This window comes from Dromaius novaehollandiae, chromosome 10 (genome assembly GCF_036370855.1).
Source record: "Dromaius novaehollandiae isolate bDroNov1 chromosome 10, bDroNov1.hap1, whole genome shotgun sequence".
Taxonomy (NCBI): domain Eukaryota; kingdom Metazoa; phylum Chordata; class Aves; order Casuariiformes; family Dromaiidae; genus Dromaius; species Dromaius novaehollandiae.
In genome coordinates this window covers 14,982,086-15,241,880 of record NC_088107.1, presented here as the reverse complement: position 1 = coordinate 15,241,880, position 259,795 = coordinate 14,982,086, and the positions used below count along the sequence as shown (strand labels likewise).

Here is a 259,795-nt window from a genome sequence, read left to right as displayed (position 1 = left end):
ACTCTGAAGACAGCACTATATATGCAGCAGCTTTCCCCTGACTGTGCCTTTTAAAATGCAGGAGCTGATCTGGATAGGTTCCTTCAGTCAACCTAAATGAGTTTCTCTTAAAAACAGGTGATTTTTTTCATCCTTCTGGAAGGAACTGCAGTGAATATCTAAATAAGAACCTAACACTTTGGGATGCAAAGAAATATCTACTACAAATAGACAAAGATGACTGAACCTCCTCCTAAGAAGTGATTCCCAAAGCTTCTGCACATATATTAAATGTCAGCCATCAAAGTAAAGAGTATCATTAGGTCCTCAAAGAATAGCAACCACCAACCAACTTGATAGAGAAATACTGGGCCATACAAGACTCCTTAACTGCCTCACTTTAGTGAGGCCTCGCTAAAAAACAAAAAAAGAAAAAAAAATGCTGTGAATCCTTCTGTCTCCTGCCAAAAAAATTTCAGAGGTATACTAAAGAAAAAATCATCTCAATTTGCTATAAGAAGGTATTTGGAAGGTATTCTTTGCCTAAATTCAAACTTTAAGACCCAGTGAAGGGGTAAGCCTCTCTGCAGCAACTTGCCGTCATGAGTCTGTGGTGGCTGTGAGCTTAAGAAATGAATGACATTTTCATTTTACATTTCATTTCTCACATTCCTGTTTCATACAGCACATTACAGTACTCTTTCTGCTCTACCAAATCTATCAAGCTTAGTAGGAAAAACAAAAGAGGGAAAGATACTGTATTTTTTTTTTTATGATAAACTGCAAGTCAATAACAAATGGTCAAATCACGCATTTTGCTTTGTGTAAGATCACTTAAGGTGTGCATAGGCCCAGGGAAATACTAAAACTTAGCTGAATAAAATGTTTCGCATTATATACACCTTTTCCCTGGAAAGGCCAGTTTACTAAAAGTCAGGTCCTTCAACAACAGGGACATACTTGGTGCAGGCATCATGACAAGAATACAAGTTACCCAGTTCAGAATACAAAATGTGTCCATTTTCCCTTATTGCTATTATGCAAAAAAATTGTAATATAATGTTCAGGTATATAGCATTATAATGACTTAAATATTTTAACATTAAGTTTGATTCCCTTTGATATCTAAATCACTTTCTCCAAGACAACCCAGCCCTTCTAAAGCTATGTTTACAGAGTCCCAAATGTCTCAGATTTCTACTAAAAAGTATAATTAGAAGCACATGAAGACTGAAGTTTAACACAGTTTTCAACAAAAGAGTAACACAAGATTTAAAATACCCTAAGTACTACTACAGATCTTTCACTTCTTTTCAAAAAGACTTCCCCATAAGGTATTTGCTCACAAAATCTCCCATCCACCCAACATGCAAATTTTTCAGATTTTCACCAATTTTGTCACCAATCTCTTAGCCCTCCCCCCTAATCCTAGATTAGCTGCTGAGCAATCTCTCCCGATTTCTGTGTGGTGAGACATCTTGACTACTTTGCTACAAACAACAATTCAACTGCATAGTGACAACCCCAGATTCCAGCCCATTCATATTAACTTGTTATTCATCTCCTAACCTTAGAGCTCAAAATTATTTGGAAGAATGGCAGAGGGAAGCAGAGTAATATTTACATTTATACAAAGGCTTCCTTTGCCACCTAAAAGGCATGAAGCTGATTCATCAAATCATTATGGAAGTTACTGGAAGTTACATTATGGAAGAAAATATTAACTATTTGGTTTCAAACATGAGAATAAACTTGTCCCACTGAATAAACAATTAGACAAGCACTGAAAGGTGACTGTTCACAAAAGAAATTTTGAAAAAGCACCTTAAGATTACTGTAGTCTCTGTCTACAGGACAAAACTGGATCCTTTGGCACATCCAAGAGTTTTGTGTTTGATGTCAAGTTAGACCAGGATTTCCTTCTCTGCTGAACTAACATTGTTCGGCATAAAAAAAATGATCAAACCAGTGACAGACTAAGAGGTAGATGCTGAGATCTTCCAGTCAGAGAAGCTCTCTTCCCAGAAGACCCCAGTATAAACACATATTTTCTTCGCTATGTTCACACATCCCTACTCTACAAAGAACATAAGAAGAAAAAAAGATCATCAAAAACAACAGAATCAGTAAACAAGAAATAGGAACCAGGCCCTCAACAGAGCAGGAAAGAAATCGCTCAGAAGAAACTGATCGTGATGGCTTCATGGATGGGGTTGGACAAGTATTTCCTGTGAAACAGGTTTAACTTTGCCATAAAAGCATAGAAGTGGCACTGTGCAACAAACTGTCCATGAAAAAATTTCATGTGCAGTACCTGCATGAGTTCTCCCTACACGTATAACATGAACAGTATTTCCAAAAGTGCTACACTCTTACCTCTTGTGTAGTACTCTCTTATTATCTCTTGTGTAATACTCACTGTGTCAGTACTGAACAGTAGTAGTTTTTATGGCACAAAATATTTATTAGACCTTGGGGGAATCAAGATCTTGAGTTTCACACAATAGTTACCTTAAGCTTCTTTCAAAATACTGACCTAAAAGAACTGTGTAAAAAAAATTCCACTCAAACACTGCGCAGTTAAGACAGCTGTTTCATGAGCATCTCTTCCAAGGAGCTGATTGGCTTAAGAGAAATGAAGAAATTAAAAGAAACTTCTAAAACAGAACAAACCCAAAGACTAACTAACTTCTTATTCCAGCTGTTCATTTTTAAATACAGATGTATTCTCATGAAGAGCTCTGGGGCTGCTCCTCTGTTCTGCTCGACTGCTGGTTACCTGAGCTTCTGCATAAGCCTTCTTCCTCCCCTGACCGTACATTCACCAGTCCCATTTCCTTTTCATTGGAGTGGGAAAAAATGTTTAGTTAAGGCTCTGGTGTCAGACAAAGCAACTGGGTTCAATTACTACTAGAAGTACAAAGTACAGTCTTCCTGGCACACACAGCCGTGTCAGTGAGATTAAGGAAACTAGCTGAGGCTGAGGCAGTGGAGGGGAATGAGACTGTGTTCAACAGACAGTTATACCTGCACTGCAAAAGGAGCTGTGCAGGAGAACTGCAGAAGTAACACTGAAAAATTCACTTTTCATGCAACATTTATCTCCTCTAACCCCACGCTTCTCTCATTGCTGCCTGTTTCCTTGCAGACACTTCATTAAAGACCTTGCCTTTGAGACCGTTGCTCCATTCAGGAGTGAAGAAAAGGAAAAAGTAATTTCCTAGCAGAGACTTCTGTGATGCCCTAATTCTGCATGAGGCAGGACCTACAAATTATAAAACTAGGTAGCAGAAGAAAGTCTCAGTTTTAGTTTAATACTAAGTAGTCTTTTATCTGTTCTTCCCAAAAACCTTGCACAAACTGTTCTTCAGATCAGAAGGTACAAATAGGTAGACACAAAAATTTACAGATCAGAAATGAAGGGATGCATGCTTGAAGAGTCACCTGTTATCAAATCAGAACCAGACACTGAAGGCTATTATCTCTGCAAAACTGGCCTTTTTTGTGTCTTTTTACCAGACTTACAAGGAAGTCTTGCCATAGAACTAAAAGTTTGAAAGCTAGAAAATTAAGATTCCTGTTGAACTACCTGACTTCTTTAGATAGCAAAACTAGAATCTTTCCTCTCATACTTTCCAAATCCTTAAAAAAAAAAAAAAAAAAGACTTCATTTAGACAAGCAAATCAGACATCTCAACAGTCCTTTTAAAACATAATGCAACTGAAATTGATGGAATTTTAAAATACCCATCATCCAATTTTATCTCATTAAGACTACAGTGTTTTGTATAAATCTGTTTAATGTAATATACGTGGCAAAGCAGTCAGTTTTCTGTAAGTGCTAAAAGAATCTGGAAAGAATTCAATTAAGGAAATAAAGAGATTATACACTGTTAAGATAAATAGGTTGTAAGTGACCACTACCAAACGTGAGATGGATGAAATCTCAAGAAAGTATAATACATTTATGAAGTATAATACATTTATGAAAAGCTGACAAACTGTGGTAACTTTCCCCTCCTTCTGAAAAACAAATCAGCTTCCTCAAAGAAGCAACCTAGGCCCTTCTTAAAATTACTGTACCCATTTAGCAACAGCTGGTAACAATGATCTCATAACTATTTCACTGAAATTTGGAACTCAGAAGTGTATCATTCCATAACTCCTGTTCAGCTCAGCATGCCAGAAGCAATTCTCTGGCAGCTGTCTTGACAGCCCAATCTCTTCTCTCTTCAACAGTCCAGTAAATGGATCAGCATAGGGCAAAAGGCTTGACAGAATGGGAAGTAGTTATTTCATTTTTTGAAAATTGGAGTCCTTTAATTTTTCATTCTGAATCACATGTGATTTATATATTTTCATAACTACATAATTGTTCTATAGGGCACTGTATTGGAATTCACACAATTTAAATACATTCCTATTTAACGCTCTGAGAAACACTGGAAAAACAATAAAGCCTGAACAGCTCTAAAAAAGCTATCTCATTCTAATCATTTGAAAAATGTGCAAGCAGACTTCAGGTCTGGAACATAGATATCAAATACTTAAAGGCATAAATAATTGCTTCCCGTGTTCCTATCTTGTACAACCAACTTGGTTTAATACATGAGACAATATTGTTTAATTGAAGGAGCAGTCCACACTTAAGTTATGAAATAAGTATAGGAACATATGATGCTGAGATTCAGTTTACCGTAACTGCAGCCATTCCTTAAAGCCAGATGAGTACTTGATTTTCAAAGTGGATGCATTAGTGTTAATTTAAAAGAAAGGCTTGCCTACATTGAAAACTATTCATCTCTCCAGGTAGCAGAACAACAATAGTCAAACCTTCCCTGAAACTCTGGCACCAAAACAGTTCAGTGTTATCCCAGTGAAGCTATTTGCACAGAGAACTAGGTAGCTTACCTTCCAAAACCCTTTACCTGCTATACATATCTGGTAAACAGCTCAAATGAGCACACCAAGTGTACTAGCAAAAGTTGAATAATTTAATGCAAACAATTTTAAAAGCTGGTTTATTTTTCCCTTTCCTTTATCCAAAAGTGACACACAACTGACACGACTAATAGTACTACTGAGCAATGCAGGGAAAACTGATGACCTCTAAATTCCCAACCAGTCATATGAGGCAGCAGTTCATACAGTTTAGCAGTAGTAAGCAAGAAAATACTTGGTTCCATTATTGACCACATAATCAGAACAAATGATCATAATAAATTCCCTTAATTATCATATCTAGCAGAAGGAGGGAAAAGAAAAAAAAAAAAAAGGCTGTTCAGGCAATGGTAGCATCATTATAACTTGAGATTTTTCTAGGAGAGAATATTAAAAAAATGTTTCTTGAAACCATTTGCTTTAAATAATATTGAAATTAAGTACCTAACTTTCTTAATTAGTATTTTATTCAGAAAAAGGTGCCTAAATTATGCTTTTTAGATTAATATGCAATGCAGATGAAAAATGATTGTAGTCAGGCCATCTTGTGAGTCTAAAAGAAAGCTTCAGAATCACCTCCTCTTTCTGTTTGAGTAGTTACCAGACTCCTGAGAGAAGGGAACCACACTGATTTTTAAGAACCAACAGAAGAAACTGTCCCTTCCATCAGAAGCTCAGCAGTCATTTCCTCAGAGCCTGCTGTAAATGAACAATTATTTACATGAACTACAAATCTTCTACTGAATTCTCCCTCCATCTGAGAAAATTAAGTTTCAGTAACACAAATAGTAATAATAAAAGCTCTTACCTTCTGAATAGCCCTGGCCCATCTTGCTTTTGCAAAATTACTTCTGTCAGCTTGATCTTTACTTCTACTGGAGAAAAAAAGAAGAAAAAAAAAAAGCACTCAGAGCAGCCAAGTATGAGCAAAAAATAATTTAAAACAGGTCTGATAAATCTATGCATAGACTGATCAAAGTTCACAAGAACCATAATCCATTTCTGTGTGTTCGGTCTTTACATACAGTACTGTACCCGCAACTTTCACAATATTCCACAAAATATTAGCTCTATATAAATTATTAATATGCAAATTTATCCTTGTAATTAGGGTAACTTTACACTTAGCAGGAAAAGAGGTGATCTGCAGTCACACAGCATCATTCTCCTACTCAATAATATGATAAGCTGTTCAACAAGTACTGTTTCAGGGAGTGGATTCACAACTGGCTTCACTTTACAAATATTAAATCCAAACAAATTACAAAAAAAAAAACTGGAGAGAACACTTGATTATGACCTACTTAGCCCTCAATAAGGAAGATTTATTTTATTCATATCTGCTAAAGCGACAAGATATCATGAGCTAGATCAATATTTGTTACAGTGGACAACCAGGTTAAAAGACAATTTTGTAATTACGTTTTCCCATTATCTACATCTAAAACACTATGTGCAATTCTAGCCCACTTCTTTCCAAAAGGCAAATAAAATTAATAAATAACCTTCTAAGAAAACCTAACACTCCTATTCTGAACAACTTTTTGCAGTAGCATTTTATAGTTAAGACAGAATAACAAGTCAAAAATCTTTATTCAATTTTTTGATAATATAATTTTCAAGACTCTTTTCTCTACAATTTAAGAATGGAGTAGAGAAACAGGTTCTTCTCGCACCATCTCCACCTTTATTTCCAATTACCCTGTCACTCTCTACTTGAGTAGTGAGATGACGAAATAGAACATAGAACGATTACAGTGAAGAGTCCCCAGATCTGCTGGTGATTTGATGTGAAGTCAGAGCACAGCATACAGATAATTGATTCAGCACAGAGGGAAAAATAAGCAGAACTTAGACACAAAACAGCAAAACTGTATATCTAACTGTATATCTCTATATCTGATATCTCTATCTGTTGATTTTCTCTGTCGTAGCAAAGTATCAAACTGCAGTCCTGAAACAATTCTGATATATCCAGCCTTTCTGAAGCAATTCCAATATCCAGGTAGACTGGGTCACAGTATCCCCTTTGGATTACAGGGTGTTTCATTAATTCTATGAGTGTATTACCTCGCAAAGACATGATCCCTGCCCTTATTTTACTGATAAGGTATAAAGGAGTATTGGTAAAGGAATGTATTTCTTGATTCTAGTGGTTCATAAATCAGCGTTACAGGTTTTTGACATCAGGGTTGCAGGTTTTTGACATCAGGGTTGCAGGTTTTTGACATGGCAGGAAAACAAAAGGAGGGCCTTGAATTGCCTTAGTGAAGGCAAACTGTTGCGAGACACTGGGCTAGCACTGTGACTCACTCAAACTGAACTAAAAGAGTTACTGAGAGAATATCCTTGAGGTGAAAGACATGGCACAGGATATATTGTACTACCCTCTGCCGGATCCTCAGTAATTGGTTGACTGTTGTACCCTATACAGAATGATCAATTTTGCTTACAGGGAGCACAGAGCTAAAGGAACATATTTAGAGCAGTGTATCATTCCACGTTCTGATGTGCTGGAGCATAAACTTAGAATTCAAAATGACCTTGACAGATTAGAGACACAATATGCCGGGGGCAGGTGGGGGGGGGGGGGAGGAACGGGACGGGATGACCACAAACCCAAGATGAAATTCAACAAACAAACGTGCAAGGTTCTATATTTAGGCAGGAATAATCAAATGCTTAAATATGTATCAAGGAGAAAAATGTGCTGGTAGCCATTTTTCAAAAACATTCTCAAGAATATAGCAGTTCTCAAGTTGAATAAAAATTCAACGGTGTCCCACTACGTGAAAATAGCAAACACAGGGAAATACAGAGACAAATATTGTTTGAGATATGAAGAAATGCTTCCTCTGGTTCTGTCAAGGAATGGAATGCTTTACCTAGTTTTGTATGCCACACTCCAAGAAGACATAGACTAGGGAGCCAGAGGAAAGCATTAAGAATAAGAGAGATCTGGAAAACCTGTTCTGTAAAAGCTTAAGGAGCAAGGGTTGGTTAGTCTAGAGAAGAAAATAAATGAGAGGAGGCATTATGACAGCATTTGGATATGAAACAGGCAGCTGTATCAAGAAACTATTCTCTAGGTCTTGGATTGCATCAAGAGAGATAGGAAGTACATTTTAGCAAACATGCTGTGCTGATAAGGATAGCTAAGTGCTGAACGGGATGGCATAAAGAAGTTGTGGAATCTCTGTCAGGTAAGACCAGACAAACAAGTATCAGGAACGGTGCCACTGAGTCCACCAGGGGCTGGAGACAGACCAGATGACCTCCACAGGTACTGCCCAGCCTTGAATCTATGAGAAGTTTGTGAAGGGAAGCTGGATTCATATCAAATATCTAATGTCACAAACTATTATATACCCCTGAAATCTTAATTTCATCTGAACTCAGTAACTGAATGAGAGAAAGCCACTATCACTTAGTTCATTTGAACTTTCAGGTTCAAAGTTTAAAAAGTCCCACTGAATATATTAATGATGTATACCCAGACAGTCTTTAAGACTGCACAGACTCAATTTCCATACATTGGCATTATGATGAAGCCTGTTTACAAATGTCAGCATTTTCCTCTCAATGAAGCCTGTTTACAAATGTCAGCATTTTCCTCTCAAGGTGATAAACACTCCAAAGCCCTCAACTAAAACGAAAAACCTCCCCCCCCCCCCCAAAAAAAAAGTCTTATATTTACTCAGCTGCAGCACCATTAACAGAATAGAACACTAACAAATCTTTAAAGATTTTTATCTGTACTATGCAACCGGTTGCCTGTACATACAGAAATAGTATAATTACACTGGCCAACTATAATGAAATCTCATTATTCATCTGTTTTGCCACACCTGTGAAGAATACACTAGTGTGAGTTGTAAAATGCAAATTCAGTTCACAGCTGTTATGCACAGGTTGAAAGTATAGTATAGACTCTACCAGTCTTACAAGAATCTCTAAGTAAATACTGCCTTGTACAATAATAGGAAGTAGCAAAATAAAAGTATACAGTAAAATTCTATAGGCTCAAATTCTACTATCCTCCATAGATTGAACTTATCTACTAAGTAAAGTTATTTATATTACACTTTAGTGCTATCCCTAGGCCCACACATTCCTACTTAATCTTAGACTTTTAGAATAATGCTCTTTTATTTGAAGAGAAAAATGCTCTCTCCAATATGCATGGGTGACCGAACATGATGCAAATGAAATATGAAGAGTCTTGTCTTCCCCTGCCCCCATCTTTGTGACTGCATGTTTGCAGCTTCAGCCTTTTTCCTATTCACATCTACTTTCTTTTACATAAACATAATATATATAAACACACACACACAGAGTAAATCAGCTAAGTGCTTAGTGTTCCCCACCTAGTCCATCCCATTCAGTTGCTGTTAATTACACTGGAGTTATTAGTTAATAATTAACTTCAAGAATTGTTAGGGTAATTAACCCCAAGGTCAGATAGAGTTAGATGTCAACAATGATTCAGAAGGAACAAATAAAGACAGCTTTCTCCACCTTAAGTGAAAGTAAGTAGATTCACAAGTGTATCTAAGTTTTCAGGGATAACACAGATAGGCAAAATAGGCAGACAAGAATTTTAACTGGCTTCAATTACTTTTAGAAAGTGATTGTTCTGTGATCCTTTCCTATCTGTGAAAGTAAGTTTAAGTAGGTTTGTGTACTGCTCAAGTAAGCTGTACTACTGAGTAGTGCAGGAGTAAGGATTCTCCTTAAGCTTGTGGGCAGTGCAATAAATTCCTCATTATCTCAGTGCAGGAATGCGATCTATATATATCCATATGAAAACTCAGCATAGATAGAGAGAGTAGGAGCAGCCTTTTACCTGTGCGCATCATGCTCACATAGCGATCAGTTCAGACAACAAATGATTGTTAAATTTCTATCCAGATCTATTAAAACCAATTGGTTACCTGGGAGAAGACAGCAACTCATCACCGAATAAAGCTTCTAGACAATAGACAAGTTACAGGAATTCTGAGTTACAAAAACCACCAGATACAGCTGTAAAGTGATCTGTACTGCTAACTGAATCAGGTGCAAAGAATATGTTTTGTTCTAGGCAAGTATATTGCCATAATTTTTGGAATAGAAAAAACAATGTCAGATCAGGAGAATTTAACATAAGCATTACATCTGAAAATAACTGAGAGTCACAGTTCATAGCTAAAAGAACACAAGTTCCTAATGGCAGACTAACCAAAAAACTGGGCACAAACAGGATGAATGCCAGTAAGAGTGCCTGAAATTCATACCAATTCACCTGCTTCTACAAGATACTGCCCCATCATAGTCTCTGAAAGTTATTGGGCAGCCTGCTGCAGTTCACAGAACTGAGAAGGAAGAACTTGTAAAGAAGCCATGTAGTGAGAAGTGCAGCAATATGCAGATACAGTGACTGGAGCTAGTACCCTGGGTCAAATATTTGATGCACTGTGCAAACTTAATGGGACTGTAAGTCTCTTTGCCCTAAGGACTGAAATAGGTAGTCTCCTTGCAGTCCATTTAACAACAGAAGACATATTCGTGCTTGGGAGTGTTCAGGCTAGATAAACATGAGGGCTGTTCACAATCATGTTTATCAAAAGCAAAAGATTTCTATACAACAACAAGCGCAGAAGTGACACTGAGGTTTCTATCTAAAAGATGTTTTCCTTTGCAGTTGTGTTGCCCAAACATTAAAATTTGCATTTTTATGGCACTTCTTGTAAAATTAAATGTCACTACAGACTGTTGTAAAGCAGTTAATTATATAGCAGTTGCAGTGCGGTCACATATAGACAATGACATCCTCTGAATGCGTATTTGTTTTCAATAGGCAGTCCTGAACATTCACATTGATTTCTAGCTATTAATCATTACTGCTGATTTCATTCAGCTTTAAATGTAACTGGAAATACACCACGCAAGAACAATTGAAATAATTATACTGTTTTTTCCCCTTCAAAAGAAAAATGCCTATTATGACATGTTTTCATCATTAATTTCCACTTTCCACAGCCACGCTAACATTTTGTGCTTAAGTCAATCTCTAGCGGACTGATCAAGCAGAGTTCTACATGAGTATGCTACCCCAAAACTGTGGTTTTTTGGTTTGTTTTCTTTAAATAGCTTTCTGAAAAGCATCTGATATCAGTCATTCCTTTTAAGGACATGGGATAAGCAGCAACGCTTATGATGATTTCTCAATTTTATTCCCCACTCTTTTATAGTTTAAATGAAGGAGAGTGGGAAAGAATACATAAAGATAAAAAACAGCTTCTTTGTTCTTTGGAATACCAAAAAGAATACTTTCAAGTACTAGTAAGTGTGGCTTCTGAAGCATGCAAATTTTAATGCACATTAGAAGTATATGAATTGACTTGAAACTTTTCGGGGGGGGGGGGACTTGCACACCATGTTACTCATTTAGACTGCATCAACAAGTTCTTTGTCATTATCTCAAAGTGCTGGTGAAAGGAAGCATATCAGTAGGACTAGCTGCTGAAGGTAACTACCATTGTCCTTACAGGACAATGTGGAATTGGAATCCCAGCTTAAGAACTATTGTGATATAGAGATATAATTTAATCTTAACTCAATTTGTATGCCTCAGAATTATATTGTGTAGATGTAAAAACAAACAAGCAAACAAAAACAGTATAAGATAACATTAAAAAACTGTAATAAATAACAGCTTAGTAAAACATTAGTAAGAACAATAGGCAGTGTATGTCCAGCTTAGCTTTAATCATGTTAACTAGAAGTGAATGACTAGAAAAAGTTAGGAGAATTAAGAAATGAGCTAGGCTTTTCACAGTCAACTTGATCACATTAAGAGGTTTTTTTTAAAACCTTATATAGATTCATATAATTTAGCTTTATCTGACTACCTCAAAGATTTGTTTTTGTGTCAGCGACAACAGAAGGGTTGCTCTAAAATGGTTTTCCTGCAGCATTCAGCCTCTGTTCCTGCAGGAGTTCCCATTTGTAGATGCCCAAGTAGCACTTCATAAAACTTAGTTTCTGAATATTAGAGCAGAGGACAAAACTTGCTTATGGGTCAGTGACCTGTTAATTCATCTTTGAAGTAAAACTTTAGCTTTAAACTTTACTATATTTTTTCTTTTGCATGTGTTTTCTTATTGCCTACACTCAGAAGTTTCAGAAGTTATATTATCATCTTATATGACCTGTCCACATCATAGCTATATTACTACTGTTTTTTACTTAGGATAGTTTACATTTAAAGTTCTGAGTTGTTTTTTTATCTACTATTGCAAGAGCTTAGTTTCTTTGGGACAAGATGCTAGCCTTATTTTATCAGCTCATAATTGGTGAGCACTATTGTATATAGGAATTAAATAGTTTAGTGTTTTCTGATTTTCTTGAAGTCCCCTTGAGTACAAGCCTAAGTTAAAATACATAGTGCAGCACTATCATCCAGCTACTAACCATACTCATCCAAAAGTTTTGTAACAAATCAATAGACACAAAAATATGCTTACATATAAACTTTAGGTAAATTCTTGATATTTTCCCCCATCCTCTTTTTTCAAGTTGGTGTGATACTTATCTAATCATTAAGAAACTATTTTATACAAGGCCTACATTTTTAGATTCACCTTTACAGAAAATGACTGAATTTTCTACATATATATTCTAGATTTCTACATATATATTTACCCCCCCACAGTGAAACTCACTATTTTTTCCAAGTTCAAATGTGTCCTCCACTTCTTCTTAAGATTTTCATGGGCATAATTCATATGGATTGTTGATCACATTTTCCTATAGGAATATCCTTAAGCCTGCTTGTGTTTTAGAAATACCTCTAAGGCATAGCTACCAAATCCATTATCTGCACAGCTGCTAAAGATACCCTGTCAATAACTGTAACCTCATTACCCCTCCTCTTCCTGGTTATAATTAACTATTTGTTGCAAGGGAAGTACTTTCTTCTCCCTAGTGTGGTTGCACCTTTCAGGCTGTATGTTTATGGGTTGTTGGCATCTCTAGTAAAGCTGATTTAGGAAGTCATAGCTTACTTTCTTAAGAATTATTTTCCAACTAGGTTAGTTCAGTGTTCTCGCTTACAATGTGGTCCAGTAAACATTTGTATCATCAGAGATGAAGAGATGGCAATCAGTTCTACGTAGATGAGAATAGGTACTTGGAGAGAGGGAGATAACTTCTCAAGCTGGCTTTATTGACAAAGATAGCAATTTGGAAACTATAAATTTAGTGTATAAATTACATTTGCAATGGATTTTACACTTACTTTACATAATTACAGTGCATATGACTTACTGCTTTCTTTTGAGTGAGACCAGTCACGGTAGTATTCAAACCCCTCGTACAGGTTTTTGAGGCATCTTGTGACATACCCACAGACACTAGAGCATTTCAGAGGACAGACTGATCTCATTGACAAAAATGGAGGAAAAATCTCACTCCATTGTAATTTTAATTATGAGCAAATCACATGAGCTCAAGAGAATTAGATCAAAGTTAGTTTCTGTATGTGAACTGGACAGCAGCCAAGTAAAGGTTCAAACTGAAACCAGATCAATTCTATGATCGTAATCTGTCTGAAAAATTAACTGCACTGATGGAAGAAACGGAGAGGTGAAACCTCACCTCTTCCTTATTGGGGAATGGCCATTCTGAAGGACTAAACTGCAACTCAGAGGAATAGGGAATAAAAAAATTAGAACGTTCTAGAACTGAGGGATTACTAATAAAGCCTGATTCCTGAAGTTTGTTTTGTCATATTTGGGTAAGCTTTTTTGCTAATGCAAAAATAAGCATAGAGGCATAATGCAAGTTGTCATTCAAGACTTCTTGTTAGATCTGCTGTGAAATAGCTGCATTTATATTACCATTTATATGCTGTGACAAACTAAACCATCTCCAGGGCACAACTCTGCAGTATGACAGAGCTACTCTATTCCACTCCCAAAGTGCTGAAAGATTTTGTTTTTTGTGAAACTTCAATAGTTAGAATCTTACCAGGAAGGAAACTAATACAAACAAAAAAAACCCCAACATTTTTTATATACAGGCTTGAGGCTAGCGCTGAAATTGAGACTAAAATTCATACTGAGAACACCTGAACAAGGTTTACGGTGACAGCCAAACATATGCAGTATTTATTATACTTCCGAGTCAATGACAAAATTCGTTAAGAATACACCTATCAAATATAGATTCCTACTTCTTTCATGTCACTTCAAGTGTTTGTACTTCAAAAGATCTGAATGCATTTTGGATTGAACATTGTGGGGTTATGCTGGGGAGAGGTATGTGGGGTAACTTGTTTGTTATTTGATGAACCACTTTTCTCAAACATTGATGAACACCTTTCGCTTAAAGTGCCTGTTTGGTCTGCATGACTGTTTTGATTATGCTGCAAGACCTGGTGCTTAAGTGTATGAAAATACAGACATAAAGCTACAGCTATTGTAAGCCATATCTGAAACAGTTAAACTCCAGTTCTTAGCACTCAAAGTTGTGAACTGGACTGGAAGCTGTCATTCAGGTAGTTCAGAAATTATTGCTCACTATTTTAATCTTAGTACACTTAGTACAGTGCCATTAAGTCATAGCTTGTATTTTTCTCTATATTGCTATAGAACAGTAGTCTTGAAGACAGATTCCTACTTTCCAAAGTGTGTCACAGACGGTAAATCAAGATATTACAAAGTAACCTCCAAGCTTTTCTGATGGACGCAAAGGTACAAGAAATCAGTCTTGTTACCTGAGCAATCCTCTCAAGATACACTATCTCTTCAGTGCTGCAGTAGTTACATTCATTGTCTCCCAAGTGCAAGATACAGAACAAAAGGACATGTAATTAGGGCAGAAACTGACTGACAAAATCAAAGGCTATCAGATGAGACAAAGAAACAGAAGTTGGTGTGAATAAGACACTAGAAAGACACTGTTTCGCTGTCCAGTAAAGTGCCAGCTTGTAATCAATCTTGAATTTGTCAGAAAGCGTCATCCTGGAGTGTTCACAGTAAGAAAACAATGTCAAACTGACACTTAGAAAAATTTCATGATTTGCTCTAGATTTTGCCTGGGTTTGCCACTATGCAACTATTTGTTATCCTTCTGCTTTTCAGACATTTAGAAATCTTCTGGCCATTTCTTTGTTAAAACTATTGTTTTCTTCTAATGCCTCCATCTTTAAATAATAATATGGAGGGTAATTTTCCACGATTATACTGGAAAGACTTTTTTTTGTATTCAGTTGAACTGTCAAACTTTCTTTTATATTATCATGTCTCTGCAGTCATAACTGATGTCCAATCTTTTTGAAAAATGCAAACGTAGTACTGTCAAAGTCTTTGACTGTATAAGCAATAATTGAAAGACGATATGAAATAAAGATTTTTATTATTGTTTCATTTTATATCACTTCAAACTATGTAATCCTATCTATAATCTATTTTAGCTGCTCAGATTCTGATTCCTCCATGCAACTCAGCTGCACTTCTAAATATGTAAATTAAGGATGTTAGTTTATATGTGTTTCAGCATAAAATCTGCACCTACTAAGACGACCAGAAAAACTTTCTTTTTTTTCCATGCAGTATATATACAGTCTTGAACAATGTAAATTGTTCAGTGCAATGAGCTGCTGTAAGAACAGGCCTTTGCTGTCTAGATCAAAATAATTCATGTTAATGGTACCAAGTTGCAGGATACTGCTTGATTAATACACATTATTTCTTCAATTAAACAGCTTTCCTTTAACATTTTTTCAGTCAACACAGAGGAACGATGTTAAGAAGGAATTCTTCAGCAGTTTGCTTATTTTGTGCTGATTCTTATTTTGAATATTATATATCTAAAATTTTCAATTTTATGTATATATACAAAACAAGTAACAGAAACTAGGTCTCATTTCTAAAAATGGGCTGGAATATGCATATCTAGTCTCTTACCATAACTCTTACCTGCTGTGGCAAAAAACAAAACAAGGTTTGCTTTAGGATCATCATGCTATTCCTCTCTTCTCCTTCCCTCCTATTTGTTTTGAAGTAAGGAACAGGAATGACAGAGGAGACTCTAGTACTATACACAGATTAAAGCACTGGCAAGATGTTATGAATGCATTCATATTTATTTATGTTGTAAGGTAGTCCCAAACTGCTCATATGTAATAATATTTGAATGGGCTCTCACACATTAGAATATGGCTGGGTTTTAGTCCAAACTTCATCACACACTTGTTTTTGTACCTGTATTGCCTGCCCAAGTTATGACAGGATCAGAGTTTTCCCTGCTCTTCAGCATCTGCTGTCGCATGAAGCAAAAGAGTAGCCACCTCTCCACATCACAAGTTTATATAGCTTGAACCTTGATATTCAAGGATAGAAAGGAATGAGTCTCCAAGGGAGATGATTTTGCTGTTTGGACTACGTTTGAATCTATTGCTTTGATATGCGTACAAGTTCAGGAGGACAATTTGTTTGATCAGTTTGTTCAGTCACATACCAATGAATGCTAGTTGATGGACAATACGCTAGAAAAACGTGCTCTGATAATCCATGTCAGTACTAGAAATTCTGATTGAGAAATGCATACTAATACATAATCATTTAATCAGAGGATGAAGGAAACAACAGTAATTGAATTTATAGATGAACTAGTGTACTGCTCTGATTGTAAACCAGTCAAAATTCAAGCTATGAGTTTGTAACCAAACAATCACTATGCAAATGTGGTAAATTATTTCAAGTGATGTCTACCCTGCATGTGAATGTTCTGGTGTCTTTCAAGAAAGCAGCTGAAAGTTGAGAATGTGGCATAGCACTGAAAGTCTAATTAAACTTTTCATAAAGATTTCCTCCGCCTCCCACCGAAGCTCTCTATTCTCCTCTGTTTGTAGCTCTCTAACTGTAGAATTCTCACTCTGCTCTGCCTGAAATGGCTGAATGGTGGGAGGGGGTTTGAGATCAAGTAATACAGACAAGGGGAATTTGCCTAAACAAGAACTGATACCTACTTTTGCCTTTCTAGAAATGTACAGCTTTTCTACTTGTTTCATGAGAATACTTACACAAAAACTGAATGTACATCTTTTATAAAAAGCTGTCAGCATCAATTAGATAAGCTAGTTCCCAGAAGTTGACAGAGCTATCTACTTAAATTATGTATATTATTATTATCTACTTAAATTATTATAAATAAATTATATATTATGTAAGTAAGGCCTAAATAAAGTACTCTAACCTTTATAGCATGTAAACATTTTGGGAATGAAAGATGACATATAAATAAATAATAGTAAAGCATTAATAAAGTTACATGAGAAGAGAAACACATAATAAGGCATAGACTATAATTAATCTTAGTCCAAAATTAAGCTCCTAATGATTTTTGTATTCCATTCACATTAACACTTAAAGAATACATCATGAAAAATGTTATTATACTGAATCACAGGGGAAGTCAGAATGATTTATCTTTTATTAAGAAAAGGTGTCACCATAAACACAATATTACCATGAATATTAATAATGAAGTCAATTAAAACTCAGGCCATAATAGCACTGAAAAGCAATATCAGAATGCTTCCAATAACCACAGGCAAAGCAGACACTTGTGAAAGAATTAAGAAAAGAAAGTTATACAATCTGATTAGTAGAAGGAGCAAAACAATATGGACGGACAGGGACAGATTTTCGAAGAAGTTAATAGTAACTTCTGTCATGTGACAAAGACATTTTATAATTACACAACCTACTGTATAATTAAGTTTTGTGAGTTATTTTATGAATACCTCAAAGTGTCTAATTTAGATGCATCTTTTGTGTAAGATGTAGACATCGTATCCTCTCTCCTGTTGGGAGCCTCTTCATGATTATCTCATTCCTAGATTGGAGTATAAAGTCATGCTCAAAAACAAGAAATGATCTGAGAAATCTATGTTTTTAAAACCTGTGCTGCATTAAACCAATTATCCAAAAAACCCACCTCATCTCTACAGAGTTCTTCAGATTACTCCAAGCAGAGCTGCTGAATAACTTGTCACCTTAATTTTCAACTCTGCAACAGAATGTCAGTCCTTAGGGAGACATAACACAGATAAATAAAGCTTTACTATTCTTTTGTGAGAAATAGTTTGCACAAGAATATTAACAAAATACCTACTTCATTTATCATCAATAATTGCTTAATTTAAAAAATCTGCAGCAGTACTCCTCTATTCTATTTGATGTCTCTGTCTGTCAGGACTTTGAGTGCACCAACAGGCTGTATTAGATCAGCCTTACCTGTAGTTTTCACCTACACCCCTGCCACAGGCCCAGGAGCCCCATTTCCACTCAGCCCAGGGCAGGAGTGCCTGCTGGAGCTGTGCTGTAAGAGTGCTGGTCTTGAGCCCTGCCACAGTCATGCCTGTGCCTGGCCGTGGGCCCTGCTGACCTGGACTGCTGCCTAAAACAGATCTCAGAGATTGGCTTCTTACAAACAGGTTTGTAACTACCAAAAAATTTTACTTGTAATAATCTCTGCTGAAGTTCAGGACCATATTGCTCTGGTTCCTCTTCAATTACCTAAGTCTTACTTCTATATTCTGTATTTGTGAAAATTTAGTTGAGGATAATGAAGAGTTTTTCTTTAAAAAGTACTATAAAAATGAAATTTGTAGCTGTGCACTATAAATTTTATAACAAACCTCCAAAAACATCCTACTGAGAATTTCATGGTGTGGAATTAAATCACGTACCTTTCAAAAATAAAAGCCAAAGTACCAAAATCTATTTGGGAGAACTCTAGGAAGGAAAAAATGTAAAGGAACATGTCCTCTTGCATCACCATCATTTGTTCTAAACTGCAATTTGCCTTGCCAAAGGAAATTTTTGTTCTCTACTACTACTCTTAGCAGTTCTATACATACTTGGTTGTTCTGACAGAATTATTATCTACTCCCTCAATGTCCTATTTCTCAGTTTCTGCTGAGTACAATGTTTTCTCTTCATACTGCTGTTGCTAATTTATCTCATTCTCCATATTAGTTTTTCCACCCAAATCTTTTAAGACATTCAGTTGTTACCAAATTTATTCTTAAGATTACGTATTTGCTTATCTAAAATAGAGGCAAATTATGACCCTTAAAAAACCTTAGATTTCAAATGCACCATCTTTATCTCACTTAGTATTCTCCAACTCTAATCCTTTACCATCTTCTTCCTGCTATGCAGAGCTACTACAACAGTCCTTAAACTTCTTTAAAAGGATTTCTTTTTTTAAAGTAGAGTTTGAAAAACTACTTTTATTTCAGCCAAGTGTAATAAGTCTAAGCAAGAGAAGGTCTGAAAGAAAAAACACAGTTGAGAAGAGCAACAGGGTGGAACTGAACTCAGAAAGAGCAGCAGAGCAAAAAAGACCATGAATGAGCAGTGTTAGCTTAAGTGACATACAAAAATTAAGCATGCAGAACAATGGAATGAACTCTTAGCACTACAATGCTATTCAAAAGGGCTTTATTTTATATGAAAACTGTAAGCCATTATTACTACAGTTCTCTCGTATTGTAAAGATCTGTCCTGCTGTAATATAATAAATGAATAATGTCATTTATTTGCAGTTTTAAATGACTGCTATATATAAAATTAAGTCAAATATCACTTAAAGCAGAATACTTTCCTCCACACACTGCTTTACAGAGCTCAGGCAGAAAATACAGCTGCCCAAGCAGCCAAGCTGCTCAAAGGAATGATCCTTAGTATCTGAAAGTAGTTAGCATTACAGAGGAAGTCACTCATTTGGTAGGTGTTTGATGTAAACAGCCATTTTACCTTGCCTTTGCAACACAGAAGTGTTACATGATGCAGATTGTAATCCAGAGGAAAAAATAAACAAACTCCAGTAGAACAGCAAATCAAAGAACAAATAGCTGCAGCAGCCACTTATCAACATATACATTTTCTTCTTTTGAACTGTTCTGCACACAATATGTTCCTTCTTGTTTTTCTGCTCACAGGGTACTTCCATATAGCTGCTGCTTGCAGAAAATGCACCAGTGACTGTTTAATACTACAATACTGGCTTAGAGCAAGCATTCAAGTTTATAGCAGAGGAGGTTCAACTCGGATACACAACTGCTACTGCTATTATTAAGGGTCTTAACAGGGCCATTTAGTTAAAGATTTCTGCTAACTTTCCTTTGCATATCTTTTTCTACAGTTAAGGAAAAGTCAAGTTATCTTACTTCTCTTGCTACTAAAAAAATATAAAATTCATGCTTGCTCAGTTTTGTTTTTTTTTTTTTTTTTGTATTTAGCATGGAACTGCATTGTATACAATTTATAATCCTGTGCTATTATTATACAAGCATTATTCATATTCAAGCAGCACAGAGAACCCAGACAGGGATTCTATCATGCTAGATACTATAAAAATTAGAAAGTAATATTAGTTTCCTTCTCAAAGACTTTTGATATTTGATATTTATATTAAGCTGTTTGTACAAACTAGAAGAGATTAGCAACTTATAATGACAAACCCATTTTCTCCTTCTATGTACTGTGAAAAAGAACAATAGTCACATATGCCAGCTACAATTTATGCATCCGTGCTCAGTTATTACCTTGAAAATAAGACTTACTATAGCTCAATTAATTATAATTGTTCAATCCAGATATTATATAAATATCTAGATTATTTTTATTTTATTATATAATATTCATATTGTATAAATATAAAATATATAAATATTTTCCTCACCAGTTGTGGGTATGAGGTAAGGAAAATTAGAATAGGCAATGGGCAACTGAGTATTGAATATTTTTTTTTAATCTGGTAGTTTTGTCCTAAAGGATGTAACTTGACAAAATCAATAATTTAATAACCTCCTGATAAACAATGCAATTTAATTTCAATGCTTACTGGATTGCTCAAAGATATTGGTAATACACAGAATGCCTTTGAGTGATATTTCTCAGTGGCTAAAAACAGATATGTTAAACAAGTGCTCTTAAAAAGAAGATTGGCATTTTTAATCCAGTATTTAACTTTCCTACTTTTCTCTGGATGCCTTCTAGTTTAACTTTAAAGATCAGCAGTGTGTTTGGGCCCTTCAAGGTCTGCCAAGACCATACTAAACATTCTGAAGTGGGAGCAGGCCTTAAAACAGCTTCCTAGTGCTAGATACATAAAGTCCCCTCCAACCTGTTCCTTATTTTCCTCAACTATCACGGGCAGCTTGGAAGAGCAATCTACTTTTCTACTAAGAAGTTCTGAAAGAACTGGTAGTCAGGAAGAATTAGTAAATGCAAAAACACTGATTACAATGCCACATTTTTTTTTATATATTTTAAAAGTAATGTACAGGTTCTGAAAGGCTGGGAACTAGTGAAAAGGCATGTGTGACCTACATTTTTGTTACCATGCCTTCCCATTTTCTTTCTTTTGGACCTTACTTCTTGTTGGCAGTACGTAGTAACGAGTACATGATACATAGAGTATACCATAATGCATCATGGTAGATAGGTGATGCTTAACTATTTTATACTATAACTTTGTAGTATAATTTTGAGGAACATTCTGTCTAAGGAACAATTTGAATGATCACAACAGAAAACAAACTGATATGGACCAACAGTATCTGCTTAAACAGCTACGACTACCTATGGCAAGTATGGTTTTAGACGTTTCTGATCTGTAGCTATACCAAGATGTAAAATGGAGGTGGAAATGTTCATGTTTTATAAACAATTTTCTGCCTGCTTATCAATTATTCTGTTATCCAGGCATGAATGATTAAACAAATTACTGGATAAATGGCTGTAAAGTGATTACTGCAAATGAATTTAGACTTCAACAAATGTATGCTCTCTGTATCTCAAAACAGGTAGATTAATTACATTTTTAAGAAGCCATTTATCTCTCAGGATATTGCAAGCATTAAGAAACTTCTAAGGCTCAACTTATGATGTTTAAGCTTTCTTTTCAATTTTCAGTAGTTTGAAAAAAAATCTGCATGTTGCTGTCATATCACACTATTTTACTTTAATGAATAACAGTTTAATGACAACAATTACATTAAAATCAGCATTGCCAGTGACTGGAGGTAGTGAAGTCCCGTTCTAGTAATATATCTCCTTTTAACACTCAGCAATCACCATCACACAAACATTAGATTGGAGGAAACACCATCATAAAGCCAAATGTGGCAGAACCAAATAGGCAAAACCAGCTTTGTCCATAAAATCTATCTAGGGCTATCATGCTTTGTAGGCAACCTGTCTCTCCTTCATTTCCACTGTGAATACAGGATGTATGATGACATCTACTCATATGCCTACACAGGTGGAAATAAATAACATGATGAACTGAGATTTTTATACCTAAGCAAGTCTTTTTTTTGTCTCATGATTGATTTATACAACTACAGAGAAGATAAGTATCACAGAACATACTAATGTTCTTTATAAAAAGAAAGATCCTTACCCGTGTTGTTGTCATTCATTAGATTAAAAACAAACAAACAAAAAACCAGCACTGTTTAATTTTGCTTGGTTTGGAACTCCACTAATCAATCTGATGCCACTCATTTTAGTTTCTGGTTGGCAGGCACTAATATAATACTTTTTAGGTGATTTAATTGTGGACTGCAGCATTAATATTGCCTGACATGTATTTGATTGCTATTTTTAAAGTATAGCAAACATTTTTTAACATAATAACTTGAGGGTATCATTTTCAAGAGCTGAGTGACTAAGTACCTTTGAAAAGGTAAAAACTATTAAAAAAACCTTTTTTGAGAGTGACTGAGTAAAGGAACTGGTTGCCCAGAGAGGTTGCAGAGTCTCCATCCCTGTAGACAGTCAAAAGACGTTTGGACATGGTTGTGGGCAACCTGCACTAGGTGACCCTGCTTGAACGGGGACTAAATGATCTCTATAGGTCCCCTCCAACCTCAATCATTCTGTGATTCTGTGAAAATGGGACATAAGAGCTTACCTTTCTCATGTTTTATTTTTTTCTTTAAGGTTTACATCACCCTTTCAGCATAATCCTTCTTTTGCTTAAATGAAGCTGATGGTGATGATGCAAACAGTAGTTATTCACATTTTAACAAAACAGACTCTTTTTTTTATTCTAGGTATTCCACGTCTAGATTGGATGGACTGATTTCAATCATGAAACATGTTTTTCCATGTTAACATGCAAGTTAAGTAAAATGTCTCCTGAAGAAACACTATAAACCTACAGAGAATTGATTGCACTCTATATTTAGTATTCATGTGTTTCAAATTGCAGGTATATGATCCTGAATAGAATAATTCAGTTTTATTCTAATGTACCTTGACTGCCAATGGAGCATATAGTTTTCATTTCAAGCTTTTATCAGCTTTAATGTTTCATGTAATAGTGTTTCTGCTTCATTCACTCATCTGCAGTACTAATTCAAATTATTGTAGCTTAAGGCAATTATGTCATACTATACTGCTAATATCACAGGTGTGTATGTTACTTCCCAAGTATGATGGCACACAAACTAAGCATATGAAAGGTATTTTTTTTTTTTACTGAAGAATATGACTCAAGCACTTATATGCATATTTTTCCTGAACACGCATCCATCATTCTCCATCATTCATATATTTAAAACTATAAGCCACTTTGTTCTCAGTCATTCTGGTATAAAATCTATGCAAATCCCTGGCTATTCTGGATATACAGCAATATATTTGTATCTGAATGGCACTAAAGAGACTAATCATCAAATCTTTACTCTTGCTTGTAGTAGCATTCAGCACTGGGCAATAATAAGGCATACAGAATGCACCAACTGTTTTATCACATGGTTACTATACACAGTTGAAATGAAGCATATACTACATAACCATTGATTTAAAAAAATTATAGTCATTCATTCATTAGACTCATTGAAGCAACATTCACAGAGAATTTTTTTTAAATGCTATTTTCCCCTTCTTCATTCTTTTCCTTTTAAGAATCTGGGAGAAAATAAATTGGTCTAATAAGCAGTCACTTGATCATTTACCACATCTCCCAAATTCTTTCTTCTGTATGTTAGTTATTTTATGATTCATAGCAAAAGTTAATCAGTTACACTTAATTAACTATCAGTCTACATCTTGAGTAGTCTACCATAAATATCACACGCCATAGAAATGTAAATATTTGACCAATAAATTGACAAACATATACCAATGTAAAGAAAAGATTAATCAAGAAATGAGCTTGATACACACTAATACTTAAATATTTATAAGATACTTGAATACAATCATTCACAACAAATGGTTTAATTTAATACCCTATCTTCTCAGATTTTTCTTTATTTGTGTATTTTCAGTACAAATGCAGTTATTTTGAATAAATACTCATCTCGATCTTAAATTAAGCTTTAAAATCATTAGACTCTTTCTGCTTGCAATCTTTGAAAATATCTATTATTAGATGAAAAAAATCTTTCAATTTGAAAACATTGTCCTGTAATTTAGTGGTGGCATTGTGTTAGCTAATTTAGATGGTCATCTTCAGTTACTAATCCAAAAGTTCATTTAGATTCAAGAAAATTATCTCGGACAAAGAGGCAAAGGAAAGAACTCCATAATCAGGACAGATAGCTAAATTCTTTTGGTTTAGATAATCTGTTCAGAGGCTCAGATCTCTGCTGGAAAAGAGGTGTCAGCCCAGATGGCTTGCTAATGACCAGACGTGCTTAGAAAAATAGAGGGAGACAACAATGGTCCCGTTACTGACAGCTCTCACCCTAAGGAAGCACTTGTACTTGTCTGTAAATATACTGCATGAACATGCTAATAAATGTGAAAAGGCCAAAAATCACCATAGCCAGAAAGATGCTGTAGCATCTTGTACATACATATTGCCTGACTGCATCTATGAACTCGATCTTTCTGCAGACTCATTTCCTAGTAATTTTTTGAAGAAACTACATGCACTATGACTCTGATTTTTAACTGTACTTGAAAATGTCATGTAAGTGCTTATGCAACAGGTTATCTTCTCAAATACATAACTAAATAATATGAAAGCACTCATCACCTTTTCTCTTGTGTTTGAGCTATTTTTCTGATACCACTGCTGTCAGACACTTGGCTTAAACATGAGCCAAGTACCTGACACTCCATATATTCTTGCTGCATTTCCCAAGAGTGTACTCTATCCTGCTTGAGGACGATGCATCTTTCTGAGTGTCCACTGCCCACAGACTGTCTTTCATGTGTTAATACAGACCGAGGGCACTATGAAAAGTAATATAGTCTGCAACAGCTGGCATGGTAGCCAAAGTTAACAGTAAAGAGAGTGACTTTTCTTTCTAGTTTGCCTTTGCAAGTAGAGAGGAAGAGAAGTGACATAGAGAGTACACCAACATAGAGAAAGCTCTTTTTCTCTGCTCAGAAACTACTGCTGAGTATACTCCTACAGGCCAATAGGCCAACTGGACCCCCTCCACAGTATTCAATTCCACTCTGCAGAAGGTGATGGTAGTAAAGTAATAAGATTGCTGCCACTCCATTCCTTCCCTCTCGCATCCATTATACAGCATCATCTCCCACACCCAGGGAAGCAAGGAGACAGTAATTATCTTTATCTTTTTTCCCACCACATTGTTGCTTGTTCAAAGCTAATAGATAAAAATTAATTCCGGTCTGGAAAACTTCCAGAAAATTTGGTAACCTGCCTAGGTAAATACATTAGCTCCAGAAATTGAGCTTAAATGCCTTTCCTGGCTTTTCAGATACAATAGATTAGTTTTAACAGTCAGGTCACCTCCAGACTTGCATCCCTTCCTTTCTTAAGCATTGAACAATTCACTATCCAACAGCTGACTCCTACATACAAGTATTGCTTATAGCTGAGAACGTAAGCAGGACAGGCACTCAAAGCCTAATGGATCAACACTGCCAATAGCTCCAATTTAGTTTAAATGAAGACTCATTCATTCATATGTAAAATCCCACTAACCATTTATTGTTAGATTTGGTCACAGAACCTGTGATATGTCACATAAACCTGCTGGATAGGAGCATAGATCTTTCCTTAACAGGAAACATTTATTTCATAATATCTTACCTTATTGGTTCAGATGTTCTTTTGATCATTTTCCCCTTACCAAGAGTTGATTCTTCCCCAGTCCAGCTGTGATTAAATATCCCTCTGACTTTCCTCTCATCTTTTAACCCTTTGTGTTCCTTTATAGCTATCACTCACCCGCATAGTCATCATCTGGTTTATACAAATCAATTCGATACATACTTTAATAGCCTCATTCATTAGATCACCGGCTATCTAATCCATTATTTCCATAGCAGGACACACAGGACTCCATGCTTGGAATTATACTTTAGATATGTGTAGTATGGCTCACTAATAGCTACCAAATACACACCTACTATGTAGACAGAAACTCAGACCATCATAAGGAAATGGTTCGAAAAAGCTGCTGAGTTGTATGTGCTTTGCAAAGTTATTTGAGTTGTATGCATATATTTAAGAACATTTGGCTCTAGATATGTCAACTGATCAATTATAAAAAGTCATTCTGAAAGGCAATTTGTTGTGCATACTTTTTCAAAGTCAAATGCTCTCTGCTGTTTAATTATAAACATAAGCAAAGGCACCAAGCTATGCTTAGAATAAAGTATCTACATAATCTCAAGAAAGTTTTGTCATACTTTGGTGAAATCAATCACTGCCAATGTGCTAACTTTGAAAGATGAATAATAAACACTACTTCCCAGGTATTTTGATGTTAAAAGGTGATGTTTTAAAAATCAGGCATTTTATTTTAATGAAATTTAAGAACTGTAATAAATGGTTTAGGAAATACAGGCAATCTGGCTCTGCTAGCAGGTGTCAGGGTGCAATTGGTGCATTTTAAATACTCAACAAGCTATCACAGCCCAAAACCCAGAAAAACTGTAAATGTTGACTTGTGTTGCTTTATGAGGGGTAACAGCCTTATAAAGCTAGAAGGAGGCATTAATAAAGGATAATTTTAATCTAGCAAAACTAAGCTCCATAGATTCTCATTGCAGTCGACAGAAAAAAAAGTGGGAGAGAAAAGGATTTTTTGTCAGCTTTAGTCCATCATGCTGCTATTTTGCTAATGCAAAGGATGGTCCCACTTTTCCCTCCACAATAATTTCAACCGTTTTAAAAGCAAGATGCAGAGAGACTATTAGCCAGCTGACCTGTCAAGCTTAAATTTTCAAATCACCATACTGCTGCATGATTGTTAGTGACTGCACAAGGCAGCTGGCTGTTATAGGTTACTGGAGGTTGGGAAGATCCCACTTTCTGGTGGCAGCACAAACTTGAATCAGCTTAAGCTAATCATTTAACCAAAGGCCTAGATTTGTCTATTAAAATTGGTAATTAAGAGCAGCAGATACGCTGGAGTCTCTCTCAGTCTCTCCTCCCATTCAGAGGAAGCAAAGCTAAGTATAACCTCACTAGGCCAAAAGTGTGTCTCTGTGTATATGTATGAATCGCTCCTCCTTCATGGCAGGCTATCAGAGAAGAGGAATGGTGAATGATCACAGAGTGCTCCAACAACAAGTGATGGTCTGCTGACTGTTATCTTTCACTGACCAGTATCACTAGTTCCACAGTGTTTACTCTTTAACTCAAAAATGTACCATCAGCTTTGCTTTTTTCAAATTCTGTGGCTCTACTATTTCAGCCATTATCAAAGAAAAATGTCCCCATTCTTATCAGGAAATTTATCTGCCAAACTTAAGCATAACACCTCAGCAAACAGCAAAACTATTACTGAAATCCCAGACACATGAAGTCTGGAACCTAATGTACATGCAGCAGCTCAATGTCTCATTGCTTCAGTATTTTAGAAGAACAACAAATTTAAATCACATAGCTAGCTTCTAAAGCTGGATGATAGCCATGTTATTCCAGTTAGATGGGAGGCGAGTGCTCACCTTAAGAGTACTCTCCGGCCTCCTCTAAATCTGCAATTTTATGGTACAAAACTGTCAGCAACAATTCTAACCTTTTCTTCCCACCCTCTATGCCGTGTATCTGTTCGTATTCAATGACATTTTCAAACGACTATTTGTAGGGCACTAGCTACTGCCAAATCTGTAAACTGGATCAGGTGAAAGATCTCCCTTTAAAACAACCAATCACCCCAACACATTTTTTCTTTTTTTATAAACAGGATCGGTGCAAAGATTAGTACCACGATACCCAAGCGGGCAGCATGCTGAGATCAGAGTCAAGATACAGAAATTAAGCCAGTATCGCTCCTGAACACTTTGTACTGTGAAATCATTGCCTAAGAATATACAGGGAAAAGAGAGGATCCGGTGAAACCACAGACAAAACTATGCACTGGTGTATTAAGAAACCAAAACCAATTATGGAAATTGCAACATACCAAGGAGTCCTGAGATTTAAGGAACTGAATGTAACAATTAAATGCCATGGTCCCATCTCTTCCTTCCTCATACACACATTCATATATCTGACACAGGCAGAAAAAGATAGTGTCTCTTAATAGGAACAAGGCACACAGAAAATCTCTGTGATATATGAACTGCAACAGAGACTGCGAAGATCTAGGAAGAATTTTGGGTTTGTAAAAAGGAGCTGAAAAATCATAGATATTATCTAAATAATAATATACAAGTCTGTGAGCATCAAGCATAATTTCATTACACAAATCCTCAGGATCATCCGTAGTTCCAAAAAAACAAGTTAGAACAAGTTTGTGTGCTTCTGCTGCTTTTCCTACATTTAAGTCGAACAGGATTTTTAATAGCTGAAAAACATGTAGCAATAAAAATCCATCACTATTCCACTACTGCTTTTCAATTTTATGCTGCTCTAGGCATTGTAATTTAGTGTCATTAGTACTCCTAATGTAAACTGCTGTCACACACAGTACAGTGTTTACAGATCATATACTATACAAGAAACATTTTCATACCTCTCTGCTCCTATTAAGCATATTCCTTTGATGAGATGGCATATAGTTTGCAGTTTGTGACAGAGTCCTTCATTTTTTTTTAGCTTATTTTGGTTGTAAGCAGTTCTGCTTCACATTTTGTAAAGCCTTTTTTGTTACTAGGTACGAACTGTTTTATTGTTTACATGGCAGAGAGTCTTCCTGCTTCACCTATTGTGACCAGGTTGAAGGCTAACAATTAGGGAAAAGCAGGGCTCCCAATGAGCTGTTGCTCTTATTTTCACCGAGGTGACTTTCTCTTTTATATGTCACAGCTCTGTAGTTTCTGCAGAGGTGATTATTTAAAAAGTAAAACAATCTAGATTCCCACAGCCACCCTCACAGCTGCAGACAGTAAAGAATTGTCTGCATTTATAACGACCACTGGAGTATCCTCAATGCTTCGCCACATAGAAATCAATGTATTTTGAGAAAGACCAGTAATGAGGAATCTTACAGACCACTGGCCCATCAGCTTTGTTGTCCCAATGCGTGCTCTTAGAAATGGTATTTGTTCCTCCTATTGGTCTCAGATTTAATTTCTTTAATGTCTTGTGGACATCAAATTTAATTATCATGCAGGCAGCACACTGCTTGTGAACTATAACCTGAAAAGCCATTGTTAAAGATGATGCAAGCAGCAGTACCACCAGAGTATTTAATGCTTCATGTTGCAAGGTGGAGTTCAGTTGTTTGGAGCTCTGTCAAAAAACTTTACCTGTTCCATGCTTCAGTATGCATATTTTATTATTTAGACTGTTGATCCACTGACACTTTGAACTGGCATAAGCTAGGACTGCCCCTGCTCGTTTCTGTTCTTCTTCTGTGCTGACACGAAGTATTTAAGCATTAGCCAAGTTGAATGGATCATAAAACTGATCTGAATAGAAGCTAACATGCAAAATAGTTAATATACAAATTATAAACAGATATGTTTAATTCTAATCCAGATCAATTCCCCAGTCTGGTTTATTGAATGGCCATAGAAACTCTTATGCTGACCCACGAAGGAGGACAACACAAGGTTAGCAGTGATCAGCTGAAGGCGGGAGGAGGATGAGATTGCTCCTTCCAGTTTTCTTCGTTCATCCTTGAGCCTATTTGATTTACTGAACAGGCAGAAAATAAATCAACCAAAAAAGTGAACACTTCCTATTTCCCAGTTCAGCACGGGGTTCAACAGAGCCTGTTTCAACAGAGTTCCTGTTCCAGCAGAGCTGGAAAACTGGCGATGAGAGCATACAGGTATGACAGAGGCTTGGAGATGAAGGAATAGGAACACGGAAGGGTTAGAGACAAGGATGGAGGGAAAGAGTGGCTTCCAGTTCTGTGAGCCATTTCATTATGTGAGAGAAAGTTACCGTACCACGTCTCTGCCATTAAAGGAAATAGAAAAGCTAATAAATAGCTGTACTGTCTTTAAAATAATGTCCTTTCCAAATGTCACCTTAAACGAGGACCAACTGCACATCATCTTTGACCAATGTATCAACACAGGTTTGTACTTCTGAAGCCACTGGTATGTAAACAATCTGCTACAAAAGATTCTAGAATATTTTACTTATCCCTTTTTTATCATTAATGGATTATACTTCTGTTTTGTAGGAATTTGCCAAAAAAAACATTTCTGGTTTACCTCTGTCTATGTTTTTGTAGACTTAAATCCCCTTTTCTGACAACCAATCATCTCTCTCAGAAGGCACGCATATTTGCTAATTGGTTTGGCAGGACACAATATTCTTTAGATTTTTTTCTTTCAACAATATACAGAGATTTATTATTCTCTATGCCATAATAATAATGGAAACATGTTTCATGTCTCTATAGGTCTATGAAATTTCTAGACACATTCTTGCTTAACATATTTGTATATGTATCACTGAACATCATTCAAGAATAAAAAATCAGTAAGTGTTACAATATATGTCTGATATGACAAATTAAAATACCTCAGTTTGTTTTCTTTCATGTTGAGACCACTGTCCATGGATGACAGGTTACCATGTGTATCTTGATGTGAATGAGTTGTGTCTTGGAGGGGAGCCTTTCTTTGATTGCCTCTACAATCGAAATCTTCGTGGATATCTATGGAGAAAGGAAAAACTGTTAGAAATCTCTCAGGCTGTTTTACAGGAGGAACTTCTAAAAGAGGAAGTAAACATTAAATTCATGAGTAATTGTATTAATCATAGGGAGTTAATTCAGTTGATTCCAAAATATTTTTATAACTAAATCACATCCTATAAGAACATCAGGAACGGAGTTCCAAGATCATCTTCGGATTTTTGTTCTGAAAATTTCTAAAGCCCTAGGCCACTTCCTTTTTCTCGCACAAACTTGGGAACAATTCATTTCACTATTGAAAAATAGACTACTATTGGATTGGGAAGAAACCAGATCTCTTGATTTTCCAGTCATATTACAGTTCTTAACTAACGATATATTTCTTCTGTGTCTGTGCACAGCATTCCAAAAAAAATTTTTTTTCAGTAAAGAATCAGGTTTATTACTTTAACTTCACTTGCTATCAGCCTAGAGCTGACCTTATTTCAAGTTCTTATCTCTTTGGAGGAAGCTGAAATGTCTCATTTGCAGTCAGAGCTACAAATTAATTTACCGAGGAACATTTTACTCCATAAATTGACCTACTACATTTAGTGAGAGGAAAGGATTCGTAATCTGGCCCTGATCCTGAGAAAGTATTCTTCCATGATGATTTGAAGAATTCAGATGCCAATCTCTTTTCTTCCCATGTCTGATGTTTTGGTCACATATTAAGAGGTACGTTTTGATGTATTTTCTCTCACACTGTTTACCTAGGCAAACAGCCAGATTGGTTAGCTGTCAAAAAAGTAAAATTTATGTCTTATCTTTTGCTTAGAGTAAAAGCAACACTGTTGTGAAACAAAGATAAGATGAAGGTAACATTTTGGAACAAACAGGATCCTGTGCTTAAGTTAAGCTCAATTCATATATTTATATATAAAGTTAATACTCTACTGAATAAGTTAATGCTAACTTTTGAGCTGTTCAGCTATATGTGTATTATAGCACAAACTAAGTTGCTTTGTGGTTAGAATTTTATAGCTTGATGCATGAGCTTTCCTAATCACTCTGCTATGATTTTTCAGGCCCTTATTTTATGCTGATCAAAATTCTATGGCAAGTTGTTTTCTTCCTAATCTGCTGTTTCTTATGTGTATCCGTGGATTAGTACAGTGTCTGGTACAGAAACAAGAATTAGTCTTGTTGTTACTTCCTTTTTATGTTACCTCATACCACTCTTTGCTGATTAATGTATATGGCAAAATGATAATGAGTCAAACTTCAAGCATGCCTAAGAGGTGAATACCTGAATGGTATTTTCTAAAATGACTTATGAGATTAAAGTCCTGTAGCCAGTAAGCTACTTTGCAAAATAAAATCTTAATTCCCAAGTCACAGAAGTGACTTTGAAAATAATAGTTATTATCAAATACATTCCACTTAAACTAGAGGAGGTGAATATAATTCTAATTATGTTCACTATATAAGGTACAAGTAAAAGGCAAATACCTTTTACAAGGCTTATGCTTTTGACTGAAGCACAAAGTCCTATTGACTGAAAAGTCCTATGCAATCTCAAAGAAAATGAATTTTTTCCCCAGAAGCCTTTTTCACTTATCTTTTCTACAGATGATAAAACAGCAATCTGCTTGTCTTTGCATAACACTAGAACAGAAACACTTGGTACACTGTAGGTACTTAACATTTTATCTCTTTACCATGGAGTTAATTGGACTATCTATTCTTAAATTGTCATTTTCTATTTTAGTTGGTCTTTCTTGTGTCAAAAATACAACAAAATGCTTTGCAAGCCAAAGGTTATTTCTATTCTACAACTATAAATCTTAAAACTGTATTTATGCACATTATGGGAAACTACAGTCTTATGTGTAAGTTACTGCTTCATATTGGGGCGAGATCTGGGCATGTATGATCCCACCTTCAACAGAAAAAGTGCTGTGACAAAGGGAGCTCCAGTATATTTTTGCCAGATCCACAACTTGAATAACTGAGGTATCAAAGTCCAAGGGCATACCAAGGTACACATCTACTGATCTAAAAGTAATCCAGAAGAAGCGTATGATATATATCACTCAACCCTGTGCAACTGCCAAAAGCAGAATCATCGACCTCCTGTTGATAGAAATAGCAATTTGTCCACAGGTAAGCTTTATGTTTGTAAACATAATGTTGACTGCTTCAGAGACTGAACTCCTGAGAACTCCAGGTTTTACTGACCTTGGTGGGTCCTTGCTCATGTTTATATTTCTACTCATAGGACAAACAAAATGTTACTTAAATGCCAGCTTCTCAATATTACTGTGCTAGTTACTAGGAAAAAAAGCTTGAATGGACAATCTATAATAGTAAGACAGTATTTAATTTTCTGTCATTATTTAGTCCATTACTCTTTTATCTAACTATGCTGAGATGGCGGCATGGATACTGGAATAAGATTTACTGTAATTCAGATATATTTTTACCAGAAAATGGAACAAAAGCGCTGGATATTTCCTCATAAACCCCAGCTATTAGTTGGTGTGGCAGACTGGAAAATATACCTATAAAGAATTATTTGATTTTGTTTGTTATCAAAAGTTATTTATGACTGACTATGTTACAATGCATGTTCCATTTCACGTATGAGGTCTGCTGGCTTTCTCTATTGGATGCCTGTGCTGTCCAGAAGCCTTGAGGCTAAATGCAAAGTGTTAATGAGTTCTTAACTCATTCTGTCTTATTTCAAGATTTGCTGTCTTGAACAGGGGTATTTTCTTCAAATGTGTCTCCAAAAGACAGCTAAGTACTTGAGAAATAACAAAAACTTCAAAAAGCAGCACATGGTAGCCTTAGAGAACAAACTACCTCCTATCTCAGAAAGTCAAAGACTATCTGGCAAATAAATTAGCCGTTGGGGATCAAATATAGAGCCTAAATATCTTAGGCTAGGTCTCCCTGAACCCTGAATGGTTACTAGCCACTACTCTTACCCGAGTGAGCTCTTCATATATTGCTCCAAAACAAATAAAACTCAAAAATAAAGGCTGGAAATAAATCCCCAAATAGAAATTTTAGTTCAAAGATCTGATGAAAAGTTTGGCATCTTTCCTCAGAAACACTGTGCAGTAAGAATTCTGGCTTAACTGTTTCCTGCTGTAAACAAAATTAGAAGAAACGTTAAGGCAGGGCACATTTCTGTTCCCTTGCAGCACGAAGACTTGACAGACAATTTAACTGGGCTGGGTACCTTTGTGTGAAGAACAAGAGTTCCATAACTAGGTAAAACACATTGATAAGGAGGAAAGGCAAATTTTAGAAAAATATAAATATTTAGAAAAGATTTTACTGTAAAAACATTGTAATACACTTTTCTTTCATCTTTCTTCTAGTGCTATTTCCTTTCTTTACCATCTTCCCTCAATGATCTATTTGGTCTTTTTTTCTTTCCTTTCTTCTGCTCTCCTAACTTTCTGTCCAGCTCTGTCTCTTGATTATACTTAATTTCTCTTCTGCTATACCCATTCCTCTGCATTTGCTTGAATCCTCACCCCCAACTCTTTCATATTCCCTCTTATGTAATTCTCCTTATGACTGAAAACAAACGTCTGTTCCCGCACCACACGGATCAGCTTTTTACTTCGCAGCCTGCTTGTGGTATGAGATGAGATCGAAGATCAGACTTTGGCAATTGCATGGACAAATCTGATGGTAAAATAATAGCATGAACAGAACCTTTACCTTGTAGGAAACGTACAGACAAGATGTTAGGAAAATAGCCACATTCTCTTCTGCTGCATCTCAGACAGAAGACAAGTATTGATTGTTTCAGCAATTAAAGAACTTTTTAAAGGAGCTGGAAGAATTTCCCTCATTTTTGCTCTAGAAAGCTTCACTGCACTTGAATGATTAACAGCATTAGACTGAACCTCTCAAAGAAAGTAAGAAATGAACAGAATGAAATTTAAGAGATTTTACAGCCACATAAAAGTACCAGCAGAACAAAACTCACCCCAAAGGCAGTTCTGCACCAGATTCTTACAAATGAAATTTCTCTTACAAAACTCTGGAAGTGTAAAGAGATCTTTGATGGAATGCACTTTAGACCCATTTGAAAGTTCCTTTATAGGCCAGAGTGGTAAAAGTGATGTTTATACACATGTGGAATCAGGCCTTCTGCATTTAATCATCTTAATTAGACGCAAGAGTCACCAAGACATGAAGATGATTTGTTCTATTTAGGCAATAAGTTCATGAGAGATATTTTCACTATTACCTCTGATGTTCACTGTATCCTTTTGATGTTAGTCAATCAATTTTATTACCAGCATAATAAAATCCAGACACCAGTAAAAGATATTTATCTTCTGTGCTTCAATACAAGAACCTATCTAAAGCCCTTCATAACATCATCATTTCAAAAACTCATAATAAACCTGTAAAACAAATTTAAAGTAGTATAAATAACAATGACTAAATTTTAAACTTCATGCTTCCATGATCTGGTCAGGCAGTCCAATTGCTCCATGTAATTGACAGCATCATTGTATTTTCAGCTATACACAGCTCCATGCTGTTTTATGAGGTGAATATTATGCTAACAGCGTATGTCCTACTATTCAGTGAATGCATTTTATGTAATGTATATAACTTTATTATTTGATGAATGTTAAAGAGCAAGAGGTAGGCCTCTATCGCTGGCTTTAATAAAAATATAAGGAACGTCATTCAAATTTTGTCGTCTTCTCTTACTACAAGAATGACCTAATATATCTGAAACAAAATTATTATATTTAATCATGAAATCTCATTATCCTTTAAAAAACTGACTTTTAGAAATATTAAGTGTTTGCAAATGAGCTGTAGTATTGCTGTGAATTTGCCTGCAGAACTTTAAATATGAGATCCTTACCTAGCAGCCTTTCAGCAGAGCTCAACCTAAATGCCAACGGTGGAGTGACCACTTTGCAGAAATAATACCACAGCCAGCATTAGCTGATACGTTTAGAAACAACAAGCATCCATGAACAAACTAGTGATGCTGAAACTCTTTTCTGGTAATACATGCAGTGCTTCAAGACCAAATAAAGCCATATTGTTAGAACAACATAGGGGGTTCTCAGATTTTACTGGATGAGCTGTATTTTCCTGAAGATAAAGTCTCTGGCATTATCAAATGGGCACCTTTAATGAAACAGTGAAAAGCAACTGCAGTCTTCTACCTGACTAATGTAAGCTGTCCTAACAAAGAGGTTGTGCTGATTCCAACAGCCAAGGATAGATCCTCAGCTGGTTACAGCTGAACTGAACACTATTCAACAGAATAAGCAATCTCAAACAGACTGCAGCTAGATGGTAAAGATAAATACGTGGCTTTCTCAATACCTGAAACCTAATGCTCCTAACTGTAGTGTAAGAGTGACCTCTACAGGTTTTCCAAAACACTCTAGACAGTTCCAATGACAGTCTTTAAAGACTATTTCCTTCAAACTTCTTTATTAATTTATTTGGAACGAGAGTACAAGCATCAACCTAAAAAAATGACACTCCCTCTGAGTAGCAATCTGAAATCAATAGTACCTCGAATTTACAACTTGTAAACATACAATTAGAGCAAATTTCTTTAACGGACATGTGTCAGGCTTCAATATATAAAAATTATGTAGAGGAGACATTTAAAATATTAAAATATTCTCCTAATTCCAAGGAGATTCCAGCAAGAATTTATGGCTCATAGAATAAATTCCATTGTTTCCTCCTTTTGTAATGAGTATTTTACTGTTATGTACCCCACAAACTTATCTTTTCCTGTTGTGTTCTTTAAAAAACTTTTTTTTTTCCAAGGACTTAATCTATTTGACATATGTGTACTTTCCATCATGCTTAAAGAATCAGAATGATCCAGATGGAGGCATATGTGACTAGCAAGGAAAAAGTTCCTCCATGAAAACACAAATCAGAACGAGAACAGGGCTTAATTTGTCTTTCACCCATGCTGCTTTCTTGGCTACAATTTTATTAGATAAATAAAAATTCTGGTAAAAAAAATGTAGGGGCTGTTGTGACTTACAGGAATCCACAGAAGTCCATAATATCATGCTTTTGTGAAAAGGTATACATCCTATGAGATGCACTGACAGGAGTATAGTCTATAACACTGGAAGTAACTAGGCTGCTCTAATCAGCATTTAGCTGCATTACTGAGTTCAATTTTAGGCACTGCATTTCAAAAATAACATAAAACAGCTGAAGAACATATTACTGATATGAGTTTTCCATCCCTCCCTTTCAAAACATGATTATTTTGTTTTTCTTATTTTTATTGTTATTCTTACATACATCTCAGGATTAGTCTTTTAAGCTGCAGTTCATTAGACTGTTTAAAGAGTAAAAATTAAGTAAATTTATCTTTGCAAACTTATTTAGACCTGTCATATTGTTACAGGTGTACGGATGACCTTGACATTTTAGAGTAAATCAGTTTCTGTGTATGATATCCAGGAATAATATGAAATAATGTATTATTTAAGGTTCGGTTGCCATTTCCACCTTCATATACATTATCTCCATATACATATATCCAGTTTCCACTCTTACACACATTATAAAGGCAGACTGCTGCTGCTAAAAAGAAAAAAAGAAGTCCCAGATTTTTACTAAAACTTACGTTATGGAAATAGCTGGTCAAAGATAATGTGTTACAGAGTCATAAGACACAAAGAAATATCTAACAAAGCCTTACGGAAGTATATTTCTTTCTTTAGCTCTACAATCCACATGTGGATGCACAGTAACTATTGAAATGGTTCATCACTAAAAGTGGCCCTCAGTGGTTCTCTTGTCACTTACCAGTGCCAAGTATACAAATACTCTGATGAGTAAATTCTACAGAAGAATTAACATTTGACACCATATTTCAGGAAGTGGAACAGACTGGTTAGAGAGCTGGAGTTAAAAGAAACCTCTTCATTAATTTCTTGCTTATGATATTTCTGGACCCTTTTTATTCTTTCTCAATCTGTAACTCACCAAATGGTAATGCAAAGTAGACATCCAGTAGGATCTCATGCGAAGTCGGTGTTTTTGTGCCATGGATCTCGTTTCCACTTTTTACGACTTCAGAATGCAATGTCCACCAAGCGCCTGGGCCTTCCTATGAAAAATATTCTGAAAGTTACTTGTGTAGGATTTATAGCACCGCCCACTTCTTTTTCCTGAATCAAGGTTGCCTTAAGTCAATGGGAGTCTCCTTATGACACCGACAGCCTTAGGATCCATTCTCGATTCTTCCAACTTTTATTTAAGTAAGTAGTTGCTAGGACTTCAAGTTCTCACAGATATGGTACTTGAAAAACATTTGCTCTACAAGAAATTCATAAATACAAAAATTCACATTAAGATGATTAAGATGCCAGAAACGTGAATATTGAAAGTTACTCTTTTAATGAACTGAGATCTTTGAGTTCCCCTTTGACTTAATGACAAACAAGCACATTCTAGCAAGGCTGACGTGATCAATGTATGATAACAACCAACCCAAAAAACAGCTTTTAAAGCAACTCAATAACTAGGAAAGTTCCACAGTGGCCTAATTATAAATAAAGGCTCAGAGGCTCTGAAGAAATTAAGAAATAACCCCCTGACTTGCATGTTTTGTTTGTTTAAAGTTCTAGTGTTAACTATTAAGTAACAACCTCAGTGCCAGCAATTGTAACTCAACAGCAGCTAGGGAAGCAGGGCAAATTAACTTGCCTTGGGGCCTGAAATAGCTCTTGGCAGCTGTGGTACAGAGCAACTTCTAATTTAAACAGGAATTACCTTCTTCCCCTGCCTCCATTATCTGAGTAGAATCAATAAAAATGTCAGTTCAATGTATACATGAATAATCATCAGTCCCTGCAAAGAAATGGCTATGGAGACTGATGGGAGATTCTGCAGGAAGAAGGGATTTTTCCTGATTTGCTCTCTTTTACCTCATCAATTATCTTTTTTTTAAAAAAAGGAAATTTAAAGAGGGTAATAGGGATTAGAAGATAAAGTTATTTTTATTTGCAAAAATAGGTGGTGGTGCAGAGTCTCAGGTGCCAGATTAAATCCATCTTCTCCAAATCAGAGTTACTTTTTTAAAAATAGAGCCCATGGACTATGTGGAGTAAAGAAGATTCAAGAATGGGATAACTGTGGACTATTAGAGTAAAGCACTTTCTTACTTTTCCTGAGTTCATACAGTTTCACAGCACTGGCAGGTAGCTTCAGTATTTCCAGCACCCCAAATATGTAACTTTCTTGTGCAAGCAGCCTACTGAAAGCATGCCTGCTCAGTGGAGCATTCTGGTGGCTAACTGTGAATATGTTGGACACAAAGTAGTTCTTGGGATTGACCCATTTTCTCCATGTATCTTCCTCCCTGTGCCTATTTTACTATTAATTTCATTCTTATTATCACGGGACAAATTTCTTTTTTCCTCTTTGAAACAGTGGCAATTCCCGAGTGACAGACCAGTATCACGCCCATTTTACTAAAGATTTACCCAAGGTCACACAACAAAGATACAGGCCAAGAACTTTAATTTGAAGTTCCCTTGCTCTAACCACGTAAAGCAAACTGCCTCTGCCTTTCTAATAATTAGTAAGTGCATGTGAACTTTAACCCACTTACTGAATTGTGTTTGATTCAGTATATGAGCCATTACTCCAGGGTATATGTCTAATGCCTATCAGCTGTCACTTTAAGAGTCACATATGCACTATGCCTTAGTATCACAGCCTGAATAAAGGAAGTGAGATAGAATTTTACATTAATCATGTCATCACAGCAGTTGTAGAGACTAAGAATGAGAAGCTCATTGGATTTCACTCCAAGTCTTTTACATTCTCACAGAAAGTTAACTTACATCTGTTGCATGTTCCACAGTTGCAAGGGGAATCCACAAAACACCTAAAATGCTATCCCAGAGCAAGCCTTTCTTCCACAACTCTATAATGAATCCCTTTTCATCAGCACTGATTTCACTAAAAACAAATATAAAAACAGTCACTGAGATTTGAAACAATAAATACATAAAACATTAAGCTGAAAATACAGTCCCATCTACTCTCTATTCTCTCATAATACCTTGAATTAGTGATTTATAACACAGTACGTTCGTTTTCAGTAAACTCATAAAATGTGAAATAATTGTCATGATACAAACATTAGACTAGATGAGCCAAGTCTCAGGAACCAAATGTTCAGGACGATTCCTACGAACTGATGAGGGCAACAATTTTGCTGGAAATACGTGGCACAGAAGTCTCAATTATCAGTAGCTTTACTTTGCTACAAGACTTGGACCTATTGGATATCATCCAGAAAGACAGGACCAGGAAGTGCATTTGGCTCAGGTTCTGAGCAGCTTCTGCACATGGAGTTTCTGTTGCCTCTATAGGACACCAGGCTCCTCAGGACAGGCCTGAAGTGACCTGCATTCTCAGGTCCCACTGCAGATAACTTATTAGCCACAGGAGTAATATAATACAGCTAGCTTTCCGTCAGGTGATTTCTGTTAGGTGAAACTGGAATCTACAAAACTAGGAACAGCCATTTTGAACATAAAATTCAGAGGAATGTTTTCAACAAAACTAAGGGTTGACAACATGGGCCAAGATGGTACACACTGACGGGCAGCATGGGCCATCAGCTATAGAGGATTTATAATGATACGGGAAAACTTCCATCTTTCCACATAAATATCCAAGAAAAGGAACAAACAGACCAGTTCCTACAGGGAACTGAAGCAGTTCCTAATCTTGTTCTCACTGTAAAGGAGAGAAGGTGCAAAAGATGTTTGGATCTTATTCCCTTCACTAGAAGTGAGAAGCTGCATAATACAAGAAAACTATAACTGTAAAACTGCTTTTAACTTCAAGAGTTGCTTGTGCTGGCCTTATTTTTGTTTCACTTTCGAGATGTACATGTTTTACTAACAGTTGTTTTTTGACCATGACACAAAAAAGATCACATGGCAACCTTATTTTGCAAGAATCTAAAACTCACTTTTGCCAGAACATATGGATCACCAGTGACATGGAACTAAAACTAATAAACAGGGAAGTGCAAGTTATTTCCACACAAAATGTCTGACAATCCTTTACATTTTACTAGAAGTAGTTACAAAACAGTTCTGTAAATACCAGATATACTAAAGTAGGCACTGGTGTCTGTAACTGTGACTCATAATATGTAATCTTCATTTGAGTAAATTTATTTTAAGTATGAAAACTAATCAGTAAGTGTTTTGCATGGTGTACCACAGTGCATTAGTGTATACTCAACTTCAGGGAAAGGAAAATGAAATCTGAGAAGAGCAAAGGGTGCTACCTTTGAGACAGGTACTGAACTTTACCATGTTCCTCACAAAAAGCATTGTGTTGGATGGCTCTGTCTAATTTTATCACACCACTGTACTGGCTACAGTGAACACAAACATTTTTTATTCAACTTCTCCCTTTAAAAATATACAGAAGAAGACACTGAAAATTTCTATCTTCAGATATTGTTGGACTCCATCTTTAATACTGTTGGTAACTGAACAATAAAACTACACTGAAACCTTAAACAATATGTATTTTTGAAAAAGTTGGTATTTGTGTTCAATGGAGCAGTTTTTCTCTCAAAGGAAAAAAGAGGTAGAGAGAGCCCTTAAAAAATGGACTAGAACATGTAAAAATGTATAAATGTATTTGTAAATGCCTACTTCTAATGCCTTCTAAAAAGTCTGCCCTGTTGTATGGTTGAGCAAGCAGTAGATGGAGCCACAGCAAGCCCAAAATATTTCCTCCAACTTTTGACTAAATTTAATTACTTCAGGGCATGCTAGAAAAGCGCTTTAGTATTCTTTGGTAACATTTACATCACAAACTCAGAAAATAATCTTAATAAACTGCTGATTTTCACTGATGTTGTAGAACACTCATTTATGTGCAGTATGATTTAAAGGAAAGCACTTACAGAGCAGAGAAGCAAATCTATTAAATATTTTAATGAAAACCTTAGAGAAACTGATAGGACAGGTTACACACCCATTTTGATATAATTTTTAATTGCCTCCTGCACTAAAGGTAACAGCGCAAATGCTGAAATTTAATTATCTACTGACTAACATACTACTACATTGTCACCCAAAACCCCCCAATGTCTTATGAAACTATTATGTCCAGATCAGTAAAGTGTTAAAAAATTGTCTTACTACATTATTATATAGCAGTGACTCTTCTACACCAAAACATGATAAAATTTTCTACAATTCACAGCCACAGTGGGAGAATGGTATTTATAAAGGCTAGCTATTGATATCGAGGATAACTTTCCTCAGCATTCTCAGAGAGAGACAGGCTCTTCCAGTCTGGCTAGTTCAGGCTGTGGCTCTGAACAGTCTGCTTGAGAAGCACAATGACTGGGGATGGGGAAGAAAGAGCCCATGTTGAGCCCTGGTTGATGTTAGCCTTTTTTGAATACCTCTGATCCTCCTTTACATCCAGCCATAAAATGGAGCATAAAGAAGATAAAAATGTTGAATTAATGTAAATAAGAAACCAGCCCTTCAGTTAAATAGTGTCTTTAGTTAAGCAAGCTAATAGTCTACTGCAGCTCTCTAAGAAACAAGTTGCATGACATTCGAAAAGCTCCTAATTCAATTAGTAACTTTACGGAAAAAATTCTGATGAAATTAAAGACTTAAAGGAAGAATGTAAGCACTGTAAAATAAAACTAATTTACTGAAATATAGCTGTACAGCAGAAGAAAAAAAGAGAGAAAACTTTAGAAATGCAGCCATTAATACAGCAGAGAATTAAATGTGGCAGGTTTATTCAAATCAAAATGTTAGTTTTGGCAAATGTAGAGCCTGTCAAGAGACTTTTTTACAGTTTTTGATGACTAGAAAGTGAGGAAAAATTGATTCAAAGCAAAACTCAATCGTTTGACAAAATACTAAATTTGATTTAAAATAAAAATTAGCAAGCATATTTTTCAAAAGTAAGCACATCCAATTAAGTGTTTAATTCTGCAAAATATTTCAACCAACCCCAGTCCTCAGGAATAAAACCTATGTTTCCACAAAGAAGATATGGTAACAGAGAAAGATTTGTGCAGGAAGAAGGGAGGGTTCAAAAAAGGTGGAGGGAGGGACCAAAAAAAAAAAAAAAGTAGAGATCACTGCCCTATCTTAACATCCAATGGAGTTTAATATTTAATTCTTTTAAATTGCCTTGAAATTGACAGTTGAAAGCAAGACTCCTCAGAATGTCAGTCAGTATGTATATGCTTGCACCTACCTGGCCAATGAGAGGTATATAAGGCTCTCAAGTACAGAAAAAGAACAAAGAATGGATAACAAGATGGACAGATGAGTCAAAAGGACAAAGATCTGCAAGCAGAGATGAGAAACAGTACAGGTCAATAATAAGTAAACTACCTAAATGGATAAATAAATGGACAGATAAAACATGAATCATATATAAAGAAAATCAGATAAAACAAGAATGAAGTTGCAGGAGGATAAATGTGAGTTCTGCTTCTCTCCTCTCATTCCTTTATTCCTAAAAGATAAAATGAAATTAAAGAACTTGGAAACAAAATATTTTCTTTCCCTCCTTGGCTGCTGGCCTTGGTCTGCAATGTGGCTGAATAACCTGCAAAACTGACTTTTGTTTTGGACCTTAGAACTAGCTTGATGACATTTCTGAGCTGTACGCTCTCTCCTTGCCTTTGCAGGCTGTATTTGGTCTCAGGTATTATTAATTTTCTAAACCATTTAAATACAGTGAAGACACAACACAACCGATTGATAAGAATTCCCTGTTACTTACAACAGGAAGTCCTGTTCCCAGCATGGTTGACTTCCTCTTCTGTCTATTGTAGTGCTTTTTAAATTTTGGACTTTTAAAACAACATAGGTGTGGAATGCACCTGAAAAGAAGTAACCATCACATTTAGTTACATTCCTAATTTATTTTATTATTTTTTCTAGAAGCTAGACACATTTAACTCCACAGCAGTAGCGATTTAATTCTAAACCCTATACAACACATTGAGAGGTGCCTCTCAAATCTGTGCATTTGAACAAGGAAATCCTTATTCATTCTAATGGGATTATTACAGAAAAATCCCTGTTTATCACAGGTGGGAGAGAACATAATCCTAAATGTGAGCAAGCATTTTGGGGATCAGCCATGGGATATGGCTTCTCAGATTATTTATCCATCTCCCTTGACAGATACTGCATGAAAACAATACACATTCCATTTCTACAAATTAGGATTTCTTTGGCTTTCAAGCAATACAGCAATATTGGTGACTGGATAATTAGAGCTTATGCCCAATTAAGGAAAAGACAGAGACTGGTAGCAATAAGGCTCTTTCATGTCTTTGTGAGTGAATCTAGTTCTGTTTATAGATGCAGGAACAAACTGGGCTTCAGACGCTGTCCGAAATGAACTCATAGTTTCTGTAAATGCACAGTAAGAATATTTATAAAATCGGACCTAATCAGCATACAAAAATAGAACTGAAGACCTTTGAAAGGTGCTTTAAAATATCCTTGGCTAAGAAAAGAAAGCAAGAACTAAGGGAACACACCACTCTTTAGGGCTCGCATAGGGATCTAAGAAGGCAAAGGGCATATTATATTGTCTTGATGGCTGTGGCCATTCAGAAGAGCTTCTCAGCTTGCATGCATGAAGCACATCCTACATTAGCCTCCAGGATCTTACATTAGGATGAACATTGACATATTTTTAAAGAGAGACCTCTTTTTTAGAATTCTTTACAAACTATACATATGTGATGTGGCCAAGGACACGAGTCATTTTTGAGCTGTCTGTGTCACCCATAGGTCAATCAGCCAGACTGAGTAGGAGGGGAGCTGTTGCTGCCTACAAGGAGCTCTTGAACAGGTTGTATCAAAATACACTGCAGTTAAAAAGCATGAGGGGAAAGAGTTAGCTCTATACATCCTGTATGTAAATTTTCCTGATTATGACTAATGATAATGTTTGACATAAAGACTAAAAATATGTTATGTAATGGGAACTACTTGTTTCAAATTAAAAAAAAAAAAAAGGATCAATGTTATCTATTTATTTTTTATTATTCAGTGTACCAGTCTTTTCAAATATACCTTTGTTCTTACACTGAACAAACTATTGACAAAGTCAATATAGATTTGGAAGTCTGATGACTTATTTGTGATAAATGATGTCAACAATATGTAATTCACATATTATCCCATTGCTCATCCTGTGTAACCAAAGAAAACAAAAAGTGAAGTTTGCAAAATATTTTCTAGTTGCAAAATTCATTTTTGATTTAAGGGCTTGCAACTCACATTTGTTAAATTTCCAAAGAAATCTCCATTAAATCACTTGGCTGAAAACTACCATGTTTAACTCCAGCCATTTTGAGCATCACCATCTATATCAAATTTTCAGTCAAAACCACAACGACCTCTCACAAAATTAAAACTCATCTCCTTTAAATGCAACCATGACTGACAAAATACAGATCAACAAAACAGACTACCACGAAAAATACATATCTGAAAAAAATCTCTATTGCATTCACATTCAACTCTATTTCATTCACATTTGACAATTTCATGCCCTATGTTACAACAATGTATCGCACCAGCACTCAAACCTGATCACCTTCTGTCTTTCTGCAGCTCCTCTTCTAGCATAACTGAGTACATCTAAAGAAATTCCAGCCTGTCTGCATTATCACTGTTTTCTCTTTCCTAGAGCTTTGTCATTTGCCTTTTCAAACTGCTACTTCTCCAGGAGCAACTTGCTTCTTGGCAGCTCTTCTCTGGATCTGGATGTCTCCCTTCACTACTTTACCACTAATTCACCCTCTCCTTCAGATTTCAGGACTTATACCAAGTGAGAAAGTGGACTTAAAAATTCTGTTTTCTAAATAACCCCCTTAAAGAATAACAGTGTCAAGAGTGCATGCTATTCAGCGTACTCTGGCAGTGCAAAGAGGCTGACCCAAGAAAGTAGGGCAAATAAACAGAATGTCATTCAAACTTCATTACCTGTTATTATTGAGATTAACAAGTGCTATACAACATTCAAAGGTCAATTAAAAATGATTTAACTTGTAACAAACAATTCCATTTGATAAGCATCTTTTGTAAATTCTCACCTCTGGAGTACCAACAAAATATAACACTGAATGCTGTGGAATCTCTCTCTGATAGTATTAGGAATTTAATGGAAAAGAGGAGACAGACAGACAGAAAGACGTTCCTTCAATCTATACTTCACAGTCTAACTACCAATGATCATACTTTGCAGAGAATTAGCAGAATCATGTCCCAAGAAAGGAGCTTAACCTGTGTTAGTTCAGGTGACCTCTCTTTAATCCAGGTAACTTTAAACAATTTGCAGGGGTTACTTAAATGTAGTGGCCTGACAACTACTGGCCAATTTTTCTTCACTGATTAGTTGATATATCAGCTTTTCCTAAGAACTAACAATTGCATAGCTCTTGAGGGCTTATCATCTGTCTACGTGTGAGAAATCTCTGGCTAAATAAGGCCTTTCTTCTCCACTCTTTGGCTAAATGTTGGTCCTCAAAGCAGACATACAGAGTCCTGGGCAGTTGATTTCACTGATGTTTGTTGCACAGGGCCTATACCTGATTTATACAGCTGTCAGTCAATTATGTATGGGCTCCCATCTGTATTTCCTCACGGGGAAAACTCAGGCACCATCTTCTCCTCACTGTGGTGATGCTAAATCCTGCATTCTGTTTATAATCGAAATAATTTCTCTCAACTCATGACGTAGTTAGGTCATCAAATCAGGTAAAATTTCCTTTAAATAGCACTAATTTGTGAGACCATAATGATTAGCAACTGAAAATAACATACTGTGTGAATCCACAACCTGGATTTTATCATTAATTTTTTTCTGCAATTTTCTTTCCTCATTTATTTTACACTGAACTCTTGATGAAATGGGTGTTAGTAGTCCTAGGTTTAAATGATTCTTTAATATGATACATACATTCTTTTCCAAGAAAAAGTGTAAAGCAGAAATCAAAAGAGAATTCAGACTTACCAGCTGCTTCATTCAACCTTCCTTTTTTCACTATAGAAAACAAAAGTAATCGATTATATTCCAGCAATACTTTGCTGACTTGCCAATAGATTTTATTTAAAAAAATGAAGGATTTCAGTAGTTTTAAGGATTCATCATTATAAATGAAAATTAGTTCTTTAATCACAATGGTGTTCACATTTTTATTAAGATAATATGATTCCTTAGAAGTCTTCAGGGAAGAGGAAGAACGTGGAGAAGTGTATGCAGCTTACACAAATATCTTTCATAATAATTATACTGATTAATTACAAGGATTAATTTGAATGGCACAGGAAACCATGCTCAAAAACGGCCCCAGCAGTAATTTATACCAGACACTAGCAGCAAATGAAAAGTACTGTTTTATGTGCCATGTTTGGTATTTGTAAATATATGTAATGCATTGAAGTTTTCTCTTATCAACCAGTCAACATAAGAAACAATGATGCCTCAAATTATTAGAACACTTCTGAGGAAGCAGGAGATGTGGGGAAGTGGGAGATGTGCTCCAATATTATTAGAAACATTTGCTACCAAAGTGGTGCAATTGGAGTGCATCTGCAGAGTAAAATAGCAGTGTTGAGAACCCAATATTCATTCCACATACGCTTCAGAGATTTTACTTCAGGCTCTGTCTGCTGTCATCCCATGGACTGCATGCTCAATAATAGCTGGAGTAGATCAGTGTACTCCTAGAGTACACCTTTCTGTTGAGTTTCCTTGCAAAGGAATACAGCTTTTGTCTCTCAGAAACTGCTTTGTAATGCAAACCAAGTACAATTGGAGAAGAGCAGCAGATTAATTTCAAAGCCAAAAATACAATAATAGTATAAAAACATCCTTCGCCAACCTGAAGAAAATAAAAATAAATATATGCATACACATACAACTGTCAGGACCATGTATCCTCCTTCTGGCATGTGGAAGATCCAAATTTAAATATCCTCCAGTAAGTGACTTGAACCATGGACAGTAGATTTGGGGTACTCCTTGCCTAAGGAGGTGGTGGTGCAAGAACTTTACATTAATTCTAGAAGAAACTGAAAACTATTCCGGAGAGAGATACACTGGGGGTTGCTAAATGGAAAAAAAACTTCAGAATCAGAAACCACTCTCAGATGAAAATACGTGGAAGTTATAAGATTACTGTGGGTGGGGGAGTATTACATATGCTTGCCATTTCTTCCTCTACCCTACACATCTGCTAAAGGACACCCAATACGAGCTAGTACAACAGTCCATTTTTCAGCTCTTCCTCCTAAGCAACAATTCTACCTAGCAAGCTATTACACAAAGGGAAGATAACACCTAGCAGACAGAGCTCTTCGGTGTATTTTGACAGAAGACTGCTCAGCGACTGAAATCTGAACAGATTTGGAAATAAAGGGGAAGGGGAGCTGCTCAGGCCCTAAAGAATGCAGCAGCTCTGGGCATGCATTGTAATACTTAGATATACATTTGGAGACCCATGGAGTTCAGATTCTCCTATGCCAAGAGGCAAATACACAGAAGTTTCATTTCAGACACAAAAATCTTCCACTGGATCTGGCCTTCACTGATTATTTTGTAGGCACAAGAAGAAAAGCAGAGAAGGGAACTGAAACCAGTTCCAAAAAAGAAACGAATTTTCCAAATCCAGTCTTGTGCCTAGCCACTTATGTAGAATAACTCATTAAACTGCACAAATGCCACTACTTCCAGCATTATGACCAGATACTATATAGAGATGGCTACCAATCTGAGATCAGATGTCATCAAAACTAAGAAAGCAAAATTTAACACCTTACAAGTGGGAGCACTGCCTGTAAAGAGCATTAATTCCCATTAGTTACATTAGAGATGACTCCCGTTATCAAGAGGGACTGTATAAAAACAGTCATGGTATTTAATTTTCACCTGTTTATAAATGATATCCAGAAAAACGTGCTTGCTCTGTAAGTATAATTACATGTGTGTTCTCTGTCTGCCAGTCCCCCCAGTTCAATAATTCTGTTTATGACTAACAGTATTGTTCTCATTACTGTTGCTAATTCTTTTGCCTTAACAGTAATAATAGTGGCAGAAAGCCATATAATTCTAATAATGTAAGATGAGTATGACAACAAATATATAGGAAATAAAATACCACATTAATATGGTACATGGCTTGAAGCAGTATTCAGAATTCGGTCTCTATGGAGTTTCCCAGGTATCAGTTAATTGTAGTGCTATGATGGTATGCACAAAGATTAAAAAGTAGCACACTCCCTCTTAAGTCAGTGGATCAATATTTACTCATTCTGAGCAGATGAAATAAAAATTAGTATGATCTTGAAATAGAGATAGAAGGCGATGATCCTGAGATGTTTGATTATAAGCTGAAAAGAGATGAATACCATGAAAGCTGAATGCTTCTGTGCAAGCCAGACAAGAAGCCAAAACAAGAGCTATAAAATTTCATTAATATTTAATGTTTCCTATCACCATAGCTGAAAAAGAAGACTACTCAGCAAGGAGCAAATATCTCACTCCTTAAGAGTTCCATTACTAGATCAAACGTAAGTGTGATCACAAGGCTAAAAGTCAAACTGCAAAAAGACAGCGCACATCACTGTCAACATGTTGTGGCTGAAAACCCTATGACTTAGGAGGACACCAGTACTGTCACTCTCAACTTAGCTGTGCTTCGGATTTCAACAGTTGTGCCTTTGACAAAGTATACAGGTATACTTTCCTCTTCATGATGCTGTTTTCCTCCTTTGTATTTCTGTTACTCTCTAGAGCCCAAACAAACAAAGAGGCCATGGCCTCTGATCCTTGTGCAAACCACTCGGTTTTAAAAGTTCAAAAAAGAAAGCAGGACCATCTGAATAACAGCATGGTATGAATATCTCCCTTGTGCTTCATGATGCTTTAGGAAGATTGTTATCTTCCAAAGCACAGATTCACCTAAGGTGGTTCCATGCAAAAGCAAGAGTGATTAGTGTTGATGCAAATTGTTTGAACTTCAGCTGATAAGCAACAGTAATTACCTAACAGTCACAGACCTCACAAAAATAGCTTCCTAAATGTTACAAACCTCAGGGGTGGGGGAATATACACATACATTGAAAGGGATAAATACTCTGTTCAAATCCCTTTAAGTGCCAAGAAAACAAAAACTGTACTGCAGAATCCACTAGCTATATAATTCTGTCATTTTTATATTTTATAAACTGGTTAATATTCAATTTATACTGACATGTCTGTTCTACAGACAATGCAAAAACTTAGTAAGTACAAGTGCACAAAGGGCAAAACGGAGGAACCAGGGAGGAAGATATACTATCCATCAACTCGAAAAGCTAGTTCAAAATTCTTCTCAATAATAGAGTTGCAGAGTGATCACTCAGAAGGCTCACAGACTGCACATAATCTAAAACTGTTTCCATCATATAAAGAATTCTTACATATTTAATGTGCCTGTTAGAAGACATGTTGCAGTAAGCACTTTACCAACTAAAAAGTGCACATTCCAAATTCTGACTTTAACAGATTTTAAGCTCCACTCTGCAGTGTCACTTTCATTGATGAAGAACGCCCCAAAGCAAATAGTATTGTGACTCATACAGTCACAATACTTATCAAAATCTAACCTTGTCACCATTTTGGATCAAGTGTATGACTGAATTTCATGAAATTTAGATTTTTAAAAAAGGTAATCTTTAAATTTTCCTACCCTATCAATGCATGTAAGACAGTTCAGGGTTAAATTGAATGAAACAGCTCTGCCATCCTACAAAAATTAAGCTTGCTCTAAGAATAAGTTTATGCATAGCATATATTTCAGCGTTATACTTAGGACCTAGTAATTGCCAATAAATAAGAAAAAAATAGCAAAATTCTCGGTCTGCAACTTTACCCTGCAGAGGTCCCCAAAGTTTATCATTGCTTTCTGATTCCCTTCCCACTTGCCTAACTTCATCTACCTTGTTTTCCTTATTCTTGCTTTCACCTTTCGCTAAACATTCCGAAGCATTCTATGGAATTTTATCACATTTGCAGGATGTTTATCTAACAACCTGAATGACTCCATCACGTCTCAAGCTCTGAGAAAGCTTTCACTTTCAAGGCAAATGGGGAGAGGCCATTGAACACTCTCACTGAGCCACCAGCAGACTCCAAACATTTAAGCAGTTTAAATACTCTGCAAGTGCGCAGTTTACAGACTGCACTTGCTTGGCTTCCCTTGAAGGAAACACTGAAAGAAATATTCCCATCCATTTTAATTACCAGCCCACATCTGCAGTTTACTAGAGTGCTTTTTATAGCTGCCTACTAAATTTTTGTCACATTTGTGAAGAAGCTTGCTTGGTGAGAAAAACCTACCTTTTATAGAGAGAAGTTCCATTCCAGTAGGAAATTATTTTAAAGAACACAAATTAAAATGATGCTCTTTTTTAGAAATAGAAAAAAAAGGCTTGGTGAAGATTACTCTTTTCCCCCGTTTCCTCACTGAGAGTATGTGTGTGTGTTTCACTCTTCCTGTATGCTCCTCCCATGCTTCACATGGACCAAAGCCAGCCAATTGATAGACCGGTAAAGACCAATGACAAATTCTTCCTCCCTCTATATATATGCTGAGATGGAAGTGGAGAGGAGAAATATTGCAGTTGTTTCCTCACCCTCTATCTGCTGTATGCAGCTGTCTCTAGGCTAAATGCATTTCTGAGTGTCATCTTTGCCAGCAATAACACCCACTGGTACAGACTATTTCATTAAGGCCGTACTCCGTAAGTTCTTAAACTTTGATTTTAAAATCATTCGAAGCATCTAAAGTGGAATATGGAAGGTTTAATTTTATTCACAGGTCCACACATTCAGAACCCTTCTTTTACTACATCAGCTACAGCTAAACGTAAGTAGGGTTAATTTTCTAAAATAAAGCACAAATAAATATTGAACACAAGGAAACACAAGCTGAATTTTAATACGCTTCATGAGTGTCTGCACTTTGTTGCACTTTGTTATTTTTGCAACAACTAAATATTCTCTTGTAATGTCATAAAATTATGATGTAATATTTTACAGCAATACTAGAAGTAGTCTGAAATCATACTGAAAGCTGTGGTGTTTATGACTACTTGTTCAGATTAATGCTGTAGTGTATTTTTTTAATTGAGTTTCTTAGTATATTTTTGTAACATGTAACATTTGGCCTTTCAAGCTTTTCAGTCTGCATTGTATTGTAATTACAGCTTTTGGTCTTGGGTCTTAAAATCCTTAGAGGAGTCTATGTGTGTGCGTGGTGGGGGGGGAGGCAAAGATCTGAATTCAGCATCTAGTGAGTGGCTGCCTGCAGTTCCAGGGAACTGGATCTGATGGCCAATAAGGTCAGAAACCTATGTTCCAACAGGACATTCAACAAAATTCAGCACAAGATTTCATGAAAGTCTACAGTCACATGGCAGAATGTCTATAGTCTTGACTTTTCTGCCACATAAGTGCTTATTGTTTTGGGATGATGACATTATGCAAGAATATAAAGTTGTTAACACACTACTTTCTGGTGTTGTGTTTTAGATTAGTATATTTGCATTTCTCTCCTCTGAATTTTATTTATTCTGAACAAGTTTTCCACAGCTGTCATGTTCTCAGAGCCAGATTTCCACCTTATGCAAATGATGGAGTTCCACTGAGGTTACCAGAGCTAGTCTGATTTATCCTGGCTGAGAATCTGTTCCTGAGCTTGCATTTGGATCAAATAAAAAATGTCTGCTTGAAGAAAACACATTATCATTGCTCACTTAAGGTTCAGTAAATAGTACTTAGAGTCCACACTAAGCCTTGGCATGATTCAGTTACACAGCTGCAGCTTTGACTTCTCAATTTGTGGGAAATTGCCTCCTCTTCTTTCCCTTCCACCCACCTTGTCAAGTACCAGGGCCCTTGATGTGGAATCCTGAGATTCTCCTACTCTCAGATGGGGTCTCTGACTGCAGCACTCTCAAAAACAAACATGTTTATCTAAGGGGTGCCAAGTACTACTGCATCTGGCATCTAAAAGTCACCTATTCTGAAATTACGATTTAAGTAATCACAGAGTTTTCTTCAAACAGGGATAATTCAGTCTTCAAACATGAATAAAGTGACAAAGAAGATATTTACAAAAATAACAAGTTATATTCTATATAAGTATTCATTTCTGAAAGAGTTCCCTTAAAAATCTTACTTATGCACAAAATACATATATCTGTATTTTTTAAAAGCTCAGTCAGGGAAACTGTTTGCCTTTTAAACTTTAGACAATGGCTCCATTTGAGTGAGTAATCACAGAGAAAATACACAAAGAACCATCACCAGCCAGACCACACTTCCAGCTGGGAAGTAAGCTATTAATGGAAATGTATACAATGAAAAATCTCCACTTCCTTAATTAGAGACCCTTGAATCCTCAGGCTCCAACAGCTAGAGCAGTCACTACAGTTCATTTACTTCATTGTGAGGTCACTGTCGAGTGTTTCTCACATATACAACTAGGAACGATGTTATGGCTGTATGGTGGGAAGTACACAGAGAACACCAGAACAGAGGCAGAAGGTCATCCTGTTGATTGAGAACAGGGTATGTGCAAATGCTCCTTCATTTGGAAAAAGTGTTTATGATATTTAACAAAAGACTAATGGAAAGCACTGAGCTGGAACAAGCTGTGTCAAAATGTTTCAGTGAAAGGCATGAGAGCAGAAGCTGCAGGATAGCAAGCGTTTCACAAACTAATAGTTTCAGTACTTTCAAGTAACTACCCTACTGCTTAGTCATGTCTTTCCTAGTGTTTTTCTGTTCTGTTTTTAATCACTTCTTATTTAATGCTGGATACTACATTTAGTCCTATAATTTCACTGGAATTAAAAGATCCCAACATTGCAGATCCAAACGCAGAATCAAGGACTTACAGACATTGAAAAAGGAAACAAAAGGAATCATTTGCCTTGCATTTCTATGTAAACCATAGCAAAACTGTCCATACTTTCAAGGCCACTGTATTTCAATAGAACAGAATGATGAGCAGCAGTGCCGTTATTAAGGATGTGTCAGCTGATACCAGACACATTGCAATGATCTGCTTCCAAAGGATATATGTATTTATTTTTCTGGTCCAAATTCTCAGCTGATGCAAAAAAAAGTGTGATTTTTTTTCATTTCTGTCAAATTACATAAGTTTTTTCTAGTGAGGAGTTGCCTTTTGTATTATTTTTTACTACTTGCCTTTTCTATACTTGAATTCATACGACACATATTAGCAAATTGAAGCCTGCCAGCATCGTTCCATTAATTCATCAAAAGCAAGGAGATCTCAGCCTGATGATTTACATACTTGGCATTAAAACTGCGTATTGTTCTTCTCAGGAAATTCTTTCTCTACAGGATACTTGTAATACAACAAATATGGTCATAAACACATGCATTTTAATATAATATATTGCATACGGAAAACAAGGAAGAGGGCACATTGGAACACCATTGCAAAAACATGTGGAAGACAACCTCTCAATTTTCACAGCAAAATGAGAAGAAGCCCAGTGTGATTCTAAAATTTGTAGAAAAAAATTAAAAAATAAAAAAACTTTGGGGAGGAAAGAATTTTTAATTTAAATTAATATTAGAAGTATACAGTGCAAGAGCAAATTCCTTGCCTGCCCTACATTTCTATCTATGTATATATTTTTAAAGAACTTTTTTCTTTGGAACCCTAACATTTTCTTTCCTCCTTCTAAAATTGCCTCCTTGAAAAGAGTTACTTAGATTTTGCAAATTAATAAAATGTAGTGAGCTAAATTTTCATCTGATCAACATTCATGATTACCTCAAACTCTCACATGAAGCAACATGCCAGCCACCTCAAAAGATAGAGATGAACTGTTTTTGGCCTTCCCCTTGAAGTTAATCATTGCCTTAAAATAGAAGCAAGTTGAGAAAGTCTTTGTTTATTATGGGAAAAATTTTACACAGTTCTCAAATCAAATTCATCAAAGAAACAGCTATATCATCGTTATCGTGATCACGATAAAATAGAAAGCTGAAACCAATTATCAAGTATTCAACTAGGAAAGTCAGGAAAGTCGGTTTTCCCAGCTAGTTCATTTCTACCTTTCAGAGACACAGATTTTGCATCCCCAGATGTATACTATAATTTTCAAGAGACTCCACAAGTGATAAAAGACAGAAATAATGAACTCAGTAACAAAATACACTACCAAGAGATACACTGTCAAAGCAATAGAATACACAGAAAATCAATCAGCTGATTTCTGATCCTGAGAAACTGCAAGTAAAACTAAGGAAAGGAACTACAGCTTGGTCCTTGTCTCCAAAGGATAGGCACAACTATGGCTAGGGACAATAGCGAACATGTTCTGGGTTTCACAAGGATCATCTTGACAAATGGGCTTGATTCGCCCAGCTTACCCTATTTCAACAGGAAACAAACAACCTGTCATTCTTTAACACATTATGTATTATTAACCATCAAGTATAAACATACGAATTTTAATGAAAGATCTATTCTTAAGATTTTGGAGATTGATAACAAAAAACAAGCCACAGGAATAATTAAAAAAAAATAAAGTTTAGCATACAAAGATACAACTAACCTGTCACATATTGATATTCAACCTGTCTTATAGGTTATATTCACTGGAATTAGTAGATTATTAGGCTAACAATAAGCTTATCTGGCAGTTTTTCTCTTCTTATTCTATTACAGGAAAGTGGTATTTCAATTATAAATAAACTATATAAGTGCCACAAATCTTGGAGTTCTGAATAACTCAATACCTACAGTACAACAAAACTCTATCATTTTTAAGTCAGTCTTAAGTTTTGGAGAAATAGATTGTTGAGTCCAGTTAAAAGTGAAAGGTTTTATGTACAAATTTTGTATGTCACTTCACATCTCTCTTCCTTGGTTCCAATTCATAAAAATTGAAGCGTTATCAATTACCTGTCTCATGAAGGTAGTATTGGAATTAATATCCATATGGTGTTCTGGGATCTTCTCATAAAGAACACTACAAATAGAAAGATAAATATTTTTACTACTTTACATAAATAGAAACTGATTATGTACAAACCAGCAGCCACTGCACCCCTATATTTACTGGGCACAGAATGGCACACTTCTCATTATAGCCCTTAAGCTGGGGTACTGTTCTGACCCAAGTATGACCTCTGTTTCCTCAATGATGTAATGATCTGGACCACTGAAGTCACATGCCCTATAAACTCTCTGCAGCTGGGTTCCCTCTGCCATCATTTCTGCCAACATTAAATGATCAATAGGCAGGATAGATCAGAAAAAGCTACCTTAAACAGTGCAAAGAAATATATACCTCTGAAATAAAAATGGACTTGCTTTTGAGAATTTATTTTAAGTTAATCATGATTTTATAAAGTTTTTTTTTCTTGTTACTTGCTCATCTGTATTTGTGTAAAATTGCTTGCTGCCACTCAAAAATTCAACTGTGCTCATTTATAGCTATAATTAAGGAGCAATATGAGGTATTAAGCTCTAATCCCTGTTATATTTGGATAAGATTGTCTGAAAAGGACTAGGAAATTCTCAAAAGAAGCTTAGCTCACTAGAGGCCCAATCAAACATGTATTCAGTCACTGAATGTTAAAAGTGCAGGTCTGTTCCCTGGGAAAGGAAGTCTTCCTGTCTCTTGTACGTGTGTTGCTTACATTCTAACGCGCACAGACTTAGCATTCTTGACTACTTTCATTTTACATCTAGAGACACCTAGTGGCTAGCCTAATTTGCTCTGAAGGACACAAATGACTTTTCCTCCCTGAACAAACTCCAGATATTTTCAGATCTTACTTACTTTTATAAGCCACAGCATAGTATTTGTATTCTACTTTACAAATAAAAATGAATAACAAGAAAGAATGCTATTTCATACTATATGTGAAAAATGTAAGCTGATCCAAAAATATGTCACTTTTTTTTCCGTATGATTTACCTTTTTCTTCAGATGTATATTTAAACATACCTAGTACTTCCTCCCCACCCCTCACCCCCAAATGACCATGGAAATATATTCCTTGCTTATACAAGATTTCTTTCATCTGCATTATAACACATTCCACCTGTCTGTACATCTTTTACCACATATTCAAGAGTAATGTAGATAAAATTATTACATGAATAGAAAACAACAACAAAGGTTACAGAAATTCTATTTCTTTTCCTATGAAATGGCTACATCAAACCAGGAAACATGGGACATTTTTCCTATTTAGCAAAAAGATTTTATAGTTACATTATATACAACTTTAAATATTTTATGTTACTTAATGGAAAAAATCATTCAACTTCTGAGGAAATAAAATACATGCTAACAATTTCCTTTCATGTTCTCCTTCTCCTTGCTAAACACATTAATTTAACTTTCAACAATAAAAATAAGTGAGAATACATTGCTTCTCACATGTTGATAAACTTACAAGAAGCTCACCCATGTGAACCAGGCACATCAAGTCACCCTGAAAAGTCCTCCCAGTCTATTTAACTTCTTAATTTGGACTGAAGTTTTCAAGAGACCAAGTGTACAAGTGACAGCTCAGTACTAGCGCTGCACAGGGGTCTTTTCTGGAATGTGTCTTTTTTAATTATTCCATACCCCAGTACTTGTTTCCTAAGAAACTTCTCATATGGATAAAAACCAATCAGCTGGAGAGCTGCAGAATGTTGGCTCATCTCTGGGGGATATCTGAAATCCTTCTGAACTCCAGTATACCCAAGGCACTAACATTGTATCTGGCATAAAATCAGCACAAAAACAAAGTAAAATTATCCAATATAATGAACTCGCCCACTGTAAATTCACTCTTTTTCTATAGACTTTTCACTTCTCTTTGAAATGATGCAAGAGGTTAGGTATCTTGTGAAATCAGTCTTTTCTTCCAATTAGATATCTTAATAAATCAGATGAAATCTTTGGTGGAAAAAAATTGTTGAAATCTAGATGCTTACTGAAATTTGGCTGTTTCAGACTCACTTCATCTGCACGTTTATTAGATTTGAAGGAAACGTTGCATAAAAATGAGCGAAGTGTTCTATTTGAATAACTGCTACAGCATCTCTCCTCTTCTTTGCTGGCCTTCACTTCTCATTTCAGTTCTCCTCTATTTTCTCTCTCCTGTCTCAGTGTTTGCTTTTGGTTATTGGGGGTTTTTTGGAGGGTGTGTTTGTGTGTGTGGGGGGGTGTTTCTCATTTCAGCAATGAAGTACTCCATTTAAGCAAATACGTTAAGTAGGGAAAGCAGGAGGACTTTGAGAAAAAAGCAGCAAATCTTTAGCAGCTTGCAGTTAGCATACTGTGCATTTCTTCTTGTGGATGGTCATATTTTCTTTCACTAGTTTACACAGGTACTTTTTATTTCATAGATAGTCCTACTAAGGCAAGAGGCTCAATTCAGATTCTTTTCCAGAATATTGTTTTATTCATTTTATGTATCAGGTTTGTTATCTTGGTCTCTGTATCCCCTCCTAAACAATTCGCAAAAGGATAACATTTTCCATTGTTTTGTGTAGATTTATATGCATGCAATCATCCCTCTGAATTTGTGTGTTTGAGTGGAGTGCTTGGGTCTAGCTAGGTTTCTTGGTGTCTGTGGAGCTCCTCTATATGCAAAAAGATGGCAGAATAAAGCCCCTAAGAAGAAAATGAGTAAAGCTCAGTAATTCTTTCATCTCCACTCCTACCTGAGAAGGATGTTTCTAAGCAAACAGGTAAGACTAACCAGTCTGATGTGTGATTTAACAGAGTATTTTCTCACCCAGTCAGCCTTGGTAATCTTAAGAGTCTGCAATTAGTTACATATGCTGCAAATTTCATGTGCCTTCTCTTAATGTTTTAAAATAATCTCCATATTTGGGACATGCAATGGTTGCATTTAATCTGCATGGGCTCTGTGCCTGTCTTTTTTAAAATACAGTCCTCTCTTTAGCTCACTGAAGAGCAGTGGAACCCATAGGAATCAAGAAGTGGGTAACATTTATTTCTAAAAATCTTTATTTAATATACATATGTGAAGTGGTTATATTTTCAATATTCCTTTTAAATGTAGTGTTTCTAAAAATATCTAACAGTTCAGTATTTTCAACCTTTTCTAAAAGTCATTTTATATGCGAAAGCCACATAAAATGCATTTATAACAGAAACCCAAATATTTCCTGTCCTGCTTATGGAGTAAGTAATTTCTTTCTCCTGATACCTCATGTCCCACAAAAGTAAAAAGTTAGTAACTCCTGGAAGTAAATAAAGCTGCCATAACTGTCTAAACTGTATGGATTTACAGGAGCAAGACTGCTGAAAAAGATGTGGTCACAATGCTTACTGCGTGGAACTTTAAGACGGGGAAAAATTGTCAAAAAATTCCCTGATCTTTTACCTTTAAATAAGATAGAAGGGTATTTCTACAAGCCTGAAATGTAGGTAAATTGCAATTCAACAACAATTCCAGTTTCCATATTCCAAACAAAATTAGGAAGTTAATAGGATTGAGGGAAAAAAAAAAAAAAAAAAAAAAAAATCTTTCCTCCATGTTCTCCCGTTGCTCCCCCTGCTGTCTTAGAGGGAGAATTATCTTTTCAAGAATTGCAGTAAATAAACAAAGAGCTATTTAAGTTTTACAATTAATAATATTGTGAAATACCCTATTGTTGGACTTGGAGGCTACATTATTATTATAATTCTTTAAAAAAAAGAAAATAAACTACAGTTTGTAAATTCACTAAGAAAGAGATCAAAAGAGATGGAATTCTGTTTTTGCAAGCACTTCCTTGCTTTAATTCCAGAACGTAACTGTAAGTAGGGACTTTCTTCACCCATACATACTACAGCAATTTGTGAAATTGCATTTATTCTCATAAAAGCAGTGATTTAATCAACATCACCCTTAAGTATCCAGGAGTGAACATACCCATAGTTTATCTTTGCAAAACAATAGCTCCACTGACATGAAATGTGACATTTTTCATCAATATTTCATCACATTATACATAAGATAATACAATAAATTCTCAGTCCTTGACAACTCTACCCTAATGTAATCTAAGCTAATGCTGTTTCATGTTTCAGCATGTGACACCTGTCAACAACGCTGTTAACCACTAATTGCTCTTATTCATCCAAGGACACCCCTTGATTGCTAATTGAGGCCAGATAAATATTTTACTTTATTCAAGTTACTTTGCTGCCTGTTCAGATAGAAGAGAAAGTCCTTAAAGTGAGCTGAGGAGAAGGTGGAAAGTAATTATTTAATTACATAATTATGATAGGAGACTGAAATTATTATATAGTCTGAAAGATTAATAAATTAGTCAATTGAGATTATTTCTCATTAAAACAAAGGAATGTACAGGAACAAAACTCTGGATCATAAAAAACAAGCCCAATTTTTTACATTTGTAAAAGTTCTTTCAAAGTGCTTTTCATTAATAGATCTCAGGGCTTTTCACAGTGGAATTAAATCTCATTTTTATCAAATTATAGATGAAAAGAGTGAGTCACTGACAGGGGAAATCAGCTGCAATGTCTCTGAGTAGACCAGTGCCCAAGTCTGCCATGGAACACAGTAGGGGGAGGGTCTGAGTCCGGCACTCAGATCATTGAGCCAAAATAAATCTTTCTCAACACAAGTATCTCAAAATACGTTAAAAGTCTCATCTACCCTGCCTGTTAAAAATAATATCTAGATAAAATCAGATGAAATGTTTCGTATGCCAGACAAAGGTACAAACAGAACTGGAATTGTAATGCAAGCATGTACTCAATAACAGCATGTGAAAATAATGCCCAAAGAAGGCAACTAGAAGCTGATGACTGTAGCCTTGAGACAGGAAGTTTGCTTTCTGGAGGCAGGCATGGGGTAGGAGGAACAAAATTCAGTTCCTTCAGAAGAGAGCCTTCCCCTGCCTACATCATTCACTGTCTACACTGCTCTCCTTTATGTACTATTGCACCTATGAACTGTCCTTGCCTCCCTCGCATGGGTCCAGCAGTCCAAGGCAGCTGATCTCCTTTTCCCCAGTGGAGAGATGAACCCTATTGAGCTCAAGGGCGTGATCAGTTTTGATTAATGTTCTTTGTGCATGCTCTCCCTTTCTCTACCAGGTGTCAGGTGTGATACTTCCACTTGTGATGCATTTACCCTGGACTATGATTCAGCATGGATTTCTATTCAATAATATTTTGTAAACATCACAAATTATTCATAAACAGTATTTTGAGGCAAGGTGAGTTTTAAAACTTCTTTTCAGATGCAAACCAAGCTGACACCTTGGAAGGTAAGTTGGTAAGTCTTTGTTCTGTTTTTTCATAATGCAGACTGTTGCCAAGAACCAGTGCCACATAATGGAAAAAATATATACACCAGAAAAATATATCCAAATATTAAATCTTTGTAATCTTACCTTCCTGTATTGGTGCTATCTTTGCCCCAACATTTTCAGTTTTGTGTGTGAATATATCTGTACTCATACAAGAAACGTTCTTTTTTTTACATAACACCACTGCACATCATAAGAATATGTAAGCATAAGTAAAGTGTTAGATCTTTGACCTCATCTAATTACTTTTTGTACTACTGCAATGGCCCATAAGGGACTTGATCGCTGCTTAGCAGCAGCATCTGATGATTCTTTTTGCCCAAGAAAAGAGTCAGAGGGCTAAAGCAGAAAGAGTGAGAAAGGGAAACAAAGAAGGGAATATTTCACAGAAAAAAAAAAAGAATAGGAAGACATTTGGTGTACCTGATCATCAGATCAACACGTTGAGAAATATTATGTAAAAATTATTGTAGTAATTCCAAAATTGATTGATTCCCACAGTTAACACAGGTCCAGTATTTTTGGCATTATTCTTAAAATTCTAGATTCTGCTCTTGAAGCATATACCAAAATCTCACCTTCTAATTTCTAAAACAGGTGATTACCCAAGTTTCACAATGTTGAAGATATGATTGAAAACCTGAAATTTAAGCTTGGAAAATGCAGATAGCAAAGAGATCCTAAACCTCAAGATATGTTATCTTAAAAATCTTGTGATATCTTAAAATGAACTGCATGATTTTTATAAAACTATTTTTAGGTCATTATTTTTAAAAGAATAGGTGTTTGTGAATACAATTTTCAGTGAATTCCCTGGAAAGCCTTTTATTGCCTACACTGCAATTTGAAATTTGTCTTGAGCACTTCCAACAGAAGTTACATCAGTCTAGCTTGAGAAAAAATGGTAAAATCAATTTAGCTCTAATGATACACATTTGTATGTGAGCATTTTATGCAAGTATACCCCTGGTTTGTATCAATATGGTACAAGCTAAATTATCATTAATCAGGGTTAAAATGCACATACAAAACTGCCCCAGTTTGGGGAAACTGGTCCAACATCACCCCAGTTAAACTACTGCAGAAGAATGCAGTCTGTGCTAAGCCACTACTATATAAATGCTATTTTAATGAGTTGCCTATTTTAGCTCTGTAGTAGTTCATTTGCTCTCTCCAAAATGAATGGACTAAAAATGAAAACAGAACACAAATGTTATGGTGCACCTGGGAGGTGAGTTTTTTTCAGGTAGGATCAGTACTGTAAAAAAAAAAAAAAACAAACAAACAAAAAAAAACCATTTGTATCATTTGGGATGCTGCCATGTCCACATTATATTAAAACTTCTATCATTTAGAATGACTGAGGAACTATGTAATTTTTAAACACAATGCTTCATATTGTAGAGACTGGGAATGTAACAAACACTTGTTTTTTAAGATAATTTTTAATATTTCGGAACATAAATTATGTATGTGATACATATATGTAGCATAACCAATATTTATTACTGTGTAAACATAAATATATTCAAATTATAGGGTTTTATATATATAAATATAATATATAAATATATATTACATATATAATTATATATATAATAATAAATATAAAATATATATAAAAATATTATATATATAATAATAAATATATATATATAAAAGCTTTCTTTTTCCAAATGATTTATTTTTACCAAGATAAACAATGTGGCATTGAAAAACAAAATAGAAACCACAGTTTCTTGACCCTCTCTGAGGGTAAGATGCAATTAAGTTCTTAGGAGTGACCTTCCCTTCATGTCAAATTGTGCTAAAATGTATGTGACAGTTTTTCTTATGGAAACCTCTACCTATCGATGATTAAGGAGAGGCTGTCAAACTCATTTATTTAGGTTCACAGGCAGAATCCACAGTTCCTAAGAAGAGCCAAAAAGCACAAACAATATCTGGTTTATGCATTAGGTTATTTGGTCTCATACAATTATTTCACTTTCTTGATAAGCATTTTTTGCTTATAAGAACTATAGCTGAGGCTCTGGTGAACACCATCAGCTTCAAAGGGTGAGTGTTTATCTTTCCTGAGAAAAAGAATTTTTTTTTTTAAGTAGACTTGTATCATCTCATTTTGCTTTCAACATGACTACCACCAAAACTTCTAGAAGAACCCCCCCCAAAGGTTCCTCTAAGTTTTCAGCTAAGATACTAATTACAAGGTTCTTCACTTATAGTAAAAGTCTAATCAAATGTTGTTTCCATTACACTTCTGTTCTCAGGATTTATCACTTGCCTACATAACACCATTCATTAACTGACTGAGTATAAGAAGTCTCATCTGAAAAGGTTATTTTATTGCAACTAACAATTTGCTGAAAGCTGAACTACAGAACCAGTAAAACAAAAAGTAGGGAGAAACATAACTCAGAACTCCAGATACCTTATGGTTTTTTTTCATTAGATGGTTTAACTTCAAAAGTGCAGTCTACAGATTCAGAATATAACTACATTAATCAATTTCACAATATTACCTTCTCTTTCAGAGTAGCTTCTTAAAGACTGTATTCTTAGCATAAATGTGAAATAGCTCAATAGTATGAAAATAAAAACACTACATGTTTAAGCCACCATACTAGTTACTGTATCAAAATGGGAGAACTGTGGTCACAAAAGATACACTTACACCCCTTCATGTCTTCTAAACTTCCTTTATCTTTCAATACCTTTAAAAAAAAAATTGGGCATTCAAATTTAGGAAGTTGTGGTTTTAGAGAGAGGAACTTTTTTTACAAAGTTAAGTCTCAAAATTTTGTTAGTAGTTCTATACATGACTCTGATAAAGTACTTCAGCAGTAAAAATGAACTTACATGTATACCGCACAGTTGGTTTAGATCTGCTCCTTGTAAGAGTCTGTTACAGACCCCATCTTCTCAGGGACTGACCTTTGAACAAGGAAGATAAAGAATGGTAAGCAGAGAAAGGTCAAAGATGCTGCTCTTCCCCCCCCCCCCCCATCACTTGCTACAGTTTATCTAAATCCAACTTATGAAAGAAGGCCTACAATTAAGAAACGTACACTCCTGACAATATAAGCCATTCATACTGTGAGATGCCCAGTTTACTGTCCCCAAATACTGACACCTGCAGCTACAGCTGATTCCAAAACTCTTGGGAAAAATAGGCTAACCTAGAGGCACCTGACTGGAGACTCACAGAGGCCAGCACTCAAGCTACCTCACCACAGAGGAGTGAGTCATCTCTTCAAGCCTATGCCCTGCTCCGCCAAGCAGAAATACTCTTAGCGCCGTATTTAAACAAGGGCGGCCCCCTCAACAGGCTCCCTACATCTCACCACAGCTAGCTGAGCCGCTGATGTAAGATGGCGCCGCTACCTGTGAAGGCCGCCCTGGGCGGGGCGCCGCGTGGTGGGGGGCGCGTGCGCGCCATGAGGGGAGGCGAGGCGAGGCGAGGCGAGGGGAGGTGGGGGACGTGGGACGCGGGACGCGCACCCTGCACGGTGCTCGCAGCCTGATGGTGCCCTGCAGCCTTTTCCCCCCGCCCCCTCTTCCCCCCGTTATTTGGCCCCGCGTCGGCGGGCCGGGGAGCTGCTGCGTAACCCCCTTTCCCCCAGCCGTCTGGCCGGCGGGGCGCTGACGGGACGGCGGCTGGCGGCGAGCAGAGCGGGTTCCCGCCGCCCCGCGCCGGCCGCCGCCGGCCGGCAGCCAGGGCGGGCGCAAGGGCGGGCGCGAGGCTGGGCGCAGCCTCTGCGGAGCGGGATAAAACCTGTCCTCGCTCCCGCGCCTCGGTGCTCTCGCTGCCGCCGCTCGCGGTGCCCGGGGAGCCGCTGGAGGTAAGGGGGTTGCTGCCTCCCCTAGAGCCCCGGGGCTCGGTGGGGGCTCCCGGCGCGGCCGAAACGCCGCGGGGTGCGGGCCCGCCTGGCGCGGCGGGGAGGGGAGGGGAGGGGAGGAGGCTCCCGTCTCCGGGGGCGCTTCGAGCGGTGCGGCCGGGCCCGGCGGGGGGCCGCGGCGGCCGCCCCGGGGCCCGCTGCTGCCGGTGTCCGGGAGAAGGGGCCGCGGCCGCTCTCTGCCGCAGGAGCGGTAGCACCGGCAGCTTCTCGCTCGGGAGAAGGCTTCCCCGACTGGTGCGGCGGCCGAGCTGCTTCCTCGGGCCAAATTTCATCCAAGTTTCTGGGAGTTTTTCCGGAGTACCTTTGACTTTAAAACTGATCCTTGTCTCTTGTACGTTTAGGATCAGCTATATAACTTATTTGAACTTGGATACCTGGTATCAGGTGTCTCATTTGAATCTGCTAATTCCGTGCGTTACCTTGGAGTGAGATAGGTACATTCTGTCAGCTGGGGGAAGGTACGTGTAGTCACCGCACCGGGCCTCCTTGAGAACGCAGCTGTGCGAGGACGCCTCAGGGTGGAAAATATTAGCAGATTGAAACAGGATAATGCTTTGGTGCTGTTTTAATGGTGTTGTGTTGAATAGGTGCAAAGTAGGAATAAATCTCTTAAAGCAATTGAATGACTTTTCATTTTTCCCTTTAAAATGGTTCCTGGTTAGGGATTACTGAGACCTGCTCAGTTAGGAAATTAATTGGGAGGAGTCATTTAAAGCCTTAGATGTCACTGGATTCATGTTTTTGTCACAATTACATTTTTAGTCCCTGTTAGGAACACTAGTAATGCTTTCTTAAAACTTTACTTAAATTTAGCATATCACTAATGTTACTGATACAGAACTGTCTTTTGGGAACACTCATTGCAAAAATGGATTTAATGGTGAATTATTTCTGCTCAGAATGCTTGTGTTAGCTGGTAGGATTGTGTTACAGGACAAGAGCAGGCTTTTCCTTTGTGTGTGTGTGTGTTAAAACTAGAAGTTTACAGTAAACAGGACTGTAATCCATGCATTGCAATGCATTGAATCAGTTTTGGACTTTGATTCTGCTTTATAATAAAGTCTTATTGCACTTTAGCAGATTTGACAGTTTGTATGTAATAAATCAGTCAGGATTGTTTACACTAAACAGCTGCATGCCCTATCACAAAGAGTGGTGTATAGGAGTGCATAGGTGACTGAAACTATTCAAAAAACAAAATGGAAAAAATGAGGAATTGTTCAGCTGACAAAATTTGGTAATCTTCATTGTGATGCAGTTGATTACACCAGTAATTAGTGATTATTGCATCACTACCTAAAGGAAAAAGGCTGGCAAAATGTTTTAGTAGTTTTATTCCTAGTATCTGATTCCAATTTTGTTTATTGTTTCAACATTCCTGAGTACAGTGTGGCTAAAGCAAAAACATCATCTCTCTGATCAACAGACTTTTTTTCTTAAATGAGTTCAAGGTCACGTAAGGAAGACGACCTGAGGGACTTAAAGCTTTGATGCATGTCCACTACCTCTCAGTTTGAGACCTTTTTTGGTAGGTTTCTCAGGTTTAATGTGTCAAGACCTATACCAAATATTGTATCTTTTGCTTTGAAGCAGGATAAATGAGAATTTATTGTCAGTTTAATTAGGGCTGATTTATTATAAAATCCCTGATGTTTCATATAAATATATAAATGCTATTGTATATCACATGTAACTTTCGCTTATATCTATGGGAAGTCTTGATGTAGACTTAAACTCTACTACTCTCTACCTTTCTCAATTTATGTAGGGCATAAACCTGGAATTGGGATGGTCCTAGCAGACCTTTTCGTCCATGTGAGAATCTGTTGGGGTTGTTTGACTCTCTAAAGGACATAAAGGTCTCTCTGGGCAAAGCCAGCTAGGGCGCAGTCTCTCTGCTGACACAGCAAAGCAGCACTTTTCCCTGTGGGAAACAGTTAGCTTTCAGTGATGGTATGCATAATGTATATAAAATTAGGTTTAAAACCCGGCTGTGTTTAAATTGGTTAGAGGCCATTTTATAGAAATAAAAGCTTATATTTGATAGAAAGCGATGGCCATCTCTTGTCACGTGCTTTCCTGGAGGAACTGATGAGCAGATTTTGTAAGGCCTAATTAAAGCTCCACTTCAGCAAGGCATCTCACCACACTTGAATGTTTGAGTATCTCCATCAAAGAACACTTAAGTGGTACTATTTGTATGCTTAAGGCTTTGAAAATGTCAAATAAGTCACCTACATGTAAGACTCTGCAGTGCTTAAACAGTGTTTCATTTCCTGTAGGTGTCAACTATTCTTCTGGGTGTTAGAACATTCAAACACTATGTTGCAGACAGTAAGAACAAAATATGTGGTTGATTTAAAAAAAAAAAAACACAAAAAAAACCAAAAACAAAAAAACCCCCATCTTTTTATGGCCCAAAGAACACTTGTGTTATGTATTTTTTTGCAAATAAACTTTGCATGTACACAGAATCCTTGATAAATGTCGCTTACAAATAAGTCTGTTAGCTCATGTGCATTGGTTATTGTCAGCCAAATATTTATACAGATATCTTGATTTTTGTTGTTGAAGCCTTTAATGTAAGTGCAAGAAAATGAAAACTTGTATTTTTGCACACTTTTTGATTTTTCCTCTTAGGAAGATAACATCTCATGACACTTCTAGCAAGCTTAAAATAATTTATTGGGTTACACAGTAACTTCAAGGAGGTGAAGGTTATTCTGTACCTTATGATAGAGTGTAAAGTACAGGTGTTCTGAGTTGCTGATGTTTTTGCTGCCCCATTTTCCAGTTTAGGTGCAACATAAACTATTTTAATTAATATTGTGTCACCAAAAGGTTTTGAAATGGCCAATTGAATTCTGCCAAGATAGACTCTTTTGATGAAAACATATCTTTATTGATTATAGAAGAAGAAAATCATTCTTAAAATGAAATCCAGAGAAAAATCATATCCCTCAGAGAAAATTTCTGAGTGGCAGGCTGAGATTAACATCATAAAATTGAATTTGTGCTGCAAACCTTTGATGTAATCAGCAGCTGGGAGATGGTGTTGCCCTTACTGTGCTCTTTCTGATTGTGGTGAATTATTGCGTGGAATGAAATAAGTGTTTCTTGTGTCACTTGTTCAAGAAATACAAACAAGGTGTTACTAGGTGGCTCTTGCTAGTTAAAATGGGTTGTACTGTTTCCTGGTCCCAGTCTCTTGCTCCCTTGGACTGCAAAAGCAGTACGTTCATCCCCCTGGGGGAGATGTGGGTGTCACTCAACAGTGACTCCTCTGGCCGATTAAGGAGTAGCACTGACAGATCCCAAGGGGAGGTCCCATTAGATTTTAAACTGGAAGTGTAGTGGCAGGCAGGGTCTCTGGTATGAGAAGGAGAGGAGCTGTTGAAGCAAAGAGAGGAAGAGGCAGAATACAGAGAGTTCTGGTAAAATGTATTAACACATGAGGAGGTGAGAAGTAGGGAGGAAATATTGATGACTGGAGTAAGTTACTAGTTGCCTGCCATCTGATTAGAAAAATGAACAAAAATATTTGAAATATAAACATTTCTTGATGTTCCATATCTTAAAGGAGCCAGTTGTTAGTTCTATTGTATGATGTTAGTCTAATTGTTTTTAATAAAACTTTAGAAATCGCTTCATAAATCTTTGTTTTAATTTTTGCTGTTAATGACTTCAAATGCCTTTTCCTCACCTTTGTTGTCTTTTTGCTGTGTCCAGTGTCTGTCATTTCCTTGTGGTAGTCATCCCCTTCTCACTTACCTCACCACGTATGTCGTTTTTCCATTTCCTATATCACGTTCCCTGCCTTCTTCCCTGTAGCATCTGTATCTCCACGCTATTTCCATTTCTCCATTAAGCCTCTTTCTCAGTACTGTATTTCTATTCTCTAATGTATTCCACACCTGCACAAATGCACATGTACCCTGCTGCTTTATAAATTGCAAAATATTGTTGACCTGTATTTTCAGATTCATGGATAAGACAGGCTTCTGAATAGCAACTTATATAAGTAGGAAATCTGTGAGCAGCATCATGAGCATTGATGTAGTATGTTTGCAGGCTTGCAAAGACAGCACTGTGTCCCTTCTGCATCTTTAGAAGGTTTTAGCTATAAATGCAATATATTCTATTATTTATGCTTTTTAGAGGGACTTGTTCTGTTTTATTGTGGATGGAGGATGAATATAATTTCCTAGTTCTGGAAATAATATATCTTTGATTCTGTTGATTACCAGAGATACCATATCATTCTTAAATTAACAGCTATAGCATAAAGTAAATTTTGGGGAAGTTGTGAGAGCAAAGTACATTGGATCGGTAGGCTGCAAGTCAGAACTACTTTTATGGAAAATAATTAGTTTTAGTTTACTAACAGTACAAAAAATATTGGTAGAGCTTTTATTTTCTCACATAAGCAGTAGAAGAGAATGCCAGATAAAACCAAAGAATAGACAGAAATATGAAAATAAGATAGGTTAGGAACGCAGAAATTTTAGGAAATTTTCATGAAAACCTATCTGGCTCTTTCCAAGTTTTACTTCCTAATGCTTTACTCCAATGATGAAGCTAAAGGGGAAGAGAAACCCCTTATGCTATTGTACTTGGCCATCAAACAAATTTACTAGACTGAGAGGCAGAACAGGGGCAAATGGAATTTTGCTAGATTGAGATTACACATGCTTCTCTTATAAAACTATGTGAATAATTGTTTTTAATCAATTTGGCCCATATAATCTCTTTTCCTCAAATATTTGAATTCCTAATCCAATACAAGAAGCTAGGTTTCTCATTTCTTAATACTTTCAGCACTTTTTTGTAGCCACACTGGTTAATGTGGCTTTGACTGGATTTTGAAACAATTCATCTTGTGTTGACAGTAGAGGATTCACAGGAAGCATGAAATATAAATGTAAACCCAGAAAAGATTTTCTGACAGATTGGCTGTTACCTGTAGAGTGATCTCTTCACATACAAGGGATTTTTCCTCTTGCCCCCCACTTTGCCCAAATAAGCTATAAATTTCTATTTAGGAACTTTTGTCATGGGCTGATATGTAGCTATGGGAAAGAGGTTTCTGCCAAAATCAGTGGTGTTTTATTACATGGCTGTTTGAGATTACATTTCTGGGAAGTTCAATTCCTAGTTCTAAGGACCTTGAGGTATGTGAGAACTGGTGAAGTCTGAAGACTGCATCTAAAGATCAAGGTAGATATTTTCTTTATGTAAAAGTATGATTCTTCTAACTTTAGCTCATAGGTTACCATTTTCAGGAGATTTCATACCGGAAGGTTTCCGTTATGCCTTTGAGCATACTGTGTAAGTGTGAAGGCCAATGAGATATGTAAGCTGTAGACTTCAGTGGGGGCAAAACAGAACCCAGATTTTTCACTTAAAATCACTGAACATGCACACATACATACTCCTTAAACCTAAGCTCTAACCTGTTTCCAAACCACCTGCCTTTGGATTATCATTTTAAGAAAATGCAGGACAGATGTGAGAGATGTGTGCCTGTGGTTGAGCAGTAGTTGTGTGGCAGAGACTGGAAGCTGAGATGACCCCTGTAGAGAAGCTAACTGCTTTTTTTAGGTCAGCAGAGGAGGCAAAGCCAAGGTATGTTTACTATATAGGAATTAGGGTTCTGTGGGGAAAGCATATGCTGAGTTTATGGTGGAACTGTTTCTCCATGGTGCAATTCAGCCTTTCCCATGGTACTCAGGTCCCTGAGCAATCCCTGTCAAGAACACCAGGAGTGATGAGGAAGAGTCCTTGCCTAAATGTCTGCTTAGAAATGCAACCAAGATCACAAACCTCCTGGGTTCTGGCCCCTTGAAGCTTTTGACTGGACTTTAACATACCTTGTAGCTTCTGTAGAACAAAAAATGGTGTTTTCAGCTTTTTAGGTGAAAGTTTCAATACTGTACAAGTAATCCAAAGTTGCTAAAATAGTATGGCTGAAGTCCTTCAAAGTGTGGAAATTGCAGTAATTTTCCCAGTGAGCAGAGGTTTGTGCTGTAGTTTGAAAAGTTCATACGACTAGGAACAGGATGGTTGAGGTGTGACAAGTTAGAAGTGGAATGAACTGGTACAGTTTATCTGAGAACAGGGCTTTTTGCACAGCTGTGAGGGAGTAAGTACTTCTTGGGAGTGTGATTGTGAGGGTCCATGGCAGGACAAGGAAAGAAACTGGGTTGTAAGCAGGGAGAAACAGGGAGCAGGACTGAGGAACTTGATTTTAAAGTTGGATTATGGGTTAATACTGTGAATCAGACATGCTTGAGTGGGCAGAGCTGGAGGAGTTTAACATGTGCTGATAAGCTACATGTAGCCCAGATATGCCTTGGGCAATATTTGACTTTGTGGAAACAGATTTTACCTTTTCCAAGGAATAGTCTGATAAATATCTGTTGATAAAATATAAGAAATTTTGCTTTAGGTGCCATCAGCATCACAAAATAGCTTTGATAAAACTAAATACTGTTAGACAAAATGTGAATGTGTGTATGTGTGCACGTGAGTATACAGTATTTCTAGGAAACTTCTTGGAGAAGAATCTTTTACGCAAAGTATCTTGTGCGTCAAAATATCTTGATCCAAAAGAAAAGTTAACTGAGAAGCAATAGGAAAAAGTTATAAAGACTGTGTTAACACCGAAATTCAATACTTTGTTTTCTATTTCTCTCTTACAGTTCAGCCATAGTATAATGGGACAATACAGAATGTTCTTGCAAAATTTCAGTCTAAATGCACTCTCCTGTATAACTAATATCTTTGTAATAGTAGCTGTATACTAATTTGTGACACTCATGGAAATCCAAAACAGAGATATATTTGCAAATAGCAAATTTCAGAGGTTTTCTTGCAGTTCTTAATTTGTTTTGATGTACTTCTGGGTTCTCTATTGTAGTTGTTACTGATCACTTGCTCAGCAGTAGGTCTTCTGCTAAAAGTATTGATCTTGATTCTATATTTCTTTTATAGGAAAATGTAGTTTATGATTTTGTATTGAATGCAGTGCAAACCTCAATTCTGCTGCCTTATGGTATTTTACACTAATAGAGCATTCCTATGACACAAGTGTAAATGACTGTGATATGCAAGAAAACACATTAGAAAGACTTAATGCCTTACATTAAACTAACTTGGCAGCCACCATTCTATCGGGCCTATGAAAATGGCTGGATTTATTTTGCTTTGCTGATACCTAAAAATGTATTTTTAGTTTTGCTAGAACAACTTTCGTCTTAGAGCACTAACTAGAAGGGAAAAGAACTATACTCTTTCCTAGTGGGCATAATACTTCATGTGATGGGAGATAAAAAATAAGTTTTAGAAAAGTCAAATTCTGAAGTTAAAATCCTATGCATGTTCTGGTATATGCTGACAAACAATGAGCTTTAAAATTAATATTATTTAGCCTGGCAAACTTAGTATCATAATCCATTGCTGATCAAGTTTTTCTTCCTCTGCTTTTAACCTTTTGGCTGAGGTTGTGTGCTAAGTCGTCTTACCTTGAAAGATTGCCATACCAGCCTTTTCAGCCCTTTTTCTCAGCAAATGAGCCCTTCATCTCATGTCCTTGTTAGGAAGTAAGACCATCCCTCTAGTTCTGTATCAGTTAAAGCTTTTATTAGCAGTAAGGAAGGTATATCTCTTGTCTGAATCCCTGCTATCTTTTAGCTGCTACTGTGCAGGAGCTAGTACTGGGTTTGTATCCCAGATTAATTAAATGTACAGTGTAAAAAGCTGCTTCTATATACTGTTTCAGCTTTGTGGTCTTAATTATCACAGGAGCTGCTTTTCTTCATGTGACTTTCCAAGGCTCCATCAACTGCTACAGATCATGCCTTGGGTCATTCCTATGTTACTTTCTTTAGCTGGCTGTGAATCTCCAGTGCCATGCGTTTTGTTCTGTTCAGCTGCTGTCTTTTCCTGAGATTTCAGCTTTCAGTCTCTCCCAACTCCACTGTTACAGCACCTGTTACTGGCACCTGTTGCATTTTAAATCTCTAAGTAATTGTTAGGGGCTCTGTTTTCCCCCTTCTCCAGGACAAATAGGAGCCTACCTTATCAGAGGGGTAAATTTTGCCTAGTGGCTGCAAAGTGGCTGCTCTGAAGCCTCTTTCCAATGCTGCTATTGCCCTTTCACTGAAAAATAGGTGGCATACAATATTTTGAAAAGAGCAATTAAGGTGTATTTTTTGTGATTTAAGTGACCCTGGATAATGGTGCATCTAAAGAGATTAAACTGCTTGTTTCTTCTTATTCATCATTAGATCAGAGCACCTACTGTTGCTCAGACATTTTTTTTGTTTGCTTTACTTGAGATGCATATAGACATTTTGACATAACTTTATATTTGAGTCATCTCTCTTACTGACCCCATGCTGGAGCTGGTAGTAGTCAAAATTGCCCTCAGGAAAGCTTAAGACAATTTCAGTTTTCAGAAGAGTCACTTGACAGGCACAAATCAAATTTACCCCCTTACCCCATCCCTGACAACAGTTATGACCAGGCAACAATCTTAGATAGAAATCTGAAAGGGAAGGGAGATAGGAGTGACTTGCAATCTCCCAAAACCTATGTACAGACCTGGAAAAATGAAGGATGGAAGAACCATCATAAGATACAGGTACAAAGAATGCTAGAGGCCGTAGCATATTTGAGGTAAGAATAGTTTGGGAGTTTTGAGCCAGAGCTGACTTATATATGGCAATTGTTTGCATTTGGGCTAAGGTAGACACCAGCAGCTTAGTGCAAGAATCTTGCATGTAAAGACGCTGGTGTTAAAATAAAGATACTAGGTCATTTGTGTTTGTCTTTGGCAATCAGCCATTTCTCCTAAGCTGACCAGGAGGAGGCATAAATGTTGGGTCTATCAGTAGGTCTTCTGAAAAGACTTAACAGCAGATATTTGAAGGGTTTTTTTTTTTTTTTTTAGGACAGTTGAATATTCAAGTACCAAATTATTCAAATGTTCAATTGTTCGAATTGTGTTCAAATAAGATTTTTTTTCATTTTGAAGATGTCAAAGTACTCTAGAACTGCACTAGACACTTCTATGAACATGGGAATTTGAACAGCAGTGTGACAGAAGACTTGGAGGTGATTATGAGATAGCAGTTTTCTCAAAGCATTTGACAGAGGCAAGACAAATAGAATCCAGCTAGCAAGCTGAGGTGGTTTAAAACAAATCAGATTTAAAAACAGAACTGAAATAGAGCTTTTTCCCATGAGGAGAATTTCAGTGTGATTTTTAAGTACTAGTGCTTGCACTGGCACTGTTTGAAATAGTTTCCTGGAAATGCAGTTCATAAGACACTATTGAATTAGTTAATGATCAGTAGTAATTTTGGACAATTCTATTGAATCAGTCTTTCCCAATAGTGATGAAAATATATTATGTGGATAAACCCTTAGAGGAATTCATGAAACTACTGTGAGCAGTAGAACAAGACTGTTCATTATTCCTGTTTTTCAGCTGCAGCTCTGCCCCCTCCTTCCTATGGGATCATATCTCTAGATGTCACTTGGTGGCTGAGGATACAGCACTTTGTCCTGGGCCTTACTGCTCTCCATCTCTTTATCCCCTGACCCCACCACCCGTCTTTGTGTTCCAGCCTGACTGTCTTTCTCTCTTTATCCTCCTAGAAACCACAGTTTGGTTTGGTCTGGGTTGTTATGTGTGGTTTTTTTGTTTTTTACTGACTCCCATCCCCTGTGCTCTAGCAGTTTGCTGCTGAGAATGAGTAGCGCTGCTGGCTGGGAGGAGAAGGGGAAGCATGGTATGCTCCACCACCAACCAAAATAGCAAGAAGCTGGAATGAGATGGGCCCAGCAGAGTTAAGACAAATTATGTTGGACAGGACATAAGGCAGCTATTATGCATATTTCAGTATTGTGATGGTGCTGGTGCCTAGTAATTCTGGTATTGTTTGATAGTGTATAGATTTAATATAGTGGCACTAGGGTAGAATTATAGTGGCCCATCACTGAGTCACTGTAAATTTCAGTTTTGAATGGTAGTATATCTATAAATGTATTAGATACTAGCCTCAACTAGAAAATGTTTCAACACCTGTTCTCAACTTCCCTTTGTGGCAGTATCCTGTCACCACCTTTTCAGATGCCGATTAGATCGTGTCTTTTTATATTTCATGCTACTTAGAATCATCTTGACTTGTTTCTGTTTTCAGGTGTTGACTATGAAGGTATCAATACAGGCTGTGGCAGTGTGGGGGAAAATAGCTCCCTCTCATAGCATCACTGCCATTATGATTACAGATGACCAGCAGACAATTGTTACAGGAAGCCAAGAAGGACAAATATGTCTCTGGGATCTTTCATCAGAATTAAAGGTTTGTGCCTGCTGTATTACAGTCTGCCAAGTAGACAGATTGGAGTTTCATCTTTTATTATTAAGAATGGGATTATCTAGGCTATTGTACTTATATTAAATATTAAAGATAGTGTGGGGGATTTTTGTTACAGGAAACTCATGAAGCAAAATAATAAATGTTAAAATGGTAAGCTTATATAAGCAACTAGTTATTTGCAGATGTCAGAAAATGTTTCATGTATAATCACTGAACTGTGGATTACAGTCTGTGTGTGTTGTGATGGCAGCAAGTACACATGTGCAATTATCATGGTTCCTATCCTGAAAACCCCAGCTTTTTTTTTAAAAAAAAAAAAAAAAAAAAAAGTGTGGCCTGTCATTTCAGAACAAATACCCATTTGGAAAACCAGAGCTCTCTACCGGTTTAACAATGGGAACATTTATAGAAAGCTGGAAAAAGTGAGATGAAATATTGAAAAATAAATTGTTGTTATAGTTAATCTGTGACTTCTTTGGTGTATCATTGGTATTCTTTTGATTCAATTTCATTTTGGTTTTCCTAAAAATGGAACAGAGTCAAAGCAATTTGAACTTTCTATTTTGTGTTCCTAGAGCTTTGGTTCTGTTCTTTGTGGATGTGTCTGTGCCATTTGCATGCCAATATAGCTTGAAACTTTATCTTGCACCTTTATCAGGCTGCTTTTTCCCATAAAGATGCACTGTACATGCAGTGAAGCTCATCAGTCAAAAAAGAATTAAACACACACCACTAAACACATGGTTAAGAGCTTTTCTGTATCAGTTCACTGCTTTTCTGCCACTTTTGTTGCACACAGGTAAACAACAAAGATATTCTGTACATTGTCCATTTTATAACACTTGATGCCCCGTAAATCCTGCAGAAGGAGCAGTGTCAAGACTACGGTGGTTACAAAGACTGCTCTTTTTGCTGCCAATGTGAAGACTGCATAATCCCTGCAGGCACATCTTTGTATGTTCCAGAAACATGGCTGAGGAACATAAGAATATAAAGCAGACTGTCAGTTGCTTATAATCACATCTGCAAGTAGTAGTCTCTAGCTTTTAGATATCAATAATTTATACAGAAAATGCTATTTTTAAGATAAACAATTTTATTATTCTCCTAGATTTCATCTAAAGAAATTCTGTTTGGCCATACTGCTTCTGTAACTTGTTTGGCAAAAGCAAGAGACTTTGAGAAACAGCCATATGTAGTAAGTGCTGCTGAAAATGGGTAGGTAACTGAATATTTGATTATTCATTTCTTGAATCATAAAATATATGGCAGGTTTAGATCAGATTCTACATTTGGTAGTAAGTTTTTAATCCACTTCCTCCATGATGTGAAAAGGATAGCGGTTCCTTAGGATAATGACTATTGCTCATGCACAAGAGGCCAACTGAGAGTTCATCTCTTGGACAGCAGAAGGGTGTGGCAGATTCAGATATGCGTGTGGTCGTCAGGAGAATGAATTGTTCAGAGAGTCAGGCCCTGTTCAAATGGAGGTATATTCAGACAGGTTATAGGAAGGAATTGGCAGATTTAGAAGCATTTTAACATCATGATGCTTTTTTTCCTGTTCCTTCCTGAAGTCAGTTTGGAGAACTGAGTCAGTAAAGGAGGTCAACATATCCAGGTTATGCTTGTTCAGTGATCAGATCCGGAAGCAAACAGGCTCCTCAAATGTGGATGTAAAAATGTTGCCTATCTTTGTTTATATCCAGCTTACCATTTTGGAGTATGTCCTTCTGGGAGCTCCCAATCTTGCAGCCTTTCTCTGATATGTTTGTTGTGACTTGGCCCATCGGTTGAGTCAAACTCATTTTGCAGTCCTGGTAGGCTTGTGCTTAAGAACTTCTCTCTTAATATTTGATAATCCTTTTGGCTGTGATCTGAGACATTGTTCATGATTTCAGCCATTGAAAGCAATTAGGGCTAGCTTCTTAGTTCCTTAGAGCTTTTCCTAAACACCTTTGCTTTGCTTCTGGTATTACCCTCTCACTCATCTTGTGTTCACCTTTTCCACTTAACAGGACAGCTCTGTTAAAGCCTGTTACCATGAAGAGCTCCTGTCCTTTTCCTTTCTTCAGGCTACACCTTCCAGACCCTTAAGGCTTTTACTTTCTCACTGTGAAGCTTGTTTATCCTCCTTTCCAACCAGCCCCAGCTGTTAGGATCTCTGTCTCATTCTCTCACTCCATCATGACTATACAAGGGGAAAACTGAACAAACTGGTTCAGGCTTAATCTTCAAAGGTTAGGCTGCCCCACTGAATAGTTACAGGAGTGGTAGTGGTAAACAATTTTGATTATGTGCAGAAAGGAAGGTGAGAAGCCCATGGAATTAGTTTTTGAATTGACCTCTTAAAATTCCACCCAGGAATCAGAGGCAAAACTGCTTTTTATCTTAATTCTGAAGTTCTGTACTGTTTCCACATCATATGGGGAGAAAAGATACTGTGTTTCCAAAATGCTGAGACAAAAAGCATTAAGAAGGAGTATTTTTGCTGTAGGTATATCATACAGAGATGTTCACATTCTGAAGGTTCTACCACTGAACAAACTGCTAAGTTTGGGATGCGTATGGGTAGGAATGCATAGTCTCCTGGCCCCTTTTAATGTTCACTTTTACCAAATAGCTACTGACTTACCTGTATTAAGGGCAAAGCATCCATCACTGATCTTTGGAAGGTTGCAACATGAAGCTGAGGTAACTACAAATAAGATGCCTCATCTTCAGGAAATGCAGGATTTGTTGAACTGTGTTTTCTGGCCTGTGAATCATTTACTTCTCTGCCATTTTCAAGCTTCCATCATCTTGCACTGAGGGTTGAGGAAATTGTATGGAAGAAGATGCGTTCCCCCATCCTACTTCAGAATCTCTTGAGTCTTTGTATAACTGATTTATCCCAGAAGGATGAGTATTTGACAGTATTTTTGTACTTTTTTATATGGAAATCTTGAAATTGTTTTATAATGATTAAAGAGCTTCCGCTGGTATACCATGTGTGTTTATATAGCATGTGTTGTAGGACAGGTTTATCAACATGTAACTTTCATGTTGTTTCACTTTCTCCTTGTTGGTGCAACCAGAGTGAATACTACAGTTCCAGTACAGCATGCAGAAAGTGTTTATATTGTCTCATCTGTGCATGTTTGCATGTATATCACAGTAATGTAGCTGAAGCAGTAGGGTTGATTGTCATATACTCGGATATAAACAAAGAAATTCAATGCCTTTAAACAAAAAGCACAAAAGTCTACTTCGTAGACTTCTGATCTACAAACGAAACTCTGTATACTATAGATGTATAGATTTGATTGCTTCTGCTCACCTGAAAAATACAAAGTCATCTTTTTAGATTATCATAAAATATAAAAGTAAGTACATAGATTAAAATGTAAATCATTAAATAGCATTTCTGACATATTAAAACATTTTTTCTCCAGTGTGTTTAAGTTCTCTTCCAGAAATACCTTAGAATATAGTATCTGAAAAAATCATGAAATGATCTTTTCAACTGTGAAAACAGTTGCTGTTTAAACTTTGTTTTTAAGATTTTAACATTCAGTGCTGAGCTATGACAACATACCTCATGCAACTCCATTTATGACTGTTAACTTGATTGTGTTTCTACTAAACTCTGCCTGGTATGTTGAATATTCTTTAGATGAGGAAGACTGGCTAATGAGTTTTTTTCTCAAGTATTAACCTTAAAGGCAATAAAGTGCAGCTAAAATGCTGTGTAAACATGCATGTGATATAGACAAGTGGTGTATCGATAACAGACTTCACAAACAGCCTCATGATGGCACTGTTTCTTCTTGACAGAAGGTGATAGTTCATATCAGGAACTATGATGCAGCAGAAGATGCATTATGTCTTTCAAAATGTGTGGTTTAAGTTCAGTGAAATGAATCATTTTCAGGAGGATGTAGTTCCAATAAATGATAGTTATAGTGACACATTGACAAGCCATAATGGCAGTATACCTACAATTTGTTGTAGACCAGAGTTGGCCTTAAAGTCAGGTTTGCTGCAAGGCAACAGGGTGTAATTACCAAAACAAAAAGAAACAGATACTGTATGTCATCCCCTGCTAATGACCACAACATTTTCTTACCCAGTAATCTGTAACAAAAAGCCACATAAACGATCAGACTGCACTTAAGTACAGCACTAAAGAAAAACTTGGTGGCGCAAAATTATTCCAGCCAATTGAGTGGAAATGACAGAGAATAATATGAAGTTATCTTTGGCAGGGAGATGTGTGTTTGGAATGTTGCTAGTGGACAGTCCGTTGAGAACGCAAAGCTTCCTTATAGGCATACAGCAATCTGTGTAAGTATAGCAACTTTTCATGAAATATCTCTGTTCATTGCAAGGACAGTTTTGCTTTATTACCATGATATTTTTCAGAAACATATGGTTTTAAATGTATAGCTCATAACATACTTCATAGGAGAAAAAAACTTGTTGCAATATAAGTAGTTTTATATCTGTTTTTTTTTCCTTTTTCACTTCCTCTTAAGAAACGAACTAGAACTTCTGTATTCGTCTGTACTCTCTAATTGAGTCAAACTAATCCTTTTTAAGCTGCAAATGTCTGGAATGTAATACCACTTCATTTGCATCAGGTAGTAGTAGAAATTGAAACTGTCTTGTAATTTTCACTGTTGTCCTGTGTTAAAATTACATGGAAATTAAGTTTAAAGTTGGCTTTTTAGTGATGTATAGTAGGCATATAAGCCATCCAGACAAATATTTTGTAAGGCAATTTAATAAATATCTTATTTTTAAACATACTTGAAAGATTTTGGTTGCCTAACTGCTAACTTCTAGAAGACTGCTGTCCCCTTTTCAAAAATACATTCATTCATTGCAAAAATCCATGGCAGATCACTTATTTTCAGAGCCTAAATTGCTTTAAATCTTTCTTCAGATACTTTCAAGTGTCTGCTTTGAACTGTATCCAGATACACTCTAAGTAGATTTTAGTGTGAGTGTATGTGTGAAATGTGTGTATATGATTTAGGAGCCCAGCATGTGTGGATCTTATTCAGAGACATGGATTATTTCTGGATATATTTGTAGAAGAACAGCTCTGGGCTCCCAGGTTAATTAAAATGCTGTTTTTCTTGAGAGAGGAAGTCTAGATGAAATTAAGCCTCCAAGCAATGGACATTTGAGACCACTTAGAACTCTCTTGTGACTTTTAAACTGTGGACAAATTCAGAATTCAAATATTTCAAAGCTTCCAGAAGTAATAAGGTTTTTCATGACACTGTTTTAGGTGACATGTTTAATTCAAACATGGTTGTTAATGATAGGTAGAGAGAGAAATTAAGTTACCAAATAAAAATTATAGAGGAATTACTTCTTAACAATCCATGTTAATATACATATATGTTTTAATGTAACAGAGACCCAGTATGAGCTGTTCTATGTATTGCTTAATTAGATTTTTATAGTTAGTTATGAAGAAGTTCTACAGACAAATAGAAACAGATCTGGCCTAGGTGACTGTGTGATAATCTTTGTGCATTTTTGTGGACATCAGAGGTGGAGTCTTAATTCTTTAACTGTTCAAGCAGGAGAAGCAAATACTTCTAGTAAAGGGTGCTAGCCCTCCTTTATTAGGAGTTGAAGGCCAAGTCTAGTTTTGGATAGATAATGGTTCTTGATCTATAACTGTAATGCGATGGTTAAAGGAAAATATGAGCATCGAAAGAGCAAAACTTAAGAAAGCAACAGATGTGCTTAGGACAAGAAACTATTCTTAAAATACAAGCTTCAGACTTTTGTGATAAGGGTCTTCTGGTCAAGCAGGGCATACTGCTTGTGGCAGAATAGTATCTGAGAGTATCATTTTCTACAGAACGTTATTGTTTTGGAGGTTTAGCGCATGTGGATTTTGATAGTATAACCATTTAAAAAATGTTGCTTAATTTCTAATTAACAACTCACAAATCTGGTTTGGTAGGTTCCTTCCATTCAGCATATATGATTCAGCTATAAATGGCAGATGTCAGGCAGTGCAAACTGAATGCTTGCCATTTGAAATGAAGTTTAACCCTAGGATCAAAAGGCCTTTTAATCTTTTGTGGTTTAGCAATTGTGGGATCTCCTCCTCTTAGAGGACTGACTGTCCAAATCTTCTAGTTCAAGTTGAAGATTAACAGTAACTACAAATGGTTCCTGTATCTGATCCTGATCATTCACAGCATTTGTGGGGACACTTACCTTTTTCCAGATCATTCTTATGCATCTTCTCATTTTCAGACTTCAATTACCTAACTGTGGTAGACTGAGAACAATTATCTAACTAAAACTAAAAGTAGAGAGTTTGCAGTAATTGAGAGGCATAATTTTGTAGGGCTATCTGATATTTTCCCTTGACTAAATGATCATTCTCCTAAGGATGCTCTTTATTTATAAATTCTACCTGAAGCAGCTGCTTGCACATTTAAAGTGGTTACTTGTACAATTACAGACAAATATTACCCAAAATCCAAATGTTCCAATTTTTACATGCAAGAACACTTACCAGAAAAAGTGTTAAACCACTCCACACCTAGTAATCATCTCTATTCTTAAGTACTTTGCTATGTGTCTGGGTTTCCTTTCTTTATGTGGTTGTTGAGAAAGAATGAATCTTCTGAATACTAGGACGTTTGGTTTCATACTAAAAACTAGCTCATGAAGTAAAATCCCTCCTGGAAAATTCATAATGAATTACCTTAAGTTCCGTGCGCCGCGCCCCCCCCCCCCCCCCCCATTTACATATCTCTTCGGAACTGTGGTAGTATCAAATGCTTGGAAAGAGAAGAGGTCTTTCAGAGAAACAAGTTCCAGATTGTTTAGTAATTTAAAATGAAAGCTAACCCCTTGATCACTTCCAAAAAGGCTAATAGCTAGCCAGAGCAGATGATGCTCTTAGTATGAAGCAGCTCTAAGCTATATGCCTGTGTTAAATTGTTATAAATGTATGTGGAGCATGTATTATTAGCAAAATTATATACAAGTATTCTCACATATGCAATTTCATATAGGTTTTAGTAATGTTACTAGTGTTAATACCATTCAAAGTGCGATATGCTGCAAGGTGAAAAATAACATGCATGCACATTTTTGTAGTTCTGTATGCTGACTATCTTCTTTCCACTTGTACAGTATTACCATTGCTCATTCCGAATGACAGGTGACGGCTGGCTTCTTTGTTGTGGAGAATATCAAGATGTTCTTATTATTGATGCTAAGACTTTGAGTGTTCTTCACACTTTAACATCTTCTCAGTCTTCTGATTGGATCAGTTGTATGTGTATTGTTCACTCTGCAAGAATTCAAGGTATAAATTGTGCATATATTCATGTAGGCCAATCAGTTAAGACATGTAATAAAATATTTCCTTATAGATAGTGTAGTCCTACTGGACTTAGAAATATTCATGATTTACAGAGTTGTTAAATACCGGATATAAATATTTCCGTGTCAGTGCCTGAGGATGTGTTTATATCTTTAATGTTAGTCAGGTTTCACTTCAATATGTTAAAAGAAAAATACGAGCAGCTCCTACACTGGTTGTAAGCAGTTCAGTGCTTGGATACGAGTACAAAATAATCTTGTTTGTAATGCCAGGGAAATTGTGTGTGAAATCGCTATTTTTTATAGTATTCTAGTCAAATGTAGACAATTAGATGAAATACAGCTACTCAGAATTTGCTGACATATTTTGTATTCCTATATACAAAATCTTCTGCGTAAACTTAATATTTCATCTAAACAGTGCTCTGCAGAATCCATCAATTTTAGTGCCGCACAGAACAGTGTCTATGCGAAGATTGTGTTTTGGCTGTAGGCACAGTGTCTCAGCTTGGTTTCAAATTGACTGTCTCTCTGTTACCTTTTCGCAGAAGACTCATTGGTTGCAGTGTCTATAGCTGGAGAGCTTAAAGTATGGGACCTATCTTCATCATTGGGCAGTATACAGGTAAGTTTGCATGAGGTGTGGAACAGCTGTTAGAACAATAATGTGAAGTATAGGACATGGTGATGTTATCAAGTACACTGGAGCAGAATATGAATGATTGAGAATCTTCTGAATATGTATTACACAGACTTGGTTAATTCTGTGTATGTCCTCGCTGAAGAAGCTAGAGTCCTTGCTAAGCTTCCACAAAACTCTGAAAATGCACCCTGATAGCACCCTACTGAAAATTAATTGGGCCATTGCACAGCTTTTGCCTTGATAACTGCAGTGTCTTTCATCCAAATTTCATACCTCCCATGTTCCATGATGCTGAAGTTAGAATGGTTTCCTATGGCCCTGACCGTGTCACTCATTCTTTGAACCTCTTCAGTTCCTTTCTTTAAACTTAAAGCTCCTTAAAAGTCGACCTTTGTACTCCCTCTTGATCCTTGTTTCTGTCTTCAAAACAGTCTTTTAGACTTTGCCTCCCATTGTCTGCCTTTCACAATGCTATCTTCATTCAGAAAAGCTGCTTGCGCTGTCAAGTATGCTATTTTTCCATCTTCAAGCCCACGTATTCTGTGTAACTTTTCTGTGTTAATATTCTCAGCAGCCATCTGTAGATGTATACGAGTGCTAGAATTGGAATACATTTTGTGCTTGAATTAGACTTTAAGAGCTGGATTCACAAAGGGACTTTGGTATTACAGTTGAGCACTGTGAATTATCATCAGAAATGGCAAAATGTCAGCAATGTTCTTCTCTAGAACATCCATAATACATAACTGCCTTATTAAACAAACTGCGGAGCACATCATAGCAGTATTTGTTAATTGATAGGATCAGGCCCCTCAGGAGGTACTGTCAAGTTTGATGCCTTATGAGTGTTCACATGTATTTTTGGCTGATTTGCCATGTTCTGGGGACTTTTTTTTAGCATTCCTAGGAGGTGAAAAAATAAAAGTACTATTATACTATTGATATTCTGGGAACCGTAGCAACTGATTACAAACAGACATAGCAGAAGCATGTGCTATCCCTTTATTGCTTGGGGTATTCTTTTCTGAGGGGAGGACTGCGCAGTTGGTGATAATCTGATTGCTTCATATGGTTAGGGACCAGTATTTTAATTTTGTATTTAATTGGAATTAATTGAATTTACAAGGTTGGGTGAGAGGATGGCATGGAAATTCTGTTTGCACTTTTAACCTAACAGCCAGGATTCTGTGACCAATGTAGCCATTCTTTGAGATGTTTTGATACTGGAGGTATCTTTCAGAACAGAAAATGTCAGCTTTCAGTGGTGAAGTCAATAATAAAAATAATTCCAATATAATAATTTTGAGCAGGACAGACTTGATATGTCTTTGATATTCACACAAAAAGGGAAAAAATAGATATATATTTAACAATCTGTACATGCAGAAATGAAAGGTTAAGAAAATGGATTTATTTCCCACTACTCTTAGAGATACTATGTTTAGAGCAAGATCATATGAGACAGCATGCGTCTCGGACAGTGTCATGGTTGCTATGAGGACAGAGCGGGAAAGCAGAATGTTCATTAGCCATTTTGAATCTGATACTGGCAGCCTATAGACTGTTGTAGCTCTTTTTGCTTAGACTGAAGAATGTTTAGTGGATGTGCGTAGTAGTAGATGCTATCCATGACCTGCCTCCAGTTGTTCTCCACATTTCGTTATCACTTCAAGTGAGATCAAGAATCAGAGGCATGCTGAATGTCCTCTGTCTATACAGTACTTGCAGATCTGACTGTTTTCCTATCTCACTTTTAATAAAATACATGTTGCTTTGCATTTTGAAAAAAGTATGCTAACCAAATGATTTTCAATGGTGTGTTTCTCTCCTAAAATTAAAAGCTCAGATTTCTAGAATGAATCACATGTTTCTTTTCTCTGTGCTGTAAAGGAGAGACAGAGTGTGTGTGAGAAGGAATCCAAATCTCTGGACTGTATAAACTGCCAAGCAATACGGTTTTGCACTTACACAGAAAGGCTTCTTCTAGTTGTGTCCTCCATGTGCTGGCAGGTATATCACTGAACATTGCACTTGTTTAATTTTGTAAATAATTTGATAACACTTGAAAAAGCTGATGTGATTGATTCTTACATGTAAATACCTGTTTTTCTCCTTAATTTAAAAGAAACAGCACTCAACTAATTATCAGTGATAACTGCTCTGTGTCTTCACTGGTTACCTTAATTGTCTGACTGAGATGAAGTGTTTTGGTTTTTTTTTTTCCCCTCAATGTATTTCTGCTTTAAAAGAATTTGACATGAAGTTGGTTGAAAAGGGAAATATTTTAATTATTACTCAATTTTATAGTACCAAGGGCCTTATAGCCCTCTCTGCATTGCACTGGAAAAGGAAACGAACATGCACAAAAACTGTCCAAGTATGACAAAGGTGATCACCATCTGAGCCCTCTATAATGAGGGGCCTTTGTTCCATCAAGGCCAAAAGCCTGGGTTCTGCTAATAGAAGTCAGCAAAGCCAAAGAGCCTGGATGTTGTCACTTTTTCCTCGTAGCTCTAAGAAAACAAATGCACTGTGTAATTGCTGAAACTGTTTTAAGTTGTTAAGAGGTTTGGGGTTGGGGAATTTGTTTTTAGTTCTTAAGCTGAATGTAGTTGTAACAGTTCTGTATTTCTTTTTCCCAGTGCTCTGCCATTCTACTAAGATAATCTTGAGCTATTAGTGCAACATAGGGACCTGATCCAAAGGCCACTGCTGTTGAATGAAATACTTGCATAGGTCCAAGTCAACTTTGAGTAATGCCTAGTAGGGTATCCTTGACATAGGGTATCCTATTACGCTACTTGAATGCTTCCATACAGATTTTTTATAAACAAAATCCATGTACAGAATGTATATATTTTTCACAGAAAACCTGCGTAACATGTTTTCTATTAACTTCTGTAATATTTTCCTCAAAAGATGCCCATTTTTGTAATGCTCCACTATGCATTTGAGCAGTTATATTTTACTGGTCAAAGTAGTGGCATAGATACATAAATTGCTCTGGATTTTCAATATTTATGTTTTAATGAGTATGCAGAACTGAAGATCATCGTTATCTGTTCTGTTTTTTCTCCTAAATTAGAAGGATATGTGAGATGTACCATGGGGGGAGAGATTTACATGTGTGTTTAGAGTAGATACGTAACCCCCTACTATAATGAAAATATAGAGCAAATTAGTTCTATATTCTGTCTGAAAAATCCATAGGAATTCTTTCTGAAATCTATTTCTTCACACTATTGGAATAGATTATACAATGTGGCTATGAATTCACTCTCTCTCCATGAGGCCACTAGGAATATGGATATGCAGACCATATTCTAGGTTGCTCTAGTCATATATCCCATTTCAGTTTAAAAAGAGGTCCCATGAAACAAAAAATTCCAATGATTTTTTTATAGACCCTAGAAGTGGAAGAGCTAGAAGCATTCTTGCAAGCAAATGGAGTTATGTATTTTTGTTTGCTTTTAATTCATTTAATTTGTGAAGAAGAAAAAGAATCTGTTCCATCCCCCCAAAGACAAAACAGAAGAATCTGCTTTGCCAAGAGATATATGCTGTGATTATGCCAGTAGCTTGTTATCTTTTAAAGAGTACTTAATACGAACAGAATCATTTTAAACTGCTCTCAAGAAGTCTTCAGTGTCACACTTATGCTAAATTTATTGTTGAACTACACGCAAAAAATGAATTTTGTCCAGTAAATGTTAATAATGAATGCAAAGCAAAACAAAGTAAATCCTTTATCTCATTGAAAATCCCCTAATATAGCTACTTATTTTTTTTTATTGGCAGTTTCTTTATCTTAGAAGTATATGGTTTGATTCTGTGTTTATAGTAGTTTGGTGGTACAAGAATATTTTTGACTTTAAAAGAGGTCATCAAACTACCAAGAGTCAAGCTAATGTTCTGTTTATTGATCCTTTGCTGCTAAAACTGTTTGAATTAAAATTAATGTGTCAATACTGTTTTGGATTTTTTCACCATTTCTCTGAGCTTAGGTCTACGATTATTGTGACTTTTCTTTGCTGTGTACTGAGTTCTGCAAAAGTGGTCAGTGCTTTGCTGGTGGTGAAGTACTAGCAGCTTACAGGCTTATCATCTGGACAGAAGATGGTCACAGTTACATCTACCAGCTGCTGAACAGGTGGGCTCAGATGGGAAATTCACATAAAAAGTTCAGGTACAAGATGAACTTTGGGAGGTTTATTATGGAAAATCTCTGCATGTTGCAAATGATCAAAAACCAGAACAAAAACACTTTGGCACTCAAAGATTTACCCTGAGTTTGACAGCTCTCAGTCTTTGTTTGACACAGCGGGGGACACAGGAATAAGATTAGCCATGTAGAACTTGGGCAGCTGGTGCTGTGATTTCAAAAAGAAGTCACTTGTAATTACTTACTCAGTAACTTTTAACTGAACTTGTGAATCTTGGACGTTGCCGTTCTGCTTTTTTAAGAAGATGAATTTCTAAAGCTTTTTTTTATTATGCAGTGGGCTTTCTAAAAGCATATATCCTGCTGATGGAAAAGTGCTGAAAGAAACTGTTTATCCTCATTTACTCTGCTCTACTGGTGTGAAAGAAAATAAGGTAATATCAGAAAAGTTTAAAGTGAGCTTCAAAAGCTACTTCCTGTTTTGTTTGTAATTTACCAGAATGATCCACAGAAAACTGTTTAAAACAGATTTAATCATTAATATGATGAATAAGGCTTATTCTTCTATTTTAAAGTTTTTACTTGGGGATGTTCCTAGTGTATTTTGCCTTAAATTCTGACATTACTTAAATTTTCTGCCAGAAAAGAAGAAACAATATGTTCAGCTGTGGATTGTTGCAGTGATTTTGTTGTTGTTTTTCTAGTCTTGGGGGGAAAAAAAGGCAGAGCTTATTTTAAGTTAAAGGTGGTCTAGAATAGTTTTAAAGCCTTTATTTTCAAATCTGTAAAAAGACAAAATTTATGCAAGTTACTTAATTTTTGTTCTGTTGGAAAATGTATGCCTGTTTCATCAGACCTATGTGAATAGGCTCAGATGCCCATGTGCATTAATGTTTGAACCTGAAAGATCTTTTACTTGTAAAATGCATCCATTCTAACTCTGGATTTTAATCTGTGACACTTTATCCAGAATACTGCTGTTGTGAGCCTTCAGAGGCATACTCACATGCCTAACTTTCTCACGTTGTGAGCAGACTGGCAGTGTTCACAGGGCATAAAAATATCAAAACTATTGCCTGCGCCTTGAAAGAGCTTCTATTTTTAAGAAAAAAAAAAAGGAAGCTGGAAAAGTAGATGGTAAAGTACTTAGTACTTCTGGTTAAGAATTCATGTTTAGGAAGACATGTCACACATTTCAAATTTAGTTACTGACTAGACAAAAAGTGGGTCAAGTAGACTCATCTGTGTTGGAAAGCCTGCATCTGAATGACTTTTTAATCTTGACTAGTGCTTTGTGTGACCACAGAGGTGGATGAGGAAAAACAGCTGATTAAAAATGGATTAAAATTAGAAAGCAGATAATCAACTGTAGCAGGGGGTTCTTACTTTGGTAAAAATCCAACTGCAACAAATTAAGTGCAGCTGAGATTTTATCACTGCGTAGCATCAAAAACTAGAGCCAAGGCTGTGAATCTTATTACTGACACTGTTTTTATGAAATAGCAATTGTTAGAAGACATGGAGTTCAATCCTGCCTGTAACTAAATTAGTTTTTGATGTGTATTACATGAGAACTTAAGTCATTAAGCTGTTTCTGAAGATAAGCAAGAGGGCCATAATTTTGATTGTTTGACCAGAAACGTTATCAAATGTGTAGATGACTTTGAGATTTTTATTGCTTTTTACCTTTTTGTTGGCAAGTATAGGCTTTTATAAAACATTTTTGCTGCATATTCTTCCTAAGCCTGACAGATTTTAATTTTCAGTTGAAGGGCAATAGAGCAAGCCATTCAGTTTTTCCCCCTAAACATGTGCAATCTAAAATCAGATAGGATAACTGCCGAAGGCTGCCAAAAGGTCAGACATGAAGGAAAAGAAATGGCCAAAATGCATGGCCTAACAAATAACTGGGCTACGCTGGTGGTAGGAACCTAGTAGATAATTTTTTCCCAAAAATGTATGCATTTTTTAATGTCTCTGACACTCCTACAATTTACACTTAAATATTTACCTTCCTGCCTGATTCATTTTTTGATAGCAGTTTAGTGTGACACAACAAAACTGCCTGTGTGACAGTATTTTGATTGAAGCCACATTACAGTACAGTTGCTTATTGTGTAATTCACTGACAAATTTCAGTGTTGTAAATGAAATATCCATCAGAGGAATGTTATTAAAATACCTTAAAGGTACAAATAGATTTAAGCCATGTCTACATTATCAAGTAGTAAAGTTGTGTACAGCAGATCAGTTTGTGCTGATGACCTTTCATGCACACTCTCCATGCCAGAGGGTGGTGGGATTTTTGTTTTTTTTCCTTCAGGCTAGTTGTTGTCTGGTCTTTGCCCATTTGTGCCTGGAATGCAGTAGATGTGTTCCTGGAGACATCTTCCAATTTAGTTTCATCCAAAACGATTTGTTCTCTAAGAGAGTTCAACAATGCAAACCAAAGCATTCACTTCCAAAGTACGCTCCTGATTCTGAAGTAAAACATGCTAATGTAGACCTACCCAGATGTTTGTAATTTTCTTGACTTTCAAGAGTGGGTAGTCCTTTAGTTTCGAGCCACTGAAAGTTTCCAGTTAGGCACATTTCATGTTTTCAGCAGTTTGACGTTTGGGAATGAAGCTTACGTAACCACCAAACAATGTTGCTGGCAAGTCATCTGTAGATTATCATACAGAGTTTGGGTGCTACTTGCATGTGATATAGAATTTACCTGTGTTATACCTACAGGCAAAGAAAACTTCCAGATTTCTAGTCCTCATGGGAGGATACAAATGTAGCTTTTTTTTATGTGAGAGAAATACACTGCTATAAGCTTTAGCAGTGAGTGAATGAAACTAGGTAGATGTCAGTAATAAGTCTGTTTATCAATGATACTATACCTCTGCAGTCTCAAACTCTTTGCAGATAAGTGAATGGTGATACTATAGATTACCTATCCATGTAAAAACCTATTCCTTACCTTTTATTAGTTGTAGTAATTTAAACTACCATGAATGAAGCTTTATTGAATTTGTTTTGATGTGAAGGTTATCAAAGCTATATTTCACTGGAATTTTTCACTCTTATTTTGGTGCTCATCCTGCTGTTTTCTGTAAGCTGCTGATACTACTGATAAATTCTCCTTATAGAGACAGTAAACCCCAGGAGCGTGCTCATTCCAGTTTTCTGTTTGGGATGTAGATTGAACCAAGGATACTAGTAAAGCAGAGCTGATCTTTGAGGGATTTGCACCAGCAGAGTAGACCTGGGCTGAGCAGAGCTTAGCCACAGCTGAGGATTCAACTGTTATTTGTCTTGCATTTCTACAGCTTTTGATGTCAAAATCTTCTTCTTGCCATTAAGAATTAAACTATTTTGTCAGGTTTTTTGTATCAAAATACTAATTAACTGTTATTTTTTGGCAGAGTTTCCCATTTGTTATGGGCTTTATGAATGAAAGGAAAGAGCCTTTCTATAAGGTTCTTTTTTCTGGTGAAGCTTCAGGAAGAATCACTCTGTGGCATGTTCCTGATGTCCCTGTTTCAACATTTGATGGTTCACCAAAAGGTTTGGCAATTTTGTACTCTAGTTGCATATTTTTTAATTGTTTGGTAGGTCAGTTTTAATGAAAACTTACTCATGAAAATGTTTTTCACACTAGAAAGGTGCTTATGCATCCATTCAGTATGATGATTACCTGTAGATAGAGCAAGACTGACAAAAATGAGAGAAAAATGGACATTATTTTTTTTCACAGGACTGCATGAATAAATGTTCTTATTTCCTTTCCATTTGCCCACAAACACTTCAACTGAATGTCATGAAAATTTGCTTAGTTGGTCCTGCTTATGGCTGTTCATAGAGAGGTACAAAAGTAGGGATTTTTAGTGAGAAGCCATGTGATCTAATATGGAAATTCAGCAGCTGCTATTCCAACTCTTAGGCTGCAGAAAGGATAAGATAGGGGAAATGGCAAAGAGACAAAAGTGTGTATTTCATTTTGTTTGGGTTTTGGTTCTCTTTTGAGTTAAAACTGATGATATTCTTCACTCTTATTTCCCTTCTAGAGATCCCAATTACAGCAACTTGGACTCTTCAGGATAATTTTGATAAACACCATTCAATGTCAGAGGGCATTATTGATCATCTCTGTGCATCTGAAGATGGGAATGAAAGTGCAGTCATCAGTTCCTCTGTATATATACCCAGTCTCGATAAGCTGGTTTGTGGATGTGAAAATGGGAAAATTTTTGTAACTCTCGCTTTAAAAACTGCAAGAGCAAGACTTTTAGAAAACATATCCTTGTTGAAAGGTAAGTTTTAACACATTTTTGCCTAATTTCATCTGCATCAAGCATAGAAGACTGCATACTTTTGATATCCCTTTGAATCAAAGTAAATTTGAAAAAAATAATAGAATAAAGGTGATGGTCAGGGACTGAATAAGGAAAATGGAAGATTATCTTTTTCTTTGGAGCTGGTTTATCAAATCAGTTTAGTACTACCAAGGCTCTTTGCATAGTTAGGAGTTCTTGCTATAGAATAGCTGCAGGGATACAGTCACCTGAAACTCAGATGTAGGATGTCATGCTATGGGCAGTAGTCTTAGTTATTTTCCCTCTCAAAGATGATTCCACAGAAGAAAAAAATATAAAGATGTGCTTCAGTAGACAAAGCTCAGAACACAGGACTTTGTCCTCTGTTTCTGGAACAAATATATCCCAAATTCTCTGATCTCATGTAAGGTATGTCTTGGCCTAAAACTCTCTGGATGAAAACGTTTAGGTGTATTTCATCTTCTGAATTTCCTAACTTTTAGCAAATGTACTATAAAATCTGAAACCTCTATTTTTAAAGGACAGAACTAATTTATTTAACACCTTGTTGTTTCAGATAATCTACCTTACAAAGTTCTGAATGGTCATAGTAGCAGAGTCACATGTTTACTTTATCCACATGATAAATCGGCAAGGTTTGATCCAAGCTGGTTGTTATCAGGAGGTCAGGATTCTGTTGTGATCTGCTGGGATATATTTACTGGAGAAATTTTACACCAGTTTACTCTGCAATCTGGTCCAGTGACAGAGTTGTTGCGACCTCCGGAAAACTACAGAGTAAGTAAAAGCACAGTAAATGATGTCTAAATACATATGTGTGTGTGTGTGTGTGTGTGTATATATATATATATAAAAAAAAATAGGTACATTTATATACTTATTTACATATATATGTGTGTGTGTATATACATAAAAATTGTCTGTCAGTATTGTTGTTCTGCAGCGCCTTTTCTTTGTTTTCCATTCACTAATCACTTAATTGTGGCTTGTTTGAACGCTACTTATAATTTCGGAGGGTTGATTTCTTGTTAGTTTGCTGTAATTTCAGTGATTCAGAAAAATGATCCTAAAACAGTGCCATATTTAAAGTCCTTAATGACATTAAAATGGTGAATGGAATATTATTATCAAGATATGTTAGTTCTAACTCGCTTCTGAATTTAAAAAGTGTAATCAGTAAAGCTAGGGATTTAAATGTGGTAAGAGAAGACTTGGACCAACAGTATTTATGTAATTCTAAATATTCTTGGTTCTGGTTTCGAACACATTTGTGTGGTCCTTTTGTATATGCTTATGTTTTACATAATATTTGAAGAGCTTTAGAATGTTTCAATTTGTTTTTCTTTAATTGAATTCCGAAGTAAAAATTCAGAGTTCAGTACAGTAAATCTTTCTTCTATGAAAAGTTCCTGGGCAAATTCTGGTGCCATTGCATTCCATGGGCCTGGGTTCTCAGTTGTTTCCTCTTAAAAAGCCTACAAGGACATATTCAATACTTATGGTTGACTTACAGTTCACTTAGGTGGAAATACTAAGTAGTCTAAAGGGTCTTTTGCTGCTTCTCTGCTTTGGCATGATTAACTATTTTGTAGAGGGCCAGCACAAGTTTTAATGCTGGTAAGGCTCTCTTTAGCCCTTTTTCTGTAATCTAAATAGGATTTAATATGTGTTTGGACTGTGTTCCAGTTCTCTTTACAGAGCTGATTTTTTCCATAGGCTGAATTCCTTTGTGTGTCACCAAAAATTACTTGCAGAGAGAGAAGGCTTTGCAGGATCAGATCCATATATTGTGAAATTAAATTGTAACATACCCAATTTTTCACTAGAAATACATTGCCCTTGGCTTTTGTGTCATAAGACCTGATGTACAATTTCATATTGAATAGCATTTTGGTTTAAGGTAACTCTTTACTACTTTCTCTTCTGGGACAAATGTTACTGTATATTTGATTGTATAATTACTGCTTTGATGGGCAATATTTGATTGTGGATGAATATGACTTATTTTTAAAACATTTGAAAAAGCAGAGAAGATTGTATCTTTCCTTGTATGGAGATTGAATTTATAGCTAACCTTTTAAAAACAATTTGGAGATGTAGCCTGAAATACAGCCACATTTTCCAAAATAAGTGTGTTTTGGGAAAGAAACTATCTGGCTACATTTTCCAGGTTCATTACAATGTGGTTGAATGTGGCTGCAGTACAGATACTAAAGCTCTTAATCTGTTTTTGCAGTTAAAAGATCACAGCATTGTGTGTTGCGTGTGCAGGGATCATTCAGTAGCAATTCTACATCTTCAGGAGGGAGTGTGTCTCTTACATGCCAGAAAGCATCTGTTTCCTGTGAATAGGATAAAATTCGACCCTGTTGAGAATCTGCTAATTGTTGGATGTGAAGATGATTCAGTTTATATTTGGGAAATTGAAACAGGTAATACCATGTAGGGGTTTTTGATCACTTTCCTTAAGTCTTGTTTGTTGTGTTGGGTTATATAAATACAATTTACAGAGGGCCAAAGCAGAAATTCTAATGCACTGAATGTATTATAAACTTAATTTTTATGTAAATAAACAAGAAATAAGTTCCATGTAATTCAAGGTATGTCACTAATAAAATCCAGTAGCTTAAGTCAGATCCTGACAAGCAGATGATTAGCTGAGATTGCATTGCAGTGAAATGAGTTGAATATTTCTGGAAGCTATAAATAAAAACATAACTTATGTCCTTTAATTATTAACGAGAGAAATTTACTGTCCTAACAATCTCAAATTATAGCATTAAGTTCTGCCTTCTTCAGCACAATCACAATCTCAGCAACCTTTTGAGTTAATTGATAATCAGTAATAATGGAGCACAATTAATTGCAAAGCTAACAAATGTGTAGTCAGGAAAACTAAAGCAAAGTATTTCAGCTTAAATTGTAGACTCTGAGGTGGTTTGATAGTGTAATGCTGATTCACAAGAATAGTAAATGTAGTTATTTAACTTTGACAGACAGAACTATTAGAAGTTATAATGGTACTAAGATGCTGCAATACAGTGTTTCCCTTCAGTCCAGAGCCATGTGTCTTGGGGAGAAAAAAGTGCATACTGAGCCTAGAACCATTTAAATCTATGAAATATTAATACTGCATGAAAACAATCTTACTAAATGCCCTGTGCAAAACTGAAATTATAGTGCTTTACAAACTCTGCTCAGTCAGTGTCTATGCCGAGTTTGTATTTCAGACAAAGAAGTTCCCTGTTTTGAAGTACAGAATACCAGTATTTAATGAAAGACTTGGCAAAAGGATACTGCATAAATTACAAGCTTCTGGTGTTAGTAAGTTATTTAGTATCACTGAATTACTGGCATCAGAAATGCCAAGGCTTAGGGCACTTCCTTTCCTAATACACTGAATCATGTCTCTAATTTAAGTAAGGTTTAGAATAAAATAAAATTGAATTAACTGTAGTCAGTTAAAAACACTTTTAACTGAGTTTTTCATATGACTACCCAAAAACATTAAGTTTTCATTTTTGTATTGTATTTTGAGTTTTGAAAATTCTTATTTTCAAAAGTGTCAGTAAAAAATTGTTAACAAGATCTGGCCTTAAGAGAAAGTTCATTTGTATATAGTGCTGTACTTATTCTTTGCCGTTTTGCTGTGTGACTGTAAGGCATGAAATTTTTTCTTAAAATTTTAGATTTTATTGCACTGCAGAGAGAAGCAAATACAAGGTCAAACTTAGTTTACAGAATTATTTTAGGATACTCTGAATTTGTTACCCTACCTCTATTGTCTTCTGCATAATTTTAAAACCTGTTTCCTGGTAAATATGTAAGAGTCCTCTTGTGTTGTCCGCTGTGTATGTAGATGCGTGGTAAAGGGCTTCAAATGCTTTTTTTTTTTTTTTTTTCTAGTCAGGCTTACATCCTAGGGCATTGGTTCTGCTCTTCTGCTTGACCCGTCTTCTGGAGGCTTTATGGAACAGTTCTGTCTCAGGATCCTTCTTCCTATCTTGTTATTCCTTTAATCCCTCCTTCATTCTACTAGTCTCTGTCAGCAGATCTACAGTATTGCAAATTGTGTTACTTCCCTCTTTTCTTCTTCCCTGTAAGCAGAATGTTTCCTTAAGAATGTGTTCCTTTCTCCTCTTAAAGATACTACTGGATCTCTTTACCTTCTATAAAGACAGTATGTGTTTTATCTGTGCAAATAGTTTTTCTGTTAACAATAAAAAAAATTGTAAACTACACCTGCCCTATACTTTGGTGTAAAGTAAATAAAATGGCAAAAATGAGAAATCAAGTTGATTTTTCATGTTGACCAATTGCTTGTATTGTAGCTTTGACTAGTAATAAAGTGTTAAAGGTTAAATGGAAGATACCATGCTAGATTCCCGTTATAGCTAGAGGAAAAAAGAGCAGGCATCTAACAGTTTGGTAATCATTAATAAATGCAAGCATTTTCTTGTAGATTATACACTGGAGATGCTTGCTTTCTTGTTCTTTTAAAATTGACACTGAAAATGGTGAGAGGTTTAGAGGGGAAATTTGTAATACGGAATGTTTTGCTTATTTCACAGCTGCAAAGGATGCATCCCAAAAACACGTAACTGTAGGTAGATTGTTTCCTGAGTGTATAGTGATTTGAGACTGACAAATCCTAATAAAGGACATTATACTGAAGTGTTTATTAACATTTCCTGTAGAATCATGTTGTAACCAAAGAATTCTGTGCATTTGAAACTCTGAAACAAAACTGAGAAAATAAATCACAGAATCACAGAATGGCTGAGGTTAGAAAGGACCTTTAGAAATCATCTAGTCCCACCCCACTGCCCAAGCAGGGTCACCTGGAGCAGGCTGCCCAAGATTGTGTCCGGAGGGCTTTTGAACACATTGCCCAGAGAGGTTATGCAGTCTCCATCCTTGGAGATATTCGAGTGCTTTGTCACCCTCACAGCAAAAATATTTTTCCTCATGTTCAGATGGAACTGTCTGTCTTTCAGTTTGTGCCTGTTGCTGGGCACCACTGAAAAGTCTGGTCCCATCCTCTTTACACCCTCCCTTCAGATACTTATCCACATTGGTGAGGTCCCTGTCTCAGTCTTCTCTTCTCCAGGCTGAACAGTCCCAGCTCTTTCAGCCTTTCCTCATATGAAAGATGCTCCATCCCTTAATCATCTTAGTAGCCCTCCACTGGACTTGCTCCAGTAGCTCCGTGTCTCTCTTGTACTGGGGAGCAAAGCACTGGATCCAGCACTCTAGGTGTGGCCTCACTAGGGCTGAGTAGAAGGGGAGGATCACCTCCCTTGATCTGGCAATGCTTTACCTCATGCAGCCCAGGATACCCTTGGCCTTCTTGGCCACAAGGGCACATTGCTGGCTCATGGTCAACTTGTTGTCCACCAGGACCCCCAGGTCCTTTTCCACAGAGCTCCTTTCCAGCTCCTCAGCCCCCAGCCTGTACTGGTGTATGGGGTTATTCCTCCCTAGGTGCAGGACCCTGCACTTGCCTTTGTTGAACTTCACGAGGTTCCCCTCTGCCCATCTCTCCAGCCTGTCGAGGTCCCTCTGAATGGCAGCACAGCCCTCTGGGGTATCGGCCACTCCTCCCAGTTTCATATCATCAGCAAACTTGCTGAGGGTGCACTCTGTCCCTTCATCCAGGTCACTGATGAATATGTTGAGCAATACTGGACCCAGTACTGACCCCTGGGGGACACTGCTAACTACAGGCCTCCAACTAGACTTTGCACCACTGAGCACAAGCCTCTGAGCTCTTTCAGCCAGTTCTCAATCCACCTCAATGTGTCAAAGGACTGCAGAACATACATTTTCTGTGTATTCTCTTCCTGTTCTTATCGTAGCTACCATATTTTTAATGCATGACAACTTTAGGTTTTAAAAATGTAATGGGTGAGACATTAAAGCTCTGAAACACTGATGTTGAGTATGCATTGATTACTCTTTGTATACATTTTCACTATGCATTTGTTATTTCTTGATCCATAATATGCAATCTGTGCTGTGGCTAGTACATTTTTGCAGGATATACTGTAATAGCTCCTCAGGTGCTCCTATGGTGTAGACCATGATTGTGAATTAAGGCTCAAACTCACAAGGTAGCAAAATCTTAATGGGCCTATTGACAAGAAATTGGATTCCAAGGAGGCTCAGACACCATGGCATGTTGATGAAATGCTTAAAGTATTCTTTTTTTTTTTTTAAAAGAAGGAAATTAAGTCAAAACAATTATGTTAAGGATGTGATAGAGTATAATCTATCATAGTACAAAAAGTTGAAAACTTAAGTTGAAGTTATTGACAAAACTTATTTGTACAGGTGTAAAGGGATCTTGCAGAAACAGACACTCATTCGTATGAGGGCCTGTCTTTAGTAGGGCTTGTGTTGTACGCTGAAGCGCCAGCAGGAGTATAGCAGAATGTAGAACAGAGTTGTTCCCATGTGTTCTGTTGTATCATGTGCACTGAGAAGGAGGCTTATGTTTCACAGTTAATTATTTCACGCTGTTCAAATAACCATAGTATTGTTAGTATTTTCTTTCTTTTAGATTCTGTAAGGAAAGTGTATATTTGTAATGATAAATTAAGTCTTCAGAATTTTTGATGTCCTATTTTAAGAAAAAATGGTGCAAGTTAGCTCGCAGAGGCTTTTTAGCCTCTGGTAGTTTTATTATTACTTCATGGAATATCTGCTCTTAAGTAGAAATAGTGTTGACAGATCATAGATATTACAAACTTGTGGGGCAAAGTAATTAAGTACTGAATAATTCACTCTTGTATTTGAGTTGAAACTTTGGGCTGTTGATTTAAAGAACTCCCTCTGTGTGGGCCTGAGTGAAGAGAATGGCAGTCTTGTGTGTGTTGGTAGAGAAGGCCAGCTCTGTGCACTGTTCGAAAGGTATCTTGCAGGATTAAATGCTACTTGCACAGCTTAGGGGCTTTGAAGTCACTCTTGACAGTAGGGATACTTTCACCTTCAGAGTGTGGACCAGGGAGGTGGTTCTTCAGTAAATACCAATCATTTGTATCCTCGGTTCATGGAAAGTAAATACTGTGGAGTGAATCCAACACTGCTGCTGCTGCTTGTGCTTAGCAACAAGGAAAATGATTTAAATGTGACGAGTTCTGTAGAGATGCCTGGCCAAAATGCAGATTGCTGCACTCAGTGATACAAGCTCTAATCCTTTCTGTTGCCATATAATGGCCAAGACAACCCAAAGAAGTTAAGAGGATTGGAAAGGAGACAGAATCACATCTCAGATCAAGCTTTATTCTGGTACAGCTAGATAGCATCATGGTAAAGTATAGTGATTTCTTTGTAAGCCAGGGTGATTGAATAGCATAGGATTGTAATGGTACCACAGAGACAAAAAAAATCAGAGGATACTTTTAGCTGTCTCTTTTTGCCCCCTGACCCCAGCCTATTCCAAGAGGTGGAAGTAAAGTGGATACTACTGCACATGTATATTACAGATTCAAAAATGATGAAAAATATCTTTAACACTTGCTAGTGTCAAGAAGCAGGAATGAGAGCTACAGTCTCTAGCTTTAAAGAGTGGCTGGAACATAAGGGCTGCAGTTACTTGCTGCATTAGTGACTAGCAATTTAGTTTTTTGCCTTGTTCATGTTCTGCATTGGTAATTGAAAGATGCCATGTAGGAGGAATACCTGGGAAATCCTACTGGTTATACTTTAGTTAGTTTGAAGTCAATTACATCTGTACTGTAGCAGAACATGAGAGGTCATGGCATTGATCCTTGAAATTGGCCTGACCTAGATCAAGAGCTATATGGATACTTGAGTGCCAGGCAGACAGAGCAGTGTCCAGGCTCTCTCTCAGATATATGGGAAAGACATATACAGCATCACAGTCTTAAGAGGTCTCTGTAGAAACAAAGGAGTGTTTCGTTGTGATTGAGTGAGCGGAAACTTGCATAGTACCCCTTGCCTACAGTTACCTGCGAGCCTGTTCCCTGGTGGGATAAAGTCCAAGTGATGGGCTTGTGCTTGATTTCCATTATGGCATTATGGTTTTCATTATGGTTTTTATGGTCAAAAATGTGTATTTCTTTGTTTTTCTTCTGGCTGTACAGTTAGTTTCATGACCTCATTACCTCTTTAAGTGAAATTCATTGGAAGACCTGATTTTATGTCATATTCTTATATCACTGTTTGCAGTTTTTAAAAGTCTGAACAGTGTTACTGTACTAGAGTTAACAGATAACTGGGAAAACAGCTAGTCTGTTTATATTTCAGGATGTGGATTAAGGAATTTCTGTAAATATCTCAGTATTTACACTAGTGTAGAGTCAGCAGTAATTCTGTTGAATCTGACAGATGACTTGAAAAAGTTCAGGGGCACCTAGTCCCTATGACTGTCTTTCGGTTGTACCTGTTTAGCTCCCAAACCGTCCTTTCCCCTGGTAATTAAGAGGATGGCCCCTCAAACAAGTGAAAGATTGTTGTGCATAGTAGTTTACCTTCTAGTTTCCTGTGACAGAAGTTGAAGTATTTTTTTCAAAAGGTGTTCTGAAGTTTTTGAAGTATTTAAGATTCCTTTTAGCTAGCTTTCATGGTAGGTTTTTGCATTTGACAGAACAACCGGTTAAAAAAATATAACTGGGATGGAAGAAACACTGTTATACAGATGAAAAATCTAAGTCAGTGTTTCTCCCTGTGCAACACATTGTAGCTTCTCTTCATTAGATTGCCAAAGATGCTTTATCTTACATGGTAAGCAGGAGGTTACCTCCGAGTATGATAGATTGCCTTTCTTCCAAATGATTAGGCATTTTTAATATTGCTATTAGTGTACTTTTTGCTGAAATTTATTAAACACCAAGAATATAGTTGGCTTCAAGTGGAACCTTATCTAAATTAAGACATCTACTCCTGAACCTAGTTATCTGGGCTGTTTTTGTAGTGAACAGAAGGAAGCAGAAATAGGCAGAAGTGCTTATTTTTTCCCTATTGACTACAAGGGAAGTTTTAAGCAATACAGAGACAATTGCCTGCTGCTAGTACAAGTCCAGAATAAGATGAATTGAATCCCATCCTTTTAGTCTTTTGGTTTACAGAACAAAGTAAAGTTATTTTATACAAAGTTAAATGATGCTGTTACATATATGTATGGGTAGTGATACACAAAACAGTATAGAAGCTATGAACTAATATCTGTGTAATTTAATGCATTTTATCTAGATTGTAAGGAGCATGGCTACTTTCCATTACAGCAGAATCTTTCTATGATAATAAATGTAATAACATAATAATACATTTGGAATATTAGCGTAGCATATATACAGGATATGTTCCAAATCTCTGTGCTGGAAGACAAATATGAAAATCAATAACAAATTTTATTCTAATTTAAGTGCAGAATATCTCTTCAAATATTGTCACCACTTAAAATTCGCCTCAATAAAGAAATTAGTTCAGTTATCTATACCGCTTTCATTGTTTCCTGAGTAGTTGGCATCTTTGTTTTTTCTTAAAGAAAAGGTAAATATCAGTATGAGAAGAACTGCAGTAATCAGTGATTTGTTTGTTTTTCTTGGTGTGTACAAAATATAGCAACATGTCTGCAGAGCCATCGTTCTATCTAATACATATTGAGAGTGGGGGAAGAACAGGGGCAGACATTAAAGCAGTGTTCCTTGCTGCCATTTATTAGAGGTAGATAACAAACATAGTTTAATCAAACTTTTTATTCCAGTAGTAATATTAAAAGTTAATTTTACTTTGGCTGTGCTTTTTTTGTTTATCCAGGAAATGTAATTTTGGGGGACTTTGTTCCATGGCAAAACTACTGTTGTTGCTTATGCTATATTGGGATTAATTCAAGTACAGATACAGCTCATTTGTATTCATGATTTCAGTGTAGATAGAACCCAGTGTGATCAGAGAAATCTCTCCAAAATGCAAAACCGCAGCCGCCTTGGACTACTTTCAGAGCTGATTGGTCAGTGTGCTTTCATGTGTTATTGAAACAGTGTCACTGTAATTTTTTTACTACTTAGAAATTGTTTTATACAAGTGGTTTGGTGCTTTGTGATGTCTATAAACTTTGTGTCATTTCATAAGCCTCTAGCCTGATCTTGCTTTTTATGTATGAGACCAGATTTCTTAACCTTGCAAAAGCATTGAATAATCTGAAGGATGATCCAGTCCTTCAGGATCAAGAAACTCAATTTATCTGGTGACTGAAAATATTAAAAGTGTTTTAAAATATACTGTAATTGAATTATTCATCATTTTCAAATTTTAAAAATAACATTTTCTACATTGTACTACTAATCTCTATAGGAGTTGTGGTGATCATAGTTATTTTGGTATATAATCTGTTTCTGTTGATAGCACTGATTTTTACTGTATCTACTTGAAATATGTATTGCTAGCAAATACAGTTCCTGAGATAATATTTAATTATGTTATAATGTGCTTTCTATTAAGTACCCATTTTTGTTTGGTTTTTTTTTTTTTTGAGTGTCCTCACCTCTGAATTGTTTATGGGTCCTTATCTTTTACTTATTGATGTGCAGTACCACTTCATTACATGCAGGGCAATTAAATGAATTAAAATAACATAGGAAATAGCTATAGTTTTCCATATAAAATTGAGTTATAGAAGAAAAAGAGAAATACATAAAGAGATTTTAATAAATTATAGTTATGTGACTACACCTAAGATGAGTTTTTAAAGTGAAGCTTTGAAAAGCTCTGAGATGCTGAAGTTAAGACCACTGGTGCAAATTTAATTCATGCTGCTTCTGCATTTACCTTACGTTTTTCATGCATCTCTACTCTTGTAGGTAATTAGTAAATAAATGTCTATATGGTATTTTGGTTTATCGACACTGTTCCGGTGTGTGCTCCCTTCCCTGTTTGTGCCATGTTATTCAAATCCTGTTCTGAATATAAAACTTAACTTTTTTATGTGTTTTTCCATTTAGATTATCACAGTGTCAGTATTTTTGCAATGACCCTGTCACGTGCATTATGATTGTTTCTGCTTCTAGCTTCTGCATCTAAGCAGGAAGAATCCTACAAGTGACAAATTGTTCTATTATGTGCTCTGGGATCATTCTTAGTGCACTCCAGATGTTATGTACTTTGAAAGCTAAGTTTTTAACATATAATGCACTAGAGACTTGCATAAAACAGTACTAGTTACCTTAATTCACAGATTTTCTGTTTTTTTTCCCTGACTTTGCAACCTTAGCATTATGTTGCTGTATAATTTTCTACATGTGTGTAGTTGGATTTTTTTTTTATAGAGCAAAGTGAAAGAGTATCACTTTTCACAATAATGAGATTGATTCTGTCATCATATAGCCTGGACTCTGTATGCAACTGTGTTGTGTGAGCAAACAGGTGGCACTGCTGGTATATTAGTCCTGCTCTAGTTAAAACTGCTGCTGTGGTGGGAAAGGCATCAGCATTGACAGTGTACTTCATGGAAGTGTTAGGTTCAGTTCTGAGTCCATGCTTCAAGTTATGAAGATTTTATGGATGTTTCATGACTCTTAACATGGTTTGAGCCATTTCTGCTGAAAAATGAAAAAATACAACGTATGCTAGCTGTCAAGTATAGAAAACTTTAGCTCAAATAGTTAAAAACTTTTAAAAAAAATTGTCAGTAAGTTAAAAGAGAGATTTTTTAATTAATTTGGCAGCACTAAAATGTTCAGTGCCTTCCTTTAGTTAAATCCATCTGCATGATCATTTTTCATCACAAAAAATTTATAAAAGAGAAATGACTTGAGAAATACTCTGAATATATTTTCTGCAATGTTAGTGCCACATTCATTAATTCAAACTGTTATATAAAAGCTCTTCTATTTCAGAAGCATCCTTGCTGTGGAGAAAATGAAATTACTCTTACACTTAGTGGTATTATAGATCAAACCTTTGATCACATTGGCAGCCAAACATGCTGGAACATTTTCAAACACTGAGATAATTTTTAGGTGGTTATATATGCACCAATATTTTTATAATTGGTGCCAACAAAAAATGTTTCCTAAGCCTGTGATAAATTCTAAAACAGTGTCAAATGTAGTTGCAGAATTTGTGTGTTTAACTGGGGAGTTTACTCATTTGTCCTAGCATTAAAACATCGAAGTTGAAGCAATAAACTGGTTGAATTTCAGTAAAAAGAAATATATTGTGTGATTGTCTTGCTAGTACGATATGATGATGGTTTGGTGTAATCAGAAATGTAGTCGGTCTTGCACCCCAACTGGAAGAAGGAAAATGTTCTGTATCATCTTAGTGAAATCCATTTTTTTATGGTGCAGGTGATCCAGTGGTAAGGGAAGTCACCAAGAAGTGACTGACCTAGTCTTTATTGGTTAGAGTAAAATGTTACGAACACAGGTCTCAAACTGCAGTCTATTGAAAAACTCTGATATGTCTTGGTTTGTAAGGTTCTTACAGCACTAATTTTGCTTTCTAGTGGCTATCAATATGTGAAGGCGGTACATTCTAGGAAAATGGGAAAGAAATTATTGTCAAGTAATGTTGCAATCACTTCTTTTAATGGTTTTGTAAGACACTTATTTTAAAAAGTGTCATTAACCTTGATATTCTGCAATGTAATAAAAATGATGCAGCATTTTTTTGATACCCTTATTTAGTATGACTGACAGCTTTTCTGGTTTGGAAAGAAATCAATGATTTAACTATTTAGAAAACTAAACTTTAGATCCCATCCAGTGGCTTTGAGGAACTGATTTGTATTTTGCAGCTTTAATAAAACCATCAGAACAGTATCAAAGTAAACTTGGTCATTAACTTAATATACACTTGTGCCTAGGTAATTGTAGAAGCAATCGTAATTGCACCCCTGTGACCCTTTAGTCCTTGAAAAATTTAATGGTTTAGTCTCTTTCAGTGTCTTTCATTTTCCCTTTCTCTCCATCTCTCCATCTTTCTTTTTCTCTCTCTTCAGGTCATCAGTCAGAATTAGATTTGAGTGGGTGAGTATGGCCTAGCTGATAAATCCTGTGGTTGCTTTTTGTATGCTGGAGGCTGTGGTGTAGCTAGGGTCAAGGTCATAGTGATCACTACTGTTTTTTCAAATGCAGTCTGCATAGCCTAAAGATGTGGGCTGGTGCAAAACTCAGTTTTAGATTTCCTGCTATTTCTGTAACTCTTATGAGACATCCTATATAAGTACAGAAAAATATTCTTTTTACAAGTTTGTGAGAAGTCTATTTATTCATTCACTTCTCCCTGGCTAACAAACTTTGCCTCCAGGGTCCCATGCCCCTTATCAGAAATCCACATCATTTCTGTATTTGCAGGAGCAAGATGCAGTAACTGTGAAATGGTTTTGTTAGGAAGGGGGCACCAGGTCGATCTCTATGCTGTTCATGTGAGCAAGGCGATGAACTTCGTCTCTACTGATGATAAACCGTAAATCTTCAAAAGTGCCAAGTGGCCAAATTCCATAATAGATGTTACTTGATAGAAATGCCTATGCAATTGTTTTAGTCAACCCTTGTTAGACTTTTCAATAATAAAATTAAACTTGTGATAAAATTGCTATAATTTATGTTAATGGAAACAGTGAAATGGTAGAAGGCTTTCAGAGAGATGCCAGGTTTTCAGGAAAATATATGACATCACCTGATTAATTTTTGTTTTTATTTCTAAAATGCTCTCAAGTTTGAGTAAAATTTCTGTCCTGTTTCAGTCTAACCCTATGCTTCAGAAAATGTATGCTAACAGTCTTTTCCCCTTCTCCTATCATTCAGTCTTGTACACACACTCACAAAGTCCACACATACATTCACACCCACAGAATATCTTTGCTTCCTTCATTTTAGAATTACACAAAGTAATATTGGTAAGCACTTTTTTTAAGAGATTTGTTGAGTCAGGTACATGTCCATGAATGCACCCAGAATATGGGCTCAAATATATGCTTGCTCATAAAAAACCCCACACTTGTGGTTTATTTCATGCTTTTTCTGATAATAGCCCAAATCTGTCTCATTTGATCTTCCTAACAGTGATCTTTCTAAAACAGTTATGTTGCACATAATTTCATCATCCGTGTGAAACTAAAGAACTGCCCTTACAAAAGTATGGCTTAAATATTAAGTACCCTGTTGCATTACTCCAAGGAGATAATTGAAGACTGTGAAAGGCTTATCTCCCCTGAAGGGAGCTTTTCATATTTGGAAAAAGGCTCTAGTGATTTAGCTGTTTTGTTCTTAGGTCGTGGTCTGACCTTCAGCATTAATAGTCAGGGCAGACACCACGTGGGCTTCGGCCTTCTGGATTTCTCCTCCCCTGCTCTCCCTTTGCATTAAGGTGCCCTTAGAGAAAGGGAGAACTTGCAGGAGTGAGTTAACCCGGCTGTGCACTTTTGAGCTGAGACAACATGTTGAGCCAGGAGTACTGTAGCTCTAGGAAGGAGCAGTGCAATGTTAGACAAGTTTTTTCTGCTTTAGACAGTCTTTCTCTAAGAAAACAGTTCTCTGTGGAAATACAAAGCGTATTAAAGGTAACACAATGCAAGTGATAAGATATGCACGTGATAACATGCGTTGAATGATGTGGTATGATTGAAAGTTGCCATCTTACTGCAGTTTCTCTGAACATCTTATGCTATTGCCTAAATCCATTTCTAAAATAAAAAGGAAACCTATTTCTTGGTTGGCCTATGTTGAAAATGTGAATAATTGAAAATAAGTCATAAATAAGAACATATATATTTTGTTGTAGAAGCTTTTTAATTTGTCAGCATTTTGATTAAGATTTAATTTCTTGCCTTTTACACTTGTAAGCCTCAGGTCAGTCCAGCTTGCACTGACTAATTCATATTGTTTTCTTTCTATGTAAATTTGAGCCATTGTTCAGTAAATACTTAGTGATGTATAATAATAAAAGGTAGAGGAGCTTGGGTGAGTCCTTGAGTCTCAGAAGCAAAAAGCAATGTCACCTTTTTCCAGAACTATGGAAGTTAAGGACATATGTTTTTATGAAGAGAATGGCCTGATATTTTTATGTATACTTGAGTTACTAGATGGAATATAAATGGTATTTAGCTGTATGTGTCCATGCTTAAAAGGATGCATGTCTTAAAGACAGGTGATAGTTGATCTTTATTCTTGCTTTGTTATTAATAATACAAAGTATGATATATGAAAAGAGACAGTGGCATTGAGAACTTACTGAACATGGTATGTGCAGTCAGAAAGAAGATTTTATTGATCTCATGGAGGGATGTCATTCTGGACATTAAGGGTTGTGTCTTCTTCCTTGCTCTGGCTCTCAAATGGTAAGACAAACTGTCCACATCTCTTCCTGAGTTCAGAACTTGCCACTTCCACTCAGCCCAAATGAGCACACTTACTCTATCTCAACAGTTCCTGTTAGAGGATTATTGTCCTTTGTTTAAGACAGCTCAGATGGAGCCAGAGAAAACTGGGGAGCTGTAATGGCCCTTCTCCTCTAGGCCTGCCACAGAAATTGAGCCACGTGCTGGAGAACTGCTCTTTCTACCTACATATCTATAACTGTGTTATATGTGATATTCCAGAAGTTTTCTTTATATTGTTCTTCATCGCTTTAACTAAAGCAGGCAGTAATAAGATATTCTGACAGTAGTTTGCGAACGATATTTTGAGAATATCTTCAGGTGAAGATATCAGTAACGTTTAGTGGCTGGACTCCCTGCAAAAATCTCCAAATGGAAAAATCACTATAGTTTGTCTGCCAAATCTGTTTTGCTAATGGGTTACTACTGTACATGCTTTTGTATATATATGTGTATATAACTCTAGTTACAGTGTGCCTAAATTGTTAATCTGTTGCTATATGTAAAACATCTTGAGGATTTCAGACAGAAGTGGCTTTTTGTAGGCAGGTTTTGGTTGATCCATCCCATCTATATTTGTAGGTTGCATTTAAATTTGTGTCTTGATGTGGATGGAACAGTATATGCTTATTTAATGCAATGTTTGCTCCATCTGGTTTGGGCCATTTGGTGTTAGTGGTAGAACTAGCAGTTAAAATATTTTCAGGCAAAATGCTTGAGCACTGTCTTGAAACCGTAGTGTAGACTTGTAAAATTCTAGTATCTTCTAACAGGGAACGTGAAGTTTCTGTTTGTGTGACTCTACCTGTATAGAAAAGAAGTGGATGAGAGACTCTTTTCAGATGAAACGTAGATATGGAAAGAAAGATCTTGATAGAAAATGAAAGTCCAGGAGATGGCTAATATTAAGGATGAACTTTGGTCTGGAAGATGTTTATTTTGCTTACTAGTAAATTTGAAGAAAAGGATTTGTTTTTAACCAGATGCTCTTTTTAAAGTAAAATTAATTCTGAAACAATTTTTTGTTTGCACAGATCACTCTAACACTATAAGATTCAGCTGAGTTACTAGGTCACAGCAGCTTTGCAGTATTAAGGATGTCTTTTCAATACTTTGCTTTCTGCTTGCTGCAACAGCTACTGGACCCTGGTGATATGACAAGTCATATGATGTAAGTGAATACCTTGTCTTGAGGCATGATAAGATGCATGACCTCCTCTGGTAAAATTGCATCGTTCAGTAAGAACGCAGAGAACTGCATGGACAGCTCTAACACCAAGAGACCCAATTTGTAGTACTTGGTCCAGAAGAGGAATAAGATGTTGTAACAGTCTCTAGCCAGTCACATCTGGTGGTCCAAAGCTGCCCAGAGAGTGAAATACTCCAGTCTTGACTGTTTTTGAGACTTGGTTGCCATGGTCACAGCTTTAGAGAGATAAAGACTTTCTTTTTGTGTATTTTGTATGTGTAGTAGGGGGTCATAGTTGTTGTATTGCTGCTCTGTGGAAAACCAAATCTATTCCCCTTGATCAACTGTTATTTTATGCTCCCCAATCAAAAGCTTTGGGGCTCACTTGCTTTTAAAACACTGCAGGCTGGAGCTGTCTCTTTCTGTCCTCTTTCTTAATCCCATGCACAGTCTGCATCTTTTATAATTCTTTTTATTTTCTCTTAGGAATATGTTGTCTCTCTTAAAAAAGATAAGTGTTTCCGGAACAATAATCACCCCTGCCCCAGTATTCCTTTGATTGTTTGCATTAGAATGTTTTTGTCAAATAAACAGTTCTTTTCACTATATTTTTCTTTTAAAGATGTTCATCCTGCAATGTATTTAGGAGTCAAAATCATGATGTCTTCCTTTACTTTGTATCTGCCACATACTTTGCAATTGAGTTATATACTTTCATTTTGGTCTCCATCTCCTGAAGTACACTGCATAAAATAAATGCCTTGTAATATTTTCTTCAATACCAACCCCCTTCCATCATCACACTCATATCCCTGTGCAATTTGTGCAGTTTTATTGCAACTCCAGATGTATACACAACGCTGCATATACACACATGCAAAAAGCTATGATTAACTAGTGTATGGAAGCAAGCGTATTTTTTAGGGAAGGAACCATCTTCCAGAAAGTGCTACTTATGATCCGAAGGAATTTGAGATAGCTATTATAAATGACACAAATGATTTTAAGAGGGAGCTAAATACATTTTTGAAATTGATTGTGTGATGTCGTCTTTGGTTTGTAAGAATCTGAGTTGGTTGTCCAAGGAATTCTGTTCTATCCAGTGTTTGTCTATAAATATGTTTAAAAAAAGGGGGGGGGGGGACTTGGATTATGACTCCTATATCCGTGAATCCTTGAAAATTCCTTGCCTAGTATGAACCTAGAAGGGTTTGGGGTTGATAAGCAGCTACTGTTTCTAGTTTGGAGAGGAGAAAGTGAAGTGATGTACTTGCTATGGCATCATCCTGCCATTGACAGAAAAGAATTTGGTAAATAACAGAAGTGATCACTAACACCCTTTCATTGGTTTCTCAGTTTGTGTCCGTAAGTCTGTAAGATGTAGAAACACACCTGCCAGTATTTGAAAATTGTCTATACGTATATGTGTACATATTTTTGTATATATGTGTAAAAAGTTGCATTCATCTACATGAAAACAGCCTGTTCATTCCATTCAGGCCATGGTCTCCAATGGTGAATTGCTACTGTCACCGTCTCCAGCAATTGTTACCGTTCCTTCCAGTCTCTGTCTTTTTCCATCAACAAAAAATTAAATTTTCAGGGGAAGGGACTTGATCTTTCCCTCAACCAGGAGTTGAAAACTTTTCCCTGAGCCTGTTGCCAGAGCCCTAATGTATGTAAAATAATGCAAATGTTAAATACATATTTTTACCCCTGTATGTATATATGGGAAGGTAAAAAAAATTGGAGAACTCTGATTACAGTTTTTTTTGGAAATATGGTTTTATCCTGTTCTGCGAGTACAATGGTCTTTAAATGATCATATCCTGTTATTTCCACAAGATTCTTCAACAGGGTGTTCTGCCTCTGGGGATGATTTGGGATTATGTAGTGAAGGAGGCTGTTACCTGCAATCTTGTTCTTATTTGTTGCATAAGACGAAGGGTGAGGAGTGAATGAGTTAGGGAATTTCAGAGAGAATAAGAATATTCTCCGTGATGGTAATGTAGCTGACTTCTGCTTGGGAGCCTAGATTCTATCTCTGCGTTTGCCACACGTGATGTTAGGCAAGTCACTTGTGACCAAATGATGAAGTTTGGTTTTAATTGTTCATTTTTCATTTTTGGAATACCTGATCTGTGACCAGGATATTTGATGGGGAAGTTTTGAATATTTCAAATTCTGTCTAATGTTAAATAGTATGTAAAGTCAGGTCTTTATGATATAATACAGGGTCCCCAAAATTAGTTGATTTATTAAGATTTTATTGCAGTCTTGTGCCTTAGCTCCTTGCCTGTAAAGTAAAGATAACCTGTAATTTCACAGGCTTATTATAACAGCCTTTCTGAGGCACCTGAGTACTCTTGTGATGAATTGCACAGGCAAAAGCAATACAGACAACAATGATGTATACATTCTCTGCATAGTGGACTTGCAGCAATATGTTGTAGAAAAAGTTTAGTTATTCGCACTTCTTCATGACTTTTATTCATCTTGTGTCCTGGATGTTGCAGGAAGACCTGTGGAGGAATAGGATATGTTTATAGTCCTAAAGGGTACACTCCATACATAGTCCAAAATAGTACTGAATGATCAGCTGTGGAATTTCCATACTTAATGGTTAGCTTTGCAACCATCATAATGCTCTTAAGAATGTGCGAACACATTCCATGCATACACCTAGTACAGATTGTATGATTCTTTCCTTGTAGGCTTTCATTAATATAGCAATTTTCATGCTTATGAAATATTTAAATGTTGCAGTGGTGGGAGCTTTGTGGCTAGTTTTATTTGAAGTGCTTATAGGCAGCCTGACTGTAGAGTTGCAGTTCTTGGGCAACTTGCTAGCCTTCCAGTTAATACTGAGTTCTGTAACTATCTGACACTGGCTGCAAATCCTGGATATGGGAGAAGAAAATTATGTCTTAAACATCTGGGCCTGATCCTTACGTTTCAGTGCTATATTATAGCAGTCTATGGCATTCAACTGAGTTGTAGGAGATGAAAAGCATCACTTGGATTGCTTGCTTCTGCTCAGAGTGTGGACTCTTGGCCGTTGAAGTAATGGAGGTAATACTAAAGTGAACACAGGGATGAATTTCAAAGAAAAAACTTCAGATAAAGAGATTTGATACACGCACACACACACGCATGCACACATATATCGTATGAGATCCCTCAATCCCAGTCCAATATTTTTAGCAGTTTGTTACATGCTTTTTTCTGGTAGCAATGAAAGGGAAAATTTGTGTTGGATTACTTGAGGCTACAAAGATTTCAAACTTAAGGGAGAAAACATCACATCATTACATCAGATATTTAATTCTTTCTAAATCCTTTACATGTCCTTTATCTCTGATATTTATTTATTAAAAAAAAAAAAAAGCAATTTCAGCCATGTTTCTTATGAATTAAATTCCTGTAGGAAATGTGTGGTGTATACCAGGAGTTCGTTTAAAATATATTCAAGCTCATTTTAGAGCTCTTTAGTACTTGTAAATAAAGTACTATTATCAAAATAACATAAGCTTCAGGTCATGAACAATCCTTCTAATAAAAAGTTGGTGGTTTTAATTTTTTTCAGTAGAAATAGTTGAATTATATCATGCAGAAAAGCCAAACTCAGAGGTTCATGGTGTCTACCTTATACTGCTTTGTAATTAAAAGATGCAGCAGCTCAGTATATATTGTGGTGCTTAGCTTTATAATGACTGTCAAAAGACTGCTACAATGCAGCAAATGATGAATCTGAATATTTTATGCCAGTAAAGTTGATTGCTTCAGTTTTTCTGAGTTAAATATCCTGCACATTTGAAGTATTTGAGTCCTATTTCCGTTCTCTAAAGTTTTGCCTCTGGAGTGCTATGGAAAAGGTGAGGGGAAAAAATGAAGCTTTGCCAAGTGTAGGAGAAAAAACTTTTCTGGCTCCAGTGAGGTCAATACCCCATAGAAAAAAAAATACAGTGCCTATGTAGAACATATGACGGGAAGGAAAGAAAAATCTGATTGAAGTGTCCCCTCTGAAGGTGAGGGGAGCAGAACAGATCAATAGGTTCTTCTTTCTATCTGACCCATGAACAGCCCAGAGATCCTGGAAAAGAGGAGGTGTCCCACCAAGTCTTCAAATAGGAGCTCCCTCCTTTGGGGCTGTCAAACCGAGGGTCTAGCCCAGCCTCCCACTCCATGAGGCAAGTGGGTGGCATCACATCTACCTTTCTTGACTATTTCTTTATGCTTGGTAGGTGCTGCTTTATGTGTGAAAGAATAAATCCTTTAGTAAGAAGGAGGTGCAAAGAATTAAAGTGGTCATCCATCAGAAATGGATCATTTCTAGGCCCCGCAATTTTTAATTAGGGCTAGCATAGCAAAAGCTGAAGATAAAGAGCAGGCATGAAGCAAATGTGCCACTTCTGCTGATTTTTTTTTTCTCTAGGAGGTAGAAAAGAGGTTACAGTAAAAAATGAAAAGTGAAAGTGGGAAAGAAAATAGAGAAAGGAAAAGCAAAAGGGAGGGAAAACTGTTACTTGGAGTTACTTGGAATAGCACTCCAATCGGTGCATACTCTGGATATAACACTTAAAGGAAGCCATTTTCCTAGAGCCACAGAAGTGGTAAAACAAAGTCCCTTAAACATTGTGTTAATATTCTTGACTATTAACCTATATGTAATATTTTCATGTGTTTAAAAAGTTTCAAAGGTAAAGATGGTTGTTGAGAATGGAAGGAAAACTGTTTCCCTTGCTATTTGTAATCGAGAACACTAGAGGACAGCACTAAAATATTACATAAATGTGTTATTGTTCACAGTATTAATGAGATATATTTATATATAAAAAATGATGTATATGTGTGTTTGAAGGCTTTGAGAAGAAAACAAATGATGCTCTGATGATTTGAAAAGAGGGCAAGTGGTGTTTTCCTTCATTTCTTTTGTTGCACATTTTGAAAATTGCCTCTGAATTCACACATTTCACAAGATATCCTAAGTTTCTTGCAGTCTATCTGATATATTTGCTGCTGTGATTTCTTTAGAAGAAATTAAGCTTTTATTTTTTTAATGTAGTAATGCTGTGGAATAGACCCTTATGTTAAATTACATTTTCAGTGTTTAGAGAGTAAGGAACTGGTTCGTCTGTAAACATAGCATCATGGTTTGTCTGCTCACATGAAATGTATTATTGTACATATATATGTATTGTAATACTGTGATATTTACAGTGAAATAAATGTGAAGTAGTGTAGTTCTGTGAAAAAAATCAGTTTCTGTTATGTTTCTCTAGGTACACTAGAACGGCATGAAACAGGTGAAACAGCAAAAGCAATTCTTACTTCCATTGAAGATTCAGAATATTTAATGGCAGGTGCTCTACTTCCTGTATCTCAAGATTCAAAAAGGCATAAAGATACTGTATACAAACCCTCTAGCTCTTACAAGCATGGCATGGTCTCTTACAATCTTACTCATACAGAGAAAACTTCTGATAAGGTAAGAATGACGAGTAGAGAGTTTAAGAGCAATGGGTTGTGATCCAAATTCTTCACCCTTTCACCTTTATTGATATGTAAACCTGTGTAAAAGGTGGGGAGACTTGATTTTAAATTTGTAAAGCCTTGGTCCTGTTGGCTCAATTTTTATGGCTTCAACTCCATTTCAAAACAAATGAGGAAGATGGGGGAATGCCTTAAGGCTATCACTAGATTATCTTAGAAGACTTTTCTCAAGGACTTGGCACCTGTAGTTAGACCCCACTTCCTTTTGCTGCTGGCCTATGACTGCAGGCCTATGACTGCCATTAGATTCTGCATCTCTCACCCAGCACCTTCAGAAAAATTAAACCCATCAGCTGAGTTGGAAAGGTCTTTAGAAAAGGCACATTACAGCACAAAGCCATTGGCCTTTTCCCTATTGCATTTCTGCAAAAGCGCAGGTTTCTGCTGTAATTCAATGCTAGTTTTTATTGGGTGTTTGTTTTCTCTGGACATCATTGCAGAACAGTGTGCGTGTCTGTCTTCATTTATACTAGTGCAATTACATTTGGCAATTCACTGGTCAAAAGGAGGATGGTGCTGTTTCTTATAAGATACTGTGCCGCAAATAGGTATCACAGTCTTCAGGAGAGCTTTGGAACCAGAGTGCTAGCTTTATCTAAGGTTTTCACAGAGGTAATCAAGGCAAATAATAACTGATGAAGATGATGATTTTGGGGGAGGGAGGGGAAGTTGAAGTAAATTCCGTACTGAAACTAGTATTAATATACTATTAAAGCTGAAAAAACAAGTGCAGAGATACTAGATAATGAGAAGTAGGGTTGAAAATGCAATCGTCATTTTATTTGTTTGTGCCTTAAATATACCTATACATCTGTCAATTATTTGTTGATATATAAAAAGCTGCATTCATTACATGTAAAACCAATTATTAAAACTGTCACAATTTTAATAAAATCTCAAATTCAATAAGGTATGTATTACCTTATTCAGGCTGGAGGATAATGATATATGCCTTTTTCTAACACCTGGTTTGCCCATCAGGAGTGAGTGTATTCATTGAGTTCTTGATATAAAAGTATCTTAAGAATGGGACTTCATTGTTTGTTCATGTTTATCACTTTTTATTGATGAACTTTGGGAATTCTGTTCTTTGCAATAGACCAGCGGAAGTCATATCCATTGATTCTCAACACTGTAGATCATAAATACCTTCTTGCAAGTATGGGATAATAAAAAATGTCTCCTTCAACTCACAAGTGCATGAAAAACAGCCTTCGAATGGTCTCTGGCCTTTTAACTTCTTGGCTTTATTAACTGTAGTGCCTGAAAAACTGTTTTTCCAAAATTTTGTGTGATGCAAAGGACAGCTTAATCCAAGTCCTGGTTCTGAATTTCCTAGTCATCTTTATTGTACTTGCAAATTTAAATATACCTTTGAGTTCAAACTGATGGTTGTTTAACTCTTTATATTTGTCTTTGACCTTTGACTAACCTTAGTCTGATTTCTAAAGTTCTTTATGATGCCATTTGCTGAAAAGTCTTATTAGAGCATAATCCTGCTGAGCATCTTGTGGGGCAGATGGTGCACGAATTGGTCATTGACACAGAATCTGATCACACTGTTAGTTTACTAAAAGGAATAGTTTCTTGCGTTTTAAAAGAGGAACAACAGAAAAAGTTGTCTTTGCAACATAGTTTTGGTAATCTCTTTTAAATTGAAAATTGTATGAATTTAATGAAGTGATTGGAAAGAAAGTTTGCTACCCATGAAATACGAGGAACGAGGTTTTCGTTGATTGTGAAATGGGAAGTTTAATATGCTTTGTGGATTACTATGATTTTAATTTGGAAGCAATGTCACAATAGTGTGGCAGGAGAGTCATAATAACATTTGTAGTACATTACTTGATCAGACATATCTCAGCTGTTCTGATTTTGCAGTAAGATATCCATTTTCATGTTTAAACTTTGTTCATAAATTATCTCGTCCAGATAAAGATTTTTATTAAAAGAAAATGATAGCCATAGGAAAGTCTAAAAGTAACTACCAAAAGAGCTTTTCTTTCTTTCACCTTCTCTTTTTACTTTTTCTTTTTTATCATTGTTGTAGTCACATTATTTTAGTCTAATACCCTAATAAATATTTAATTTTGTGTCTCCATATGAAGATCTGCACCTGGAAAACCACTTCTGATCAAAAAATCCTTGATCCTTTACAAGCTGGCACTTTTTCCCACTTCCATCGCTGTTAGAGCATGCTTTGTAGATTGGGCTGGGAGAGGCCAAAGGCTATACATATAATGTGTAGGTGAACCTGGTAAAACTGTGACAATGGAGGGCTCCCTTATAATGCTATTCCAGTAAGCAAGCATGCACTGCACCAAGGGAGTGTGGAGCTCTAGGACTTTTTATAGTTGGCACTAGGAAAGACTTGTAATGAAGTCCACCATTTTTCTTAGTTCTTATTCAGGATACATTTTAACTTTTTTAGAAGTACTGTATTGACTCTTTCTGGTTATTGTATTAAAACATTTTGAGAGAGTCTCCTGAAATCCAATTGCATGAAATTAGTGGGAGTTCTATGGATATCGGTAGATTCAATGTCATGCTATATTTTTGTGAATAATGACCACACTGATCTAACTAACACAGAACTTTTAGATTAACAAAAGATTTTATGTATGTATGTGTTCAGTATTTCGTTATCAATTTGTTTCTTTGGAAAATTGTGCTTTAGAAATTTAACAACATACTGTATTGTTTAAAATATTTCTATTTTACTAAAAAATAATTGGGGCACGTTTGACTTTTCCTTTTTTCTAAAGCATTGCATATCAGTTTTTTTCCCTTTTCTTCATTTAACTCCTGACTTAACATTAAAGCATGGAATGTTTAAGAAGATTTCAATTTTAAAAGATTTATGTAATAGAGAAAGTCAAAAGTAGGTATTCTGTCCTGTGGGTTTTTCATTTGTAAGTGATCCTTATTTTGTACAATGAGGCAATCCACTTGAAGATGGCAAGCAAGATTCAGCACTGTATTTTTAATATTACTTTTATTACTTTATTTTTTATTATTATTGCTGTATTTAAGACAAAAGTGTCTAACAGGTAATAGTCTCTTTATCCTTAGAAGAAAAGAGGAAAAATATCCTCACGTAACAGTCCAGCTTCAAAGGCTTTCTTTCAAAACATTTGTCATCATGTAAATCACAGATACAAAAGCAGAATGCTTTGATTTCATGGTGTTTTGGCCATTTTAATTCTTTTATTGTGCTGCACGTGCCAGTGGGAGTACCAATAACGGACGAGTGTGACAAATGCAGTTAACACAAGATCCATATTAATGTTGTCAAATTCCCTTGATATATTTAAGCAGATTTTAATTATTTTCAACACCGAAAGACCTGAAATACATAGCTTAATAGTTCTTCAAGAAAGCTTTACTTAATATGTGAATGTAAAACCTCTCATAAAAATGAAACTTTTATATTGGCCTTAGTCATTGACATAGGGTATTCATCAAGTCAGCAATTTGTGTGGCAAAGTGCCATTTGAATAGTGTATTGTTAGAATACTTATGGTCCACTTGACAAGGGCTCTTGCTGTAAATAGTGCAATTTGACTCCAGCTGTTAAAGAGTGGCTTTGACAGCAGCCAAATAGAATGGAGATGCTTTACTGCACCGCAGAAAAATCAATATTAGGTTCTTGTTCATAGTAACCTGTTTTTTCTTTTTTGCAGATTTATACAAGACTATCCAGAGTTTATGTATGAAATTTAAATATTATTTTAAAAGTTGCTCTGTTTTATTTTCAGGTTAATACAGGTGACAAATGTTGCACGTGTTTTAGTAAACAATAAGACAGTATTTTGTGGATATACATAAACACTGGCAATGCAGCGTTATTTCAACTCTCTAGTTTATATGGATGGGTATTAGGATGTGGATGTAGAAGTTATGTGACTAATGACAAAAAATGATCTTTCCTTCCTATCAGTATTTCTTTTTCTTTTTATAGTGCTCCTGTAGTATCCCTGTCAATTTTTTAAGCAGTTTTTTTAAAAGCAGTTTTCTTTGTTGTTTTCCCTATAACAGCCCCCACAGATGTTGACAATCTGTAGTGCTATTGTAGATTTTCCTGAAGCATAGTCTTGCTGGTGCTGAACAGCTTTCCAGCAGTATTCACTGACACAAGGTTGCTATGATACCTGGCCAGTAGCAATAGGTATTGAATCACTGGTCTTAATTACAATAGACTACACACTAGATTGTGTGCTTATGCTGGTTTTTTGAACTAGCTCTCATTATATTTTTAAGTCATAGTTATTTTTTGAAAATTGGGGCTGTGTAAAAGACTGCTTTAAAAAAAAAATTAAATGCTTCAGCAGTTCATATGAAGATTTCATTGATCCACATAAAAAGCAAGTGTTTTCCTGATGCTCTAGAAGCCTTTCCCATTAGAAAGTTTCCCAGCATTTTAGTTTAAATAATTTGGATGTGAATGCGTTTATCATGCACTGATATTTTCTGTGATTTAATGTGATTAAACCTTCTGTATAAAGAAGATTGAGGAAGAGCAGCTTATAAAATTTGTGCAATTAATGCTAGACCAAATGATCTATATTGAAGTCCTTGGTCTGTTGAATTATCCTACTGAGAAGCTGGACCAGAAAAAGGAATTCATTGCTGTTTTTCATATCTGTGTGGGTAAGACAAGACAAAGATGAAAGGGAAAAGTATATTTATTTGCATATGAACAATTATGGGAATCTTAGCTATGTTTATTGCTTGATACTTCACCTTCCAATTTTTTAGAATGTTGATCATTGAATATTGAAATATAATGGAGCATTAACATATGGTACAAAAAGTAGTGTCAAAATACCTGAACAGCAGTTTACAGATCTGTAGGAGGTTGTTTCAGTTTGAGTAGTCATTACAAATAATCATGACCAGCGTAGTTGAGTACCTGTTACTCTAACACTTTATTAAATACATTTAAACATTTTAAATTGACATAACTAGTGTTGTTTGTTCTAAACCACTACTTATTTGCTTATGTAACAACATATATACTCCTCTCTAAACAAAATCTGCATAGGCAGGAGGCTTCTGAAATGGAGATCCTTGTTCAATGTAAAGCCAGAGTTTGTTTTTATAATTGCTTAAAGCAAGAAACAAGCAGATATGCAATAAAATATAAATAAAATTAATATCAACTTTGTTAGGCTGTAATGTTGCTGCACAAAATAAGCAAAATATAAATGCAGACTGTAGGACAACAGAAGTTATTTGTTTCAGTGAGGTAAAGGATGTAATTTAAAAATAAAATTCTGAATGGAAGCCTGGAAAAAAATATTACTAGTTAAATCTTACTGATGAAAAACTAATAGCATAATAGAAATGAGGTAAAAGTACAAATAACAAATAATGCTTATCAGTAAGAAATCAGGAGCAGTACCATAAACCATGAGGATATTTCTCCTGCACATTGGTAATCTTTATGGTGGTGTTTCCAGGGTATTTCTGTGCTTTTACTGGGATTGGTGCTTAGAAGCTATGTTGAATAGGGTGATAATAAAGTGTAATAGGAAAATGAGCAACGAAACAAAGACCTCAACATGTATCTCCCATGACTTGGAGATAAAAAACAATTCAATAGTATGTTTTCTGTGGAATTTAACAGTTATGTATTTTGTCAAGGAACCAACATGGTAACATGACTACATTGAAGTAGTTGCCTTATGAGATTAATTTGGTGCCAGTTAAAAGGCCTGATCCTGAGAGATATTGATAGCATGAACTACATATCATCTTTGCTGAAAGTCAGTGTAGCTTTCTGAATCAGTCCCTCGGGAATTTCTGTTGACTTCAGCGCTCTCTCCGTTCATTTCGCCAATTGAAAGTGAAAGGAGGAAGCTGCTGTTGTGATCTCATAGCACAATTTACTTGTGCAGATATAAACTAACACAGGTTGCGAGACATCTGAGTAAGACCTACCTGTTTGTTGTAACACTTCAGACAGTTTTTATATATATTTCTGCAGTTTTTTCTATGACATTATATTGAAGATGGCTTAAAATATTCATTTTTCCTTGTCTAGACAACTAATTAGATCCCATGTTAAAGCCACAGGACTGCTACAGGAGCCTTTTACCAGAAATAATTCTGAAGTCACTATCAGTAGTCCCCGTGAAGTATTTTACATTGAAGAGCCATTTGTTGAAGCTAACAGCTGTTACTAACTTCTTTACCTTCTCACATACCTGAACTGTCATGCTGCAATTCCCTCCTGTTTCTGTGACTTTTTAAAGCATCATTCAGTCATTCATGTCTGATACTCAGATCTTCCTTATATTGAGGGTGTCGTCAAATCTTGTGCCATTATTAAGTTCCTCTATGACACCTGTATCTTTTTATACCAAGGATGTTAATAAAAATAATAGACTGGCACAAGACTGAATATTGGGGAACTCTGCAGACAACATTCTACAGCCAATTTCCACTGAAACACAGCACATTTTCTTTTAGCATTTTTCTTACACAGTTTACACTTGTCTTTATTCTGTTTTCTTTCTTAACTAATATTTCTTATGTATCAAATGTGCAAAAATGATCAGGCTTGTAATACTGTATTTCTTCTGTCTAAGCTAATCAGTAGTCTGATAAAGAACAGCATCAGGTTAACTTCCTTCCCTTGAAAACTGTAGCAAAGTTTCATTTGTTTCTTAGTGCTTTATCTTCAGTTTTTACCCTATTGAAGTACTTATTATCCTCCTTGTTCTTCTCCATTTGTGACTATTTCTTTTTATTTTCTTTGTGTAAAATCCTATGCAGTTTGAATTTTACGATCTTTTATTTTACCTTTACAACTTTCTAATCTCCAAGATGTAGTTTCCTCTGCAGATCAGCCTAATTACTATTCCTTGTAAGTGCTCTACTTCTGGTATTTCTAAAATTACTTATGACAAAGAGAAGGATGCAATTTTGACTCTGTATCTTTGCTGTATGTGCAGGGATGTTTTTGAGGATTCTTCACCACTCATGACAGGAAGATGGTGGAGTCTTTACACTTGTGATAACAATGTTCTTTTGTATTGTAAACATTTCAGCTTCCTGACGTTTTATATATAGTTTCTGATTCATGTTATTTTAGTGAAGAAAAAAATATCAGTAGACTATAAGAACCTTAAGCTTATGCCCTCACACCTATTCAAAACAAAAAGGGTAGTGGCTTTTGCAGAAATACACTGGCAGTTTACAAGCAGTTATAGAATTGAGACTTGCAGGGCTTGCAAAAGGGTTTCTTCTGAAGTTGATACTGAAACTTAGTCTGAAAAAGAAAGACTACTGTCTGCCAGTTTCCTTCTGGTAACTATTTAATTGAATCTGTCACCACAGCAAAATATCAGAAATATAATACTAAGCTAAACCCTGGTCAAGCATAGCAAATACAGCAGCTTCATGTGTTTTTCAAAGTATTAATACTCAAAACTTACTGTTTTCTGCTGGTCAGGTTTGGTTCTCGCGCTACTTCTGGGAGAGACAAATCAGCCCACCAGATATGTCTGAGAATATTCATTATCTTCAAATATTGTCGTCTCTGAAACCCAGGCAGTTTTACTGCCTTGAATAAGATTACACAACCATTAAGGAAAGCATAGTATGATGAAAACAATGGGTTCCACAGGCTCAGCCGCTGTCCTGATCCATCCTAGACAAGTTCTATTAAAGAAGTTGGAGAAAACTTAGCTTGCCTATTCCTGAGATTGCAAGAATGGAATTTGCTAGGACAGCAGTTTATTAATATTTAAGAATTAATTGATTCGGGAGTGATTTACACTGAAAAGGAATCCCACATTTGTTGTCATTTAAGAGAAAGCCACTTGATTTCTAGTAGTTTTAATCTGGTCTAGCAGTTTTTATATTTTTATGTAGTATAGGTGGGATCCTTGTAATCCAATGTGAGAAATGCACTACTAGAGCAGCCCAGGACAAATATGTTGTTTCAGTTGGAGTCAGCAGCCAGTCATGTTTTGGTAACTTAATTTTTATGTCCACCAAACTTTTTTTATCACAAAGCAATGTTTCCATGCTTTTAACCTCCTTTAATGGTCATGTTGGCAATATCTCTAAGTAGTTCAACATTATTCTCACAGATACTCAGATGTTCATTCGTCCTGTAAGCTGTTGACTATAAAGTTCCCAAATCCATGAGACAGTTCTGTACTCTGTGGATTGCTGTGGTATTTTTTGTCCAGCTTATGATCTGAGAAACGTGAGAGATTTCAGCTTATGGCATTTCTTCCTAAGTGCTCAGTCAGGCTGGAAGCTTTTGCTAAGTGATTGAAGATTCACCTACTATTTATTTTGGCTGTCACTGACCTCTGCATACTATATATCCTAGAGATGTGTCTTTTCTGGTTAGAGAATTTACTCCAACTTTCCAGATAAGTTAGTGTAAAAAGAAGTAGAAATAGTATTCAAATATATAAATTAATAAGACTTTATATAGGTGCTTTTATATAAAAACACCTACACTTTCTTTCCCTCTGCGGTTTTCATAGTGCAGAGGCTGTCCATAATGTAGAAGGCAGGTCTGGTTTGAGATGAATGGATCCACAGTTCATTTTGATACTCCTTTTTTAATAAAATTAGAGAGAAGAGACTTTGTCAAAGGCATTGTATTGAGGTTCACCTTTCAGATAGGGTGTGCCCAGACAGTAAGTTGAATTCTAGAGCAAAGCAAAAGTTCATGCTGTTATATATTCAAATATTTTTGTGGAAAACAAAATGTAGATTTGTTACCTGGCATTGAAAATTAATCTGAAGAATATTCTTTGATATCAGTAGTGTTACGGTATGACTCCAGAAACACTTGTCTATGTACCCTTACATTTAATCCAATAAAAAGTTAAAGTTCAGCATTTTTGATGGAGAGAGAGCTAGTGTGAACATCAAAACAAAGGATGAGAAACTTTACAGTTTTCATATCAGTCTTCATTAAGCAATGTGTGCTAACAATTTTCCCTAAACGATTATCAATTTCTTGAGCCCAATAGATCCATCTGGCCTACAGTCTGCCTGTCCACTGGTCTTCCATTCTTGATAAAACGGTGGATTTATTCAGTTGATTGGTCCATTGTACTACTTGTACTTACTTTCATCACACAGCTTGAGCGTGAAGACTCCTTCTTGGCCTAATTACTTTCATTTTGCCACAGACTTATCAAAAGTGATGCTGTGATTACTGGTCAAAGTGCTGTGAAGAGACTAGTGTTCTCCACTGGGATAAGAAAATTAGTGGTGCTAGGGAAGAGGTTGCCTCTATTTATGTTGCAGTTAAATTGATGGACAAACATTGATGCAAGGTTAAAAAATATTGTAGGCATTTCTGTGTGGGAGGTGGATTCCAGTTCTGACCTGGACATCTTCAGTAATACAGAGTTATTGTAATGAACAGTGTAATGAAGGAAATGTAAGTTCAGTGCACTTTCTTTAAACCAATTCATATGGAAAAATTCATCATGAGTTGGAATTTCTTTGTGACTGCATTGTACAAATGATGAGGGTTCAGGCCAGGTGTGAACTGGCCTGTGAAAGTAAACTGGGACACCAATGTTGACTCCAGGCATTTGACACTTAGTTTTTTGTTTTGCCAGTACTGATGTTTATAAAGGGCAGATGAATGTGAGAAGTCATTCATTTACTTGCTCTGAAAAAAGAAAAGCACAGAGAATGTTGACTTGAAAGAAAACTCCTGTTGAACTGAAGAAAACTTATAGTGAAAGGGCTATGGGACAATTATTTGCAGGATATGGATGTAGACCACAGACAGGAACAATGAGGAGTATTCAGAGTTACTAAACGGTAAGCACCATCCTTGCTGCCTAACAGCAGGTGAGGCCCAGGTTATTCCTACCTTTGCTACCAAAAGTTAAGGCCATGCAAAAATTTAAACGAACATTTGGAGATGCTAGTCTGCTGCTACTGACTCTAGAGAAAGCCTGTGGCATGTGTGGCCCATGAGATTGCCTCAAGAGGTGCATAAAGTTATCTGGAATTAATCTGAATCCTTTTTAGTTAATGAAGAAAAATGCCTCTTCAGCAATTAAGAGAAAGATTTAGACACCCTCTATTCCCCCCCCACACACACACACCCTTAAAGAGATCTTATCTCTCTCCTTTGGCTAGTAAGAAAACTAAGTAAGTTCCTGAAGTTAAGCAATATGAATGTCTCCCACTATGGGAACACCTTGACTCTATATGATCCTCGTACTATGCATAAGGCCAGCATTGCTTTAGAAGGGGTAGGCCTTTAACCTTTTCCTGTCTGTGCCAACTTTGGGAGGCTATAGCTACTTTTAGTGTTAGAAGCTATGTGCTCCCTAAATTCATGAAGCTGAAGCTCCAGGAGATAGGCTGGGGCAGATAGGGGAAAGTGAGTGTGGGATTTGTCTGTAGAGAACTCTATTGGATGAGAAGGTGCTTCTGGTCTTTATGTGACCATAGCTGATAACTTGCATCCTTTCTCCCTATGCAGAATCTTTAAGAGATGGTGTTTATGTTGAAGAGCTGTTTCAGTTGTATCCCTACGGTTTGTAACTATTTGTTTATTAACCAAATGCCTTTTTGCCCATATTCTGAATTGTTTTTCATTTCAGATGGGCAAGAAAATGAGCTATGCATTTGCAAATAATGGTGAGTTTATTGTCAGCGAGACTACTGTGAATGTTTGATTGAATTGAGGTGGTATTAGAATGAAGGACTAGAGAAAGTCTTGGGATGGTATTGCTATGAAATGTCCATTGCCTTCTGCAAAAAGGACTTTACATCTTGAGGTCTTATTCTGCTGAATGCTGAGCCAGGCTTAAAAAAAAAATAAAGTTTTATCCCATTCATTCATCCAATTTGTTCAGGTATTTTTAACCCTAAACTTTATTAAGCCTGTGTAACATTTGTTACTTACGGTTTTGAACTTAACCAGGCAGGTCTGCTGATGTGATTTAGCTCATACAAAAGGCCATTCAGTGTTATTGTTGAACAATAAGAGATTGTTTTTCAGTTGTAAGTGCATAAATATGATGGTATGACCACATTTATATCTAATTATTACCAGTTTTTCAAAGCTTCACCCAGGGAATATGACACTTGCTGTTTATTAAATGTAGTAGGAGTAATATCTTGGTGCAGTATTTTAAAGAGTAAGGGATTCCACCCTCCCCCCCCCCAAAAAAATTAAGATCAGAGAAATTTGAAATGAAGATCAGAGCCTTCTCTGAATGCTTTATGGTATCTAATGGTTTATTCCTCCACTGAATGATTTGTCTGACCATGTGCAGTATGCTTCACTACTTTTTGTGAGCATCATGGTGAAAGGTTGGATTATGTTTTCTTGCTCTTTTTTTTTTTTTTACCAGTTAAAATAATTAATTTAGGTTTTCTATTATTCAGAAGTGACTTTGTGATAACTAGCCGTGTAAATTAAATCAAATTTTTATATTTTTAGTTTCTACAAAAAACTACAATTTACCAGTAGATGAAGAGGTGCTGTATTCATAGGATAGATTTAAGATGTGCTATTTGAAAACAGAGATTTTTGTGGAACTTGCCAGCAATATTTTATGCTCATAAACCAGTTTGAAGCCCAAAACACAATTTCATTTATCTTTATATTCTAAGCTTTATAGAGTCAGCAAAAGTGTCCATCTGTTCAGCCGAGATTGCTTCAAATAGTGAGTGGTCAGAGAGACTTAGCTGATACAGGTCAAAGGAGCCTCTTGACCCTGTGATACTTGCCAAAGCAATTGGAGCATAGGGACTGATATACAGTTAGATATGGCTTGCTAACGCGATCTCCACTTTAATTGGTAATGATAGCAGGAATACACAGTAAAGTCATTGCTGAAAGAAAACAAAAAGTATCCAATATAGTAATTTATTACCAGTCAGTGGGTTTCACGCACGGGGTTGTTTTACCCCTGCAGTGGTCAGAGAAAGCAAAAAGGTACTCTAACACTTAACTGAAAATGGATGCCCTGCTGCTATCAGAGATGCATGGTGGTCAAATGATTGCCTGTGCCATTAGCTTGGTAATGTTTTCTCTATTGTAAACTCAGCTCCCCATGTTCTTCCTGTGCATCAGCTGCAGATTGAAGGCTTTCTCGTTTGTCTTCTATTTGTGCTGCCAATCATCAAGCTGCTGTCCACCAAGCACATTTCAAGGAGGCAATCTTTTTTTTTTTTTTTTTTTTAAACTACTATTGACTACCATCTCCAGCAACGCAGGGCTCAGAGGATTTAGAAATAAATTTAATGCTTTAATTTCCACTGTGCCATCCATTTTGTGCATTGTTTATGTATTTGTTTTGTGAGACAATTTCATGAGACAATTACAAGTTTCTTATTTGTGCAACATATATGTCCTGCAAACATGTCCCCTAACATAATTGTTTCTCACATTTTGTATAATATATGTAATGTTACTATATTTGTTACAGGGGCTAAAGAGAAAAAGGTCTGTGCAGATAAAGCCATTTACAGAGCTATTCCATATATTTGTTCAGAATCAAAAAATATTTATCGCTTCCTGCCAGCAAGGACAAAGCATCATGGGGAATAGAAATGAGCTGTCTTTAGAAATGTAAGTTCATGTTTAAGACCCCTAGATAAGGTAGCCATGTTGCTGTTTCAGTTAAAGCAATTTTTCCAGCTTCTTGAAGTAAATATAAGAAATGGGATGGGGTAGCTGACAAGCTTTTACAAGGAGCCGTGTGTGACATCATGTTTATTTTTAGAAGCCTAGAGCCAGCAAAATGATGGGACCTGATTCAGAGGGAAGCTAGGAGCTCTGAACCTCCACTGACATCCCAGCGACAGCCATGATGGAAACTTAGAAAATTCCTAGCCCTCAATAAATTTTGAGTGGTAAATTCTACCACCCCACCCCCTTCATTTCTATGACTGAGGTTCTTCAGCTTTTTGTTTAAAAAACAAAAAACAAACGAAAAACACTATTATGGATGTTGATTGCTGCAGAGGTACAGACAAGTAAATGATGCAAACATAAAAATTTTACAGAATTTGTCATCTTTGTATTGTAATTAAAGGTCAGGTTACAGAAATGACATATGAGAAGTTGAAAGCAAATGCATGTTAATTTCATTGAAATAAATATAGTGATCTTGTATTCTAAAAAAGTTCATTGTAGTATTTCAGAAATTATGATATAAAGAAACTTCTAAAGACAGACTATAAGTTGCAGTGGTGTTAATGACTACATTGTTTTTTGCTTAAAAATAGTTGTGTGAAAGGGTGATGTGTCCTTTGTTCACAGGTCTTCATTGAATATGCATACCTATGTGCAGACCCAATAGGATGGCGATATTTAACTGATCAGTTAGCAGATTCCTTTGTTATGTGTATATTTAATAATGAACTAAGTCTAAGATTGAAGGTCTACTGCTTGTGTCAAACTGACTTCTATTGTGTACTTGAATGCTGTCTTCCATTGGACATATATTAAGGTGACCTGTTAGGGGCCTATATTCTATTCTATTCAGTCAAATTAGAAAACTACAAAGCTGCCAAAAATCTCAGATGAATATGAAGAGACAGAACTTTAAGGGAAAAAAAAAAAACAGAACACTTACATGATGTTAATGAATGCATCTTCCAGTCTCCTTTGACAGTGCTTTGATTAAGCTCACCCCCTGCCAAAATCTGATCAAAATTTCACTCAAGAATAAGCTATTCAATTTTTGTCTTTTTATTGTGCCTTTTGGGGTGGGAGGCTAGGGAGTGGAGAAAGGAGAGGACTCATCTTTTTTCCGACTTAAGAGTTTCCTGTTAATGGAGCAAATCATGCTATCAGCAGAGAATATAAAGATAGGCAGTTGAAACCCATGAATTTTTACAAAAGTAAAGAAAATAACTAAAATCAGCAGAATAATTAGTGTATGCTGTATATAGCATGATGCATGCTGCAGGCACTGGGAACTTTCAGGCCAATTTTTTGTTTACTTTTTACACTATTGTTATGTTTGTGGTAAAGTGAGTGCACAATACATAAAGAAAGCAAAAAGTCTGTGAGAGAGTCACATCTCATACTTCAGGGCTTGTTTTACATACAAATTCATACTGCCCACGCAGTGAAAACTGAGCCTCTTCTTTTCAGTGGTATCAGAGTGAACTCTAAATATATTTTGAGACTGGTTTTTCTTCTAAAATCAACCGTGTGATTCTGCCACTTTGTTTCCTTTATGTAAAATGAACGTCAAGACCATTCTTGTCAAATCCATTTTTAGCACAAAACCAACAATAGAATGCATCTAGTAAAGAAAGTTGGTGTGCGGAGAAAGTACGTATATAGAGGAGTTCAAAAAATATGGGAATCCCTGCCAACTAATGGAAGTGTATATTTTAAATGGAATAGAGTTCCCAGAAAAAGTTAGATCCCAGTGGAAAAGGGTCTTTAGAGACGAGAAGGCAGCTAGGTAAGATAGCATTTGAATTGTACTTCCCATGAAATTTTTATGTGGTATGTCTGTCTAAAACCTGTTAAAGATAATAGCATGTATTGATGTATTTGGGGGCCAAAGCAAGGAGAGGATGCATCTATTTTTTTCCTCTTCTCCTCTCCCCTATAGAAAAGGGATTATTTTCTTTGGGTGCTAATGTGGTTTGATAAAGATTTGTAAAGGGTGAAGATCAGACTTGCAAATTACAAAGCAGGAATGGATTGCATGCCTGAAGGACTCAGTTAAAGTGTGTCTGCAAAGTTTGTTGCACTGGATTTTGTCTTGTCCTGGCTCAAACACCTTCGGTAGCAAAGCAGGGAGCTGTTACAGAAATGGAATTTGCCATGCATGGAGTGGAGTGTAGCCTGCCCTTTCTGAGTCTCCCTGATCCTGTTCTTCCCTGGATTTAGAAGGCCTGTTCTGCTCTGGTTCAATCACAGGTCATGCACAAGAGGTTCATGAGTCTCGGGATCTGACACTAATTTATGGCTGTAACTAGACTTCTTGCTTTTTTTATGAAGCTTACAGGCGAAAGCCTCAAAGGGAGCATTATCAAGCAATGCAGATCTCTCCAAGCAGTATAAATATTTTGAGTTTGAATTGTTAACAGGAATGGTACCAGCACACAAATGGCAGTATTTTGAACATAGGAGGTCTAGTCTCATTACTGAACTATTCAGCTTCAAATGGTGTTTTGTTAGTTGATTCTAAAAATAGTAAGCTATTTTACTCTGGGCTTTGCAAAAGCTTAAATTAAAAAGTTAAATATCAAATCCTTGTGAGATCATCAGTGTCTGTTGGGGACTAGCCAATACTTTAACTAAAATGGCTGACATTGCTATTGGGTTAATTTTGAAACAATGCATAAGTATTCAAAATAAAATTAAAGAGTAATTCCTGCTGACTTTCAAACAAAAAAAGTGGTAAGCTATATTACGACAATGAAAATCTGTTTCTAGTTCTGAGCGTGGCAATATTTACATTTTAATACAACTTTTCTTATTAACAAAGTTAAGCTTTCTTGGCTACCATAGACATCCTTCTGAGTGGTTCCTCGTTAGACTTATTGCTTGTGATGCACAAGAATGAGGTAGCACATTCAGCTTATTTTTACAACTGAAGTACATTGGGGCTTTAACCTGTATTGACAGTTCAGATTCCTATGCTTGTACAATGGCAAAGAGCACAAAGATCGGTTTTCCAAAATCTGGTTAAAATTACTAAACCAGTGAACATTTGAAGCTATGAAGGAGGATCAGGATGGAAGTCGTGTGACTAAGAATGGTCATACAGTTTGCTGTTTGTCTTCATAATAGCTTGCAGAAGCTGTATTAAAAATAAACAAAAACCTTCTTGATTGCTCAGCTAAATAATAGCAGTAGATGGAATATTGGTGATCGGGGAGGTCTATCAATGGGAAATCAGAACATCTGTTGTCTTATCAGCGATAACACTGAAGACTGACAATGGTAAATTAGGAAAAGAGCATGCCTCTTTATTATCTTCTGAAATGGTGATCATCAAAATCCGTAGGTTGTGCTGAATACACTGTAGTATGGTCATTCAACTTGCAGGATTGAAGGAAGCATTTGTGTATATTGTAATTGATTCACTTTTGACATGCACAATTTGAAAGTTACTGGACTAATGTAAAGGTTTGAATGGCTTGATATTTGGATACGTACAGTACTATCAGACAGCAATTTGGATTGGAAAAATAACCCCATGATAGCTGAGACTGAGTTGAGCAAAAATGGTCAGAAAAGGAAGAAAGTAGAATCTTGCGCCAAGTGAAGCCAGTGTGTCGACAAGAGGCCTCAGAGTTGGATCACGTGGTTGAGACAGGTCTTGCTTTGTTGCTGCTACTGGTATTAGCCTGATTTTTGAGACTGAGTTACTAAATTCTTTGTGTCCATTTCTCTATCAGGAAATGGAAGGTAACACTTATCCGTATATAGTGAGATGTTGTTTTTGTAAAGTACTTCTGGGAAAACACTGTTCAGAATGTAAATAATTTTTTAGCCACTTCTCAATATCCGTTGTCAGACAGTGTTCTGAGCTCTCTTTCAGTTTTATGGATTTCCTTCTTTTTCTGTCATCTTCTGTTACACAGAATAGTTTGTCTGTATTTCCTAAATAGTGTTTTATGTGTAAAGGTTTAGATGTCCACCTTCTTTCATTGGAATGAAATGCCTATGGCAGAAAGCTCAGATAACTTGGTAGCTGCTTTTAGGATCAATGTCAATAAGCTTTCATATCGCCAATAAACATTTATTGTGACTTCAGACACAGTAGTATCACCAGATGCATCGACAGATTGACATTGTCACAGTCTTTTCCTTTATCTGGATGCTGATTTTCCTAAGGGTTTACTAAATGTTAATCAACCAAATAAAAATGTATTGAACAGAGAAAATGAAAATGGTAGGCCAAATCATAACAATGGCTTCTGTTCATGTGAAAAGTAGCTTGTGACTTCCAGTGTCTGCATTCCATGGGCTCCTTCCTATGGGTTAGGAAACAGCATAATTGAAGATTAAAATAATCCTACTGCTTAGCTGCAATATATTATTAAAAAAAAAAGAAAAGAAAAAGAAAGGAATAGAAAGAAAACCTGAACAAGCAGTTATAATCTCTTACTTATGCCTCCCTATGGAGATTTTTAAAGAAGATGTATTTAGAGTGCATCCTCATCTGGTAGGAACATTATTCTCTAAATAACGTAAGGTCAAATTATATAATTACCCCAAATTAAATAGGCCAAATAACTTAGTCTATAGAAGGGCAAAATTTTTTCAATGTTATGTTATTTGTAACCACAATATTAACATTTGAAGGATAGTTAATCCTATAAAATCAGTTCCTAATGTAAAAGGAGTTAGGTAAGGAGTGTTCTTAAGAAAACTTGAATGCAGTCTTGACTAGTTCATCTAAATCCAGCTGTTATCCTGTTTACCACTATTTGCTGATGGCTTCTTTTAAAGATTGGCTCTTATTCAGCAGAAGCAGTTCCTACTTCATATTAGTGAAATATTTCTAATGAAGTTATCACAAGGAAAAATTAAAACTAGCAATGATCTAGCAAAGTCCGTAATTTCATGATGTGGAAGTTGGCACTGTTGCCTTATTGCAAAAGCACCACTGGGCTGAAAATTTGCTCCTTGATGCTATATTCCTACTGACATGTTCTTGCCTGTAAAGGTGAAATGGCTAGAATGAACAAAGTGCTGAGAGCATGGGCTTGTGCAGGACAAAGCATATGATTCCTAAGTGCTTTAGGATAAGGGCATAAGCATCCAAGAGGAATGTCTGCTTTGTGTCCTCTTTGAAGGGTACAGCAGGATTCTTATATAAGATGTTGTATCACCATCTCATGACTTAACATTACTGTTGGATGATTCTCATAGGGCCTTCATGGAGTGCCCCTTGGTAGTAAGGTGTGATTGTTGCAGTGAAAGAAGGTAGCTGCTCTTCTGCAAGCTTGTTTAGATGGCTTTTGTCTTTGCAATGGAAATTTATTAGAGTATTCTTAAACTCACTTTCATTTCGTTCAGTTTCGGATACATTTCTTTAGTTGCATGCAGAAGTATTAAGGTTTTTGCTCCAGATAGAATTGTACATTTTTCATGTTTTTTCATACCAACAGTGTCATAAAAGTATCGGTGACATGAATGTGTGTCAAGAAGAAGGTGTGAGATGACATCCAGAGGTTCCTTCTAGTAAACAGTTCTGTGATTTCTGTGATTCTGTCTAATATTTCCTATAGTAAAACAAAATTTTGAAAAATTCATCAAGCCCAGGGTTAACACTTATAAAGTATTTCAACTTTTTGCTTTGAAGTGATTATTTCAAACCTTCTTTTTATTTTATATTTTAAAATAATTCATCTTGAGCATTATTATTGCAGTCTCTTCATTAGGTGGTAGGTAGGTTTGTTACCGTAAAAAAAAAAAAAAAAAAAAAAAAAAAAAAGAAAAAAGGCTGATATTTTACAGGGCTCTTATTAATATAAGATCTTTCAGCTTTCGTAAGCCTACTAACTAATTCTGTGTTGCTGGGAATATGCAGGCACAGAGTGTTATATGGGGAGAAAGGTAGCAGGAATGTGCAATGTTCTTCTGAACTCGCAGACTTGTAGGAAGTTGGGTACTGAAATGGATCCGGACTGGAATACAGGATCTGAGGGAACATGCTGTGCATTTCCTCCCTGTAGAGAGTCTCAGAACTTGGCTGGCGCACAAGGCCAAAACAGAGTGTGGGTCCTGAAGAAATCGTGCTAAATTGGAAATGAGGGTAAAAGGAAGTATGCAGCGGTTTCCATGTATAGGGAAATATCCTGAGGGCTACAAGATATACTTTGGAATTTCGTTATCTTTACAGTGTGTTCATCCTTAGGATCTTGTTCCCACTTGCATGTGTCCTGCATTTATTCAGATGGTTTTATGTGAATATTTTTATTCATTCTTGTATTCTTGCTCTTTCCTTCTTTCTACAAGTTCTGCTTAAATTTTATAGATCGGTCATTCTCTATGTCCTAATAGAGACTATAATTCTGTCTGTCTTAATCTTCTCAAATATTGTATTCTTTCTGTATACTTAGATGAAATTGTCTCAGGTTCTCATGTCAAGCATAGATGTTTTCGACAGGCATTTTCGGGGGTAAGATCTGTGATATCTGTAAAGGGAGTTGATTTTCAAGGTGTCTAAACAGATTTCCTCCTCACGCTTAATCTACCTTATGCCTGGGATGTTGATCAAATCAAAATGGGTTCTAACCTTAAAAGGTATATACTCTTATTCTTAATGACGGTTGATCATTTAGAGAATGAAACTACAAGAATAAAACTAGGTAAAAAAATATATATATATAATTTTGAACTTGATTTGCAACTACTGATCCTGTACTGTAGTTCATCATGATTAGGTTACTATTGTCATACTTTAATCTATCGGTCCAAAGTTGTGAGTAACTGTAGCTGTTCTCAGATCTGCAGTTCTGCCAGATTCTATGAGGATTTGTAAACAGTTTTGTTTGGGTGTTTGTTAACAGCAGTAATGGTGGACATTTGTATTTATTCCAGTGCAGTTATCACTTCAGGGTGTGGAACTGAAATGCAAATCTGTTGCCTTGAATGGACTTTAAAATGGGTGAAGTAGTATGGGGAGTTTTAGAAAGATTCAGGTTGCAAATACAGTAGCACAGGCTCGAGTCAGATGATCACAATGGTTGTAGTAGATCTGTTGTTTTTCTCTCAGCTCTTTTCATTTAAGCAACATAACTCTATAACTGGAGATCTAATTATGTAAGTTCCCTATTGATGCTGACAAAGCGTATGTGACTTAACTCATAAGTTAGTAATTTTAGAATAGTTATGTATATTTTGAGGTGGCAAAAGGCATAGTCCTTATCTTAGACATATTTCGAATTGCTGCTGTAAGGCATATAGATTCTCAAAGTTTACAAAAATTTTCCATCACTGGAGACTTTGTATTTTTCAAAACAGCAGAATTCTTCTTTAAAACTTTCCTAAGAGCCCTTCAGTGACCTAGCAGAAGAAATATTTGCCTGGGTTTTGGCAAAGATGTAGGCAACTTATAGCATGGCTGTATAATCAAAGATATTAGGGAAACTGGATCCTAGTATTTAAATGTGTATGTGTCTGCCCTTATCTGATGTTAGGACCAAAAACCTGTTTCCTTACTATCTGAGAAATGAATAAAGATAATTAAATTGAAGTTAATGGAATTAATGGATTTGGCCTTTTTGGTATGCCACTCTCTAGAAAATTAGAAAATACTATGTGTTTATATTTGGATACATTATATATTATGTTTTTCTTTCAGCTGTCTGATACTGGCCACATGCAACAGTCCTTTACTGTTTTACCAGTTAAAACAAAATGGAACAATGTGAACTTTCATGTTCTCTTATTTGATCTGGGAAGACTTGTCGAACTTCTGCTGTCATCTCAACTCAATGGATTAAAGTCATCAAATTCATTCCACGACTTTGACACTCTACAAAGAGCCAAAAGTACTGCTGAAAAAAGGTCACTGACATTAAAAAGAAATAAAACTGCCGGCTCCATATGTCTAGTGGATGGACAAGTAAATACTGTTTGTGCAAACCAGGTCCATAGAGATAATAATGCAGTTAGGCCTTCGGAAGAAAGTAGTGGCATGAAAAAACAGAAGAAGATGAAGAGTTCAAGAAAAAATAGAATGCAGCCACCAGGAAACATTGATGTGAACATCACTGATACAGCTAAACTGCTTTTGTCGTGTCTCTTACCATGGGGTGTAGATAAGGAAATAGACAATCTTTGTGTTAGCTACTTAGATATCTTGAGGCTTCAGTGTCCAGTCTCTTTTGGACTTGTGTCAAAAGAAAATCACATATCACTAATGTTGCCAGGACGGAATTGTACTGATTGTGGTGTGCTAGAGGAACATGCAGTAATCAACTTGTTTTCAAAAAGAGTGCTTGATTTATCAAACAAGTACCTTTCTGCAACTGAAGGACAAACTGGAAAGAAGGATGGACCAGGCAATAATATTCATGGATCACAGGGATCAGAAACTGTATTCTTATTAAGCAGAATAGCTTTAATCAACAGGATAATTAACATGCCTTTGGAAGTCACAAATGAAATGGAAAGGTAAGAACCATTTTCTTATGAGTCTTTTCCTCCTTAATAGTGGTCAAAAATGGAAAAATATGAAAAATACTCATATTCTTAAATATGGGCTTATGCAGTGGAGTCTACATTCATTCTCTGGAATTTTCTTATAGGATGTTCTTTGCATGAATGGAGCTATAGCAGAAAGTTAAGTACTCTTCTGCTCTCCTACTTAACAGATGAGTAAACAGATGCAAGAAACTTTTTCAACAGAACTAGACTTGAATTGTCCAACTTCACACCCTGTTTTTCCAAAAATCAGTCTTTTCCTCTCTGTTGAAACTAAGTAGAATACCAAGGTCTCTTCAGGCACATTTTGAGATGTGCATAACACATTTGTGCTGTTTTAGCTTCTACTCCCTGTAAGCAGTATACTTCCTTTACCATGCAAACCCCAGGCTCCACAGATAAATAAAACATGACAGACAAGAACAATCTGTCCTAGTTCCGTTATCTGAAGTACAAAAAAACCCAATAATAATGACAGCTACTGGGAATGAATGCCTCATCAACCCCTGTATTGTGAGAACCATCCCAAATAATACTTACATTACTCAAAACATACTTCTTGACCGAATGCTTTTTCAGTATTAAGGAAAAAATAGCATGTTCAACATTATTTGACCAAGCCAAATAGAGCATACTAATCAGGCAATGGATATTGTCCATAGACTGTTGTTGTTCAGCAAACCCAAGTTGGTCTCTGTTTAGTATTTCAGTAATTCAGTGTTGTTGATGCTATGGCTTAGAGGCAAGAAGAGGTACAGAAGATATTGATCCTGATGATGCAAAAGGCTATGCATCTCCCATAAAGCTCTAGAAATTCAAGATATCTTAGGAGATGTGCAGAATCCTGCAGGGCAAACAAGTATTTCTCCATTACTTTTATTGCTAATCATGTTGCCTATTGGTCCATATGCTCTTATACCAAAGGATGTTTCTAAGATGCCATCTTGAATGTGAATTCCAAGGGAATGAACTTCAGTTGTCTTCAGACATCAGTATTTAAAAAAAAAAAAAAAAAGAAAAGAAAAAGAAAAAGCTATTCCAAGCCTCCTAGTAAGTCTAGGAAACAAAAAGGCGTGATGTACTTTCATGAGCTAGTTCTTTGTGTCTGAGTATTGAAGGCGTAGTTTCGCTAACTGAAATTTTTTTTGACGTCTTAAATTAAGACTGTTTTATCCATTGATTCATTCTGAATACTAATCAGTCACAGCTGCACAAAGTTGTACAAAGATCTGGCACATGATGTTGTGCAGGATGCAGTGACGCAGATGCTGATGGAGATGCAAAATTCTGTTGGCATCAGAAGCTACAATAATTCATAATGACCAGCCCAGCCACTTAGTGACTTAATTTTATAAACCAGTTATATATAAACAAAGGTATCTCACTCTCTACAGCTGGGGATAAAAGCTTTTCATATGAAGTTCCTTTTTTCCTTTTTTCCCCTAGGAATAAACATAGCATGAATAGGATTTTGCCTGTTCTCCACAATTTTGGAATTCAGCCTTCATTTCACCTCTTTCTCGTGCAAGTAATTGAGGCCTGAGAGTGAATTCTCACAGTCTACATTCATCTTTTCTTTAAATCTTTCTGTGTGTCTTGTCCTTATTCATTCCTTACTCTGTGTTCAGGGTTGGAATGAGTTTTGTTCATTGCAATAATGAATACTATAGTGTACTTTGTCAGATTAAAGGTTCAAAGAAACCACGCAGGTGCTGTTTTGTGCAGTTTGCCATCTAAAAGTAGAAGCATGTAGCCATGGCAATTTGCTGGATAGCTGGCATAAGTGAAACTGCTGCATGCTCAAGGGAAAAACTAAGTACTGAATGACAATTTGCTGCACCATTTGTGGAAGGAGTTAGTGAGACAGAGAGTGGAGGAGAATTTTTTTTTTTTTTTCCTGCCCCAGCAAGGATGCTTACAGCCCTCCTTCCAGTGTGAGGAAAAGTGAGAGGAGATCCAGCAATGAGCTGGAGAAATTGGAAGTCTGTGTGACAACTTCAGAACAGTCACTGTAAAAGCCAAGCAGATTACTTAATTTACAAGATTTAGGGGAGAAGGGCTGTTTGATCTGTGTTTTTATGACTTCCAAGGGTCCTGGCCCATTACTGGCCTCCTGAGTATTACTGCAGTACAAATAGCTCTTACTACTTTGGTTCCTAACATGAAAGATAAATGCATTCTGATCTCCTTTCAGTAGTTTATCTGTCAGCAGAGCTGTGCGAGTTTCTCAGTCCTGTGAAGGTTTACTTTCTATTGTCATGTTGGCACAAACCCGGGAAGCGTGAAGCTTTTAAACTTTTAAATGAAAACAGGAGAAAGAAGAACATCTGAACAGATTGTCCAGTGACTAGGACACTGAATATGTTTTTGGCTGATAGTCAAATCCCTGGCCACTTTGATGTTAGAGAATGGACTTGCATGTTTATTCCCTGCAACCCAGCACAGTGTCCTAACTACTGGTTTATAGTAATTTTGGGATTCCAACTTTCTTCTATTAGTGCTGGTCTACTTTGCATATAATACCTTGGGCTGTAGGGAGACATTGTCAATTGACTATAGCCTTGACCTGGGAAATGAAATAATAAAGTGTAAATCCCTGTTTGCTGGCATATCTTGATATGATTTTGCTATTACAGGAGGTTGAAAGGCTCTTTTGTAAATATTTATTTATTTATATATTAAAAAAATATATATGTATATGTAAAAATATATTTAAAAAAACCTGGAGAATCAGAACTGGAAAAATGCATTTGTCAGTTCATAGTCTGTTGGGCATTCTGAGATGAGTCTGGTATTTTCATTCTGACCAGAAGTTCTGTCCTTGTCAGAATGGGTACATATGTTTCTGCTTAAAGCATAGGGTTGACAGATCAGTGTTCCCTGGTGAAAAACATTTGGTTGGAGAACTTTTGACCAGCTCTTACAAGTTTTAAGCTAGTGGTTTTGATCAGCAGGTTTCAGGGTATTGTTTGTCTGTGAACTATTAGCTACCTGAGTAGATGAATTAATCTGTGGAATGGGAAATAGTGAACAGTGAATGACATGCTTTGACCAGATTATCAGATTACAAATCTGTCTCTAAAAACAAAAACAAACAACCCTCTCTCTCTCCCCCCCCCGCAAAAAAAACCCTAAAGCAAGTGGTTTTTTACAAGATTAAATATTTCACAAAAATCTGTTTGTTATCCAAAAAAGAATAAAGTATGAAAAACCTGACCCTAGAAACACCAGGAGTTGAGTTTCTGTGCTGTTCTTCATAAAAATGTTTGTAAATCTGTTATTTTTTGCAAATTGACCTGATCTTTAAAAGTAAAGGAAAATTGCAGTAAAATGTCAGATTATAAATGTGGCACAGAGTAGTTAAGGTATCCTTGTTGGCAAGAGCATCAGTACACGTTTCTGTAGTATTTATTTCATGGTCCAGACCTTTTTTACTGACATACCTTATTCCTTATCAATTTGTTCATGAAAAAACTGGAAGAAGCTAGCAGGAATAGAGCTTCAAAAAATTAGTTTTCTCCTGCTGCATTTTGAGATGTGTCTGTAACATTCCTTAAAGCTCTCAAGCTGAAAGCTTTCAGAGATATTTAGAATCTTAAAGCTTTTAAAATATTCTGAATTACTGTTGTTTGTAGTGAATTTGAAAGATGAAACATATTGTTTTAAAATGACAACTTACATATTTTTTTCAGGGTCACTATGGTGTAGTATTTAAAACAAATGTATTTATTTGAAATAGTACAAGGGTTTGAGGAGATTTTCCACTTCCTTTCCCTCCTCCCATATTCTTTCTTTGTCTTCAAGAGCTTGGCTCCTGAATGAGTCCCCAAAATTGCAGCCATTTGTTGAAGTCCCAAGTATTGCAATATTTTTTTTAAATGATTTGTCATCAAACTATCACAAATGCTTTGCAAATATGGTATTTTGCTTCAATTCATTGCATATGATTTTGTTTCTTTAATACAATATGAAAGTTAGCTATAATGAATTCTGGGCTAAATGCTAAAGCTCCTGCATAGGGACGGTACTGTTCAGCATTTGTGTATGTGTGCAGGTTTCAATGGTGAGGTGAATTTCAAGGGTGAAACCGTACAAGTGATTTTTGAGAAGAGACTAAATTAAGGTTCTTAGTAATTGATAGCAGTCACTATCTTAAAACAGATACAACTTTGTTGTAAGTATGTTCATTATTTATTTAATAGTTTAATATTCTTTTAGTCCACAGAAATCAGAGTCCGTACATAACAAGTGGCGAAATGTGGAAGCAGTCAGCTCTTCGTTCCCCAGTTTTTATGCAGACTTACCAAGCAGTGAGTATATGGAAGAGTGGTGATATTAGCTTTTTATGCTGTTACATTTTTGCACACATTTTGTTGATAAAGCACTCTTAAGCAATAGAAAAAACCTTGCAACTTACATTCTTTAGTTTGGAGGAGTTTCAATTATCAAATACTGAGACTAGACTAGTCCATTACATTTATCTGTAAATATCACAAAAGCATGTAAACAAAACGTTGAATGTAAAGTAATACTGGAATCAAAGACGCACTTTGTGTGATGGGAAAATACTTGGTTGCATTTCAAAAGACATTTTCTAGCCATCTGAAAAAAACAAATGTAATAAGACAAACATTGTCTTCTTTCTCCACCGTGTCTCCCTCAACATCATTACATGCCTGCCCGACAATATATACAATCCTTCAAGCAAACTGTTGCCTTAGTAATGCAGGAGTTATCTTGACTTTTCAATAACGCCCTTAGAGTTTTGGCTTAGGGCAGAATAAAGTAATCTCTTCACATTAACATCCCACAGGGATGTTCACCAGTCTTGGCCTGAAAGCCAGTCAATATATTTGTTTTTACAACATGCAACTAACCAAAAAATGTTTAAATAAAAAGCTAAACAGAATATGGATATTTGTCAGTATGCATTACCTAGCAAATATAGTATGTTCATATTGTAGTCTAAGTCCTCTCTAGACTGATGATACAAATTCTTTCAAGTCAAATCTTGACCCTGTACTATGTGAGGAAAAAAAGGTTATGTGCAAATAAGCCTTAAAACACCTATCTAAACCCAGCTTTTAGCATACCTTTCCTTCTTCATCTCTCCGTAATTGTAGAAGCTATGATGACATGGCAAAAATGCCTGTCAGAGGACGGAGATGGAACAGGAAATTAAAGGATTATAGACGCTGACTAGGTGAATGGCGTGGGGATGGTATAGAGGTGACTTAAAACATTGATGACACAAAAGTAGTTTTACTGGGATATGAGTTATACTACCTTAGATGCTTTAGGTCGTTCGATCCCATCTCCTAGTTCACGCAGTTTTCTTTTGGATTTACAAATTAAAATTGTATCTGAGCCATGCAGATCTCACAGTTACTGTAGGAATGAACACTTCAGCATTGAGGATGCACTGGGTGGCAAAGCGAAAAATGTTAGATCTTGATTCTCCTGACCTTTCTGGTCCTTCCATATAGAATTACACCTGTGGAAAAGTGATGGGAACACAACCAAATTAGAAGAGTAGCTTTTAATATTTTTTTGCATACATGGGACACAAAACTGAAGTCAAGCTGCCTTGTACCTGAACAAAGGATTAGGCTAGATAGTTACCGTCTTCGCTGCACTGTTCCTCATCACTGGGGGTACTTGCTGAAAGATCATTTTATGTTTAAAGTAGCCTCAGATTAGCTCTTGTGTCAGTTAGTAACAATCAAAAAGGTCATTATTTCACATCAGCATTGCTTCAATGATTCAGTCTGCCTTTATTAACATTTATATAGTCATTTACTGAATAGCATACCAAGCCCATTCAGACTACACTAGTGTATATCATTGGCTTCTTAATATGCAGATATCTGTGTAATTCTTTCAAACTTGAGTCTCCACTCCGGGAATCTTAAGTGGAGGACAATGTATTACGTGGTCAGAATACTTGTGAACTTGTTACTGAAACGCTTACAGCTGCCACTAACAATTCAGCTTCCTGTTTTCAAGATATGACATGACACTGGCATTCAGAGATTGTGTGAATTCAAAAGATCATACAACCAGTTTATGCAGCTTATGTCTGGCATCAAACCTTTTAGGCAAAGTACTAAAGTCTTATTAGTCTATTGAAGCACAGATGAGGAAGAAATGGACTAAACTAGCACAGCTGCCAGTTCAAAACCTTGCTTTTGAAAATCATCTGAAAAGTCAGGATAGGTAGTAATAAAAATCATATACAAATCTATCCATAAATAGAATTTATTTCATATCCACAAGCATAACCAGTGAGCCATTTTGACCATATGCTAATATCAGTAAGAGCAGAAAAGTAAATCATGCAGAGCTGTAACCGTGCAAGATGTTGTTCAGTGGGTTTTTGTACGGGCTGTACTGTTTTGAAGGTTAAAAAAACAAACAAAACCCACATATTCAGATAGTTTCAGAACTTGCATAACAATACCTATAGTTACACAATTGAAATTTGAATGTATTCTTAAAAGAAGAAAAATGTAATGTAATAGCTTCTGTAGCAGAAATATGCTCAACAGTTCCACTTGGATAGAGATGGACAGAACTTCAGATGCAGGGATTGGAGAGAGGGCAGTACCACATGAAGATGACTTCCTGATCTTGCGATTAAAAAAAGGTCCCTTTAAAAAGTGAAAGATAAATAATTTCATAGATCTTAAGGCAGAGGAGCCTGTTATGATAATGGATTCTTATCTGATGTATTGCAGGCTAAAATATTATTTCTAGATTCTTCATCAAATTGTGTTCCAACTGCAGGGTACCCAGCATCTCGCAGTAGCACATTTGACAGAAAACCTCAATGGTCTGCTTGATGTTTTATATGTACAGAATTTTAAAACTTCAGAACTCTAAAATTCAGCATGTTTGACCTGCTTATTTTATGAATGTACTTCATCACACCCTGTAGATACAGTTTTCATTAAAATCATGTAAATTCACTGCAAGCTAAGGCAGGAAACTTATGCAGAGCAGAAGTTTGCTTTTTTCATTTGAGTCTGTTTCTCTTTCCTCTTTTGTTGTTCTTAAAATGATCAAACAAGGGGCATTGCACTTTTATGTATTAAATATGGGAGAGGTAGCCATGGTTCTCTTTGTTCTAAACTGATTTGATTTCAAGTTGTTTTCAAAATGAGTATTTTTTAAAAAAGTTAATTATGCTTTCATACTTTGTTTTTTCATAAAACATGTCTTAGAAACTTCAGGTGTACCTTGTTTGGAAGATCTTGGTGAAGGATAGTGCAGAGAATCGATTCTGAAATGCCAGAAGACTTAGGCACAAAGCATAAATTTCTACATGTTTGCATAAATCTGCATGTTTACATAAATTTCTATGAAAGAAGCTACCTTTCTGAGGTACAGACCATAGCCAGTATCTATAGAAAATTATGATGAAAACAGAACCCCTCTGGTTTTGATATCAACCCAAAAGGTATCAAAGGTGCAGAGATATAAAATGTCTGTAAATGAATGGACTAATCTGATGTAGGAGAGGAATAACTATTCAGACAGTAATAAACAGTATGAACATCTATCTGCATCAGATGAAATCACATTCTGCAAAATGATTTTCAGATCTTTTTCACTATGTTGCTGAAATGAAAATTAGAACTATTTTCTATTTATGTACTTGTATGTATAGCTTGAGTTCATAAATTATGCATGTTTTTCAGATAAAAGTAGATCTCATTCCTCTGATTTTGGGAATATTTCACTGATGAAACTCATTTTTTGTTGGAGTGATCAATCTATAAAGGTAGGAAATAGTCTGTGTCAATTGTTACAATTGTGACATTGGCTTTAAGTGACATTGACTGCAATTTGGTATTTTGGATTTGTAATGTAACGTGATGTTTAAGGATCTATGGTGAAATTATTACATAAATCCTGCCATTTATATGATCTGTGAAAAGTATATGACTATTTCAGTGTGAGATATGTTAATCACAAAACTATTTGGCTTTAAGTACATGTCTAAATATGGGAAAATAACTGTCCTCATAGGGTTTAATCTAGGTGATATAATGTAGCAAAAATAATTATGAAGTAAGGTGTGCTTGCTAATTTTTTTATTGTTCATAGCCTGTGTTAAAAAATACAGGTTAACTTTTCTCTAATGATCAGATGTACTTACATTACAAATGCTTTTTTGTGCTCCAGGAAAATAAGGGGCCTATAATGTTATATCAATAATAATGTATTATAGAAGAAACAGAGAATGCCTACTTAAATGCATGTAGAAGTAATCCTAAATCCTTACTCATTAGAATACCTTTCAAGACCCATTAGAGAAGTTAGTAAATTATAGGTTCCCAGGTCAGATTAAGCTTGTACCTAGTGCTGGTGAAGATTCTGATCTGTGGGGAGATTAATTACTGTTTCTTTAGGGTCATCAGGTAACTGTGAGATAGTCTGTTAAATAGTGAAATGTAGAAATCATTTTTCATTTTGGAAATATGTATTTAAATAAACTTGCATGGTAGCTTGGTCTAGTTAATGTTCAGGAGTATGAAACTGAAGACAGGAGCACTTGGTCTGCAAGAGATTTAATCCCCACCCCCCCCTCCACTCCCCCAGTTTGTTTTATGATGTTACTTGTTAAAGTGAATACAGCTCTCTGCATTTGACGTGAGAATATTTTCCGGGGCTGAGAAGCATGCAGGGGTATCACTGTGATGATCCCCTGCTCTATTAGACAGAGGCAGTAATGATCTGCAAATATTCACATCCAGTTTAATTCAGCATTTTATCTTGAACTTCTCAGTTGTTTATTTTCCCCAATGTCTGCACATCTTCCATGTTATTTCAATGTTCTCCTTCCTTCACAGACTGCCTCACTTTCTCTCATAATATTCTTTTCCTTTTTGGAATCCTTTTAATGAAATAATCAAATATAGGAGCTCAGTTTCAATAGCTGCAGTTGTCAAGTGAAATCCATATAATCCCCTGCTGACCTGGCCACTGCTGAAACTATAGAGTTGTATAGTTGCAAAACTTGTATTTGTGATATAACTGATTATGTGAGATCTATATATTAGTTTCCAATGAATGTAGCAACTCATACGATGAGAAAGGTCTTATCTACCAAAGGAGGTCAGTGTGCAGGAGGAGGAGGTGTGGAACAAGCTACCTCACACTTCTTTCATCTGAAAAGAATTTAAATTTAACTTGACACTGATATTGTCAAGTACTGCAAATATGCATATCAGCTCGACTCAAATTCTGTCATTGTTTTGACAGCTTTGTAGTTGTAATGAGCTTTGTTAACCAGCTTTGTATTTTTTTCTGTTTGCAGCCAAACTGCTGTAAGTAATGTAACATTCAAAATCATTTTTGATGTTGGCAATAGGTTGTGGTCATCAGCTGCCAACAACCTTGAATGCTTTGTTTATAGTAGGATGGCTCTGTAACCCTTTCTTTCTACAAGCAAAGATTCATGGCCAACATACGAAGCCTGAGCAGCATGATTAAGCAGTTGGATATGTTAATCCGAAATACCACTAATTACCCTGCTCTTAAAAACTTTTTGTATGGGTATCCTCAGTGAGGCATACTGACTCTCAGACGTGATTCAAAGGACTCACTATTTTTTGATTCCTCATCTTTTTACAGTACTGTAACAAATTCTGTGCAAATAAGCAAACTGAAAGAACCTGCTGCAAATGATTGATTTGGACTTCAGTGCCCTATAACCAACTTACTAAAGTTGAAGGGCTTTGGGAGGTCTTTTTCTGTCTGAAATTTCAAAAACCTACCTATTTTTGAAATATTTTTCCAGGGTTTTTTTTCTCCTCTCAGAAAATTTTAAAGGAAAAGTCTTTTTGTGCATTTTACTGTTTTTTCAGGTAAAATATAGCTGCTTGATACCATGCTCCCACCCCACCCCAAAATTAGTTAAGTGTACTGCTTTTTTCAGAGATATGTATGAAAAGAATTGCTTGCCCTAAAACACTTAATATGAGGGAAAAGTGGTTTTACTTTTGCCATTAATTGTACTTATTTCATATTTAAAATAATCTGTTCCTCAGTTATCTCTGATAGCTTAAATGTATAACTTTTAGGGCCTGATTTGGAAGCCCAGCCCCACCACCCAATCCTGATCTTGTAGTATTTGTTTTCAGTACAAGAAAATTTATATTCCCTACTATCAGCTGGCTACTTAGCACAGTCTATGCCCTTGGGAGAACTATTAATGCCGTATTTAGATCTCTGACATAAGCATCTACATGAGGAGAGTAGTTGCTTTAGCCTCCTTCTTTCATCAGGGGGAAAAAGATAGATGCTGTGGCAGGACTGTTCAGATTTTAGGAGGAATGAATCATCTCTGGAGTTGCTCATCTCTTGCTATTGATTCCTGCAGTGCATCTGTAATTTTTTTCACTTCAGTTTTTTCATTTCCATTAAATATCGAAAATAAGGTGGGATGAGTCTAAGACATATTACAAAGGATCTTATTTTGAAAGCGTAGGCCACTTCACATAAAGGATGTCTCTGTGAGCTGGGAGTAGTTGAGAGAAGCTAATATTTTCTTTATTTATGCCCATGTTACTTTAAAGTGAAATAAACTCTAAATGAATTTGTTTTTACAGTGTTTGGCTCTTTACTGGAAGCCAAGTGACTTCAGTATCAGTGTCTAGAGAATTCTCCTGACAGTTGCAAGCCTGTGGATCCCCTCTGCAGCCATGCCTTGTTTAGGCTGATCTTCAGAATGAAAAAAGTTAATTTATGCTCAAAAACTGCTCAATAATCATCTGGACCAGTGCACTGCAGACTTCGCTTCCTTCCTGCCACCTCTGTATTTCTGTCTGTTTCTGTAGTAGGGGGCAGCTGTCAGAATTGGAGAAAAGCGTCCTGGGTACTACAAGTCTGATGTTTTTGATCTGTAGTTCCTTTTTGCTCCCTGATGTGGCTGTGTTATGGAGGCAGCTAGTAGGCAGCTTCAGGAAGCTTCAGCCCTGGGGGGGTTATGGCCTGGGCAGCTGCAGAAGCTGTATCTAGTGCCTTCTCTCCTCAGAGCCAGTCATTATAAAGACAATAGCTATCCTTGGAATTGGTGGATGAAGTGTAGAAAGGACAGCCAATATAATTTAGTATAGATATAACAATTCTGCTTGCCTTCGCTCTTCGCTTACCTTCTGAATTGTTCCCTAGTATTGCTGCTGCAGATCCTTGTAGTCAAACAATTACCTTTCACTTTTTCATGTCTGTATTTATAGTTGGACATGTACTATTTATACTTTGTCAGGCATACACTTAGAAGAGACATAGTTTCTGTTGTATTTCATAATCCCATCTCAAAAGCAGCCAGTATTTACGACAGTGTTATGGAGAGAAAAAATGAGCACATACGTTAGTAGCCAAAAAGATAGCCAATGTAAATGTCCAGATGGATGCTAAAGGATACTGGAAACTCTCAGAGAAAATGAAGGATGCTCATGGGAAATTGTGAAGACTGTTTTGTGGTAGAAATAGGTGAGGTCTCTGCAGATTTTTTTTTGTAAACTCTGTGATAATGTTAGATGAGGTACTTGAATTGTTGAGGAGGACAGAGGGCAAAACTAATGACGTGAAACCACACTGAGCACTGTGGAAATGTGGATTCAACAAAGTGATAGACAAGTAGCACACGAGATTTACAGGTGCCTCCACAATATCATGTTGTACCATTTGCAAAACTTTCTTATTCCATTCTAAGATGTTGGAGGAAATTGAATATTACAAATGCTGCCTGGCTGGCATACACAGCAGTGATACAGGTAATGAATATCTGATCCAGATTAGTGACAGGGTCTTAGCATATCAGAAAACCATACCAAAGGATAATTTTGTAGGCTTCACGCAGCATGTCTCCCAACAAAAGGGACATTTTCTGAAAAATATGCACAATTCTTTTGCATGCAGTTGTCAGAATTGCTTTTTTTTTTTTTTTTTTTTTGCCAGAAATTTTCTAGGACAGCCAATGCATGCCTCTGTTTCCTTCTCTTTCTTAATTGTTGTAGATTTATTGTAAGAGTTGGGTGTGAAGTTGGGATCTGTAATCCCCAAAGCTCAGGGCTGCATGGATGTGAGGAAATGGAAGATGTCTTTTGTTTCCCTTGTAAAATAAAGCACCATTATAATAAGATGATAGACTTGTGCTATGTCAGAATGCATAGGGCTCGGTTCACTTGCTGTGAATTTTCACACTGGACCTGGCCACAGTATGTTTGTTTACAATAAGGGATTTTGTCACAAAGGACATCTACAGTCTTTGTTCTGTTTAACGATTTGAATTTGCAACAGCAGCTAGAAATGTGTGTGAACAGTCCAGGAATTAACCATACTTGATTAGTGAGATGAAGTTGTGTCTCTTCCAGGAAGTTCAAGGGAGACTGCATATCAGTTTAAATTTGTATTTAAGCTGATGTGTGGTACACTGTCCTGAAAGCTTTAGAATCTCTGTCCTTTATGAAATTTCTTGCACTTGAGAATAACTGCCCTCTTGCGGAAGGGAAAATAGTATTTCTTTTCTGTAGGACATACAAAATTAGGAGAAGGTATGCAGGCTATTGTTTGCCCTGCACTGAAGTTTACTCAGGACTGCAAGAGATTACGTTCCTCATGAGAGGTCTGTATGTGCTTTAGGGCTTTGAACTTTCCTGGTCCTCCTTGTGCTTCTCCTGTAAAGAGAAGAGAAGGGAAAATAACAATCCTGTCACACTACACTGTCTTAACACCTCTATGTTTTACAACAGGTATTGCAAGTGCTGTTTATAAGCTACTCATAATTCCAGCAGATGTTCCTTGTGGATAAGAGGAGTTTTTGGAATGGTTTCTTCTCCTTATATTAGACAAAAAATGCAGTATTAGCATGGTGGAGTTGGAGGAATGGGAGATCACCACTAATAGGAAAATGTTAATCAAGCTTTATAGAGGCAGACTAGACCTACAAAGCTCTAAGAAAAAAGTCAAATTATGAGGTCTTTACTCAGAGTATACACCTTATTGCTGCACACATTATGAAGCAATTGGAGATATTTCTGACTAGCTGATCTCACTGTCAATGCTTCACTAACATATTTTGGCATGACCCCTTGATATCAAATAGGCAGTAGACTACTGATTCAGATTTTGAAATTAATGAAAATGAATGTTCAATTAGTGGACAGCAGTCACCATTGACAACTTGTATGATTTTTTGCTATCCAGTTAGCATTTATTTCTAGTATTTGTATAGAGACAAATGATTATCACTGCACAGAAGCTATTGGTAAATGTTGTCTTTCTAATGATGTCCACTGGAACAGTCTTAAACTCGTTCCTATTTAAGCATTTGATAATTTCAAATAAATAATTGAAATACTGATATCATCCAGTAATAATCTGCCTCCATGACAGATCATTGAGGCAATACAAGCGGTTCTGCTGGCAGAAGTTCAGAGGACTGTGAAGACCTTGAGAAAGACAGCAATCTGCAGAGAGCCGCTGCCCGTACTAGAGAATGGAAATGGTAAGTTACAGATGCTGCCAAAAATGGAGAAGGTAAAGCAGATAGATTTGCAATACATTAAAACATCCCTTTGCTATGCAAGTGGAAAGTTTATTGGTGTATTCTTTTAGCAGAACTTGTAGTGCTCAAAACAAGTTAGGAATATGAGTTCATAATACATTATTTCTGTGCAAGACAAGCCAGGTGGCCTATTTCTGACCTTATCAGGCTATCAGTTTTCTTGTGTGATTGTCAAGTGCTTAAAGGATTTTTATACTCTTTCATCATCTCTCAGCATTAAAGAAGAAAAGGTAGAATTTGTTTGCTTGTTCAATATTTTGTACAAATATAGCTCTGGTAGTTTAAATACATTTGAAAATAAAGCAAGCAGTGCCATTGAGATAGAATCAGTAAATCACTGAAATGTAGAGAAATTTTAGAAATTTATCTTTTCAATGACATCAGACTTGCACAGCACTAAAAATTAATTGCTTAAATTTTATAACTTCATAATGTAATACAGAATTTTTTTTTTTTTTTAGAAATAACCTCTCTGCAAGGAGAACTCAAATGTATTTTACAATTAGATCATTTCATTTTACATGAAACTTACTCTTTGCAACTTTACAATGGTGCTAATGTTTATGGTAGAAAAGATTGAATCTGAATTTATGTTATGAAGTTCTACTCATTTTTTTATCCCATTAGCTGAGTCTTAAAATAAGTGACCTAAATTTTAAATCCAATCTTATTAGTGAGCCTTCTCTTGGGAAACTAATTTATAATCTCATTGAGTGTGTGTCTGTCATGAAAATTTGTTACCTATCTTCTTGTTCCAGGATACTAAAAATGATCAGTGATACTTGTTTCAGGCCACAAAACAAAATGTCTCTATAACTTGGACTCTTGTAATATGGCAGAACTCAGCTTTGGATAATTGTCATATGTGAATTTATGTATTGCTTACACTGGAGATTGCTTTGAATCATATTAGTTTAAGTGGTTTGGGACAATATGCATTGTAACTAAAATATCCCCAGCTACAGTGTTCAGATCTGGATTTGATTCAAAATTTCCTGAATTTTCAGAGTGTATTTCAATGTGGTGTTTTGATATCGATGGACTACAACAGAAATTGGGACTAATTGGAAGTCACAAATGCAAATGCATGCATCTGTAAACTTCAGCTCTGTTTAGGTCTTTGGATTTGTTTTAAATCCTTCTTTAACAGATGAAAATTAATTTCTGTTATCTAACATGTGCAGAAATGATTGCACAAGTCTAGTTGCCTTGTATATTGATTGTTACTTAATTCTAATCAAGTATCAAGGCGCAAAAAAGTTATGAATTCAGTGGAGTTACTGTAGCTTTCCATCCTCTGAAAGGGGGATTTGTTTTTTTGCATGTCTGGTAATATTTACTATCATTTTGATAGTATTTGATAATACATTATGAGTATATAATACCATGTTAACTTTCTTTTTATTCTCATTTCTATTCATGTTTTAGCTTGTATTATTTTGTCACAGTATGTAAATAGCTCAAATATTTTTCCTTTAGTTTGTATGTTTTTGCAATATGCATTGCAGAACTGAACAAACTTTCAGATTTGTAATATGTTAAGGGGCAGAACTATTTGTGGCAGGTAATGGAATGTAGAAATCAAAAAAATCCAAGAGTAAGTCCACAGGCTATATAGTTATTCAGACAAGTAATTGTCTGCTTTTAATCATTCATCTAAAATGTCTTCCTGTATTTTACTAAATACTAAGTATTTGTGGGTTACACAATAGCTGTCACCTTGTATGACATCAAGGTAGAGGCTAAATATTGTTTCAGGTTTTTAACTCAACAAACTTTCACTGAAGTTAATAGGTGTCTTTAAAAAGATTAGTAAAATTTCCATATTTGACCTTCAGTCCTTATTATCTTTAAAGTTTGTAACATATTATGTAGTCATTTTTCAGAAAGCTCTTACGCCTTTGGAGATTCCTGTATCCTTATTTGATGTATATGAGTGATAACATATAGAAAACTATTTCACTTACTGAATAAGTTAAAATGTCATATTTTCCTCTGTGGTTCCATACAGAGAGAATTGTTTGTTAATTGAATAAAGAAACCAATACTATAATGCATTATTATCAGAAATAAGGAGTTAAAAGATATTCATGTAAAACATGCCAGAGAAAGGGATAATTGTGTTCTCTCCTAGTACATTCTTCCATTGTTGCTAAAAGGAAATTAAAATGCAAAGAGTTGCAATTTCTTTATGCTAGTGCCAGAGATGATCATTTTGGGCCTGTTCCAAACATACTGATAGCAATCTTGGCGTTGATTTCTGTGGGCTTGGTACTTCAAAGAAGCTGAGATTTTCCCTAGTTTTGACATTTGTCATAATTCTAAAAAGTGTATTTCACTTATTCCTCCTTGTTTTTTTCCTAAACACTGGTAATCTCACCTTAACAGTATTATTTAGGTTGTCAGTGGGGCACTGTTTTCCACTGCCATGTGGGTCAGAGGCAACACATTTAAAATCTTAGCAATCTAGTTATCTACATTTTATTTGTATAAGCTATAGAACTAGGTTTTCTGTCATTCTTCCTTCATTTTTCATTTGTAGCAGTTGATCTTATGGCATGCATCCCTAGTGCATACCAAACCACGGGCAAAACTTGTTTGGGAGAGGAAGGATGGTAGTACAACCCCTGTTCTCATCAAGTAGCCCAGTGATTAGATGCAAAGAAATTGGATAGTCCCTCCTGTAGTTGATTTGAACCTGTGTCTTCCTCAAGAGTAATTTCCTGCTTATCTTCAAGGCATTCTGCAGTGAATTCTCTCAAATTCATCTACAGAAATTGTTCCACTTTTCATGAAGATCTCAAGATATTTACAAGGGTAAGAGTTAGAAAGTAGATTCCCTCACCTCCAGGTGAGTGTTCTGTGTGGACTGTTCTCTCCATTCAGCTAGTTCACCGAAGTAGTTTCACACAGGCCGTTCTCGGATGCCTGTTCTTCTAATGCACAGCGAGCCAAAACTATCTTATTGTAGACAGTGGTGCAGTGCGTAAATTCTTCTGGCATTGTGTCCCACAGGTCTTTGTAAAATACAAATAATTGGACTTAATTGCCTTTTAGGAAAACCGTGAGGATAAGTATTTAAGACTGTGGTGTTCATGCTCAGTTATTAAATTAAGGAATGAATATATTTGATATTGTAGGAATGGCAAGAATTGGAAAAGGGAAAGGAATGTACAAAGTACAGGCTTTATTCCTAAATATGTAACGTTATTATAATAGCCTTCATTTACTTTCTGTCTCTGAAACAAATGAGGCTACAATTCAGATTTGTGAGAAGTTTAAATATGAAAGAATACACCACTAAGGTTAACTTGCAACAACTTCTGTTTTGTACTTCAAAATTCTTAGTTTAAGAAAATGCTAATGATTCAAGCTCTTAAGTATATTTGAAAGCTATTAGCTATAACCTCATCTTTTATATGTGGTTTTGGAGCTCTTTATTCAATTAAAGAAATTGGTTTTTGCAGAAAAAATGCTTCTGATAATAAATACAAGAGTGAAATTAACAGTGGAGTTTAAGATTAATGTAAAGAATCATCAAAGGCTTATCTACAATATAACAATGTTTTGTTAAAATAAGGAATCGTATCCAGATAGTAATGGTAAATCAATGAAAGGCTAGATATAACAGCTTCTGTTCCCTGGAATAGTGACCTGCAGCAGAAGGTCTCGAAGACTTCTATTGTCTGAATTTTTCAGAAGGGAATCTGTCCATTTGCAAGGCAACTTTTTATGTCTGCTTTATGCACATCTCTCCTAGGAAGTCATTCTGTGACAGTGTCTTTCTGTGTAGCAAATGAATCTGCTTTCCCACCTGCGAAGTCTTAATGTTTTGTCAAGAAAGTGCAGATAAGGACAGGGCTTGTGCTTTGTTTGTGATGCTTTCTTTTGAACTGTCTTGTTACAATCTACTGCCTTTTCATATTAAGCCATATATATGTTCTGTCTCTGTGTATTTAAACAAAAAAATCCAAAAGACAATGCCAAGTCTTGGCTTTAGTCTGTTTGGTCCATTGCTACCACCAAGGTCACATGTGCTTTAAATGGAAACTTGGCAATATTTGCCTGATTGCTGGGGAAATATTTTTTATTGGTATCAAAGGCATATGATAGTCTTATTTACCATAGTGTATTAATGTAATTGGCATTGTTTGTTTCCTGACAAAATTCTAAACAGCCAGAAAATTTGAACAATGTGTTAGGAATCAATTTCTTGCATAACATTGCGCATTCAGATAAATGTACACTTCTATCCTCATATCCTAACATTTTTCCCATGCTCTGTTAGTTTCAAGTTTGGTTTCAGGCTTGTGACATATGTAGCATTCATTCTTTGAAACTTTCTTTGTCTTGCTGTAGCTAAGTTCCATATCAAGTATGAATCAAGTAATCAGGCAAGTGGAAAAAGGTGTCCAGATATAACATGAGGGACTCTTAGAAATGGGCATAACCTGAAAATAAAAGCTGCTGGTGCAGCTCTGTGCAGATCTGTCTTCTCTTGAGGATTGACTTCTTGTACAATCAGTGATTAGGGCAGTGAAAAAGACAGAACTCACAGGAGGAATTCTGTTAAATAAAAAAAGAGGAAGAAAAGGCTGAAGAGAAGAGGGATAAGAGCATACAAAGGAACTGAAATTAAAAAAAAGTCTAAGAAAACAGAAATAAAGAAATCCTACTGGAAGCATTGCATATAAAATGTTACCAGTTTTCCAGTGGTAATCACAATGAGCAAATTGGTTTCCAATTTAAAAAAAAAAATTCAAATTTCTTGAAGAGAATCAGACAGGAACACTTTTCATTATGGCAGGCTTTCTAAAGGGAAGCAAGTGAAGGGTTTGTTCTAGTTTTTAATAACCTATTTCTGAAACTCATGAGAAAAATTTTACTGTGTTTTTATATGCAGATGCTAAAGGAACCTAAGGTAATTTAACTTATGCAGACTGTTTTAAAGATTTTATTGCTCTAGAGGAACCAATAGTACTTTCCACTGCTTGCTCAAAGTACTTCAATTTTTAAAGGGTTTTGAGATTAAGTATATTCAGTTTGGTGTATGAAGATCTAGACTACATCATCATCCCCATGTCCAAGAGCTTCTGTCCCACAGGCCAGCAAGCGAGTGCAACAGGATGAATAGATTGTGCTTAGTAGTGATGGAGTTCATTTTGCATTAATCCATCCCAGGTTCTTTTCAAGTGGGAGATTTGTCCAATGTGTCAAAATGCTGAATGCTGTTTACAAAATGCAGTAAGAGCTGACCCGACTAGAGCAAGTAGACTCCTATTTATATAAACTTGAAATCTGAATCTGGCCTTTGTTATCGTGAGATAAGCATAGGTTTTGGTAAAAACAAGTGAGAATATTGACATGAAGAAATCTTTACATTTCAGGAATTCTTTTCATACATGTATTCTCCAAAATGTATAAACTGAAATGACCTTATGAGCCTCACAACATCTCTGTGATTAAAACAAGTAACTATCTGGAATTAAATTGATTAAAATCATCCTTCTTCCTGTATAGCCTGTCTATCCTTTTGAAGTATTTCCACACTTTACCAGTGCAGCTTCTGTACCAAACACCTTGCTCCTATTTTTTCTTGTCATTGTTAGCTTTCAACTGGATTGGGTTCTGGCTTCAGACATATCATCTTCCAGTGTGGCCTCCCTCACATTTTTCCAGTCTCTCTTCTGTTGCCTGTTACATCTTCCATCCAGAAGATGTTGGGAGAGGAACAGAGAAAAATAGAAAGTTCCCCAGCAATAGACCTTTGAGGAGGAAGTCTCTTACTTATCTATTAGTTTTGCTTGCAATCCTTGTGTTCATCTGAATTCAGGAGCTGTTTCTTCTTTCATGGACCATAGGACACTCATTCTTTCTTCTTATGGCTTCTCCTCTTCCCTCATTCCACTACAAGATGAGGAACAAATCATCTATAATCAGATAAAATAATGTTTGAAAAGAGCTTATAAAAAATTACAAGTATATTGTGAGTCAGGATAAGACTACACAGCACCTTGAAAATAAAGTTGGGAAGCTTGAGGTTTTTTAAGTAGTATTAATGAAAAAATGGGAGGCTGACTGGGAAAATAAGTTGAAGAAAATGGGAGAGAAATAGTGTTATGAGAGCATGTGGGAGGTTTTGAGAGAAGTGATGACTGAAGGTGAGAGATCACAAAAGTTACGTTACCTGGGATAAGAGGTTCTTCTATTGTTGATGGAAATTGGGATAATAGAGCCAAGGATCGTGCTGGGAATATTTAATGAGAAAGGATAGTAAATATATCAGCATAGTGAGAGAGGAAAGCAATGAATGAATAGAAACTATTTAAGAAAGATGTTTACAGATTTGATGTAGGAAGCTATCTGGAGTTCACTGATACAGAAGGGAGACTGCAACTTACTAGGGAAGGTAAAATTGAAATGGAAGAATAAAAAAAGTAAATGCGGTGCATAAATAATGATACTTTGTGCAAACCTATGGAGAGTTTGACAATATTGTCCAAATTCTGCTAGCTGAAAAAAAAAGCGATTAAACAAATTTCAGTCTCAAATTGTAGTTTAAGCAAAATCAAATGCTCTCCTAGATCATGTCTGGATTGTCAGCATTATGTAAGTATTGAGAAGGAAGAAGTTCCAACAATGCTGAAATACTTTTTTACTTTTCCAAATGGAAAAGTCACAGTATTTATTGTATTATCATAGAGATTGGCACAAGCACAAAATTACAAGAATAATATTTTTATTCTATAACAATAAATTGGTCACTGCAGAAATGTAACACTTCACTCAAGCAATTGCTTTTTCTTCCAGATTTACTAATGTTAAAAATTGTCTGCAAAATGGAATTTTCTTCCTCTGTCCGCTCTGTTGTTTTTATTGATGCAAGCATTTCAGTTAGAGCAGAAATTTTTGGTGGTGGAGCCAGAATATCCAAATACATGTATCTGTGTGTGTGTGTGTGTAATATACAAATATATATGTGTGTGTGTATATTTGTGTGTTTGTGTATTTGGACAAGTTTACGCACTTCAGAGAAGTTCATTTAAAATACTAGATTTCAGGCCATTTTTTTATATTTCTCTGGCAGGCCAATTTGTGTGTGCTTGTGTTTTTTATACCAATAAGCAGTGTAGGAAATGATTGTATAATCAACATTTTGTCACTGTTGATGAGAATTAGATTCATCCATAATCTAGTTTTAGTCCTTGAAACAGCAAACCAATTAATCTAGCATTGTATTTGATGAATGGACTTTTGAGTATAAGCTGGTGACAGCAGTAGTTTTCTTCTGTACTGCATATGCATTACAAATGAGTGTATTATATACTAGTTTCATATTACAAATATTTCCAGTAAAAGAATACAAATCAATGTTATATTTTAGCATCTAACCTGCGGTTTAACTATACTACTATATCATCTCCTATATATCCAATTAAAACTGTATTTTGATCCAGTAGTCTTTAATATTAGTGGTCAAGTACTAAAGGAAGCAAGCTTAAAGACTCATTCTGGAACTACAGCTTATTCAATTCCATGCGTCATATATTTTACCAGAGAACTCCTTAATGTAACAGAAATCAGATTTGGTGTGTATTTTTACACAAAATCAAATTGTCCAGGCGCCATCTCAGACTCCTCCAAAACATTAGGAAGGATAGGATTCCTCTAGGACACTGGTCAAGAAGGCAGTAAGGATGACTTGTATTTTAAATTCATTGTAGTTTGGACAGTTTCGTTTTCTGTGTGCTTATCCTGGTCTTTACATACTGAATGGGAACAATGTCTGATATACCTTCTTTTTATATCATTAAAAGTAGGCACTCATTTTTTCTACTGTTAATACATTCATCATATAAAATCATCACTGAATGGTTCATTTTTAGTGTCTTTACTGTTTGTTCCTTTAAAGTTTCATTTAGCAAAGGGAATGTGTAATACCAGTCTTCCAAAAATTTCAAACCTGATTCTAAGTGACAGCTTCAAAATGACAAATGAAGGAACTGCAATCGTTCCATGTATAACACAATGTTTCCAGCTTTTCTGGAGGAAGCCTCTGTCTTCTACCATTTTGTTACCCAGTAAAAATCCACTCTTTGTCACATTTTTCTTCCTTATTCTGAGTGTCTCCTTGCATGTATTGTTCTTAGTCAGTCACGGTGTTCATGCTAATAGTATATATTTGTCATCCTTATTTAGTTGAGACCCTGCTTTTTCTATCACTAGTTTAGGTTATACAGAGCCAAGTGTCAAGTATTACTAGTCACTTCAGTGATGAAACAAACCTCCTGGCTGTACCTTTAGGGCTGGAAGAGGTGTGAACATATGATGGAAAAGAAGTGTGTAGGTTTTAATGTAGTATTTTAGTTTCTGATGTGTCATACTTTCTTTTTCCCAAGCTATGTCTATCTAACATCATTCTTAATTTCATCTGAAAAGGTAGCAAGAACAAAACCTATTGTTTTTACCCTAGTTAGGTTTGTTTCTGAAGTATGCCTTTCTATGGCTTTATTTTAGCAGTATCCAGAAACTTTAACTTAGTCCTCAAATTCTCATCTGTCCGTTGCCCATGCTGTCAAATAACTTATAGGCCTTATTGGTTCCCCTGTTCCTGCTCTTTCCTGGTTCTTCTTTCACTTACCCAGCTCCTGTACAAAGCTTGTGAATGAAAGAGAAAAAGGAATCTCGGCATATTTTGGTTCAAACTGCGACACTACATCTAGAATTTGATGTGCTAATAGCTCTTGTTAAGCTGGAAATTTTCTGTTACATCTTTTGAAAAGCAGACTAGGGGAGGAGGGGAAAAGTACTTCTGATAGGCCTTCATTATTAATAGTTGAAGCTTAGTATTGCCAGTAATTGCAGATCAGAACAACCTAATTTTAGAATACCTTGTCTGTATTCCTAATACTCCAATATAATACTCTAGCTCTAAAATATCTACAAATACTTACAAATACGCTAAACTCTGTGTTTCATTATCTTGGACTGTAGGGAAGTCAGACCAATCTGCAGTGTACAGTTAATTTTTCCCATGCTTTGTCTAGTTGTCTTCTATGTTACTGGAATAGCAGTTATTTTTTATTTTTCTAGGATGTGTAAAGCAAGTGACTGCATGCCTCCTAATTTTGAATTTCATACTCTGCTTTATAAGATACCAAACTGGTTCCTGAAGCTAGTACATAACTGTGTTTGAAATACTTATCCTGGAATTGCAGAGTATCCAAAGACTACCCTAACTTATACGAAAGGAAATGATAAAATTACATCAGCTCAAATATTAAACTGAACAGTAGTACAGTAATTATTTAGCACTAAGACAAGTTAAATGCTTTAATACTATTGTTTGTTTAAAAAGTCTTTGTAGAAAAAGAGAATTTGCTCAAAACTACTGCTAATAGTTTTCAGTAAGATGGAAATATTTTATTACGCAGTTTTGAATGAGCCTGAGGAAGAACTGCTTTATTTATACAAGTGTTCATTATTAGTATCTAAGTTGAGAGCCTAGCTAATGCTCACTCAGCAGAGCAACGCAATTGAGCTGTGGTTGTCTCTAATAATAAGAGTGAGACATCTGTCCTGGATAACAAATAATGGAAATGCCTCAAAAGAAGCCCTTGTTGCTTATCAAGAAATTATTGAACCATTTGAAGGTGTATATAAATCTGTCCACTGCATAGAGCAGAATTCCATTGAATTTCAGGATGGAGACTGTATTCAGCTCTGCACATTCTTCATTGTCTTCCCACAATTTTTAAACATCTTGGTACAAAAGTATATCTATTTGCACCTCTTGTCTGTTATGTAACCCAGAATCTATTTTGCTTTTGCTTTAATGTAACTGAGGACACTTGTTCAGCTTGACAAGAATACTTTCAAGCATAGAATAGCATTAATTGTGCTTTGTAACCAAAATACAGTGATCTATGCAGAGCTTTTTATCTCATGTTTTATTTAGTCTGTATATAAGAGAATTGCATGCAAAATATTTAAAGAAATTAGCCAATGAATATTCCTATCAGAAGTCTTCTATGGTACTGAAGAAAAAGTCAAACTAATGTGCATTTTTTATAGAATTTTATTTTAGAATCAATCTTTGTATGTTCTAGTTTCATTATAGATTTTATATACAAACCATGTGATTTTTGAAGTACAGAACATTGTTTAGATGGGCAGAGGCTGAGGTGTAGGGTTTTACTCTGTTCTTTAATCAAGGATTCTAGTGAAGACTATTCCATCTTGTAGACCTACGCTGTTTTTCTAAGGGATTTAGAATAAGAAAAAAATAAGAATTATTCTTTTTAAAAAAAAAAAGTTCTAAATTGCTGGGTTTTTTCTAGCAAGTAAAAATGACCATCTTGAACTATTTATGGAAAACTTCAACTCAATGTTTAACCAAATAAAGAAATATAAAGGAAACAGTAATCCACTCTTAACTGTAAAGTAGTTAGCTTAACACTAAGTTAGTCTCCAAACTCTATTTTCATAGAAACAGCCTAGCTACTTCAGTACTATATTGCATTAGGAAGATAATGTCGTTAGATACCAAACAATATTGCTTACATACAGTGCTATATAAAAGCTTTGCCAGCACAGATAAAATGGAAATTTTTCATCTCTTTTTGGGTAACACAAAAAATAAGCACCCAAACTCATGAATGCACATTTGCATGAAAGTATGTATTTTAAGTGCTTTGCTATCAGCTGTTATGTGGTCAACATCAAGTGACAAGAATTAACATTTCCATGTGACTGTGTGCCACTAATATTTTGCGGAGGGAGTAATCTGAACTCTTTCAAGCCTTTAATTCTGTGTTAAGCAGTTTCCTGAAACAGTTAAGGTAACAAAGAAGGAGAAAAAACTTCTTGCCTGAGATATAAATATCTTTCTCCAGTGTGTTTATAGTTGACTTTACTGAAGTATTAAAAGCTTTCATTCAAAGCCCATTTTAGTCATTGGGAAGTCTCAAATAGTGTCACAGTTTCGAGTAAATTTAATCTTTTTATATTTACTCATAGGGTAACTCCATTTTTGCTTCCCAACATTACTTTTAAGACAAATTCGTCAGGTATTCCTATGTTTCTTAAATAGATAAACTTTCATTTTAAAAAAGGACTTCTGTATTTTCAGAAATATGCTCTCAGCAGGAGAGCAGCAGTATGACTACTGCAGACTTCATGTGCACAATTGTGGTAGTACAGTAGATCATTAGATCACGGCAGCTCTGTTGCATTTTTCCGAGTGCTCTTTACTCGACACTGGTAGAAGCCAAACAAAATCTGTAAAAACAACTTTAGAGTGGCTTTATATTCACTATTACTGGTTCAAATCCTAATGCATGTGAAGAACCTCCAGTCCATAAAACCTGCTAATCTGTTTCAGAAGTGTGGTAACATTTTTGTATTCAGAGTAACCCTGGATTTTATTTTTTAGCATACTGTCAGACATGAACTGGCTTATTTCCTCAGAGTAGACAGTTTTCTTTAATTCTGTTTTTGTATAATGGTGAGCTCATTGTCTTTCTAAAGCAGATAAACATTAATAAATAGTATTTCATATTTGGAAGATATTTAGAGCAGATCAACACAATATGACTTCTAGTTTCTGAGATTTTATAAGGATGTTGTTCAGTAGTTTTTCCTGTCATCCCTGGTCCATATCTAGTGCTTCAGCATATGCTTTATTTTAAGCTCAGAGTTAGAGCCACCAGGTATCCTATTCTACCTGAGCATTCTATTTCCTATTCACTTTTGCAGAGTACTACACAAATAGATAACCGTTGTTCAAATGATAATGAAGATAATGCAGAAAACTTTCCAGTACATGTGAGCAATTTTTTTCTCAAGTTCCAATAAGTATATCAGCAGAAGGTTTTTTTCTACACTTGGAAAAACTCAACTTGCATCACATTTAACATACCTATCACTAATTCCCTAAAGACCAGGTGCCTGTATTGTTCTCATTTGATGGATGTTAGTCGCATCACCTGCTGCACTACTAGAAGATGCTCAGATAGCCTAGTGAAGAGGGTGAATTCGGAACCTGAATCCTGGAGGTATTTTCTGTAGAATAATTAATAGCTGGTCTGTGTATTCTTTTTTCTACCATGTTAATATCAGTGAAAGTTTTGCATATCCTTTTTCCTTAAGGTCCAAATCAAATTAAAAAGAAAGTAGATCTGACTTTTTTTGTAAAGCATGTCTGTTCAGTTTTATATATTGATAATGCCCTATTGCCGAATTTTCTGTTTCTTTTGGCAGTGGAGTGCCAGCAAGGTTTTACATCTCACCAGGCTGGAGAGGTTAATGCTGACAATGAACATCAATAAATCTTTATGCTGACTGAAAAAAATCTGTTTTTGTATTAGTAAGTTAAGCAGGTACTAGTTTTAATCTGTTTCAGGAAAGCACTGCATTTTGACATAAATGAGGGAGATCTTTCAAATAGGCATGTCCAGATAATGTTAGCAGAATAAGACGATCCTGAACCCATAGGAAGGAATTAGTTATTTAATTAGCGTGTGCCTACTGGAAGGTTTAAAAGGAGACCCTTTAACCTGTGACCATTGTATCCATGTCAAGGCATAATATATGGTATATCACATGAAATGCATTGCTGGCAATGAACTATATAAAGAAATAGTTTTAAAAAAAAATCATGAATGTAAGCCTCTGCTTTCCTTAGTGTTACGAAATAGAATAGTTTATCTGCATGGTCAGGAATATTTTAAAATAGGAATTATATGTGGTTAAGGACTTATGTCTGTGACAGGTATTCTAGAAAAAAAGCTAAAGCATCAGTAGAAGGCCTAATCTAAAGAACAGGCACAGCAAGCAGATCTGCCTCCCAATGTGCTGGGAGAGCAAGGCATCACACAGGAGGGACAGACTGACAGAAGGACGGGGCAAAGTGAACCACTGTCCTTCCAGCACCTTGTGATAGTTGTGCCTAGCAGCCATGTTTGCGAAACAATTTCTCTGTTCCATGGTTTATAAGGAAATAATTTCCCTTAAGAAGTTAGGTTGGAGTAAGCTGGTTTTCATGAAAACCAGCTTTTTCATAGTTTTAATGGTCAGCACATATATATGCTGTTTTTTAGTTGTGCTCTTATATAGCTCACAGATGCTACAAGGCAGTGTTCTTGAAGTGTTCTTTGCTGTTTGACAGTACCTCTTAAACTGTGACTTTTGTCATTTGTGTTCTGCTACCTAGAGAGGATTTTAAGGGGTAGGGCTACTCGGGAGTAAAAAGCCCCTGTTCTCTCCCCTCTGCCTCCTCCTGCCCTTCCCCCCCCCCCCCCCCATTAAAACTTGGTATTACTGTTTGAACCTTAACTCTGCAGTTGCAGTTTTCCTAAAATGATGAATGAATAGCATGATTCTCCATGAAGTAGATTATGGTTGTCAGGACTGCTAATTTTGGGATCAGTGCCCAGATATATTGCTGTGTATTTTCTATTTTATAGACTGTCTTAAAGATAGATACTTAATGTGATATTTGTTTATAGATCCAATAGATAAGAATATAATACTACAAAATGAGTAAGCTTTCAGTAGTTTGTCCAGCTGTCTGTGTGATATTGAAATTATATATCAAGTTAGTGAGGGGGAGGTGTGAAAGGAAGCTGTCTCTCTTATAAAAGATTGTCACAGGATTTGTAGTATTCTATGTTTTTAGGCTTCAAGCAGTGAAAGCTTTGCAACAAAACAGAAAGCTTTAAGAACCTTGTTTATTGAATTCTGTTGGCTAAAACTGCCAGAAATAAATTAATAGCTGTTACCATTGCAGTTCTTTTTTTGTTCACAAGAAAAATATCTTGACAGATTTTTTCATTTTGTGATTGGTGCACATTTCAAGGGTATAAATTAATCTTCAAAGGATCCTAGGGAATATCTTGCTTGGACACTTCACTTATACATCAAGTTGGCCATGTTAGCAATCTAATCACAAACCTGTAATTCAGCGGACAACAATTTCTTATTGTGAACAGCGTAGCAGCTTTTACTATCATTTAGGTCAGCCTAAGATTGCTGATGCACCATATGTTTCAGACCATGGATGATGGATGGTATCCTCTGGTGCCCATCCCTAAGTGATTGGAAAGATTGAAGACACACAGTTCACTTAAGCTTGCTTACTATTACATCAAGTAATCAGTGTGATAGGCAAACCCATGCTCTTTATGTCACACTGCCCAACTTTCTGCAGGGACATTGTGTCAAAAAAACAATCTAAGAACATTTCCAGATGACAGGCCAGTTACTAGAACAACCATTTAACAACTGGATTCATCCAAAAAGCTTAATAACATGGAAAAGTCAATACACATTTTTAAAACACCTTTATTTATATGAACCAGACATGGTGTTTTGTTTTTAAAGATTTTTTCCTAGATTGAATTTACGCAACGGAAAGAAATGCAATAATGCAATCTTTTGCATAGTTTAGGCTTTAGAATGCCAAAAATAGCCTTCCCAAAATTAATCAGAGAGAAATGCTACTTTAAAATAACTGTAAATGCTTTTGAAGTCTGTTTCAAATTTTGTAGGTAGAAACACATAACATCAGTTTGAAGTTTAAGGCAGAAATCTCTTTTTTCCAATGCCTGTCTGTACTGATAGCAATCAATGTTATTTTCATTCTCCACAACTCCATTGGACAAGTATCTAACCCAGACAATTGAGAGCTGCTTCCTTTTTATCAGGTTGTACTGTGGTGTGGAAAGTCTTTTATATGACATATGAGGAAAAACCCAAATGAAATTCTAGGAATCTCATTTTGCATGAGTGGTAATATGTATGCCAGCAGTCAGAATAAATCCAACCGAATAAAATCATATGAAATGTTTAGTGTTAAAATTTGTAACTACTACTGGTGCATGTTATTGTATAAATAGTATTTTTTGTAATAACAAAGCTGAAAGCTGAATGCATAGGACAAAGTATCTATATACGCACAGCAACTCTAAGAATGGAGCTAGGCAGATCTGTGAATTCAAACTCCATGCAAAATGCTCATCTAGCCAGTCATTAATGAACATATTTTTGTTTATGCATTTTGTCACTTAACATATAACTACTATATGTACTTTATTGATTAAATAGCTCATAGGATTACAGAATATTTTCCTGAACTAACAGATAGTGTTTAATTTGAACACTAAATCCTAGCAGCTACTCTGCTTTTATTCTTTTGCCTAACGTGAACAACTTTGACTTGATCGGTTATTGCTTTCACAGTTATTGGACAGACTTAGGTGACTGTGGCCTAGCATGAAAATACATTTTTCATATTTGCAGTGTGTAACTAGTGAGAAGTACTAGTTAAAATGGCTTTTAAAACTGTTGCCAGCTGTTCCAAAGCCAGGATTTCAAGACAAGCTTCCTCTCATCAGTCCTTTGATAATTGAGGAACTGAATTTCATAACCAGAGACAATTTAGGCAGCAGCTAATAATGTAAATATTAAGCTAAGATAATGGTAAGAAAAACCTGTTCTGAAGAAGAGGTTGGGGAGCATTGATTAACACTGGCTTTAAATCCAAGGCAGTTAGAGGTGGAGAGGAAATGTGTTGAGCAACCTGGTATTAATAAGGCTTACAACTGCACTTTTAAGTGCAACATCTAGAACTGCAGAGCGGAAGTTGTTAGTAAGTAGTGTAAGAATCATTCTTCCAGACCTGAATACCTGAACCTGCCCATATTAGAACTGTGCTGTTTACAGCCACTGATGTTTTGGTTGCTTGCTGAAACACCTCTTGGGGACTTTTAAGTTTATTGGGCTTTACCATAACCTGTTTTGTTCTGAGGCTGCTCTCAGTCGCGCCTTTGTGCTTGTACTGAAGCTAATAGTGTCAGAAGTTGACCCACCCAAATGATTACAGATCTAAATGAAAGCATTTCAAATATCAAGTGTACTACTTTGGCCTTGCCAATGTATGTCTATGCAATCTCTATGCCCAGAGAGCATATAATTAATTAAGGAACAAGAACTTTAACCATCTGCGAACATTCTTCAAGGAAGAGTGAATGACAGTGAAAAAAACAGTTGATATTTGTATTAATTCTGGAAAGTTGCTTTAGTGACCTGATGAGCAAGGCAGAATAAGAACTTTATTAAGTAAAATAGAGCACAAAGTCAAACTCGTGTTCTCTGGAAAAGTCTCTGTAGAATTTTTTGCTTTTCTAAAATCAGAAATGTCACTCAGTGTGAAAATCTTTACAAGGTAAAGATAGGTAGTCCCCATATCTTTTCCTTGTTCTTAGCAGCTATTCTGACTTGGATAACAGTGAAAACATGCTGGCCCTTTTCAAGATAGTGAGCTTTGAAATTACCCAGTAGAATTCAGAAGTTGCATCTAAAACCCTATTGACGTATCCAGAGTGGAGTATGTAGATTCTCAAAAGCAGGGAGAGCCTGAGTCCCAATAAACAGGGATTAGGTATTTAAGCAGTGAAGAAAATCTCATTAGCCTCCCATGCCTGTGTTAATATTAGACAAGTAAAATGAGACTCAGATCCATACATTGATCTTAAACATTCATGTGGCCTATGTTTGTTTGCATTATGACTCAAATGGTGGAGTCCACTGGTTCTTGTGGCTGGGAAACCTGGAACCAGGTGTGAGAATAGTGGCAAGGATGGTGTGGAGCAGGAAGATGAACTGTCTCATATCCCAGCCATGTCCCACAGGTAGGCAGTGTGGATGTGACTGAATCATAGCATTTGACCGTAAGTTAAGCCTGAGTTCCAACTAACAGAGGCAGTACAGCGTGCATCACTGGCAACTAAATACCTTTAAAAATCTGACCAAAATCCCACTTTCTAATGTAAAGTCAAGTCACAGCCCTCACAGAACTGAATGGTACCCCACAAGTCAGGTTATTGTTCTGGTGATTGTCTATAAATGCTTTACATGGGTCATCCAGTTTTAACTCTCTTGCTTTAAAGGAGTTTTTCCTAGATAGTCCAAGCATGGAGATGAACATTCAGTTTCTGCTAAAAGCAAATGCAATGTAATAATTCTCAGATTTTGAGAATATGTATTCTATGAAGGTAATTAGGAGCAGCATGTCAGTGAAGAGTGGAGCTACACTTGAAAAAAAAGCCATTAGGGAGACAGAGATTGCATTTGGGAAACAAATAGCTTCATTTCTGAAATAAGCAGCACAGCAGGTAAATTTTGGCTATTATGCACAACAGGGTTTTTTCTGTATCTTTTAAATGAGATCAGGCCAGTCAGTGCAAGAAGAAGCCTATGATAAAATTGACTATGTTACTTGTAGTTATTGCAGGTAAACGGAAAAGAGGCAAAGCTTTTAAATAATGCAGTCCGCTGTCCCTTTCAAAATCCTGTAAAGATAGCAGGCACTTATGTTAAACACAGTGGATTGTTGGTAAAGTTAACCGTGTGCATCCAAAAGTGGCAGAATATGGACTAAGGTGCAACCTCAATCCGTGCTGTAATAAAGTAGCTGTTCATCTGTGGTCAGAGATCGTCATGAAAGACCTTGAGTTCCTTCACTTTATTTTGCAGAAAGGCCATCAGACAGCTTTGCATCATCTAACTCTATCAATCAAGGACCTCAACCACTGCTTTCTGCTGAAAGCTTTCCTGTTTGGCTCTGTTTTTCACAGACAGCTCAATAACTTGTCTGTGGAGCTGTGATAAATGTATCATGTGCTTCTAAACTGTCTCTTTAACACTGAACTGCATTTCAACTTCTAATGCTTGTGACTAATTGTTTTCATCAGAAACATTTTATTTATTTCCAATTATTGTCCAGTAGTCCAATTATCTCACTTTTTCATTTATTCTCTGGTAATGGTAACATTGGAAAGCTGCCTGTCATGCACTGAGGTGCTAGCAAACTAGATTTTTCTCTATGAATAAGCTTCATAGCGTAAAGAATAAAATTGAAGCAAATCCATATGAAGAAGAAATACCAATTTCTAATACTTTCTTTAAAAAAGTACGTAGCAACCCCCTTTCTAAATGAACTTTTTTGCCCCTGGTTGTGAGCTAGTCCTAACTGAAACATCCTCATGTTTTTGTCAGTATATATAAAACAGTGGCTGATATCACAAAACATGATCCTATTTGGGCATAATTGCCTGTTTTTGCTGAGAAAGCCCAAAATAGAGCTATTATGGTAAATGAATAACTTCTCACTCTGAAAGAAGGTGGTTCTTTCAGATCAGGTTGTAGGTCAATGGCAGGGCAGGGTGAGGAAACTCATATTGCAGCTGTCTGCAAATAAGCTTCACTCCTGATACAGTGTAAAAAAAAAAAAAAAGAAAAGAAAAGAAAAAGAAAAGACTTCAAGGTTGGTAAAGGTTAAGAAACAGTTATGAGGACAAATATGTAAAATATGGGGAGGCAGAAGTGTTTTCATATTTTGATGCAAACTCCACAGGCATTTGTGTAGCTTATACATTTTTATCATTTATAACTTAAGGCCTCCAAAAGAGAAGACTGAAATCAAGAACAATTTAATAATTTGGGAAGTATGCTGCTTTTTGACAGAAAAGCATGTAAGATGAATTGTAGAAAATTAAGGTCCTAATAGGCAGTGCAGGAAAAGACCTTTCATTTTGAGCTGGTAGAAATCTTGGAGCTTATGTGCAGGGAAACTGCTTCTTTGAGAGAGGGGGAAAGAAAAAATTGCAGTATCTCTTTGGAGCAAACTGCAAGTTATGCTTAAATTCTCAATTGATCAGTTCATTCAACTTGTAAAGCTCTTACATGCATTCAGCATCAAATTGAATATAATCTTTCCAGGGGAAATATGGTATATGAAACAACTTAATAGAAAATAAGAGCCATGGAAGGCAGCCTCTGTACTGGATTATATGAATATGTCTCCTATCAAGCATAACAGGAGCTAAAATGTGGCAACTGGGACTTCAGGTTGGACCACAATTAGATAAAACAGCAACATGAAAAATTAGTTTTCTACTTTTCTCTTTAACAGTGGATGATTTAGGAGGAGAAGAAGAAAGAGCATAAGGCATGCTAATTGCTTTTGGGAATACACTATTCCGGGTTAAGAAGAGTAAATATTGTACATTCTGGAAAGTGTGGGGTTTTTTTTTTTTTTTCAGTGGACAATGCTAATCTGCCTGTTACTCATTTAGCGCATAGAAGTAATACTACAGATGCATCCTCTGGACTAGTGAAGTAAAAAAAATACATAGCCTGGGACAATTTCTGTTCTCTGTGTCACTGCATAAATACACAGAATCAAATATATAATGGGATGGCATTGCTGTACTGCATGAAGAAGAGAGGAAGGGATGGAACACTGCAGAACACCACCATGCGTTAGTTGACTTCACCACAGCACAGAGACAGAAGGTGTAACAGAACATAGCTAGTAAGTTTGTTTAACAAGTACAGTGTTGAGTATAACGTGATTTTCTGTAACAGAATTATCTCCTGTTATTACAGGGTATGGTACAGGGCTGGGTCCAGCAATCCTTCTGATTTCTCCTTCCTTTGTTTATACCAGTGCAAGCCCTTACTAAGTGCCACTCTGTAGTACATATGTTTTGCTCCTGGCTCCCAAATAGCATACACACAAGAAACCTGCTGAGCAAAGCCAAATAGATTTTGTGGTTGTAGGTTACATCATAAGGCAAATCTATTGAGCTGCTTCACTCTCTCTCAAATGAAAACATTTTCAGATGTTGGTTAAGAGATGTATCTCAAGACCATGAATCTACTTCCAGACTGCACTGTGCTGCTTCACACTGCTTTGCCAATATAAAATTAACATAAACCCAAGTGATGTCGATGTTGGAGGGTTTACTCTGCTGGGCGGAAGCTTCTGCTGATGTGTAGCCTGTAGGGTCTCACCTGGGGTGAAAAAGAGTATGTATGAAGCTATTGTGAACAACTATTCATTGACTTGCACAAGTACTTGTACTCTTGTAGCTATATAATAGAGCGGCTATAAAAGAATCTCTCTGTTTCTTTCTCCTTTTAGGATAATTTCCAAATATCCCAGGTGTATTCTTTTTTGAAGTGAGAGGTGGCATTGAAATACCAAGGCACTGATCAGGAGGAGAAAGCAGCAGGGAAGGAGTTAATTCAGGAGCACAACAGTGGATTAGAAACTGGTTGCCCACTACAGAGCATGTGTCACTTGTAAAACAAAGAATATAATATTTTCAAGGAAATTTAGTAGCCTTCTAAAATGCACATTTTTATTTAGTGGCATGAAAGAAATCAAGCAAGCCTAAATTACATTCTACTGATGCACTGGATGCAATAAGAATTTCCTTTTCTTGTATAGGCTACAGCTGTCATGAATACATGAAGCAAGGCTACAGGCAGATTTCTGAACAACTTTTATAATCTAATCTATTTATAATCAAATTTTCTTTCAGTTGTATGCAGGCTGGGAGAGCAGGAACTGATTACTGTTACTGGCTCCCTAAATGCACTAAGCTTTAGAAGCCGGGTTCACTAACAATGAGTGTAATTGATATCTACACACAATACTGAAATCCCAAAATTGTATTCCAGACACACACTTTACTCAGTGAAAAATTGGGGTAGATTATCTAGAGACAGTGTGTAATTCCCCTTGCAGAGTCCTCACAAGCGCAGAGGGAGGACGTGTGGTCAAGACAATCCCTTGCGCTGGCTACACTAGCTATTGGCTGCTACAAGGTCTTTAGAGGCAGTGATAAATTTGAGGGTAGTCATCTGACTTGCCTTAATCAGCACTGATTAAAAAGATCTAAATGGCTCCTGGCAGCCCCTGGATCTGAAGGACACAGATTCCCTCTCCCTAGTGGTATGCCAGTCACCACCACTGAGGCAAATTCCATTTATAAATGTCATGGGTAACATTTCAGTCAGAAGTTGCACAATGGCACTCGAAAGCATGATACACCGTTAGGGTGTAAGAAGAATGCAAATAACACTGCAAATATTACAAAGTTATTATCGACATTGATTGTGTGGCCTTTTGGGGAGGTCATGTTGTGTTCTGTTCTGTTGACTGTCTATGAAAAGATACAGCAGAAATCAAGGAAGGCTTGAAGACAGGCAAGAAAAATTAACAGGCTTCTGTATAAAGGTATTTTTAAAAGCTGGTTAGTTTAAAGAGGAAACAAGTAGATATGAATGTGGTAGAGGTATACAGAATTACAAATGGTTTGGCAGAAGTAAATCAGCTACTCGGTCTGCTTTATCCCAGCCACTCACTCTTCTTTATCCTTTCTCATAATTCAAGAACATGCAGACATTCAATTAAACTGAAAGGTAGCAGCTTTAAAAAGCTTGAAAGAAAACCTTTCTTCATGATATATAATGCCTCAGTTTCCCCCTCTATGAACTGGGGTAGCAACATTTCTCCGTCTCCACTAAGTGTTGAAAGGTTCACGGTTCTAAACACCAGTTGCTGTATAAGTTAAAATTATCTTATGCAAGGGGATAGAGAATTGAATAGAGCACAATAACTTTTCCATAGATGTTTTAATGTAGCCTCTAGGATTCTGTATACAAGGGACATCCTCTGTAAAATTACCTATGCTGACTTTTAAAATAGGAAAACTCCTGTTCTCCACTAGGCTCTTTAGATTTTTGAAGCAATTAACGTAGACCTTTGCATACTAAGTTTATATTTAATTTTTTATACTTGAAAGAATGTCTCCTTACTGTTTATTATCTCATTTTGCGTGTTCACAACTTGACAAGAATGAAGGCTATTCTTAACAAAATCTCTCTTTTAAAGCTGTAATTTTGTGGTAGTTCAAGTAGCTGAGACATTGAAGTAGCTTATTATATTCACGGTCAGATATTTTGACAGCTGGAGAGCCCAAGCTGTTATTTTTCCTTACAAAGTCAGGTGTCAAGAAACCTCCAACAATGGTGTTTAAAAGTTTGTTATGAAATTGCTAATTTGTGCAGAACATAAGCAAGCGCGTACAGGTATTTCTGCCAACTTCATACAAACTGTAGTACACCTGAGGAGCGGGATGGCAGTCTGGGGAGCCGAGGCAGCGCTCAGCGTGCAGGCAGAGCAGAGCAGGACGCGTGTGTGGCGGGGAAGCGGGAGCCGAGGCCTTTGGCGCAGGGCCATCTAATGTGGCCTGAGAGAAGGAGTCGGGTTCTGCTGTCCCCTCTTCTTCCCCAGCCACCTACTTTGCTCCTCTTTCTGAGTAGCGCTGTTTATGAAGTGATCAGCAGAAAATTGTTCTTGGCCTTAGACCCTCTAGGCTTGTCTTTCACCCCTGAAAGAGGAATACATTTGCTTGAATTTAAATCAAATAAAATGAATGTATCTTAAAAGTAATTTTTGTTGACATGGATTAAATAATGTGCCCAAAAAGTGCTATCAAAGTCTATCTCTGCAAAGTACACTAACGGAATGGCAACCACATAAATGTAAAGATAAAAGACTTTAACGGAAATGTTAGTCAGGTGGCTAAAGTCACTATTTTGTGACTAAAGGCCATCTAGGAGAAGCAGTAAAATAATCACCGAGGATTACAAAGTATGTCATGTTACAGCTCACTGTAAATATCAATTTGATTTTTTATGGTGCAGATTATTTGTAAGTTTGTTTTATGTACTGTATAGTGCTTAAATGTCACTGGATGTAAACGCCCTATCCAGGAAGCTCATTAGTTGAGCTGTCTGCGTCTGTATATCTGCCATCAGCAGCTGGGGAGGGGGCGGCCGCTGACCCTGCCAGGCATGGGTCGCGGGGTCAGCAGGTCTCATTTATTATTCAAAATTGCTTTCTGACCTTTTATCAGCTAGGTCAAAGAACGCTGCATTCTCCTTGGCCGAATTTTATAGTGAAATCAGGATCTCGTGCAGATAATATAAATTACCAATTCATGTGCATTTCACCCCTCTCTCTCTCCAAAAATGTGCCTACTTTGTGGTGGATAAAGTTGGAAAGAGTTGCCTGTACAAATGCATGTATGCTTTGAGTCCATGTGTATACCTTGTTACCCTGCTGAAATAACGCATGCAACTTCCCATCCATTTGAGGCTGCAAACTCTGGGTATACTTTCCATGGTTGTGGTACTGAGGCAGCTAAAGGCAGCGTGCCATGGCTCACAGATAATCTCTCTTTTTTACTCTTCCCATCCTGTTGGATAGATTCCTTTCAATAACTATAGACTATTTTCAGTAGTAACTACATCTCCCATTTCAGCTGCAAATATGTATATACATGTAATATAGGAGAACTAAAAGAACTCTAAAGTGAGAAGCTTCAATAAAAAACAAGAGGTTTTTCTCGGAGATTTTAGTGGAATTTGGAAAGAAAAAAGATTGAGAGTCCAAAATATTTTTAGATCTTCTCTGATCGCAAATGCAATTTAGATCTAGGAAATCACCGATCAACACTCTGCATCATTTCATTCCCCAAACAGGATCAAGAAAGACCCTGCCAATATCTTTTTTTCACAGTAATGAAGAACTGATTATTCTAAATTTTCATTCTGTGATGTATAAATAGGAAGTATAAATAGCATCCCAGTAAAAAAAAAGAAAATTTTAATACCTTAAAACATTAGATTTTTTGTAGGAAATTAGCCATCAGGTCTTAACAAGCTATACTATAGAAAATTGGATACCGTAGATGGCAGATTGATTCTTAAAGGGAGCTGTGCAGTTCAGCATTACTCCTCTAGAATGATTTCATCCTTTTTAAAAGAAGAGGTCAAAGGTCACGTTGCTCTTGCCCTTGAAGCAGACAATATGAGATGTCAGCGTGTGCTTTCTGACACTGCATATGATGAATAACCTTGACATAGTAATAAACAAATAGCCTATATTAACGTTTATAAGCACAGTGAAGTATTAATGCAATATATACTTCAACAATGTACTGTGAATATACAGCTTTCATAAAAATGGAATTACTCTAGTAATATTGTAGGAAATTTATGGTCTGTTAAATATTGCTGTAAAATACATATTCTTTAAGTACCAGGATATATATATATCTCTGAAATATGGCCAAGCATATATACATAAACTGAGTAAGAGAAGTGCTTTGAACAGGCACTGAATTGAAAATATGCAAAACTCAGAACACCTGCATTCTCAGAGATACTCAAGTTGTGCACGGTTTAGTTTAGTGTTCCAAATATCCTGTAGTCAGTTGTTTTTGAAAGTGCAGCTCTATCCTAAGTCCGTATTCAGCAATATTATCAATTATTCTCTTTTGATATTTCCAGTAGTACATAAAAGTGATTGTGTACTGGTAGGGTGCCCAGGTGCACGTAACATTTGGTCGGAATGAAGTGTTTCCTTCTAGGTGCTGAGGCTGGGAGTCCAGTTGTTATGAGGGGGTGCTATCATGGTGTGCTAGACCTTTTGACCAATTCTTCAGTGTTAAGAACAGTCTTATATTTTTTATAGCTGTCTTTGCTGCACGTTAAGGGTTTGTGTTTGTTTTCTTTTTTTAAATTGAAAATGAAACAGAGAAGCTGTTGTGTATTAATGAATTGCCAGCTGACATCAGAGTGCTACCTTGCCCTTGCCCAGTTCAAAGCACAGATCTTCTCGAGTTCATAAGAATTATCCATGTCTTGAAGGTATTCTGTGATTTTGTACATCATTTTTGTTTGTTTTTACTAAATACCATTCTCCCCATAAAGTAAGCTATTTCTACAGTCAGTCCGCACTGAGAATTTTTAGCATTCTTTCTGAACCATTTAGAGAAGTCGCAATGCACTATCACATGTGAGTTAACCTTAGGCCCTACTGCAGCTTTTATTATTACACAAACTCTATTATAACTATGGTACAATAGATATTCATACTATGTGACAGAGTTTGAGAAGTACATTCTATCTTAATACTTGGAAAATATCCTAGCGCTTACGCCATTGTACTTTACAAAGTGAAAAAAGGTGTTTGTCATTTCTCCTTCTATATATTATGAAAGTTACATGTCCGTGAAAGGTACTTTGTAGGAGGTGTGTGTACAAGAGCGGTCAAGAATATGTTTCAGAGGATCATAAAAATGTTTTGAAGATCCTAAGGTTCTGAAATTTAGATTGAAGAAATGTGGAGGATGGTGTTCCATTGCTGAAAACAAAAGAAACCAATACAGCTAATTAGAAGTCAAAAGCAATTGTATAAAAATACTGTGACGATTGTGAGAGAAAAATTGTATAAAAGCAGTACTAAGGTTAAAGGAAAAAGTTTTATCTTCATATTTTATTTATAAGTAATAATGCAATGGTAAAATACCAGAGTCCTTTCCTTCTCTAAGAAGAAAAGCGCAATAGTATCTTAAGGAAAACAGACAGACATTCCAAAAACCACAGAGTTCCTCTTTGCTTTGTCCTTGTTGTGGGCATTTAGGGAAGCAGAAAAGCTGGTATTTTCTGGATATTGGAAGTAGTATGCCTAGTAAGCTTAATTTTTAAAACTCTGCTTTTGTTTTGTGAATGCAGGTTTTGTGTCCACCAATAACTGTGGGTACGAATGCCAGATGGTGTACGAATGAGTTGAACATTTAAGTACTCAGCATTTGGCATGTCTTCACATGGATCCCTTTTTATTCCTATTGTTACTTAGAGTGCAAAACTCTAGGTTATTTGTAAATATCACTTTTTTTTTTTTTTTACTGCATCTAATGTTTGCCACTGAAATATTTATCATCAAAATATCTACTTTTAAAGCAGAAAAATTAAACGTTCCTTCGCTGCTGGCTATCTGGGTCTTACCTGAATTGCATTAGTCATTATACATCTATTTTATGTAAACAGGTGGCTTTGAGGGAAAATTAGCTTGATATTCAGTGATAGCTGGATCCAGTGTTTTTCATGGTGGAGAGAAGAACAGTAATTCCCAATTCAAAACTTGTTTCTTAGACCCATTGTTAACAATCTCTCCAATCATGTTTGCTTTCTGTGAACAGCTAAAATGAGCTATTATTGGTGTTTCTATAAGGTATTATCGTCTAAGTTGTTTCTTAAGGAACATGATTTATATGAAGTTGACTGAGCTCACTAGAACAGGCAGGGATAAATGCAAAATAAGATCCAGCCGAGATTAAATCAACAAGGGGAAAGGACAATATCTCTATTGTCTCTACCATGGGTATTAAGTGAAACTTGACTTCTTAAGAAGTGAAGTAAAGCAAAGCAAACAAATGTATATCCAAAAGAGTTTGCAGTCCCAAAGAAGGCAAACAAGACATATGCATTTTAGCAGGCAATATTGTAAGAATTAAAAAAAAAAAAAAAAGAAGAAGAAAACAATGAGGAAAGTAACCCTTGACCATTCATTTGCACTCAATAGCTGTCTTCACATACTAAAACAAAACAAGTGGTTGGTTGTCCTAAACCACATTTTCACTTTCCTTTAGCTCTGAATGACTGAGTGATGTTCTTGGAATGGAGCTTGAAATGACAGCTGTGAATGGAACTAAAAGTGTCAGATAGATACAGATAATGTGTTTTGTAATAATATAATACAGTAATATTGCTGTGATCGCAATTCTGAAAATCTTAACTCTTCATGTTGATAGAATTCTTTTAATCTGTTCTCTAGCCTTTTAATTTTTCCTAGGAACAAAGTGCGTCTGTAGGTGAACTAACAGATTTAGCTATTAAAAGTCTTACACAAACAGCAAATCTCTTTGCATACTTTTGGAGTCGAATAGCCAACGTGCCCTGTAGGATTCTTTCAGATACTTTCACAAGAATTCTTGCCATCCTGTAGCAAAGGTCAGTTTGAGAAGGGAGGCATGGGATCTACAAATGTAGAGTGGAGCTCTCTTGGCTTGCCCTTTTGGCAAAAAGCATAGGGCTATGAGAACAGTGTACAAGTAGAAGTTCACTTGTATCTGTCAGTTGTCCAGGATAAAGGATATGTACAGACTGACGCGCCTATGAGCCTCAGTGGGCTTCAAGCATTTAAGTAGTCATTGAAATCAGGTGTATAGTTGTTTTTACATTTGTGTGTGTAATGTCAAATTGTTGAACTAAGAAGGCTGCAACTTTATTTTGGAGGAGTCATTTGGGTCTGGATTACACTCTACTTTGGAAAAGTTTAGATAGATGCCAGTGTGTCAGTTGTATTTTAGTCAAAGTCCACTTGCCTTCTGCCCTTTTGTGCATCATTGTGTAAAGTCATCTTACTCCCACTAGAGATGTTCTAATTTTTTTTTTTTTTTTTTTAACATATCCATAAGAATTTTTGCACTACTTGCTTCATCTCAGTCACTTTGGCCAAACTCAGTTGCGGTTAAGCAAGAGCAGCTCTAATGGCTTTTGTAAAAGTGCACGTACTTAACACAGAGATGAACTCAGCCCCTGAGCAGGGAGTGAGCATTCTGTGATTCGTTTTACAAGAATGATGTGTTCTCTGTTAATGATGCTGTAGCCATTGCATTGTGGCTTTGAATCTGCAATGAAAGTCCTGCTGCACATTTGCACCTCTTTTTCCGCAGGAGCACTTTTCGTATTTCTGCTTCACTCATCTTACAGGCTGTAGTGCAACACTTAGTGGTCTCTTGAACTAACAGTTTTGTTTCCTGAAACTCTGAATTTTTTTATCCTTCCATATGTAGAGGCATATGTATATGCCTGTGCTTAGATTCACCTTTGATTGTACAGACAAAATGGTAGCTGAAAGCATGTAGGAACACAAACAAATCAAACAGTAAAAGAAAAGAGTACCCAGAATACATCTGAAGTAGCTGCAGGATGTAGGTAGGACACTTCCATGTGGAATTTCTTCTTGAGGACTGGATTATTTTTTAAGTAGTCAATGTATGCCTGCTTCTTGTATGTGGGAATCAGGGTATAAGATGTGCACTAATAACACCCTGAAAAGGTAGATTTCAGAATAGCTAAATAAGGATGTTTCAGATGCTTTTGACTACATATGTTGGAAAAAACACATTCTGAGTCTTGCATACAGACTTCTGGTGTTAATACAGGAGTTGAAAATTACTTCAACAATAAAAACTGCTACTTCTAGAATCAGAAAATTGTGGGTTGCATGAAACAATTTGTTCTATTCAAGAGACAAAGACACTGTAGGCATGACATTTTACAGGCACTCAAGATGAAACCAATTTGGTTTTAACATCCTGTATGACAACTGCTTTTGTCATGGTGATTTTAAGATTAAGAAGTTCTTTCTCTACATGTCCTAAGGTATATCTTTGCTTTCAGAGTTAAGAGGAAACTAGTGATAGGATAATATCATTGCAAACTCAAATTCTAACCAGTGACTTAGCTACCATGATAATACAGCCAGTGAATGTAATGTAGTTTCTCCAAATTTGTAATTTTATGGCAGTCTTATGCTGCTCTGTGTGTTTCTTCTCTGAAAGTTCAAGTGTAGTGATAGTAAAGCAATAACACGAAAGTATTAGTTTTTATTAAAAGCAAAAAAACTGAGAAAGTGTATTCCTGATTATAAGAATTCAGTGTACTTTAAAGGCTCAACACCTAAAAAAACCAAGTGAGAAGAACCCAGATAAATACCTTTTTTTAATCTGATACATTTAAAGACTTATATGCTGAAAGTTGGCAGTATCAAAACTGGTTGTGAAATTTCAATACTGGCTACACTATGCAACATGCTTCTGTTAGGTTTGACCAACCCTATATAAGTGAACTACATTGAATTTGACATTTTATAGAATTGAGACTGAGGCTTCTTCCTAACAATTAAATAATTTAAAGAAACAAGGAAAACAGAAACTAAACTATAGCCATTTTCTCCTTATTTTGATTTCAGTAGGGCAAACTTGAGGCAACTCCTTTGAGATTTTCTTCACTGCAGATGGGTTCAGAATCTAGGCCCTATTTTTTAAAACTATATTAGCTATGACAGCAAGATTAAAAACTTATTGCCAGCAATAAAGGATTTAATAAATTGTAGTAATGGCCATTTAGAATGTTAAAAAAAAAAAAAAAAAAAAAGGACAATACAGTGTCACGTTTTCACAAAGCATGTGTGTAAAGATTATATTCTTTTAACAAATATAAAGAAACTCAGTCTGAAAGCACTTTGTCTCTCACCTGCTCCTGACCATGTTGCTGACCTCACTAACAGTATATATTCATATAGTGCAGGTTCCCTGTGGCTCTGTGTAGGATGTCTCAAAATGGCCTATGATTCTGCAGCATCTCATAAACATCTGTGGCAAAAATTTAACAGTAAGACTTTACCACTATAGTAAAGCACTGGCCCACTGACTGCCATTTCTCCATCTGGATTCATTCTGTCTCATCTGCTCATTTACCACTACCAGCATGACCAAAGCTGGCATGGAAGAACTCCCACTCGTGTTACACCTTGGCTCATAGCCCCCCTGCGGTGTTTGGTCGCAGTAAAGCATACATGCTTGTAATGTGGCCAAGAACAGATCATCTGTATTTTTGAAGCAGAGGATACGTTTGATTTGTTGTTTGTTTTGTTTTGTTTTAAGTCCCTCATTTGTATGATTTCGCACATGCTCTGAACCAGAGATACTTGGCAGTAGCCTCCTTAGGTGCTTTCTTTTTTGGAAGTGCCTCTAGTATCTTTATCACCAGTCCATTACCCATCTCAAAGTGGAAGGTCCAGACTCTGTCCACTTCCAGATACATCTTGCTGATGGCCTGAATAGTGAAACTGAGCAAAGACAAATGGGATTAAGATGCAAAATTATACAGGGGACATGTTTTACCTAGTAAGTAGTAGTAAACAACTACTTACTTAGCCTCTCATTTGCGGGCCTGCCATATTTGATTTCTGGATATATTTCCTGTAGCAGTTGAAAGGGAAGGCGTTTTTTTCCCAAATCTGTGTCTGTTTTGTCATAACTGAAACAAACAGTCCAAATTAATTACCAATATAATTATGTATCACCCAGCAGTTCCACACTGTACCTTTCCAACGTTTACATATATCAACCAATACTGTTTATTAATTCACAAAACAGCAAAGGCCAGATTTTGTTCTCATTTGCCTCAGCAGAGTAGCTCCATTAAAGTTAATCTAGATTTATGCTTCTGTAACAGAGCCCAGAATCATTGTCCATATATCTAAAACACATTTCTAGCTGTACAAGAAAGGGACAGCTACCTCAAAGGAGTTTGGGAACCAATACAAAATGATATAAATTTGTCAGGCTGTTGTTTGCTGCCCAAAACATCAGTTCACTACAAAATTTAACATGTAATTGAAAATCATTAATTAAATACTGTGCAGTCAAGAATCATGCATAATGTAACAGAGCTACTGCAAACAATTCACTCCTGGTCATTTAAATTTCCTTCTTGCTTTTATGGGTATGAGGAGCCTGTATTTGAAGTAGTCCCTGATGAGATTTTGCTTTAGCATCTTTGGAGAATACCCTGGTGCATATTTGTAGGGCAAAGTAGAAGAATTACGTATATGTTTTTTTGCTTTTATGTTATTAAGTGTAATCATTGATAAAACACATGCCTAGGCAAATGTTCCATATGTGCCACTATATGACCACATATATATGTCTCAAAAGCCTTTTGACAGTATGGAAAATAAGTGACCTAATACTATAAGCCTTTAAGTACTAGTACTTAAGCACTACGAAAGATAGAATTTCCATTTCTTCTATTAATTTTGGTAAAGAGAATTTTAGTAAGCAGTCTATTCTGTAAAGCTGTTTATTTCTTTAGTGCTCTCATGTTAGTGGTAAGAATAGCATAGGTTACTAAAACAGGACCTCAAATGTTCAAAAAGGCAATTTGTTTAGCAGACAGGAACAGAAGAGGAAGCAAGTGGACTTCCCAAAAACTACACCGCAGTTTTGCCACAGAACTGTCTGCTAGTCATACAGTACTATTCAATTAGTACATTACTTTTAGAAGAGGAATCTGTGTATATTCAGTTACAATCCTTGCCAAATATCTTGACATGATCATAGGCTTTTAGGATTACAAGTAACATAACAAAGGATAATGACCAAAAAATGAGCACACCAATATAGAACGCTTAGGTTAACTGGGCCTGCCATGTGTGCTATAAGACAGCAGTCTGTTAGGTTTAAAGTGAGATTAAGGAGTTGTGTAACCTGCAATTATGCTGTTTTTCATTAAAAAAATAAGATGATTGGGCTCAGTAGGGCCCTTCCTTATATTTACCTCTGTTTAATTGGATTGGGAACTGCTTAAACATCTTTGAGTTGGAGCTTATAAGAAGATGATCCCAGCTGTTTTTCCAAGCTTAAGACAGCAGGCAGACAACATGATCATGTCAAGACTCATACTAAAGCCTTAATCCTACTTTTTCATCAGCTAGCACTACAGCTGAGTCTTTAACCTCCTAAGTACTAAATGTGCTTTGGATCTCTAATAATACATTTGCTGTTAAATGTTATTGTTTAATAATATTATTTTTTGCTTCCTTTCCGACAAGGTCTTTAAAGAATTTGGAGAGCTATAATGCAAGCCTATATATTCAGTCCTTTTAAAAATATTGTTTATAAGTCTGTTCCTGTTGTTCTGTATGGAGGGGAGGAACTGCACTGACCTGTACCTCACCTTGTAAAACCCAGGATACTGGTTATGTATTCATTGTGCATGTATTATCAGATTGAATGTAGTTTTGTTGTCAATCGAAAAAAAAAAATGGCAGTAGTTTCATCCTTTTTTTTTTCCCCCCTGGGAACTGTTTGCATGACCAAAAGAAATTGTCCAGATTTTTAGAACTTGCTAGCTATTACCTGGTTGGATAATCCAGGAGTTTTTTAAAGATTAAATGTTCTAATGAGTTTTCCCTGCGTTGGCACATAGTACTCTGTGTGATGTCATGCTTTGGTTCTCTCCTTTCTTTCCCCCTCTCCTTTCTTTCCCCCTCTCCTTTCTTTCCCCCTCTCCTTTCTTTCCCCCTCTCCTTTCTTTCCCCCTCTCCTTTCTTTCCCCCTCTCCTTTCTTTCCCCCTCTCCTTTCTTTCCCCCTCTCCTTTCTTTCCCCCTCTCCTTTCTTTCCCCCTCTCCTTTCTTTCCCCCTCTCCTTTCTTTCCCCCTCTCCTTTCTTTCCCCCTCTCCTTTCTTTCCCCCTCTCCTTTCTTTCCCCCTCTCCTTTCTCTCTTTTCTCTTCCTCTTTTTTCTTCTGTGGGGTAGTGCTCCGATTTGTCCTAGTGACACAGGGCTGCCAGCAGGAAAGCAAGCGTAGTTAATGCTCAGCTGCTCAAACCAGTCAAGCAAGCTAGCAAGTCCCAGCTGTGCTACTTGATGTTTTTTGATTGCACCTAGTCCTCAATCTGTGAACTGTTTTCTGGACTTAGATTCATCAAGCTCTGCCGCTTTAAAAACTCATGCAGGCAGGCATCCTAGGATATGCCATTATAAGCTGCTGCCAGGGGATCTTCTAGGAGATAAATGGAATCTGTGTGAAGTAAATTAGTGTGAACCAGTCAATCTGTGTGTCAGCCTTGAGCCACATCCATGGGTAACTAGCTTGCTGACTGAAAAGTCTACTGTCTTTTGCCAATTGGAGGTCTCAGCCACCAGGAAACAGTCCTATACAACATTAGTTTCTTGGAATAATGCCTGTTTGACCAGCTAGTGAAACTCTTCAGTATACAGTACTATACTGCTTGCATTTACTTATTGCTTTCAATTGGCCTGAACATCTTTTAAAGTCAGATTACATTTTAACAGTAGGGAGCATCACAGAAATACCTTGGAAATAAGTACTTCCACTTTCATACAGCAGCCATTCAGCAGATTCATGCTGTGCTGCAGTTGGCTTTACCTCCCTATCAGTAATACATCTTCAAGGCCATAATGCAAAATAATAACAATAATCTGGCCAGGAGACGTTAATAAAGAGTCTCCCTGTATTTTTTTTCCCAGTGGATTAAGCTCTTGGGAGTGCTTTGATTAAGAGAAGGAAAGCATATGCAAACTCTAGCATTCACATTACACACAGGAATATATCAGTGTCATAACAATGCTGCACGCTTCCATTTCATTCTATTTTTTAAAAGCAATTTGAGGCAATCTACAGCTAGGATTCTTCTGATGAAATGTGGTAATTTCAAATTGTCTCTAAATTCTCTGGTTAAAATTGAATCCCATATAAATCTATCTTTGTGAAAAATCTGGCAATAATGTGATTTTAAAAGTATGAAGTATAACTTTCTTTGTTCATTATTTTTCCTGAAGTTACTGATACATTGATAGGCAGTCATAGCTGCCATTATCTAATGTGTAGAAGCCAGTAGGAATTTTGATATATATTTTTGATATATATTTTTATAAAAATATATAGGACAGGAGAGACTAATATACTTTAATTTTAAAAAAAAAACTAATTTACTAGTAACTATCAGAACTGTAATTTGACCTTCTTTACTACTTCTGGTAAAAATGCATGTCTGTTATCGCTCAGTGACTGGCTGAAAACATAATGAAAGGAGTACAAATAACGTTGATTAAATGTGATCAAACAATTCAGTCCTAAACCATGTTTGGTTAAAACACGCACTAACACGTATTCAGGGAAACTGGAAAAAAGACATATTGGCTATCTAGCTAGAAAAGACAGTGAGAAAAAAAGCAATGTGTAATGATAGAAGAATTGTTTAAAGAGAGTTTGGAGTTTGCATTTTCCTTTTTTTAATCCTCATAAGTTCTGGGGAATATGCTTCAGAGCATATGCTTCAGAGCTTTGCAATAAATGCTGTGTGGGGTTTTATGGGAAAGTATTTTATTTCTTGTACCAGAACAGCAGAACCCACTGAGACAAATCTAACTAGTTAGGTGTTTTATTATATAGAGTACACAGAGTATATGGACAGATTCTGGTATAAATCACAACTAAGATCAAGACAACTGCTTTAAAATTGAGTGAATGTTTCATTGCACTAATGAAACAAAAATGGGACGTCCTTTGAGAGCATAATTTGTTACATGCCATTATATTTTAGTTGAGAGAAATAGGGAAGTCCCTCTGGGTGAATAAAACTTCAAGGTATATTGGGAAAAGAATCATTGAAAATTTCAGTTTTCCTGTCTGGAGTAATGTTGTTCTCATATATATGGAAAGAGGTGGGGGGGAAATGGAGTTGTAAGGGGTTTTTTATTTTTAAATATATAAAGATTTTAAAACAAATTTAAGACTTTTACAAAAAAAAAATCAGTTACAATTCACTTAGTGTTTGGTATGAGCTTCATTTGCCAATGACTTAACAGAGTGCAGGAGTAAGTCTCATGTTTTTGCCATGTCCTTGGCAATAAATGAGTCCCTACTAAGTGAAGTGGACCAGGCTGCTCCAGATGTTTTGCTCTTTTCTTTTCTCCAGTTTAATATTTATGCATTTTTAAGTGTATTAGACAAACTAATGGTAACCACATAACACTGCAGTCTCATATTATTAATAATTTGTACCTTACTCTGCGCAGTTTTGGTCCTCTTGTTCGAGTGGACTTAAGCTTCTAGTTACTAGGACTAAATACTGATGGCAGACAGGTGGCCTATGTGTCATATCCCATGGGTCAAACAGAATTTTCATTATTTTGTCTCATAATCAAAAGATTATAGTATTGTGGAAGACTTAGGAAGTCCAGTATTTTCCAGTTTGAGATGCAAGTGGGTGTTTCCACTGCCTTGCATTTTACTGAGACTTTCTGGGGAGGCTGAAGCATGCATTTAGTATGCTTTGTCAGAATCTTAAAATTTAAAATGAGGAAAATCCCCATTTCCCTGCCAGTACTAGACTGAGCTTTGCAGTGTAATTACTAATATTAGGTCCTATTTCTGTATTCAATGTGTTAGATTTAATTTAGCTTCCAGTTTGACTTGTTCCATACTGGGTTATTTCAAGGATAGTTCCAGCTTCCATATTCTGCTACATTTACTTTAGAATACTGATGTAAGTGTTTCTCCAGGTTAATTTCTTAATCTCTCTTCTAAATCAAAATGTAATGAAAGCTGGGCCAATGTGACATTTAATCACAGAAATAATCAGAAAATAACAACCTGATAGCCTCAATTAAATGGCAGCTATATACAAAAGTGCAGGTTTTTTAAGAGACACTAAAAATTATGAAATAACCAACAACTGGTATCTTTTGTCAGTGAGATGAATTAGTGGTTTATATGGCCTGAGAAATAGTCTGGACAAGAAAAACAGGGTTCAATTCAATAAGCACAAGAGCAAAGGTCTACACTGAGGCAGGATTAATCTTCTGCACGAAGTCAAGCTGGGGAGCAAATGGCAAGGTAACAGTTGTTCAGAAGAGAATCTGGATTCCAAGCTGAGCAGAGTCAACAGTGATCACGTTGTGGCAACACAGGCAGGCACCAGCCCAGACTCTGCGAGCAGGAGTAACACCTGTAGGACCTGCAAAGTAATCCTGCTCTCCTCAACCTTGGTACCATCAGGATATGTTTCCAGGCTTTCTGACTCACTATGCAGCTGGCACGCTGCTCAGCAGGGAGTGCTAGCACCATAGTGAAGGGATGGGTGCTCCATGCTGGCGTTGCTGGTGTTACTTCATTATCTGCTTTTTCTGTTTCTAGACAATTATGGCAAGTGCTGCAAGTATTTCACCTGCCATTTCATAAATACTTTCTGCATTACTCATGGTAGTGAAATAATCATCTCCTTTTAGGTTGACTTCAAAATAGAAGGAAAAAAACCAAAGTGGCATAGTAATCATCAGCTTAGAAAAGAGGATGTTGAAGGAGTATACAGCAGTGGACTGTTAAATCAGAGGTGTCACGGAGAGACTGTGCAGGTGTCATACATGTGCCTCTTCTCATACAAGAAATAGGGAGTTTCAAATAAAGCTAATAAGGACACGTGCAAACAAACGAGATGGCTCTTTGTGTAGTAAATCTGGAACTTCCTACCACAGGATATTAAAGATGTGAAAATTTTATACATGTTTAAGAGAAAGCTGCAGAAGTTTGTGGAGGAGAGATGCACTGTGTTATTAAATGTAAATAGAAAGTACGTCTGGCTCTAGAATTCCCTGAGTTTCAAACTGGAGACCGGGAGAAAGTGCTGGTGCAGCATTATTGTGTGGTGCAGTAGCACTGTGTCGTTCTTCTATTCTTATGCTCTTCCCTAGGCATCTGCTTTTAAACACTGTTTGAGACAGGACACTGCATTAGATGACATTTGGTCTCAGCAAGTACAGGTGCTCTGTGAAATGTGTTTAAAAAAAAAAAAGATTAAAACCATATATTCCCCAGCTCTCCATCTAGCTTCTTAGGTGCAGTATAGTAAGTGACTGTAGACCTAGTAGATCCCAGAAGTAGCATTGCAGGACAGTTGTTTTAACAATTTACTGGAAAAAAAAATCCCAATGTTTTTCTTTTGTTTTACAGACAGCTCCTGTTTTATTTAGACTCAGGTTGCTCTATATTCTGTACTGGACCTTAAATGCGTTTATGACCCATAGGCTGCCTTGCCTAATATTTTGATTGAAAAATACTTTTTGTTGTCCCATCAGATTGTTCTGAATTGTCACATATTGAATGACAAATACCATCTTACTTTCTCTGCTGGTACGCTGCTTTTAAGTTATTAATCTACCTAATCAAAATAAAAATGCATCTTACCAAAAATAAAAAAAAATACTAATTGGTTTATTCACTGTCTTATGCAATCTTTTTCTCCAGTAAGACTGCCCTCTCAAAATTGGTATTCATAGCAAAGGTGCTTAGACTTGTGTGTGATATTTCTGACCAGAGAGAAGCAATGCTTTTGAGAGTTTAAACAGAATAGGTAGAAATGAATGATAGTGATTAATTGTTGTTGTAAGAATATTCAAAAAGAACAGCTTTTCCTTTAAAAGTTTTTCCATACGGAGGCTGGTCTTTCATACAGTCTGTGGTCTCTTTTAGGAAATAGTTTGCTTTTATTTTGTGGAATTTGAAATAATTGGAAACTGTTTACATAAATATCCTTTTGCTATGCTAAGTTCTATACCTATTGTATGACTGTTACATAACCAGTTGTATGACTATCTTTTTCTGATTGAGCACTGTAATATAAGAGAATGGCTATCAACTTCACTAAACAAGTATTGACAGCTTATTAAGATGTACCAGAAAAAAAATACTACAATTCTCAGGATTGAATCTGTACTGTGAAGATATGTCATTTTCATATGCAAAGTTCAAGGTCATTTGCCTCAATGAAAGTCCTTTTGCTTTACTTTTGTGCTAACAAGGGCAATTGGTACTATCCATGTAGTAATTTAAATTATGGCTCACTGGATAGAAGGAAACTATCACTGGGGTTACTATATCAGAAATTATTGTTTCGTACTCTTTATCTGACTTGGTGGATTTGGGGCTCATTTACACTCCAGACATTTACGTCACTTTGGCTACACAAATTTGCTTTCCAATGGAAGCCAAGGTAATTTTAAGGTCCATTTAAACCCAAAATAGGACAGAGTAGCCTTAGAATGAATAAAGATCACACCGTTTATGTTTAAATAAGTTCTTAAATTCTGTCAGTGTACTGGCTATAAGCTATTCATAAGAGTATTTCCCCTATTGACATTTGAGCATAAAACCCTATTCCCATAAGGGATACTTTAATTTAGTAAAGTAGGTGTCAGCTCTAAGATTATTAAGTCCTGGTACTTTCTCCGTGATTATATAATGTCATTTTTTACTTTCACTCTTTATTTGGGCCAGACTGTTCCTCTCTTATTTTTAACTTTTCAATTCCCTTTGTTCTCCTGTCTTTTATGATATTTTTAAGGAACCTTCTTCTTCAAATTGAGCACATAACATGTGATGTTTAAAAAAGAAAATAGATTTGAAGGCCCCTGCCTAGGTCTCTTTCTTCTCCCCATGTACGCTCATTGTGTAACTTTGTAAAGTAGGGTATTGTGAAGTGTACTTGCCGGACTTGTATCTAGGGAGATTTGTGTACCTCTGGTTTGTTGACAAGGCTAAAGTACACGTCCCTTCACTTGCACCAGGGGCCCCCACCTACCCCATCCCATCCTGCCTCCTGGTTTTCTGAAGCATCCACTTTCCCCCCATCCTTTCTTCTCTCCTCCTGAATCTTATTCGCCGGTAGCTCTTCTCACACTTACTGTCTGGAGTTCAGGACAATCCTTTCCATCTGTGCTTTTCACTCCTTTAAAACTGTTCTTGATAAATCCTTTCTACCCAACTGTTAATGCCAGTGTTTCATCATCATCTTCCATCATTTGTCAGCCAACCTCAGCTTGGCTTTTTATATTTTTTTCTCACTCTCTTGTCTTTCTTGGGCTTGTATGACTCCATCCTCTCTGGAATCTCCCCTTATTTTTGTCATCCTTACTTAAACATACTAACTGGAAATCTTCCTGCTTTGCCCAGGGTTCTTGCTGGCCTCTGTCTAGGTCTATTTCTTGCTCACTTCACACCTTCCTTCTGATACATTTCATCTGTGTGGATCTACTTCTTAGCTGTTGTCTATTCAGTATCAGATCTCAACCTGTCTGACATTTGCTCTGATACTTGTCGTCATCTCAAAATAAGGAACTACAACAGAGCTCTTCATTTTCTCTGCCAAACTGTCTCTCTAGTGACTTTCTGAATCATAGCTACCTGTTCCTTACATCTGGGTATCATGTTTGACTCAGCGCTCTCTATCCAGGCCCTTACATCTGTGTCCTGACAAAACCCGCTGGTATGTCTCTTTTGCATGTTTGGTCTAGGTCTGAAACCAAGCCTGCTAAGCTTTTGGATACACTGTTGTGTGAAAACTGGTTTGTGTTCTCGCACAAACCTCAGCTGAGAGGCAGCTACTACTGCATTGAAGTACTTTAGTTACCTCTTAGTTGAATCTGGTGTGTTCCCTAGGAACACTGCTGAGCTCCGCTTTCTTGCAAAGTCAAGCAGATCAGTTTAAACCATATGGCTCCTGCTGACATGCTCTGGGACAGAGGAAGAGTACTCGAACAGCTTTGTCTTGGTCTCATTCAAGAGCAAATACAGCACTGACTTCCAGTAAGTCACGTGTCTGTCATCTCCTGGGTGGGACTGGTGCTTGGCTCTGTGAATATATCTCCCCTGCTTGGTGCGGTGCAAGATCAAACAGATTCTGCCACTGAAAGCACCTTACCTGGATAAAACTCAGATTGCATAGCCTCTTATAACTTGGCCCAAGAAAAGCTTAGTAATAGTTTGAAAAAATGGTAACTGAGAGTTGGAGCAACATGCCACTGTGGCAGTCTACTGCGTAAAACCAGACCTCACTATTGATCCCAAAGTCAGGAGCTTCAGGTCCATTCAGACAAAAGGGCAATTCTGAATTTTTGGTCACTGCTGTTTTTCAAAGCGGACAGCTCTAGTGATTTTTTTTTATTTCTTTGCAGAGACATGGCTACATTTTTTGTTTTTTCCCTTTTATCACAGTATTCTCTTTGGAAATTTTCCTATTGCTCTACTTCAGAGAAGTTCTGGCTTTTACATTCATACAGCAGTAATGACTCAATCTATCACTCAGCACAGCAGAGTTCTGAGTATTTAATGGGAAGAACTGTTTTAGAAAGAATGTTCTAAAACATTTGGCACAAAAAACTGTAGCACATAACTTGTATTTTCCAATTTTTCTTTTGGAAGTGGGGCTCCTGGTCTTCAACAAATACTTGTGAATTATTAGAATGTTTTAGAAATCACAGAAAAACATAGATATCTTTGGAAACATTTCTTCTTTGAAATGTCATAGTATATGTGAACAAGAACATTGCTTACTTATTGTAGGTTGTTCTTCTGTGTCAGCTCACCTCATGCAGATTATCATGTCAACTCTTCCATAGCAGTGGCACGAATTAAAACTCCTCTTTATGTGGATAAGTCTACTGTGGACACAAGGCTACTGGCTTTTTGTAAGATTAGAAATTTAACCAGTGTTTCTGCTCTATCTGTGCAAGGCTTTGTTTACTGGTTAGTTGCCTTATTGAGGCAGATTTTTTTTTTAGCAAAATCTAGCATTTTTTCAGGTGAAATGTACATTATCACTATTACAGCTTTTATGATTTTACTATGTTTTAATATTGTACTTTCAAGGGCCTAATCCCACCATTATTTTGAAGTCCTGGTTGTTTCAAGTGGAGTCTATGCAGGAGGATGCAGGAGTCCGGAATGGCGGAACCTTTGGAGACCTGGGCTCGATAGCTGCATACTCATGGGGAGGGCAGAGCACTGAAGCAGAATACACGTCAGCTGAAGACTTTCTGTTCGAATAATGCCCTGAAGCCTAGTGAATTGAGTCATAATTTTGGGAAATTTAAATGGGTGTTTATATTAAGCAGTCCTGTAGCAAATATTTATCTGGTAAAAAGAAGTCCATAATGGCACCAGGGAGCAAATTTCTTGTTTTGAAAACAGGGAAAAACTGCACTGGGGTTGTGTATAGGCGTTGGGATGCCCATCGACATCGATTAGTTTGGAAGTTTGAAACCTTGCTTAGTTTTGTAGATATCAGAAGACAATTAAGTCTGTTAAGGTCTAGTCACTCCTGTTTCCCTAAGAGATGAGATCTGCTAAGAGTTTTAATGGGACTAAGGAACTGAGGTCTAGTCTTTACTATGCTCTTCTGTGATATGCTGTTTAATAATTGTATTTTGTCTTCAAGCAATATAGTCTTGTCAGAATGGAGATATGGAGCAGAAGAGAGGGAAATGGGCAACGATGAGAGGAATGGCTCCATTCTGTTTAGGAAAACCTAGCTGGGATGTGTTTGAAAAGCCAAGTGAATTAAGTATTCTTGTATTGACAGATTACTATTTCTTTGAAAATATTTTCTTATTCTGAAATGTAAATGTTTTAGCAATTAAGTAAAGAAGACATCAAATTTGATCATTTCTAAACTGCAATTCAGTCTGTTTTTACTGCACATGGAAGTTATCACTCATTTTATTATATATTGTAACTTGTTAGATAGAGCATATTTTCATCCCAAAATTAGTATATTTTTTTTGCCTAGTTAATGACTCCTGTAGTTACAAGACCACTTAATCAATCTTTTACATTGTTTGCCGGCTTCTTTGATTAAACAGCCAAGCACTTCGTATGGCTGCTAAATGATTGTACTGTTTTAGGTCTTTTTGCAAAAAATATATTATTTTTTTACATCAAAGGGATCATATTTAAACTATGCCCCAAACTTCGCCCCAGATGAGTTCGTGTCTATAAATTTTTCAACTATGGTATGGTTTCATATAAGTACTTTGAGTTTCTGTTTTATTTCAATTTATTATTTGTGTTTACAAATTGTCTTCATCACTGAAAGATCTGCACAAAAGCAGGAAGTGTCTATTTCTGAATATATTACAGTTCTCCCTCCCTCTATTTTTTCTTTTATCACTACAGTCAGTGAGCTGAAGCATGCCAAGAACTCAAACTCAGCAAACTTCCAAGATGCAGAGGATATGCCTGACAGATGTGTCTTGGAAGAGTCTGAGAGTCCAGGTGAGAGCCATTTAAAGACAGTCACCAAGTACCAAGTGATAAATCTGACACAGCTTTTGGGCCTGTAGGAAAAGCACATTGTAATGCTGTTTCCTTTTTAGCAGCTGCAATGTCAAATTAATGGTCACCTCCAGGGGTCAGAGTGTGGAGCTGTTATCCTTTCCTCTTTCATCAGGAATTCAGGTCTTAGAAAGGATAAAGGCTTTATGACCAAAAAGAAAGCTGACACTACTAGTTCATTATAATTAGTTTTGGACTACACTGCTTAGTTAATATATGTACAATGTCTGACCCTTTGAAGGTAGCATGAGATTATGAAAAATTAGAAGGACTATATATACTGCAGTTGAGTGTAGCAGTGGACATTCAAACAGTGTATCTCTGGAGAAAAGCAAATTGGTAGTGTTAAATAGCTTGATGCTTTTCTTTAAAGCAGCTCACAATCTTTATTTACTTTTTATGGCTTTTAGCATTGATTCAGCTAAATACAGGAACATCCATAAAGTGCATTCTTTTTGGTGACTATAAAATTTATCTTCATGTAGCTTCATTATCTTTCTAGCAATGGAATATCTAAGAAATTTGTTAAATGAATCCCAAAGGGCAGCAATTAAATATAAAGTGTATCCAGTCATAGCTGATTAGAAACATTCTGTGTGACTAAATACTAAGATCTGTTAAGCAAGTTGTGAGCGTGACCCACATACACCATGTATGTAACCTGTACATAGTAGTCATTAGTGAAAGAGTTAAACATCTTTTTTTCACTTGTTATTTTCCTTCCCTGCTTTATCTGGTTTCTGTGTACCCTCTTGCATCTTTGTGTGCTGATCCGTGTATCATATTTTTGATTCATCGTCTCTGTGGCCTGTCAGCTTAGTTAAGAGATTTCCAAATCTTGCAGCCTGTGCTGACAGGGGGCAGCTGCCAACAGTCCCCTGATCCTTCCCCAAGGAACACTGCTGAGATTTAATTTTCAGTCAAAGGGTGCAGTCTGAAATCCATGTCAGGTCCCCTAAGTCATCTCAGAACCCAGATAGGACCCATGTCTGGGGGATTATATTTCAGTGCACTCCACTCCTCCAAGATTCCTTGGGAGTTCAACTGCTGTCATATACCTGATTGGAACTACATTCCCTTTTCATCTTTTCCGCAGAAATGAACAATAGTGTATTATAGAATAATTGAAACCAATGAATCGTAAGTCTGTATTCCTTTTAATACACTATTGAATTAAAGCCACTTTGGCTTGGACTCACTACTGTACCGCTAAAGGCAGCATGACATTAAAAAGAAAAATAATAATAATCTACTGGAGAAGGAAACAAGTTTAATTCCTTACTTCAGCTACATCAAACTACCTATGGTACATAGTACCTCTTTCAGTAGCCCCTTCTAGAATGATTACAGGCAAAAATGTAGCTAGTGTTCTGAAGTGAGAAAGAATTTAAACAAAGTGGTACTAAAGACTTCAGGTGAGAATTAATGCAACTTACAGGTAGCATTAGTTTTAACTCTAATTTAAATTATTCTGTGTGTCGAAGTGTCTGTGTGGCAAAGTGTACACATTTGGATAGGAATTTGAAATGTCCAGTTCTGCATTGTGCATATCTGTGTGAAGTAATGGAAAAAATAAAAAAAACTGTCAGGAGGTGAATAATGACTGGCAAAAATACATGTTGATAAAGCATCTAAACTTAAAAACTGAGTTCCATTCAGTCCATCTGACATCATTAAACTGGTAATAAACAATGAATTACTCTGGCTTTTGTTTCTGTCCATTCCTGCATTTTAAGACATCTTGTCTTATAGGTCTGAAAACCTCAGGAGATTTCACTACTGGTCTCACTGCTTTCCACTGAGAATTTGTGGCTTGGTTGTCATGGAGACATCGTATTTCTCCAAGAATTGCTCATATTGATCCGTGGACAGGCGTAAATGGCCAGGCGAATGTGAGGAGTAAAGGGGGTTGGGCAGTACTATAAAATGACCAGAGGTTATGGGTCGGAAATAAGCTCATAGCAAACACTTAGGTAAAGAGAAAGAAACAGTTTCATTTTGTTTCAGGATTTCGTTTTTGCACTTTATGCCATTGTCTTCTTTCACTATAGGCTGAAAGAAACTTGTTAGTCACTTGTCATGTCAGATCTTTGGTGCTTGTCCTGACACAGCTGTCAGCCTTCCAGCTCTGTGCAGTTCAGGGACACACAACAAAGAGCTAGGAACATGAATTATTTATTGCTCCTTGTGTGGATGAAATTCTGTGATAAGAAATTAAGACACTTCTGACAGAAGCCCTTGTTTGAAAGGAAAGATTTGGTAATAGAATGCATTTACTTGAAACTTCCCACTTTTAGTAGCAAACATTTAAACAAAAATAAAAACATTTATGGCTGTGATTTATTCTCATATTTCTCAGGTGCTTTACCTTTGTATTTTGGAATTCAAGAGCATCTAGGAGGTCAGCATTTGATTTGGTGAAACTTGCAACTTTAGGATCTCTCTCACGCATATTCAAAGTCTGGGCAAACTTACAAGCTTCATTTATAAGTTTTTATTAAAAAGTTGTCTGTGTGTGTGTTTTGCAGAATGTCTTGCACTTCATTTGCAATATGTTACCGTATATGCATTTCCCAGAGAAGTGATGTTAAGAAATATATTGACTTTACTGTCTCTTTTAATGAGGAAATGGTGGAAGTATGACAATGCATGTGCAAGGAATTCCAGCTATTCCTAGAAGGGGTGCTTTATTACAAGTCCTGACGGAATCAGTAAGGTTACAAATGTATAGAGCAGCTGTTAACAGACAAAATTGTGCATTGTCTTTTATAATGGTGATTGGTACAGTCTCTAACCTTGAATGTTAGATTGACAGTTATTTTCAAAGTGATCTTAATTTTCTAAAATCACCTAAAGCCTACTCTGCTTATTTTATTTTCACACTGCACATGTTCTCACTGCTGCAGATGTAGGCCTCAATCATAGAAAAAGGCATAAACTCAGATGAATAGCAGGAATCCATTTGACTACACAAGACACCAGTCTGAGATTTACCTGTGATTTCTTGTGTTCAAAGTGTGATCTGAACTACTCTTAGATAGGTAATGAAACCCCTCAACCTGCACTTTTCTCTTGGATAATTCACAGCAAACACTTTTCACATGTGATGGACAAAGGTAAATATCAGACTGCAGTTTCTTGTCTAAGTGAAATGGATTTTAGTTGCTCCCTCCATGTGCCTACAAGCTGCCATTATCTGTGATAGTGGCTCATGTCTATTTTAGCCCACACATGGAGGAGATGCTGGGCTTCTGTCCCAGATGCCTAATAGTAGGTTTATCACTGCCATTTTCCCCACATGCTGAGGACTACTTCTGTTTGACATGCAAAGCCAAAGCTTTTCAAACTTGTCTCTGCTCTGGCCTTGAACATAATAATCAGATAAGAATTACAGCAGCTTTTGTAGAGCTGGACTCTTAAACATATCAACCCCCGATAAAGAATTTGCTATCCCTTAGAGTGCCTCTTCAGTAAAAATGACATTTCCAGACATGTTTTCCACTTTGTCAGTCATATTTTTCACATTTAGACAAATGGAGAAAGAGTCCAAAACTGAGTGCACGTGGATGCCTAAGATTCTTAGGTCTGAGCTATTCACCTGAGTTTTCTTTTATAAACAATGGTGAAGAATAGGTACCTCCAGAGGGCAGATCATCCTGTTCAAAGGGAGTTGTTTAAGATGGGTTTTAAGGGGACTGAAGATGCTCTGAATTTCATCCATCAAAATCTGAGAGGAATGCAGCAAGGCTTAACACAACCTGAGATGTCTTAGCTTGCATACATGGTGCAGTCCCACTAAGGAAGTCCCACTTCTGCAAGCATAGCTTCTGTAAAAAAAAAAAAAGGAACAGATCTGAGCTGAAGTCAAGCGGAACAATGTAGGCACAGATGCCCCTTGCCTCCTATATCCCCCAATAGAGATGTTACGGTAGACCAGGCAAAAGACTGTTACTTCCATAGATAATAAAAGGAAATTGAGCTTCCCTAATGGAAGACTGACTTGAGAACTGCAGATTGAAATTACAGAGTATTTTCTATATTTTGGATGAAAACCATGTAAATGGTAGTGGACCACTGTATGCCTATGGCCTTCAGTAACCAGGGAGTATCTGAGTCAACTGATTCCTTCTGCAGCTCATTCTCTCTCTCATCCCTTCATACCAAGACCATTGTCCATCTTAAATTTTTCACTCTTTGTTTTTTTACTTCTTGAGACAGAATGAAATTCTGGTTGTATTACAGATAATAGTGAAAATCCCAGTAGTTGCTTGTGCTAGATGAACCTTGGTGCAGATATGGGAGAGATCTCTGACCCTCCCTGAAATATAGTCTGTGAGACGGAACTGCAGCAAATAGAAATGAGAATGAGAAGAGGTATCAAAAAGAACAGATTCTCAATAGCCACAAGGTGCTTAAATATACAGCACTAAAATTGTGACTATGTTGTTACCAGGCAACTTGCGCTTCTTACAAATATTCAGCTACCTCTTTCAAGTTGCCTCCATTGGAGAGTATGTTACTTAAGTCAGTGCCATGTCACTTATATGTCTACAGATCAGTACACTGGCAAAAAGTAATACTCAGTAAATTTTCCGTAAATTTCCAACTGTGCAGCACCCTAAAAAAGTAAGGTTTTCTTTTGCAGTGTTTGTGTCACCATAGAAACTGAGGTAGAAGTAAAAAGAGCAGTAAAAAGGTAACAATAAAAGAGGATGGATCCAGGAATAGAGTGCTGGAGGTTGTTGATGATGATACATGAAGCAGGAGGAATATGCAATATAGGGCAGCCCATTGATCACAGGCACTGATAACCCCTACTGCTCATCAACGTTGTTTAAAAGTTACAGTGGCCAGGAATTATTCCAGAAATTAAGTCCATAAGAATTTCTCTGCAGTAGATGTAGCGTTGTGTCACATCAGCATTCAGGATTACTAGTATCGTGACTCATCATATCATAGTAAATTGGACTGTAAAACTAGAAGACTACATAGTGGACTTCAGGAAAATGTATATCTCTGTGTGTCTATGATATACTTACATAGACAGAAAATGGATAACTTGATAAATTGAGAAGCAGATATCCATTAGGTTAGGAAAGAATAGTGTGTGCTTCCTTCTTTCTCTGTGTTCATCTACTCATGAACAGCATTGTATCTATTTAAGCAGTGTTCTGTAGAATGTCTAATACAAGTAATTTTTTAAATTCAGGTTGTAAATATTATCATACAACAAATAGGAAAAAATCATAAAGCTAAAACTTGCTTGCTTGAGAGCGCTTTTCTGGGGAATTCTAATAAACCATGACAAATTATAATGCCTTATTAGCGTAACTTTCTATTACTTCTGTTCATAGTTATTATAGGTTTACTTCTGTTGAAGGGATACGTATGTAATTTGAAAATGGTATTTGCATAAATAATCTGTTAATGTCAAACAGAAATTATCCTTCTGCTGATCCATTGAGAAGTTTTCCTTTTTTTAAAAAAGGGAAGAAGAAGGAGAAGGCTGTTCAGAAGAAATGTTTTGGAAAAGGCCATCCATTCCCTTGAGCTCTTTTGAGTTCCACATTGCCTTTTGTAATGTATCAGTTATGATGTAAACAATTTTCTGGAGGTAGATTTGTGGTATTTTTAACAACAGAATTGTGGTGCTGAAAGTCTGAATTTCTTTCTATAATTCCAAAATTATAAAGATTTTATTATTTTATGAAAAGATTGTCAGGGTCTTTTTTAAGGAAATCTTGCCTATTGCCTCAAACTGTACAATCATTAAGTAAGATGAATATATTTCTTTTCCAGATGACATGAAGACACATCCTTGGATATCTAAAGTGTGCTCCTGCAAAGTGTGTTAGAAAACCCTGCTTAGCCAAAAGAATTAGAAGATGCACAAGAACAGCCAAGAAATAGGAACTACATGACGTGGACGTGTAACAGATTGTTGCATTTATTACCGTATACCTTTAGCAGTTCATTTTCAGAAGAAATGCCTTCCATATAATCAGCTTCTTTATGCTGATTTATTGACTTCAGTGCAGAGTTCCAACACTACTAGATTTTACCTTTATTCACTTAAATTTAGATCCTTCTGACACAGAAAATATCAAGCCCTTATTTTAGATGTTTTTCACTAGTTTAAGCATTAATCTCAAATCTTACAACACTGATTTACCATAAATTTTTGTCTCCATTTGAATATCCTTTTGCATACAATTCATTTAAATAATTAAATGTAACTTTTTCTCTCTCCTTTTAATTTTTATTACCAATGACTTTTTAACACTAAGTAAAAACAAATACATTTGAAATAATTTGAAAATTAATGTTTGCTTGGATTTAAAGGGAATTGGGAATTGATTATGAATGTGATCGTGTCTAAGATGTAAACTTTCCTTTTTCACATGTGGCTGCCATTATGAGGTTGAGGAAGCCCCTAAGAGCCCTCTTCTGAGATGATGCAGTCCATTGAATTGCTATTTATGTTTATTAGGAAAAGCAGCTATACATGCTTATCCTTTTAAAATTTTTTTCATTGTGTTTGGAAAATATTTGCGGTTTTTTAGACTCAGATACCACCTAAAGTTCTGAGGGACTTATGATGGTTTGACAAAGAATGGCACTGTGAAAGTGGTAAAGCACACTTTCTGTATTACCAACAGTCAGAGTGCTAATGAAGTCAAGGAGCCTTGAGGATATGCTCTTCTGGATCTGGATCTTCTGGTGTGAAATGTGAAGCCCTCTTTTCCTGCTTTTTCCGATGAGCCTCTAAATGCAGAGTATGGCGGTGGAGTCATTAGAAATGTTAAATAGGGGGGCATTCTGAGAGGTAGTATTTCAGTTTTCATTCAGCTAAAGAATATGCCATTAAAATAGGTTACCATTCAAGGAAGATAAAGAAAGATATTTAATGCTGTTATGAAATTGTAAATACCATGCAGAAAATGTTGTCTCTTACAGAAAAGTCACTATGTTACACATTTGGTATGTTTCAAAAACAGTTTTCCTTATTCTTAGAAGAAGTTTTCTTATCTAAAACATTTTTTTGATCATACTAACTTGTATATGAATTATGGAGACTAAACAATCTGGCTGTTGTGTGATTTGGCTTCATTGTTGCGTTTATTGTGCTGGATGTCTGGAATAATATCATTGACTTATTATACTTGCATAGCATAACTGAGAGCAGAACATATCTTCAACTGAGATAAATCCTCTGCTTAACATGTATGGTTAAATAGGAGATACAAGCATCAAGAAAGTAAAAATAAAATTACAAATATAGCTAGCCCTATAGGAACCTTGCAGACAGTAAACCAAATGGAGAATAAAGTATGGACCTTGCTTTCTCCTTTGCCACAATCCATGTCAACAGTCACTTTTATTTTGCTGCAGTAATCTTCCATTGGCATTGAAAAGTCCTTTTCCTTCACAACAAATACTACTGCTCTGCATCAGCATCTGCCCACTTGGACCAGCTCTATTCTTACTACAAGTGGCAACAAATTTCCTTAGAACTGTTGCTACCTGATGTTTTAAAAGCTGATGTGATCATAGAGGTGTCATAGCTCAAGGCACCAGCATTGTCCATAACACCCAGTATTGTTGTGGTAGCAATTACATTTGTGCAACTCGATATTTGATTGCTTGTCCTTAATTCCGCAAAGCAGTGCACATCAGCAGACTGCCAATACAGATAACCCTCTGGAATGCTTTGTGCAGTGATGATTGGTGTTTGGCACATGCTTATGTGTGCTTTGTGCTAATCATAATTACTAGTATCACTAAGGTAAGACAGGAACTTTTTTTATTAGGTGCATTTATTTTGCAGTAAAGCAGATGTTATTTCCCATGCTGTCTGGATGTCTTTCAAATACCCAACTACACAGTGTGTGCTCAAGATGAACTCTTGCTTAGAACAATCTCTTTGCACCAATGTGAGAATTTTAGAGCTGTAGACAAAAATACATTTTAACCTCCTGCTATTGCTTCTTCTAAGCCATAATAGCTGAAGAAACATTTCTGTACTAGCACACTCTGATATATGTTTCTATTCATGCTTATGGAGATTGATTTTACAACGAAATTGCAAGGTAATTATGAATATATTTTTTTATTGTGTTACATTGAAGGAATCCTGCCAAAAGGAAAGTCATGTGCTAACATTTTAGAGTACTTATCTTCATTTTAGATATAGGGTAAAAATTCAAAACACCTGTACTGCTTAAGAACCTCGGTCTCTTTTTTTTATTTGTTTTTTTCCCCCAGAAGTCGTGGGGTCTTTTAAACTGCATGACTCAAGCTATGGTTTCATGATCCATTTTGAGCAGTATAAGGACAGCCTGCCACTAAACAGGATAATCCCTCCCAACCCCAGCCATGTGCTTTTATTTCTCCTCACTTATGCCTGCACTAGTGCTTATATGACCAGGCTATGTCCCACATCAGGGCAGTAAAATCCACATGAAACGTGGCTATTATTTTTCTGTGAGGTTGATTTGCAGCTCAACTGGTGCTGTAATTGGTGTCACTGTATAGCAATACAAGCGCTGGTCTCAGTGCAAGGAGCAGAGGGAGAACAAGCAGCCCAGGGTGGGAAGATGGGTGGGATTCCCCTTTGTGGTAGCAACCCACACTCACGGCAGCATTATCTCAGCGTGGAATTGGAGCTTTAGGATGCTATGTGCATGGATCTCTCTTGAATATACCTGTAGGCTTTCAAATCCTCTGGGCAGTTTTTAAAATTGTGTTCAAAATTCAATGTATTATCAAAAAAATGGAAGTTACTGGTCATTTAATGAGAGACCAAACCAAAACTCATTGACAGTTCTTTAATCTGGGGGACTTTGAGTTTTCCAAATGATTGGTATTTGTTAAATGGTCACTTGACCTAGATTCCTGCCTGGAAGCATCCCTAACCATTGAACTGTTCATTTATTGCTCCAAAATCAAACATTTTATTTTGAACTCTTGTACTTCTTACATATTTTAAAGTTTGGTCAGTGAAATCAATTGCTTCCATTTCTGGGCTGTATTTAGTTGAACAGTGCACCTCCCCAACTTGATGACAGATGTCCTGAAAGCAAGTTGGCGTAGTACTAGAAATATATATATGAGATCCAGTGTTTCTTTAAAAAAAAGACGCTTTAACAAAACCTCTGTGTAACAGTGTGTCTCTGCAAGCACCAAACAGCACCAGAGACCTAGCAAGGGGAATGATTTTGCAAGTCTGATGGAGCTAAAGTGTTGAAATTTCTAAAAAAAATGAAACAGACCTGTGACAAGCAGCATGACCTCTCTCCATGTTTTTATTCCCTTTGAAAGAGCACGTTAATCTGAAGGCAAGCCAGGGAAGTGAGCTGGAGCATATATGCATCTCGAAGAAGTCATTGTGCCAGTGCTGAGTAGCTAGCAAGCATGAATGTTCCTGATGGTGGGTCTGTGAAGACAAAGTCCTGCTTCTCGCAATGGATATTTCTGCTGATTTTTGCAGGTCATTTTTCTTACATGTGAAAAGGATGTAAAGGAATTTGAAGGACTAATCTTCCCCTTTTTCCTTCCTCATAGAATGTGTGGTCTGAACTGCTATGCAAAGTTCTTAAAATTAGATTGAGTTGTGTTATAATTTGAGTTGACAGATCCCAAAAGGCCATCAATGTGATTTCTGAAGAAGTAATACTGAATTTGGATGCAACTAAAATTCACACAGTAACTCAGATTGTCTTACCGGGGCCCGTGGTTAAGTTTGTTTCCTGAGTGATGCCTGCTGGAAAGTTTAAAATGTGTCCAAGAAGAGCTGTGCTCCAGGAGAGGGGCATATGTTGTGCAGACACTATTTTCCCCTTCCCACGAGTATGAGAATCCTGGGTGAGCACAAATATAGCTGTAAAGTGCTAGTTACTAAGCAACATTAAACATATGAGACAACCAATATTTTCAGAGTTTTTAGGGTGTGACTGTGCATATGATAAAATTGTTACACGTTATCAATTTAATTACACTTCTTGTTTTCTCTCATGTACTTCTAAAAACTTTAGCTGAAGAAGAGAGAATTGTGCAGCCTGAATTTATGTTAAGTGTCTTGCAAACTTAGGGATGAAAGCTAGTTTTCTTCATCTGGCAATACTCGCTAAAATAGGCATGAAAAATAGCATCAGCAATGTAAGTAATATATGCAGCTTAATTAAGTACTTTACTCTCTCCTTTTTTACAGCAACTGGGAGATTCGTTCTTTTCAGCATTTGAAAGGCTAATACTCAACAGAAGAACATATTAACAGTATCCAGCACAAGTAAAATAATCATTTTTTTTTCTTATTCTCAAATTTTATCCAAACAGCATGTAAACTTCTTGATGATAAGGATTTGGGGAAGTTGTACTCTACATTGTTGTGAATTTCCCACACAGTATTTCAGGGTAATATAAAAGTCTGTTTAGTTTCATAACTTTATTTTCTGTAATCACCCTGGCAAATAGTCATGCAGATCTGCTCAGTAAAATGCAGCATACATATTTTTGTTGTTTGTTTTGGTTTATAGTCTTCCTGCCATGTAGATGGCAGCAGCACTCAAGCCTTGAAATTCACATCAGCTTTTTCTTGAGCTCGTTCTGTAACAGTATGTTTAAGAGTATTATTGTCATGAATGAATTGAAAGCATGATTATTTTGAAGATGGATATCAGCATAGTTAAATACACCTTTAAAGCAGCAAGTAACATCATAATATCAGTATTTAAAAGGCAATGTGTCATATCTATCTGTATGAATATAGATGTCAGTTTGTTCTTTGTACTTTGTGATGTGTTTTGTTTCTGTAAATTAAGTAACTACTATTTTTTTGCTGCATTAGATTTGAGGATGCACAGGGAGTTTCTGGAGGTTCAAAAATGTTAAGATTTACTGGGATAGTCCCCATGTTTATTTCCCTTCAGGAATAATAGCAGCAAGCAGCTAGCAGCTAGCACATGCTTGGGCTGGAAACTATTGAGTGTGGGTATCTTTGTCCATTGTAAAGACAAGGAGGAAGGACTGAGAAAGGTAATTGGATGCACAGTGTAGGATTTTGTGCTGTGGGCTCTGCTAAGCATAATGCTTTATAAAAAGTACAATAATTTATCCTGAAAAGTACACTGTGAGGGTCCAAATCTCTTTAGCTTGACATATGAAACTGTACTTTGCCATTTACTTTGGCTGTGAAGTAGAGAGAGGTTTTGAAATAGAAGCAATGAAACTGAGACCCAAAATCAAAGCTGTCTGACAGCCTCTGCCTCCTTGCAGCGTCAGCTGAAACCTCACGGAGGCTTTGTGCAATCATTTCCAGGCCCTGGTAGATAAAAGCAGGTGTTACACACGTGACTGGAAGTCCTCATTGGTACAGGCACAGAGGGAAAGACTAACACAAAAAAAGCGTAATGATGACTACTTCCTTGGAATAGGAAATACTGTTTAAATGCTGGAGGCAAAAGGTAGTGTTTTAGTAAGCTATAATATAAAGTAGTAAATCAGTACTAATTCCCCCAGTGCTTTTTAACCAGTAGCAGCTCAAGTAATAAGGAGGCTAAATGTCTAATGGATAGCATTTCTCATTCCATAGGATCCTGGTTACCAGTGGGACAAATGGCAGGTGGTACTGATAACGAAATTAAGCTCCTCAGGGTAGGATATGTGTTTTTGTTCTGTACCTGTTCCCTGTTCGTGACTCTTGTGGGCACTTCCAGAACAGAAGTAAAAATAGCAAAAGAAACACCAAAAAATAAAGCCATTGCCTACTGTGGCCATTTTGGAGAGCACAGTCCTCTCTTGAGTTTTCTCAGTAGAGTTTTCCTTTGCAGGTTATTTTGAAGCCTCCATATTACCTCCATGTCTTACAGCCTGGAGTACTGTGGCAATGCCAACCAGGCCCTGTCTGACAAGCTGGGAATGCCTTTGGTGGAGGTTTAATCCACGCTGAGCACAGAAGCAGCAAAGCTAACTGGGAGCTGCTAACAGCTGCAGATATGCACAGTTCCATTCCAGTGCTGTGCAGAAGCTTGGAGAGAACATTCCTTCGATGCCCTTCTTGTGCAGAGTGACACAGAAAACTCAGCGCAGTAGATCATCTCGTCAGATACATTTAGGCAGGCAATCTTTGGAGGAGAAAATTCCTCACCAGTCCACTACTACTTCAGCATGCACTTGATGGATATTCTGGCCCCAAATAGGCTCCTAATGTCCAACAGGACTACAACCAAAAAGCCGTTATAGATGTCATGATACGTGTCCCAGAGTGAAGGCATTCCTCCTGCTTACCTGGTGCTTCAGGTAGAGGACTAGCAAAGATAAGGTATGAATTGGTGGCTGATGAGCTTTGTGATGTCAGTGGAAGTAGAATTAGTGATGGTGACAAACGAGCAGCAATAGGATGTAGGTCCCATCTAAAAATTGGGATGGCCAGCTTTCTGTCTGTGCTGCCTGCTGAGAGCAGGATGCTACACGTGCTACATGGGGCAGTGCTAATGGGAAAAACATTTCCTCTTTTAAATCTCTTTCAGATAAATACATGCCAGGAGCAAAAATATTTTAACTATTTACATCTAGAGATTTTGTGGTTTTTACTCACCACTGTAGGGATTCCATGAACCTTGTGGATTCCATCCCAGTGAGCAGATACTTGCCAGAAAGCTGCTTTAAGGTCTCCTAACTCCACATACTTTTTGCTGGATTTATTCAAAATGATGCCACTGCTTGAGTAACATAAATATCTTTGCCACATTTCCTCTATCATGCTGGTAGTATATTCAATGTAGTTATGAGAATGCTTTGTGCCTTGCAAGCAAAACTGCATTTAAATTCTAATTGCAGAGTTCATATTAGTGCTAATAGTTCATGAGCTGTAAGGAGTACATTTTTAAAAAGCTCTGGAAAACTTCAGACAACTTCCTGTGTCTTAGTTCTTTGTCAGTGGCATGGGAATGGTTGTACATCCCTACCTCAGAGTTTTGTAAGGGTTGTTGGGTGATCACTGCATTTTATATGTAAAAAACATGGAAAGATTACATGGTAAGAAACTTGACAGGTTTTTTTTATCCCACTCTGAACTTGTTAGGCAGAATCAAGAAAACTACCTGAGCAAATATGATATGGAATCTGAGAAATATGAAACATAGCTTTCAGTAATGATATTTCTGCAGAATAACTTTGGAATGTAACTTCTCTCTAGAAACTTGAGATTTGCAGCAGTAAGATTTCAAGCTTTTAAAGAAGTTGTTAACAATTGTAATGGATTGCATACTGAGAAAAACCATCAGAGAAGACATCACAAGGGAAGATTCATTCCAGGCACTGTTCCTTATATTTGTTGCTATAGTTATATGGAGTGACAGCCCAATGAATCATTGGGTGGTCTTTTGGTCTGACAATTTGGGAATTGTCCAAGCAATTAACAGGCAGTCAGCCATTTGCAGTGGCCAGTGATTAAATTACAGAGGTTCTTCAGTGGTTTCCATAAAGAAATCTCTGAGAAGAGTTAGGTGGAGTCACCATCTATCATATATAAGGCCAGAGATGAGAACACATGTCTTGTTATGTTTCTTTGTTTATTCAGCTAAATATTTCAGAATATTGCATCATTTGAGAAGAGCTGATATTTGAAAGACATTTCATGTTTTTGTTTCGTGCTGTGCTAAGCCTGTGTATGAGGAAAATTTATGATACTGTTGGGGAAAAATTATGTTACTTTAGCTTTAAATTTCCCTTTATAGGGGATTTGAGAAAGTCTGTTCCTCATGTCTTGATTCACATCTGTGACTAACTCCACGAGCACTTCCCTGGTTTAATTCTACATTTTCCACTAACAATTGCTAAGTCCTTTAGGGAGATATTATAGCTGTTGACTTCTTGTGTAGCCCAAGAAACAGGTAGCAGTCTATGTTACTCCACCTTACTACATTGCCTAAGTCTGTAGAGGCTCCTTCTGTGTTTCTGATATTTGGCTATTTCTTTTCTTCCTTGTGTGTGTGACGAACCTATCATGCTCTTCCCAGAATTCTGAGTTTTTTCTTCTTCCCATGATAATCAGTGCTTAAGCTTCCTTAGGGGGAGAACAAGGTAAAAGCAGCAATATGGAAAAAATAAAAAAGATGTAAACTCAATTAGCAAGACTAAATACATTAACATGGCCAAATTATAGTCCCACTGACCTCCGAGATGTACTATGATCTTTTATGGTACTTCTGAACAGAGCCTCTGAAGCTAGATGCCCTTGTCGCAGGAAGAGTGGATTTCTGGCAATCTGCATAGGGTAGATATAGCCATAATCACAATCCTGCACACCTTGGGCACGGTCCCCCACTGTACTGAGCTCACACCTGGCACTCTTGAAAGGGAGATGGGATTATAAAATGTCTCTCAGCCAGTTTAGTTTTCTTAAACATGTAGCCCCTTTTCCTAGGGCTAATCTTTCTAGCCAGGAACCCCCCCTTGCTGGCTGCCTGGGAGGGAAGGAGGTAGTTCTGTGCAATGCCTCTGTACTTCTGTACTGGGGACTCTGGGAGTAGGAGGAAAGCTTGCATGGCTTCCTTAGAGCCAGTTTAAGACTCCTTACACGCAGGCCTTAGTAAGGCCGAGGTTTTGACAGAATGAATCCCCAGAGAAGACTTATTTTCTTAGGTAGTATACAGTCCTGAACAGCATCGTCTACTGGCTTTTACTCAGCCAGAGCTGTTTCTGAAAGGGCTCAGGGCAGCTGTTGCTCGGTGGCAGTCAGTGGGTTAATACAGCCTGGCTCCTGCCTCTCAGAGGCTCAGGAGCAGCTAATAAGGCAGTGATAGGGACTGCGGGTTAATGAGAGCCCCAACTGGAGGGCAGAAATCAGTGAGAGGAGAGACTTGGGAAGCCGAGGAGGAAGAGGGAATGTGAGGGTCTTATATTTGGGTGTTACTCAGTTGAGAGGATTGCCTGGGCTGGATTGTTTTCCAGCATTATAAGGACCATCTGATTTGTTAGATTATAGCTGTGAGCAATAAAAGATAAAAGGGAGAACACGAGCAGCCTGAAATTACTAATCTGCCTGGCAAAATGGTCTGCCTTTTACACTCCTATTAAAGTCAATAATGTACCATGCTCAGATCTCTATTATGCTGAATAAAGTGGAAAAAAACCAAACCCCAAAACAAAAACAAAACCCCAGAGGGCACTAGGATAAACAGTGGAATCTCTCTTTAACAAAATTTATACCTACTGCTTGAGTAAGCATTAGAATAAACATCTGTCATGCATTTGAATAAAATCTATGAATAAAATGAATGAGTAGAACTTAAACAAATATAGAGAGGTAATGCAGTAAAACTACTACAGGCAGTTGTTTTATTATACTATTTTGAATACCATCAACAAAGCAACTTTCCTTTTTGCTGAATCTGTTCAATAAACCTGGGCTGTAAAAGATGCATCCATGTAAATAACTCTGACAATTGCACCTTGACCATATAATGTCAAAAATAGCTATTTCTCCATAGTTGTATTGTCAAGAAATTCCTCCTGCTTATCAGTATGCGACCTCGTGTTGCAGACAAGCAGAATACAGTACAATCTACACCGTCTGCAGCCTTCGGGATGCTATTCTTACTGCTATTATCAGCAATGACTATTATCTCTAAATGTTCAACAGTAAATCCAGAGGAATAAGTGGAAACATTTCTCCTAAGTGGTGTATAACAATACCTGACATTTATATAGCACCTTTCATCTGTAAGAATCCCGAAGTGCTTTACAAAGTCTGCTGGGATCACTTCACCCACCACTGAAATGTTGCTATCTCCATGGTAAATTCAGCTTCTATTCCACACCAACAACATTACACAGCAGTGTTTTTAAAAGAAGTGACAACTAAGTGAAATGCATTGAGCTGTTCTCATGAAAACTGTCAGGGGATCCTCGGTGACAACCGGTGGTTAAAGCTTTGGTTTGGCATCTAGACCAAAAACCAGCACCCACTTCATCCTTCTCTGCCCTCACACACTTCTCTCCTAGCACGTACACACTCTCATTCTCTTTTTCATCTTCTCAAAACATTGTTTCTATAATGAGAAGAGCAACTCCAAATATACTGAAGTTTCTATGGGCCTTCAGTGCCCAGATTTGACTTTGCTTATCTTACCTATTGCTAGCAATGCCTATTGCATGAAATACTACTAATAAAGTACTACTAATGAAGTCACAGTAGTAAGCCTGAGTGCTAGGAGTTAGCCTTAGAAATGAATCATAATGAAAGTAGAACTTTATATATATGTAAATAGATATTTGTGGGAAAAAGACGTAATAGATGTTATAAAATAGATGTGTGAATAGATGTTTGTAGAAAAAAAAGATGTACGTGTGCTTTTCTGCCAACATTGGTCTGTTTGAGCCCAACACTGTGAAATTACTATGTTTTGCCTCATAAGATACTGCATTCTTTTCAGTGTCCCCTAGTACTGTACCTATATAGTTATAGGAGTGCATATATGTGCCCTCACAGTGAAGCAATTGTGGAAATGTGTGCTACACCTATACTGGTAAATTAAGTAAAGTTAGGGAACATTGTTGGGCATGGGGACTCATCTGTCTATATTGAGAAATTAGTTGAACAGTCTCCATGTTCTTGGCCTACAATAACTAACATGGTCCCCATGACCATACATGTTAGGAAGTGTTTGAACATGTCCATGCTCTTCTAAAGAGTAAAAGTTTTTCACTTACCCTTTCATTCAGGTCTTCTCCTGCTAGTTGGCTCTATTGCCAGAAAACAATGCTAGGCACGTTTAATTTGGTATTATAGATACATATACGATCAGTATGTACAGAATAAGAGCATGTATATTAGATGTAGTATTTATGCATTCCTGGATGTGATCAAAGTCAGTATAAAAGTGGATTGAATCCTCTTTGAGAGGAAACACCTAGTATGCAGTATGCATCATCTTCAAAGTGCTCTACACATATTAATCAGATTGTGGAGCTGAAAATACCTGTTACTGCTAGAATTTCCTATAACATTTTCATTTCATAAAAGGATGGGAGCATACCCAGGCAGGAGACCTGAACCTGGGTGAATTTTGGAGAGCTTAGCTTTTGCTGGTGGTACAAATTAGATCCCTCCAACTCAGTTTATGTCTGTAATGTGTCAAATTAAAAAAATCAAGGTGCCATATGGGTTCATTCTGCAGAGTTATTACTTATTTCATCTCATCTATGGTCTTGCCTTATCTTTGGCAGCATGTCAGTTGGTAAGTTCATTTTCTTTTATGCCTGGGGGAACATTGGACATATTGTCACCGCTGGGCTACAGAGTGGGGGGAAAAAATAGGTTGCATAGAGTTTCATTTTTGGTGAGATTGTTTTGTCCAAGACAGTAAACACAGTGACATGAAGATGGAGGGTACTGAAGTTTAATATTGTGGCTGGCATGGCAGGGGCTCTTTGTGGCCCTCATTGTCACTAAATCAATGTATAAAAATAATCAATGATAAATAGAATAGATAGGTCAGCACAAGCATTTAAATGGAGGGCTTTTCACACATTTGTATCAATAGGAGTGTTTCTGATTATTCTCCAGCTGACCCTCAGCTTGATCCTTATAGCCTTTTAAAAACAGTAAAAGAACAAAAAACAGAGCTAAAGTCATGAAGGATACAGGGTAAAGGTGAGACCCAGCCAGCTAAGAAGAACCATTTTACAGCTGAGAGTGTGGTGGTCTCTGCTCTTCCGTTACTACAAACAAGGAATGGAGGAATCGAGAATGTTGTTTCACAAGAAGTTACTGAGCTTTCTAAACCCAACTGTTACACTTCTCTAATAGAACAAATGCAGGTGAAACAATTGGTATAAGAAGTTCTCATTCTGTGCATAGAAAGTAGACACAATATAAATATAATAACCTGAGTAAATTCTAGGCCATTTGGGGATAGATAGGACACACCACTTAACTTGATACAGGTAGCTTTTATTCTTGAGATTGTTATGTAAATAACACATGAGAAAGGCATGTTAAGTTACAGCTTTTACTTAGCAGCTATATGGAAATAAAAGGAATAAAAGTAAAGTTAATGTAGTATTCTCTAACAAGTCACTTTAAATGTAACCAGAGCATAGGAACAGTTTATAAAGACATGTTGTTGCTCTGAACTGGAATTCAGAAGACTTGAGTTTGATTTAAGTTCAGACTTATCTGCTCTTGGGCAAGCCATGTGAACCTCTTTATGGCTCAGTTCCCCCTGTAATTGGGAAATAATAACGTTTTCCTGCCTCATAGGAGTTTTGTGAGTTTATGTTCATTAAGGTTTGTGAATCATTTGGATGCTATAATAGTGTGAGCCATGTAAGTATCCAGATAAATAGGATAGCAGAGTTAGATGCTATTAACCACTCATTCCTGTAAAAGTAAGGGAAAAATTATATCAAGTGCTTAAATGCAATTTCTCATCTCTCGAGAAGCTTCATAGTGCTTTTAAAATAGAGATGAGCTGTAGAGCAAAACCTGAAGAAACAGTAATAATTCCGAATCTACCATCAGGTGTTCTGAGTGGCACCTTAAGAAACCAGTGTGATACACTATTCGAGTTTATCGTGCTCACAGATCCCAAAAGTTCTACCACCAGAGAGACAAGAAGATGTATGCTTATGATGAATATTTGGTATCTGACATAGGCATGTTAGGATGTAAAATGTCTGCTGTTATCAGAGATGCTAAAATAAAACATTTAATAGGTTTTAAAATGCATTAAAATTTAATTTTATAAATTTCTATTGAAAACATATGCATTTACTGTGAGCCTGTTGAAATGAAGTAAAAGTCTATAACTGATTTCAGAGCATCTTATGTCAAGTCCTGTATATTTATATATATGTATATATATATCAACTACTATATATTCTGTATTTAGTCTTATATTAAAAGTGAATGTGAAGATTGCACAGTTGCATTATAAAACGCCAACTATAAGACTGCAAAAAGAATGGAGGTAGCAACTCTTAACTCTTCCCACTGCACATATATATTTCCTACCAATCTTTATGTGTGTTAGCCCATGTCCATTCATCATCAGTAATACTGCCGCATCAAATTCTTCTATACTTTTGTGTACACATACATTTAGCACTCTTAGAGATACCTTAAAGATGAATGTGTCTAATTTTGGTCCTGACAATCAGACTAGAACAATACATTTGATATATTTGGCTCAACATTTAAAGTGTTAACTGGTTACTAGGCAGGTCTTTGCAAACATGGCAACAAAAAAATACGAGTCTTCATCATTTATTTTGCCTATCTTCAAAACATCATATTTGAGGCAGAAATTAATAATTCTGCTTTTTATACTTATTTATCATCTGACCATCACAACTTCAGTAAAAGCCATATTCTCTTTACATTTTCTGAGTTTTTTCCCCTTGACAGAGAGCTGCTAATCACATGTATAATACCCTGAGTAAATTCCAGGCCATATGGGGATAGAATAGCTTCCTGCATATTTTACCCCCTTCCATCTCTTCCATCCTTATTTTTCCCGCATTGTATGTGAGACTGGTTTGCATTTGTGAATAAATGCTGGGGAGGGTATTGTTTGTGCTAAGAGAAGAGGGCTTTTGCAGCTGTTAAGCCTTTGAACATAAATGGTGAAGTTTAATAGAGGCTTTCAAATTCACACATAGAAAGGCAACATTTACTGCTATCTCCACCTCCTTTGAAGCACTCTGCAAAGATTCTGCTTAAGTACCCACGATAAAATGTTCCTTATACCAATCCTGGCGAGAATAGTTTGCAGTTGGCCTGGCAGACAGGGCAGCGTGACGTGCTGTCCTCTGGGCCTGTGCTGGGCTTTGCGGTTTGAGCTTATGGAGGCCAAAATCTCTGCTGTCTTGAGTACAGGGTCTATTGAGGCTTCAGACAGTCACAGCAAGGATGTGAGAGCTCCAAAGAGATTCTTTTAATCTCCAAAAGGACAAAGCTGAGAAGAGTTGCTCGCTCCTGGGGTTAGATTCAGAGTTTTAAAGATTTGGCATATGGATTTTTTTATCTGAGTTGCCTTAACAAGAAGCGAATTCCATAACGGCCGCTGCAAGGGCTGTTTGACTTGGTTGGGAGAAGAATGCTAGTTCAACGCTAAACCAGCAATCATCATTCATCACGCTGTCAGTCACGTTCAGATACCAAGATACCTTCAGCAAACTTTGTATTGCAAGCTGTTGGTTGGTTATTAAATTAGTGTTTCCCACAAATTTCCAGTAGTGACAGGACATTTTGTGATCTTTACAGGATTTATATTAACTCGCAGTGATCTTTACAAGGTTGCCAGAAAATATAAGGAAACTACTGATTAGCTAGATTCTTCCTAGTAATTTAGAAATATTGATGAGTACTAGTTCAAGTTTCTGTTAGTAGTAAAGAGTAGTACTTTGAATGCTTGACTCCTGCTTTTAACAGAAATTAGGAAGGAAGTCTCCCACACTTGGCACAATCTTACTTTTCCTTATTTCACACTTTTTACTGTGCAAAATGCTGTTTTCATCTCTGTCAAAATTCATTTGCTAAGGATGTGTACTTATAAAAGCTAAATAATTCATCACCATAGAGATCATTTGTTTCTGGAGTCACTAAGGAGTATAAGCTGAATATATTCAAACAGTTTGTTTGCCTGAAGAAGTCATCTTCCAGTCTCTGTTATTTACTAAAAGCTAGTGACACTTTCCTTCAACTGCTAGATTTGATACAGTAGGTAAAAATGTATTCCTTTTTTTCCTATGATTTCTTGCTACTTTACATTATCACAGTATGAATGCTATGATTTGATTCACAGTACTCGGAGGGAGGTGCTGAAATCTTCAGATTGCATGAAAGACAAAGTCATCAGCTATAAAATGAGTCCTGAGTCTAAAGCAGATGCAGTATTTCCCTCAAAATTTACTGTAAGTAAAAATAATTATATTAAGTATCACTAGTACTGAAAAGGTCTTTTTCTTTAATATGGTATGAACTGGTTTAAGAAGGAGTTAATATTATCTCTTGCTATAGATGTAGGTATCTTAAAACACAGATTTATTTTAGCATATTAAGAAAAGTGGAGAAATATTTAAACTTTGTTCAAAGACCATCATGTGTACAGTTCAGAAAAATGTATATATTTGATAACATAATGACAGTACCACATGCACCTGTTCCCAGAGACGGCTGTTTACTTAAGGTCTGAAGCAAGGTTCAATTCTGAAGAAAACTTGACAAGGACAATTTCTTACTTACCTTTACTAGCAGACAAACCACAATAATAATAATAATAATGATGGGTGGTTGCATTCCAAGCTTTCACTCACCTGAAACACCACAGAGCAATTTATGTGTATTTGTTCTTTGCTTTCACCATGGTATTACACCTTTAGGCTGGGATTTCCAAAGAAGCCCAAGGAATAAGGCACTCAGCTCTCAGAAAAACATACTGAGATGCATGAAGTTGTGTTTATACATCCACAGCAATGCCCTGTTCTGAGGCCCTTTGTTCAGGAGGGGGAAGACCACACTTCTGGTGGTACTGTGCATCTCCTCTCTGCCCCCTCTCGTCCCATGCAACACCAGCCCCTTTCTGGAACTATGCATGGATTTCCCTTATTTCCTTACCCAGAAAGTGTCACCCAAAGCTTCTAGAGCAGTTTAGCACTTTCCTTCCATCCTACTCCTCTTTTCCCAAGACCTTAACCTTCATTCTCTTCTGCCACTTTCTGCATTCGCTTACCCCTGGATGTCTCTGGGAGATGAGCAGGTCCTTTCCCCTGTGCTTGCCTCTAGCAGAGCAGTGCACTGCAGGGGCAGCAGACCTGCTCTCCTGAAACCTGATCATTGGCAGGAGAGGGATTCTTCTCCAGTATCTGGGCCTGATCTGTGTATGCTACTGGAACAAACACTTTATCCTTCCTCACACACTCTTTCTCTGTCCAATTAGTCCTGAACTATAAATAGAAGAGGCTGATTTTCCCTGGTCAGCTCTTTCATGGATATTTAAGATAACTAGCAAATAAAAGGGACATCTATTTAGCTCCAGAGAATGTGCAACCCTTTGGGGTTGGAGCAAAGTATACTTTTGGCATTCTTTTAGGTAGAGCTCCACAGCCAGGATCACACAGTAGTCCAAAACACTCAAGTGACATCATTGTAAGATCTGGCATTTCTGCATTTTTGTTAGAATAGTCCCATAATCTCATGTAGAAGACAGTTCTGAATCATAGTTTTTACCCTGAACGTTTGCTGGAAAGACAGCCATGGACAGTCTTTCGTTGGCTGCTTCCGTGAAAGAACAATGATTGTCCGAGCTACCTTACTTACCTATGACATGTTTGGGCAATAAGGTGTGTGATTTGAACTTACTCTTCCACACTTTTCAGCAACTGTTTTTATTGTTTCCCACATCACATGCTAAAATTTTTCCATGAATTTAACGACATTTTTGCATAGCAAACTTGTGTGCCAGTCCGACTCATCTTCTAGTTTTGAGCTGTGGATCAGTTTTTCCGTGAGGCTTTTTGAAAGACAGAGGTATCAGTTGAACAAACCAGAGCAGTTTCCTGTAATCATCTATACCATCATCTGTGCTGGATCATGGCAGCAACTGATCAATAGAGGAGTATTTAAATATGTTAGAGCCTGAATCTGATATTCTACATGTTTAACTGTATAAACAGATCAATGGGACAGGATTGATCTCCATTGATATTTGGCAGTTTTCAAATACAATTAAACCACGTTTGGAGTACTGAAAGCACTTGAAATAAACAACTGGGCACTATTTATAATTTAAAGAGCCACTCAAAAAATTTAATAGATCAAGCGGTTGTTTCTACAATGCCTGTGTCAGGGGAAGAGTTTAAATCCATATGTTATATATAAATAGCAAACTAAAATTAATGGCAAAGTGAAATTCAATGTGTTCCTTAGCACACATTATTATATACAAATATTTCAGTATGTTATGATGATAAGGACGTACAATTAAATTGTCATTAGTTAATATGTATGAATGATTATGCCTGAGAGGAATCTGGGATGGAATTATTTGTACAGTAGCAGCACAGATTCATCAAAAGTACAAATGGTGCCATTAATAATTGGCTCAAAGTGAGTAAGCTGTCAGTTTATGGATGGGATGCCATTGATAAAATGGCAACCTCTGTTTTCTCACATCCTGTAAAACAAACTGTAAAACAGTGGAATAAAAGAGTTACCCAGCTTTTTTTGGTTTTACCAACAACTGCTGGCTGTGTCCTCACTGTATCTGATAGGGCTCCAGGACTTCCCTGTATGCCAGAGCACCTCCAGGACCTGGCACCTGACATCGGTATTGTCCCATCTGAGGCATCAGCTTGACTTTAGGCTACCATCAAAACTTACTTGCTCCACTAGAGACATTCTAGGAATGTCCTTGGGTTGCCATCAAGGGTGGTGTCATTGTCACCACAAAGGTGGATCAGATAGCCAAAGCCTGCTCAGACTATTTTAGTTATTAACCAGCCAAGTAAGTAGATCCTGGAAGGCATGAAAAGGACTAGTGCCTACAAGTTTTCTCCCTGGGAATTTCAACTGAGTCATGCCAAAGTTGACAAGAAGGATATTCCTGCTGGGAAATAAGACTATTGGCCATTCTGGTCTCTCTCTGGGTTGTTTTACACAGCTATTCAGATGCAGTTGTAATAAAACCTAGTGTGAGAGTTGAGAAGCTGATCCGGAATGTGCAAGACAATCTGGAGGCTTGTTTTCAAAAGAATTCGTTGCTAAGAAAGTCTTATGGCTTGGAGCAATGTGAAACATATAAAGGAAACATGGATTTGTAAGACTACTCTGCTAAACCCTGATTTCTAGAAAGATGTAGAGACTTGATTCATTAAAAGGACAGTGAATGTCAGCTTAGTAGTACCCTTACCAGCCAACCCCGTCAGCACGGGGAGATGGATTTTGCACTTTATGCTGACAACATTCTGAAACATAGTTAAGGAGTACCAGTGTGTTTTCCTTTCCCAGACAGTTTGAAAACAAGCTCATGTGTTTGTGCTAATGTCCATATCCTGAAATGGTGGGAAAGCGACTGCTGTGTGTGTTATTTTCTTAATCCAATGCTAGTGAATATGTGAAAAAAATCAGGCTTTTCTCATGATGTGGGTTGAGAAGAGGAGCAAGCTCCTTCTGCCCAGGAAGAAGGACTAGTTAAGCAGCATAGAGTCAGTAGGGATTCCCAGTTTATACTTATCAGAGTTGGGACACTACAATCCTTGATTTTTCAGACCTCACCCAGCCCCGGCCAGCTGATGGAGTGTCGAATTGCTGCTCTGAACATGTGCATGTGGCTGTACCCTTCTACTAACGGTATTTAAGTAGAACTCCCAAGGGAAAAGCTTTTCCTGTTTGCAGAATCAGAAATACTTTTACCTAAGATGCTATTCCAGGGAAAGATTGATATATTCAGTATTAAACTCTGCACTGTTCCAATGACCGTGGCCATGCTCCTCTACCAATCTGTGTTGCACAGAGTACCACAATGAAAAGTGTACAACAGAAATACTTCGGTAGTTTACCTGAAGAGACATGGTGATGACTTATAGTGCACGCTGAATAATGTTTCTCTTCCGTGCTTTATCTAGCCCAATGAATGTTTATGCTTCTGGATGCAGGAAGAGCTGTTTGTTCTCCTCAGCTGACATCCCATTAAAAAGAAAATAAAGTAAACATATCAAGTTTAGTCCCCTAAAGCTTCCATCAAGCCTTCTGCAATGAGCACTTTGCTGTTGTCTTTGTTTTTCCCTTTGCCAGCTTTTGGCACTCAGGGATAATCTATCTTTGGGAGAGAGAATTGCGTTGCTCTTCTTCCCAGAATATATGATCCAAAACCTAAAAATAGAGGTTACCCAGAACAACATCAGAGGGCTGCATAACAAATGAGTAGCTAAAATTGTTGAAGAAATCTTCCTCAGGTGGTGGGCAGTACAAAACACTTAAGGGAAAAATACAAAACCTTGTCATGAGCAATTCTGAGATAACTGATCCAAAGAAAATGTTATTTCCTATCCCCACATGGTCAGTTTAAACCCTGAGCTTGGGACAGTTTTCCAAGGATAATTGTGAGGACTTGTTTGAGATTCGTTTATATTTCATAGAAATATCATTCCACATTTATTGTTCATTGTCACAAGGTAAAGAAAAGAAGAAGCATCACCAGTAGAAAATAACAATGAGGTGCTGTTTCACCTGGATTTTTTCTGTAATGACTGTCAAACAGTGGGCTTTAGGACCTACTGGAAATTCAAACCCTCTAATAGCTTTCAGACAAGCCCTTGTTTTCAGCTGATCATTACTAGTTCTGACCTTTTAAATCCTCTGCTGCTAAGGGAGAATCTGGTCTTCACAGAAAAGCTGTTCTATATTCCATTCATAGACAATGGAGAACTTAACTATATTTACTGGTATTTAACATATGGAGCATATTTGCCTGGAAGGTAGATGAAATCTCCTGCATTTAAGATCAAATCGATGTGAATTTAAGGTCACGTTTGCGGAAGTCAATGTTCCGTAAAATCAAAGAAGAGCTTAATTCTACTATTTTTTTTCCACCAATCACCTGTGTAATTTCAAACAGCGCAGTTCTGCAAGCCTTCCTCCCGGGAGTCCTCACTCACCAAAATATTCACATGGGAAGCAGTGGCATGACTCAGATAGATCTTACTCCCCTGAGCGGAGCTATGAGTGTTCAGGCCCAGGACGGGTATGAGCTGTATTGTGCAAACTTGATATTCTGAATTCTTACTCCCACATTAGCCCTAGTGTTATCCCTGAGACTACTCACACAAGTACCTTGCCTGCTTAAAGTGAGGCCCTCAGGATCAGACCTCTTTTCTTACTATGAGATATATCCAATTTGGAACATCTAAATCATGTGCTTCCAGGACTAAATAGAGAAAATAGGTTCATGTGATTTCAAGGTGAAAGTGTGTGTATCTTCATTCATAAGCAAGTGCTGCTACTTCACAGGAGAGGAGATTTGCAGGAATCAATGATCTGCAATATCTTTTTGCTTAAGGTGTAATTGCCACCTAACAGCACTTAGGGACATTGCTATTGCAGAGGTCTGGGAAGCACAAGTCCAAAATACAACTTTCTGGTTGGAAGATTTCTAATATTGGAACATCGTCTTTGCACTCTGCTAACCCACAGCCTTTTCCCCTCAGAGCCTGAACGGGAGAGAACAGAAGCTGATGTTGATTTCCCCTCCCACTCTCCTTGTGCAAGTGAGATACAGCATATTTGAAAGTGGCATTTATGTTGTTAATAGTAAAATGTATTTATTGTTCTTTATTTTTAAATGAAAGTATTGATTGCTTAGCCTTGGTGAAATCATTAATATATATAGTCAAAGTGGAATGGGAAAAAGAAAATGCAGCATTAATTGTTCTGCTATGGCCTAAGAGAAGGACTTCTTTTAACACAATGGAAATAAGAACAGATAAATATGCAGAGAAGTGGGGAAAATCCACACACATTTATTTAATTTATTTTAAGAAAGACATTCTTCATACTGCACATGGGATGGCCAATTGAAATGTGTCTGGCAGCATTTTCTGTTCTGATGGGAAGTTGTCAGCTACTTGAGCAAATGATTTTGAAAGATAAAAATAGAACAGGGTAAAACAGTATTATCATCAGCACATTACTGATAGATTCAGGGGAAAGTCAGCAGAAGCATCTTGCTGGCTGCTACTGTTTAGAACTTAGGCAAACTACAAATTCCTCTTTATATTTCACATTTGTTATTTCTTTTCTACTAGATGAAGCAACTTCTTAGTTAAAGAAAAGAACTGACTAAGTGTATTTTGGTTAAATATCTCAATGAGGATTTTTGAAAATCAGTGATTTTTTCTTTTATGAAATGCCAGATATTTGCAAAGACATTTCCAAGCCAACCCCTTTTTACTTCTGGGTGTGCTATATCTCTTAGGAAAATAAGGATTCCACTTTTACTCACAATAGGCCATCCTAACATAGCATGCCTAAGAAATCTTCTCATATACTGCTGAGTTGCCAAACCACCTCTAGTGCACCTCTGGCTGCCAGGACTTGAACCTGTGTCTCCGTGGAGTCTGCAGGGCAAATTCCCCCCGATGTAAATGAGCATAGTTCCACTGAAGTCAGTGGAGTTGCTTTCTCTTACGCCAAGGCTTAAATTGATCCTCGCTGTTCAGATCACTAAGATATCCCCGCTGGCTTAGCAATTCTCCAGTTGAAAGATTTCTTTCTACCGGTGAATGCCAACAGTCTTTTTACTCTGGTGGCTGGTGAAGTAGTGAGTGCATGTGAGGGTTTCACAAACTGCTTTGCAGGTGAAGGGAGGCAGCCCACTGCACTCTGGAAGCATCTCTGGCCCTTCAGGTGAAGAAGAGAGAGTCTGAGTGAATGAAAGGTTAGTGCATTTCTGTGACTTCTACATCAAAAACAAAGGAGTTTGGACCTTTACGGATGAGGGGGACCATTGTAACTTGTTTCCCTACAGCACTTGTTCAGCTCAGAATCAGCAGAGCTTGGAAGCCTCTGACACATGGGTTGACCTGAGGGGGAAAAGAAGGATGTAATTGTGCCAATTAATCTGGAAAGGCATCTGAGAGAGCAGTGCCCTTAAAGAAAGTCTGATTCTCATCTTCGTTACACTGGAGTAAATCTTGAGCAATGCTGCTGAAATCAAAAGGTTGTCTTGTGCTTATTGGTTATCGCTAGGATCAGAATCTGGCCTTATATTAGTAAATCATCCTGGCCTAGCCTTAGTAATTCTGCTGTCTAAGGGGAACATCAATACCAATAATTATGTAAAAAATAGGACTATTTTTAGTATTCAGTATCAGGATCTGCAGCGCGTACATATGTGATTAGTAGGTTTATTCTAAGGCCAGTTACATTCTGCAGAGGAGCCAGGTCATCAGAAAGTAAAGTAACATGATCTCCAAAGCCGAATGGAGACGGTGGGCCATCTACCATTTTGGTCTGTTTTACATTAAGAGATCAGCTGGTCTGGGAAAGAGAAAAATGTAGAACAGAAGTACATTTCCTTCCTCCCTGAGGAGCGCGGGTGTTTGGGAGCGCCGGGGAGCGCTCCTGCGCTGCTGGCGTTGGCCGTGCCTCCTGTCCCGCCGGCAGAGGCAGAGCCAGCCTCTTGGCAGCGTCTTCTCGCGACGGGGCTGCAAGCCTGGGATGGGGCGCAGGACCCGGCCTGCGGCCGTTGTCGGCACACTATGGCGAGGAAGGAGAGCAGGGGCCTCTCGTCCTTACGGGCCCGCTTTCTGTTGCAGGTTTTACCAGATGTAATGGCAGACACGCTGACAGCAAACCTGTAGCTGTCATAATTTAAATAATCCCTGACTAATTAATGAACTGATAATTTTAGGAAGTATTGAGTGGATTGGAAGATGCGGAGCCCCACTGAAACAAAATATTGATTTGATGCTTTTTAATTTGTTAGAGAGTGTAAGGAGCGGTTCTGTTCACCTATTTATTCTTGACACAGCTATTTAATATTGACCAGAAACAGGTCTGGGTGAGAGCTGTTAAAACAGAAGTGCCAGATCCTGGATACTTCTGTTCATGGGAGGGAACATTTGGAGGGAACCTAAGACCGATCTGTGCCATAGTCTGCTAGGCTGTTTAGATCCAGGTTTTCCAAGCCTCTCCTTTTCCTAACTTGCCAGGTTAGGAAGCTGACAATGTATCCCAAGCAGTTTCTTGGAATAGTTTCTGCATAAGAATAATTTTTCAAATGTAAATCAGAACAGTGTGTCTTTGCCCCAGGCCGTTTCTCAATCCCTGGCAGTAATGATAGCCTTACTGAGGAAAGGTTTTGCCCTGCTCTTATACCTTATTGCTGGAAACGTTAGAAATCTTCTTCAACTTACATAATAATACTTTAAAAAAGAGAAGGGAAGGGAAAGGAAGGGGAAAGGGGGAGGGGAGGTGGAATTGGTTGCTACCACATATTGAGCAAGAGAAGTTCCTTTTTTAAATTATTTTGGAACGATAGTAAGCCTTTGAATCAGAGGTTATGCTTTTAGCATAAAGGAAAGGTTTGGGAATCTTCGTCTCTTGGCTGCCTTTAGCATAGTCACTTGTATGGATTCACTTGCTTGGTGTGCCAGGGGTCTAGCATAAACTGCTATAACCAAAAATTTTCCACTTACTGCAGTGAGAATTAGTGCTAGCTGATCAAATTAAAACCTACTGAAATGGTATAAGTCTTTTAGATGCTGCTGCCATTGCTTCTCTCCACTGCCAGACACAATGAGACATTAGGTCTGGGTTTTCTAATCCACTGCTTTTCTTAGGAAAAATGCAGTTGGGAGACTTAATATCTGATCCTGTAAACTCTATTTCACATGAGCAATCTCACTACTGATTAAGGACTAATCATAGAAGGATTTGGAGGATTTGGCCCTTTGATTTCTCTTCATGTTAAGGCCCTCTTTTATCGGGATCATCCTGTTGATTATCCTTCTCCATCTTTTGCATAGAGCTTTAGGAATTATTAGAAGGAAGTAAGATTTTCTGACTTTAACTTAATCAGTAACGTGTACTTTGAACAGTTACAATTTTACATGACAAAGAATGCATCATCCAAAAGCAAATATCTCCAAGATATTTGGACTTGTTTCTAACTGACAGGTTGGACGTTATCACAGTTCTGTGGTTGCTCTTTGTTCTGACTCACAGACACTGTGAATGTTTGATAAATGTTGCCTTTTTAATTCTTGATAACATTATGAAAATGTTAAGAAATGTTACAGCAGATAACCTTTCTAGACCAAACAGCCGCATTAACCATGTGAAGTTAATAACTGACTACAGGACATTTACTTAATATAACTTTAAAAAAAGTTTTGCTCACACTACTCAAACTTTCCCTTCATTTTTATCTCCTTTTCTCCAAGGCCACAGATAAGATTTTCCTCTTACTCACTTGCAGGTCAGCTTTGCCTGACACTCAGGTCTGCTTACAACCAAAACCAAATATTTATGGCTATGTGGGTATGAAACACCATAATGATAAATGCATGATAATACACTAGAATGAAAGATTTCAAGACAACAGTGTTTGCTGTCTGAGCTGGACATTTACTTAGTCTGTGTAGCCAGGAGCAGGTACTTTGATATAAATCAGATGAAGTGTTTTTGAATGAGTAAGTCTGTACTCTGAAGTATGGCTTCAGGGAGCAGGACATATGGGTACACAGGTGTCATTTTGCAATGAAAGCAGCTAATGCTGTCTGTGCATGTCTAAAAACACTTTATTTCAAGGTTGTGCTTCTGAGAGGATATAACTCTGCAGGTTTCTTTTAAAGGAATGAATTGCTAAATAATGGATTAAAGGCTGAAAAAGGATTTGATAGGATTTGATATTCTTAGTACATCTCAGTTACACTTTTTACTCCTTAGAAAAACTTCCAGACTGTATTTAAATTTGAAGCATGTCATGGTATTGCATATTCTTAGAATGATCAGATAGGCTTGGAAAATTTAATGTTTAACCTTCATCAATTATTACACAGCAACTTGTTTTGACAAATAAAATTGCCTGCAGTTTGCAATTCATTTGCTTTTTACCAGTTTTGTATATAGATATTCTTATGTAAATATCTGTCCTTAAATTCTCTCTGCTGAGCTGCTGATCAAATAAAGCAGAGGCTTGATTTTAAGTGTGTTACTAACCACATTAGTTTTATTCATAAATACTTTGTCAAACTGAGGCTATACTGGACTTCCATGAAATTCATAGTAAGTTCTGCAAAGAACGTAAACTTATACTTTGCTTTATCCACATTAATAATGATTGTGACCATTACAGTATTTAAATTAAATGTTTTTGCTAGACGAGAACCTAATTAGAAAGTTTCTTCCTCAATTTTTTCATTAATAAGAACACAAATCAGGTCCTTTCTCTCGCTGCCTCTCACAGGAGTTCTCGTGGGAATCGGGCAGTCAAAGCACGAGTTTCGCTCCTGTTGAGTGTTTGTGAATGGAGCTTTGTTGCTCTGAAGTGCTTGGTACGTGGGGCATGGGCTTGTTTTAGACACAGAGAGGAGGCTAGTTTTGAGATTTGTTTAAAAGAAATCATCACTCTTCAGCTTAAATAAGAGAGTAATTTTTTTTTGGTACTGTTTGTCTACTGTACTTATGTTAGTGGAAACCTAGTGCAGCAAGTGCAGCAAGAAGGAAGTGACAGCTCTGTTGCTGCATTTGTTAATACTGGCTGTCTTATGGCATCTGCAGCAGCAACGTACTGACTTCTCGCTCAGAGTCCTCACACTGAAATAGCAAAGATGAAAAATGTCTATAAATGCTCATTATCCTGCCAAATTGTTATTATTTTATCCTGCTGTGTGAAAATGGCTTAACATATCAAGGAAGCATTTTACTTAATTTTTTTCCAGGCATGATTAGTTGATTTCCATAATTAATCATATGATGAGAAATACATTCGACCATTGTTGCAGAAGCTATACTTTCAAGAGGAAAAAATGTACAGTCCTAATGAGCTACTGTTCTATTTTTCAAGCAAGCATTAGAGTAAGAAAGTCTATAAGTGGTGGTCAATCTCAGCTCCTATGTTTTTATAAACTATTAATATTAAAAGAAATGTTCTTACCTTTAGATTTGGCAAAGTATATTTCATATGATTTACTACAGTTCATATAAATGCAATAATTCCAGGGCTCTGGTCCCAAAAAACATGCTGATTCAGAAACTACTCTTAGGAAAAGGTTATTTTATTTAATAACATAACATAGAATTTATAATTTATGTGCCAAGAATCACCGTGTCTGTTTGGATTGTATTTATGGTAATTGTACTTCAGATTGTGAGGGAACCATCAGTATACTCTCGTATTACAGAAGCACAAAGACATAAAACACCTGTCACATTGGAGAGTTTCCATCCTATGGAAAGTGGTTTTTTAATTACTATTATTATAAAGCATATAAAAGGAGGCCTGTTTGGAGATGTAGGACTTAGGGTTACAATGATGACATTATTCCAGAGGCCTACAGACTACTATTTCTTTTTGGAAGGTAGTATTCCATTTGCAGAAAAAATGGAGGCTTCTCCTAAAGAAATTGTAAAGATATAGATGTTTCTGTAAAGGCTAGAGTATTAAGTGACCACAACCTGGTACTATCTTCTTCTTTTTTTTTTTTAATATTTCAATGTATGGGTCAAGCACAACCAAGGAAATCCTTGTCTCCTTATCACTCATCCATATACTACCACCAAACAGTGCTAAACTGACTCTAAAAATCTAGCTCTGAAAATTTTGTGCCAATTTGATCACATTTTACTTCAGCAAGTCTAACCTGTTCTATAATCTGATTCCATGGATGTTTGTTATTGGATCCTACACAGTAGGAGTGTGCAACCTACTAGATACACATTTAAAAAGTTATTTCCAGCTGTGGATGCTATGGCAACTGGCTAATAAGAATAATCTTTCAGGATTTAGCAATTAGAAATGATCTCAAAGTCCAAGAGCATTAGCAAAAACTATGTGAAGGTGAGAGCCTGAAGTTCAGAATAGCCTAATTTTCTTCTTTGATCCCTCTCTGATTTAGGATTAACCTTATTGCACTAATTTCTTAGGTTTTTTCAGAAGTCCACTGCTATTCTTGCAGTATGATATGAAGAGATACCATCTCCTGTTTAAATTTCAATTAAGTTCAAAGTACTACATAGGTAGAAGAGCTGGACAAAATCATAGTTTTATTTCCTAGAAATTAGTTATTATCATTTACTACCTGTTACTACTAGGGCTTGAGGGATTCTTTCCCATTCACATTTTTTAATGGATTAAAATTAGAATTGATACCTGTTCTCATTTCCGGTGCTGAAGTCCTTAGACTTCTCAGCTGTAGTAGCTTGATTTTTATTTGGCGCTATTTATATTTTAACTTGAAAAGCTAAATGATTTCCTTCTGTTTAATAGAGTTCTGATTTACATTGTATATGCAGCTATGGCATCACTGGAGATTTGCTTAATTGTGGTGACGTACTATGTCTGTTGAACTAACATCAAAAGACCTTTTAATCACTTGTAATGTTTTCTACTTGTCTGGGCCAGGGTTTTGTAACCGTAGAGTTCTGCTAATGCACACTTCTGCCGGGAAGCTTCCCGAGGTGGGGCACGAAAGATGCTAAGTGGCGGGAGGAGGATGAGCCAAAGCCATTAACATTCCCCCAGCAAGGTCAGATTTGATGTTTCCTTTGTTTGTAGTATCCAAATTAAGAAGATGCATCTGTGCTCTCAGTGTTGCCTCTACCTAAACATACTCCTGGGTAATCTCAGGCCGGTCACATCTCCTCACTATTAGCCACCCATTAACACGCTGACTGAAAGGCCCTGGGCAGCGACACGCGAGCGCTGCCCATTTTCCAGGAAGACCAGATTTCTCATCAGTTTTATCAACGCTTGCCGCTGCGGACACACAAAGTAACCAACCGCTCCGCTCCCAAAGGCGCGCATCACCGCAGAAGCCTTTGCATTCTTTCTTCTTCTTTTATTGCAAACATTTTGGGGGAAAGAAGGTGTTATCTTGCTCGTTTTTTTTTTTTTTCCTGAAGCCAGTATTACCAACCATTTTACTTGTACTTTACTATTATTATCTAGGTGATGGCTGTGACATGTTGATCATATATGGCAGTGAGAAAATTGATTTCCCTCAACAGAAATGCTTCCAATTTTCCCTGGGCCGTAATTTTGTGTCCACAACAAAATAAAAGGATCATTTTCCTTAAGATGAGGGAATTGAAATCTTTGATAAAAGCCGTAGTAACTGTTGTACTTTTGATTGTGGAAACTGCAGTTTTCACAAACATTTCACCTGTCTATTCTCTGTGTGTGTGTTTCTGGGTAGTAAGTGGGGGCAAGAGAAGGAGAGAAAGGAGGTAAAAAAAAGCTTTTGGAAAGACTGAAGTTGCCTTAAGAAGTTCTGCGAGTCTGTAACTTCTTCCTGGACACTAGCATTTGTGTTCTCAGGGAAACTTTAGAACTGTGGTGAAAGCTTTCTGCCCCACAGATGGTAGAATAACAGTAGCGATAAAAAGTATTTCTGTCTTTCAGTCAAGCTTCTTCATTCCAAAAAATACACATATCTTGGGAGACCATAATCATAGTAGACCAATAAAAAGGAAAAGGAAATAGAGAAAATATTAACGTTCTTTGCTTTTTTCTGAAGGAGAGCCTCTTCTATTCTTAAACAATCCTATTAAATTACCATTTCTGGACAAAATACAGGAGCTATTGGCTGACCAGATTAAAAGTTACCTATGGCTTATTCTTCTCTCAAAAAAAAATTTTTTTTGAACATATAATACATGTTTTTTGAAATGTTTGTTTCTTCTTTGGTTCTCTGCTTTGGAGCCTCGAAAGTTAACCAGGCAGTCCTCAAGCAGTTTGTCTCAGATTTTTTTTATTCACATTGGATTTATTCCACAACCTGGACAAAATCTACACTGGATCTTTGAATAGTCAGGAAATTCTGAAAATTGACCTTTCAGTAGACTACTACATTGACCTTTCAGGTCCATACGCTCATGTGTGAGTATAATGCATGTGACAATGCCTCACTAGACATTTTTGCCTCAATAAAACTACATTCCTTGATGCCTCAGTTCTGTAAGATGAAAGATGCCCACAAGTGGCCTCATCTCAGGCTGGTTTGTGGAGTGGTGGGGGATTTGTATCCAATCAAAATTGTGTTTACAGAATTTATAGCAAAGGAGTGTTTGAACAAGAGACAAACCGTGAACGATCCTTTTGCTATGACTGATCCAAGTCAGGAGCCAGATACAAAGAAAAACCATTATTTTGAAACACACAATATCAAATACACATGGAGTTTTCCCTCACTCTTAAATATGTATGTGTCACCGCCCGGGAGAGTTCACTCAACTTAATGGCTTCTTGGTATTCACTTGGCTGCATTTCTCCATACATTTATGATTCTCCACCATTTCAAAAAAAGCATTTGAAAAAGTGTTAGACCAGGCTTTCTCCAGACTTTCGTGTGCTTATCTAATAGGTATGGTGCATGCAAGAATGCAGTATATAAGGAGCACAAGAATGCAAGATTAATTAAGATGTGGAGGTGCCACTAACATCTAAAGAGAATAGCAGTTTGAAAGTGTTGCCCATCCTTACATGTTATATATGTATTGTTTGCAATATCCAGAAGTGTGTGCTACACTGGGAGCCCATTCCAGCTGGGAGTGGGTGATGGGAAATGAGATGGGGAAAGGGAGCAGAGAGCATCTGCTTTAATTCTGAAAGCGGCCAGAAAAAGAGCACACAGGAGCCAGAGATCCTTGGAAATAGTAGTGTTATATGTTTATGTGTAGTCCACGCTCCCCAGCTTTTTTAAAGGAGACTCCTGAGGCATCTTTTCCTGTTGTGTAAGTGCAAAAACATTTTGGGATAGCACATAGCATTGTGAAATGATTTTCAGTACTGGAAAGGCCAGGTTCTACCATGAGTTACATCTGAGCAATTCTGTTCACTTCAGCGAGCTCATGCACATGTAACCGAGAAGGGAATCTGGACTGCCATATGCACAGTAATCGATAAACATGTTTGTGATCCAATTGGACTCTGACTATTTAGCAAAGTAAACCCAGACCATTTCTACCAATTTCCTAGGAGTTTTCCAAAAGACAGGGAATGTAGTTGTCAAAGCACAGCTCTTCAGGGTTCCTTGAAGCACGGCCGACTACCCAGCTTCACCCAGCAGGCAGATTTTTTTATTAAAGCCAAATATGTACCTTTTTGAACTATAATGTGCTGTGCATGTTTTCAGATCTTGGTTATTCCTAATTCAGCTCAAAATTTGCCACTTAAATCGCTTAGATTCTGCATCTGTCCAGGCTGAATCCAGCAGTCCTTACACAAGCAAAATTTCCACTAGCCAGAGCCAAAAGGTGTTGGGTCTCTGAATTTAACTCTGATATAAATAGTAAAGTAAAAATATTTGCCACTTGCGACTTTAACTTTTGTCTGTTACTTTCCTCAGAGAGTTTGCATTCTTAAATGCTGGATCTTTTCTGATTGACTAAGGTTATTTTTCTTTTTGATTCGTTTTCTTTGCTGTATTTTTCCTGGTGTCTGTTGTTTAGAAATCTGAATTGAAGTTTGGTGTACATTGGGAGCAATCACCCACTACAGCTGAGGTTCCAGGTATTTAGTGTTTGGGAGAGCCCACTTATCCTCCCAGGCATTTCAGGTATTGCCTTACCAACACCTGCAGTTTTTTGAGCTTTAAAGGGCATCAGAAAATGGTGGGTCTTAGCTGCCCTTCACTGAAAACCTCACTAGACAACACCCCAGTCAGAAACATTTCTGACATTTAAGTAATTCGTAAGCCTTTGCAGTTCTCTATACAGAGGTAGATTTCACCCGGAAAGTTATAACCACATCTGAGAGCAATACCAGATCCTCTAGATGCTATGATAGTTAATATTTACATGGGAGTTAAGCTGTTTGTATTACTGTCTCTGCCTGCCTGTACGTTATCTTTTGTATATTGCCTCAATCCGGTCCTGAATTTTTTGTCTACATCAGTATGAATTCTCCACAAGGGAAATAGAGTGTTCATTCTTCCTAAATCAAAATTAGACTACACACATATCAAGAATGGAGAACTCCCAAATAACTGAATACCTCAGCTGGAAAGAAAGAAATGCTGTTGTTAGTGCACCAGAATATATTTAAAATGATGCAAATAAGCTATAGCAGTAAGAAAGATATCAACATGAAAAAGCATCTTTTATTGTCCATAAAATATTCTGATTTTAACTATAGATAAAACTGGCTGAGGTTTGTCTTACTAGCAATGATATTGCAGTGATATTGCCTAAGTGCACTACAGTTTAATCACAAATAGAGATTAGTAAAAAGCACGCTTTTTGTCTTATAAATCTGATAACATGAAAGTTTTGTGAATTAGATCATTGTTTTGCAAATAGCATAGATTTCCAGGGGCATTTAGATTAAAAATTTCAGCTGGTATGATGGGGGGGGGGGGGGGTTCCCAGACTCCTCCTATTTGCCAGGCTTATTTTCCTAAATTAAACCTATATAATGAGAAATACTATAATTAGAAAAAAAGAGTAGTATATTATTTGGGGGATTTATGACTGTGTCTGTTGCCAAGGCTCACTGCTTTTTGAAATTAAGTCCTGAAAATCTAACATAGCATATGCAAAAATAAGCACCCCAGCTTAGGAGTTGTTTCTGAACATTTGGGTCCAACTAAAATGTCCCAGCCAGAGTCGAGGAACAGGATTTCCTAGTTCCCTGTTCAGGGTTCACTTACCAGACACATGTCTTGGTGGGCAGTTTGCCAGCATGTGATAACATTAACAGAATATGTAATTTCTCTTACTAGCCAAGTGAATCATTGAAACAGAGGACATCAGCAAATGAGAAACAAAACATAAAGCAACACAACAGCTGCCTAGAACAACAGTGGGGAAGTGGTTGGCACAGCCAAGGTAAGGATCAAGAAAATCCAGCAGAAAAGATTGGAAAGATTAGGGCAAACCTTTTGGGTCTTGTGCTAGATCCCTTGCATGTATGTACTTTTACTGCAGTGAAGGCCTTTGAGAGAAGATGATCAGGAGAGGACCTGAAAAAAGTGTCTTCTGAAGGGGACAGAACAAACCTTGGCATCTGTGGGAGGCACAAAGACTGTTTTTAATTTCAGTTTAAATCATTCGTGGTTTTGCTGTCAGCAGCACTACCCCAGGAGTCCTCCTCGCCTTCCTTCATGTTCTCCCCTGGCAGAGTGAGCTGTCAGCGCAAAGGCCCCGTTCAAAGGTGCCGCAAGGCAGTGGCAGAGGGATCTCATTCCTGGATGGGTCTGTGCTCAGAAATAATAATACTGTAAAGTGCCTAAATCCCTTAGGATCCCAACATATACAGAACATACAGCATTATCACCTGCAGCCTCGTCAGGGGGACGTGGTGCCAACGAGCTGGCATGGAGCATTCGGTGTTACTGTGGGAGGCGAAGAAAGTGCAGCATGGCTCTTCTCCTGCCAGCAGTCCTGCCACCGCGAAATGGCCAGGCAGGAGAGACAGTCAGCAGTAACTTGAGCTGTTCCCTCCACAAGACCCCAGCGCTGTCTCCCTCGGGAGAGGAAAAGAGGCAGTTCAGCTAGAATTTATACTTCTGGTGCCTACGTGCTGGGAATATTCTGGACTGAAGCTGGCAAATCGAATGTACAGTGTTCTCATTTGCACCCTGGCCTGCGAGACCTTTGCTGACGGTTGTGAGGAGAGCGCGCTCCCCCCGCGCCGCGGCTCCCCCCGCCCCCGCTGCTGCAGGCTGCGGAGCAGCGCCGGGCTGTGCGTGCAGCGTGGACCAGCGCAGCCGGCTGCACCGCGCCGTCAGGGAAGCGACTCCCGTTGTGTCTCACCTCACCGTCTCTCTGGGATTACTAAACCCTTTCTGCTGACGGACCGGTATAAACGAGCTGTAGCGGAAGAGAAAATTTAACTCCACAGCAGTAATAATTTTATACATATAACTGTGTATCCTGCTGTAGTATTTGTAGAGGGTATTCTATCTTTAGTTTATTAATAATTTTTAACAGTGTAGACTTTGGTATCTTTTATAAGGATAAGGCTATATTTCTTTCTTTACCATCTTTAACTGCTCACCCTATCTCTCCATCCTCTGTCAGCTCACGCATCTCACAGCTTGCTAGTATCAGGTTTGGTGAAATATTACTGTGTGTTAATCCCACTGATTGGAGGTAGGGATGGTGTATTTGGGACAAATAAATGTCAGAATCTTGCTTAAGGGGTTTATAGTCAAAGTCCCACCATCAGGTAGATAGATGCATAGTTTTATGCAAGAGAGGAGCTCGGTTGTTTAGTCTTCACCGCATTTAGGAGAAATGCCTAAATTTGAAGCTGGAGGTTGGAACAGAAGGACAATTCCAAAGGCTAAGGCAGTGTCCTCCAAGTCCTTCCATTTTTAATTGCTAAAAGGGCTCAGTGCTTGATTTTTAAAAGTGATTTGGCACCTAAACATGCAATAGGCACAGAGTGAGATTTTTGAAAACCACTACACATCTAATTTGCATTGACTAAAGATCCCATGAGGCATCTAAATACCTCTAGACAACCTCACTGTGTCAATTCATAAAGCTCACATATCTTCCTCTTTGCCACATTGTGCACGCTCTTGATTTTTACCATGTGAAACCCTATAAACTCCTATTCCCTTGATTAAGAACCCAATTTTATATGTAAACAATTTTCAGCTATTACGGGAAACATTTCTGAATGGTGCTTTCTTTTTCTTCCACTGTTCCTTCCAGTTCTCTGCAGCTGCCCTGCTGCTTGGCATGTGGCTCGGATTCAGATCAAGGCAGTGTGATGCAACAAGCTGAATTTCCTGACTGACCTTCAGCTCCCACGCTCTGTTGCAATATGCAGCTTTCTGTTCTGCTAAGTAAAAGTCACAAATAGGGGCCAAGTGAAAAGTGTTTTGTTTTTTTTTTACTCTTTCACAGAAACAAGAAAAAGGTTGCTTCTTTATGTGAGAAATTCTTTTGCTCATCTCTACTGGAGACTGAATTGTTTATTGTATTGACTACACATCATTTTGGGCTGGGTTTTAGCAAATATGACAATTTATCTGTATCAAGCATTTTGTGGGAGGAAGGTTGTTTTGATACATTAAATACCCTTGCAATTGCCTTTTTTTTCTTTTTTTTCTTTTTTAAGCACTAAATCTCAGCATGACTGTATCCTGCAGTGGAAAATTACTACCCATTCAGAAATGTGCCTTGTTGCATTACGGTTATGTATTTGAAGACTCAAAGCTCTATCTGCAGCACAAAGGCAGGCTCAACAAATGATTTAGCATCTTTGTTCCTTTATCACAACACTTTATGACAGCATTTTCTACTTGTTATAATCAAGGTGTGCTTGTGAAATGAATCTTCTTTGCTATTTAGCTTATATAATAAATATGCATCTTCATTAAAATGGGGTATCGTAGTGTGTATCTGTCTGAAATTGTTTCTAGAAGTGTCTAAATTACTATTTCTTTCTGAATGAATGTTTTTGCAGCACCAGATGACAAAATTTACCATGTTCTATCTCTTTATCGAAAAGGTTGCCTGGGAAAATGTTTACAATAAGCTGTTTTTAGACCAAATGCAGAGAGGCACATTTCTAGTCTGCTCTGTATGCAAGATTCAGAAGGTAAGAGGATCGAGCTACACCTACCCTTTTGAGGGGGTTGATTGTTAAGAATTTCTTTCTCAATATGCACTTGGATCCACATCAGAAGCAGTCGGAGGCTTTTAAGGGGAGAAAATCTCAGGACAGTGTACAAAATCAGAGCCAGGGTCGTGACCTTGACTATTGATCCAGCCTCTCTTATTTCCACAGCTTGCTGAGGCTTGTTCTTCCAACCTGCTGGTGTACATTAGAGCAGAAATCCATAACATGGCCATGTTCATCCAAGCACAGGAAGAAACTAAATTAAATGTTAAAAAACAATCTGAGGCTGGAGTTGGAGACAATTCATCATGATCCTAGACGTCAGGCAGGTAGGATGACCAAGAGTTCCTCAGCCAATAGACCCCAAACAGAATATGGAGGGACCTCACTGCCTCATTTGTCAGGTACAGAGCAGATAGTCTGAAAAACACTGGGGAAAAAAAAGTCTATCGAAGGTCAGTGTTTTAATTCCCAACCACGCACAAATATTCATCTTTTGGAATGCAACCTATAATTGGGGTTTAGGGGAGAAAGGGAGGGAGGAAAAAATTATCTGACATTAATATATCAGCACACAAAATTAGGAGGAACTGAGACTTTACGTGGAAGGAGTACACTCAAAATTGAGTGAGTCCAGCTGAGTTCTTACAACTCTGGAACCCAAGTTCAGGTGAGAGAATTTGACCACAGGCTGGAGTAACTTGTTAAAATCAGCAGTCACTCTCTTTTTCATTTTCAAAAGGTATCTCAGTGGAATGTTAACCTTTCTTCTTGATGAAAGGGGTTTAAAGGTATATAATCTGTGATGCAGAGAATGAACTCAGCATGTTTAATAAGAGAGAGATTCTGTAGGCTGGTTGAACTGTTTAGAAACTGCCCTTTGCTGCTTCTCAAGCTGATCTTATTTGTATTGGACACAGAACACATATCCCTTTTATACTCACCCAAAATGTGTAACTTAGGGGATGCTTCTCAAAGGATGTGTGTGAGGGGGGAGTTCTGCCAGGAAGTACAAAACGTACGTACCTTGAAAGCATTGTGCAAATATTACCGTGATTGCAAATGGTCACAAACCACACTGCAGTCCACACAGCAGCTGTTCTAATTTAGTGAAAAGAAGAACTTGCCAGTTTTGTGAACATGAATTACGTTTCCTGTTGTGGTTGAATTGTGTTCTCTCTCAAAACATTGATAAGCAGGTATCTGAGCTGCAAATAGTCTACTGCCCTTTAATTTTATTCCTAAATTATGTTACATTTTTTGTGCGTTATCAGCATGTGCTGTTCAATCTCATCATGCTGAATGCCAATCTGATGAAACATAATAAGACATAACACAGTTTGACAGCTAATATTTAAAGAAGAAATCTTATCTCGTGCTATCTAAATAGCAAAGGGGTCCCATTCAGACCCTTACAGATTCTCAGTGGATATCTTGAGAGAATTGTTAACCCAGGCTTTCTTGGAACGGTTCTCCAGTGTAGACAGCTGGTTTGTACATTTGTGAGCTTAAAACAAATCTTACAGACAGTTAGATTCACGCTGAAAAATTTCTGAACTGCCATTTTTATTTGTGGTATTCTAAGCAAGAATATGTAGGAAATATGAGTGAACAGATGGAATTTTATTCCCTAGACCTCTTTTACCAAATATCCTGTAATACCCAAATCAGAGAATGTACTTTAACAAAACACTTTAAAAACTGAGGTATTTTCAGATTACCAGAAGGGAGAAAGATTGGACATACCTTAGGTATGGGAGTTTGCTGAACACAAACTCCTGGAAGCTGTGCTCATACTGTGCTGTGGTTTCTTGCCTGGCTCCTTCCAGTTAGCCCAGAGTGTTGTAATTCCATTTTCCTGCATTATTATTACTTGTCATTTACACAGACTTAATCGAGTACTTGATGCTCCACATATAGGTAGAAGAGCTGTATCCTACTGATAAGGATTTATGCGTTGCCATATTTCTCAAAAGTGCCTCTGTTTTAGGGTTCTTGCTTTCATCTGTCATTAGCCTCATTTTGACCACCAAAAACTAACTTACAGTTAATGCTGAACACCAGTAATTTCAAAGTAAAGGAAAATTATGGTACTTATGGATAAATATCAGGGCAAAAATAGCTCAGGTTGAGCACTTGAAACTCGGATATATTCAAGTCAAACCTTCCAAATATGGCCTCTAATTTGAGATGCTTCAATTTTCATGTTTAATTTTTTTAAATTTTAAAACCATTTGAAAGTAGTCAAGTTGAAAGGAACTTCAATACTAGTAAAAAAAAATCCATGTGTTTTCTAAAGTGTTTTTTCTTTTCTGAAAAAAAGGACCAACTTTACACCTGGCATAGTCAAGCATGTTGTGTCACATGTACATCTTTTCTCACCAAATTCCAGAAATGCCCCGATCTTGACTGAACAAATTACTTGCACATCAAGACTCTCATAATCTCTGCCCAGACTGTAAATTGTAGCGAGGGCGATGCCCATCCAAAATGCCACTTGGAGAGAAGCGATGACAGCAGGCCATCTCCTTGCGATGTCTGCTGCCCCCACGTCAGCTCGCAGCAGCCCTAGCCAGTGTGCAGACACAAATACCCAGCATCAGATAACCTCGTGTCCTTCGAGAGAGCAGACATGCTGCAAAGCCATGCTCAGTTCAACTAGGTGGGTCTGTTCCTGTGGCATTTTTGTAGCATGCTGTGGGAAAAGCTTGTGTCTTTATGCTTTCTGATTTGCAGAGTGTAAGGGTTTTATTAAAGGAGAAGTGGATGTTGTATGTTGCAGGTGTCTCTGTGTTAAAGTGAAGTGCTGTACGTTTCAGCCAAAGAAACGCAATGTGAGTGCTGACAGACACCAGCGCCTTCGTGTCTGACACTGCAGCCACTTTGCTCCTGTTCTGTTCAAACACTCCAGTTCCATGAATGTTTAAAGGTGCAGATTGGTGATTGTGGCCTTTGACCTCTCCATGAAAGCCCCTAATCACATTTTATATCTGCTGATTGGTACATCTGCTACCTATCAGCACCACGGTTTACCCCTGTTCAAACAGGAAAGCTTCTGCCTTCCTGCTCCCTGCTGCCTATCATTAACTTCCAAAGGCATATATCACACTGTAGATTAAGGGGGAGTGGTATGGTGGGGCCCATGGATAGAAGCAGCCCCCAAACTGGAGGAAGAGATCATTTTGTCTTTCTGTCCAAAGACACAAAGAAGGGAGTCCCAGACCTCTTCGCGCTCTCTGCTTGAGTTTTGTTGTTCAACACCCATCTGACCCCCGGCCAGGCAGTCAACTGGCCTGCTTCTCCACGGCTGTGCCAGCAAGCCCCGCGGCTGTGCCTCCAAGGGCCGTGCTGCCCCTTCCCGCAAACACCGAAGCAGTGGGAATAGGAGAAGGAGCTCCAGGAGGGGGTTGCCCTCGGGGTTAAGGGGCTGTTGGCAGGGCTTCCCACCTGCAGTGGTAACGCTCCATGACTGCTCCCTGCCAGCAGCCTGGCCCCCGGGCTGCAGGCGCTGTGAGCCATAGTCTGTGAGGCTCCTTACAAGTGTGAGACACTGCATAGATTGTTATTGGTAATAGTCATAAATAATATCACCTAGCAGGAACTGGAAATAGGTGTCCTGGCTGTTATTAGCAAGGATTCATTGGTTTTCCAAAGAGGGATGAGAGGTTCCTGCTCCCAGCTCAGTGTGCCTTTCGGGAGTGTTGAGGGCCCTTCTTTCTACACCTCTTTTTTTATTCTTACCTCTGAGCTTGCAAAACCTCGGGTCTCACCTGCTCCCCTTGGTGTAGCTCTTCCTGTGATTCTCCCTGAAGGTCCTGTGCTGTTCTCGCTGTTGCCTTCCACAGCCTGTGAGAAGCCCCAGAAAGCTTTTGGGCTTGTTGATACACTTCAGCGAGATCTGGCTGAAACAAGAAGTCAGAAGAAAAGCAAAAGGAGAAAATACGAAGTTATGAGGTAAGGAAAATAGACTGTTTTGTGGGAGAGTCAAAGACAAGAACAGGTAGGAATGGAAAACCTTAGCGGGTTTGCAGTTCACCTCTTACAGAGACCCCATTAGACACTGGGTTTCAGGGCCTTAATTTTCGGTTGCTTTTGTCTAGGTATTCTAGTTGCCTGTGAAGGTTAGAAAAAACTACAAAAACATTCAATAAAAAATATCTAGATGTGTACAGATTCAGATATGTAAGTATATAAATACATAATTTATTTCCAGACATATACCTTCTAATTGAGTGCTGCCTGACAATAGAGCCTTTTCTACATGTTTTTGGCTTAGGCAATAGCAGTGCCTCAGGTATCAGTGCCATCAATAATTCTCTCTTTTTTTTTTTTTTTTGGAGATGTGACATTAAAAATTTTAGGTTAAACAGTAGCATAAAGAAAGAATAGGTGAGAATGTCATTGGTAGCACCAGCTGAGAGTTCAGTGAAAGAGTTGCCTGGCCAGAGAAGGATTGTCTGCGGTGCCAAAGCTGGTCAATGGGGCTCCAGGTAAGGTTGCCTGTTGCTGCTGCTGGAAGCTACCAGAGGCTAAGGTGGAGTGGAAAGGGTTGTCAGCTAGCACACGGCATGGAAGGGACCATGTTCAGCTGGCGCTAATGAGAATCCCTCAGATGCTTTTTGGGTTCTACATGGTGGGTTGGTTGAGACCACTAGCCAAGCAGACTAACCCTGAAGCCATTTACGTAGAGGCTTTCTTATGACATTATCCTGTGAGAAGGAAAATTGATTGCTGTAGATGTTCTGACTGACTCAGTGATTTTATACCTTTTTTTCATGCTGATACCTGGTTTTGCAAGCGCCTTTTTTGAAAGAGACTATGAAAAAGGGATTTCAAAGAAATCCACAGAAAAAAACTCTGCAATATAACAGCGAACCCCACCAGTAGCATCTGGGAAGTTCTCTCAGAGAAACGCAGGTGAGTTTGGACAAATGCAGCAATCTTTCGAAAAGTCCCATTTACTCCTCATAGCACATAGTACATTAGTAGCTTGAGTGTAGGTGTTCAAAACCCTGTATTGTGTTAATTTTTATTTTAATTGTTATTTATTACTGTTATACTTGACTGAGAAAGAAGATCCCCACTGAAGCAGAAATCTGTCAGTTTGTGGCTCTGAGGGACTACTGAATGGCAGAAGCTCACTCCTAGTGAACTCCTAGTGAAATATTAAACTGCTATTTAATAAGGTTTTCTCTGAACCATGTAAGTGTTTCTGAGAAACTTGACGGTATATGCTAGCCCTAGACTCAGGTTAGAGGAACAAAAATGGAGTGACAGTGACACATAGCAGGCCATTTTGCACTGACTTTGTGGTTACTGTTATATCATATAGATTTACATTTTGAATAATACCTTAATCTAGTGTTTATAATACTTTAGTCCAAAAGATTTTGCAAGGTTATCTACACAGTCTCAGAGTACTTCCAGCTGTGCTTGCTTCCCCTTGGATGAATGTGATCCTGCATGTTGTGTCATCCAGACCTGAAATAAGAAAATAATACCTGAATGACACAGGCATTGGTTAACTAAATTTGATCTGAACTCTGAAAAACTAGACTGTATCCTTTACTTCATATGAAAGACTCTTGGATATCACTATGTGGTCATACAGACTTCTATAGATTGAAATACCATAAAAACATTTTCCCATTTCTTTGGAATAGGTATTCTTAATTTTTATACCTTGTTAACAGCTAAAAAAATAGATCTGAAAACATTTTTGTGGCCAAGTAGTTAGAATGGAAGTTTCCAAGGACATGTTATTTTAATTGTTTGCTCAACTTAGCTGTGAACTTTGATTTACCTTTATATTGTGCTTGAGCCCACACTTTCTCTTCCAAATACTTCACTATTGTTTCCTACTGTTTAGGTAACAGGGAAGAGTGAATCTGATAATTTGCTTTGTTGAAGTCCTAGTATTTTATTTCTTGCATGAAGGAAAGAGGCATCAGAGTTTAGGGGTGCTTCGTTACAAGCAGAACAGAGTTTACAAGGAGGACCTTATTCCACTGTGCGTTAGTTGAAAGTCTCTTATGGACTATAATTCAGTAGAGCTCAGTATTTTGCAGCAAAAATGATACCATCAAAAGTAACGTTCGAATTTTTTTATAGTGTTGCACAGTTTTGACTGTCTTTTTTAAGACATCACAGAGGGCTTAAAGGACCATGACAGATAAATGCAGTCTTTAAAGCTACTCATGCATTCTTAATGGACAGCCTGTTAATTTGAGGTCTAGGTCATGAATTTGAATGCCATTCACTAAACACTTCTTTGTCAACAAAAGCTAGTTTTCCCTTAGGGTAAATTGTGACTCATTAATTGTAATTAAATTAAACATATGCGACAAACTAGTAAACCCAGGATGCATTCTGTGAGGAACATTGGTTTAGGCAGTCCATGGCTGAGTTCTAAGATGTTCCAGTTTTCTGCAGTGAGAGGAAAATGTAAGTCTATAGTTTTAATAGTAGCCAGGTTGAATAAAGAGGTGAGGTAGTAAATATCTTGTCCATTTAATAATTTTTTTATTAATTTTCCGTTATATGCTGCTTATGATAATAACATAAAAGGAGGCATTTTTTTTGCAAATTGAAGCAAATATTCATAATTTTCAAGATATTTCATCTCCTCTAAATCAATCCTAAAAGACAAATAAAATTTTCAGCCTGTACTTATGTTTATAGTATAGATTAACCTGTTTTAACAGCAGAGGCCTTTGTACTTGGAAGCTCTGTATAATCAATCCTCAGGTCCTAAGTTAAATCAGTTTGGTTGTCAAAGATGAGTCCCTAATGGGCAATGGTCCACATCACAAAGCCATCATGTAATTGCCACTATTTGGCATATTTGGCAGTTCCTATTAGGAGAGGCCCAGGACTGAGCTAGTACACTGGAGCGTTACATCACCACAGACTGGAGACAGCAAAATAAGAATTGGGAGGAAAAAGATCTACTGGTTTGGACATCTTTTCAGTGAAAATATGAATGCACTTTTTTATTCAGGATATTTGCAAGCTTTTGCCTTTTCTGCATATTGAAGCTTTCCTTTTGATCTAGCCAGAAGTGTTTGGCTGTCAGGGTTTTTAACATTTTTTATTTTTACAAAAGCAGTATTATTTTTTCTTTCCACTTAATAGCTAAAAGTGTTTTAAATTTATGAAATGCTTCACTCATTTTTGGGGGGAAGAACTTTTTTTTAGAATGTTCAATCTATTTTAAAGTGAAAAGAGAGAGTTGCTGATTGTCAGTGTGCTGCAGTCTGATACGCATGAGGAGAGGGATAACCCTCTGAAACTGCAGTTGTGATTCCAACAGTAAGCGGTTAACTTGAAGACTGAGGATATTCAGAAACAGTAGATAACTGGCCTTGTATTGTTTGTTCAGCTGAGATATGTGCTCATAAAAATTCACATAACATGCTTTCTGCAGTTTCATAGCTGCAGCTCTGTTGGGAGCACAAGTCTCTATTTAAAACATATGTGTTGTTTAGCAACACTATTTGTACCAAAATCCCCATTGTGAATAGTCAAGTGATGAATATAAAAGTGGGTAACCTTGTATAAATAGCAGTGGTAGGGCCCTTTGAATGCATTTGGAGGAAGTTAAATTGAGTGTGGGGGGAAGATTACCTCCCCCATCCCCCATTTTATGGTTCGGTCAGGAGAAATCTAATAATGCATGTTATTAATGAACACCCCAGTGCTGCAGATGCATGAGCTCTACATAGAAACTAATCTATAAACCCCTGTGTCTGAGGCTTCTTTCACATTACTAATTTTACAACCAAAGTACCTGTCCCACCTTCATTATTGACATAGTCCTGAAGAGTGTCTCACCAGTAATAAAGACACATCATTTCCAAAAGTATTGACTCAAATAGACAGTTTGACTAACAGACTGCCAGCACAGTAGGCTACAGGTGAAGTTGTTGGAGTATTTGCAGGAGCCTTTTATGAGCAAAGACTTTGGAGCTCTCCTTGTTGTAGAGAATTCAAGCAAATGATATGAGTGCATGGGAAATATGAACTCCCAAAGAAGGCTGCAAAGCAGAAGGAAACAGGAAGATAAGTATCAGGTTTGCTTCCTCCACTGGCATTAGAAACATAATCTTTAGAAAAAGCCACTGCCCAGGAGCTAAGCAGGCCTTGATGCAAATGCTGGCCTCATCACAGCTTACTCCTGAGGCCTTGGACTTAATAAACCCACTTATCACAGGGAGTTACACTTCCCTGCTTCCAGGCAACACGTAGGAATGCTTAGATAACACAGGAATGATGACCACAAGAGTAGGAATAATCCTTACAGGTGAAAAAGCTTTGTCCAGCTTTCCTTTTGCTCCTATAGCAGTGTTTGGCATTAACCCCATATTCATCATGTGTTTAAGTTTCTTTTTCTGCTTACTTTCTTTGGAGAGCTTTTTATAGCAAAACCTTTCCTGGGAATTAGCTGTTTAAGCTCCAAAAAACTCTGTTTTACTGCTAAGTAATTGGAGGCTGAATGAGATTATATACACGCCAGCCTCAAAAACGACCTGTGAAACTCTTTGCTCTGCCCCGTCTGTGGAAGGCTGCATCTTTTCTTTCTCCATCAGTGGTCAGCATCTGGTTGACTGAAATCTGTCTCCTGTCTTACACACTGTATTTCAAAACGTTGTATGACTGAGTGATGATCAGGAGGCGGTGTACCTGGTTTGCCTTCCCAGGTGTTATGGGCCAATCCTCATAAAGTGTGTTGTTGGTTTGGAGTACGCAGCTGCTTGCTTTTTCTCTGTATTTTTTTCTCTGCTCTGCTACTTCATGAAGAATAATTGCTTTCGAAGCTCTGACATTCCTACACTTAGTCACCTGCTCTTCTACTGCCAACGCACAAGACAAAATGCCTCCTTCTTTGGACTTGTTTTATTCATTAACTCTAAACCCACAGTTCGGGAGCAGTGATTGGGAATTTGGTAGGTGATAATGAAATATATAGTATGAGGCTTTGCCATGACACTTGGCCTTCTCTGGAAAGCAGATAAATGTAGAAAGTGGTCTTCATGGACAGGTACCAAGCCTTTATGGGTTGAATGAACTAAGCACTTCGTAGTATATCCTATACACATCCTTGAAGCTGCATGTGGCCTTAAAGCTGCCCATCCTTTTTCCCAAAACTCAAGTTTTACCATTCTATACTCTCGTACTTAGTGCTATGGGGTTGGCCCTTGACCACAGCTCCTTGTCTTCCCTAGTGGCCTTAGGCCACCCATCACATTGGCCTTTGTCACTAAAAATGACCTTTACTTATTAAAGCATATCTTTCAATTGTGACATGTTACAAAAATTAGCTTTTGAGTCGTATTGGCTGTGGTTTTTTTTTCATGCTGCAAAGAAAGAAAAAATACCTAACTGGTTTCAGCCAATCTCATCCTCCCAGGGAAACCCTTTCTTAACCTCTGCAAATAGCAGACATCCCATAGCGTGTATCGTGCCGTTTGTAATTATCCTATGATGACAGTGATCACTGCTTTATCACTATAGTCACAAGAAAATAACTGAGGCTCAGTAAGTGCAAACAAAATACCCCTTGCTGGCACCCATAAGGGGCTGCTTGTGACCAGAATCTAAAGTTGGGAGGGGCTGCATGGACTGAGGCAGGAGTGGCCATAGCCTCCCCCATCACCCCGGACTGGTCAAATCCTCCCTCTCCTCCCAGTCTGAGCAGCAGGGGGTGGCAATGCCACTGCTTCTGATACCATTTAATATACTGCAAAATCTTCCACAAATTTTGAAATATGAGAACTTAGGGTTAGAATAAAAGACAATGAGCCACACTGAGAGAAAGCATTGATTCAAGCAATATGTCTTATTTACTTGTAGATTGGCGTTAGCGTGCTTGGGGGTGTCAGCTATATGATTGTCTTTATTAGGAGCTGTCAACTGTTTGTGATTTGATGAATTATCTGAAAGCCCTACTTCTCTATAAAGATAAAGTTCTATGCAGATACGTCAGCAACATGGGAGGTCCTTGCTAGGCTGCTCCTCCAGGGCAAGCATCTCCTGTCCAAACCACCAAATCAGACATTAGTGAAATCAGATTTCAATAGGAAAGAAAAATGAGTAGGTGATTTCTATGTCTGTAATGAGTCTGGGAATCTATTTGTAACCAGAAATATTAATATTTCCTTTCCTGTGTCAAGAATTGATGGCATTTTTCTACAGGAGAGAGAGAGAGAGAGAGTGTGTGTGTGTGTTTGTGTTTGCGCACAGGAGTGCCGATATATTTTCCATCTCTATTAGAATACTTCTCATGTCAGGGGCCTCCATGCTTCTTGGCAATTTCAGACAAATCTAATGTTCTCTGTTTCTTGCTTAGTTTACTATTGAGTGATCCCAAATAAGAGATAAGAGTCTATGGAAAAGGAAAATATTTCTGAATGTGCAAAGACAATATTAGAAGACATCTGCAGAGCAATTTTTATAATGGCTTTGCAACAGCTGCTCATATTGTCCTATAATGATGACAAATGGTGCCTTAAAAGGCTTCACGCTCTCAAGAAAGGTGGAATAGAAAATTTTTTATCATCAAAGCTGTGTGCAGGATAAAGTATTCTTTGCTGAGGTGGTCAGCACTTGCTAAGTGTTGATCAGTCTCACCTGTGGGTGCAGCTGGAGTCCTCTCATTAGCACATTTCTAAGTTTCAAAGATTTTGCAAAAATGTTTTTCTTAAATCCCAAATTAAAAAAAGATTAAGGTTAATTAAATGTTGTCACCATTACAAATATTAATTCTTCTGCCTGCTGAAATATGTATGTTAATTTGATGAGATTTCTGCTTCATTAAGGACAGAGCTTATGTGTTGTATCAATATCTGATAAAAACCTGTTGCTCTAACCGCTTGAAAATTTGCTGTTGACAAACACACTCACACAGAGACCTGCGCATGTTTTAGCACGTACCATTGAGGCACTGTGGGCCACGCATACACTGGTTTAGATGGAAGAGTGTCAGGGCCCTGAGGACAAAGATGGGTCTTCATGGCCCTGATCAGCCTCACTAGGGCCTCCCCCCGCCCTGTGCCCATCCTGCCCGTGGCCCTGCTGATCCTGGCCCCAGGGGTGACTCCCCAGCTGGGTCTCAGACCCATCTCCTCACTGCAGACATGCCCGATGCTCTGGGCTGCCCTGCTCGCGTGCGGGGTGAGGCCCGGCCCTGCGGCACAGGGAGCCCCATAGTGCCCTGAAAAGTTATGGAAAATCGTTGGGGGAGACTTCTGAAAGAAGTAGGCTTCAAGGATAGATATGGGAGGGCAGGACCTGTGAGATTAAAGAGATGATCTTTCTCTGGGAGGCTGAGCCACACGTGCTGTAAAATCACTTCTCTGAAGGTTCTCCAAAACCAGATGCATGCCAAAACCTAACTACTTCTGAAAACAGCTTTTAAGACAATTTGGGGTCAAACCAAAATTTTCAGTCTGAAGTCTTTTGTTTCAGTACAGTACCTAGATCTAGCACCTGCTTTGTGTGTTTTGGTCAAGCCTGGAATCGCCTCACATTTGGAGATGAAAAAAGTTGTTTTTGCTGTCAGGCCCACTGCTGCCTGCCCAGGGATCCACGTTTCCCTCTCTGCTTGTGGATGTGGGAACCTCCAGGCGGTCTGAGCCCTCTGTTTTCCCTGTGAGGTGCTAGGGCCTGCAGGTGGGGTGGGAAGTGCTGATGAGCTGGCCCATGAGCTGGTGGGCCTAATCATGCCTCCTCTAAAGCAGCTGTGAGGAGGCTGCTGGTAGCTGGGGGGCTGTGAAGAGCTGCTGAGGTAGCTGGCTTGGTTGGGACAGTGCCTTAGCCCAAGCTCTGTTGGTGATGCTGTGGGGCTGGAGCTGGTGGGTTGTCCTAGCTGAGCCTGGGCCTAGTGGCAAGGTGAGGAGAGCTGGAGGGCTCCGAAAAGCCAGGAGGAAGGAGGTGCTGCTGTACTGGCCTGCTGGAGGATGGCTTGTGAGCCTGGGAAGCTCTCCTGTGCAATGGAGGAAGGGCTTCCACGTGTGACATGCTGCAGCCCGGTGCCGTGGGACAGAGGGGGCAGCTACCTGTGCTCGTGTGGATCCTGGTGTGACTGTTTCACCTTGTGGTCACGGTGCTCTTACGTGAATGAGCTAAAAGGCTGCTCTGAGGGACTCTGCAAACCTGGCTTTTCCTGCGTCCTCCTGCCCGGCTGGGGCGCTTCCCTGTCCCAGGCTATCCATCTTCCCTGCTAGGCCATCGCCGCTGAAGTGAGCAGCAGCCGCTCGCCTGCTCTGCCGTTCTGCAGGCAGAGTCTCCCTGTGTAACTTATGGGCTTGCAGTAGTGGCCGTAAGGACTCTGGGACAAAAAAAAGAAATACTTCAAGGAGCTGCACTAACAAAGGAGGACAGATAAAAGGCAACTTCTGCCTCTCCATCGCAAACGGTGTAAGAACACTTGAGCAAGAGTGGCGCAAGGTGCCTGCTAGGCGCTTGGGAGAGAGCAGCGGAGCTGCAGGTAAGAGACCTGCTGGTCTTCGGTTTATGTAGTCTGAGTCCCTGGACTGAGGGTATGTGCAACTCCATGAAGAAGCTGTAAGCAAAGGGGTGAGTGGTAACAGTAAGAATAGAGGAAACATAGCAGAAACTTGGGGAAAGCAACTATGTTACCAAATCTCTAGTTACAGTATCAGTCTCGCTTTTTGGTTCTTCATTTTTGCTTCCTTGGCTGTTGGTTTATGAAAAGTGAAGGCAGGGAAATCTGGAAGTAATTGGGTATAATTGAAGTAAGCTATTTCACCTTCTGTTAGAGCTCTTGTTCGCTATAAAGTCAAAAGAAGGATGCTTAAAAAAAAAAACAACTGTTCTTAGGGGTTGATACTACAGTGTGGATAAAGGGTTAAAATATTAAACAGCAGAGATATTAACTTTTGCATCTGGTTTTACAAATGAAGATAGTGGAGATTTATTTAAACTGGATCAGATGTTGAGGGATAACAGATGAAGAATTAGGAAGTGTGCAGATTAACACGAGTAATGATTAAGAAAAGCTTACAGGCTCTTAACCCTGTTAATGTCTCTGACAAATGACAAGAGTGATACAAGGAGGATGTGTACGAACGTGGCTTGGAGAGGCGCAGAGACTGGCAGTGCGAGGACTGCTGTGTTGGATTTGGGGCCTTGAACATCATTACAAAGATAAAATTAACTCTGACAATCTCCAAGCTCTGCAGATGCCCTTCATCTATCCTGCTCTCTTCCTGTGACCTATTAGCTCTGGATTTGTTCATTATATGTCTGATTCTTGTTACACAGCATTGAGAAGCTCTCTGCAGCTTGCAGGGTATTACCTAGTTGCTTAAGATTGCACAAAGTCGGGCTCGAGAGGGAAACATGGGTCATCTGGTTTCTAAACAACAAGTGGGCCTTGTCCTGGAGTCCCAGTTTTACTTCAGCTGCAATGAAAAGGGCTCATGATTTGGATGTAATGTGTTGGGGGTTTTGGTCTGTTTGTGTGTTGTGTGGTGGTTTGGTTTTGGGGGTTGGGGGAAGAAACTGATGTTGGCTTGCTGCACTGTTGGTGCAGAATGTGAAGCATGGCTTGGCAGACGTTTTGCAGAATTAAGAGAAATCTAAGGATTCTTGTATCTGAAAATGGTATTCTTCCCTGCTGAAGCATCTTACCATATTTTCTGGAGTACTGGGTGAGGGAGGTGGGCAAGCACATGTGTTTGGCTGTAACAACAACAACAAAAAACAACAGCAGGAAGAACCTTGAAATAGCGGAGAGACATGAGGTATGTGGTGAGAGGAATTTCATCCATTTTCCAGCAAGGTGGAGGCTCTAGGGGTAGGAGCAAGGCACAGCTGCAAGCTGTGAGCTAATAACGGGGCGGGGGGGGGGGGGGGGGAGAAGTCAGTAGCAGTGAAGTGCTGACATTGGTGTGGTAATATTGCTGAGGAGAGCTGAGAAGAAAAACAAAGAAGGGGGGAGCCCTGTGGTGGGACTGGGGATGCCATAAACTCTGTGCTGTTGCACAAAATCCTGAGCTCCAGTGGAAAGGAATATCTTCGAGAGAATAAACAGTGCCAGGGCAGGGTAAAATCCTGAGGCAGGAGGAAATGAAGCAGTGGGTGAACACCCTCCCCTTTCCTCATGGAAAGGGAGTAAAATGGCATACCCAGTTCTCTGATGCTTTCTGTTTTTCCTCTCCTCCCTTCCATGGCTGCGGTAGTCTGCCCCACTTGATAAGGGCACGAGGATTGCATTGGCTCCTTTCCATCCTCTCTTTAGTCATAAATGTGGTTCTTCTGACCTTATTGTTTGGACCTCTGTTTGGACCCCCCAAAGAGTCTCTCCCTGTCCGTGAAAATGCAAAGAATCAAATCTGTGTGAGCAGTCATGGATGTCGTCCTGCTGTTTGTTTAGCTTTCTTGTGGAAACTCTTGTGGGTTTTTTTTTTTTCTTCCTTTTCCCCCTCACTTCCCTTTTAGCACTCAAAACATTACTTTGGGAATATAGTATACTGTAAAAATGTTATACAGCTTTATGTACTTCCTTGATTATGACAAATAAAGTTTGAAAACCAGGGTGATGCTTACAACTGAATTCACAAACACTTTCAGGGCAACACTTAAGAAGTACTATAGTTCCTGGTGTATTGCAGCAGAGCGACGGTGTGGAAACCCAGCTGGAGCTGGAGGTCAGCAGGGCCCCAGCAGCGCAGCTGGGGAGCCCTGGCCCCCGCGCAGAGCAGGGGCTTCTGCCTGCCGAGGCGCCGCAGAGGCCTCGCCTCCCTCTGCACGGTCGGTCACGAGTCAGAGGTGAAGGAGGTCTTTACTCTTCTCCTAAAACTCAGGTCTCCCGCAAATGGGTTTGCTAATCGTGTTTAGGTGACACAGTAGCTGAGAAGCAGGCTTATTGTGCAGACTCAAGATAGAGACCTTACAAAGCAAGTGTGATGTCTTTGTTGATTTGAAGAGATGCTGTTTTCTAGAGAGGTTTTTGCTGGAACGGTGACTGAACTCTCCAGCGATGCAAAGACTCGGACCCTTTTCGGATCTGATCTGTGGGTGAATATTCTGTATCTTGCCTAGGTGTAGGCGATGTTTTGGCTTGCTGCATTATGTGCAAACCACTAAATCTCATTCAATGTTTTAAAAGTAATTACCATTTTACTGGAAAATGTGGGTTTACTGGAAAACCATGCAACAGTTTTCACCACAGGCTGTATGTGCATATGAAGACCACATGTGTATCCAGTGATTAAGCACAGGCTTGCTTACTATTGCCTTTCATAATTTGATAACCGTATATTCCCGTTACTTCCTCTGCTAAGGGACATCTTGCCAAATAAGCTCGCATGCAACACGAGAGGGGCCCAGGGGATCTGTCATCCCCTTTTGTCTGCACTAGAAGCTGTTCTGGCTGGAGGGAGATGTGGGAGCGGGGGGGAAAGCCGTGTCCCCATCTGTATAGGGTGCCTGGCTGGTCCCCCCTTCTTGGGGCTAGGGGGGCTTCCAGGCTGTGCAGTGGTGGCAGGGAAAGCCATCCCAGAGGTGCCTGTCTTGGCTTTTTGCAGAAGGGACAGTGCAGAGTATCCCTGCTTGCTCTTCAGAGGTAAGGTGTAGAAATCCTGGCTGTTCAGAGCGTGTGGGTGTGGAGGTGGTCTGTGAAGGTGGCTGTAGGGTCCCTGTGGGGATGTGAGTGTTGCCTCATGATGATGAACCACTAACTGTAGTCTGCTTTAAGACTATAAACAGTTTTTTGGTCTCAGTGAGGTAATGGGAAACTTGGAGTTACTGGACTGGGCCAGGCTTTCAAAGTACAGCATTAGCCGGAAACATACTGTTTGCAATAAAAACCTTTCAGGTAAGAAGGATTTAAACTAAAATCTTTCCACAATTGAGGCAATAAAAGAACAAAATTAAGGCAAAGTATAAGTTGACTGTTTCATGGTTCAGATTAGTTTTTTTTAAATGTTGCAGTAGTTGGCATGTGCTAGGACAGCTGAGGCAAACACTGAGTGCTCCCCTAAGAAGGGAAGTAAGAAACGAAAAATTACAGTATAATTAAGCTTTCTTCTAGGTTAACTTTTGTACAGATACAATTTACCAGAAGGTTTTGAGTATTTTTGAGCAGAAAACAAATGTGGGAGCATCCATGTTCCAGTCTGAACTTGCATTCCCTTTCTGGTGTGGTGGGGATGGTGGCGTCACCAAAGACTAGTGACCAGTAATGAATGTGTCGCACTCGAAGATCCCTCTAGGGTTCTGATTCAATCTTTTGAGTTATAGGATCAGGACAAAATGAACTATTTTTCAGGCTTGTAAATATGTGACAAATGACAGTGCAAGAACTATTGATTCCAATCACACTGATACAATGTTTCATAGTCAGGACCGACTCCGGCTTTACAAATTACTTGCAAGTTGAACAGCAAAGCCATACATAACATGCTTCAAACTGTATCAATCTTCTAGGATGTTTCTGTCACTATTTGTCTTCAGATTTGAATAAAGAGCCCAAAATTGAAATGTGTGTTTTAAATATCTTCTAGATGAAGGCAGTGTATAGCAAAGTGCTTTGACTCTAAGCTAAGTTGTGTAGTGCAACTTGGCCCTCTGTGGTAGGGTACGGGCTTCGGTGCAGCAGCAAGCACATACTGTCACTTATTTTAATGTTGACAATGTTTAAATAGCCTGTAGATGTGAATAACTGTCACATCTATGCAGAGGTTGTTTCTGTAACTATTGCAGTACAACAAACTTCTAAAGATGCTTAGAGGAGTCCTCAGCTTACTGTGAGGAACAAGATAAATTTGGAGGGAATTTCTTTGCAACAATGCACATGATGGCTTAAACAGTTGAATTTTCCATGTGTTTTCAAGGTTAAGATGATTTTAATATGTAAGGGTCTTGATTAGGAAAAACATTATACATATTTTAGAGTCCAGGATAACAGTAAAATATTATCCATCTTAGAACAGAGACAATAATGAACAAATAATAAGACAAAATTTCGTCACGTATGTGATTTTTCTTTAGGGAGATGCTCAGAGGGGCAAATGGCATGTGTTAGTCATGTCACTTAACATATTAATGGGAAGTGCTTATGTGCTATTGTAACGAAGACTGTATGGTAAGCTGTATAGAAAAACAGCTCTAGTCCAGCTAAAATGCAGTGGAAAAATAATTTTTCAGCTGTAGTTCTCTTTTCTGTAGTTAGAGACCTACAATAATAGTAGTACTTGAAATCTCCCATAGTTGTATAGAGAAGTCAAACAGAAGCCTAAAATAGCTTTTTAGTTAGGGATAACTTTTTTTATTAGACATAAATCTGAAAGATTTGAAGGAGCTAAACATAGAAAAGCTTCTTTGGTTCAGTGACAATAAATGGCCCACAATGCTTTTCAGTGGGGTACTAATGACTAGCTTTACCTGAGAACAGCTCTTGCTGTTTAGCAGTCATCTTCAAAGTTTGTCTCATCAGGAAAGCAGTAAAGAAATATTCATGCTCCTAATAAATATAGTGTATTTTCAGCTACAGAAAAGGATGCAGTAATCTGAGCTGTGTAACTATTATTTGTTTCCCGGCTTGCTACCATTATCCAAAATTCAGCTGTAGTTCACCGTACTCCTCCCTTAAAGGAGCCCTGCATGATGATTTATGATTGACCTTTTTCCCCACTGCTCAAAGAAACAAGCCATCTGTGTATCGTAAAGGTATGATAAGTATGTCAAACTTCATGCTGTCTGTAAGGCAGAACTAGACAGTTGTTACAGCGAGCAGCTCTTGTTTCTGAAGGCACTTCTCCAACCACTGCAGATTAGTGTATTCATAAGTGAGCTCTGCTGGACCAGCTGGGATGAAGTCCCATTCTATGCTTCACACCCTTCTCCCCCTCCCTTCTCTCACCTATTATTCTTCTCTATTAAAGTGTGATAAACCAAAAGGCAAGAAAAGAGGTCAGGGAAACAGCAATGCTACCACCAACCTTTCACTACAAAGTCAAGCTCCTGGCAAGGCTATAATTAAGTAGGGTTTTGTTTGACCTCATAACCATATCAAGCCATGTCATTGTCTCAGTCTACTCAAGCCAGGTCAAGCTTCATCTACTGACCTCCCTAAGCAAAGTCTGTGTCTGCAAGCTATTTTAACTGCAGCACAAAGCTAAAGCTAGATCGTAATTGCCTGGGGTTTATTTGGCCATGCAGGCCACAGTTATAACCCAGTCAAATCACAAAGAATTCAGCTTTGCGAAGCCAGGGCAAGCCAGACTTGCAGCTTCCCGAGTGAAATTTTCTCAAGCTGGAATCCTTTTTTTCTTTTTTCTTTTTTTTTTTTTTTCTTCTCCCCTTTTCCTGCTTCACTTGGTTGATCAATGGGTCCCATTCAATGGTAATATTGACTTAGAAAACTAGCTCAGAATGTCAGATGAAGTTCATACCGCTCCAGTAATGGTAATCATCCGTGCTTTACAGCACAGCAACAGTACAACACAAGGAGAGCTTTTTAGTCCTTTCCTACTTCTACTCTACTTCTTTCCAGTGCTTTATCCTGTGTTTAGGGAAGCACTTAACTGCAACTCTTTCACTGGCTTCTGTTACTCTCTGGACCTTTGTGCATCCTATTATATAACTGGCTAGGCTCACAACTTCTGACCTGATATTTAGAGGTAAATTGGTTCTTTTGTGTACTGTTGTATGCAGCATATGGTTTCAATACTTGGTTACAAGTATTACACTTAAACTATTGTACTATCATCATGTTTTGCTTTGGTGTATATACACTGAAAAGTGAGTCTCACTTGTGCATTTTTGTTTCAAAGAAGACACATGAGAATATAGTAGTGTGTTCCAAATCACCTTTGCAAAGCCTAAGGGTTAGAGCAAATCTCAGGAAAATGCAAGTTTAATTCCTGTGATACCATAAATACCTCAGTTGATTCAAATCCAAATTCAGCATTGCTGTGGTAATCTTTATTAGCTGTTTAAAAAGAGGGAAGGAGGAAAAAAAAAAAAACCTTAGGATGATGACTTATATAGGATATCAGGTTATCAGTGGTGTTCCCCCAGTCCCCTTTGAGCTGTCCATAAGTTTGACGTTCCTGAGTTTGTATTTGAATGATATGGTACACAAGTATTACATGCTAATGGAAAAGCATAAGAAGACAGACTTCTTGCTCCCTTACCATCCTTGACAAACTGTTATTGGAGTGGCAAAAGGCTGAGTGGCAAAAATTGAATGGCAGCACCATGAACAAAGTGATGGGCTGAGCTCTACTTTTCCATGCTGTGCTGGTCAGTTCAGCCGATGCACTAGGAGAGGTCAGGCTATGTATAAACCTGGTGGAGAAAAATATTTCCAGTATGTATGTGGGAAGTCTGTGGGAAGGGGGGGGGGAAAGCAAAGCTGTGGCCCTTACCTCTCAGATTCTCAGAAACACATACTGCCTCCAGCTGAAAGCTTTCAGGAAAACCACAATTAAACCTTTTTCTATTTATAGCCTACAGAGTGCCTATGATCTCTTTTTTTGTGTGTACTCAGGTTGGAAATATTGGTATCAAAAAGCTCAAGGAAGTTCTACGGGTAAATTGCAATGCCTCAATTGTAGCTTCTGAATCTGGTGTCCAATATATAGGAATTCAGTTCTTGGGAACTGAGTCTTACTGAATATGAACTTAAAGCTTGGTCAAGGATTTAAAATATTACACTCAGAAGGACTAACATTGTGTACTTGCTGAAGACTCTTTGGTTAAATTCAGGCTGGATGTGGGATTGGGAATAAGATTATATTTGTGTATTTCTGGACCTTTGGACAAGCTCTGTGCCTGCATTGCGTGTCTGGCCTTCCTGCCTGCCTCATTCTTTTCTTTTAGCTATGTGAGGACCCATAAAATTGTTGGGGAATGGTTACCTGTGTCCATCCTGTAGCTTTCCATTCCTGGCTGTGGTGCTGTGCATGCAGAAATGTAGACACTAACTTGCTAGCCTTAAACATATACTGTGTGCCTTTAATCTGTTGAATTATCTTTAAAAGCATGGTAATGAAAAGAAAATAATCCAGCTTTTTCTGTCTTAAGTGTTAAATTGCAGCATAGATGCAGCTGTGCTGATGAAGTGAACACTGCACTGGTTCATAGTGGGGACAACCACCGTCCCCCTGCTTCTTGTGCCCAACCTGTCAGCGCGAGGGTGTCTTCCCTGTCGCAGGAAGGGTGTCTGCCGCCTCTGAACTGGCGCAGAGGGTGATACGATTGCTAGGCTGCTCCATCTGCATGCAGAGCTCAGGAGCAGCAGATGGCTGGCTGCTGTTGTTAAACTGCCTATCTTTCCCTGAAGAATTAAGGTTGTCCAAGTGTAATAACTTCTCCTTTTTATCTTAGGATTATTCTCAAACAACAGTTAAAAGGGAGAAAGCGCTGGTAAAACAGTATCCCCTCATCATGGCTACTGTATGTAAATCTTGCATGGTATTTGTACAACATAGCCAAATAAAAGTTTAAATATTTATCTGGTGCCAAATTCAGAGGAAAAAATGGATGAAGAAAATGTGTTCAGATTAAATGGAGTTCAAGTGAACCGCATGACTAAAGCTCTTACGTAGTCCTTATGCAATGATGGAGAAATATGGGAAGTGTACTATCTAACCTAGGAGCAACAGACTGACAGTATAACTTTGCTGAGTGATCCTCTTACAAGCTTCGACTCCTTACCATTTTTACCCATCTGGAGGGAATGCTCTTCACTATCCATGAAAACATAAAAATATTTCATTTAGAATTAGATATGCACATCAGCTTATCTCCTTAGGTGCCTGCTAAATTTCATTAGTTAGCAAGGTGACATTACTCCTTATTAATGAAATGCAATAACAAGGCAATATTTTAAGGGAGATAATAAAGTAGCCTTTGAAGTGTCCAGTACTTGTAAATTCATCAGAATATTTTGACTTTAATGGTATAAAGTCCAGTAATGGTCTTTTGTTGCTCATTTACTCAAGATTTAACTAAGAGAAAAAATAATTGAGTAATTTATATTAGTTCTCAAAGTTCATATCTGCTTTCTTCAATTTAATAAAGGTTTGAAGAATCTTGACTTCTTTATTCAGTGTCTAAGAAAAGCTTGTATGCACAACTTTGCACAAATATGTAATATGCCATTGCTAATAGCTTACCTTTTAAACTGTATCAAGCAACTTCTCCCAGCATGAAACAATTTAACTATTGGAGATCTAAATCAGAAATCATTAATAGATCACAGTGAGGTCTTCAGGGTTAGCTTGAATCGTAGTCTTATGGGTGGAAGGTCAGAACTTCAAATACTTCCTGATTCATTATTTCCTTTCTTAATCGCATATTTGCTTAGTTACAGCTGTTAGTACTTCCAGGTCCAAATGTGTGGCCTTCTTTGACAAAGATGAAATTTCACTCAGGAATACCTATGCAAAAATTTTTTTCCCTTAACTTTATAGCTGAAGCTCTGAACAACCAAACCAAGAGCCAGGTCACTGGTCCATGCACCAAGCATATACAGCTATCCAATGCACCATCACAGACATTAAATCCTGAGCAGGGCATGCCTTTGCAATTTGGTAATGAAAGATTTGATTTGGTGGGGGTTTTTTTTTGTTTGTTTTGTTTTTGAGCCTAGACAACTAAAACAAGTTGAAAGTTGATTAAGGACTCAGGATGGATCCTTAGCTGAAGCGAATTCTGTCATCCCACTCATAGGGAAATCCAGTTTTTTTATAAAGGCAACTTCCTGGAGTGCAGATGGAGTTGGTACGTAAGCCTTTGTAGAGATCTGCTCTTTAGAGGCACGTCTGGGAGCAGAAAGGACATGAGCCAAGTCCAGCCATCCCTAGTCCGGCAGAATAGGTCCCTGAGGGGCCATTCCAGTTGCATAAATTAGAGCAGTCCTCTGGCTGATCTCGTGTTTACAAGGTCCCAGAGTCTAACTGAACTGGCAGAGATGATCTAGGCTGCTATGCAGAGAACTGGTGATTTAGAGGACTGCCTTTGTGAGCAACTTTTCCTGGAGTGTAGATGTTATACAAGTAGCTTATCAATTACTGGAATGAAATGTTAAGTGAAATTTTAAAATCTAGGTAACTTTAAATAAGCAGACCTTAGCTCATCTAAAGCTCACCTTTCCTGTTGCAGGTAAGTAGTTGTTTGTCCTTCTTTAATTTTTTTCTCCAAGTGTTTTTGTTAACACTTAATGTTTTGCCCCTGTTCTGACTTGGCCAGCTCTTGCTGTTTCTGTTTGCAGTCCATCTGTGTCTGTAGTCCACAAGAACTGTGTCAGTTCAGTTTAGAGTTACACCTATTCCTTCTCTAGCGTCCTGAAAGAATGGGCCCAGGTAATAAGAAATAGTAACACGGACATGGGAAGTGAACATTTGGTGACAAGTCCTATGTTCTTGCTATCTCTGAAGACTTTGTTCATTAGGTGATTCATGTCAGACATATGTGATTAGCTGAATGAATAATTCTGTATCTGTTTCTACCTTTGAAAACATTTTGCCTAGTACTGCACCCAGAATACTGTTGTTTTGTGGTTCAACATTAATTCCAGGAGAGGTTAACATTGTTTTCTTGTCACAGTGCTGTAATACTTCCATTGTTTTTCTTGTTTAGTATATTGATTCCAGAGACACAGTGAATGAAATTTGCTTCTAGTTTTTCTAAGTGCAAACATACTAAGTGCCATTGGTCAATGTTGGTAGATATGTTCACAGCTTCATAACCAAAAGTTACATAATTTGAAAGAGTACAGAAGGCTATTGGAACATATGGTAGGTCATTCTGATTGACCTTACAAGCATCCAAAGTGATTTCAGGGCCAAACATAAATCAATAAATACAGATTCTCTCAAGAATAAGTTTTTCTGTCATTGTCAGGAGGTAATCTGTGTGCATCTGAATTCTCATCTGTGCTTCCAGGTTTAAAATTTTGGATGCACATTGTGCTCTCAAGCTGAAACTTGGGATGTGACATTGCATTGCACGCAACCTGAGTTGAGGTCAATAGACAAGCAGAGCAAAGCTCACATGTGCATGGTCAGTATAAATTGAAGCACCAACATGCTTCATTTATGTGCAAGCTATTCATGCTTTTGTTATGAGAAAAATAGTAACCACAGTGTACTGAAATGAATATAAAGCAATATTATTCAGTATTAGCAACCAATGAACTGAATGCTAGAGGAGGATAAATCTCTTCAATTACAATCTCCGCAGTATGTGGTATTCCGTAGTTTCATTTGATTTCAGAGGGAGAATCAGGTTAAGAATAACAGTAGGAATCAAGGGCTATAATGGGGGTAAAAATTATGAAATGAGGCAATTGGCTTAAAAGTAGAATTACTGTTTCAAATGGAGGCATCAGACTTAAACAAATCTGACTGTAGCTGCTGTCATTACAAATCCTGCTTCCACAGAACAGTAATGGTCTGAGATACTGAGGGTGCAATATTTGGTTTGAGAAGTTAAATCTTGAACAAATTAGTGGAAAAGTAGAGCTACACAACATCTTCATGAATTCTAGTTTATCTGTAAATACGCACTATCACAAAGACTTTAAATGGGTCTTTCTATTCATTCATATATAATGGGATTATTCTAGTATATACTATAGAAGGGATTTTCCATGCATCAGCTGCTATTGTATGGCCATACATAATTGGGTCTAAGTGCTTACATCAGCTGCCTATTATGTGAAATTAATTTTTGGAACATATGCTGTTGTATTTATACCATTGTTGTTTCAAGCTAGATTAATTCTTCAAGGGTTATAATCACATGACACTTATTTTAATTATGCCTCTTTAGTTGCAACATATGACAGCTTTTGACTTCTCACCCTCTCCTTCTGCGTGTGACAAAAAAAAATTAATAAATGCCTGTTTATTATGTAGTTATGCTGTACATGTCCACAGGGTGTAGGTTGGCCTCATGTATTTTATCCAGAGTACAGTGTCAGCAGAGCCTTTGTGGTTTGTTAATGAGCTAAATCCTGCTAACACCACACACACTCTAAACTGCCAAAAGCCCTTTGCACATCCTAACGTGTACAAAGACTCAGCTGGGTCCTTTGTATGGAAGATTAACTCTCTATTCCAATTAAAGATGAGCTGGCCTGGCTTGGTCCAAGCAATTAAGATTTGGAAGTAATGAACAAAACGATGGGCAAGGTGGTTTCATAGCAACCTTCAACCTTGTGGCGGTGAACAGGTAGCTTGCAGATTTTGAGCTTGATAGGGGAAGAACTTCAGTTTCCTAAAATCCTTTTCCTCAAACTGGTCTCTGAGATGGAATCTGTCACACACCCTGTCTTTGGCAAAAGCTTCATTTCTAGCAACAAGCTATAGTCTTGGCTGTAAGCAAAGGTGAAGGGGAACGTTTTGGGATAACATAGTGCACTTAAACCCTGATATTCCCTGCACCATCCCCTCATCTTAAGGTCTGACTTCCACAATGCTTGACTCAGACTTTAAATTATATTTTCAGTTAAAGGAAACTTTAATCACTTTGAATCATTTTGACTTTAAATAGTTTCAAACTATCAGCCTCAGAGGTTGCCAGCCAAATTTTCTTCTGTTAGTTTCTCCCCCCCCCCCCCCGCCCATTCCATTAACTCTTTTTCTCTCACTACTCTCAAGTTAGTCCAGTACCCGTTTCAGTCAGTTCTGTTGAACTCTTCTTGAGTAAAGCTGACTGCCTGAGTCATGGTCAAGGGTGGCTGGTTACGCAGGAGAAACGAGGAGCATACACACAGTGCTGCTCAATATGTGAAGAAACTCTGAAATGTTTTCTAAAGCCTTTTCCAGTGATAGCTGTGTTAGAGTGCTAATGGCTGATGATAACAGGTAATAACTTTCTGGACAGAAGTATGATTTGCAAGATGAGTGCTCTTTCAAGCACAGGTGGGTGAGGGATGTGGCTTTCTGACAGTCTGTTTTACTCTGAGCTCAGTGCTGTAGGATTTTGCTAAGCTCTTGTGCCTGCCTGTCACTGCGCACAACAGATACCTGAATGCCATGGATTTCAGGTGCAAACTTATAGTCCAAAACTCATAGCATTTGATTTTTTGGGGATCTATTTGGACAGCCCTACCCTGTGCAAGCCCAGGGGTGTTTCAGCACTGCTCTGGAGGGGAGGGGAGCCTTCCCCTGCTCATCGGGACCGTCGGTTGTCCCCGAGTGCCTGCCTGCCTTGCAGCTGGGCACCCTGCAGCTTGCGCCCAGGCTGGCGGGCCGGGTCTGCTGCTCCCCTGCGAGCCCTATGTTAATGGGACAGCCCATATGTTCTTGACAGCCAGCATAAAGTTCAAAAGCCTTGCTTGTTTTGAGTGGTTTAAAAGCTACCTAACTGAGCTTTTGTTTCTAGGGCACTTGTTAATAGCTACTTTTAAATCACTGTACATGTTTGTGCAGTTCTTGACCCAAACATACACTGAAGAAAATATTCTTGTACACATTGCACATCTTGTACGAAACACAAATAAGTATTAACAGAAAGAAAGCCTTCCACATGGAAAGGTGATTTGGCAGCGTTGGAAAAGGAGTGTATTTTAAGTACTACTTTTGGTGAGATATTGATCTCAAATGATAGGGCAAAAGTCAACGATTTGCCTGCACTCGTGAGCTAAAATGCTGTTCCAGTTAGATTTAGCTTAGTAGGATAAAGGAAAGCAAAACTTGCAAGTCCCAGTGTGACACCATCTCACTGAATGGATTTACCTGATCTGAAGGGAAACTATGCTCAAAGTTCGTGTGTCCCGCTAGCACTTGAAACTGAGTCTAGTGTTTTCTTCCTTAAATATGGCAATAAATGCAGAAAGATCTCACAAATGTGGGTCAGGTCTGTGAAGTTGTTTAAGTTGTTTAAATACCTAAAATGCTGATGAGTTGACAGTGGGTTCCTCAAAACTCTGTGACTAATGGGAATTAGATGTGTAGGCTATCTTTATTTAAAAAATCAAAAAATCCCCCTGGGCACAATCTACTGTGTTAAATGTCTGAATACCTTTAAAAATCTGGCCTTCTATGGTTTACAAATGGGGAAATTCTTGTGAAATGTAAGATGTCTTAACACTTTCAGGGCTGAACCTAAATATCCATTAACTTTTAATGAGACTAAGGTTTTTTTCAAAAATATTTTTTGAAGCATTTGTACCTTGTCACAATATTTCCATTTTGTATTAAAACCAGTAAATATCATGATAATTTTGAAGAGTGGCACAGAATAACCTTCCCAATGTATGAGTTATAGCATGTCACTGGTAGCTAGGGGAAGGGCTGGTTTTCTTGTTCCTGCTCTGCATTTTTTGTTCTGTTTTTTCACCTCCATAACCTTGTCTGATGGGCATCCCTCACATTTACAATGCCTGATGTGCTTCCTGACATCTGTTCAATTTGATTTTCTATAATTTCCATTGATGCCCCTGTTTTCCTGCCATTAAACTAGTATATTGCCCAGCTGTATTCTGGGTCAAGAATGGGCAATCTTTTAAATCTAGTATAAGGTGAAATATGACTGTGGAATGGGAAAGGGAGGAGGGGGAAGAAGAAAGGGTGAGATGAGGATTATAAAACTGACAGTGAAGGACTGTCCATCCCGGAAAGGGAAGATATGTTTTTTGTTTTTTGGTTTTTTTCTGGGGGAGTAAAAGAGTGAAGGTGCATGTATATTCAAGAGAAGAATACAATATTTTTGCAGGCACCAGAAGGCTGTGCATTACCAGCAGCTGAAATTCTGTGTCTGTAGTTGAGATGAATACAAGCAGACAATATCAGCTTTTCTACCCCACAGTGACTAGCCATTGACCTTAACCCTGAAGGAAAGGGGCACTCTCACTAGGGGAATTGCATGCTTACTCAGCCCTAAGCCACATCTGAGCTGAAGCTGCCAATTTTGCCAAATTATGTGTGATGCTTTTGAAATGTGGACTATTGTCCACCAGGGACTAAGCTGAAATGACTGAATTCATTTCACTTAGTTTTTCAATAGCAATAACATTATTTAAAAAAAATACCAACTATAAAACATTTATCATTCTGATTTTATTCATCTTTGTCATTTACTTATGTTTCATGGTAGTTTGTAAAAGGCAGTGAAGTTAATGTCCCATTATTTCAAACCCCCAAGGTTAGATTTTCAGGCTTAAATTGAATTTTAAAACCACATGTATAGTAAATTTGTACATTAACAAAATTTCTATCAATCACAAGAGCCTTGGCCTCTTGCAGATTTTTTTCATGTTTTAGTGAAATTGTTAATAGCTGAAAAAGAGGCTAGCAATACTGAGACAGGTATTCTGAAATGCCTCTGAGCAGTAGATAGAAATGCTTCCTTGGGTGAATTTTTAGCATTCCTCTGCTAGCAAAGAGAAAAGGGAAGATATGGTATATCTATAGCCAGTACCATCAGAGCATCCACTAACAGTATTGCTGCTGAATGAAATAATGCTTATAGCATAGTTTTGGTAATGTAATTTTTTTTTTTTTTTTTTAAAGAAATAAGTCACAGAGCTTCTAACTGAACACTTGGAAGGACTTTGAATCAACTGATTAATTTTAGAACAGTTACTCTGTTGGGAAATTTATCACTTCTTTGGTTGAGAAATCTCTAGAGCCAGCTCAGTCATGTTTGCCTGTAGACAAAAGAAAACAGTGCATTTTACACTACTCTGGAAATTGGTCACAAAACTCTTTGGTCTTGGTGACCAAATGATAATGCATTTTTTGCATTCACATTTAAATGTGAAGAGCCTTAAAGAAAAAATTGGATTCAAAGGAATGGGGTTTTGGGAAAATCTTGCCGTTCGTATTATTCAATTTTGAAAGGAATTAGAAAAAAGCCTAGATGATAAAGATTGCTCCAAGACAGCGGTCGTGCCACAAGCTTGTCCATCACAAGCGGAGGGTGATGGTACAGAGCTTGTCCTTCAAGGCCTTGGCTGCCAGCCCCCACTGATGCCTGGCTGCTTGCAGAGCTGTATGCTTGTAAATGCTTGCGAAGCTGGCCTCCCATCTGGGCTTCAGCTGCAGCATTAGAGGCAGCCTTAAATTTGGTCTTGCTTCAGCACTCTAAACCTGCTTGAGGCCACACAAGCTCTGAGAAATCGATTGTTTGACATCCTGGTCCTCGGTGGTCGGTTGCTTGCGGCACAGAACCGGCATTTGGCCGAGCTGAGGAGGAGCAGAGGTGGAGGCAGGCTGAACACATTCTGTGCCCCGGGTTTGGACAAGCAACGGGCCATGGGAACCGAAACAACCAAGGGACCTAAGGTGATCTAGCTGTGCTTTGGGATGAAAATCATACATTTTGATCTCCCCAAAACTCTTTATGCCTTTTCCCTTCTCACAAAAGGCCACACGGCTGTCATCCTCCAGTTTCCTTCTGGTGACCTGCCTTTTCCTCTGAAGCAGCAAGCTAATAATGACCCAGCCGACAAGTAGGCAGTTTGAGCTGTTGCTTGTGTAATTATTAGTGGAAATCTTCCTACCTTCACTGGCAAATTACCATTTCCAAACAAATGTGCCCCAGTAAACTTATTCCCATAATATCTTGCCTGCTTCCTCTTATGTTTGTTACACTCATTTGCTGCACTTAAAAATAAATAAATAGGCAAAACTTGTAGCCTGGCCTCTGAGGAGAAAGGTAATGGCTTTCATATCAGTCCCCTTGTTCTGGTGTGAACACTGCCCAACAAAAGCAGCCCTCAGGCCACTACGTGTGCAAAGCAGTTAAGGCCACTGTATGTTAGGCAGGGACCTTCCAAAAACTAATGGGCTTCCCCCTCCGTACGTTGTGGTGCAAGGTGCTTCTTTTTCCTTATGAGGAGAAAAAGGATAGAATTGGTAGTTTTCAGAACTTTGGAAGTGTTTTTATTTGTATATATAATTATTTTCAGTTTTGGAAGGGGAATGATTACTTGCCAAACTCTTTCCTCAACTGAATTTAAAGCCTGCTTCTTGTGTAGCTTCATAATGGTTGGAAGGGAGTGGATTTGGCCTTTTGCCACCGATCACGTTTCTT

General features: G+C 37.3%; 2 protein-coding genes and 2 long non-coding RNA genes across 5 annotated transcripts; 3 read left to right on the top strand and 1 right to left on the bottom strand.

Moving 5' to 3' along the window:
- Positions 1 to 17,913: 17,913 nt before the first annotated feature.
- On the bottom strand, positions 17,914 to 51,534 carry LOC112985824 (protein unc-13 homolog A-like). The gene is made up of 7 exons (XM_064517388.1): positions 51,416 to 51,534; positions 47,048 to 47,077; positions 43,793 to 43,892; positions 39,838 to 39,955; positions 37,973 to 38,096; positions 30,850 to 30,985; positions 17,914 to 17,998 (listed from the first exon to the last, which is right to left on the bottom strand). Exons 1-7 carry the CDS (start codon positions 51,435 to 51,437, stop codon positions 17,974 to 17,976), a joined length of 555 nt encoding a protein of 184 aa, XP_064373458.1. The 5' UTR covers positions 51,438 to 51,534; the 3' UTR covers positions 17,914 to 17,973.
- A 13,623-nt stretch (positions 51,535 to 65,157) lies between these two features.
- Positions 65,158 to 198,319, top strand: WDR72 (WD repeat domain 72). Of its 2 annotated transcripts, XM_026104757.2 has the most exons (20): positions 65,158 to 65,263; positions 75,529 to 75,690; positions 76,820 to 76,926; positions 79,956 to 80,034; positions 82,867 to 83,041; positions 83,607 to 83,683; positions 85,592 to 85,711; positions 87,706 to 87,851; positions 88,201 to 88,297; positions 91,277 to 91,418; positions 91,919 to 92,164; positions 92,745 to 92,965; positions 94,425 to 94,620; positions 114,006 to 114,211; positions 134,583 to 135,397; positions 139,646 to 139,737; positions 143,128 to 143,210; positions 148,832 to 148,943; positions 190,314 to 190,412; positions 196,272 to 198,319. In XM_026104757.2, exons 2-20 carry the CDS (start codon positions 75,538 to 75,540, stop codon positions 196,325 to 196,327), a joined length of 3,222 nt encoding a protein of 1,073 aa, XP_025960542.2. In that variant the 5' UTR covers positions 65,158 to 65,263; positions 75,529 to 75,537; the 3' UTR covers positions 196,328 to 198,319. The 2 variants fall into 2 exon arrangements, with proteins under 2 accessions (XP_025960542.2, XP_025960543.2); XM_026104758.2 differs by lacking the exons at positions 65,158 to 65,263; positions 75,529 to 75,690 and having other exon boundaries at positions 76,854 to 76,906.
- Positions 198,320 to 211,280: 12,961 nt separating this feature from the next.
- On the top strand, positions 211,281 to 219,684 carry LOC135329389 (uncharacterized). The gene is made up of 3 exons (XR_010390849.1): positions 211,281 to 211,391; positions 216,684 to 216,743; positions 217,833 to 219,684. It is a non-coding gene; the product is annotated as an uncharacterized LOC135329389 (long non-coding RNA).
- Positions 219,685 to 227,887: 8,203 nt separating this feature from the next.
- Positions 227,888 to 230,536, top strand: LOC135329356 (uncharacterized). The gene is made up of 2 exons (XR_010390772.1): positions 227,888 to 228,027; positions 228,127 to 230,536. It is a non-coding gene; the product is annotated as an uncharacterized LOC135329356 (long non-coding RNA).
- Positions 230,537 to 259,795: the final 29,259 nt, after the last annotated feature.

Coding starts and splice junctions, on each gene's coding strand:
- WDR72 (XM_026104757.2), top strand. CDS start 75,538: ATGAAGGTATCAATACAGGCTGTGGCAGTGTGGGGGAAAATAGCTCCC. Junction 83,042..83,606: donor TCACTCTGCAAGAATTCAAG/GTATAAATTGTG, acceptor ACCTTTTCGCAG/AAGACTCATTGGTTGCAGTG. Junction 94,621..114,005: donor TATTTGGGAAATTGAAACAG/GTAATACCATGT, acceptor ATGTTTCTCTAG/GTACACTAGAACGGCATGAA.
- LOC112985824 (XM_064517388.1), bottom strand. CDS start 51,437: ATGGAACTTCTCTCTATAAAAG. Junction 39,956..43,792: donor TGGGAACAGGACTTCCTGTT/GTAAGTAACAGG, acceptor ATTTGTTTTTAG/TGAAATCAGTGCTGATGAAA. Junction 30,986..37,972: donor CTACTTTGCATTACCATTTG/GTGAGTTACAGA, acceptor CTTTCTCCATAG/ATATCCACGAAGATTTCGAT.